The sequence below is a fragment of the Dryobates pubescens genome, chromosome 17 (assembly GCF_014839835.1).
Source record: "Dryobates pubescens isolate bDryPub1 chromosome 17, bDryPub1.pri, whole genome shotgun sequence".
Taxonomy (NCBI): Eukaryota; Metazoa; Chordata; class Aves; order Piciformes; family Picidae; genus Dryobates; species Dryobates pubescens.
Window position 1 is genome coordinate 13,211,224 of NC_071628.1, and position 288,358 is coordinate 13,499,581.

The 288,358-nt window shown below is 39.3% G+C and overlaps 1 protein-coding gene across 1 annotated transcript; it reads right to left on the reverse strand.

Annotated features, from left to right (window-relative positions):
- Positions 1-13,174: 13,174 nt before the first annotated feature.
- PPWD1 (peptidylprolyl isomerase domain and WD repeat containing 1) lies at positions 13,175-140,070 on the reverse strand. The gene is given in 7 exon segments (XM_054169223.1): positions 13,175-13,401; positions 137,354-137,479; positions 137,482-137,609; positions 137,611-137,668; positions 137,671-138,287; positions 138,665-138,734; positions 140,067-140,070. Coding segments are annotated over 7 exon segments (1,230 nt in total).
- Positions 140,071-288,358: the final 148,288 nt, after the last annotated feature.

Genomic DNA, 288,358 nt, shown 5'->3' on the forward strand with positions numbered 1-288,358 from the left:
GCCTGTGATCAAGATGGTTCAATGAGTTTCTTCTGCTTATTTCAGCCACACACAACTCCTTCATCTAAACTGACAAATGAGGTATCAAATAAAGCTGCAGTTCCTTTTACTGTATTTACAGTATTACTACTAAAGCTTTGTTTTTCTTACTTTCCCTCCCCATTTCAGAAATCTTCCAGCTAAATGACTTTTCACTGCTGATTTCCACTTTCCACAAATCTTTCACTTCTACTGAACAATTTTCTCCAGGAAACACCAGGGCTGTTTTGGAGGTTAGGGGTTTTTTGGTTGGTTGGTTTTTTTGTTATTTTGGGGCTTGTTTGGGGTTTTTTGTCATTTTGTGTATTTGGGGGTTTGTCTGGATGGCTGCTGTTCGTTTTTTGGTTGTTGTTGGGTTATTTTAAAGAATCAATGTTTGCCATGGAAAAGTGGTTCAGGCTTACATCCTACCAGTCCTGCTGCAATCATGACATTAAGTTTGTATTTTCAGCCTGACAGAAATCCTTGTTCGCACTGCCTCTGCTTTCCAACAGCACCTGCACAAATGTAGGAGTGTTTCATCAGCCTAAAGCAGAGCCCATAGCCCACAGCTTGGGAAGAGGACAGAACAGAGTATATCAAAGTACCCTTTAAGGGACACATACACATGCAGCAAGCCCCAGAACATGAGAAGCTTCTAACACAGGTAGCATGATACTGACTGGAAAAAACTGCTAACGTTAGCTGATTTTCATCCACTTAAGGCTCCTAAATCAAAACCACCACTTTAAATGTCAGGGTGAAACTTGAAAGCATGAAGGGAAGATTAAGAAGTGACAGAGACGCCTAACATCCAACCAACATAATTTTGCAAGTTTTCCATATAGGTTTTCGCTTTTTTTGCACATATTTCACAAATAGAGGCTTAAAAGTTACACTTCCACAGTTCTAATCACACACAACTACCTGAAGGGAGGTTGTAGCCAGGTGGAGGTAGGTCTCTTCTCCCATGCAACCAGCACCAGAACAAGAGGACACAGTCTCAAGCTGCACCAGGGGAGTTTTAGGCTGGATGTTAGGAAGGAGTTCTTCACAGAAAGAGTGATTGGCCACTGGAATGGGCTGCCTAGGGAGGTGGTGGAGTCACCATCACTGGAGGTGTTTAAGAGTGGACTGGATGAGGCACTTGGTGCCATGGTTTAGTTGATTAGATGGCATTGGATGATGGGTTGGACTTGATGATCTTGAAGGTCTTTTCCAACCTGGTTTACTCTATTCTATTCTATTCATGCACTAAAGAGCACAAACATGGCTGGGCTTTAGCAACAACCTCACAGTGTAAGTGTGAGTGAAGATTAGAGCTCTCAATAAAAGCAAAAGTACACCAGCTCATTTTTATCATCCATGTTTCCCCTAGATCTATGAGAATGACCTCCAACACATGTAAATGAAACGTTATCGCCATTGAACATGTACTGAGCTAGATATCAGTATTCATTAATATGAATAATTCATGGTAAAAGACACAGGGATTTTGAAAATCTTATAGCCACGCAATGATTTAAATTCTATACTAGAAGGCAAGTTTACATAAAAGCATGCTGTTCAGTTACTGGTATCACCAGCATTGCAAATTTTTGTAGCTTCCTGAAATTATCTAAGGTAAGAAACAGCTGATCAGCTTTACCATGTATCTTATATTCTCTGTAAGGTTAATAAATTCAGGAAATAATACACCCATCTCTGCTTATACTCCAATTCTCACAACACTGATCTGGTATAATAGAATATTTTGCTGTAAATAACATGTATAGCTTCAGGTTCGACCCTGGGAGGGGTTTGCTGGGTTTTTTGTTTGTTTACTTTTCCACATCTAGAGGACAATATTAAATACAAAACCAGTAATGAATTACAGAACAGACAGCCTAAGAAAGCAAATGAAGTGAACCATTACAGAGTTTACATGCCTTATTCAACCCCCTTTTTTTTTTTTCTACCAAGGGATCTAAAATGTGTTTTATGTGACACAGGAAGCTACTTTTAAATTGTATATTTTGGTGGTTTTATTGCCGATCTGACTCTTTTTATCTTTCAGGCCAACTGTCCATACTGCCAAAACCCTAAGACTGGTGATAATGAAGTGACAGTAGATGAGACAGTAATAGCAACTCGGGGTCCACATTTTCAGCTAGGACAGATATAGTTAAGAAGAAGGCTTCGTTGTAAAGAAAAATAATGTGCATAATTCAGCAGCTATGCTGTTCCACACACATATAATTAACAAGTCTTCAGCTCATTAGCAGGCTGTATAAAATACATATAATATGCTGTGAAAAGCTGATTGAGAATAAAAAGCTTCTCATGCATTAAAATAAATGATTTAAATTGTTTCAAAAGAGCGGTACCAGTAGCATTTAAGGATATAATTCCCAAACCTACTCCATCTCCTTCGAACTGCCACTTTCCCCCTCATGGTTTTCAACAGATATCTCGTCATGCTAATTTTAGCATAATACATTTGATCAGTGATTGCTGAGATTCTGCTACAACCCTGAGAGATGAACAGGACCAAGGGAGTACAAACAACTGCATCAGACAGCTCTGTGTAAGCAATGATTCCCCAAAGGATGTACAAGTACTTTATTGTGTGCATATTTCAGTATCAGTGTAGTAAGGGTATTTTTGAGGGAGCACACATTTAGCACACATTAGCATCACCTCTTTATTTGTCTATATATTAATTAGTAGACTGCACAATTTCAGTGCTTCTTCTTGAGACATATGATAAAGGGCTGTGCATTATTGCACATGAAGACTCCAAGACCTATATGAGACCCTGAAACTATTAACGTGTCTCAAGGGACAAAACAGTTACTCCTGAGCTGTAGTGACACCTCCTGGCAACAGACCGAGAAGGTCTTTTCCCACATTAGAGTTTTTACTTCAGACAGTTCTCGGGGGTTTCAGCCAGAACACAACAATCATGGTGCTCCTTCCAGCCTGGCTGCCCAGAATACCAAGCAGAATCTACTGATTTATAAGCACTGCTGACATTTTAGAACTCGAGAGGCTAAGATACAAGAAATATCAGCCTCTAAGATCTCTAGATTTATTGTACTACGCATTGGCCTTTCCTGAGTGGTTGAAAAAATAGCTGCAAAAGCTAATCAACTAGCAGCTTAATTCATACCATGAATCTTGCAAAGTGTTTTCTCACTTCTCCGTGAAACCCTGTCTGTTTGCTAAGAGTTTATATCTTTGCCCTCCACAGATTCCTGACAAATATTGTAAGCGTGGTTTTGGCAAGAAGAATACAAGTTAGCATAGAAAAAAACCAATAGTCTTGAGCTACGTATAACCCAAGTACAATAACACATAGGAAAAACAGTTCTCCCTGCTTTGGTGTAGGTAACAAAGTCTGTGCAAGCTGTACATTCTGCAGAAAGCCGAAGATGACCTTTGTCTACATGCATGCTAAAAGACACTGAATATCACAGCAGTAGAAGTTTAATAAAATATTTTATCTTTATATCAGTTTTGAACAGTGGACTTAGAGGCAGAGGGACACCATCCACTTCAGCAAGCACCTCATGCTTAAAAGTCCTGCAGAACTGACAACTCAAATTTGTACCCCAGTGAAAGACAGCGAGTGCATTTGACAGTTTAAGTTTAGCGTGTTGAATACAAACAAATACATGTTCCATGTTCTACACAGCAATCTGTGGGTGCCCCCCCAAATGGTACAACCACAATCCAGCATTCTGAAGGACTTGATTGCTCTCATTATAATAATTGTCTTTTGTGCTGTCTTTATACAGCACCATTTCCTTTATACTTACATACGAATAGAAAGCTGAATTTTTGCCCATTTTCTTTTGTATCTATCTTGTCCCCCCCAACTCTTTAGAGAGGTAATTATGACATTTTTAAGTACTTTGCATATGCTGCAAGGCAATCAAGAAAATTCATTTGACAAACTGGATTATAGACTGTCTTCCAAAAGGCAAAGTAGTAGCAACACTTTGAACAATTTCTCACTTAGTATGTCTGTTAGGTGCTCACAGCGTGCTGAAACCATGCGCAGGGAAGTAAAGTTCTGCCTTTAACAGCTTAAGTGAAGGAAAAAGCCCTATGAAAATTACATTATTTCCTTCCATCATATACAAAATTAAATTGCAATTTTTTTTTTTTAAACAATTGAAAGCCTAAGAAGGTAAATCCCCTTTTGGCAATTAGTTGTCACCTTCAGAAACTCCATACCCACAGATAAAGAACTGAACCACATATGTGAAGATTTCTACAGGGTAGAACAGTTACAGAAGAGATTGCAGTGCTCTGAAATTTAACTGCAAACTGAAATTTAACTGAAATCTAACTGCATTTTATTTTCACTCCATCTTATTCTTAAGCAGATAAATACCTACATATATACCAATCTCTCACCCTCTGCATCTATCCATCAACATATATATCTCTCTCAATTGTGAGTAATGCAATCATCTCAAGTTGCCACCAAAACCCCTGATGCCAAGATTATCACATATTTTCTGCCTCTCACCCATACATTTTATAGATTTGTTAGCTGTATACCCACTGATACCATTGCTGTGCAGTGCATAGCTCTATCCTCCAAGACACTCACAGGTATACTGTGTACAAAACTGTTTTGTGGGAGTTCTTAGACTTCTGTTTGCAGGAGACCCAGCAGTAGAGCACCCTCTCTGTCTTAAGTCCCATTGTTTTTTTCACTTAACTGGCTTTCATCTGCACACAGGAAAATATTCCAGAGCACTCATGACATATCAAAGACAGGATGGGAGCTGTGTGCCTACCCAAGACTGCCCAATGCTTCCCAGCACAGAACACTGCTATAAGCACAGCTTGCTAGAGTTCTGCACAAATGGCTTAGCAGAGTCCAGCAAGGAGCCACAAGGATGCTGAAGGGAGTGGAACATCTCCCTTCTGAGGAAAGCCTGAGAGAGGAGACCGAGAGGTGACCTCATTTATCTTTATAAAGATGTGAAGGGCAAGTGTCAGGAGGATGGAACCAGGCTCTTCTCAGTGATGCCCAAGGATAAGACAAGGGACAATGAGTGCAAGCTGGAGCAAAGGAGGTTCCATGTGAACGTAAAGAAAAACCTTTTCACTGTAAGCATGACAGAACCCTGGAGCAGGCTGCCCAGAGAGGTTGTGGAGTCTCCTTCACTGGAGACATTCCAAACCTGCCTGGATGTGTTCCTGTGTGACCTGCCCTAGGTGATCCTGTTCTGGCACAGAGGTTGGACTCGATCTTCAGAGGTCTCTTTCAACCCCTAACATTCTGTGATTTTACACTGGGGAAAGAAAAAGCTTTTTTCTTATTGATAAATCCTAACTGCTCCATCAAAGTTGCAGTTTGCTGCACAGTTTGCTAAGAGGAAATGGGAATGCTTTAACAGGAATAAGCCATGCTTTCCTGAAAAAATCTGAAGTCTTCCTGAACTGGCGGAAGGACTTGACATTTGGTTAAAACAATAACATTTCTAACATGTCCTAACGACAGAGACAAATTTGCCCCATGAAAGAAGAAAAGCTTGTATGCTTTAGAAGTGTGTGAAACTCTCTGTAGGGGTTTAGTGTTAAACAGCTGTGTTCTCTGGAAATTCAGCATATGTTCAACATACTTTTATCTTACATATTCAGGGACATGGCAAAACTTTCCCCAGAAAGCTTTTTTTTTTTTGTGCCCCTCTCCTTTTTTTTTAAATTAAATTTGGTGGATCCAGCATAGCTTTGGCTACCTAAGAAATGAGAAAGTAAAGCTTCCCTCCTCACAACCTCAAGCGATGTGAAGACAGAGCAGGGTTTTATTAGTTATCAAACGGGAACAAGACAACTGACTATAGGAACAGAAGTAAGGAGACTATAGAGCAGACAAGTGAGATTGTGTGTGAAGTTAAAATGAGAGCAATAAAAAAATACTGAGATCAGTGAACCTGTGTGGGAGGAGGGGAGGGAGAGAGGGAGATGTTAAAAGAAATTAGTAACTGGGCAAGATGTCTAGAGAAGGCTTGGAATGGAAAACAAAGCTGAGGTGATGATGGTAAGCAGTGAAAAAGCCTGGAACACGAAACCAGGTCAAGATTTACGTGAGCCACTAGAGCAAAGAACATGTAGCTGTGGAGAAAGAGATGTTCAGTCATCAGGATGTGAATTTAGATTGATGAATTGGAATACTCTTCTAGATTTGAATGTGATCCAGATTGCTGAGGAAAATGAGAGAAAAATGGTCAATCTGGCAAAGCGTTCTCCATTAACACAGTTCAAGCAGAAACAGCTAGTTTCTTTAATGCTTCATTAGCTCAGGTGGCACAAAGCTGCCTGGTGATCCAGAGGTTCAAACACTGCTCACAGACACAAGGAAGCAGACACAATCCCCTTACCTCTTTTAAAAGCACTGGAAGGTATTAACACAAAGCATTGTTAAAAAAACAACCAAACCAAAAGAATCACAGTGTTATGCATTCACAAGCTGGTAGTATTAAGCCTGCTGGTAGTTTCAGCCTCCTTACTCCTGTCTAAACATAATGAAGACTTTCACAGCAGCTCACTGAAAAAAACCCAAAGCCAAACAACAAAAGAGTTTATATACAATCTTTTTTTTTTTTTTTTGCAGTAAAAGCTGAGAGATTTGCAGTGAATGAGACAGAAGGAAAATTTCACTGATAAATGCAATCAGAAGTTGCTCCAAAGAAGTGATTCTAATTCTGTCTCTACAATAGAAATGCAAAGAATGGCCCTTTATCCAAGCTTGACAGATATGACCAATAATAGCATGTTCTTTGGTTCTTCAGTGACCAGCACAACAGCCCAGCACCCAGCCTGCACAGACTTTAATACCTGTACCTGCTACAAGGTATCAACAGGAACCTGCATGGTACTGCTTCTCTAAACAGTTCGTTAAAACACAGGGAAGTAAAGGAAGAAAATAGCTTTGACTGTTAAAAGTTCTTCACCTCATAGCACGGTCACAATAATCACAATAATGGAGCTGTGACACGCAGAACAGGATGCGTATTGAGTAAGCCAAAGATCTCAATCTGAGCACATATTTTTTGTTTTAATGACATCATGCCATTGAGAGATTGAAGTTTTGGGTTTGAAAAATGCTGGATACTTGACTTTGTGATTGCTATTCATATGCTGGGGTTTTTCACTTTTTCTGTTTCACTTCATTAGACTTTGCACTATAAACCCACACTGTCATGCTAATAATGTTTATGTAATTTCTCATTTATAGCTGAAATGTCCCACCTTGATCTTTTGTCTTGTCAAATAGCTGCTTTCTCTTCTTTCCAAAGGTGATTTTTCTTTTTCATTTTACAGCATTAGACAGGTTCATTCACCTGCTCCTTGAATCATGGGAAAGTGAAAATAGTAATACTTGCTTGAAATGGCAAAGTATAAATGGGTCTTCCTCACCTCAACCCCCAATTCAAAAATGCTGAACTTTATGATCTGACATTTTCAGGTTGGTTATGTCTGACCCAGTACTGGGCATTTTCATTATCTGTGAAGAACTCGCTTTCTTCCTTACCCCAGACCAACAAATAAATAAGGTTAAAGCATTTTTCAAGTAGATGTTGTAAATGTGGCTAGTATTGAAATGGCAGTATTTCCCATGATGAGCTAGTAAGAAGCTACCACCCATGAAGAAAATGCAGGGCTAAACTACTCCTTTCTAGAGCAGCTGCGATAAAGAAAAATTGCGTCTTTCAATCTCCCACAAAGATCCTGCTAATATATTTTGTAAAGGAAAAACTAAGCTTGGTAGAAGAGAATAGACCTCAAAAGAGAATTCTGAGCCTTGGGAGACTAGAAAGTAAAAAGGGACACAGGCTGTTAACTTGAGAAGACCACTTCCTTTTGTTTTAGGAACAAACAGAATCCATTAGCAGTTTGTCAGTTAATTTTTTAACAAAGAAAATTAGGATCACATAGGTCTCTCAGATAATCTGTGTAACAGTTCTGCTCTCTCTCATCTTAAGCATCTCTCTCCTACAGCATCAGTTCTGCTGGCTTTCAAGAACATGGATGGATCTCCCATATCCACAGTAAAACCTCTTGTCAGGATGAACTCTTTTCATTGGGACAACTTCATGTGCAGTGTTAGTGGCATGAAAATTCAAGTTCAGAAACATAACACTAGAGTTACAGATACGTGCTACAGCTGGAGAAAGAAAATGTGTGCTGTCACATTGTCATGACTAGCTTTGAAGTGAGAGAAAAAGTTGTAGGTGTAAAGAGATCTTAGAGCTAGTGAGCAAACCAAACAGTTGGAGTAGAAGGAACTGGTTTCTTTGGATAGACTAAGAGAGACAGAAGTGGTGTATCAGTGGGAAAGGTACAGATTAACGAATACGAAGTATTTCTGAGAGCTGAGGGAAGATGATCAAAACCAGAAGAGAGAGAATAAAGAAAGGCAAAAGTTGACTTTGTAAAGGGGATTACAACCCAGCAGAACAGGCAGGGTGGATTCAGTAGATGGTAACCTCACTGAAAAAGATCAGAGAGACTGAAAGGTGAGCTCCCATTAGTGAAACAAAGTTAAGAATATGTAATTGAAGCCGCTTAAAAGTACTACTGTAAAACTGATAGGAACTCCTCCTGCTCTGGAAGAAAGGACTCAAAAGCCTCTCTTCCAAGTGGAGAACTTTCCTACTTGAGCTAAAGGAACAGTCCCTTGGTTAATAGCATCCTAAGTACTCACTGCATTCACATGCCTGCCACAGGAACAGAACACACTGAGAAATACAATGACTCTTCCTTGCCAAAGAAAGCTTGTCTCAAACATCTGAATTGTATGATAAAGTCAAGTGATCTTCAGCTTACAAGGTAAGAAATAGGTGTTTTATATTATCAGAAAAAAAGAACTCCCTATTTCTTTCACAGAACAGCATTTGTTTCTAGCCCTGAAACAACTGCCAGCTATCAGCCTTCAAATCCACACATCTTGCTTTTCATTGCATTTACTTTAATTTATAATTACATTTTGAAGATTTGTCTGGTTTTATTAGACACCATTTACATTAGTTCACAATTAAGTAATCCACAACACCAGGCTTTTCTCTATTAAAACTTCAATCCCCATGTAACAAACATCCTTACTGACTACACTTCCTTGAAGGATCAACAACAATTCAATTACATTCAGATCAAACCTAGGACTTCTCTTACAACCTAAGAGTTTCTGTAGATGTACACTCTGCTGGAATTCCTGCTTCAGTTTCACCACAATTCATTCAAGAAGAATCGCCTGGAGTACCAGGAATAATCAGTCTAGCTGTAGTACGGCATGGAAAGAACTACACACCAACAGATAAACTTATAGGTATTCTTCAGCCCTTGTATTTTGTCATCTGTCATTAACACTGGCATTTAAAAATGGTCTCCTGCCTTTTGAATCCACTCAGGTGGTAATTTAAATATATAATGCCACAGCAGGATTTCATTCTCAAGGCAAAGGATTAAGAAACAGTACTTAAAAATAAATTCAAAACAATTGTAAATAGCAGTGGAGTTCAGTAATGCATTCTCAGTGTCCGTCCTTAACAATCAGCAGAGGATGTCAGCCTCCTACTCCATCCACATCCTCAAAGAAACCACAAACTGACCCAAGCCAATCAGCTTTTTGGACCACAAGCATGTCAATCTACAGTGCCAGCGGTCAGCACAGGCAGCAGTGAGGAGCACTATGCCACCTGTCTGCTGGCAGTGACCACCACACCTCTGCCATGAACACGTGGCAACTGAAAAAGAGGTAAAATGAAACTGAACTCGAAAACCCCATGAGTTTTGGAGAAATGAGTTCTCAATGTGTGGTGCCAAGAACAGTCATGAACTGAGGCATTCACAAGGTGTAAGTTGGCTTGGGCCTATAAACAAAGCCCACTGCCACTGGCTCATTCTGGAATCTCCAGAGAATGAAATAGCATTAGAACAGTAACTGTGTTGCAAATATCATATTTAAGAAAAAGTGAATTGTTCAGGTAAACATATAGATAAAAACACAGACCAAAGAATATTTACTCTTTTTTTTCTTGCATCTTGACATAAGCAATATTTATACAAGATGTCCTTTAAAATTAGCACATTGCTCTTTCTGACCTTTGAAAATTTCAGCTACCTTTTTTCCTCAGACATTTGGTAAACCTGACCTTCTGCAGCATATTATATGCTCTTAGCTCTTCCACGATCCAACAAAGACTGCTCCCAGCCCCCTCCTGGAGCTTTCCCACACTTCCTAACAAGTTCCATAACCTGAACGTACTGAGGTATTTCAAGACAAATTTACAAGACTGAGGTAGACCAAGGAAACATTTGGAGCTAGCAGAGAATTCATTTCAGAACAATAGGGGTTTTTTTATTTATTTCTGGTTGTAAGAGTGAAACCACAACCAGAAAACATGCAAGTAGCTGTATACAAATAACTCTCTATTTGGGGGTCTTGAGAAGTTTCAGCAATTGCTTGTAGCATAATGAATGTTTGTAATTCATTGGATTCTGTTTAAAAATGCAGAGCACGCCACGCCATCCATGATGTTCTCTTTATCTTAACAAAAAGACTATTACACTTAATGTTCTTCGACAGAGCTAGCATGTTTCAAAATATGTATTTCTTTCCTGCAGTATAACATTTACAATATCGTGCTCATATTTGAATTTAAATTAACTGTATTAATGTCATATTTCAGGCAAGACCACACTGCTAATTATCCCAAAGAGCTTCAAAATCTTTACAGGATATTCATTGCATTTATATCTTCTCCACAAATTTACTGGTCTTGTGTATATAATTTTGCAAATGACAAGATGTGTAGGATAACTATCTAAATGAACTAAAAATTGTGTCATGGACAGATCCTTCGTGGATTTGCAATTTGTTGCTGTCAATCTTCCTACAGCTGCTAGATAACAAAACAACAGTTCTTTTCTTCATGCAGATGAGCAAATTCAATAAACATTGGTAAGGGTTCTTTTCCAAAAGAAAAGAATCTCTCGTTCTCCACTGTCTATTAAACCTTTCCTTATACACTTCTTAACTCCTTTGTGTTTTTATTTCTTAAGGAATCATAGCCATCCTGTGTATTTTAGCACTATATTTAACCAAATCTGAGTTATGTGAAAAATGGGCTTGCTGATTATTTTTGTGAAAAGAGTGGGGGAGGAGAAGGGTAAGAGATGTACGAACTTACAACTCACATCATACCATAATTGGAGCACACTCAATGGGAGTAGTTAAAATGATCACTAAAGGCAGACAGTGCATTTTTATTTCATCTTCCCAGTCAAGACCTGCCTGAAATGGGCCAAGTTACATTAACATTTGAAAGAGAACACAAACATCCTATAGATTCAAAGTTGTGAATGAATAAGAGTACTGCCTCTATGATTTTTTTTCTTTTCTTGAAGACGAGGGCAGAAGCTGAACTGTAGTTACAAATGCTGTTAAGAATTGGATTACGGACCAACACCCACAGCAACAGGAAAGAAATGGAATTCAATCAGAAGAAAAGCATTATGGAAAGGGCAATAAAAATGGAAAATGAAAACAAATTGCTGCTCCAGCAGAGAGGGATTAACTAGCTATATTAATGATAGATAATGCAAACGCTTTATTCCTGTGAAAACCTTATTTTACCAACCACTTCAAGATCTCTTATTTCTTCAAAGAAATTATAGATCACTCTGCATAATCACATTAGTTTTGTATCACGGATTTTCCCTTTGAAATCAAACTCCACGTTAGGCAGAGGTGTTCACAAAACGTGTTGCTCCCCGGGGCTAGAAAACTCTAAGCTTCAGCAGACTAATGCACTTAGCAAGTCCATCAAGGACCATCAAACAAAAACCATTCCAGGCAGTTAGATGTGCTGGGTCCGCTGGGAATGACACCCAGCATCACTTGATGCACACGAGCAGTTTAGGGTCATGAGTTGCACCACTTCCTACACGAGATATTTTGCATCGTCTTTACATTGCACAGTTAAAGAAACGCTCCTTTGTGGACACAGTGAACAAAGTGATCAGAACATGAACCTGCAAGAGGAAAAAACATTCGCAGGTGTGTGTGTTCAGTGAAGCACTGTCAAGTGTACGAATTGGCCTCGGATCCACTCTACTCTAGATGCACATGCCGTATGACGGCAAAAGAGGATTCATGAATGCTGCAGAGAGACCTTCAGCGGCATGTCTGCTTATGCTGGGAGACAACCGAGAAGGGGATAACATCATCATAAATAAATAAACAAATATTTCCTCAGCCCGAGTGGAAAAGGCTGAGTCTCCAGCTGAGAGAATAATTGGAAAGTAGAAACATCTGAGAAGAATTAACAGCAACAGCAGCTCCAAAATGCCCGAAGTGCCCGGCCAAGAGACACGTACCAGCGGCGGCAGGCGCCGGCCGGACCCGCAGCAGCCGTTCAGCTCGGGGCTCGCCAAAACACGCGCGGAAACACCCGTGAAAGACGCTCGCAGCCACCCCACCTCATCCCCAGCCCAGCTCGGCTCCACCTCACCCTCAGCTTCTCCCCTACCCCACTTCCCAGCCTCAGGGCGCCGCAAACAATGAGCGGGAGGCGAGACCCGCCCCGCGCATCTCAGCTCCGCTCAGCGCAGCGCGCGACATCCCAGCTCCGCGCCGGGCAGCGGCTCCGCGAGAAGGCGGCGGCCGGGGCCCGCTCCGCGGCAACGGGAGTAGGACGGCAGGGAGGGCCGCCCGTTCGGCGAGACTTACGGGGGTTGCGGCAGGACACAGCGCGGCTCCGGGCGCGGCTGACGGCGCGACCAACTCCGCAGCGCGGCTGACAGCGGCCCGGCCCCGCCGGCCCCGCCCGCCCCGCGCTGCCCCGCCCCGCACCTGCGCCTGCCCCGCCCCGCGCGCACCATTGTCCGCCGGGCTGCGGCCTCGCTCCGCCACGCGCACCTGTCCGCACGCCCCCGGCCCGCTCCCCCCCGCGCGGGGGCTCGGGCCTGTGCGCTTTGGCTTCCTCGCACTGGGCCCTCCTCGTTCTTCTTCCGGGCCTCGCCCCACGCCTTTGTCCCTCGCAGCCCCCCAAGGTGTAGCCCGGTCCTGTTCACCGGTGGCTGCTCGCCCGAGGCTGGGGTGCAGCTGCTGTCGCGGGGTGCCCTGAACCCGGCAGCCGCACGAGCCGCCTTACTCCCGGCTCCAGCCAGCACTGCAAACGCGATCAATAGCGATGTCGTTTGCCGTAGCTGCGGGCACGGGTCTCCAGTAGAGATTTTTGTCGGAAAAGTGATTGGCTTCACTTTCCCTGTTTTGCTTCCCGGCGAACTTCCCCTGTTCCTGTGTACACGGGCTGCTCACCTGGCTCCCAGGCGAGGAGCCGCGACTTGGCAAGTGCCGCTGCTCCTCTAAAGCACCTGCAAGAGTCAGAGAACAAAACAGGTTCGCTCCCGGGCGGTCCAAGTTCGTCAGCTAATGCTTTAGGTTTGGACTTTGAGGCGTAACAGACATTGTTTAGTTAGGTTGGGTCGTTGCAGATTTTGCTTTTGTGACTTTTCAGACTGCTGTTAGTCGGCATCAGAGGTTGTTTGCTTTAAATTCGAAACCTAAATATAAATGTAAGCTCGTTTGTGTTTTGGTGTTTTTGTTTGGTTTTGCAACTTCAGCTTTGCTGCTACTGTTTATTAAAATCTCCTATCTAGGGAGCTGCAACATAGTGTTTGGTCTGAATGTCTTTGATGTATTGTCCTTTTCACTGAAACAAACAAACATAAACAAAAAAACCCCACCAAAACACAACCCCCCAAACCAAACATAAACCGAAAAAGCCTCTACACTGATGATTTGGGTAGCTCTAACCTGCGTTCTGAATCCAGATATTCCCTTTGGAAATAAATGGAAGATAAAGCATACAGAAGAGAAATTATTTTGCAGCTTATCTTTAAGCATATTCTCTATTAAGGAAATCATCAGACACTTCTCCAGGTACAGGTTCCTCTACAAAAAAAAAAAAGACAGAGATTGTGCAGGGATGAGGGTGCTAATATATACTGGTAATTTTTCTCTGTTCCAAGTCCTCTAGTGTCAGTCGTGTTTCTCAGATTCTGCAACAGCAGCTTGGCTTCAAGCCATAAGCAGAGGGGCTGACTTTGGTATCTCCTCCAAAATCTTCTGTCCTTCCTTTCCCATTGGCAGCCTATGCAGGTCCAGTGCTGCAGCCTTTGTCATCCACTGTTGTGCTGAGCTCTGCCTGCCAGCCCAGAGCCCACTGGAGGGACAGTCCTTTCCACAGCCTATCTCACTCTGTTTGGGCATTGTCTCCCGGAAAAACATGTGCTGGTTCAGTCTATCACTCTGCTATCACTTGAGGTGGGGGATCTCTCTCAGTATTGTTGCTGCCTTTAAGTTATTTTTAACAAAAGTTTTTTAAAATAAAATATTTTTCCCAAATTAAGTCTGTTCTATCCATAATAATAATTGATAAATGATCTCCCTCACCTAACCCACAATGTTTTTCCTCTTATTTTCTAACTTGTCCTATTGAAGAGGGGAGTGAAAGAGTGGCTGGGTGGGCAGCAGGCAGCCACATAAAATTGACCCACTACAGGGGGCTACAGTCATCAGAGAGGAAGCAGAATTCTGTTCAGCGCACGTCAGTTCCAATGCAGGCTGTCATAAACTTCTGCAAGTTGTAACAGTCCAGCACTGCCAGAGAGGGCCCCCTTTCTGCCCTCGCTGCCTGTCCCTTGGCTGCCCTTCCCGGTGGTGCTGCAGAAGGTGTTGAGGGTATGGAGAAGATATCTTCTGCTGAAATTCCCATTTGGCAAGAAATCATTCACATGTTACTGCAGTGTCCAGTGGCTGAACCGGCCATTTTGGTAAAGTCCAGCACCATCAGTTTTCTGACTGCAGTGTTTGTCCGGGTGTACTGAGGCCAAGTCAGTTTGTGCATTCCTATCCTATAGCCCCCTGTGCAGATTTACACCATGACCACATGGTGCAGAAATATTTTTACTGTCAATCACTGTGCTCTTTGCACTTCCCATACTGCCACATAAACAATCTCAACTGAACATTCATGACTAGAAAACAGAATGCTCCTCCTTCTCTTGTTGCTTCTTGAGAACATCTCTGTTTCAAGTTGAGAGGATGTGTCTGTCTTACATCAGTGATTAAACTGCCTGGAATTCATGCTTAGGTTGCCTTTAAACAAAATTGTAGATAAATGCTGGGTGAATTTTTTTTTCCATGCAATGAATTTAACAATGATGCAGTTTGACTTAGTTCCTTCAAACAGTTAACAGATTTGGATTATCTTTGCTGAATAGTTATTTGGGGACAAGATTCACAAACGGCCCAGCATCACCTCCATCAGTTTTCCCCTTCCAGTATCTTAAGGGCTAGGTAAATTTTGAAGCATGTAGGAAAGCCAGGTCTAGTTCTGTTCTCTGCCTGAGTAGATTTGAATTCTCATTGTTGATTTACTAAGTTGTAAGTTATTTGTGGGTGTAAGAAGAGGGAAGAAAAGATTATTTCCTTGCCAATACTGTTTCAGTATGTACAAATAACATTAACTGGAGCAGGAATTAGATCAGTCTTGTCTCAGGTGAGAACTAGGAGAGTCCTGCTCATAATTCTCAATCAACATTAATTTCCATATGGAGTTCAGCAGAATTTCTTCAAGTGAAGCTGGAGGAGCCCTGCTTTGCTGCTCTCTGGATGACACTCATCCTGGATACAGGAAAGTGGATGCAAATCATCAACAGGAAAGTGAACTGAGCCCAGATTGTTAAGGTGCTTTTAACTCTTGTAGTGATACTTTTCCTGGTACCTTTCTTAGGGTTTCGCTGGACAAAGAAACTGACTGTCCAAAGCAGGGAAATTATTATCAGCTTTTCTCTGCTTAGCCTTGTGTTTTTTCTTTCATTAGAAGTACTTAGTTTATACAAAGATCATTGTAAATGAGAATGCTTCCTGGAAGGCATCCCATAGTTACTAATTTTCAGAGGTACTTGCCATAGCATGAAGAAAACTTTGTCAGGAGACAATTTGTATAATTATCATGCAATAGTCACTCCTGAGTGTTAGCAGAGCAGGCAAGAGCCCCTCAGAGGCTGTTCATCACCAATGTTATTCTTCACTAATAAGCATTTCTGAGCCAGTGCCAATGTCTAGTTTACAACAAAACTTTGCCACCACTGTTTGGAGGCAGAGCCACACTGCTTGTTGCAGATGTAACGACACCTTTTCTTTGAAGAGATGCCTATTTTTTCTTTAGTTGTTTTACTAGGGCTGCTGGAAAAGCAGATGATCTCCATCATACTGGGATGTCCTTGGTTTTGATGGCACTTTGTGAGCAAATTGCTCTTTTTCATGCTACACTGTTGCTCAGCATGGTATTTCTGCCTGTCAGCTGTTACAGACTCCAAGAGATAGCATTGCTTGTTTCACAGATTTCTTATTAACAGCTTGATTTTGCTTACAGGACTCAGAGTACTTCTACTGTATATCACCTGATCGCAACTACATTTCTCTAGTGTAATATTTGTAATATTATCAATATTTCTGTGGCTCATATTGCAGATGTTCCCATGATTCAGCTGCAATTGAATTGGTTTGTGATCTAATAACTCAGTTGCAAATATAGAAGCCTTTTTTCCTGCAGAGCATTTAAATCAAGTGTTTGTGAAGCAGTTAAGGTCATATAGCAGATATCCTCTTGCTCCCTGGAATTCTCAATGTTCTTAAGCACTGTAGGGGCTGCCATTTTTCCTTTCTTTGGATAGCTGTTGCAGAGGAACACAAAGTCCTTGGCTTTACCCCATGACTTAATGTACTGTAAGCATTTTATTTCTATTTCTCTCTGATGTGGATATACTGGTTTAGGCTTTGTGTCTCCATCCCTGTCCTGATACTCAAACTTCTTTGTATGGCATTGTTTATGTTTTCTGCACTGCATCTTGGTTTTGATGTGATATATTTCCTGCAAAATTTAACTCTCCTTGCCTTTTCACTGCTTTAGAACCTATGTATTTATCTTAATAGTAATCCAAACCAACCAAATCTCCTATAGTCTATCCAGGAAATGGGTGCCCCATAGACAATCTAATCCTCATGTAGGAAATTTTTGTATCCCCAGACTTTTCAGTGGAGATGACAGAATTCATAGGTTTGTAATTGACATATCTATCTTCTCCTTAACTTATTTTTTTTTAAATCAGGAAATAAACATTGTCTTGAACTTTCTAGCTACATTAGCCATTTCAGTGTCTCAAATACCATTCCTTGTCATGGTGGAACAATGTTTACATTTCACAGAATCAAAGAACAGAATCACAGAACATTAGGTGTTGGAAAGGACCTCAAGAGATTATCTAGACCAACTCCCTGACAGGGCAGGAGCAACTTGAGTAGGTCACATAGGAACGTGTCCAGGCAGGTTTTGAATGTGTCCAGAGAAGGAGACTCCACAACCTCTCTAGGCAGTCCTTTTCAGTGTTTTGTCACTCTCACACTGAAAATGTTTTTCCTTATGTTCACATGGAACCTTCTATGCTCCAACTTGCACCCACTGCCCCTTGTCCTATCACTGGGCATGTGTGCTCCTGACACTTGCCCCTCACATATTTATAAACATTAATGAGGTCACCTCTCAGTCTCCTTTTCTCCAAGCTAAAGAGACCTAGCTCCCTCAGACTTACAACATTTAAAGTATTTCAGTTTAGAAGAGGGACAAATATATTTGTGGTTACCTTGTGAAAAGTTAGCCTTTTCTGTGTCTACATGTGCACTACTTTACTTGTACAAAGCAAAGGGATAAACACATAGACAGTGGTAGTTACCTACCATCCTACTATGTATTCAAGGCCTTGTACAAAGTTTTGGCAGAAGCAGAGAACCAGGGTAGATTTCTGAAGATGAAAATTAACTATTTCAATCATCTTGTCTAGAAGAAGAGAGGAGCTAGTACAGAAGTTTTTAAAAGCCCAGTAAACAACCAGAAACAACCTATCATTGCAACAATATCCCTTCTAGATATGAAATTCATATCTACAAATAGGTGAGTACATAAGTATGGGTATCACAGGCAGTAATGGCTTACAGATATACTCCAGCTAGTTTTTATTAGACTTCTTGGTGGAAAAAATCAGGTTGTTTAGGACTCTGTTATACCATAGCTCTAGTGAATACAGTGTGAGTTGGCTTGTTTACAGCCTGTTTGGACATCTCCAAGACACATTTTGGACTGAAGGATATACGTGTGCTGTCTTTTAAAGATTTGGTCTTGTCTTACCATCTTATGTATTTTTTTCTGCATCCCTGGATGAGAAACTTTGTAACAGCCTGTCTTAAAGCTCTTTTTTAAGGCACTTCTACAGGCTATTTGCATTTTTATTTTTTTTGTGGACATCCTGCCTTTATTGGTACTGTTCTCTTTGGCTTATCCAAGAATTTTGGTGGTAGGTCTTTTATACATAAATCTACACCTTCACAAGAAAAGCCTCAGACTTTCCCCTTAGCCCTGCTGAAACTCCTTAGCAGTATCTTCATTTAATGATGAATTTTCATTTGCACACTCTGCACTTTTTTCTGGTTCTGATAGTATTTTCCACCAGTTAAACATTTTCCTCTTTTGAAATACAATTGTTGGGATTGCTTTATTCGTGCACACTAAAGCTTTCAGGCAAAAAGTAGAAATGCCTGATTTGGGCTTTTTAATAAAAAACTTTCAGGAATATTTATTTAAATGTCCTTCCTACTACATGCTGTCCTCTATAGGTTTTTTCCTACTAACGTTATCTCTCTTAGATTACAATCAGATTGTAGCATTCCAGTTGCACAAACTACTTCACAGGCTTTAGTAACTTCAGTTGTACCCCCTTTACTGAGAATTTGTTTCAGAGTACACAGCGGAACAGCACAGTTTGTTAGACTTTCCTGATGTTTTGAAACAATCACAGTCAAAATAACTGCTGCTATTTGTTTTACTTATTATTGTTAATGGTTCACAAAAGTGTGTGTCCTGGAGAATAAAGCAGAAATTAAGGAGAGATTGTGGTGTATAGTGTATTATATACAAGGCGGTAAAAATACTCTCTACAGTATGAGTTTGAGCTCTACTTTCTGTATGGCCTTTGCATACATGAATCACTTCCTGCTGGCAGAAATAGCAATATTTTTTCACAGTCTTTCAAAATCAACTGCTGTAAACACAACAGATACTTTACAAAAGTGCATCACAAGGTTGCACACTTTGAAAAAGGGATTTGATTGGTGGATATATTTTTACCATATGAAAGAAGGCTATGCAGTAAGAAAAAGTAAAGATAGCTAATTAAGTCTGCAGAAGAAAAAAGTCAGATGGACTACAAAGGATCCAAAAGGAATGATACTCTTCATGCAAGAGAATGCCATGTGTATCATGTCATTTTCCCATCCATTCCGTCAGAAAAATGCATGTGTACCATAGCAAGCAGCATATTTCATAATGTCATAAAACTTATATTTTTGAACCATTACACTAGAGATCACATGTGGCCAAGAAGGTCAATGGCATCCTGGCCTGCAGTAGGAATAGTGTGGCCAGCCCGAGCAGGGAAGTCATTGTGCCCCTGTACTCTGCACTGGTTAGGCCACACCTTGAGTACTGTGTCCAGTTCTGGGCCCCTCAGTTTAGGAAGGAAATTGAGACACTTGAATGTGTTCAGAGAAGGGCAACAAGGCTGGGGAGAGGCCTTGAGCACAAGCCCTGTGAGGAGAGGCTGAGGGAGCTGGGATTGTTTAGCCTGGAAAGGAGGAGGCTCAGGGGAGACCTCATTGCTCTCTACAACTACCTAAAAGGTGGTTGTAGCCAGGAAGGGGTTGGTCTCTTCTCTCTAGCAACCAGCACCAGAACACAGGACACAGTCTCAAGCTGCGCCAGGGGAGGTTTAGACTCGAGGTGAGGAGAAAGTTCTTCACTGAGAGAGTCGTTCATCATTGGAATGGGCTGCCCAGGGAGGTGGTGGAGTCACTGTCCCTGGAGGTGTTCAAGAGGGGATTGGATGTAGCACTTGGTGCCATGGTCTAGTCATGAGGTCTGTGGTGACAGGTTGGACTCGATCTTTGAGGTCTCTTCCAACCTTGGTGATACTGTGATACTGTGGTACATGCTATATTTGGTAAGCACCATTTTCCCCATTCTTTTAAACAATAGTTAATAAAATATTAATAAAAACTCATAAATGGTTAAATGTTCTGGATGTTTGAACTTTTACATAGTTTCTTCCGTGTTTTTTTAATACACATGCAGACAAACTTGTTTAAAGTAAGTGCTATTCTTATAACATGGTTTAATGTTGCTTTTTGCACACAAAACACAATTATGTCAAGAATTTGATTGCATAGCATCGTTTATATTCCTGCTTCCTCACCTTTAACCCTTCTAAGTGGACAATGATTTTTTTCTTTCTTGTTATATAAATCATTGTCTGTGGACACTTCCTTGAACCTCTAGACAATTACATTCGATTATCTGTGATGTTGTATTTTCAAATTATGAAGGAATGCCATAGCTTGCTCTTTTGTCATGCCATTGTTCTGAAATCCAAAGTGACTGGGAACAGAGTTCAAATTGTGTTCAGATTTTCAAAATGTGGGACTAAGTTTCATTTAAGCATTGCTTTTCCTGCCCTGCAAATGCAAATGCAAATGCACTGTGTTTGCTGAAGCAATCAGAGTTAAATTAAAAATCTCAGCACAGCCTCCCGGGAATTCCACTTATGCCAAACTTCAACTTGAACCTGAAGTGACTATACAGGTATTCAGTATGTCAAGAGGGACAAGAATCTGTAGTTTTCTGCAGTCCTTTGTTACTATCCATTTTCAATTTGATACAGAGACCATCTGCTAGAAGGCCCTATTTAATCTGATGTACCAGAGCGAATAAAACCACAGAAGCAATACTTGACACTACCAGTCTTAGACTGTAGAATCAGGAGTAAACAACAGTAAAGAGAAGGTCCTAGAAGGTCATCTTTAAGGACAGAGTTTTCAGGACAGTATTCATCCAGTCATCCTTGTGAGTGCTATACACACATGGACCTCTGAGACTGCCAGCCCAGCATCTTTTTGACATGAGATCGGACCCTGTCACTGTGAGATGAACAGCCTCCAAGTGCTTAGATGGTGTAGAATCCACATGAAAAACAGTTTTACTGATAGAAATGTCTATGCAAAGTGATTTTGGAGAAATGTCACATTTTGTGTTGGAAAAAAGTTAAGACACCGGAAATTCAATGTTGTTTTCTGAAGTACTGGATGACACAGATGGCATATGAAATTATTATATGCACAGGAGTACACTATGCCTATATATATATATATATATATATTTACAACATCAGCAAACAATTTGTGATCAGTCAGTAGGCTCAGTGTTCCTCACCATAATACTTGATAAAGAATAACTGAAGGCAAGCAAACAAGATCTCACAATCAATTCAATCGTAAGATCTCACAATTCAAGCAAATTGCAAACAGAAAGAAGGACTAAATTCAAGGAACATACAGTTTACTGCAAATTCTTTCCCAGGCTACTCATAGGATTAATAGTGGCTTACCAAGCATTTAGTACTGGTAAATACAAATCCCACACACATTAAACTTATCAGCTCCAGCTAAACTTCACACATGATAAGTGAATAACTCTATAAGCCATAGTATGTATTGTACCAAGTAACTAAATGTCTGTGGGGTTAATATTTATGTGTGCATAAGATGGTATTTATTTCAGCATAAAAAGTAATTTCACATGGAAATTACATGTAACAAGAATTAATATTCAGTTGTTATAATGAATTTCCATTGGTAAGAGTAACTGTGGCAAATCTCAACCTGAGCTTGGACAGTTAATTTGTGTGGTTGTTCTAGCCTGCAAAAAGGCTCAAACCTGCAAATCAAGGATTGATATTGAGAGTCTTCTGTTCTTCCCAGGAGAGCTCTAGCTGTATTTGAGCTCTTGAGGTCTTGCCCTCAGTTAGCTTGCCTGAGAAATTATCCTTGGATTACCTTGGATCATTGATTCCACTAATGTATGGGCAGTAGATATTATCTACTGCCAGATTTAACTTACCAGTTACGAGTTAAGTACAGGTTTTGCAAATGGCAAACATTCTTTAACGAGCAGCTAATATTTCTGTTGGGCAGCAAATGTAGATCACTCTCCTCAAAGACAGATTGCTTGTAAGATTGCCTTTTCTAAGTCTTTTTTTGACAGCAGATGCATTCAAGTTTAAGATCAATTTTTAAATGCCGGATAAAAATAATGCCCTTAGAAGATCTATTTCTCCCTAGCAGCTTCTTAAAATCTAGTAGTGGCTGTATTAATTTGCACAAAAGATTTAGAAACAGCCTAGTATAGCCTCTGCTTTTGTGTACCGTGGCAGAATGAATTATGAGTGACTGCATCATTTACATTCTAAGTTTAGTTTTCAAGTATGGTTGATTTTGCTTAAATAAGACTCCTGTAGCTATTTACTAATTAGGACTGATAGTTCTAAGAAGTTCATAATTGGTCTCCAAACAGGTGTTTCTTCTCTTTTTGAAAAAATTAAGTATATTTTCACCCTGCTGCATGTGATCTCTTGGAAATTTCCTGAATGTAAAACTATACAATATTCATAACAATTTTGTATTATAAAATCAAAATTATACTTCACTTTAAATGCCTACTCTGCTAATGTGCTGAATTTGAACTTCTCTCAGGCATCATTTGCAACAGTGCTGTGCACCCTCAACCATGAATCAAGTCAACAACGGCAATTGCTCAGTGCAGGTGGTCTGATAATATTTTACTGGAGGCTCTACAGTGAGTATAGCTACTCTAAATAATTATTATGGATAAGTTAGATATATAATGCTGTTTTTCAGTATTGACTGTGTCTATCTCACATAGATAGATGGACTTGAATGTATTGAAAATAAACCTGTTATTGCCTATAGAAACCAGGTGTCATTTACCCTGGCTGTCAGGAATCACACAATACTTGAAGGGGTCATCCCCTTGAAGTCCTTGTGAATTGTCTTAGCTCTATTATCTACAGTTTGCGTCTCTGCTTTGCAAATAGTAGCATCTGGCAACCATTTATCATATTTGATTGTTCTCCAATGATCTGATCTCAGACAAGTTACCTTATAATCAGTGCAGGCAATTTTTATGTAAAGCACCAATATTGACTACAAGAAATGTGATAGCAGTTTTAAACCCCTTCTGCATTAATAGCCTTCTCACTGCATTTAAGCACCCTGTCTCTTAGATGCTGTGATGAATGTGACACTGCTATTATATATCCTAAGTACCCACTTTTAATGGTGACAACATCTATTCCTCAAATGGTAATTGCCTAATGCCATCTATCTTTGCAGCTTATGACCATCTTGGGAAAAACAGTCCTTTAAAATGATACAAGTATTTAGTTAGGAATATGTAATTAACTAGTTACCTTGTTGGAATTACTTTTGAGTAGCTACATATTATGAGACATTAAAAACCTTTGCTTGTACTGAGATAGTTAGCAACCATTTCATCAGTTGAGAAGATGACTACCACAGCCACAATCTGTGGTAGGAAACAGAGGGACTCAGTGAACATGACTGACTTGTTCCAGAGTGAAGCCAGACTGATCTACCAAGTGCCTCTGGCACATGGGTGCCTATTTCCCTATCCTCGTGACACCTGTTTAGACTGTAACGACTCTGGGACACAGACTGTCATGGTAATTGTCACAATACAGCCCTGGTTCATAGTTGGAGGTATTAGTGATGTCAATCCACTGCAATGAATGTTGATATGTGAAATCTCTTGTACGGAGAGAGAGTAAGATGCTGGAACACTCAGAGAATTTGCCACTCAAGCTAAAAAAGCTACAAACCACAGTCCTGTTTGTGCCCAGGAAGGGGTAAAATTTGAAGAAAACAGAAGTCACTTGACAAGAACCAAACTCATCTTATATGCTCTTCGCAAAGCAGATGTTTTTAGCAGGTGTAGGACTATGCCTATCACTACAAAACTGCAGAATTTAAAGAAACAAGAGAATTTGGCATACTTGTTCCATTATGTTTGATTATTGACAGTCTTTTTAATTGGAGAATTGTTGAAGGCAGTTAATTTCTGTGGAAAAAAAACCAACCAACCACAAACAACCCCCCCCACACACACTTTCTGTTCTGAAACTGACAGTTCCCTTTCCACTTGTATAAGCTGAAAAACAATTGAATGCTTTAGACAAGAAAATAAATTTTCAATGAAAAATCAAATTTTGCTGCAGATAATTTTGGCTTGTTAAAGTCAATTTAACAGTTACATATGGCCTCCTCTAAAACCCATCACAGTTCTCAGAGAGGCTCCTGTAAATGGTTAAACTCCATCTGTGTTTGGCCTTGGCACATATCACTTGTCTCCCACACTGTTGTGGTTTTTGGTTTTTTTTGGTGACCAATTATTAACTAAATTGTCTGCTCCTCAGTTCATTTGGTTCTTCAAGGTCCTAAGCACTTCCAGTTCCACTTAGAGTCCAAAGAACATACAACAGCAGCTGCTGCCCAGAGGATGCTCACTTCCCTGTGTTATCAGCCCCAGGCAAATGATGACACAGCCAATCCTCTCTGATCCCAGCATCACACAGTTTCCTTGGACATGAAAAAGTTCACACATTCAAGCCTTTCCTCAAGGCTGCACCATCTGGATGACACCCCTCAGACCCATATTCTTAGCATGTCACTGAATATAGAGAATTAAATATCATGGTTTACACAAGCACAATTAATTTTGCCCTTAAAAATTCTGTGAAGACATGCTCTTAGCAAGGTATAAAAAATGTATTCCACATCCAACATTAAAGGAATCACAAACTACAAACTACAACAAACAACTACCTTCTGCCATATCTAGTTTACTCTTTCTGCTATTCAAACGAAAGCCTTTTGTCAATTTTGCAACAAGTCTTTTGTCACTGAAATTAAAAAGTCAATGACAATTATTTATCATGTAACCATGCAGGACATTGTGAATTATATGTTCACCTGAATTTATAAATGTACACTGATCTATTTAAAACCTCCTCTAGTCAGATTCATGACCGTGTACTTTATTATCATAAAAGACAAGCTGCTGGGAAACAGAATATACTTAATGAAGTATGGATGAATGGATTAAAAAAAAAAAAAAAACAAACCAAGGATTTGCTAAAGGTCAGAAAGCTTGAAATGTTTGAGTTTAGTTATAATTAAGCTCTAACTTCTTTTGGGGCCAAATGGCTCACCAGTCCCGTTATGTTCAGTGTCCCAGTGGAGCAAAAATAGGAATGCTGTTGACTTGATTCTTCCTTGATCAAAGAATAAAACAGTAAGAACACTGTTTGTGGCACAAATGTCTTATAGCTCTCAATGTGATAAATAATTTATTGTGACAGAACAGAAAGAGTTGATAACAATCTTATGGAGAAGAAGGAAACTAGTTTATTTACTTCGGTTTTCTGCATTGTTGGTGGAGAGGGAAAATTCCAGCTTTCAGAAGTTATCAACAAGCTTTCAGTTCCTCTACATAAAATCCCATTGATTTTGCCAAGCTGGAGCTTGAGTACTCCCTCCTGGTCTCTACAGGGCAACCTCTGATAAACTCCGAATTCCCTGGAAGAAATACTTCTATAAAGCCTGGAAGCAATGGTGCCCAACCCACCTGCCAAGAGGAACAACTCAGTGGTACCAAACATTCCAGCTGTATGATTTGAGAAGCAAATGTTCTGGAAGGTTTGGTCTGAGAAGACATAAAGAGTGATACAAGAGAGTCATCACTCCAAACTGAGTGTGAGTACTTTGCAGGATTTCTTGGATCTGGTATCACAATGTGACACTAATTGCCCCCCTGCCCTTCCAAATCATGAAAACACTACTATTAAGCACATGCAAAGACTTAATGGCTTACTGAGAATTTTGACCCCAGTTTCACCTTGTGGTCCTGTAAGAATTTATTATGTAAATGAAAATATGCAAGCAAAATTATTTAGGTGTTTCATGTATTATATAAGAAAGAAGGAAACTGCTTTACCATTTTCAGAATAAAAACACGTGGCAACCAGTGTACAACACAAATCTGTCCATATGTAATAGCGACAAAGGAACCTATATCATCCCAGACAGTCATTCGCTATTTCCTTATACTATTTGTGAAGGAAAAGCAATGTGACAGGCAAGGCTGCAAGCAGAGGGATTGCCCACAAGATGTTTTACAAATTGCAGTAGGAAAAGCTTTTGAAAGGGAAGCAAAATACAGGAGAGCAGAAACAATTCAATATGCAGCACACTGGATTCAGAAGTGCCAGCAGGCGATGTGCAGTTCCTCAGAGTTTTGAAAAACATGTTTGTCAGGTTTATTTATTTATTTACTTCACAGAACAAATTCTTCTAAAGTAGAATTGCTTAGCACAGCTTCTAAAAGAAATTGAGCCTTGTACTGACACCTTTATGTACATCTAATGAGGAAACTGGAAGCACCTTAGATTACAGAGATGAAGGGCACTCAAATTCAAAGGATGTGCTCTCTTTTGTGATTACAGCCTAGGTATTCTCTCTGTGATCTGTCTAAACCTGTAGTAGGTATATATCATCCATCCTTCTGAAGGCTACAGTCTTCTCTGCATATCACACTCCTGCCACAGCTTCCCCAGTGGCCTGCCCCGCAGTAATTATATTGGAGAAGAGCTCTCCCAAAGCACAGGAAAGGCATTCTCTCTTCCCCAGCAGTCAGGAACTATGCACAGTCCTCTTACCTCACCAAATTTCAAAATAGTGAGAGGGGAATGTCATGGTTTGCATTTCTCAAACAGATTGTTTGTCCCCCAAAGCCAGGGGGAGGAATGCATGTCACAAGACATGTAACGAGCAAACTTGGATACACTGAACCTACAGCTGTTATCTGCTAGTCTCCTATAGACTATTATGGCATCTTGAGGTTTGAGGGTTATGACTTTCTATTCTCTGTAGAAAGTAATTATACAAATGATGCAGCTGTTACTGGATAGCTTTGATTAACTGCAAGTGCCAGAGAATTCACAGTTTTAGTAGAAGAATCTATTCACATGAATTAATCAAGAAATCAGCTATTTTGACCTAAGGATGTCATCACTTTTTTGATTGTATTCTTTGGCTTAATAATTCTTTGCCAATGTAAGTGAAAAAAAATAGTCTTTTCTGCCTTTAATACTTGTTGCTGTATCCAAGCACTCTACAGAGTTACAACTGCCTTGCTGATGGATCCTGCTTGCTGCTGGGTTTTCCGAGGGCTTCTCTTGCAAAGCCTCTTTTCATGGCACTGCTCAGTTTCCATTTGATAGCTCTGGGTGAGTGTCTGTGTCCTGGCACATCTAAGTACACACTCTGCATCTAGTGAGTGTGCTCTTTATATTGATGGAGAAAAGCTGCTGGCTGGTGATTTTGATTTCTCATCTCTCTATGTTGGTTATCTGGAATTGGAATCTTTTTTTGACGTTTACGTTTTTTAGGGTGTCTAGTTTTACGCTTTGGGTAGCTCCAGCTCTCACAGCCATATGTTAGCACCGAGACAGCACTGGAGTTTGAAACTCTCACTTTTGTTGTAGTGCTATATGGCTTTTATTTTTTCATATTTTGCTGTATGTCTATTTTCTGCTACAAACATCTTTCCTAGTTTTAAAATGATTCCTCTTGAATTCTGTTAACTAGTATGAGTGCTATGATATGTTGACTTCTAATGTGACTACTTTGCCTGGCATCTAAGCTTGAAGGATTTTGTTTTGGCATCAGTGATTTTAATTTGCTGGACTGCCCTTTTTGACTGATTTTGTGTGTCTTCAAAAATTGACCCAACAGTTGATAATGGTATAGTGTTGACGACTTTCCTTCCTACAGTGAAAAGAATAGGCATCAGTCACTCTCTTCTAAGATTTGGCCCACAGTTTCTAGATTTGAAGCACTCCTGCTCTGGAAAATGAAACATTGTCCTTAATTTAATAAAAGTCTTGTGCAGAACAGAACTAGCTTGCCCTCCTTTAGGGTTTGGAGATAAGCAGTCAGGATGCAGTCTGAACACGCACCACAGAGAACTCATAAAATAAATGCATCTCTATATGCAATTAGCTGGACATGCTTCCATTCTGTTCTCAGACTGCATTCATCCCCAGAGGTCAGCCCTTTTGTCTCTTTGGGAAGAAATGTCAAAACTGCTGAGAAATCATCAAGCCCTACAAACAACTATGCACTCTATTCACCTGAATTCTCCCATTTTGGAGATGTGCCTACTGGTGGGAACAAACCACCATACACAATAGCAGTGAATATAAAACACATAATCACAGTTCCTGGGACCAGCAAGCATTATATGTGCTTACTTAGCGTACTTACACCTCACCAGCTTGATGGCAACACAGGCAAGGGTAATTTCTTCATGCACATTAAAACAAGTCTCAAGTATTAGTTTGGTTTCCTGATAGCTATTTTTCTGCAGAAAGTTATTCTCTTTCCTTCAACCACAGTATTTTGTTAGTCTCTGCCATGGGCTTTTTCTATTACAGGACGAAGTAAGTTTTGTAGGATCATAGCCACAGCAAAAATAGCAAATTTGGTATTACTCTATAACTCAAATATTTGCAGAGATAGCTATCAGGAGCTATTCTTTTCCTTCCTGTGGGTACTGCAGATATTTCTCTACTAAGCTAACTGTACTCTGCATACAGTCCATAACAAGGTCAATATGCCCAGTCTCATAAATTCTCACAGGATGACTGCAAATCTATTGAACTCCTTTTACAATCCCCAGTGTGTCCTTCCTCAGTTCCGTGTTTGGACAAATCTGTGAACACATATGGGGACAGGTGAAAGCTTTTTACTTTTGCTAAGAAAGTCCTAGCACTACCTTGATCTGAACACCAAAAGACTCAGATTGGGCCTGGATCATGCATCTAGTAGAGGAAGTCTCCCTGCCTGCTAACTTACATGCTCCTATGGCTTCAGTTTCAGCTGTTATTTCAATATAGGACTCAACACAATTGTACTTTTAAAAAGTGATGGTGAAAACACAGACAAATATAACAAAATGGAGGGAAAAGAATGAGCTTGAACACATCAGACATGATAGGATTCTTCCCCCACTGTGTTTAGAGTAATTATATTTGAAATGCCTGGGGAACAGAAGAAAGGTTTTTTTCACCTGACATGACACATGATGTGGTAAGTGCTACAATGCTTTTTCTATAAGCTACACCTATCTGAGCTCTCCCACAGATACTCTAGGAATCATTCCTCAGTCTACTTAACCTTCATTAGTGCTGTCATGGCCCTTCCAGAAAGAAGAAGAGATGCAAGAAAATGGTTTAATCTTCATTTTGTGAATGAATTTAGTTGCGGAATCTTTTATCAGGTAAGAATACTTCTTTGTGAAGAGCACTGCTATGCAGTACTGGCACACACCAGAAAAGATTGCACTGTATTTTTAATTTTTTATTGTATTAGTGGCTCTCTGTGAATCTGTACAGCCTTGATATACTAGAAAATCACTTGAAAAACATGAGTGAAAGGTAGCAACTGCAACATTTTGTTAATAACTCTATAGAAATACTTTTTAGTAACTCAAAATATGAAGGTTTAGAATATTAGTCTGGTTAGCACTGCAGATACTGATCTAACTTACTCAAAATGCAAATCTAGAATTCTTCTATGATTGCCATAAATTATCTCAAATATATACATATGTAAATCAGAACAGAATCTGTTTATGGAGTGTATCACTGGCATAACAGGATATTACCAATGCCATGCCTATCAATCTTGCTTCATTTGAACAATGTAACTGTCCCAAGTTTGTTCTTGATTTTCATTATTTTCATAGAATCATAGAATCAATAAGGTTGGAAAAGACCTCAAAGAACATGAAGTCCAACCTGTCACCCAACACCTCATGACTACTAAACCATGGCACCAAGTGCCATGTCCAATCTTCTCTTGAAAACCTCCAGGGACAGTGACTTCACCAGCTCCCTCGGCAGCACATTCCAATGGCTATCAACTCTCTCTGTGAAGAACTTTCTCCTCACCTTGAGCCTAAACTTCCCCTGGAGCAGCTTGAGACTGTGTCCTCTTGTTCTGGTGCTGGTTGCCTGGGAGAAGAGACCAACCCCCACCTGGCTACAACCTCCCTTCAAGTAGCTGTAGACAGCAATAAGATCTCCCCTGAGCCTCCTCTTCTCCAGGCTAAACCCAGCTCCCTCGGCCTCTCCTCACAGGGCTTGTGCTCGAGGCCTCTCACCATCCTTGTTGCCCTTCTCTGGACATGTTCAAGAGTCTCAATATCCTTCTTAAACTGAGGGGCCCAGAACTGGACACAGTACTCAAGGTGTGGCCTAAGCAGTGCTGAGTATAAGGGCACAATGACTTCCCTGCTCGGGCTGGTCACACTACTCTTGATGCAGGCCAGGATGCCATTGGCCTTCTTGGCCACCTGCACACACTGCTGGCTCATGTTCAGCCAGCTGTCAATCAGTATCCCCAGCTCCCTTTCTATCTGGCTGCTCTCCAGCCACTCTGACCCCAGCCTGTAGCACTGCATGGGGTTGTTGTGACCAAAGTGCAGCACCTGGCACTTGGATTTGTTGAATGCCATCATGCTGGGCTCTGCCCATCTGTCCAGCCTGTCAAGGTCCCTCTGCAGAGCCCTTCTGCCCTCTAACAGATCAACACCTGCCCCAGCTTGGTGTCATCTGCAAATTTACTGATGATGGACTCAATCCCCTCATCCAGATCATCAATAAAGATATTGAGCAGGATGGGGCCCAGAACTGATCCCTGGGGGAACACCACTAATGACTGGCCTCCAGCTGGATGTGGCACCATTCACCACCACTCTCTGGGCTTGGCCCTCCAGCCAGTTCCTAATCCAGCACAGAGTGCTGCTGTCCAAGCCACGAGCTGACAGCTTGGCCAGGAGTTTGCTGAGGGGAATGGTGTTAAAGGCCTTGCTGAAGTCCAGGTAGACCACATCCACAGCCTGCCCCACATCCACCAAGCAGGTCACCTGATCATAGAAGGAGATCAGGTTGGTGAGGTAGGGCCTTCCCTTCCTAAATCCATGTTGGCTGGGCCTGATCCCTTGGCCATCCTTCAGGTGTGCAGTGATTGCCCCCAAGATTATCTGCTCCATAGTCTTGCCTGGCACTGAGGTCAGGCTGACAGGCCTGCAGTTTGCAGGTTCCTCCATCCAGCCCTTCTTGTGAATGAGCATCACATTGGCCAGTTTCCAGTCAGCTGGGACCTCTCCAGTGAGCCAGGACTGGTGGAAAATGATGGAGAGAAGCTTGGCAAGGTCATCTGCCAGCTCTCTCAGCACCCTAGGATGGATCCCATCTGGTCCCATGGACTGGGGTGGCTCAGCAAGTCCGTAACTAATTCCTCATGGATTTCAGGGGGACTACACTGCTCCCTGACCCCATCAACTAGTTCAGGAGGCCAGTTATCCTGGAGTCCTCCTGCCTTACTGTTGAAAGTGGAGGCAAAGAAGGTATTTAGAACCTCCACCTTTTTCTCAGCTTTAGTTACAATGTTCCCCTCCAGGCCCAATAAAGAGTGGAGGGTCTTCTTGTCCCTCTTTTTAGCATTAATATATTTACAAAAATGCTTTTTATTGTCTTTCACAGAAGTGGCCAGCTTAAGTTCAAGCATTTTCAAGTATTTTCAAGCATTTGTCCAGCTCTTCTCTACCATTTTTTTGTAGATTCTTGTTATCTATTAGCTTCTGACTGCAGTGTATCCTTGGGTATTCAAATAGAACAAATTAGATACTAAGTTCTAGTAGGCTGAAGTCAGTATAAAATTTTGGCTAGCAACATATGTACACATATAGAAAGCTCTTCTGTATTCCAGATGTTCAAGCATATGGGAAAAAGATTCAGTGAATTGAAACCTTTTCATATAATTATTCTTTGAAAAGCTACTTCACTGAGAATTTTCTACCTTTCCATATGTAGAATAGGCTGCAGTTCACAGATGTGTCCACACCTGCAAACCTAGTGCTTAATATCATATTTCTGACACTAAGAACAAATTGGGAAATGAGCTGTATGCTGTATACTGCATCTTATCCTGCTGACATGGGCAGACAACATATGTAGGGAATTCCCATTCAGAGAACAGATCAAAGAGGACATTTATTGTGCTCTATTTTTAAGCAGTGTGATGTTTTGAGAATTTAAATCTTTATCTGATCCATGAGCTTTTTCTGATGTTCTAGAAAATGTGTGGTAAAATGTTATTCATTGTAGTGTAACATTTCTGTCTAGCTTCATCAGCCCTAAAGGGACCTGGGGGTGCTGGTTGATGGTAGGCTGAACATGAGCCTGCAGTGTGCCCAGGCAGCCAAGAGGGCTGATGGCATCCTGGCCTGCATCAAGAACAGTGTGGCCAGCAGGAGCAGGGAGGTCATTGTGCCCCTGTACACTGCACTGGTTAGGCCGCACCTCAAGTACTGTGTCCAGTTCTGGGCCCCTCAGTTTAGGAAGGATGTTGACTGGAGTGTGTCCAGAGAAGGCCAACAAAGTTGGTGAGGGGTTTGGAACACAAGCCCTATGAGGAGAGGCTGAGGGAGCTGGGGTTGCTTAGCCTGGAGAAGAGGAGACTCAAGGGTGACCTTTTTACTCTCTACAACTACCTGAAGGGAGGTTGTAGACAGGTGGATGTTGGTCTCTTCTCCCAGGCAACCAGCACCAGAACAAGAGGACACAGTCTCAAGCTGCAGCAGGGGAGGTTTAGGTTGGATGTTAGGAAGAAGTTCTATACAGAAAGAGTGATTGCCCATTGGAATGGGCTGCCTGGGGAGGTGGTGGAGTTGCCATCATTGAAGGTGTTCAGGAGGAGGCTTGATGGGGTGCTTGGTGCCATGGTTTAGTTGATTTAGGTGGTGTTGGATTGGTTGATGGGTTGGACACGATCTTGAAGGTCTCTTCCAACCTGGTTTATTCTATGTATATGTATTCTATGTATATTCTATTCATTCAGGTCTATACTTGACATGCTCTGGTTGCTGTTGTTGTTATTATTATTGCTATTATCATTATATTAGCAACAACTAAATAGAGAGGAAGTCTCCTGCAAGCAGAGGATTCCCATATATTTCACACTGCCCTTTTCTGAAAGCCATGTTGTCAAAACTGATATAGACAGCTTTCATATTTTGATTCCAATTCTATAAAGCTGTTGAGATAGCTTAAGTTCTTCCCTTCCTGTAATTTCCTTTTTCTTCTGCACTGTGTCCATCTTGCCCTGTTTAGAGTGAGATTTAGCTGAAAATGATGTTTTGAAATATAGGGAATGATCTGCTATTTCTTTTTAATGTCATCATTACTGGAATTCATTTTTTGAAAAAGAACCACTACAAAACTTGGTAAGACTCATGTCATAATGCTGCCTTCCCCACAATTAACATAAAGCCATGACATTGATTCATTTATTATATCCTTGCTCAGCAGACAATGCACAAGATTTGCTGCTCTTTTTGCTTCTTCTAACCAGTCTTTTCTGGTCAGGCTCTGAAATTAAGTTTTCTTTGTGAATAGTGTCTGACTGACAGCCTTGAAAGCTCCATTTTTCTTTACATAGAGAGCAAATTCACAGTCAAAGTTTGTAGTGTGAGATTTCCCACAGTGACCCACACACCGTGCCCACACTGGTTGAGTAGAGCTCTCCACTCCAGACCAGGCAGTAATTATATTGGTGAGTCACTCTTTTCCTAATGAATCTGACAATATCCTAGGAACTATGAAACTAACAGTTTATTTCATATAGAGTTGTGGATGGATTTTTCTTCATTATCCTTAAAATCCTTTAAAACTTTGGCATATATATCTCTGTGAGTAATTATTCACAGTTCAGCATCTCCTTCTTCTAGGCAACCAAAACCCACATTTGTACTCTATTTTGATGATCCTCTCACTGTATTATATCACAAAGCTTGTGCATCTAGGCACTCACAGCAATTCTTGGCCCATATGGATTCATTTTCTTGTCTCTCCTCAAAGGCAGTTAGACAGGCAGGAATTCTATTTAGACTCCAGGCAGAACTGAGTTCATATAACCAGTGTCACATCCCATTTAAAATGGGTGTTTTTCAGGTGCTTCTATGTGCACTAGAGTGCCTAAAATTAATTTTGGTGAACTGCACAACCAGGCCTTTCCAAAGAGTGAGGGCACCTATGAGATTCAGGAACAATACATGAAAAGCAGACACCCAAACATGACCTCAGTAATGAGCCAAAGCAGAAAAACTTTGGCAAAATAAAGAGCTGAAGATAAGAACTCTTTTAAAACTCTTCTTCACCAGGCCACGACAAGAGATATTAGAAACTTTCATTGCATACTGTTAGCAATGAACTAAATAAGACTGCTGGTGACAGTTTCCCAGCCAATCCTGCAGCCTCCCTGCAGAGAGGCATGGCCAGTTCTGCCAGCCCTGGGACAAGCAGCTCTTGCAGGACTCTGGTCCCCAGCAGGGACAGAGTGTGTGTGAGAGTGGATGCACACCGCTCACCAAATCCTTATGGACAAATTTAAAGAATAGAATGAGATCTGTTATTAAATATAATGAATTTCATCCTCTTATAAATTGCACAGGGAAGAATGTAAATCTCTTTTTTTCTGTATCCTGGTCTTCATTGCCATTTTGGGAAAAGTTAGAGGTTACAGCTCTCCTTCTGCCATAAGGCTTTATGTCCTTGCAGTAACAAATCCTAAAAGCAGAAGGCACACTTGTTGCTTATATACCCCTCTCCTTGAGCTGCTTCCCAAGCCTGGTCCCCTATTCTTAAATGCATGCCAGTTCTCTTTGTCTTCCTACTGTGAAACTCAGCACAAGGTAGGGGAAGATGGGTGCAAAATTCAACTATATTGCAAAGCATACATGTTTGTTGCAGCCATGGATACAAGAAAAGTAAGGTTAAAACCACCAGTTTGATTTATTCACTCACTTTTGGATTATGGTGGGATTTTATGAACTAAGCAGCAAAAATTAGGCTACAGAGACATGTCAAACACTATGGAGGTTTGAAGATGTTATATACATCCAGGATTGTTTGAACCCCTTGGGTTGGGAATAATTACTGCAGAATGATATTAATTTTGTAGTGGGCTTTGTGCTGAACAGTAGGTGTCATAAAAAGAGCATATTTTATTTTAGCATGCACAATGCAAGACAAAGCAGCTCCTTTAGGATGTTGGTATAACTGGGGTGTACTTTAAAGGCAGCTCATGTAAGGACCTACATGTGTATCTCTTCAAATGTATTTACGTGCTTCACCTCCCCCTGCTATAACCACACTTCCACAGTATCCTTTTCCCTACAAAGCTGTAACACCAGATCCAGCTAGTCATGAGACTCCAAGTGCCATTCATGCTATTGGATAGCAGCTCAAAACCCACCTCATAACTACTGCTGGATTTCATGAGGAAATTTGCTTGCTAGCTTGATTCTGTCTCATAAAACATTGCACTTAGAGGTGTCCAATACCATGTAGCTTCTCCATTAAGAGAACCCCAAAGGACAATACCAAAGAGTACAAAGCAGTCCGTACAAAACTGTGTTATTTAGGAGGAAGACAAAATCTAGTCTGTGACACGTTAGTCAAAAAGGATAAAGTAGTACTAGATCCTTCAGAAGGTGCTTGTGAAACAACTACCTTAATGTTATCCTAAAGGGGTTATCATCCTAGATGCAGAGTGCCAACATTTAAAGGAAGCAGTAACTTTTAAAGGAAAAACAGATAGATTGTGAAAAGAGATGACACAGTCTACCATGGTCCTTTCCCCAGCACTGTTTTCACTCTGGCTATACAATATTCTGTCTCCCTAAAGTGATTCTGCATTGTCAGCTGGGTATTTTCTGTTCCAGGTTACTGTGAAGTGTTGCTGCCTGGTCTTACTTCCATTTCAAAGTCAGTTGCATTTTAGCAGCAGAATGATGTGATTTCTGTGATTTTAGCCCAGAAATCATGTGATTTTCATTCTCTTTGAATGCACATCATTTTCCCTAATTTTCCTAAAGACAAATTTCTTCCAAGTTAAAAAAAAAAAAAAAAAAAAAAAAAGAGGGAGATAGGGGGGGAGGGAGGGAGGGAGGGAGGGAGGGACTTAATTCATAATGCATAAAGAATATAGTAATGGTCACTCTGGAGCATATTTTAATAAGCCAATTTAGTCCCTAGGCAGTCTTTATGGTTAGATTTCAGAGGCAATTACAAAGTTACTGACCTTTTCTGTTACTAGAAAATCTTCAGGTTCCTCGTGATTTCTATTAATTTGTCGATTAACTCTACTAAAAATTCTCTTCTGTAACTTATGAAAAGCACCCTGTATCTTGATGGCAAACTTCCCTGAGAATATTTAAGATTTCATATTCAAAACATGAGCTGGGTGGAGCATTACTGCTCCTCTGAATGAATGAATTAAAGTCAGGAAGATGGGTTAAAGTAGGTACTGAAGAGTTTATTTTAGAAAGAAATTAAAATAACTGATCAAGAGATGCCATTAAAGTTTTTCATTTCTGAGCTGCAGAAACCTCATCCAAGGCCTTATTCCTAAGAGGGAAACAGGATATTGTAAATTTTATAGGCTTGCTATAGAGTTCAAAGTTATTTCATCTTATGACAATCATAAAACATAACTCCAGAGGGAGTAAAAGGTAAATAAAGAGTTTGGATTTAAATCCTTCTTTGCCTTTATGCTTTGACTCTAGAGCAACTGGCTTGGCAACTCCATCTGCATTCCTTATCTCCTAAAATGTTTCTAGTTCAAATATCCAAACCTATGAGCTAGAGACTTCTCACAGGCATTGTGGGAGTTGAACTTGGTAGTATTTTGTGCAATCAAGCACAAGATTACGTTAAAGCAGCAAGCAGAAAACAGAAAATATTTCATGCTGTTTACCTGGCTTTCTGTTCCTAATGACACAGAGCAAAAATCTAAGCAGATATCTTCCAAATATAAGCAATTTTACGAGTCCTTTGAGCTGTTCATAGTTTTTCCCTTGCACTCTACACATACCCATGTCCCAAGAAAGGCGACTGCAACACAGGCAGAATTAGAACAGAAATTATCAAACATGGTGATCATAAAAAATAGACCACAAAAATTCTCCAATTAATTTCATTGTGCTGCAACACAGCTGTCCACTCCTAAAATTTTCTTTAATTCATAAATATTCATACTTTTTTTTTTTTTTAATCCCTAATTAAGCAAGCAGACATAGCTCAGGTAAAAGCAGCATAGCATAATTCACCACATGTTGGGTCACTGCTATTTCATACTGCCTGCTTCAAATACTGCATTAGTGAATTAGATAAACAAATCTGTCTTATTTTTTCCTAATAAAAATATAACAGAACAGAGAACAAGGTACTACAATTGCATTTTCATGTCTTTTCTGTGACAGACAACCCATTCTTCTCTTGCATCCCACTACTAACAGTTCATCTGAGCATAAAGGAATGGCATACATTTCTCTGTTTGTCAAAGGAGCTCCATTTACATTTCCATGGTGACATACACAGCTCTGTTCTTTGTTACTCAGGAGTAAAATGTGCAGGATCTCTGCCACATACTAGAAATGCCAGTACATGCAATTTTAATTGCAGAAAGTCCTTCTTCCCTTTAATTCTATTATTTCTGTCTTGCTTACTTGCCAACTATCTTGGCATTACTGGCTGTTTCACAACACCCAACTTCTAACTGAGAGGGCAGGAAGCACAGCCTTCTCCTAGGCATTTGGTACAGGTCCAAATCCTGACATCCTCTCTGTTTACTAAATTCTTGTTCTCATACAATTCCCATTAACTGATGGGAGAATTTTGATTGCATAAGCATGGAGTCAAGTTGTTCTGGTCCACACCAATGTCTATGAAGTGTAGAGCTGCAGTTTTCATCAGTAGGCAGGTTTAAGTGAGCAGGAACCACTGCACCTGAGTACAACCTGCAGGATCAGGCTTTGACATTTAAATCAGATTGTGCCTTCCTCCAGAAAGGAAATTTTCCACCCTTTGACCTGACACGGTTGCTTCTGCTCGCCTATGGAGTGGAAATGGGAGAGACATTGTAAATAGAGAATCTATTTCTGCCTATCAGTAATAAATCATCATATTTCTCCTTTGAGGCATTAAGATGTATGGACAATAAAATATTGCCAGCTTGACTTTTCCTGGGTCACTCAGGTTACAGACTACAAAAAAACCCCGTGGCAGATTCTCATGTGTCAGAGCCAGCCCACATCCAGCCCATTCTTTTTAAAGTCTCATCATGGCCATTCTTTTCAATACCACATTTTTTCTTCCATTTGCAGCATGTGCAATTGTCCTGTTCTCTAATAAGGCCTCATCACTTTCCTGCAGTTTCAGAGGGACTGAAGCCTGACTCCTGTTGCCAGCCTCAAAAATCGAATCAATCACGTGCACAGGTTTAAGCAAGTTCTATACAAATGCCCCGGGGCAAAAGCACAAAGAATGTAAAATACCATTAAATAAATATTAAAAAAAGCTAAATAAGACAAATGGATTTCTTATTCTGACCTAAAAATAGAAAGCATTTTGAAGCTGTGAAACATAAAAGAGTTGTATTTCACAGTGGTAGAGACCAGTGAATAAGTGGGTAGGGTCCATTAGGTACTGTCCATACATGTAGATGAACTAAAAGCCTTTTAGAAACTGAAAAATATCTCTTGATTAAGTGTTCAAAAGACAGAACCAAAAGATGCAAACTCTTGTAAGCTGGGATCAAGCTTTAAAGTCAGACCTATTATTACAGCAGGTCAATTAGGTTCTTTTCAAACCAGGCTAATACAATAGAAAAAAAAAATCTGTAAAGCTATTTTCAGGAGCTGATAAGGCTGTGCTCAAAGATAACATCAAAGGCTGGATGATAGAATATTCACAAATAAAAGAAACCCAGACACAATGAAATCAAGATTAAAGTTTCAGCAACTACTTTTAAAAAGTCTTCTGCTTTACAGAGACTGAAGTACAGCAATGTTTGGGTTTAACAAAGAAAGGAAAAAAAAAAAGAATTAAATTTGCCACTGCCACTGCAAAACTCTTTTCCTTTCTCTGCCTTGCCTCAAGAATCAGCTCTTGCCCCACAGTCTCTTCTGAGGTGAGGTTTTGTCTCCTTTTCCCAGCTGTTCAGATATTTATTTCTAAATTATGTAAATCTCATTTTTGGCTATGTTGCTGGAAGTGTTTCTGTTAGCTCATATGAGTATCCCAGGCAAAGCAGATACAACCTGAATGACAAAGTTACATGTCTTACCAGATTTTAAGTGAAATTTACTGTAATTCTTCTCCCTGGAGCTGTGTGACCAATGTGGAGAAGAGATCAAACACCTTCCTAAAGCACAATTTGTTTTAACAGCAGTATTCAAGCACTTAGGAAGAAACAGCACAAAAGACCAGCAAGGACTACTTTTTCCTGAGATTGTTTTGACCAGCTCAAGATAGCAAAGTGGCAAAATAATCAAAATGAATAGTCTTCAGATTATCCTTTACTATTTTGCAAGTAATTGTAAGGACCCAGGTATTTTGAAGCATCTTTTTCCTTTTTGCTTGTTTTTCTGACCAGGAAAGCAAACCTTTTAGCAGTCACTACTCTCAAGTGTGGGGTTGTTAAAGACAATGGGTTTTATCTCAGGAGACCTTACAGGACTTTGCTATATAGTATTATTTTAAATTTATTTCCAGTCCCTTCTGCTATTACTGGAATAGGAACCTGTCCCTTTCAGAAGTAAGAGTAGCCTGGTCTAGAAAGTCTGCCTCTTAATTCCTTCCATTTATTTAATGTATATCATAGTAGCTTTTAATGCCAGGGCATTTGCTAAAAAAGGAGCACTCCCTTGTGATGATGAACTGAGGTTCAGTGATAAGTGTCAATCACAGAATCAACACAGGTTCATTCAGAGACTGTCTCATGCTGTTGCTAAATGCTGTAACTGTAGGAGCCAGAATAATGGCTCCTGCCATGGAAATTCCCACCTCTTGACACCACACAGAAACAAAACCTACTTGAATCTACCTTTGTTCATATCTTTTACTCAAGTTGTAATTTAGCTGTGCATTAGTTCTTGCATTCTTCTTGTATTCCCACTTGTGCCTGTTCAGACCCTGAGCCTGGTTCTTGCTTCTGGCTTTGGTTTAGTCCTGTGATTTCTTTGTCTAACCTTATATCCATCCTTAGAGCTGCTAAATCTCTACAGAAAGTGAATTGGTCCCAGAGAAGGCACTCTCATGAAAACCACAAACTATGCAGAAAACTCCACTCTTTTTATGATGTTTCCACCACAATGTTCACTGTCATTCAAAATATATTAACAAAGCTCTGTGCCGTAACATTTTAGCTGGACGATTTCTGCAAAATATCGATCACTGTGTAATTTCCTTTCTTGCTGAATCTGAAAATGTAGAAAATTTTGATCTTCTTAAGAACTAAAAAAATTCTAGAAGAATATTTTTGGCTGAATATAAAATAGTTTTGTAGAAATGCTTTATCTCAATAATGCTTTTCATGTCATTGTTTTGATCTTGCCTTTAATTGATTATATTCCATTAGACAAACTAAAAATGAAACGGTTTACATTGTTTTGAGGCTGAATTTTGCTATTACTATTAAAGATATTGATAAAGCAAACAGATTACTCTGACATGCTCTTGTAAACATAAATTTGCATTTTCCAGTGGGAAACTGCTCCATCCATTTGTATTTATTTCTTTATTTTAAAAATAGTTTTAATTTTGATTAGGTGTAATACCGTGCTAAGACTTCCGAGATCTCTGATGGATGTTCTTAATTATATCCAATACCTGTGGCTACAATAGGCCATGCTGACATTCAGGAATAATCAGCATTTAAAGATGCCTAGATGTAAGAAAGAAACGCATTACACCTTCCCAAGCACTTGCATGATAGATGATTCTTCTTACACTCCCTCACTGTGGGGATTCTCAAGTGCCTCCTTAAAGAGGAGTCATGCAAAGCCACCTTTATATTAGATATTGCAGATATAAGCTCTCTGTATGGACATGAAGAGGCTAAATATTGCAGTACCTTACATTTTATGACTTGGCAAGAAGCTAAGTAGACTGGAAAGCTGTAAAAATAAAATCTTTCAGCTCCACTAAGCTGAAAACTGATATCTAAGATATCAGAAATATAGCTGCTGGTTCACATAACTAAACACCTCATCCTCTCAAACGTTTTTTCCCCCTCTCCCCACACCAACTTGACTAAAGCTGATATTATGCCAAGGGGGATGACTATTAAGCATGAGCGTTATCAGTTTTCTGAAGTGACTCCACATCTTTTAATCAAACCTAGGGTTTTCAGTCTCTAATTTCTTCCAGGAAAGATTCTGAACAGAAGGTCACAGCCTCAGGCCCACTCAAGGTAGGACAAAAATAATGATTTTAAAGAAAGCACTTTTGGAGAGATTTATCAAGGGCAGCAATTATTCTCATCATGTGAAGCATGTCTGTCCTCAGCAGTTTGCAATGGTAGGGGGGTTTCTGAATATTCAGCCACTGTTGTGGCTGAAGGTTAAAGCCGGTCAAGGATATTTGCTAGGATGTATTTTCACAAGACTGATTTCTGCAGTTGAGTTTTAAAAAGTTCCAAAAAGTAAATAACTGAGTGGCTGAGATGCTCAGATGAGACCCAGACTATGCCTCTGCTTTGGATTACATAGAAGAACAAGTGAGTGCCCTAATCAGCCACTGGGGACAACTGCTAATCTTTAATTTATAAATACTTAAAATTCAGAGAAAGAAGGATGGAGACAATATCTGGGTGATTAGAACAGAACTGTGTCTTGGAATCAAATCAAACCCCAGCCAAAACTTGGTCTTGGACATTCTCCAGTCAGAACTAAATGTGAACTGTGAAGCTGAAATAGAACCACCACAGCCAAAGATTAACCACAACTGGAGTAAAACTAAAACATGTATAACTGTCCCAGGAAGTATATGGAATGGACATAACTCTTGGCCTTGGTTAGGGTCCCTATGAACTGCAACACAGAGACAGACAGACAATCAGCTAGGGACAGAACTGGGATAGCTGAAGTCACCATCTGGAAATGAACATATACTGGGAATGACAGAACCCAGTAGATGTACAGCCTGATAGATCTCCATACAGACTAGGAGTCTGTTGCTGTTACTCTAAATTAGGTCTGAGTGATTTGTCCTACTTTGGGCTGCAGAGAGTTCAGGACATGAGGAATCAGAACGCTGGCTTACAATCTCCTTTGCTCTTCTGCCTGCCATGCCAGCTAGGAATGTAACATGTAAAGAACTAGCCTAACCAGTTTTGAAAGCATCCCAAGTGAAAACTTCCTTTAAAAAAGAGAAAAAAGAAAAAAAGCACTTCCATTACTGAAGCAACAGCAACAGAAGTTCCACATAAGCTATAAAGACAGAAAAAAAATATTGTCAAGCCTGTGATAGCAATTGGTGTAAGTTCATTGTGCACAACAATTTTAAATGAGACTGCAACATTGTTTAAGCCAAAATGTCAAGAGACCATCTAACTAACATCAGATAGTTGACAGCAGCAGAAGCCACAAAAAGCAGAGTCAGAAGGTGGTTACTGATAGAATAAAAGTAACTTTTCAAGAGAAATTCTATAGCTTTAAGATTCAGGTTTTCAATGTACATTTAAGATAGGATATTCCTGGTTGGATAATCATAGAATCATAGAATCAGTCAGGGTTGGAAGGGACCACAAGGATCACCTAGTTCCAACCCCCCTGCCATGGGCAGGGATACCCCACACTAGATCAGCCTGGCCAGAGCCTCATCCAGCCTGGGCTAAAACACCTCCAGGGATGGGGCCTCAACCACCTCCCTGGACAACCCATTCCAGGGCTTCACCACTCTCACAGTGAAGAACCTCTTCCTCACGTCCAGCCTGAATCTCCCCACCTCCAGCTTCATTCCATTCCCCCTAGTCCTATCACTACCAGAGACCCTGAGAAGTCCCTCCCCAGACTTCTTGTAGGCCCCCTTCAGATACTGGAAGGCCACAATTAGGTCACCTCAGAGCCTTCTCTTCTCCAGACTGAACAGCCCCACCTTCTTCAGTCTGTGCTCACAGTATAGGTGCTCCAGCCCACTGTTCATCCTCGTGGCCCTTCTCTGATATGTCCTTTCCCCCATTGCCCCTTCTCAGAGAGCGGATAAGTGTGGCATCACATTTTTATTTTGTAAATTTAAATCCCTAAGTGAAATTAACTCTGATTAGAATTATGATTATTAGGACTCTAATAATACCATAGAGTCCAATTCTGCTGTTGCTGGTGTGTAACTTTTACACTGGGTTTAGATCAGTAGAACAAAACCTGTTATTGCTGAGGCAATGAAAGCATGTTAATCGAGATTTGTAACACCATATTGAGGAGGCAAAGATTGTTAGTTCTGTTTTACGCATGAGGAAGCAAGCACGGGCAGAGAAGGACATTCATTGGGTTGGTCTCGGTTCCATTCCAGCTGTTTTAAAATTAGGACAATTAGCTGGAAGTTCTTTCAGGCAGCACATTAATTTTGGATATCTATTACTGATTTTATGCAACTATCCTGCGTGCCCATTTGTTTTGGTCAGATATGATGCACTGAAGCACAGCTATATTTGAATCAGTGTGCACTCATGCCAAATGATTTTTGTGATGTTTTAATAAATAAAATGCAAGCTTTAAAATAAATAAAAGATCCTCTTTACTTTTCATTTAATTTTTTTATTTATGTTTTTTTTTTTAATGGAAGCACGAAGAGCCTTGACCTCACGGAACAGAGGACAACTGAAATTTGCCCAGGCTTTTGAGGGTAATAGCACGCACAAATTAAGCATCTAAAATAAGAGTTAGAAATATATCTTTGAACAGATGGAAGGAGGGCTACAGACACAATGAGAGTCTGTGAAACAGCTATATTAGATATTTTTGGTTTTTTTAATAATATAGTTAAAATAAGTAAGGGACTTATAGCATCATACATTATCCTTGGTAATGTTTCAGTGCTCCATCCAGTATAAATCGCTCACTGTCCTTATACACATTTCAACCACGAATGCAATAACCTGGTGGATGACTAAAAATAATTTACATGTAAGAGGCTGGCTAACTTGAGATCTTCCTCTATGCTCTCCTGTGCAACTCAAGATTTCTTTCACTGTGCTCAAAAATAGAAGTGGATTATCAGTTTTTATAAGTTATGTAGCAAAAGATATTGTTAAGTTTTGGAGGAAGAAGTTCTCCCCTAACCTAACACTACAGTATCACTAACTGACAGGAAAGGTAATGACAATCCTTACTGATTCTGAAAGTCAGTTACATACTTTAATGAATACAGCTGTGGAAATACATAAAACAGTGCTAGAAAATCTTTTCTGAGGTCAACTAGTCTATGACAACTGCTTCTGGAAGGCAAGATAAATTAGACATTAGACCTAACGTACTGGTGACAAATTCCTGTCTAGCCAGTTTCCAGAAGGTCCAGTGCTGGAGACAGCACTCCTAGCATCATCATCTCCAGTGCTGAATGCATTTCATGCATGGATCACTAGCAGTTATGCCAGGTATTGGCTTGAACATACTGAATTCCTGGTAAAGTCTTTACTGCATTTCTTCTCCACAGAAAAATAGGAATATTTAGTGCACCACTACATCCCACATATTTGAGTGTTAATTATTACCTAAATTCTCCACATTTTCTTCACTTAGTTACTGGCAGACCTAATCCCAGATGGCTCAACTGTTTCTTCCCCATTATAGGATGTACAGTCTCAAAGAAAGATATTGCAGGATAATACTACTAATGATGTGTTTGAATTTCCACTGTTTTGAAGATAAGGTTTAAATCAGTTTCTTGAGGGCACTGGTTCTTTAAGAGATGCACAAGGCATCTCTGTAGGATATTGGTTCTCATTCTGCCTTTGTGTGCTGAGCTGAACTGCTGAGAGCAGGCTCTGTGCTTGAAAAGTTTTGTTAATAAAAAGAGTGCTTAATTTCTATTCTTTGTCAATCTCCATTCATTTCAAGAAAACCTGGAGACAGTACAGCACTAAACCCTAGTAATTGTGAACAGACCACAAATTATACAAGAACTCAGGCATTTCCTTGGGAAATCATATATAAATATATATATACACACACAAAACAGTGGGAGAATGTTTTTTTCCATAAAAGGTGATCCAAAAGTATGCATAAGGTATTTTCACACTCAAACAATGAAATGTAAGACCAAACTAAAATGCCCATATAACCTGCAAATAGCTTTAGTAGTAAATATAGAATATATTTAATAGGAAAAAAAAATAGAGTGCAGAAAGCTGCTGTTTTCATCGTAGAGTGCTCTTCTGGAAACCAGAAATTCAGTAGCATCTTGACTGTACTATACCCACTAGGTTTAAAGGAATATGAAGCCATCTGTAAGTATCCTTCAGGCAATTATGCAAAACATCAATGACTTTTCAAGAACTGTGAAGACTGGGAAGTTTATCTGGGTATTTTCTGCATGCCAGTGACATCACAAACAATGTAAATGAATAATTTTACCTATATGTTTTGACTACAAAAGGCATTCAGTGCTTGCAATAATAATTCCTCAGACAAATGCCATTAGCTAAATAATCATGAATAACAGAAAACCAACGTTTGATAAACCAGTCTAGAGTTCCAAGTGAAGAGGAAAAGATCAGAAATACCTGGACTGTGAAAAAAGAAGTTTAGTAAATGGGAAAACAGAGACATTGGGTAGAATGATTGCTTGGCTGTACACTACTGGTTTGTGACTTGGTACAAAATGAAACAATTGGTATAATTTTACCCATATTACATCAGACTTACATCACTGAATTCTCATGAATTCAAGGCAATCATCCTCAAATGAAGTAACACAGAACATGAAGCCCTTCCACATGTATTAATTTAGCCCAAATAATTTCTACTTTGCAGCATACTTCTGTTGAAGAATCAGAGCTGATTTCATCAACCAGGCAGACAGTCCCTGTCATCAGCTGAAGATCAATGCTTATCAGTACCTAAAGGGCAAATTTCAAGAGGATGGGACCAGTCTCTTTTCAGTGGTGCCCAATGACATGACAAGGGGCAGTAGGTGCAAATTAGGGCACAGGAAGTTCCACTTTACCACAAGGGAAAATGTATTTCCTTAGAGGGTGCTGGAGCATAGGAACAAGCTGCCTAGCGAGGCTGTGGACTCTCCATCTCCGGAGACTTTCAGAACCTGCTTGGAGATGTTCCTGTGCAACCTGCTCCAGTGAATCTGACTAGCAGCAGAGTAGAATAGGTGATCTCCAGAGGTCACTTCTAACCCCTACCATTCTGTAATTCTGTGATTCCATGACACATGGTGTGTTCTTATTGCAGGTGTGAGAAGTGATTCCATCAGCCTGGGAGACAGTCCCCACCATCAGCTGATGCATATGGTGAGCTGTGTAACTCCTTCAATAAATCTGTTGGTGCCTATGACATTGCCAGACTGGTTGCCCTCTAGTTGCTTGTCACAGCAGTTAAATTTCCTAACCCCTGGAAAAAGCCAGATAACTTTTAAAGTAGTAGCTATCCGCTTCAGACCTCTGGTCCTAAGCTGAACTCACTTATGACACAGGGATAAATTAAACTCACTAGCTTCAGGGAATTACTTCTGAGCTTTTCCAATGAGCAATCAGATCTGGGAACTAAGACTTACTGATAAAATCAAATATATGAAGCGGCTGAAAAAGCTATTTCACTACCACCTTCTCAACTGCCAGCGAAATAAAAGGAATGGTATAGATTGGATTAAACTTCACTATGTTTAGTCAGACTATCCAGGCTTTCTTAATTCTAAAAGTAATTGTAGGTATATTGTAGCAAGCTAGGATCTGCCCTTGTACAGAAAGAAATATTCAGCAGAAGGTTGATTACCCTTATGAATGGACACAGGCAAACAACCACAGAGAAACTGAAGTAGTTAAATAGCTTTTTTGTTTGAAAAAATACAGAGAAATGAATCTTAATTTAATGGGAAAAAAATACAATAAATATCAATACAGCCACTGTGTGCTTGACAGTACATTGAACTAAATGAATGAAGGAAAATGATGTGCAAGTAAGGAGGAGAGACACAACCATAAGGGAGAGACAAGGACTTAGCATAGAGATTTGGTGGCTCTGAGAACTGTCTTTGTGTAGGGTCATTGATTTAAAAGCACCACAGAGCCTTGGCAGCTGGTAAATATAACAGGAAAAGTAAGGAAAGTTAGGCCACAATGAGGAAACAAATGTGAAGGCAATGAGAGCAGTTTATTACTGTGATGGAGATTAAATAACATCTAATTCTAATATATAGCTCATTTTGTGATGAGGAAAATGAATATAACATGATAAACTGAGGAGTTTCAACAAATCATTAAACTTTTGTAAGAGTGGATGTTCCAAGACATCAGCATAAATTTCAAAATCACTCATAATGAAAAGTCTTAATGAGTGAAGATCAAATCAGGAGTCAGCTTAGGCCATTAGTTAACAGATCAGAATGAACAGTTGTTTGGTGATAGAAAACCCGAATGGCAGGAACTGAAAAGTATGCCAAAGAAATAACAATTTAAAATCAAAAGGGTGAAAAAAGCAGTAGCCAAAGCAGTTCAGACAAAGAGAGGAAGACCATCAAATTTGGGTAGACAGATCTCCACAGAGAGCATACATCACTAGGAACGTCTTCCTTACTTGGAACATGCAGTGCCAATTGCTTTGTACTTGAAACTGGGTTTGAAAATTAATTGAATTGGCTGAAAACTCGATGTGTCTTCAGTAGTGCTTCCAGGATGTTACTGTTAATTCATGTACCTCAACTGACAACATTAGAGGTGTCAGATGTTATGGAAGTGCTCAGAAGAAATCAATTTTTGTTTGAATAATGGTAAAAACAAAGCTAAAGATTAGGTTATCTCCTTAATGATTGGGATTTTGGGGAGTGGGGAATCCCTTTCCCCTGGACCTGCAGCCACTTCCAACATCAGAGGGCTCTGTGTGGCAGGCAGTCAGGCTGAGGCTGGTGCTTTGGAGCACCAATGACCTTCACTGCTGGTGGTGACTGTAACCCCAATGTTGGTTAATCAATAATATTTCTGAGATGGATGAATCATTGTACTGATCTGACATTTAGACTCTAGAGTTTTAAAGGATCAAATCTGCCACCCTGTTCAAGGAATATCAAGTCTACTGTGCTTAATTCAGATCATGAGACACATCCCCTTCCAATAGATAGAATATGTGTTTCCACATCATGAGAACTGCTGTTTGGCTCAGGCATTGCACTGGATAATGCAGCTCCACAAATCTGTTTCAAAACTGCATATTATTTGAAAAAGAAACAGTAAATATTTTGGGTTAGGAGTTTTCCAGAACTTTCTGTGTCTTTAATTTTGGTACATTTAGAACTGAAGAAGGAGTCCTTACAAAGCTAAAGTGAGATTTTTGTCATTGATCATCACCAAAATTAACATCAGCAGCAGCAACTTCAGCTGCATAATTGTACTGTATAATTTTACTCAAATAATTAGTTACAGTTGGTTGATTCACATTTATACTATGGAGAAATATATTCATAGTTGGCTGTAGTGAGTCTGCAGTGGTGTCTTAACCAGGGCTCTCGGCAACTGTAGAGTTTTTGATTAATAGTACCCCCAGATTTGGGAAAGTAAATGAACAGTTTTAGGTAAGTACATTGGGAACTGCTAATAAAAGTAGAAAAAACAATCTATAATGCAGCCTGACACATTAGCAGTCATGATGTTTTGGTTTACACTTCTTCAAGTATATTTTTAAGTAGTACTTCTGTATCATAAATATTGCTGTTGTAACTGCATCTCTTGGAACTGAAGTAGATCTATGAATATCCTTTTCAGAGACACTCATATGTTGTAATCAGTGCTTTATATAGCAATATTTTGTAGGTTGACTGCTACCTGTTTGTAGAAATTTATCATCTAAGTTCTAAAAACATTTACTTCCCTTTCCTAAATATTGCTACCATTTTTTAGTTTGATCTACTATGAGAAAATAGCTTATTATAAATCACTAACTATAAAAGTAATAATAAAAAAAAAAGGAGTAGTGTGTGGGATAAGAGGAAGACTGCAGAGCCTTTCAGAAGTAGTATTTCAAAAGCCAAATACTGGTGAAAACAGACATTTTTCGTCGTAAGTGCTGGTCTTTGGTAACAAAGCCTTGCTCCAATGATAAAAGGCTCCCTAACAGTACCTTAATTGAAACTTTTTATCTGAATGTTGCCTGAACCTCTGCTAAATGCTGCTTTCTTGCTTCAATTCATATTTTCTTAATCTTAATTTTCACGTTGAATATTGGTACACTGTCTGCCTCATTATGCTAAAGAAAGATGAAGTGAGCTATTACCATGCTGAACAGCCTACGAGATGTTATGATATAGAATGTCATTCATTTTTATGAGTTGGCTGTCAGTGTGTGCTGCAATAAAGTTATAATTCCTCACTGACAATATGTGATGCCTGGAGTCGCTGCACAACTCTTATTAAGATTTCAATAATTGTAAATCAAAGGAAAGCAAATACGACTTTTATTAAATGGCCGCTTCTGAAAGTCAAGGAGTACAAAGTGAAGTGGTGGAACACAAAGCCAGAACACTGCTCTTGTGCTGTTCCAAGCCATCATCATCATCCTACGGTTTTCCTTTTCTTGCACAAGTCAGGGTGTGCTTGGTAACACATACTGTAAAGCTCTCAGTAGTGGTGTGCTTATCTTGTTGGTATTACAGTGATGGTGAAGAGCTGCTTGTTTGTTGCACATTTACTGACTACCTTTATGAGGCTCTGAGTGTCATCAGAACATTGGTGGAAAATGTTATTGCAGTAATTTATTATGGCTCTTTATTAGTGAAGTCAGGTGTCTTTGGAGGCAGTTTTATGGCTTTACAGTGAGGAAAGTTAGATATTTCAGACAGCTTTTATGCATACACTGGTGAGCAAGAGTTTCAAAGCTTGTTTTCTCCTGACTTTCCACAGTTGTGGAAATAGGCAGGGATGGCTTTACAGCATGGTCTTTAAAATATTTAAGTGTCTCAGACAGTATGCAGAGAAATTAATCCCAAATTCAAAGTGCCTTCTATATACATATACCTGTGTAATGGGTACATCTCTATCTCCACTGTTATTATTGCTTCACACCAGAAATGTAAGAAGTCTTTATCACTGTCCAAAACATGGTGATCTTTCAGTCTGAGCTTGACAAAACCCAGATGACCAGAAGTTCAAGTGTTTGTAAAACAAGCCCTCAAAATAACTGCTTTCTGGAGTTATTATCTACAGACCAAAGTGTCCTGGTCACTTCTTCTCCCTGTTATTTTCAGTTCCATTCAAAGTCACTGTGATTTGTAAATCACTGCATGACAAACTGAGTAAATGCATTCATCTATTGTCTATAAACAGTGCACGTGGGATAAATAATTACACAGATATGTCTTTGGATTTTCTGCACTGATTTTAAGTATCAAGAACCAGTTCAACTCCTGGGGCTCTGTGTAGTTATGAGACAAATGCTACTGTCTGCTCTGACAGTATCAGGAATGTTTGCACTACACAGAGGTATGTCATCAGGCAAAAATGTATTTAGATACTCCAGTGGGTAATATCACTCTATTTTTGTTACTTAGGCTATTCAGCATTGTTCAAAAGTTAAGTCAAATAGTTATTTCATGACTGCATCTGACATTCTAAATGCTAATGAATAACTTTATTTCTAACTATACTCCTCTTTTAAACTGTCTACCTACCAAAATCTGCAGCAGAACAGCTATACTTACATGTCAGATATGATATATGTTATCCAGTGTAAAATTGCCAGTATATCAACCTCTCATATACATAGAATACATACATAGAATAAACCAGGTTGGAAGAGACCTTCAAGATCATCGCGTCCAACCCATCAACCAATCCAACACCACCTAAACAACTAACCCACGGCACCAAGCACCCCATCAAGTCTTCTCCTGAAAACCTCCAATGATGGCGACTCCACCACCTCCGCAGGCAGCCAATTCCAATGGGCAATCACTCTTTCTGTATAGAACTTTTTCCTAGCATCTAGCCTGAACCTCCCCCGGCGCAGCCTGAGACTGAGTCCTCCATATACTTCCTCAAAACGAGGACTCACTATGTCTCCATGTACAAACAAATGCAAACCTCTGGTCAAATGCAAACCTCACTCAGTCTCTGTTCTGACACAGAAATACTTGTGCACAGTTCAAGCCATCACATTTGAAAAGGAGTCCTTTTGTGTCAGTAGCATACAAACACAAATAACACGTACTGGTTCTCCCAAACATGATTAATTACAAGAGTCTCATCATCGACGGGGAAGTTTTATAGCTGGTAGTATAAGTCAAAGAACAGCTGTCCACATCTATCAGAAAGCTCTATGCTGGAAAAGAAGTAATGGCTGACCAGCCTAGCCACAGGAAATAATCTCTACAACATTATGTCTTCTCATACATCCAGACTCTCAGATAGTGAGATTCTGGTCTACATACCAAGGCAAAGTGAGAAAGAGGGATACAGAACATTATAGTGAGACAAGACTTTCAGAGGAATGAGCTGTGCCACTCATGATAACTCAGTACTGGTGAAAAATATTCTATTTTAATGATGTCAGCTGAAGACAAATAGTCTAATGAAGGATAAGACATTCAGCAAACAAGAATATTTCAGCCAATACAGTAATGTTTAGAGGTCTCTTTGGAAGAACAAGTTTCAGCGGGAGTCAAAAGATCAAGTATCTCTTGCCACCTAAAACAGCTGGCAGGCTAAACATATGGTCTGGTTTCCTTTTTCCAATGTATTTGACAGATTATCACTTTAAGTATAATACCTGAAATCCCACCCTAACTACCAGTAACCCAGGGGGTGAACAAACAAACTCTAATGCAGAATGGTGTACTGGAGATGGTACTGACTGACATTTTGATATCTAGCTGGGCAGATGTTACATAAATCATCCAAAACACCTGATAGAGAGTAGCAAGTACTTTCATGATTTCTGTTTATGCTGCTTCTTGGAAATGGGTTTTGGACAAAGCTATAAGAACCTTATTGTTTTATAGTACTGTTCCTCAGAGCACTTTTCAAATATATTTACACATTTACTGTGAAAAGATTTGTATTGACAGAAACACTAGTAATAATTCTTTAAACCATTAAAAAGATCTAAAACCTTGCAATTATTTGCTACCATGGAATTACTGTATGGTATGATGTTTTATGAATGGCCAAGGATAGAAACACATGCCTCTATGTGGTACACTTCAAAACATCTAACTGGCAATCTCATCATCCCAGCTGTGTTATGGAACAGAGCAAGTGTGTCAAACCCAGGCGTTAGTCAAGATATTCAATTTAGGAACTGTCACAGTGCTGGGAAGGGGGAAGATGTGTCTGTCTTAGATATGTGGCATGCATAATTTGATGGGGAAAATTACATATTTTCATCTTGGGGTAGGTACTGTTTCATATTTACATCCTCTGTGTGGAAGACCAAAATATTAGCCATCAAAACACCTAAGTCGGATGGAAACAGCAGAGGGCACAGCTACTAATACAGATCTCTGTACCTGAAGTCATGGCTATTCAAATTAAGGCAATTATACCTGGGAAACATATATATGTGTGCATTAATTTATTATTTTCACCAAAAGACTTCCCCTGCTGCTATCAACATCAATTACTACATCACAGTAGATTCAGTTGGTGTAGGATGACTTATTTACATCAAAAATTTCTTGGACGTAATGCAGGCATTTTACATTCACTTCAGTAGAAGCTGTCAATTAGTACAAGTGCACTAAGATGCACATATCCAAGGAGAGCTTGTTAATACTGCAGTTCTCTTATTCCTTTCCCTGTGTCCCTCTCTGTTGGTGACCTACACAAGCCATCTGCCAGCCAAAGGTTAGAAACACCTCAACAAACCATACAGGACTAACAAGTGACACCCAAGAATGTGGCATTGTGAAATTTTTCCTTGTTTCTCAACCTATTTCCTAATAATGTGTTTGATCATCAATCTGTAAATGTCTATATATTAAAAGTTAATTTTTAAGGGAATCAATTTTATAACCAGAATAAAACCACACCTAACATATTGGACTTTCAGGGATATGTACCTTTAGTGGCTCCTCAGTTCAGTGACGAGTATTTTACAAGATATATTAACATACTAGTTTTGTTTCTCAACAGAGAACACCAAATCCTTCTGTAGTCCTTAGCATGTCAGCTCTCAAAAAGAAATTACATAAACAGCCAAATCTTTTAAGACTGGAATACTTAGTATTCTTCCATTTAGCAGCAAGTTATGAAGTATGAAGTTTCATTTAAAAAGGGTAATTCTAGCAATTAGCTCATCCTGCTCAAATACACACATACCATTGGGAAATATAAAAGTGGTTTATTAAATCAAAAGATATGACTGCACTTCAACTAGCACATGGGCTTCAGAGATCAAATATTCCCTATAGATTAATCCCCATGGCATCACAGGCTGATTTGACTTGCTGGTATTACATTAGTAAACCATCTAATCCAATTTAGAGCAGACCAGGAATGTTCCATCCATTACAGTATTTCCAGTGTCATTTAGAAGCAGACTGATCAAATAAGCATCCTAAATCAGCCAGCAGCATGCAAGTAAATCACTGTGACTTGCCCTGTAAAATATTTTTTTTCCACATAAAAATTAAGGGAAAAGAAAAAAGAGGGAAAAAAAGAGCCCCATGTAATAAGATGGAAGCTCTCAGTATTCTTGCACACAGCGTAATTTCTTGGTGCTTCAATACATAAGATACTTCTCTCTGTAAGGAAGCAGTGCAGTATATATTGGATGTAAAGACATGAGAAGCTCCTTATTTTGTGGCAAGCTTGTTTGCAAGAAAAGCAGTGGGGAAAAAAAAATATACTAATTTATAATAAGCAAAGTAAGCTGAATGAGGGCAGACCATGATACTACTCACAGAAATGAAATCTGCTACATAAAATTGGAGTAACCATAGTAATAAAATCTATCAATCAAATATATTACAAATGTTGCAACAGGAAGAATGAAAAGAGTCCAAACTTTGTATCTGCATAAAATGAAAAGCACTCAAGAACATTACAAAAATAGTATATTCATTCTAAACAGGTCTACCTGAATGAAAAGCAGCTCTTCAATAAAGAAGTGAATGTATTAATAAAATGTTGGTAGCAGTTCTCTGAGATGCCATGGCTATCAGAAAGATTTCAGGAAAGGGCTAGGCTGCACCTTCAAAAAGCTGGGAATCAAACTGAATAAAATCATCAAAATGGCATGTAACCTTTGCTGTCTTCTGAGACCTATCACGTTCCAGCAGCAGGGCCACACAGGTCTGAGCTGCACCGTTTAGGCAATCAGCCATAAAGAAGAAACAGTGCACCAATGCACAAGGCAGTGAATACTTTCTCCTGTTCAGTGGAATAAGGGCTCTCATGTATGTGAGTGACTCACATTTGTTTAATGGAAAAGTTGCTCTGCTGTCAGTCAAACACCTCTAAATCTTGTCTGGACCCTTTGCAAAAAGGACTTAGAAAGGCAACTGTATTGATTCTTTGTATACTAACTGCATTAAAAGTTAACAGCTACCCAAAAGTGCACAAATAGACCAGGCAGGAATTGTTTTCATTGCAAATAATGACACATCTGGACTAGAGACAGCTCTGAAATAGAGGAAAAGGCATGCAGGGGGAGACTCTTGAAGTGTGTGCAGCTACCAGGTGTTTCTGGAACTCCTTTCTTAGATCTTCCTTCCCACACCCCTGGAAATACTGAAAGTCTGAATAACTAAACTTGGATTATTAGAATCTAATGGTTTATGTTTTCAGGTTGTCATTCTTTTAGTGAGAACAGATCTCCTTTACTTTTGAAGTAAACCAATCACCCTCTATGAAAGGAAACAATAACCCCAAAATCAAAACCAAGTCACCTCAACAAATGCTTAATTTTCTGCAAGAAGTTGAAAATGTTCAGCAGAGCTTATTCAGAATCCTACTCAAATTTCTCATAAAAAATTAAAATCTTTTCACAGCACTACATTGAAAACCTCAGACTTAACCCAAGAGCAATGAAATGGGAGAAATCCTATCAAACCCAGTAACCCATCCGTAAACACAATGACAAACTTGCACCAAGCCTTTGCTCTTGTTTTGCCATGTACATTTTGCACGGTCTCTTCCTGGCAAACCCTTCTCAGCAGGACATGGAAAACCACATTCAGAGCTTGGGAAATCTGTTCTGTCCTTTACACCGGTTATGCTGGTGCCAAATATTATTATTGTTATTAATAGCACAAACACGGATTGTAGCAGTAAATAACATTGCATCCAATTGTCAATTGTTTATCATCAGTGTGCATGACAAATGTACCTGATTAACAAAACCCAAAAAGCTTGTTCTGAGGTAAAAAGGCCTTAGCCTTGCAATTTCTCTAATGAACTTCCCTTCTGGTTCACAGTAGAACACATCAGATTTACTAAATCAGATTTCTGGCAAAAAGTGCAAATGCTTTGTATGGCTAATGAGCGAGCACTAGATTGCAGCATGGCCACATATTGCTTCCATAAGTTGGAGAATCACACTTTGTTCTTCCCTTTTGCAAGGCATACAAATATTCTTCCTTATTTTCCCCCTTAGTCAGGTTCAGTTAGGCTGGAAGAACATTAAGTGAGGACACTGGTAAAAATGACCCAATCCTTCCTTTTTTCTCCTTTGTCTCTCAAGAGGCAAGCACAGACCCACTGTTTCCCTGTCCAGAAGTGGTGGTCTAACCTGTGTAGCTCCTTGTGTTTTCTTACTACAAATCTGTTTTCTCTGACACACTATGAAATGAGAGTCTTGTCACTAATGCTAGACCCTAGTCTGAGGTGAGGAATGAGAGAGGAAAGTACGGGATGTAGGCGAGAGGTACTTCTGAATGACAGGTCTGTCTGTCACTGACCTTCCCTATAGCAGTGACTTTCTGGACATTGAACAATCAACCCGATGCTTTATGTAAATGTCTAGAGAGCTAAGCTGGTGAACCAAGGTCCAAATGTTCAGCCCTTAATCACTGAACTGATGAGGGAGGCAGATTGGGATTTGCAGTTTTATAATCATAAGGATATAATGAGAACTCAATTCCTGAGTGCTTACCTTTAAGATGAATTCTCACTGTTGAGTCCTTCTAGATGTTAGTGAAGTTCACAGGAAGAGCTGGTTCTCAGTTTCTTAACATTCACAAGGCACAAGGTAGGCATCTGACAAAGAAAAGGCAAAAATCCACTGATTGCTTCAGTGAAGAAGGAAAGACATTTCCAGGCACAGAAACAAGTAACACTTAGCCAACTTTATATGGTGGTCACAGATCCAGCAAAATACAGAAAAAAACCAAATTCTCTTCTGACATGACCTCAACTAAGTGAAAGAGATAATACCAGGAAAGGATTTGGCCTCTTTTATATAGCACCAAGAGAATTCTCACTCACTGACAGATTTTACACACACGAAGCTGAAAGGAAAACTAAATGTTACCATGGCTGAGCTTGCATTTCTTGATATTTCAGAAGACATTTGTTTCCCAAAGGAAAGAATCAAAGAAGCAAAAGTTATGTTCTTACACACATCATAAGCATTGAATGTTATTTGTGATGAAGAATGTTTTTGCTTTTGATAGATGCAGTATTTCTAAATGAGTCAAGGTGCATCAGTGGAATTTTTCAACTGTTTGTCTATAGCTTTGCTAGCTCCTGTATATTCAAACTAGTAGTTGTCCTGGAAAGACTATGCTGGACATGTGCAAGGGGAGCACACACAAATACTTTTTGAGCAGCAAGGCAATTTCCTGGGGCAATGTGCTGATAAACACACTGAGCTGAAACATCTGCAGGATAAAGGATTGTGTCTGAAAACCCTGTGTTTGATGCCTATAATTGTGACAAAGTCATTGCATATTCTGCTCAATGCTTTTTCTGTTTCAGCACTTTCTCACTGTACAAAGAAGCTCCAGCAGCCGCTTAAATGTGGTTGGTAACTCAAAGTACATTTTGGAAATCAGCCAGAGAGAAAGGCTCTCCTTTTGTACATTTTGCTGCCTTTCTGTGAAGTGATGGAAAGGATACACATTTGCCATCTTTGCAGAGTTTCCCTTTACCAAAAAAAAACAAAACAACAAACCCTACTCCAAAAACCCCAACAAACCACCCACAAAACCAAAAAGCTCACAAAAAACAAACCAAAAGAAAGAGATTGAAATAAGTGGGTTTTTTAGTATTAGTTTTGTTTATATTAGAGATGCTTAAAGCCACTTAAAATCTGTCATGTTACGATCTCGGCAGGCAGTTTTTCAACTGTATACTATTATGGTTTTAAACTACAGCAATGTGAATGTCTATTGTATCTCAAGATCGAGTTTGCAGAGCTGTTAAAGATGCTTTTCCTCTGTGCCAAATGTGATTTGAAAAATGTTGCAATCAAAGCATTTGTCATTATTTACAAAGCACTGTGTGTTTGAGACCATACAGGCAAGTGGAAGTGTAAGACCCAGATACAAATGCCCTTAACCCTGCTAGCAGACTTTACTAATCATGGTGGTGAAGGCAATTCACTGGAGACAGAAGTGAGGTGCAAGACACCTAAGAGAAGGAATAAGGAGTGCTAAACAGAGATTTTTTTTTACTGGGGTCTTGCCTTTCTCTGTGAATATCTATTTCACAGAGCATGGTACCAGAAAGGGTTGCCTGAGCTTGCTCCCTGTGAGTCCTTAGTTCTTTGCTTCACCTGCATTAAATGGCTCTGCTGAAAAGCAGCACTGCTATGCTCCTTTTGGTACTTGAGCTATTTGCAGCATGATTAGTGTTCTGCCCAAATAGCCTCACTTCCTTTACCCCTGGTTTTTCTGGGCCTAATCTTCAGAAAGCTTTCTATATATCGTATCAGATCCCATCCGACCTGCGGGCACAACTCTGGACAGAGCCTGCAGTGTGGATGCCATTAGCATTTCCTTTAACAATGTGACTTTGAGCTTCCTCAGCTTGAAGAGGGCATAGAGAATAATCTCACACTTCTCAGAGCAATGCTTCGAGCTATTCAAATGTTATATAAAACATGGGGAGCAGCCATACCACAGTTACTTTGCACACCAGTGGCTATCACCAGCTGAACTCAGTGTGTCAGTTCATGTCTTCAGAGTGTGTTCTACACGGGTCTTCATTTTGGACACTCAAGTGTAAGAACACCTTGCTTGTCTTTCCAGAATGGCTGCAGGAGGAAACAAGCACTCAGCTCAACCAAAATGGGCAGACTGCCTCTCAAAAGGTGCCAAGGCTTCCGAGGCACTGAAGACGCTGAGCAGGGCTTTTGTACACTTCAGCCACTTGTGTTTTCATGTCTTAGCATAGAATTCTACTTGACAGACTATCCCAAAATGAATGAGCTAAATTTCCAGGCACTGTAACCTTCCAGGCATTTTCTCTAGCACCAAAATCCCTCAGCCCTGCAGACTATGTTCAGCCTACAGGATGGTTCTCCACTGCATTTACAAACTGGTGCACCACAACATGTATGTTTTGAAGGTGCGGTGAGTAAAAAGCCTTGCTTTTCCATCCTTCTCACACCACACAGGTCACAGTGTAGAGTCTGCTTCTCCTTTGAACACAAGGGCAGATAGTTACCAATCCCCTCATTAAAAGGACAGTAGAAGCCAATTGTACACATACACAAAAGTACCTGCAAAGGGACCACAGATTTCTTAGTCTTTAGCATATTGTAAGGTTTCATTTAAAAAAATTAATCCTTCGAAGTACTTAGGAAAAACCAAAGAATCTCTAAACCCTTGATTACAGTGATCAGGTACACTTTGGTTTATCTCCTTTGGAGATTTTGCTTGTTTGTGTGAGCCTGTTTTGTTTTGTATGGTTTTTGTTGCTGTGGGGTTTTTTTTGTTTGCTTGTTTGGGTTTTGTTTAGTAATAAAACATACTGAGTGACGGAGCTGGAAATTCAACAGCAAAGAACAAAAAGGGAAAAAAAAAAGATAAAACCATTAAAAACAACAGGATAAAACCTTATAATATGATCCAGAGCCACTGGAATATACTAGAAAGTGTTCCACTGACTTCAGCACACTTTCCTATTAGAAAATGTTGCCCAGAACATGGTTTACTGGTAAATTAGAAAGTCTGAATCGTAGTCTTGTAATATGGAGAGTTTGACAGCTACTCTATGAGGGCCACACTAAAAAGATGCTGTTATGGATCTTTGGGTCTCTATACATTTCTTATGAAGAGTTGCCAATGGGAGGAAAAATGGCAAGGGTATTCTGTCAATGAAAGGGAGATCCAGAGCTTCCTTATGGGAGGCCACATGTACTAATCCTGTTTGTCTCAAATGCAAAAGAATTATTCAAAGATAAAGCACTCTAAGGGTTTATCCAGCACTTTTCAGTCTTCAACTGGATTTAGCAAGCAAAGCAGTTTCAAAGCCTGTAGATTAGTACTACACAGTCTCATATAAATGGGCATGACAAGGCTCAGCTGGATGTTTTCAGGCAGTGACAGTTTACACATTTCTGAAGACAAAGGTGCCATTGCCCCTGAAACAAGGATGAAAAGACTGGTTTACACTTTTGTGAATTGCTTAGGAATATGAGAGTTTGCCCTGTTGCTTGTTGTCAGATGGTTCCTACCGCACTTGTGTTCAGCACAATGATGTTAACAGGATTGGCAATGGTTCTTTTCAACTTAGATAATGTCTTGTTGAATGGCTAGATTTGAAAAAGTTTTCTTTATAAACTTCACAGATAAAGTTTTGAGGCATACTTATCATAAAAATAGATGCTAAACTCTGTTTTTATTAAGTGCAACTGAGTTTCCTGGAGCCCTCAGTGGGGCTAGGATTTCACTGTGTGATCTCTGAGTAACAAAGATTCTCTCTTAACAGGAGGAACTGAAAGAAGCTTCTGAGGCCAAGTTAACCAATGTTATCATTTCCGGTCACTGTTCAATCTTGTGTTCTCATGCCTTGGGCAGAGAAACTTAAATCACAGTAGGAAGGAAAAGGTTCATTTGTAGAGCTGTTTAAGAGAAAGCTGGAGGAAACAATGGAATAATTAGTTTGGGGGATGGTGTTTATTGGTTTGGGTGTTGGGGTTTTTGTTTTTTTTTGTTGTTTTTTTTTGTCTTTCAGGTTTGGAAAAGGAGAACTTCATAATTAACCAAGAGGATGGGAGAGAAGCATTAACAAAAAAGTAGACATTTTCTTAATTATTGTTTCCTATGGAAAGAAGTTTAACAAGCTCTGCTTGTTACCTGGACTCCTAATCAGACATAAGAATATTAAAATCCCACAGCTATTTGAGCTCTGAGCCCCAGAACACAGTGTTCTTTTTCATTAAAGCCAAGTCTTGTTTGGGTGGCTTGGAAAGTCTGAACCAAGTGGAGACTTACCCATGCTAGTAACGTACTGCCTCCACTGAATGCACTCCAGAAGAACACTGGGGAAGAGGAATTGAGCCCTTCAATCCATAGTGTAAGATTAGCTTTTAGTTCTACTTCTGTAAATATTTCTTTAAGTATGTAAAGCATCTCTACTTTCATCTGGACAACAAAGCATGATGTTGCTGAGTATTACCCATATTATTTATCATATACGTGGCACTAGAGCCAAACATTCCATGAGTCAGTGGGTGTGAGTTAGAGCATGTTGTTCAGCATGTGTAAGAAGAGAGATGAAGAGATTCATCTCTCTCTGGGTGTAGTGTTTACATCTATACAATTACTTTACCATTTATATCCCTAAACTTAGACAGAATGTCAATGTGAATTGTACATGTTTTGCTTCTGCTTTGCTACAGCTCTTAAGGTTCAAAATATGACTTTCAGCTAAAAGAAATGCCATTGTGAAAATGCTCTGTCAGTTGAAAGGCTGAAATGAACCTATTCCAGTATTAGAACATGGTGCAGCTTAACAACAATAGTTCACTGATTAACAATCAGTTCAGTTTATACTGTAAGTTTTTTATGAGTCCATGAGCACACTTGACTTGTGGTTTAAGCTGATAGTTTACACTAATAGTAATCTGGACAAACCCAAGTTGCTAAAGGTAGAGGTTGCTGGTGCACCTAAGAATCTTCCACCTGTTCCAACAGGAAATATTTTGGCAAAATTTCTAGTTCTATAGAAAGAATTTGTAGGTTAGTTCATTTATGTGAAGGCAATTAGCTGAAATAGATGCTGAAATATAATATAGGAAAAATATAGGCATTATGGAGTCAGGTTTACAGATGTATCAGTAGGAGTGAAACTTTTTCCTTTGGTTACAGTTTTACTGTCAGCTTGATGATAGTAAGACTGCAGGAGTATAGTCAAGGACTGAATTTGCATAGTCACATAGATCTTAGTATATTTGAACAAAAGCAGCTGCTTGATAGTTTAAATTATCGTTACCTTACTGTATTTGTTCACAATACCATGGTGAGTCTGAAGAAATAAGCTCACTGGGCTGTCTTGGTAAGTTGAAGATTCACAATTACAATGACATTAGGAATAAATGTGATAACCCCCCCAAAAAAAACATGCTAGCAACTTTTTTTTCAAATACCACAGGGAAGTCATTATGCCCCTCTACTCAGAACTGGTTAGGCCACACCTTGAGTCCTGTGTCCAGTTCTGGGCCCCTCAGTTTAAGAAGGACATTGAGACATTTGAACGTGTCCAGAGAAGGGCAACGAGGCTGGGGGGAGGCCTCGAGCACAAGCCCTGTGAGGAGAGGCTGAGGAAGCTGAGATTGTTTAGCCTGGAGAAGAGGAGGCTCAGGGAAGACCTTACTACTGTCTACAACTACCTGAAGGGTGGTTGTAGCCAGGAGGGGGTTGGTCTCTTCTCCCAGGCAACCAGCACCAGAACAAAAGGACACAGTCTCAAGCAGCACCAAGGGAAGTTTAGGCTCGAGGTGAGGAGAAAGTTCTTTACTGAGAGAGTTGTTAGCCATTGGAATGGGCTGCCTGGGGAGGTGGTGGAGTCACCATCCCTGGAGGTGTTCAAGAGGGGATTGGACATGGTACTTGGTGCCATGGTTTAGTAGTCATGAGGTCTGTGGTGATGGGTTGGACTTGATGATCTTTGAGGTCTCTTCCAAGCTTGGTGATTCTGTGATTCTGTGAATTATTTATATAATTCTGAGTGAAAGGCATGCTGCAAGACCACTTTTGCCAGCAATTACAAATAAAGGCTCTGGGTTTGGGTAACATTATAAACCTTACAGTGAACTGGGGCAACATATTAATGTGGCATGTCAAATTTATTTGTAGCTGTAGGCATAGAAAAACAAAACCAGAAGAACAGCTTCAATGCAGTCTCACTGCACAATAAAAGTTTGCTCATTAAGTTTTATAAATTCCATTACAAAGTTTAATGCATATGTTTACATCACTAATACAGACTGAAGCCTGTGGTATGAGGCTCTCATCTGGAAATTGCTTCGCTTTATTATTTTTTATCGAATGTCCTTTAAACAGTTATGTCAAAATAAAGGCACTGAACAGAAGCACTGAAAGCATTCTCTCAGTTTCCTGAGCATATCCTTATTATCAGGAGTATGGCTTGTAAAACATCAAAATCAGATTGTCACAGAGAGATTAAGGCTGGGATTTCCCGAAGAAGCTAAGGGAGTTAGGCACTCGGCTCTGTGTGAATTTCAATGAGTCGGGAGCATACATTTCCCTTAGGCTCCTTTGAAAATCTCAGCATAAATATTAATAACTAACTTTTAACAAGCATTTGGTGATTGGTTTCAATCGTCTAAAATATGCCAATGGCTATGTCCTTTTCCCCACAAAGACCTTCTCTCTAACTTTTTGGGGATGCTCTTATATGCATAATATCTCAACAAGGATCTTATGTTTCTCCTGCTACTTAGGCCCAGTAGAGTTTACATAAACTGTTTGTTCCTAAGATCTTTTTGTGCCATCTCTTGCATCTGCCTTAGATGCTGTATTTTAAGAGCAACATGCAATTCATATCATGTAGTTTGATGGATATTACTCAGAGAGAAAACACAGGAAAGCCTACTCAGCTCAGAAGAATCAGAAAGAGTAGGTCACTGGACGAAGACATAGATCTTGTTAAAAGTCAAATGCTGACTCTTGACAAAAGTATTTAAATGAGGTCCAGCTTCATTTTAATTATACACAAGAACTACATTTTTTATACCTTTCATTTTTAATTCCAGCATTACTGCTCAGCCATAGCACCTTGGCCTACATGTGATTTCATGCAGCATATGATGCTGAGAGTCCTGGATTTTTTGTTAGAAGGCACCTCTCATGTTGTGCTGAAGCAGTAGCTGACAAGTTACTCAGCGTGTGTGCACCAGCATATTCAGGTTGTCGTGCAGTTTGGGAAAGTCGAATATGATACAAACTATACTTGCACAGATATTATTCATGCACAAGTAGTTGTGTATTGCTCCACTCTACCTTTTGTGTCAGAGAGGAACTTGTTCTCAAAGTGGATTTGGCCTCAATATAGAGTTCATGTCAAGCAAAGTGCAACACCTTAGCAAATCTGCTGCTGATGTAGCCTATTCCACTATCATTGCCTTGGTTATCTGTCCCTCTTCTTCCTTTCTCAGGGGCATACTGTTTTCTGCAAGGCACTGATCAAACTGAGAGTGCTTAGATTTTTAACTGTGGCATGATGAAAGCATATGCAAATATCACACTGCATATCCTCATCTCCTCTGGCTGAACCCTCTAGACTCCAGTTTCACCCTTTGCAAGGTGAAAGATCAATTTCTGATCTTTAATAAGAAGGTATTAATCCTGATTTTCCATTATCATTATTTTTTACTGCATTTGCTGAATAATATTCTTGTTGTTTGACACTATTCTTCCTCTCTTCCTCCCCTAAAGTCACTCCAACAGTTTTTAAATTTCAAGATGTAACTCTGTTTATCCTAATATTTCTTCCTTTTGGTTCCACAAGGGGTTGACCTTGTATCTGGCAACCACAAATTGAAATCTTCACATGTGTATCTAACCCACAGCCTGGAAAATGCTATTATGCCAATGCCCTACAAACTGGTTTACAAACAGTTTGTTTCATTAATTATGCAAAGAGAAGACACAGAATCACAGAGTACGTGTAGTTGAGAGAGACCTCAAAGATCATCCAGCCCAACATCTGGCTCAGCACTGAAGACACAGAATCACCTCCAGGTACAATGACTCCACCACTGCCTTGGGCAGATTATTCCAATGTTTAATAACCCTTGCTATGAAGAAGTATTTCCTAATGTCCAGCCTAAACCTCTCCTGGTGCCACTTGTAACCATTTCCTCCAGTCCTGTTGCTTGCTACCAAGAAGAAGCTGGCCCCTTCCTTGCTCCAACCTCCCTTCAGGTAATTGTAAAGAGCAATAAGTCCTTCTCTGGGCACATTCCAGCACCTCAATATCTTTACTCTAGTGAGGGGCCCAGAACTGAACACAATACTTGAGGATATGTCCTCAACAGTGCTGAGTACAGGGGGATGATCACTGACCTGTTCCTGCTGGCCACAGTGTTTCTAATACGATCCAGGATGCCACTGGCTTTCTTGGCCACCTGAGCATGCTGCTGACTCATATTCAGTCAACTGTCCACCAGTACCCTCAGGTGCCTTTCCAAGTCACAGCTTTCAAACCACACATCCTCAAGTTTGTAGCTTGTCATGGGGATACTGTGGCCCAGGTGCAGGACCTCATACAATTAGCCTTGGCCCATCAGTCTAATCTGTCCAGATCCCACTGTAAACTTTCCTTACCCTCTAGCACTCTGGTGCCTATTATTACTCTTAATGGTTATAATAACATTAATATGGACCCACATATATGTGTTCTTATAAGCTTTGTATTTTCATTTGATATTACTGGCAGGAGATTTGTGACTGCTGCTCATACACAATAAGTGATATTGCAGTGAAAATCCAGTTCAGACTTATGATAATTCTGCATATCCCCATTAAGTCCAAAGAATTGTGTCTGCTCACACTAGGGATAAATTTTTCTTTCCAGAAACTATACATAAATCAAATATTTGCTTTGATGTTTGATTCCTCCATAGGTTATGTTTTTATCCTGTTCAATCTTGAAACTGTGACTATATAAAAAAAAGTGATAAAAAATAAAATACAGCATTACAGAATAATGTGTGGTGAAAAGTGAGAAAAGCTGATCAAACATATTTTAGGTTAATAACAGAATCACATTCTGTCTGTTCTGAAATTGAGCAAGCTATTCTCTGTCCCAAACATGTTTAAAACATATTTCAAGATAAATGGTGTAAATATTGAAGAACCACCTTGCCTAGATATGAGATGGCAATCTACCAGCACATATACAATAGCCACAGAAAGATAACAAACTTCTCTGCTTTTCCACTGGGATAGAAAAAGATGGAAAATAAAACCCTTGCAATGAAGCAAGATTTATTTAGACCACACATGCAAACACTTCCTAGCAATTAGAACAGTTAGACGTTGAAGGAACTATGAATAAAGGCTGCAGAGCTTTTAAGAACAGGTAAAGCAAATGCCTACCAGAAACACTTCTGGTTTTAGTTTTGTGCTAGCATAGAAATTTGGCTGGGATGCTTCTCTGTGTCCTTGCTGTTCATTATTCTAGGATGAATAGACAGCTCACATGCTGACTACGCTTGTTAAAGGAGAAGACTGCAATAAGGTGACATAAATAAGTTAAAAATTCTGCTTTTATACCAAGGCACATTAAAGTCCCTCACAGGTAACACAGTTGCCACCACTGCATTGGCTGTAAATGCAGATCAGACCTTCAGGGAAGTTTGTAACCATGCTATCTGAAAGCCACCGTGGCACCAGTGTGGGGCTGAACTGGATACTTCATGGCTTGAGTTCAAGCCCAACTGCACCCTCACAGGAGCCCAGTTACCTCCTGCTCTGCAGCTCAGATATTCTTCAGAGAGCTATGGCAATGAACATGGAATTTCTGCTACAGAATCTTTATAACCTCCTCAGTTCTGTTGTAGCATAACTGCATGGAGTGAATTATGCTGAGGGACCTGGCAGAGGTGTCTACACTTCCTTCACTAATAGAATAAACCAACTACAAGTAGGATTCTGTGGCACTGAATACCAAAGGAAAGATAAGGTCTCTGAGAAGAAAGAGGAGTGAATGGGTTAAAGAATATTTAGGTAATTAAAGTGATTTCAGACCGTCTAAGCCTGATTATTTTCACCATAAAATATGCAGAGAACAAGCTGAAGAAATCTCAGAAGTGATTATCTATGGGAACTTGGAGAAAGAAGGGTTTACGAGAATGATAAATCCATTCCTAATATTAAAAAATGGGGGGAAAGAGCAGCTGGAAGTTTTTACCAGATAGTTTAACTTCAGCTCCTGGGGAAAAAACAGGGAAGTAATAAAATCGTTTGTAAGCATCTGGAGATGACAAGAAGGTAGGTCACAGCTGATGGATTTTGCAAGAACAAACCGTGTGAAAAAAATAAAATAAAACTTTAATTTCCTTCAATGATATGGTAAGAAGCAACCATGTAAGGAAGAAGGTGAGGTTTATCCTGCCTCTGGTACTACCCAAGGTTTTATCAAGGAAAGATGCTTTCTAAGCTTGCAGATGACGCCAAAGAAGGAGGGTCTACAAGTATGAACAGAAATCAAAATTATTTTAACTATCTGAAACAGTGGTGTGGAACAAAAAGATGATGAAACTAATTAAGGCCAAAGATAAGGACTTGTTTCCGCTTGTGCAGGAACAATCACAGGCAGAAATGCAGGACTGAGGAGAGAAAAAAAGCCTGATGGTAGATTAAAAAATGAGTCAACCTGTGTCATGCAGACAAAAAGCAAAACAAAACAAAACAAACCCCAAACCCAAACCACAAAACCCACCACAACAAAAACACCCCCCAAAACCAAACTAAACAAAACAAAACAAAACAAAAAGGCAACTGCTACCTGGATTAAACCAGAAATCTCCATAGGAACCATAACTCGTGACAATGAATTTGGATAGGCTAGCCCAAAGACAGAAATTATGGGGGAGAGGGTGTTTGGGGAATGCTAGTCTTGAAGCGTGCAAATGACAGCTGCCAGAAGGAACAAAATAAAGTCTGGGTCCAGATGCACAGGGCATGTAATTGAGGGTAGTTATAGGAAGAAGGACTTTTTTCTTAATGTGAAAGATAGTAACAGCTTGTCAGGGGAGACTGGAAGGAAGGACCTTACTATTCAAAGTCTGCGGCATGAAGCTAGATAAACATCTGTCAGGACTGGGAAAAGAATCCTGCACATCCTGCTTTGAAATTTGAAGATGGACTAGAAGACCTGTCAAGGCACCTTTGGGCCAACTTTCTCTAATTGCAGGAATTATGTTAATTGGCACAGGGTTTTCTAAGCATCTAAACTTATTTTTTGGTGTAGCTGCACATCTGTGAATGAAGTCTCCTTCCCCCCCCGCCTTTACAGTTCTCCTGTATTTCAGATCTAGAGGAAAATAAATCTATTTCTTGCTCCTCAATGAACAGTGGGCTCTAGGCTCTAAATCTAACAGAATTTCTGTGTTTGCATTAACATAAAACATTTCAAGCTGTTCACAGATTGAATTTAATCCTCCTTTCGATAATCCAAGTTTAAATCCTCATTTCAATTATCTCTATATTTTGTAGAATCCCTCAAATGATTCAGCACTGAAGTATTATGTGTGTTATAATTTAAAACTCAAAAGTTATGAATGGAAGCAGATTATATCTTATTAAAATGTTAATTCCAGTCCTTTGAGATAATTGTGACTACAAGCAATTGGTTAATGTGTCAGAAATAAACACTGTCAAAAATAATTGAACAAAAACAAGCATATGGATGTCATTCACTTCAGACAAATGGCAGAAAGGCAGAGTCATTGGAGTGATTTTCAAAAAGCATGAATACAGGTAAAGACCAAGTTCCAGTAAACAGGATTTTGGCAGCCTTCTTTATAGATCCATATTTAAAAATTTCAAAGTTAATTTTCCTTCTGTATTGAGCCGAAAATCCAAGGCTTGACAACATCACATGCATTATGCAGTTTCTGAATTACCTTACTGTGATAGTACAGCTGGCACGGTAAAGGAAGCACCCAGAGCTGGAACAAAAACTCCAACCAAGTACTTGTCCAGCTCTGCTCTAAGCAGATGGTGACCAAGCAACAGAACATTTGGTGAAGGATTTGAGGTCGTCCAGGATTATCTCCTTACTAGAAGACTTGGAAATTATTTCTAAAACGGCCCAAATTTATTCTTAGCAGTGTTTTAGCCAAATCAAATAAGAGAGGAAGCAACACTAAGACATGGGAGAGATAAGGTGTATTGCTCTGAAGTTGTATTGTTCAGCATCTACATACAGATTTACTGGAGCTATTCCCATTCAACATGGCATCAAATCAGGACCTCCTTATTTTCATGAGCAGATGCACTGCAATCAATTACATTACTCATGTGAGTAAGCAGAGGAGAAGATGACCTTTACAGAGATAACAATATATACTTTCCAATTAATGTTAAAGTAGGAGTATATAAATCAATCCTAAAAAGCACTTTAGATAATACAATATTAACTCTTCACTATATAAATCAAATGAAATGACATTCCATATAGAGGGGTCTGAGGTAGAACACCATTAGTGATCAAAAATCTGGTCATCCCCTCCTGGAATTCGTTCAACTGACTTGCCTTTGTCAACAAGTTAATGAGTCAATGGCTAAAGCAAAAAGCAAGGGTGAAAATACATTACTGTGATGCATACCAGCATACAAGTCAGAACAATAAAAAGTCAACCAGAATATAAACTCCTTACTCCTGTAGCATTAAAGTTTGCTGTTTAGAAATCCACACAGCACTATAGCTCCTCAACTCCAGTTTTATTTTAGCATATATTTTTCCTCAAAATCTTCACTTCAAACCCCCTCACACACACTGTTGTGCCTTTTTCCACTGGAAAGGTAACCTTCAGAATGCAAATCAATGCACTCTTGCCCTGGTAACCCAGTCTTGCAGAAAGCTGTCTCCAGCTAAACAACATCAGCAGAAAAAGGCATAAAAGCTTCTCTCATCAGTACTGTATTTACCCCAGCGAAGCGCTCATTCTGAGTCCAAGCTGCAGCAATTTTAAATGGCTCCTGCTCGGTCAGTCTAACAAATGCCTTGTGGTCTGTTTCATGTATTGGGAACGTGTCAACGATGTTGTATCCTTGTGCAAGTCCTAGGTACCAAACCATTAAGAAAGGCATTAAAACATCTGGGTATTTTCACTCATTGCACAAAGTAACAATGAGCTAGTTCTTCCTCATCTCTCACTGGAGAGTGGGGTGTCCAGGCTTGTGGGATGTCCATGCAAAGATGTGTATGATGAAAGAGATGACAGCAGATCAGAAGGTGTGTTCATCCCATGTCCTGTCCTCTGGTTAAGAGTGAACAACTACAGAAAAGTAGCATTCCTCAATTTGCACATTCATGAGTCCATTAGTGTATTGTATAGAAGAAAACTTGTTCTTTGGCACTAATATTTTGATAGCTTAAGAAACAGTTTCTGAGTTACCATCTTGTTTAAAATGTATCTTAAAAAAGGGAAGCAGTTACATTAAAAAAGAGAGAATCTAGCAAACTCTCATGTCAACAGTGAGGATTAGATGTCCTAAAAAGCATTTTGAGAAAATGTGGTTCTGAAAAGGAATGAGGGACTCACATACTTTGAAGGTCAACTGAATTCCTGCCACACTGTGAAACACTTGATCCCCATCCCAGGTAGAGGAGGACTCTTCTTACCCATGTTCTGCTCCTGGAGAGATGCAAAAGCTTGTTCTCTTCCACCTACAGTACACTGTACTACCCTCAAGGATTTAGTAATTGATTCCTCTGCGCTTACTGCGATCAAAGTTGTTTTATAGCTATTCTCATTTATGTTAAAGGGTTTGAAACAGCACACTGAAGATCATGTGCTCTACACTCCCATAAGCACAAAGCAATGATGACACCATCTGATTTCCTTGAAAGAAAACGGAAACATTCTTTGTTTTTAAAACTTCATATAAAACAAGTGAACTTTTCAAAATGACATTATTGTAAGAGAGCAGTGAATCCTAATAGTGAGACAAGGATTCCTGAGGTCAGAAACACCAGCTTTACAAAAACGTCCTGAGGGATGTCTGCATGTATTATCCTGAGACCTTTAAGCTCTCACTTAGGCCCTACTGCCCATCACTCCACTATCAATCCATTTCTAACATTTTACTTGGCTATGAACTTCTTGGAATGACAAGAGGATGATTCATAATATATAGTAAGGCTTCCAGGAAGCTTTTTCACTCAAAGCTACAGGGTAAGTGAATCAGCCTTTTGCTTTCTCTCAGGAACTACTTATCTTCAATCTTTCAATTAAAGGTCAAAAAATGAAAGACGGCAGCCCAGTCATCTATTATGTTTTTCACCCTTTCCTGTTGTGAGAGGCTCTGTTCTTTACACAGTTGTGTCTCAAGCAGTTTGAGATTGTTTGCATTGGTAGAAATGTGAAAAATATTTTTACAAATTTAAAGAACAAGAGGAAAATTGCACAGAATGACAGCAGTTTCTCTTGTGTCTCTTTTGGTTGTTAAGTAGTCTAGATCCCCCTGACAGAAGCAAATCCAAAGCTTTCATCATAAGTTAGCAAATAGTATTTTTAGTGTCAAAATTAAGATAGATTTAAAGGAAAGTATGTCTCCCATTCCTGCTTTGTTATGAAGGAAAATGTAAAAACAGAGTATTGTGACTGCAGTGTAGCTCTGTTGTCTGAATTTCAAGATGGAGTGCAGCTGGTTTTGGATTTTGTCTGACACATAAATGGTGAAAAGTAGATGAGGATGTGGATTAGCATACTATGCCTATTTCATCATTGCCCTAAGGCCCTGGTGTACTAGCTCAGAGCACAGATGGGTCACTGGGCAGACATAAGTCTCATTAAAGAATACCCTTGGCATCAAAAATCTCTATGCAGGTCAAAGCACCAGCCCTGCATGCTCTTTGCCAACTCCAGGAACAAGCCTAATACAAACACAGAGTGATTCTGAGGAGAGGAGAGTGACTAGAGAGGAAAGCAAGTGAACAAAAAAAACCCCAAACAAAACAAAAGATAAAGCTGAAAATATGTGGTTAGGTCAACCCCAAAATGTCTGAGATCTTTTTGTTCTGTGAAAAGTGTAAGGCTACAGGTAAATCAAACCCACCATGGTTTGAGGCAAGAAAATGTGATTTATTTCATCTACCCCAGACAGTTTACTTATTCTTTAGTTAACAGGTATTTGTGTTCTCATAAAAAGTATTTTGCAAAAAAAAAGAAAGTTGAAAAGCTGTTGTTGGTTTTATTGTTAAGAAAAAAAAGGGTTCACCTGTAAAAAAATGTATTCCTCTTGTCCCTAGTTTTACTTTTGTTAGTCAGAATCACAGAATGTTAGGGGGCTGGAAGAGACCTTGAAAGGTCATCTAATTCATTGTTAAAATAAAAGAAAGTCCACCCCTCTGTAAAATTATAGCCCCTCGGTCAGCCATTTACAAGCAGAAGATAGTAAAAACCTCTAGGCTGGAGTCCACGCTGCACATAGCAGGTGAAGCTGGGCTTCAAATTTCCACACTGGACCTAGCTCATCCCTGGTGAGGTTCCCCAGTAGCCCCAGCCAGGTTCTATCTGCAACCAAGTCTATCCCTGTACCAGTACTAGGGTGTATGTCAGGACAGACATAAATCAACTCATTTTCTTGCTGCCTGGGACAGAGAAATCATAAAACTGCCCTTTTTCCAGCACCACCTTTACCTGTGCTCCCCTGAAAGAGCCACTTCTGTTCATAGCTCTGTGTTCACCAGCTGTGTCCTTGCCTGGATATTGTAGTCCTCAAAGTAAAGAATCATAATATGGAAATCATAGTCCTCAAAATAACGCATCATAACAAGATAATACAAGACAACACAAAGATGGACTAAATTCCAATTAGATGAATCACCTCCTGACCAGGGGGATGAGGGAGGGGAAAGTGAGATCACCTGAAAGTAACCTAAAGCACTCCAAGACTAATTAGTATGGTAAAAATCACACTCCTTGGAAGAGACCAAACATGCTAATGTATGATCTGCTCTGTTTAAAAAAAAGTAGTCACTAACTGGAGCATGTGAAGAAGGGCATTATTTAGATGACCTAAAGGTGACCACTGAAAAATATCCTGCAACTTTTCTTTGTTGTAAACTGTGTGAGATCCTACAACCCCTGTGAAGGGGTGTGCTAGCTTTGTGAACTATAGCCTAGCACACTTTTCTGTACAGAACTGCATTAAAGGTTAGAAGATGGATCTCGACTCTGTGTGCTCACTGGGGCTCATGCACACAGGCATGAACCTAAACCCTGACGGAGGGACATTGCAAGACTCCAGCCCAACCTGTACAGTGCCAGTGGTCACAAGCCCAGAGGGGGGTGGCTGATGAAAGGGCTGTGAGTTAATTCCCATTTTGTAAGCTACAGCTATAGACTCAAGAGAGCTCTGGTTTCCTACATTTTCAACTTGATTGATAGATGAGTGTGGTAAGAACAGCAGAAGCTGGCTGCTGAAACTACAGGCGGAGCTCTGCGTGGCACTGAGCCATGCACCCAGGAGGGTCAGCATCATCCACTCCCATTCAGCTGCTGCCCACATTCACTACCTGTGCCCGTGTGCCCAGTGCAGCCTAGTACACACAGCCACATGCAGTACAAAGGCAGCTATCTGGGAAGAGAAAAATGATTAATGGATATTTCTGAATTAAATTGCAAGCACAAGATTAAATTTCCTTCATGAATGACACTGTAAGTTAGCGTTAGTAACTATGTCACAAACCAGTGCCTTTTTGCTTGTTCATTACAAAGCTGATAATGGGACTAACGGAGCATGTGCAACAAACATTTGCTTTCTGCAGCTCCTGACATGGGTTCAGATCCGTGCCTGCATTTAACAATGGGAGTGCTCAGGCACAGGCTGCCTATTTGTCACCTGGCCACCCTTGCACGCTGCTATACCTCTTGATACAGATGAAACAGAGCTGCTGTTTGTTCCCTTCCAAAGACAGAAACATTCTCTTAAATCAGTAAGCGATCCTTAGCACAGTTACAGGGAAAAGTCTTTACAAAGAAGAGCGGTAGTCTCCATGACCTGAAAAGAGCCACGTATCTGTGTTCTAGCTTGTCTTTTTCCATAGAATTGCACCTTCAGTGTGAAAAGGACCTGATGAAGAATGGGCCCTAGTGAACTGGCCATCACCTTTATAACACTTAGAGACTAATTTTCTAGATAATATAGAGTTAAACTATGCCCCAGGCACCCTCAGCCATGTGGGTAAATCTTATGTATGCTGTATGCTTCACTGAGATTTTACATGCTGATATGTCTTTTTAGAGATTAAAAATACTAATTTCCCATCACTTATTGATCATTTCCCATTGCAGTTCTTGATGTAGTGCAAGCTTGTTTAGTTTTGCTGGAATCAGTGGAACTACAGATTTGCATCACGTGTGCCTCTGGCTCCTTTCTTGACAAGAACAGCCTTCTTTGAATTGCAGCACCAGTAAAAGTTCAGACTACTGAACTTTTCAAAGCTCTTAACACTTAACTGATATCCATATTTCAAAGCTCTTAACACTTAACTGATATCCATATTTCACAGAACAGAAATCAGCAGCAGTGCTTTGGTCTAGTGTTATCATTGCTTCTGCAAGTTGTGAGGCTAAACCACAGGAATAAATTACAAAGCTCCCATTTATTGCAGCAGTACTGGATTGACCCCGAAATACTATGTGGGGCTTTCTGAGTGTGGCTTGACCTCATGCTAAATGAAGCCACTATCTCCAGCACTCCACATGGGTCTGTTCAGGGTGGCCGTGCCATAGCTCTCCCTATGTCCCATGATCTGAGACACATTTCCCTGCACTTCATTCATCAAACTCAAAGCCTGCCTGTTTTTTGCCCACAAACCCCTGCACCAAACAGGGAAGATGGGGAAAATGTCCAAAAGTTGTATTTTCAAGGAAGAAAAAGAGTTTGGAAGGAGGAGAAGCAAGATTCATATTAGCCTTTCAAACATGCTTGAAATTTAAAGGCACAAGAAGGGTAAAGGGAAATCTGTTCATCCTCTCATTCCCAGCTGATTATCCTGGCTTCATCTTGACAATGTTCTTCACAACACAAAGAGTTTTAAAAGCCAGGAGTTATATTTTTCTAAGAGGCACACTGAAGAGAAAGGGCTCCAACTTTTTTTCTGGATGTCAAGGAAATGAATGCAAGAAAATTATCCTAAGAATGAATTGTTTTGAAATTTCAAATGCTGCCTTGAATGAGAAAAATCTCAAACAGTCACAAATATCTCAGCAAATTCACAGCAGATTGACCAGAATCATGCTCAGCTACCACAACAAAAAAGACGTAACTGAATTCAGACACACACAAAATAATAAAGGAAGGACTGGAACTATGGTAGGGTAAAATACAAAGAGTAAAGAGTCTTGCTGCCTCTCTGGAGTTCCCCTTTAGTAACCTGCTTTTTACATTTTACTGAATATACTGCCAAACATCCTTGCACTTTACATGTATCACCCAAAGAAGAGTCTACCAGTCTATCATTCTCAACAGGCATCGAAAAACAGTGTATGCCCTCCCTTGTCATGTCCTGAAACTCTTCCAAAACAAACTGAACACTGAGAAAAATGTACAGACTACAGATGCATTATCAGCTGCAACAATGCTAAGAGGATTCACAGAGGAGAACAGGGTGACATTCTGTTGCTGGACTATTGTTGTCATTGTATCATGAGCAAAAAAATGACCATGGGTCAGATACACCACTGTTTGGAGCTGTGTGTAATTACACCAGCAATTATCTTTTTCCTAGTGTAGTCCAAATCTAGACCCACAAATTGTTACAGTTTTCCATATGGCATTAATTTATCACATCTTGTTAAAATATTTTATTCTTTTTGATAATGAACACCAACAATAAAGACAGAAGCTTCAAAGGACTGTCAGGCCTTTTATGCTAATAGCTCACACAGATGCTGTAGGCTTCCTGTCAATTTTCAAAGCTGAAAGGCAAGGCCACTCCAAGAGTAAACCTCTATTTACAGGGAGGGGACTATCAATAAGTTATAAGAAAGGATTTTCTGTGGAAAGAATTTCACATTTACTTGGAAGTGAAAAGTTCACCATATACCACTTAGGTAGTTTTCACTTGACAACCACTGAGCCTTCCTCTCATTGCATATTTCTACAGCAGGTGGCATTGCTAGTGAATGAAGAGCCACAGACATGTTGAGTGACTCACTTTCCTAAATATGGAGTTGAAAACTCTTTGATCAGACATTTCCTGCTTTGCCATTCCATTCTGAGAACAAAGCAAGAGCTACTTGCAGCAGCATGAGGAAGGAAAGCTTTCACTGAGCTTTAATGAATGAGCATGTTTTGCTGACCAGCTTCATATCCATCTTTTCTATCTATACACTTTTCCAGGTCCTAAACATCAGTGTATCTTGAAGGGCCAGAAATAATTATTAGTGGAAAGCACAAGGAGAAAAATACCTTGTTTCAAGGCTGGATTTAGTTTATTTATTTGAACATAAAATAGGGTAGTAGACGATAAAGCAATGATAAAGCAGCCTAGGCAACTGCCCTAAGATGATTATTACACTTTTCCTGTGATGTAAGAGGCTGTTTGGGAAGCATGACCTGAGCCAGCTGTGTATCATCTGCTTTCTGCAAGCAGAGATGGGGAACCTGCTGGTAAAGTGGGGGCACATGGTGTTCCAGCCAGCCACAACATGCCAGGAGACTCCCTGGAGGGCTCATTAGCTGGCATCATTTCCAACAGCTCTTTTGATGGCTTCTCCCAGTAGTGATGTTGGAAGCCTGGAAGCACACACAAGCTGAACTCCCTCCCTGTCTCTGTCAGCTGCCCTGAGATGTTGGCTTTCACTGTGCTTGTAAAACACCACTGACCCATTTCTCCTCTGTCCTGTTGCAGTGAGGGAGTTATATGGTGGGTGAGAGAGGAATGCTCCTGGCAGCTATGTGTGGCTACCTCCAGGTCAGGTGTTTCAACACATTTGTCATCACACAGTACCTTTTCAATGCAGCGTACCTGCTTGTAACTTTAATTAACTCCTGCTTATAACAGTTCAGATCTTGCTCTGAAGTTTGAGGGTATGATAAGGCAAATACTGCAACTGTGAAGCATGTAAAAAGTACCCGCAATAAGTAGGGGATATATTCTAACCAGTCAATATGCACAGTCTTGAAACTGCTCAGTACTTTATGCTCCATAATTATATGGTTGCCACAGTGTAGCCATTCAACGGTGTTATAATTAGTGAGTAATTAACTGAAGCATTTGATGGCATGCTGAAGAGCAGAAAGCATGTGTGCTGTTGATAGCAAAAGGACACATAAACTGTCTTTGTAACAATTTTCTGAAACCTTCAGAAACCCCATTGTTTCTCACTTGTGGCTTTTTTACCACTTTTCAGGTACAGTGGAAGGTTAGAAACATTTATAGATTATGTAGATGTTCCCACAGCATTCAGGCACTGGGATTTTATTGAAATCAACCATAATTAGCTGTTGTTGTGGATCTCTGCCTTGTGTATACAGATATACTGGGCTGTCTCAATACATCCATACAGTCAGAGCTATATATCTCCCTCTGTTGGAATATTGGGGGAAAAAGAAAAAAAAAAAGTGTTGCTTATTCCTGTAGGGTTACATATTAAAGTTATGCTAATACAACTGAGTCAACAGTAAGCAGTATATTCAGATAGCTATTCTGTTAGAAAACACAGCTCTAATTGCAGACAACTTGAGTGGTTTAAAATTGTCCATATTGGCTTTGAGTATATACTTTTTTTGCAATACTTGCAAGTTAGTGGTATCTGTCAACATGCCTAATGCAAGTACAGGGACAGCAATCCAGTGCAGCACTGAGTGGGAAGAAGGTGCATAAAGGCACAGTGAGATCTGTCTGGCACCTGGCAGGGAAATGAAGGATGTACAGTGACAGTAGACAAGGTCTGCAATTTTTACACTAGATGAGGAAAAAATCTGCATGAGAACAGTTAAATGCCACTCTGAAAGCTACTTTGTGTTCCTCATGCCAACTCTTGGCCTCTGCCCAGGACCAGTAGTGTGCTTCACTTGATATTTTCAATCCATTGTTTTTCCAAAAAAGGTTCTGTTTTGTTTGTTGGTTTGGTTTTTGCAGATTTTTGTGTTATCCAAGTATTCCAGGCTATTTAAAGGCCTTTTCTTACCCTTTTGTTCAAACAGCAGCACTGCTAGCTGTGCATGTCCATATATAATCTCCAGTAACCTTTACCAGCACAGAGCTGGAACACCTTCCAGTTGTGTTCTTTTAAGTGAATTATTTTGCATTTTCTGGTCACGGTGTCTGAAACATTTGGTTACAAATACATTGGAAGTATGGATGTTCCTTATGGAGTGACAGTGTCAGCTTATATTTGATAGAACAGGCCAATGTAATTTGATAGAACAGGCCTATTTGCTTTCCTGAACCAACCCCCAAAATAATTCTCAGTAAGTTATGAACCATTGCACAGCATCTACACCTCTAAATACAACAGTCTGTAATTTCCCAGTGAGTCTGAGATGCTGAACAGCATAGGCATTGCTAAAATCTACACTGATTTTCTAATGAAGCCCTCATTACTGCAGTCTTAAGTTTTCAATTAGCCAAAAGTAAGTTTCTCAAATTTACATGCATGTGAAGGGAATGTGATCTGGTGTCACAGTGTCTAAGGTTTTTCAAAGGCTGGTTTAGAAAATGATGGTAGAAGTTACTAAAGTGGACTTAGGTCAGTGTCCTCCTGACTTCAGGAGAGATGAGCCTCCTGCTTTCACCTTTTTAGAACCTGAATTTTGAAATTAATTGTGACAAATTAAATGTTGGTGTTTTGAAATACTTTTGTTTTGATCCATATAGAATCAGCCACTACACTTGTTATAATTAAGCTTTGTGTAGAACAATGTCATTATATACTCTGAGTCAAATTTCAGGAACAGGTTGGACACACAGTGGCAGGCTGAGGGGTTTAGCTATCCCTCCCCCTGCAGCAGTTAGTACTTCATGTACTTCTCTGCCACATTTATGGTCATTTAAAGCAGAACTGCATTTGCTTCTGCTCTGGGCACGCAACTTTGACTTGGAGAAAAAATTACTTTGAGTCATGACAGAGGTGGGAATACACGAGAGAGAGGAAAAAAAAATGAACTGCTTCTTATATTTAGAAAGCAAGTGACCTTAGTACATATGAGGGATATCAGTGGGACAGTGTGATAAGTAGATGTCACTATTTATTTGCAAAGCAGATTCATCAGCAAGTCAGACTGCCCTCATGCTGCCTAGTAATATGCCTTAGCTTCACCTTCATGATAACCTAGTGGAGAGAGAGAGATTTAAGCTTTATGCTGGCTCACTCCTTTTCAACCTCTGCTTCTTTGCTGTGATTGCCAAGAGGAGAACCTGTCTGATAGTACTTAGCAAGATTTCTTGTCAACTCCATTAGATACCAGAATGAGACTGAAATATGCTGTAGAGCTGTTACACAGCAATGACTTGTCAGTTCCAAAGGACCTGAATCATACATTCACCAGTGACCCAAATCAAAACTCTCCTCAGCCATTTACAGATGAAGGACGAAAGGTGTTTCGAAGTTGTTCTTAGGGATAAGCTAACAACTTCCAGCAAGCTCAGTGAGGGCAATACCCAAAGCAAGTGCTTTTGAGGACCCTACTTGAAATGCACACAAAATCTGGAACACAGTCCCCTCACATGATACAAGGTTTATCACAGCTTCCCCACAGAGCCATGTGTTTGCCAGCTCTTTGGGACTGTGCAGACAGTCCCAATTGTTTATAGATATTTTCAGATTAAGGGGGGAAAGATGCTGCTTAGACTATCCTAACAGCAAGGTAATCAAAAAAGAGCACATAGTTTAACTCTACTGGTGTTCAGCAAGGAGGAGCAGTGTGCCATACCTAATGTTTTATTTTTGGGGGCAGGTTATACAAATACAGTAGTATCTCAATAACAGGGAAATCAATTGATACTGAAATTAGATGTCATGTTGAGCAACTCAGCTGTTATTGCTTTTCCAATATAGCTCATCTCACGCTCTCTTCATTACCACTAAATAATACTTGGGAAGTAGAGCTATTTTACAGTTTCTCTATTTGAAAGGTGGACTTCTACTGCACAGATTATTTTTTATTCTGTTCTTGACAAGAGAGCCCAGGACATTTGTTTGTGTTTATTACTTTGTGTAGTAAAGCGCTTAGGGAAAGGAATGTAGAAGACACAACTGATAGCACTGAAATCCTGAGACAATGCTGATAGGACATGGATAGAGCTCCCTAAGGCTTTTGACAGCTCTGTCCATGTTCAGAGCCAGTGGCAATGGCTACAGATATCAATGAGGCATTTCTGGAAGACTTTTGGAACTGGCAATGCCTATGTGCCTCATTTTTACTAAGGTATCTCATCGCCTGTTGTAAAATGGGGCACATTTGTGTGTGCTGTGGGATAAGGGGTCCCTTTTCATTGTTTTCAGATAGACAAGAAATGGTGTCCTTTTCTGCTAAATGAGGATAATAGTTGCAGTGAGCTTAGACACTGGGCCCTGGTTTTCTGTCCTGCAGCCGGCCAGGTGTGCTGTAGCTGTAGGTTTTCTGTCCTAAGCATACCATTTTGTCATATAGTTGGTGCTAGTTTCTCTAGTACAGAGTAGGCCTAGACAGTCAAGGTATGTCAGACATGCACTGTATTGGCTGTGTTTCCTTCAAAAGCTCAGTTTAACAATTTTATCACCCTTACATCCCTAAGTCAGGCAGATCCTCATCTCTGTGGTGTGTCTCATGTAAGTTATTTATGAAAACACATGATTTCTACAGTGTCCCCAAAGTAGCTCTCCAAGATTAGGACAGTCTTGAAAAGAGGCTCCACATTTCAGTGTTACTCAAAGAAAAAGTGCACTTTCCCCAAGGACATGTGGGCCTTGGACTGTGCTGTAGAAAGGGAGGAAAAGTGGAAGGTACCAAAGTCACATGCCATGTCCTATTCTGAACTGATAAGCTGATGTGACTCCATGGGAAGAAGGCTGATTTACACCTTTGCTCCTGGGAGGACCTGGTCATCTCAGAGTAGCAGGTATGACATACAGCTCATCACTTGCTATGACAAATGTTTTTGGCAGCTAAAGAGTTTTTGTCAGTACAGGACCTCTTCACTACAAAACAGTAAAGAGTCCTACAAGAAGCAGCAGAACAAACTAAACAGTGGATGTGCTATCTCTACACATTTCTGTTCTCACCCACACTCAACTGTGGACAAAGCAGTCTAGCACCATCAGGAATCCCTACAGTTGGCTCTGTGGACTGCAGACACTTTTACTTGCCAAATGAAAAATTAAACAAAATTGACGTTCAGTAGCTCTTGTTAACACAGATAATTTGTTTCTTGCACAGAGATCTTCTAGTTATTTAAAACTGGCCAATACTACAATCCTCTGCAAATTTTCCTTCCACATCTGGAAGGACTTGAATAACCAGCAGGCATCAGCTGAAACCCATTACAGCCTCAAGATGTTTACTGTAGTTTCACAGGGATATAGTACTCTTAATTTAAAGTACTAAGTCAATTATTAAAAGTGTGACAAAGATCACAGCATACCTGTAGAGGGACCCAACTCTACTCCACCTACCAGGTCTCCTAGAAGAGTATAACTCTTTAAATCTTTGTAATCTCATTATGAAAATGACAAGGAGGATAAAATAATCTCTCTGCTGAAGTCAATGACAATTTGTACTGACAGCTTTTCAGCAGAGCCATCTTGTCTAGGCCTGGCAAGCAGAGAAGAATTACAGGACAAGGGTATGTCCTCTAAGAACTGATACTACCCAGACAACCGGAATGTACTGCACTCATTTTGCCACTTAAAGAGAAATCTGAGATGTAACCAAAGGATTTTCAAGGACTAAAAATACATTGAGACTCAACAGAAAGTTTCTATGTATGAGGCAACCTGTGAAAGTTACTGAAAAGCAGATGATGCTGCTTGGATGGGATCTAATAATTTCACATTTCCATACAGATTTGTCTCATAGTTGCTAATTTAGCTGCAAGGCCATATTAAGAATAGGGCGATGTGCCATACAGTACACACCAAAAAGACTTGGATAAAAACATATTTAGATATATTAGTTCTCCTTTGAAACCTCTTGAATACTAAGCACAGACTTGAACCCATCTGCAAAACAACATTAATTTCTCCCTAATTTTTAGTGAAAAACTTATGAGCATACTGATTAATTAGAGGCAGGAACCTGGGGATTCTCTTCTCAGACTTTTAGATCTGAAACCACTATTTTTAACCTCTCTCCTTTAAAAAAAACCCAGCATCAGATACAGAGAAGAACCCAAGTATCTGCTGAAAATACCAAGAACCATTTGTCCCAATTCTTTTGACTACCTTGCATGAAGGAAGGTGAATCAGTTGTCTCCCACCAATGACAACTAAAGAGGGCATTTTCCAAACTGTATAAGCAGTTTGAACGAGTTTCAAAGTGGTGAGGGAGAGGTGTGTGTAAAATGCTATTAGAAAAATAATGGGATTTGTATGCCTGCTGTGCCTCAAAATAAGAAAGCTCCTGCACATAATTTCTTTGCCACTTGTTTTATCTTAAGTAATCTCTGAACCCTTCCTGATGCTCTGAGAGGTGGGAGCTGATGTTGTTTAGTCAGATTAGCTGTCAGAGCACTGACACTGCTGGCAGCTCTGACTCCGTGCACTCCCTCTGCATACCTGAAAATTTTCTCCAGGATAGTTGTAAAAATAATTTATTTTAGCTTGAGCTCATAATTTTCTTTCTCTTTAAAAGTTATGCAGCCTAGTGAGACCCATTTCTCACTCCCCACACCCTCTAAGTGTACTCTTAGCTTTCAGTGTCAGCTATATAAGCATACCATGCTTACTACCTTAGCTGTGTGCCATACATGTCCTATATGATGAGATCCATGAGCAATTGTGCTTCTGTTATCTCAGTGCCAATCACAGAAGTTCTGCTTTTGGAATGAGAAAAGCAAGAATTCAATTACCACTGCTCTTCTAATTCCAAGGGCAATGTACACAGTGGTGCCCACTGTACTTTGAGATGGCATTTGACTACAGAGGTGCACTTGGCATGGATTTCATGGTTCTAAGAGAAACTGTGTATTTTTATTACTGTTAGCAATAACTTGTTGGTCAGTATCAATGCTGTATATATACTTGTACACATAGTATGCATAAAAGACACATGACAACCATCAAAAACTTATCCAGAGGAGAAACAGCAACAATACAGCCTGTAACAACTGAAATTTCACCACAGTTCATTTTTCATAGATATTCCACTTCCTTAGCTTCATCATTTGAAAGACATTAGAATCAACAGCATCTCTCACCTGTGGCAAGACACATCCATATGAATGATACCCTAATAATGACATGTCTGTGTGTGGAATCTACTAGTTCTTGCAATATGGAAATGAAACTGTGAAGGGGAATTATCACTAAACTGGGAATGTCATTCTGTTTCCCATGATAATATCAAGCCGATTTGTAATACAGGAAAACTAACTAACAGCTCCATGTACACATGCCTATGCTGACATGTACACATGCCTATTTCACCTCAAGGAGCATACAGAAACACAGTCCTCCACCACTGCCTGACACATGTCAGTGTCACGCAACCTGTGCTTCACATGTGTGCCTACTGGACAATCTAATCTGAGGTTTATGATTTGTTTGTTTGCAAGCTACAGTTAGTCACTGTACAAAGCATCTTCTTCTAAAAAGACTGGTTGGGGAGAAAAATATCCGAATTTTGCTTCCTGTTGCACCCTGGGTCAAGAGGAGCTGTCTGGAGGAAGAGATGACAGCAAATCTTACTGAAGAGCAAGTAAGAATAGATGCCAAAGTAGAGGCCAGGCTAGGCTATGAAAGGGAAAGAACCAGTATGCAAGAAACCTCAAATATGAGTACAGACTAAGCATGGTCCTGGGAGATGCAGAGGGAACTGCTGGACACAGACCCCAAAGTGCCTGTAGAAGTGATTGATAGACCAAAATTTCCCGAGGCGTCAAAAGATAGCTGAGTTCTTGCAATTGAGAAACAATATGAAATTTGATGGACTGAAAAACAAGGGCTCACTCATTTGTCCTCACCAAGGGCAGAGCAGGCTAAGGGTAAGTTTGCCTGCAAGCCTTTTATTGAATGTTTCATCAAGCATGTCTGAGTTTTCTCTCTTTAAAGAATTTCCCTGTTGCCATGTATCACTTTGGTTTTCTAATAAGCAGGTTTAACAGCTGAAAATCTTTCTGGACATTTTTGCTTCCAAGACACAGTTGGGCAAGACCACCTCCATCCTCTGGCTATGCTGGATTCACTCAGAACTGGCATGTTTTATTCTGAACTCCAAGCAAGCTGAGATGAACTGAAGGAAACTGACCAAGATCACATGGCTGCATCTGTGCTTTGGCTCTCTCCAAAGCACTCTCATTTTGAACACCACAGTTCTCATGCTCTGGTACTAATGGAAACTTGCTTGAATAACACTATGTTGCTTCAAACCTTTTGAGGCCTAATCCAGTGCCCACTGAGATCAGATAATGCCCACTGATTTCAATGAGCTGTGAATTATATCCTTTATTTCTGACTTAAGAGCTCTTTTTATGTCCTTCCCTTTCTTTAGCACAAGGTTTAAATCTGTGTTTTCCCCCAAATCATGAATTCTGCAGCCAGTGCATATCCCTTGATTGGATCATACTTGTTCTGAAAAGCAGAACCCACAGCCAGTCACTCAGGACACCCAGCCAGTCACTCTTCATCACTCTTTCTGCACTATCTGCTTCATTAATAAAACCTGACATTTCACATTTCAGCTGTAACATATCTAACCAGCTATTTATTATACACCCAGAATAGCAAATGTAGCATTCTCTGACTCCTGCTCCACAGTGTGGGCTTTTCTGACAATAAGACATTTTGTTATTCTTTCCAAACATGAATGTGCTGAACCTTTGTTCACATCCTCTCAAGCATGCTAATAGCAAGTGGGCTTTATTAACACACAGAATTGAATTCTCAGGAAACATCAGCAGATGACTCGACCAGTAACATATGATCAATGCTTCACCTTTTGCCCTTAATTTGATTAAGTAATATATAGCTGAATTAAAAGAGTAGTTTGTTTTTAAAAGTGCCAATAATACACATAACAATACAGTGGCAATTCTCTCTTCCAGGGCATAGTTGGCAGTTCTGATGTTCTGCATTCCCAAATCCATGTTGCTTTCATTACCAGGTTTCTGGTAACACATGTCCACATCCAGCAAAAAATACAACTGCATGCCCAGACTTCTGTTGTAGTAATAAAATGTGCAGAGAATAAAAAGTCTGAAGAACACCCATATCAAAACTGTCAAAACTGACCTCACAGGCAGTGAAATCTGACACACTCAAACTCTGCACACATCTCTGCCCACCTCACACCCTGCTTAGCCTCCCAGGGGCATGCATCAGTGGGTGCTCCCTGAACCCTGACTGGTGCTACATGAGGATGAATAGAAAGGTGGTCTGTGGCATTTCCTTGAACCTCACAGATCCTCCACCAGTGCCAAGAAGTGCTGGAAGTACTTCAAAAGTAGCTGTGCCTTGGGCCAGGGCTTAGGTGGCCACTTGAATGTTGGCTGCTAACAGGGGGCACTGTCTGCTATCGAGCTCAAAAGCTACAGCCACAGAAACGAGCCGGGGGCAGGAGGGGAAGGCCTCTAGCCAAATACAGCTTTTAGGGGGAAGTCTGTGCGGCCTCACAATGGGAGGTTTTGTCTCTGTGTATTTTTTCTCACTGCCAGAGGTACTGCACAGTAAAACCTTAAGTTTGGGTTCATTTCAACCCAAACCAAAGACCTTGGCATAGTTTCCAGGTCCACCCAAACCAGTAAATGAACTCAGGTTCACTTGCAGTTTGGCTGAGAGCACTGGTTTTGTTTAGGTTTGTGGGGTGGTTTTGGATTTTTTGGGGGTGTGGGTGAGTTTTGTTTTTCTTTTTCTTTCTCTTTAAATATATCCATTACACTGGTCTGGGTGCAATTGGCCTAATCACTTCAAGCCACTCTACAATCCTGAGCTGTCAAAGCAAACCCTTTCTGAACAACCCTTTTGTCTTGCAGCACTTGCAACATGCATTTGCAAAATCTCCGAGTCCCTAAAGCCCACAATATTGTACAAATCTAAAAATGTGAGTAGAGCTGCACTGACAAAGAAAAAGCAGTTTTCAAAGAGGGATACATGACCCCAAGAAATCTACACTTCTGCTCTTCAAGCGTAATAAAAAGAGCCAGGATTGTTGCAAGACTTGCACTTAACCTTCAGGCTTCAGAACCTGGGGCTTTGCAGCACTCCAGAGACACACAAGGGTCCCAGGATGGTCACCCAGACCTTGTTGCGTGCCTGTGTTCAACTGCAGGAGAATAGAAGTTCAGAGACTGCCACATTTATTTGCTTTCCTGCCTGTCAAATTGATGTGAGCCTCTTTCTGCTGCCTTTCAAGTGCCACCATCTGAGTGCACTGAATCAATTTTAACCAGTAAACTGCATTATGTGTTTGGACCCAGCCACATTCTGGTTTTGTTTTCTGTAATCTTCTAAAGCCATCCACTGTATTTAAGCAATGAGCTACACCAGGCAGTGGTGAAGGAGTGAATATTGTATTCCTCAGACATCATTATGCCATATGAAGCTGGAGGCCAGAGTACTCTACCACCTGAGAAGTGAAATAATCCTGTAGAAATGCACAGAATGGGATATCTTCTAAACAGAATTTATAATCATAAATACAAGAAGCAGAGAACATTTGGCATGGGTATAATGTCACTGTCAGATAGTCAGAAATTCTATGCTTACAAATTTTTCATACTATAAAAATAACTCCAAATGGTTACAAGACCTGGGTTATTATACAGTTTGTCAGTGGAACTCAAACCACTTTATTAATATAAACTAAAGAAGTCACAGTGTCAAGCTGTCAAAAAGATCATCTGGCCATCCTGAAGCTGGAAAAAACTGTCCATGCTACTAGAATAATTCACTGACTGTAGCAGGAATAGATATTTGGGTCCCTTTCCTTCTGTACTCATCACAGCCCTAGAACAACAATGGATATGCAAAAACACCACCACTTTTCATCCAGGATCCAGTCTGGCTTGACATCAGAGGTGACAGAGTGCATGCTGCTGTCAGAGAAACCCTGGCCTCTCAGCATGCAACTCAGGCCTATTGGCAGGCAGCTGCTTGCAACAGCTTTGATGATCTTCTGCACCGTATGAAGCAAATTAAACAAAACAGTTCTTCCCATTTTGACTTTAAATTCTAATGATGCTCCCTTGTGCAATTTATTTTATTAGCAGAATAGCAGACAAATTAATAAACATTTATTTTGTGGTGCTGGCTAAGACTCACTGCACTAGGATACTTATGGTCTTATGCACACTATGTACGCTTGAACATCTTTCATTATCCCAAGTACCTCCTAATCAACAGAATTCTGAGAAAGAATAACTAGCTGAACTCAGCTGATTGTCCAAAACTTGTATTTGAAGCTATTGCTTCCAATAGTCCAATGCCAGTTTTGAAACTGCAGCCCCAGCCTGTAAGTGTCTAACAAACCCAGGAGATTCTTGTGAGAACAGAGCCTTTTGGTCTTCCTGAGTTAGAGATGTGTCCAAATGATACAGTTGCCTATTTTGGCAGCTCAGGGCAGTATGAGTCTGTTTGATTTAACAGAGTCCTTTGACATTCCTAGAGAGGGGACTTTATCCCACCAAATAATTTTCAAAGTCAGAGACATGCTTTATCATTTTAACATCATGTTTTTTAACAGTCTCTTTGTTCTTAGTGGAAGACAAAGATCCTGAATCCCTTCTTATGCTAAGCTGCCACTGTGTTTTCCAGCTCATTTGTAGCTCATGCCAATATGTATAGGTTGAACAGATGCTAATTTTCCTAAATCCAAATTAGTACAGACAGTAATACAAGCACCTTGTCCTCATTCTCCCTTTCCCCCAAGATTGCTAATAAAGAGTCAATGGCTTGGCTACTGATTGTACCACGTGCTCTAATTACTTGTTTAAATGATGGTGAACACATTAAACAAGTATTAAACAGCATTTAAATCAGTGCTCTTTGAAAGGGGAAAGACAAGCATTGAAGACATTTATTAATCACTAAATTAGTCCTAAAATTACCATGACTTTGGAGAATTTTCACTTTGCATAGATGTCTTCCTGGGTTAAAGTAAAATCTCAGAATACCTTTTAGAGCATTGAGCTCTGAACAGGTCAGTTTACATACCCTACAGCCCAGAGGATTTCTAAGGAGAAGGTGAATGTGAGCAGCATTGCCTATAAGGAGCTGAGAAAAACAGATCTCCCTAGCCCATCTCCCTGCACACAAGTACATGCATAAGCTCCAACACAAGCTGTTACACATCTTTTTCAGATGCCATGGTGCCACACAGCACGGCTACATCAAACATCAACATCACAGGATTAAAGCATTGTCCCAAATAGTCAAGAAATCACAGCTGGACAAGGTGCATGTGCTTTTACATAACTGTGCCCACATGGGCAGATCATTCGCAGGAGCTGCTGTCACCATCAGAACTTGTCACTGTCAAGAGCTGCTGACCCTTCTGCTAGAGTCCACAAAAGCCTTGGAACTGTTCTTTCTGCAAGACAGTTTTCCTCCACAGAAGAGGTAGCGGTAGCTTTTTTATCATGTCCTACTAATAGACAAGATAACCTGTGAAACTCTCCTGAGAATGTACTAATAATAGGAAGCAAAACGAAGTACCTTCCATTTGCACAGTGCCCTACAGATTCCTACTGTTACTGTCACTGTTGTGCCCTAAGACACAAAGAGAAATCCTGCTCCCCACAATCACAAGATAAAGGCTGGTGCAAATGGAGCTGATGTCACCCATGTTTCCATATGGAACACTGAGCTTGGCCCAAAGGATTTTAGCTTCAATTTAATACTAAGTTCAAAGCAAAGAATGAATAACTTGTAACATCTTGAGATTCATCATCTGTGCTTTAAAGAAAATCTACTTCACAAGGACAAAACTTATACAGTGATGTAAACTTCTAATCTTGTTATCAGTTCCCACCAGAGCAAAGCATACATACAATAAGGTGTGTCAGAAATATGGCAGAACATGTGCTGACTGCTAAATAGTGCCAGTCATTTGTAAATGAGTGGGATTTATTTTCTTGTGGGATGAAAATTTCTAGAATACCATGAAGCACCCACACTCCCTCCCATTGTTCTTGGCTGATGGAGGCAGATATGGATGATTGCTTTTTTCCTGATGCCTCTTAACATTGCAAATCAAACTGCAATTGGAATAATGAGGTGTCAGTGGTTGAAACCATAGCTGGTACTACATATTGTCAAAGATTGTTCACACTAATCAACAAATAATGACATTGCTTCCTCCACCACGCTAAATAAAATTCCCCTGGTTGTGCAACACAATTACTACTAATAACCATAGAAACCTTAGTGTGTTTAAGGAGACTGTTTCAGAGATTATCTGGAGATTTACCTTAGAACGAACTGGGAAGGCAGATCTACCAGATGGAGATTATTCTTTAGTAATTAAGCATCCATTGTTCCTGTGGGTGGTATAGCATTTTCCTTCTGATGATGCACCTGAATTAAAATGGTAGTTTTTATGCTGATGATGAATGTTTTAAATATTTAAACATTTTAATAAATGCATTGCAGTAATAGCCATTCTTTAGTCTCAGAAAGAAATCCATAGGAATTAATACTCAATAAACAATCCGATTAAGAGATTTACTATTAAAGGAGAGATGATGAATACATATTTATTTTATGACAAAAATACATTCACTCCTCAGAAGAGCAAGACCTCTTGAATATTAATACAGTTTTTTAAAAAAAAACTGTGCTGGCACAAACACTGCAAATACTTTGTGCTCACTAAGTCAGGAACTAAGTCACTTTGAAAGCTTTAGAAATTACTTGCTTATTGAGCTAAATTTCGTCCAGATGCAGCAACATTTTTATACTGAGATGACAAGCGAGAAGACATAATTGTTGCAACACAAATGTTGCATGAAATGTTTTTGAAAACATTAATCAGAAGGGGGGGAGGGGGGAAAGGAAGAAGAATACAAGATGTGAAAGAGCAAGTTGAAGGCTCAAGGTTAGATAAAGCTACCCAACATCAAAAACATAGGAAAAAAAGGAAAACTCAACTCTTAGTCACTGCTGAAAAAAAAATCCCAGGGATGTGACTGATGATTTTATTCCTGAGTTTAGAAATATGGAGTACTGAGGGGGACAATTTTATCACTTGTAAGATATATTGTAACCATTGTTATCATCAGGTTCCTTTAAAAAGACCAAGAACAGCAAAAAAGACCAGAGCACAACTCAGTAGCACCCTGATTCGTCACACTAAAACTGCATCACACAGAAGGCAAATTTGAGAGGGGATGCATGAAATGCTTGAGTAAAAATAAAAGTCATACCAAATGAGGGAGAAACACTGGCCCAGATCCTTCAATCAAGTATTTGATAGGTCCCTCAAAATATTGCATATCCTTGTCATTGTACAAGTTGCCTACAAAATTCAACACTGAATGAAATTCTTTTTCCCCTCAAAATAAAATGAACAACATCCATATATTATATGGATACCTGATGCATTCCGTGATTCTGTGAAAGAGGTATTTCAGATTGCATTGCATAGGAACCTGGGCAGTAGTGGAGAAACCCCCTTAAACACCTGATTAAGCCTACTCTTTTCCTGTAAAATATTTGAAATTGTGCTTAACCTGAAGTACTTTGGTGAATATTGTGTTTTGCTGAATCAGACCTTTCACAAGTGCAAACTTTTTAACAGCACCAACTGCAAGCCTCCTGACTTTTGCAAGCTTACCCAAACTGAAACCAAACAGAAAGCCTGCCGTGTTTTGCCTATTACTATCTCCTAATACTTTGTGAGTTGTGCCAGTGACTCCTGGGATCCAGATCTGCAATGCCTTTTGAATATTTTAAATCACAAATTTCCCCTTAAAGAAAACAGATGTATGCACGTATTCACTTGAGTTCTTCATAATTTGAAACAGTATCATTTTAAACCAATCTGATTAGATACAGATGAACAAGTTTGTTCTTATCCTGGCAAACTGCTGTTTGTGTTTTTCTTGTGTTTGCTTCTAGAAATTTTGTTGCATAGCATTTGTTTTCTTGAAGTGAGTAATTACTCTTACTCTGCCATCTTGAGACAGACTCAAAAAACAGACCTATTGCTGCATCTAAATGAAGCTTTTAAATATAAGGCATACACTGTAAACAATAGACTCCTGAAGGCTGGCACTCATTTATGTGTTTTCTTTTAGATGTCACAACAGGTATCCTAATTCCATTATCTTCAATATTTCATGGAGTTGCCTCCCTTTCTTTTCCTTACTTATGTTGCCTCAGGCTGAATAGTCTTTACAAAATACAGGATGGCTTGAGGTGTTTTCTGCGGCATCAAACCAGGCCATTTTAATTGTAATTTATTTTCACATCTGGAAGACTGCTTGGAAACACTTTCAGATGCTGATGCACTCTCCTTGTGTTATCAGGAATCAAGTAAAACATTGGACCAGAATCAATGATCACCATCAATGCACAGATGAATGCCTATAGCAAACTAAACCTTCAAATTATCAACTTGCAGAGCAGTTCTTGCTCATTTTCTTTGGTGTCTATCTGTAGCTAACATCTGTTTCCAGTTATAACATTAACAAAGGCTTCTCCTTTGACTATTATTAACACACAAGCTTGCAGTGCCACTGGGGTGCACTTCTGTGGAATGGCTGGCAAGGGAATTCCGATAGGGCTGCTCACACACAAGCAGTTTAAGTTACATCTGCCTGTTTACCCAGTTTGATACCTTTCACAGCTTCAGGCAGGTGAACTGAAAGCATGAGAATCACAAACAGTTTAGTACAAAACTTTGAGAATAGGTTCATCCCACAAAAATACCTCAAAGATTTAACCTTCCAAAACGTTGTTAGAACATCTTCACCATGGAATTAAAGAAGTTGGGTATTTAGACTGCTAATTCCTAACGATGACAAAGTTTCTAAATGCTTAGACACTTCTAGAGCACCTGTGTCCCAGCACAGTCTTAATAACACTAGCCACACATGTTGTCTGTCTCTTGATATCTAAGCCCTTTGATCTGTTTTCAACTCTTTTATTTCCTTTTCTAAAAAATGCCCTGGGGAAACAACCAACTATTTGATTTCCAATAGTCAGCTAATGGAACTACAGATTTATCACAATAGAGACAGGATAAGAGTGGGGTTTTTGTTTACTTGGAGATTATTTTGGTTGTCATTTGTTTTTTTGTTTTTAAATCTCTCCCTATTATTCAGAATTAAGTCCTGCCATCAGTGGTATTTTGGGAACATGGCTTCTCTTATGATTTAAACTCAATTAAATATGGTAGATAAAGCTCTACACAGCACCCAGGAAGTAAATGCTTCTTTCAGATACACTCCAAGTAATCCACTGCTGTTGGAAAGGAATGTGCCTGGAGTGGAGATGGAGAGGAAGAGAAACTCTTCTGTCCTGTGACATGTCCACAACTGCACAGCTGCCCACTCCATTCCCATCATTGCTGCAAGAGGCCCGTGGTATTCTAACTTCCAGTTACATAATGAGCCTACACAACAATAAATGTCTCTGGGACAGTCATTGACATGAAGAAAGCTGAGAAGATAGGAGGAAGTTCATGTCTTTTACATTTATTTATTTATGATTATCTTTGGCCCTTTTTCTTAGCCAGAGCCAAGAAGTTGTCAATACCGCAGCTTTATCAACTGTATTGGCTGAATGACTCTTTCTTATTTTCTGATTTCCATCATTATTGCAATGCTTATAAAAATGAATTCTAATGGGTTATCACAACGACAAAATATTAAAAGCAACCTACACAAACTTAGAAAGCAGAGAACCATGACAAACAGCATATCCAAAAGTTTAGAATGAAGTAAATGAACCAGTAGTTTCATTTTCATTCCTGAGAGAACGTTAGCTGGACAGCAGATGACAATGGAGAAGAAAGCAGAAATAAGCACATCTTATATGTACATGGCTGAGTTTTGAGATACTTTTGATGAAAGAACTCCACAGACATGTATTTTGTAACAAAACCTGGCAGAAACTGAAAGGCATGTAGAGCAAGGACAGAGACTATTTGTGGGCAGTAGTAGAAGAGCTAACAATGCACAAACAAGGCATCTGAGCGGAAGGAGATGCTATTTCCACACAAGGGAATAAAGAGGAGAAGAATAGGAAGTGGAAATAGAGGGGCATTAAACGAAATCTATGTAATTAAAAATGCTAATAGCCTCTTGGAGGCTGTTTCCAAAACAAGCTATTTCCTTTAGACAATCAAAATATCATCAAGTTAACTATGTGCAAAGCTTGATCTCTCTTTATTGCAGACAATGGATTAGAATACTTCTGCTTCAAGGGGTGGGTGGTAGGGAAGGAAAGGGAGCTTCCTGTTCCTCCCCAGTTCTGGTATTAGTCAACTGTGGTGAATTCATACTTTAAATCATCCCATTTAACATGTTGTTGTTGTTTTTGTCCCATGGTTCTGGAGAGATGTACAAATGAACTTAGAATAGTCTTGTTAATCCATGAGTCTATGCATGTATGAGCTGCAGCTCCAATAAAAAACCCCACCATGGTAGAATGGGTTTTTCTGTTAGATTAGACATTGGTGAAAATGCATCATCAACAGCACTGTAACCTCATGGACCTGGTCCACCCAGATGATGCACAAAGTGGCAGTATCATCACTAAAGCATATTGCTTTACTTGGATGGATGGCAATCACGTCTAGAATCACAGAATGCAGTGGTTTGGAGGGACTTGTAACGGTCATCTAGTCCAAACTCCCTGCAGTAAGCAAGGGTATTCCCAGCTACATCAGATTGCTCAGAGCCCCACTGAGTCTGGAGACTAAAACTAGTTGGCTTTGAATTCTAGCATTAAATCAGTGTATTTAATTCATTTCAGTGGTACCTCTTAGGATTATTCTATTCTGCGAAGTACTATGAATGCTAGGAATAACACCATTCAAGATAATTTTTGTCTGCTGTGAAATAAAGGCTGAACAAAACTTAATTGCATTTTTGAAAGGTTCAGGTAAATTAACAAGCACATTACACCCAACACTGTAGAGTTCTGTGTTTCAGTGGAAACAGTAACTTTTCTGTCTTGTTACTGGGGGAGGGGGAAGGAAGTAGTAGTTACTTTCACGCTTTCACTATGCCCTTCTCATTTAGTTAAATATGAGTCTTGACTTATTCTGTCCAGGATTTTGCTCAGTCTGCCAACTTTCAGTATCTGGGTATCTCAGGCAGCTGAAGAATTGTATCCCCCTCAGAAGTTTGGTTGTACTTTTTTTCCTCTTCTAGCGTCTTCTTCCAGATCTGACTGTATGTAGTTCTCGAAAGGTGTCAAATTACAGCTTTGTATCTCTTTTGTCTCCAAACAAAATCTGTAATTGGGAAGTTCTGTTTACTTATGGATATTTTTGCTCCATTCTTTATGCTGCCTAGAAAACCAGAAAGACGCTGTGTTGCCTCTAATACCTTATTGAGATAATCAGAGCAGGATAATTAGATGAGCTTCTTTACATATCTGCTGGCATAACATCAATATGGATGGTCTGGTTAAAATACAGTTGTCTCTAAAATGTAATAAAAGGAAGTGCCTGGTCTGAGGAAAATAGTATAATACATTTAGCTATGAAATAAGAGCATGTGTTTTCCTCAATGAACTTTAGAAAATACTCATTCATTTCATCAAAGCAGAAAATAGTCTGATAAAAATAATGGTATTAGAAGAATTCATGGGTCTTTGGGATAGAAGTACAGGAATATAAACTACCCTTTTAGTTAGAGTCATGTAAACTTGCAGTGACTGATTATGAAATGCACAACATTATCCCAGTTCAGCCACTCCAGGAATATCACAGAATCATAGAATTGTTAGGGTTGGAAGGGACCTCACAGATCATCTTGTTCCACACCCCCTGCCATGGGCAGGGACACCTCACATTAGATCAGGTTGCCTAGAGCCACATCCATCCTGGCCTTAAAAACCACCAGGGATGGGGTTTCCACCACCTCCCTGGGCAAGCCGTTTCAGTGTCTCACCAGCCTCACGGTGAAGAACTTCCTAACATCCGATCTGAATCTCATCACTTCAAGTTTTGCTCCATTCTCCCTAGTCCTATCACTACCTGACACCCTAAAATGTCCCTCCCCAGCTTTCTTGTAGGCCCCCTTAAGCTACTGGAAGGCCACAATTAGGTTTCCTTGGAGCCTTCTCTTCTCCAGACTGAATCAGTTCTCAGACTTTTGGCTAAGATTGAGTGTAGAATATCTAAACATCCCCTTTCAAACTGTTCTATACATACAGCATTCAAACTGCCTAAGCTTTTGAACCACCAGAAAAGTAGTTATTTGGCATATCTACCCATGCCAAATTTGCTCTCCTCCAGGCTCAAACACATTTTGGTAAAGAATTTTGAGGCATAAACATTTTGCTCAACATTGACATGAAACAGATTTCTTCCAAAATTCATTTCACAGGAAACCTGGCTTTTGTCCTGAGTCAAAATTCAGCATGTTTGGGGATTTCAAGAACCCTGTTACAATCTAGAAAATATGTGCTTTTTTTATTCAAGTAATTTTTTCCCTAAGACAATTAGCAGTCATTATGGAGACTATGATCAATTTTAGGACCTGTATTTGTGCTTACAGAGCTAGTATACAAAGCGCTGTACAAATGCAGGCTATCAGCTAATCTCTAACCATGTATGCTTTGCAGAATAAGGAACTGGTAGCATTTCTTCTGACCTTTGATGACTACCTGAAGGGAGGTTGTAGACAGGTGGAGGTTGGTCTCTTCTCCCAGGCAACCAGCACCAGAACAAGAGGACACAGTCTCAAGCTGTGCCAGGGGAGGTTTAGGCTGGAGGTTAGGAAGACGTTCTACACAGAGAGAGTGATTGCCCATTGAAATGGGCTGCCTGGGGAGGTGGTGGAGTCACCATCATTGGAGGTGTTCAGGAGGAGACTTGATAGGGTGCTTGGTTGCATGTTTTATTTTATTAGGTGGGTTGGATGATAGGTTGGACGTGATAATCTTGAAGGTCTCTTCCAACCTGGTCTGGTCTGGTCTGGTCTATTCTATTCTATTCTATTCTATTCTATTCTATTCTATTCTATTCTATTCTATTCTATTCTATTCTATTATTCTATTCTATTATTCTATTCTATTCTATTCTATTCTATTCTATTCTATTCTATTCTATTCTATTCTATTCTATTCTACTTTGTCTGGCAAATGTGCTTTCAGGAGGATATCTCTGTGCTGACTTGGGCCATGGTGGTGTTACTCTGAGAGAGAGAAGGCAGCCCTATATCAGTAGCACAAAACCCAGAAATGAAACAAGCTTACTATAATAGAGGCACAATAAAATAATAAGTGCACCAAATACAGGATAAAACTGCTAGTAAGAGAGACTTTAATCTTTATTTGATCTTTGGGGCTCTGATTCAAATTAGGAGTAATTTCATGGATGTCAATGGAGTTATTCAGGTATAAATTTGGTTTGAGTGCAGAATCTGGCTTACCATTCAAGCATATTTAATACAGAGAGAGAAATTTGTCAATATTATTTGAATTGAATTAATTCTATGGTTCACCTTGCTGAAAATGAAGGGCCTCTTTACATTTTGAAATTGAACTGCTTACTACCAATACTTATCTATGTTGTTACAAAGAAACAGACTCTTACAACTGTAAGAATTTGCTCACATATGTATGAATGTGGATCTAGTGCCTGAATGTAGATCTAGTGCTTCATGCACCCCTGTGTTTGAGCAGTCCCAATAGATGAAAATATCTATATCCTATGTAAATAAAGACTAACAACATAAACAGGAGCTGAAGGGCTGAGGGGATTTATAACTTCTGGAATCAAAATCTTTGCCATACTAGAGCTACACTCCTGTGATGGAATGTGCTTATAATAATTCTAAGGTTCAGCCAAAGGCCCTTCCATTAGTAGCCTATTAAAAGATATTTAGGAATCATCTTTTGTATCCCTTTTGCTTCCTTTTGCCTCTATATTCTCTGTTTTCAATTACACCCATGCAAATCCAAACTCACCTAGCAGAATCTATGAAGTAAACTAAGATTTAGAAGAGGAACTGGGAATATTTTTATCCATCTGACTTTAAAGATTTTCCTCTTCTGCTCTAAAGTTTAGGCAATGGGCCATGTATGACTTTTATGTCTTTTTTGTCCTCTGCAGAACTCTGAACATAGTTTAATCATCTTGACTGTTTTTATGGGAAAATAGGCCCATAATACATATTTCCAGAGACACTGACTCCATAGCATTTATGTTATGAAAATATGACAGAAAATTTTATTCTATAGGGTCTTAGTAGTGCTCAGGAGTGTGGATGGCTGGTGGATTTTTAAAGACCATACATCAGCTTGTGTGGGCCATAATCCTGGCATGAATAAGCTTTGTGAGGACCTCTCACTAAAGATCAGACCCAGCTCTCAAAGAAGGAATTCTGATTCTCACATCTAGAGGTGGCTTGCCTTGGCATCTCCCCTGCTACACATTTATTAATACTGACATACTGTTGTTGAGCAGGTCAGGAAGGACTGCAGGGACTTCAGAAATGGCATTCATTGATTTCATTGGGCTAAAGCTCCTCTCTTAAGCCACACTGACCTCTTAGAGAAAGAACAGAAGCGTGCTAAGAGGTAAAGTAAGTTGTCAACACAGTGAAGAGACCCTCCTAAAGGACATAGCAAGTATTCCATATTTACACTGTGCTCTGATTTTAGAAAGGTATAAAAGGAACCTTGTATGGAAATCCTAACTCTATTGAAAATCAACAGTGAAACATGGCCTCTATGGTCAAAGCTGATCAAGTGTAAAAGAACATTAAACAAGCAAAGGCAACTTCTGTGTAATACAAATTTGTTCTTGGATACTAACATCCACTGAACTTTTGCACCAAACAAGCATACAGCTTATGTAGCAGAAGACAAAACTTTAAAATACCTGTGATATTACACAAACAAGTCAAGGCAGAAAATGTATTAGATAAAAATCCTCTGTCTTCATTCTAACACAGCTCTCTACAAGTTCCTGTTATTTTTTATGAAGAGACATGAATTATTGGAACCTAAATGTCTTTATGCAGGATGCAAACTTGATTACTATTAAGTGCTGTTTTGCTAGATTTGTGAAGTATTTGTGTTTTGATCTCTTACTTAAAATGCAGAGGTAGGTAAATGAAAAACAAACCCAGCCTTTGCAGGTGTCACCCAGTACATAACAGATTATTTTGGTGGAAAATACATTGTATATATTGCTTGAAAATATTTTCTAAAAGTTGCTAAGGATCAGATTTTCAACCACTTTGTAAAGTGACTCAAAAAGGAAATCTCAGTTCCTAGATGTGATTTTTCTACCATGTTTTGGGCTGCTTCTCTCCTTGCTCATCCAGAGTGGCGTTACTGAAACAAATGGAGTCATGTTCCCCTTAAGCTGCTGCTCACTTCCCATGAACAGCTGCAAAGTTACTTCTTTCTGTCTGCCACAAAGCCTCCTATATGCATAACTACAAAGAGACAAAAATATGCTGTAAGCAGTCTTACAGAGACTGCACAGTACACATTAACTACCACATGGTTTGAAATCATCTTTTTATACAAGAGTTTGTTGTCGTGAAACAACATCAGACAATGTTGTCTTTATTGACACAATAGAATGAAACCTGACAACCAAGGCAAGTGAAGACTCTTCAGTTCTGAAGGACTTTTATACTGGAATGTCATGGAAGACTGAAGAGGGAAACGTGCTGTGAATGCTGCAGGAAGAATTAAAATGAAATCTAACACAAAATTATTTGCAGTCATGGCTTACCATTAATTATTTGCATTTTAACATTTATTTAGTTACAGTAGTAACCAAACAATTTGGAGAAAATTACTAAGGTTATAGTGAAGTTAATTTCTGTAGTTGCTAAAGGAACTGCAAATATCTTAAAGGGACTACTGGAAGACAGGGATAAATCTGAGTTTGCCAGGGAGATTTTAATGGAACTGGGTATAATTATGTTTGGATTTTAACTTCTCTTTCTCTTCCCATCCTCTGGTGCATGTAATCTCTAGATGATGCTATACATACCTCTAAAAATGACAAACATTTATGGGTGATCTAGGTACTGAATGTTCTATACAGGTGACTAAGAGAAGTCCTTCCATCCCATATTATCATTTGTTAGTAATGTAAAATTATCCAGCCACTTCTGGCTGGAAACTGATCTCTTGTGCTGGATGACAGATGCATAATATCATAGAATCAGAGAATATTTTGGGTTGGAAGGGACCTTTAAAGGTCATCTAGACCAAGCCCCTTTCAGTCAACAGGGAGATCTTCAACTAGATCAGGTTGCTCAGAACCCTGTCCAACATTACCTGAAATGTTTCCAGAGATGGGGCATCTACCACTATGCCAGTGTTTCACCATCCTCAGTGTAAAAAATTTCTTCCTTCTATCTAATCTGAATCTCCCTATGTGCACTAGCATTTTGAGAACCACACAGTGTCAGACTGTCTTAGGTACTCTAGAAGTATGTATTAAAGAGGGTACACTCCCCAAAACAGCATACCATCACACAATTGAGTAGAAGGAGTAAGGACAGAGCGCTAGAAACAATTTGCTTCATAAGGATAAAATGATTCTAACACAACAACAGGTAGCTAGCTTAAAAATCCCACTTTATGGCTTCTAAACACCAGTTAAACACATGGTGGTCACAGTTCATAAAGCTTCTTTAACTTATGTTGTTTTTCCTCAGGGACATAGAAACTCAAAAGGAGGAGGATTTGGGTTTGGTTTTATTTTGACAGACTTTTAAAATGCTTTTAGCTGCAAACAAAATCTGAGAAAATTTAAGCAGATGTCAAAATAAGTTTCCACTTAAATTCCCTTTTCAAGCATTATTTGCATAGCTTCATTTGAATAGCAGCTGGGTTGCTGAGGAAAACTTCTATTTTTAAGGAAAATAAAGAAAAAAACCTAACAAACCACCAGATAACATATTAGTAGAAAAGCAGCCATATTCAAGCAGGCTGTTTGGATTCTGTTCCAGTGGAGTAGAGAAGATGCAGAGCTGTGGTATCTTAGCAATTCAACCCAAGCAAATACTTGGAAAAAGGCAAGTACAATTGGACCACATTAAGCGTCATCAATGCCAAAAAAGAGATTTTGTTTCAGGAGACTTATGAATGGCATGTATCCCAGCAACTATAGAATATGTAATAAGAAAACCAGGTAGTGGTTGTTAAGAGATACGGTTGTAAAAAGAAACAAGAAAATGCTAGGAGGACAAAAAGCTCATTCATTACATGATATGGTGACTATATCCAATTGCAGTCTAGTAGGAAGTCAAGGATTAGGCCCTAAATCACCAGAATTATTTTTAATAACCATGCTGAACCAAATAACTCTGTCTTTGCTCTAAGACTGCTAATGAGGGTGCTTTCTCAGACTATAAAGAAATACAGAGAACACCTTAGGTCTCATTCTCTTAGGATTATGTGATGCCCAGAGATGGCAAAGATACTTGTGCTTTCTTCCCTCTGACTCTGCTGCCCTTTGGAAATGCCTGTCCCTGAAAAATCATACAATAGTGTAGCAGCTACATGACATAGGAGCCATGGAAGGAAGAGATGCAGATTGCTCTATGAGTGAAGTCAAGAGGCTGATTTCCATCTCGACAGCTAATCTGATCATTTATTACAAGGCTAGAGATTTTCCAGGATGCTGGGCAGTGCTTTGTGGCTACAGCAAGGACTCTGATAGTCTAGGAGTCTTCTGCAATATTACTTATGACTATAGGAAATTGGACTTGATGACAAGATTGAACCTTCCAGCTTTACGCTGTAAAGTCTGGCTTCTCTTTCTCTGTTGCTCTGCTAAACGCAAAACTTAGCAAGTGAAAAGGATGGAGTGATTTGGCCCCAGTGGATGAGTACTGGCTGTTCTCTTCTACAATAAAAAGGAGAAATAGTTGAAAGATCTATTACAGTCTGATCAATGGGTTTATCCAAGTTTGCATGAACTATTAGGTGTTTCATAAATTCACAGGCACCTTGGAGATTCAAATCCAATAACTAAATCTAATTTTAATGTAAATATTCATAAGCCTAGTCAAGTAATATCTGTATGCCAGGATGACATTTGTGTCAGTATTCCCTTGCATGGAAAAGAGGCCTTCACTTTTTGGCTAAGTTCACAAGGAGTGAAAACAAAGCATAAAGGCATCCCTCTGCCTCAGGAAATGACAGGAATTCTTCCCCATAGCATTCTGCTCTTTTTAGGTACAACATCTCCATAGGGGAAACATATCATAGTATATCAGAAATATGGGTGCTGACCTTTGTACATATTTAGGACTCACAAGCTATATTAGGACTCAAAGTCCCTTTGGTTCATTATCTCAGTGCAATGCACTAGAATTCTAACAAAACACAAGGATTATTTACGCTCATCATTAAGCTCACAGTTTCATGCTTGTACCCAGGAATGGTGGTAAGCTGTTGCAGGCCAGTTAGCATGCAGATTGCGTGTAATTAATTTTAGCTTCAGTTTGCCTAATTGAGATATAACACAATGTGTTACTCTATGGTGAAATGAAATGATCCTGGATACATTTTATCAGGCGGAAATAGAAAAAGAACTCATACCAGTGGTTTAGGGAAGGTAAAGAACTGACTCTCTACATATGTAACATTACTTCATTTCTATTTACTTAAAAGAAATTAGCTCACTGAGGGCTTAATTATCCTTTCTTTTCCAATGGGAATCAATGCTATTGGCAGCTTCCAAGCCTGTTCTCTTGACAAATCAAGTTGTTGGCTGAAGCGTGAAGTGTTAGATTATGATCGACTCAGCGTGACATTGTGATTCATGGCTACTATATTACAGAGGGAAAAAGGGGATTTATGCTTCATATCCACTTTGAATTCATAGTGAAACAAGTGAATCATTCTGTTCAACCTCAGGAGTTCATGTTCTACACCTGGGGGCTGAACAATATTATAGGCTTGAACATTTTAAGGAACAAGTGTGATAAAACACCACTGTGAAATATTCTCTCTTTCCCCTCATGCTATAAGTTTAGAGTCACATGGAGTAATGATTTAATGAGTGAATGTGATTAAAAGAAGGGGGAAGAAGAATGATGGTATAGATGGACATGAAAGGTATATATTGGTCAACCTAGAAAAGATATTTTGAGCTACATAAATGTAACTAAAGAAATAATTTTGCACAGTCTCCCTAGAATGCCTAAACTCTAGGTCTAAATGATGTACAACATTCTTCTTTTTTTCTCCCACAACAATAGTTGTTAATAATAGAACTGAGTTGCACTGCCATGTTTAAGCAAAGGTATAACATTAAGTGTTTGTCTCATTTCCTATATTCCCAGATCAACATACAGAAACAACTCCAGGTACAACTGGGGTTTGTGTGGCTGGTATAATGACAGAGGGTATCAGCACAATCCTCCAGCGATACATGACAAAACATATATTTCATTGGACGGTATTAATCGGGTCTACAATTTCATGTATTCCTCTTGGATGTACCACTCACCCTTGCAATTTATGTGTGAACATTTATGTGCAAAATCTGCAGCCACAGCACCAAACTCTTCAGAAAGATCTAGCTGATCACCACAGCGATCCATTTCAACTAGGTTAAAATGCAGAATTCACTACTTTTCCTACAGCGTCAGGAAATGCAAGGCAAATTGAATTTCATCCTTACAAACACAGCTTGACTGCAAAAGCAGAACAAAAGTCCATCTCCAAAATGTCAGCGCTGAATTCGTATTTCAGCCTTATCTTTATAATGAGCAGAATCAAGGCATGGAAGGTGGCACAGTGAAATTAAAGAAAACCCAGACACCTGCTCCCTTTCAGGGAAAAATTATTCCCCCTTTTCCAATTAAGCAAAAGTGCCTTTTTTAGATTTTACTCAAAAGAATGAATTCTCTCCAGCTCTTGGTTATTGTTTTTGTAGAAAAGAGACAATCATCTGAAGGACTTGGAGAAAGGACAGCAAAGATAAGGCTAAAAAATCTCCCTCCAGTTTACAGATAACGGTCGTCTTTTGTGTATTTATGATTTTCAAGAGACAAGGTTTGTGGTTTTTTTTTTATTCTGATGCTGCTACTTGAAAACAGCAAGGAAAGGAGCTTATTAACTAATTGTTAAGTATACTGAGTGATGAACATACTTTTTAGACAAGTCTTTGTTAGATGATGTCCAGTATTTAATGAATTGTTAATACAAATAAAGACACCTCTGTGGCTCTGTCTGACTTTCCTGAGGAAAAAGGGGTAACTTACTGTCCTCATACCATGCTTCAGCCTGGATTGGTGTTCTACTGGTTGCTGCTCTCAAGATATATTCTAGCTGTAAGCAGTTATGTCACTCTTAACATACAAGACAGAAGGCTCTATTTAAATTACATGTTGCTACTGCAGGATTCCACTAAGATGGTGTCTGGCTCCTACCCTGACAGAGAGGAGCTAGTTAGTTACATATCATGCATAAATAAGGAATCATCTGCTCCTGAAAAGGCAATGTAATGATAAACTGCACAATATAAGGTCTCATAAACGCTAGCTGAAGAGGAAAACTACAGGTTGGCTAGTTCATAAACTACCATAAATTTGCCAAAGTCATTCAAGTATTGCTTTGATGATGCCTGAACTTCAGAAGCTATTTTGTAAAGTCATCCAAACCTTTATGGTACAACTGCTGCAAAATGTAATTACTTGGAAAATTTGTCCAATGACATGTCAAAACCATGTCAGAAAATGCATTGAGGCTTGATCTTCAGCTGACATGTGTCAGCTTAGATAGTCCATTGGTTTTAAAGCTGATATCAATCTTTGCAACAGGTTAGAATCTTCATTTTCTGTATTAAAGCCATAGTGCTGAACAGCTAAGAGACTACTATGCTGGCCTTTGGTTAGCAGGTGAAGTACAACGGGGAATGCTCTTCAGCAAGGAGAATAAGACCTGAAAACTGCATAGATGCACTTGTTGTGAAATGGGAGTATAGAATAATATGTTTGCAACTGGAAAAGCTCTCTGCAGCAGTTAACCTAATACAGCAGCTGAGATCCTATTTTTCTGTCCAGTTACAGATGTAGAAAATCTATTAACAGTTTTGGTATCTCTTAAATTTCTAATACTTATCACAAAGAGAAAATGACATTTTCACTAACTTACTGGGCAAGACTTACATTCTCTGAAGATTAGTGTCTAATTGTAAAGATCTCCAGAAGAAAGTTGCTTGAATGCATGCTCATCACATTATCTACCTCTGAGTTAAAAACCACAGTTAAAAAAAATATAAGCCCGAAGTTTCCACTTCTCTTTACACTGCACTTCTGGATGTGCTTGAGTCCCACTGCTGTCCCTTCCAAATTAGAACATCCGTGAACTTTCAGCTGCACTACACATTGGCTGTTTGTACCAGTCCTCTGTCACAATGAATTGTATCTTCAGCTCTGAGAAATATCAGGCCAACTTGATTCACTGGTGCAGTCACAGTTGTATTATTTTTGTAACATTTCCCAAAAGTTACAATCTGTACAAATCTTAATATTACTTTTTTTCTATTAAGTATATTATCAAGTAAAATTACACTGCAACAGCCAGTGACCTCAAGGTGGATAGCTGTCTTGTGAAGTTCTGCATATTCTGTACCAAGAGACCATCCCTATGCCACAGAACTTGAAACACATTAAAAAAACAGCAAAGAGAGATATGTAATCCTACCACAGATGTGAAACAAAGGCAAAGAGAAATCAGACACTTCCCAAGGTCACAAGGTTTTTTGCAGGAGAGGCAAGAATTAAATCAACAACTTCCAGTGGCACATCTGTGATGTGTAACTCACAGGGCACAGGTACATACATTACTTCATACAGAGCTGAGTCTGACAGAAGAAGAGCCTTATCAGTGTGATACTGCACCTAAGCTAGTAAACTCAGCCTAGAGGAAAAGACACTCAGATTCTATAACAGTTATACAAATCAGGGCACATGAATAGCTCTTTCTACATAAAACTTCAGTGTGTTACTCACACACATAGGGTGTAAGAGTTTATGACCTAAATTTATTCCAGTTTCTGGGGAAAATAACAAAACACAAAACCAAAACACACAACAACAGCAAGAAAAATGGAACAGCAATATTAAGTTGCTGTTAAAATTGGCATGGATGCTCTAGGCTGCACCAAACAATGGAATTTTAACAGTCAACAGGTAACATTGGTTACTGAAGCATGGAACATATGCATTTGAAACACATACATGAAAATATCTTAGTTATCAGAGCATCTGAAACAGTTGTAAATATTTTTCATAAGCCTTTTCAAGAATGAAAAGGAATTCCTCTGCTTCTAAGACACAGCTTTTATTTTATTGGTAGTCACAGTTCATGTTTTTCTTTCTTTATGTATATAAAGGCTATTGGGAGCATTTTGATCCTTCTTGGTTACATCTAAATGGACAGATGCAGGAGCACATCCATTTTCAAACAAGCATACCAATCACATCCTAGCCCCCACCTCTGTGACACTCCAGTGTGCATCATGCTCCTCGTTTCACACTTTAAGGGAAGAAGCATTGCTTGGACAGTTGGCCAAGTCAGGGCTGGGTTCCTCAATTAGATTAACAGAGGAACAGATCTCTGCTTTGGGCATTAACTAGTTCACCTTGCTTGGCTTGCTAACTCATTTCCTGAGATAATGGGAGTTTTACCAGTTTCTTTCAGTTCTGCAACTGAGTTTGAGACTTGTGTCACACAGCACTGCAGTGTATAGGAAATTAGTGCCAGGAGAAAATCCACTGCTGAAACTGACAGTCTATACAGATCTACAGCTCTGATCCCAACCGGAAAGGAGTAGACCATAGCATGCAAATAAATCATTAGCTATTGATATTAATATCTCTATTTTGTCTTTTGCAGCACTAAATACATTAAGGAATTTGATAAATTTTCCAATTATATTTGTTCAGAAGCATTGGCAAAACAATCTGTGCTATTAATGAGATGTTTAGTGCAAATTAATCATTAAACTGGACAGTCTATGCCCTGAAAAAAAATTTGTTTTGTAGAGTGTTTTATTAGAACAGTCAGTCTTTGGAAATGATAGTGTTTCTTGAAAGATCTTCATAATTCCTTTGACTGAATTTGTTATAAATAATTTGTTACAAAGGTAGTAATCCACAAAACACTCAGCTGGACTCTAGCCTGTCGACTTGCTCATGCACATCTGAAGAAAAATGTATAGAGAGGGAACCTCTGACTTTATACACGGGGACAGAAAACAAAACAAAGCTCAGCTGAACTCTGGTATGTCCTATAATACTGAGGAAGGAAGTGGGAGTGACACTGGAGATATTGATCATATTGTAAGTTAAATGAACTCTAAGGTCACTAGAAGTCTTCTGGAAAAGAATTCTTCCTAAAGAGCTCCCTGATTACCTAAGAAGTTACTTAGGGAGTTACCTAGTTTTCTTTCCTGCATTCAGCATAACAAGGGTGGGGTAGAGAATTTACAGAGGTTTATTAACCTTAGTTAAATAAGCTCCAACAAAGAAATCATATGCAGCAATTAATGCACTGCACGAGTGGCAATTGTGAACACATTCCACACAAAGATTTTACTCATACATCAGTTCTGGTAAACAGTAGCATACATACGAGGGTTGATGTTTTATTCAGCAGCACAAATACCTACTATTGCTCCTACTAGCATTGCACATGTGACAATGTCTCCTAGCAGGAAGACCAGATCTTGCTTAACAGAAATATAGTTAATCTAAATATACAAACTTCAAGGGAATTATGAAATCAGATGTGGCCATCAGATCCTATTAGTATCACTGCATTGTCTGGAGCTAATTGCTACATCAAACAGTTAGGTTTTTTTCTCCTTGACATTTTCCTAACCCTATTTCTTGTGATGACTGTTTGTTTCATTGCCTGATTTTTAATACAGCATAGCTATTCCCTGTTCACAGACACTCTGCTTGCATTCCTTTAGGATCTTATCCTTTTCTAGCTTTAGTTCATGCCTCTTGTTCTTGCATTTGACACAAGTTTAAATAATCCTATGTCATCTATCCTCTCAAATCTCCTTAGAATTTTATACATCTCAAAAAGGCCATTGCCTTTTTTTTTTTTTTTTGGTAGAAAACCTTCTTTTAAAATTAGTCCCCAATGCTTATAACATAATGGCTGTCATCCACTTTATGTATTTTCCTGATAGTCTTCAAACTGACCTATAATTACTGCCTTTCATGTGTGCCTTCATAAGTTGCTAGTATTGTGATATCACAAGTCTCCTACTTGGCAAATACAGATATGACAACTTGAGTTCCTTTAAAAAAAGAAAAGTTTGATCTTTGACTCCTTTTTTAACAGCTATTGTCTTCATTATGACAGCAACTGTTTATACTGGCACTGTAGTTAAGACAAAGTCCTAATAGAGATGGGGGAGTTTGGCTGAGTTAAAATCCTTCAGGAAGCTAAAATCACCTTATCTCATCATTCAGCTTGAGCACCACAGGACAGACTTGCACCCAGCAGCACATAACAGACCCTTGGTTATACTTGTGCTGAGCCTCATAGAATGGTAGGGCTTGGAAGGGACCTCTGGAGATCATGTAGTTCAACCTCCCTACCAGAGTAGGTTCACCCGCAGTATCTCACAGTCTGTCTTTTCCCCCTGCTTATATTTAAATAACTACGTGTATTTTATTAAAAATAAAAGATGCTGCCATAGAGCAGCTTTTCACTTCAACCCCCCCGTGTTTGGGCTTGTTTTTTTCCTAGTTTGGAGAAAAGGAGGCTGAAGGATGACCTCCTGCTCTCTGCAGCTTCCTGAGCAGAGAAAAGGGAGAGGGAGGTGCTGATCTCTTTTCTCTGGCATCCAGCAACAGGATGCATGGCAGTGGTTCGAAGTTGCATCCAAGGAAGGTCAGACTAGATGTTAGAAAATATTTACTGAGAGGGTGATTAACACTGAAACAGACTTCCTAAAGATGTGGTCAATGATAAATACCTGCCAGTGTTCAAGAGGCATGCCCTTAATAACAGGCTGTTATTATGCTGAAGTTATCAGGCATTTGGACTAGATGATCACTGTAGGACTCTTCCAGGTGAACTGTCCTAAGTATGATCCTGTACTAATACATTTTAAGCAGCCAGACTGTGAAAAGGTCTCTAGTTCTTCCTGTCAGGTACAGCTATATTTCTCTGCAGACACAATATCTAGTATTTAAATGTCTACATCTGCACCTTTATACACTTATTTTATATGAAAGGAGTAAGATTATGTTTTTATAACATGACTGTTCATTTTACAAATAAATACTTCTACACTTGGCTGAGACAAAATCCTTCAGGAATTTATGTCTGAAGTCAAGAAAGAATGAAGACATAGCAGCAAAGTTTATAATGAAACAATAATGTATGTGGGGGAGACTAAACAATGCAGAGCTTCCATTGGGTCATCTGTATTTTATTACAGAAGCATTTTGGCCCAAACTGCCTCTCTTCAAGATGCTAGAAGTTTTTACAGGCCTGTGCTGACTTGTTCATTCTGATTTGCAGAGTTACAAGGCACAGAAAGATTGTCATTGTGTGATATGATGGCTGACTTCAGCTCCTTCATCACGTGACAGTAATTACCACTTTGTAAACATTTTCTTTGAGTCTAGGTCCAAAACATTTTGTTGGATTTCTGGCCAAAAGTAATAGCTCTGTGAATAGCTTAGAATCTTATCTCCAAGCATGTGAACATATAAAAGATAAACCAATCACCCTAGAAAATCTTCTTAATGTGAAAAGCCTAAGACATCCTCCTATAAAATGTGCAAAACTTGTACTAACACTTTAGCTAGCTTCAGTATCTCTTCTTCCTACCCTCTCGGTGTAGCAAATCTGTCAGGACTGGACCAGACTATGTTGCCCTCTAGTGACTTCCAGACAGGGCAATTGTTTTCAGAGCCCTTAGTACAGATGCATACAAAACCCAATAAATCAAGAGGTCTAATTGACATTGGTCTATTTTTTTCCTCTTCCCCTTTCCAAATGTCTGAAGCAAAACAGAAGACAGAAATTAATAATTAGCAGGACTTTAGATTTCAGTCCCCATCTTTGGGGTTATTTAGGCTATAGCAGTTTCCCAAGTGACCATCTTGATCCATATTACATTATTGGCATGTCAGAATCCTGTCAACTGGCTGGTGCTATAGGACTGTAATTCTTTAGATAAGTATAAATACCTTATGAAGGCACCACAAGAATGGCTGACAACCACAGAGAGAGTGATTACCCATTGGAATGAGCTGCCCAGGGAGGTGGTGGAGTCGCCATCACTGGAGGTGTTTAGGAGGAGACTTGATGAGTGCTTGGTGCCATCGTTTAATTGATTAGATGGTGTTAGATGATGGGTTGGATGTGATGATCTCAAAGGTCTCTTCCAACCTGGTTTATTCTATTCTATTCATAGCTGCATACAATAGAATATAGAGCAGCTCATAATAAGAATTAAGCCAGTTTTGCAATATCTGTAAAATCCTCAGGACTGAAAAGCTCACAGCAATGGGGTTCTGATCTTCTCTGGGTTCTTTGGGCAGTGTAATGATTATTAGCCAATAATGATACTAATTCTAGCCAGAGGAAAAGTGTAAGGGCCAGAAGAGAATCAATTACTCACCAAGGAGCCTTGTTGAAACTATGCAACACTGATGGAGTCTTCCCTGACTAGCATGATGTCACACCATCTCTTTTGTCATCTGCCTTAATGAAAATATTACAATGGCATTTTACTGTCTTCCCATTCAAGTAGAGAGAACCTGTGATAAATGGCAAAGGGATTCCCAGGGTGTGCTATATGCCAGGTCCTGAAGGAACAATATTTTGCATTTTGCATTTGCTCAGGAAATGCTTCCCCCATCCTTCTATGTAGCAAAAACACTGATTGAGAGAGAGCAGATTGGTGTGTCATCCCCACTGCACAGAAAGTTTGTAGTCATATTGGTCTTCACCATGAGCATATGTGAGCATTTTTCAAATGTCACAAAAACTTGCTGTCTTAAGGATTAACATCAAACACCTTGTACCATATGGAGGCACATGAGAGAGAGTCCTTATAGGTTTCAGCCAGGTACTGCATGATTTACTAGAGAGGTCTGTGCTGTAAGCATCTTTAGTGACTGCAGATAATAGATATTCATGTGGTTAAAACCAATATCTCTCCACAAACCTAGCTTAATTAGGTTTGCTGCAATTTTCTATGATAATTTAGTTCTGCCTTTGCCTTTTGGCTGGCAGATTGTCCCTGGAAAGCTCTTACAGAAATTCCCATTGACTGCAATGATTCTCAGTTAGGGCAAAACTGATCACTGCTGCCTTCCCTGCTGCTGAACTCAATCAACAAGCCATACAAAACTCTCTATAAATAAAAAATACCAGTAAGGTCAGAAAATCTGAAAACTGGCTGTTTGACACCAGAAACATAATGACAATGTAACTAGTTCTGCCAGGACTTGCATCAGAGCATAACAGATGAATCCCTCCCCATCCACTAAGTCACCTTGCCAAGTTTTTTTCAATTAGTTTCCTCCTTATAAATCAACAGTGAAAGATCACTTTTCAGCTAGAAGGTATTCAGTCAAACAGCAATATAACAGCAGCAGCTATGAGACAAAAATATGAGTAAATGGCAAACTGACACCTTTTTTTCCCCCCTTGTGCTCGACAGGTATGAAATTTCTTCTCCCTCCCCATGTCATGGGACTAAGTTTGTTATATTTCCATCTGAATAGACTGTCCTCCTCCCTGCCCTTCCTACTTCATGTCCTCTATAGAGGATGGCTGAAATGTGTCTCTCCCCTTAATTTTTGCTTATTTGTGTTCATGAAATTACCTGATTTCTTCTGTTCTTCTGGTTGGTCTCAAATTCATGTCTTACACAGAACCCTCTTACGTCTCAATTAACAGGGCTGAGTTTTGATTCAACTAGCTTGATTTTCAGTCACAAGTGGCTGCACTATTCTTTCTTACATGTAATTCTTTCATACTTAATTGGAACTCCAGGGTCATTTAAAGTGGGTGAAACTCTTTGTAAAACTATCAGCTTGCTTATGTGCAACGTAAAGCCATACACTGTTTTGCTGTTACTCGTGCCTGGGTTCAGTCTCACTCAAGAATTTTGCCAATAGACAGAGTGCACAGTAAAACAATTAAGCAGTAGGAATAGCATTCCCAGTTTCTCTTTGGATTTACACCCTACCATCCGCCTAGTCTCTCACATCCTTCCTTCCCTGCAGTTTCCCACTGTGTTTTCTGTGGCATCCCCCACAGCCAAAGGGCAGAGTGCTGTAGCCTGTCTTGGCTATGCAAGTACCAGGCAGTTGGTGTCTGATTTCTGCCAAGCAGAACCTACAATGACTGAAATCTGTCAGTTGCTTTAGGAGGAGACATCCATTTAGATCTCCCTCTTCTACTTTGCTGCTGATTTTCAGGGCCTATATAAGAACGTAATGATCTCTGAGACTTTGATTTTTCTTTCAGAGTTGATTAAAACTGACCAGCAAATTCAAAAGTGATCAGGGACAGATGGGCAACGTGCATCAAAAAGTCTCATTACCATCCAGGCTACACAATGCCTCAATTCAGATCTTGTTCTGAGCAATTTATATACTGTCTTGCTGTTTGGTGCTGTAGTTCATGTTAACCTGTCTTCTGCACGTGTGTTTCATCAACATGCATTTACATCCACTCATTGAACACCAGCATTCAGTTATAGCTTTCAGGAGTAGATTCTGTAGCCCATATCATCAACAGCAGAATTCTTTGGCAGAAAGCAAATGTCACATTTATTGTCAAGTGAATGCATAGTTTTGATATCAAAACACCGCCTGAAGAAAAGGAATTATATCATCACAAATATGTACTGCCCTGGCTTATATTTGAAGAAAATACTGGGATATGTCACAGATCAGTAAATCCACTGAACAGGGTGAGCCAAATACAACTTGGAGACCAGCAAATGCCCAATAATGGCATGGAAAATGCAGCTATTGAAGAGCGATTGCAAATCACATTGGAGCATCTTATGCTAAAAAACACTGAAGGGGAAAATGGTGTGGTAATTTTTCTTTTTTTTGTCAATCAGCCTTACCTGAGTTCTATATAACACTCTAACAACAGTTGCAAGGACCATGGAGTAAATTGCACAGATTTTCTTCATTTAAATGTCACCTGAAGAACAGGAGTATTATAGGGATTATGCTTCTTAGTGACAAAGCTAATCTTCTATGTAATAGTTGATGATGATGACCACTTGTGTTATTCAAGGTAATAATGAATTTTTCTGTGTGCTCAATATCAAAGGATGTCATTTGACTAAAAGAAAGAGAAATTAGCATAAAGGAGGAGACAAGAGCATGAACTGTGGATTGAAAAGGAGGATAAACTGATTATTTCAATGTTTCATACGATCCAAATTTGTTAGGAAAACATAAAGCATTTCTTATATTAAATGATTGCTTTGAGAGGAAAATGAAAATGAAAATGCTCACACTTCACAGTGTGCAGATGGACAAGTGCAAAACTTTCAGTAATGATAGCTCATGGAAATAAAACAAAAATATCACAAATCCAGGTGCCAAGCGAAGACTGCTGAATTGTCATTTCTAGGAGCCTATAATAGTAGGGGATTTATTTTTCATTTGAAGGAATACTGTTTCCTGTCCACAGTCCAATATGTTCAGAGGGATTGCTTATTATGCTAAGTCCTATGATTCATACCTACTCCTGCCCCAGTCTCATTCTTTTCTGTGGACAACATACCTCAGGAATGATCTATCTTTAACTGAGAACAGTGCCACATATTTCTATCATTCAGAGTTCTGTAAAGAAGTGTCCAAGGAACTTCCTGCCTAGTGAAAGAGCATGAAGAGCAGTAAACCAATACTGATCTGGACATACACCTGTTTTCTTCCACTACATCATCCATTAAAGATACAGAAAACTTTAACACAGAGAAAAGAAATACAATAAATAAATAAATAAATAAATAAATGAAGTACAACTGTCTGATTTCAAGCCACTTTGTTTCCTAACTTAAGATAAATAGCCCTTAGAGTCCTTTGATTCCAAGCTCTGAGGACTTGGAAGGACGGGAAAGGGAAAGAGAAAGAGAGTAAGCACAAACACACTTGCTAAGTAGGTTTTTATAAAATATAGCAGCTTTGTCTTAAAATGTGTAAAATGAAAATCTGTTGCAAGGACATAGTAAAAATAAAGCTGATAATGTGTTCCCCTAGGAAGAAGGAGCACATGCTGCTCCCCAGTACCCAGAAGCCATTATTTCCACTGAGAATAAAAACAACTTACACAGTAAGAAACATCCTCAACTTCCAGAATTGATTTAGAGATACAAGGAAGCTTTCAAACTAGGCATGGCTTAGCATGAAATTGATGCATGGGAAATGCCTCTATTGAAAGAGTCCCTGTTTTATTAATACCTCCTCACCCAGGAGGACTTCTATCTGATCTCCCACCCTTGCAGTGCCCCATTCAGTCGTGTTATTATCAAAGCACAGCAATCAATCATGTCTCACTACAGGTGACACTCAATAAGCATCAGGAAACAAGTCATTGTTACACAAATATAAATATATATTCTGGTTAACCATCTTTCCTTAGATACAGTCACCTAACAACCTCAATAAAACCAAACCCAAGCACCCAGTAAATTTCTTCATCAGGTGTCAGCATTGTAAAATGTATATGAACTTACTTATGTGCAATAAAATACAAAAAATACTGCAATTAAAGTCAAATGTGATGCACAAACATAAATATGCATATTCCAATGTTAAGGCAACAGTGTGGGACTGACCTATTAACTGCATGTTCCTCCTCATAAACTTGAAATTCTTTCTCAATTACTGGTGACCAAGCTTCAGAGACAATATGATGTGGTGATTAATTGGTTGATAATTCTTAAACAATATCATGCCCCATTTTGTTCTCCCCATATCCACATTAACTAACAAGAAAACCCAACAACCAACAAGCCACACACACAAACCAAAACACAAACAAAACCCCAACCCAACCAATCAAAAAAAAAAATCCCCAAGATCTCATTTTTAGGAAGGAAAAGAAGTAGTTTAGGTTCAAAGCTCAGCTCCCTGGAGACGTGGAAGTAAAAAAATAGTAATCACAAAGCACAATGTTCCAGTTAACACAGAGGGATTGCCACAGAAAGACAAAACAACCCCACACAAAAGTGCAGCCCTCATCTGCTTAGGTTAGAAAACATACCTGAAAAATTCCCAGGATCCCTCTGTCTTTTACTTACACCAAGGACTTTATCTGACTGTTTTGTACAAGAAGGGTGTGGGGAAAAAAAGAGTACTGCTCACATCTCACCACCTTCCCCCAGAGGTCCTTCCTCAGTAGTTAGGGATACTAAGGAGATGAGTTTGGCTGTGCTTACAGGGAGTAATTTTATTCTAAAACCCAAGACATAACTCTATGCTTTCCAAGATTTTTTAAAAGCAGCAACAAAACTAAACCTTGTAAACCTGCTCACTAGAACATGTTTACACTTCTGTACGAGACAGTATTGCCAGCACAGCACTTTTTGGTGGTTTACAGGAATTCTCCATAATCTGAAGTTCTTTCAAGTTAAATTGCACTTCAAAGTTTCATTTACACACTGTAAAAATGATATAGTTAACTTTTCAACAGGGAATGAATTATTCATTAAAGAAGATAATGGTGTTAAACTCATCCAAGGAGCTATAACATTAGCATAAAGAATGCCTTATGTCACATTAATTTTAAAAACAGAAAACATACAACAGAAGAGATATTGAACCATGGATTTGGGGGGGTTTTGGTTACATTAAACAAAAAGCAATTATTCTTACAGCAACCTTTTCACAGCATTTTAATCATACTGTTAGGTATTTTACAAGCCATTTGATCTTAATTATTAATTGCATCAGGGTAGGCTGGGTAGAACATGCTTCTGTTCTAATTTTATTATCTTTGCTTTTGATTTTATGCAGATGTGAAAGAGAAGTGCCTCAAAAGGAAAAAAAAACCACCTTATTTTCTTTTTTTTTTTTGTTTTCCTCAGCGAATTCAAAACTTCTTTTTTCAACTTCTGGAAATTTTAGTGGGAGAATTCCAAAAGTTTTGGAGAGCTTGAGAAAAAGTAAACCAAAATCACACTGCAAACCAAACAAAAAGCCTCTAACCCCTGACCCTCCCCCAGAACTAACCAAACAAAAAACCCAAACCCAGAAAACCCAGACCAAAACATCTGTGAAAAGACATGTTTCATCAGAAAACAGTCAGATTGAATAAAATGAACAAAACACCGAACAAAGGCAACAACCCCTCCACATCTATATATTTATACCTCTATAAATAAGCAGTAATGCTGAGGAATTAAATCAGTATCAGCAAAACAGTTCTTAAACCAAAGGCAGTTTTTTTCAGTCAGGCAAAGAAACTGTTGCACTAGAAAGACAGGGAGCAATAGCTATAGCAGTCAGGACATTCATACTGGATTTTCCTTATGTTTTTATTATTATTATTAACTTATCTCTTTTCTTTACATTATTTACTACTTTTATTTACTCTGCTTTACCAACCAATCTATTTAGAATTAGGAAAAACCTAAATGATTCAGATTTTTCAGAGATGATGAGATAAATTCAAGATAAGGGTGGCTTCAGCCTAAGGGGTAAGTGATATGGATGGCATCCTGGAGGCAAGTTTTGGCTGTTGTAATGCCTTACCCATGCTTACCATCATCTTGTTGACAGGAATGAATTTGTAAGAAAAGGTCTAGCAGCACTTGCCCTTGTCACAGTGTGAGGTGACTCAGCTATCAGAGCTTCCTTCCAGTCTAAAATCCTAAATGTTGCTTCACCATGTAAGTCTCTCACAGAAGGACTGAGAAGATTCTCCCTCCATCCCCAGTCTCTAATTGTAATGTTTACATAGCTGTACCCTTGAGTTAATTCATAAGCCACAGGGCAGTAAAAGCCAGTATTTTTGAGCTACAAAAGAAAAATTTCTGCCATGGAAGTACATCTTTTGTATTCATTGTGGCATAATCCCAGGGCCTCAGAAATGGCACTGTGACTGAAGCTAGGCTGGACCATGTTGTATTGTTTCATTCTATCCACCTAGAACTTGTGAGAAAAGTCCATTATTTGCCACAAAATCATTCTAGAAAAGTGCTTATACATTTTAAGCATATTCCATATCCTGCAGCTCTAAGAGCAAACTCAAAAACATATCACAGGTAAACTCATTCAACTTTCTCCTCCCTAGTTTTCACAGTGCTTGAAATGACAGCCCTGATAAGCAGAAAGTAGTCTATTTGTCTATATGTTTGTTAATGATAACCCTGAGGTCCCCTCTCACCACTCTGTTAACTCTTTAAGTGAAGATGCTTTTGAGGAAATATTTAGTCTGAATGCTTACTTATGGTTCCATGACAATTCAGCATCCCCTGAGATCCCAACCTCCACACTTCACTGAACCTCTCTCCTCCACAGCAACTTCTGTGACAGAAAAATTATGTACAAATGCATGAGACACACTGGCATAAAAAATAGGGAGGATAAAACAAGTTCTGTTTAGCAGCTCACAAAGTAGCATAGTAGTCTCTGTGCTAATTGCAGTATACTTTTCTTCATTGAATTAGAAACTACATCCATTTACAGAAATCTGCTATACCATTCTAAAGACTGCATCAGACCAGGAAATCTTAGTCTGCCTGAGTCTTGGGGAGTATAGAGCTTCCACACAATAAGTAATGAATGTTCCAGTAGCTCCACATGAACCCCGGGTGTTTCTGTCCAGCCTTCAGTCACTGCAGTTCCTCCTCAGTAATTAGTGCTCAAAGGCATCTTCAGCTGGGTGGTATATTTTAAGAGCATTAGAGGCCTTATGTGAATCCCAGTTCAGCTGAGACTTCAATGGGTTTGAGCAGACTTTAGATCAGACATTAAATATACAGATTTGGGACCATGTTAGGTCATAAAATGTTGGATGGACATTAAGTCACAAATAACATATCATGATGGGAGAATTTAATATTTCTGTTCCTGGAAGTTCAATACCTTGAAAGCAAGTAATAATAAAAACCTGTGATATCAGTCAGGCATAGAGCAATCTGACAGAGTAATACCAATGCTAGTTGAAATAATGAAGAGATAGCAATAATAGATACAATACTGACAGTAGATAATACTGCTGTGTTTCTAGGTAGATGCCAAAGACAGCTGATTTTCAGAGGCAGAGGCTCTGATAATTCACTACTTTACTGACTTTAGTTCTATTATAGAAAATTGCAGCTGTTTGGATACAACCCTTATAGCTGATGAATAGCAATGCTGAGAAATAAGAGTCACTCTGTTATGGAATGCCTGTATAGATTCAATTTATCTCAGTTTAAACAACTATCACACACAGGGGGAGGGAGGATTGTGAATAGAGTACTTAGACTTTGGCTCAGGTTTTGGAGCCTGAATCTCTGGAACCATGTTTCCTGGTTTCAGCTTGGATAGAGTTAATTTTCCTCCCAGTAGCTCTTTCAGTGCTTAGTTTTTGATCTAGTGTGAGAGTAGAGTTGATAACACACTGATGTTTTAGTTGTTGCTTGGTAGTTCTTCTCCTAAGTAAAGGATTTTTCAGTTTCCCATGGCTGTACCAGTGAGCACAAAGAGCTGGGAGGGAGTATGGCCAGCTGACCTGAACTATCTGAAGAGATATTCCTCAGGATGTCATGCCCAGTGCATAAAACCGGTAGAGGCTGGCCATGGCAGACGGAAGAGGGTACAGGTTGATGCTTGTGCATCAGGCAGTGAGGGATAAGCAATTGCACTGCTCATGGCTTGTCTTTTTTTTTGGGGGGGTAGTTCTCTCTTTTGTTATATTACTTTTTGCTATATTACTATTATTATTTTACTTTAGTTATTAAACTGTTCCTATCTCAACCCATCAGTTCGACTTTTTTTAACTGGATTCTCCTTCCCATCCCACTGGGAGGAGAAAGGAGTGAGTGAGCAGCTGCATGCTGCTTAGTTGCTGGCTGGGCTAAACAATAATACCAAGGAAACTTCAGGTATAAATACCTGTGGGTGCAATTTATTACATTTAGATCACCCAAGCACATTCACAAAACTATGACCTTTAGGATACTGACTCCCAAAGGCAAATGAAACAGGAGATACAGTCTGTGTAGTAGCTCACAATATAGAACTTGGGTAGCAATAGATAAAGTCTGGAAAGATTTATAGGCTGGGGTTAAATAAACATCTTTTAAATACTTTCAGGTCAGATTTACATAAAGTCACTCAAATCTCTCTAGGCCAAAAATATATCTTGGTGAAAATTCTTGACTACAGCAGAACCTGGGGCACCAGAAAAGTCTGTCTCACAGTACTGTGTAATAGTAACAAAGAACAAAAGTGGAAAATAAAGTTCACATGAGACTATAGAAAAATATATGAAGATGGCATCTCTTTCCCCCTCTCAATTCAATGTGTGTGAGCACATGGTTTCTTCTATCCCTCACAATATTCACTAGCTTGCAATTTCATTTTCAGCTCCCAGCAGCCAATTATCAGTGTAACAGGTAGACAAGAAGTAGAGACAAAGGAGGTAGACCATTTTAATTAACACACAGGCAAGTAGAGGTTTATTTTGGTACTCTGGTCTCTCTGGAAGAGACAATGCTCCTGCAATCAGACCCTATTAAAAATGCATTTATTTCATATTCTCTCATAATATTCTCCATAAGGAAAGGAATGAATCATGAATTTTGTGAATGATTTATGAAGTGGTACTACAGATTTATGATCTGAATCACAGTTTCTTGTGGAAATGCAGCGCTATTTCTGCTACAGGGAACTTAAAATGGTTAAACCCATATTTTTCTCATTATTTGGTGCTGAGGAACTGCCCTTATGCCTTTCTCAGGTACCTCCCCATAGGGAATCATTGCATGAAATTATGCAACACTTTGCTGTCTGGCATTCTCCATCCCCAAAGACAGGCAACTTGTTTTATGTATAGGCAAGTCATCTTGATGAAGCAGAAAAAGCCATGAGGAAGGATGGAGATGGCATGTGATAGAAAACCACACATTTTCCTGCAGAAACATCAATATGATCTTCCTTCAGAGTACACAGTTTGAAAAGGTTTTTTTTTGTTTCAAGTTCATTTTGGGCTCACATTGCCAAAATACTGTGCACTCCCAGCCAAAAAACCCCAAAACTCTCCCAAAGAAACCCTACCCACCACCAAAAAAAAGAGAGCTTAAGCTTTGTGGAATGAGTGGCAAATATCTACCTTTTTGCACTTACAAACAATATCCCTGGCCCTGCCATAGCTCAATTGTGCAGTTTATATATAATTCAAAAGCTTTCTGCAGTGATTCTTCTATAGTCAAACATCAGGACATACTGCAAAACATTACACACATAAAACATGTTAATAGAAGAACGAAAAATAACAACCCACAAACCTGACAGCAATATCTGTTTCTCTGGGATAGGCAAGAAGGTGGCAGACTTGTTTGATACTGCTCTGCTTGAAGCAGTGAAAAGGGATATTGAATGGTTGGTCTAAGCTTGCATTTGGATGCATCATCAGAATCTACATCCTAAATTCAAGCTAATTTCTACAGTGTTTGAAAGTACTTTGCATTCCCAAGATGTACATGCTAAATTCAGTCAACAAGTTCCCTTGCTGGCCATGGATTTGCTAGGAAAAAAATGTACTTCCTTTGTCTGACTTGGTAAGTCAAATGCAAAACAACAACAACAAAAATTCATAAATCACTATCATAAAGATAAGTATTATCATCATTCTAGGTAAATGTAGCAAGGATAAATTCCACATTACACAAACAGGATGGCTTGAAATTTGTAGAAAATATAAGTGACCTGCAAATATCTTGAAGTGAGAAGTACATATAGAATACATAGAATACATAGAATAAACCAGGTTGGAAGAGACCTTCAAGATCATCGCGTCCAACCCATCAACCAATCCAACACCGTCCAAGCAACTAACCCACGGCACCAAGCACCCTGTCAAGTCTTCTCCTAAAAACCTCCAGTGATGGCGACTCCACCACCTCCCCAGGCAGCCCATTCCAATGTGCAATCACTCTTTCTGTATAGAACTTTTTTCTAACATCCAGCCTGAACCTCCCCTGGCGCAGCCTGAGACTGTGTCCTCTTGTTCTGGTAAGAACAAATCACAAAAGGTTTCATTGCTGCTGGGAATTATTGAGTTGACTGAATTCTATCTTCCCTAATTTCTATTTTTCATAGGTGAGTTTTCATCTTTGAAGTCAAGAGATGGTAGAAAAAACCCAGTTGTTGACAGAAAAAAAAAGGAATGGAGATTGCCTGTCTGGCACCTACAGCTCACCACTGTGCAAAAATAGTAATCAAAACCAATATGTACACACACAAATCTATGTGCTACCAATTAGGAGTGAAAGAGCTCACATGTGATTGCATATGATGCAGATTATGTATAAAGAACTTTTGTCATACAACTTCTGAAAAGCTAAACATAATCCTACATTTCCTGTTGTCTGAAATTAATTTTATACAATAGCCCCCTGAAGAGTCTCTGTCAAAAAACTAAAGAGAATTAAGTTCATGTGTGCATAATTTCCTTTGCTATTTTTGCTTCTTTTCCTAATGTCCCAGCCTGTCTATTCATCTGTCTTTCAGTATCTATTGCCAAGGTAAAAACCTGTGTCCTCCTGGGCTCATGAAAGAATCAGCTGGCACTGTGACAGAAACTTTAGTTTCATTCAGGATCAGGACAGTTGGCTGTAGGGTTCCTTGAATGACAGCCAGTTCCTGAATGCCTGAAATGCCCCTGCATGTGCTGTGCATTATAACAAGAACATGATGTAAGTAATATGAATAGCACACAAAGCTTCACAAAGGTTTATTCTTATTTGTGTTATCACCCACATTAAACACATTGTCTATCATGGCACAACACTGTGCTCACTTGGGCACTGAAACCAGCAGAACTGTAATAACCTGGGGCTTCACACTCCTGAAACTATGCTGTTCCTGGTCCAGAGCTTAACCCAAACCTAGCATACCAGAAATGTAAGAAAATAAGTAAATGCACTGGGGATTAACGCTGTTAGAGTAGCAGAACTATTTGATCAGAGAAGCAAATGCTGCTAGAACAGTGGGTAGCTTTAAATTGCTCACATTTAGCTTAGCCATAAAAAGACTGTATGAGAGCCGTGACACACCCATACCCAAGCAATCTAATAACAGGATGATGCAAAACCTCTTTAGCTTTAAGGTAGAGCTTGGTACACATATGAATTTCAATTTGTAACCAATTAGTGGACAGAACCTGAAAATGCAGATCTTTCTCATCCCATCCTTTGTATCTTGTAGACCTGATGATTCAATATGCTGAGATGTTATTTTTTATTTATCAGCACTTGTTAATTTATGGCCACCTTGACTATATCCTCTGTGGGTTATTAAAGTCTTCAAGTCTAATTCTAGCCTTGACATATCTATGTCTCTTAATGGTTTCACCCGAAAAGATTGTGACACTCCTGGAATACTCTGACATAGAAATGAGTGACTTTGTCACATAAAACCATCCTAACCCATGTCAGATTTTTAAGTATGTACCAATGTCAGCCCACAGTCTGTTTGGGATATATTACTGAGGCATTTAAGGACTTTTCATACCTCTTGTCACAAGATTCCCATCATGGACAACTAACTGAATCATACCTTGCAAATTTAAGGGCTACCAACAGAAATTGCATGTTACACAATTAGAGCACAGTTATAGGAATGAAGACTTTCTACTATTTTATGACTACACTATAAACCAAACTAAACTTGCCTAGAAATAAAATATTCTTGGTAATGACAATGATAATCTTAATGTCAGAATTATAAATTTAGGGAAACTTTAGGACTATAGGGGTCAAGGACTTCATTACCACATGTGGTTTTAATGCTTCTTGTGCTTTATAGATAGAGGTATTACCTTCATGCAGGGCCTTGTTCTAACTTAACTGCTTTTTCCATCTCAGCCATTGACATGTGGAAAACCCAGTAAGTTTTATTAGTAATAAAGGGTCAAATGTTTAATGCAATGTTTAATGGAGACTTTCAGACAATTTAACGTACCGCAATGATGCAGTCCAGTCATCACAGCTCTGCTTTTAACCACATTTCTAGCAGGCAGCGTTCTACTGGTTTCTGACTGAACTTAAAAATTACGCTGAATTTTTCTCTTATGGCCTCAGGTACAGCAGCTGCCAGTCCTCATCTAGTTGAATCAATCTGACCTTTTTCAATAGATGACTATGTCAAGAAACCAGGGAAATGAAAGCGATTATAGCATGCAGAGTTCTTTAAAAAAAGATGTACTTCTACCTTCAAATGGGATATTACTTCATGCTCATATTGAAACACCAGGATTAACCTGGAAACAGGAATGCACATTGACTTGAGGAATGCAAAGATCCACAATATCTTGCAGAGTTACATTCCAACTCCATCACAAGAGACTACTCAACAGGAGTGACTGGTGAAACTAATTCCTGATACTGTTAAAAACACCTTTGCTGGTGATTACACTGATGCCAAGATTTCATGCACAATGTGTTCCTAAGTTCTTTATGCTCCTTAAGTAAGGGGAATGGAATAATTCTGGCCTCTGTGCAGCTGATTGCTTCTCCCTCTCCATGTTGTGATTTACCTACAATAGCTAATACTAGAAATACATATAACTGCTTTGGAAAGAAATGGCATGAAACCCACAAGCCTTACTGCCTCCCTGCTGGAGTAACGTGACAGAACCACATAACTAGAGAGAGTATATACTCCTGTATACCACTGTGCGCTTTGAGTAACCGATAGACTAACATTTGAGATATCACTTGATCAGTTTCTAGTAGAACGATGTCTGCACCAGTATGCAGAATTAAAGAACCTCTCCGATTGTACACAGTGATTTTTGGTGTCTGCTACCATTTCTCTTACTGGAATTCTTGCAGTCTCTTTCTCCCCACATAATCAGCTGTATTATAACTTGGCTCATCTTTTCTCTTAGCTACACAGAAGCAACTGCAAAATCAATAAGATGACCTCAAAAGAGAAGAAATTATATCTATTTGCTTTGGCCTCCCACCTACTAAGAACAAGCATGCATTTCCAATACCATCAGAAAATCCTGATGTTTCATAAACACACTTCTCCAAACCCATTTCTGTTCTGACTGTAGTGAAAAGGTTAAGAATGAGATCACGTCAGCTTATCTCACCAGTCAAGGTTTTGCCAGTTTGGATCACAACCTTAACATTATTATTTAAATGTGGCTTTTGTATTTCATTGCATACAAAGCAATTATATTTGCATTTACGATGCACCATAATTGTAAGAATATGACATTGTTCTGATGATAATGTTCATTGATCATTCATAATGCAGTTGGCTCATGCCATGAATCATGACACTCTTATCACCTTTCTCATTTTACTTGCTATTAGATGGCTTTATTTGCAGATTGATGCTTTAAACCCACATTTCTAATCTCTAGATGGTGTAAAAGGCCTCTCACCATCCCTTAATGCACATCGATATATACTTTCTGAAAAGTGCGCTGCTGTCAGAGTCCTCATTTAATTCCCAGAACAATCATGGTGCTATCTTGAAACATGTACACCTCTGTGATACAAGCTAACACCAAGGGTGGCCAGATACCTTGCACAACAACATGAATTTTTATGTGGTTGTTAACAAGTTTGATCAAACTTGGCTTGATGAAATAGAAGACTAAAATCTACCAGCATGAATGAAACAACTTAGAATAGTTATTCTATGAAGAGGAAAAGATGCTAAATGTATTGAATGAAATGATCACCTGCAGGAGATTCCTTCAGCTGTTTTACTTATAGATACATGCTCACAGACTTTGCTGGACATCCTATTTTACACTAGGAGTGAGCTGAGTATTATGGGCACACTTTGTTTGCTAGTAATAGCTCCCATGTCACTAGGGCCAAACACAGCTAGGCAGTTCTGTACTTGATTTTTATTTGCACCTCTGAAAATCAGTTTGGGTACACTCCAGCAATTACATGATTTCCCTGTAGTGTGCAATTTACTTGTAAAACTTGTTTTTCTGAAAAGTCCATGATATGAAGATTTTGAAATATTCAGAAATGCAGTGTTTGGATTTTTGCCTTTAAATGACTAGTTGACACAGGGGCTATACATATCCTCCACCAGCTGCAAGAAGGAAGAAAGATGCAAAGAAATTAAATTCTAAAGCTCTACATACAATTTACTTATTTGCACAGTGTGGTTTTGATTAGGGTATATAAAGTTCAGAATTTTTCTAGGGAGTTCATATTTGTTTGCTCGTGAGCATAGTGGATGGAAGGTGGTGAGGCAGTAACACAGGACTACATCTCACCGAGGGAAGGGTGATACAAAGCTATTACTTTTGGACACCTATAAATAATACTTTCATATGAACTCAGGGTATGTTGTTAATCTTCCTGCAGCTCTCCATTTGTACTTTGCAGTTGCAATTAGAAGTCTAATCTTACCTATAGAATACCTATGGCTCTGGGCTCACTGCTGACTTAAGCCAAATGCAGCTGAAATCCCCCAGTCTTACAACCTACAAAATTTGTTGTATTTCTTTCTATCTCTCTGAGTTTCAGATATGCAAAGTACACTGAGGGAGCTTTTCTGAATGCAAGGTTGTTTTCTTTAAGGTCAGACTGATAGGTTAGCAGTTAAAAAAAAAAAAGATGTTCTTAGATCTTTGTATTATTCTTGTAGAATAATATTGCTTCTCTTAGAAAAAGCAATGTTTCCGGGAACAGTCATGGAAGCAAGCCAATGCCTTGGATCTGTGCAATATCAAAGCTAACAGATGAATTTGGAAGGCATCTTCTTATAGGAAAAGGAAGATACTATGCAGTGCTGTAGACATGCAGGGAGCTAATCCCTCTGAATAAAATTTCTCTCTGTTTATGATGACTTTGGATGAAAGTAGTAAGACAAGTGGCCGCAACACTTCATGCAAGTCTTAAAATGCAGGTTAATGCTTTGATAATCAACATAAGCTGAGGGGGTAGAAAGCTTTTTTAAAATCACTTTGTAAAAGAAGTATGTGTAAACATCATGAACTGGTTTCTGTAGTAGGTTCTGGAATCTAAATAGGCCTCTATGCCATTGAATTACTTGCCCCATACCATTGTATTTATTTTTATTTTCTATCACACTGAGGCTGTGTCTAGACCTTTATAAACACCTAGAAGGAGAAAAGAGACACCTTTCTTCATCTTCCCCAGTGGCATTGTCTGCCGCACCTAATTTCCAGAGACTCCATCCAAATCTAAGCTGTACCTGAACATCTTAGCAAGAGATAAAGGCTGTCCTATTAACGAAGAATTTAAAAATTAAAGCTTTCAGGTTGGGATCAAGGGAAAGAACAAGAAATGATGCAATCTGCCAAAGGTCTCATACTGGGTTCATGGCAGAACACACATTTACTAGTCTCCAGTGTAGTACTATAACCACCACATCCTACCCTTCCACATTGTACGCATAAATAGTACCAAGCCACAGTCTGTTTTGTTCTCCCTGAATTCCCAAATCCTATAATGTATAACTGCCTCTCCGAGAACATCCCAGATCCCATTTGTGCAGTGAGATAAGTGCTCATCACCTTTCCGAATCCAAATGCACTCTGCCATTTGAATGAGAAATTCCAAAGTGCTACCTGAAATAAACAAGGACGTGAGCTCTAGGTGGTATTGATGCAATCACATTGAAAGAAATATGTGTATTTTTATGAGATCTGTTATTTTTTATAATCTGTGTATTTTTATAAGATGGGATTTTTCAGTGGTAGGTTTGGGTGCAGGGGTATGCCACTTAGGGCAAGTCTATTAGTGGCAGCGGGGCCTGCTGCTCAGCAGATAGTGCTGTGTCTGTTTGCATTTATTCTTCAAATAATAATAGCTGGAAGAACATTGTAGCTGAGGAATTATGTTTGCACTATAGTATTGCATTATAGTTTCTTTCCTCTAACCATAAGACTCACCAAATTGTACCACAGAGGCTTAATTTCTCACTGAGTTTTCCTTTTCACGGTTTGCAAATTGTCTATTTATAATTCTTTTCAATTAACTCAGCCTTAGCCAATCAACAGACCATAAACTGAACTTAAACAGTTATGAGCTGTGCTTTGTGATGAGAATTTATCCTTACATTAAGTGTTAGTTCATTAGAAAATCTGAGCTGAGGGAATTACAAAAGCTAATACAAGTTTAAAATTCATAGCAACATAGATCTGTTCAAATATTCAGAGGTTTCCACTGCAATTATCAGTTTAACTGCGAGGCCACTGATGATAATTGTTCTGAGTGGGTTCCATTTGGATATCTGGTACATTTTCCACACAAAAAACAGCAAAGGACATGGTGAAAAATGTGTGAGAACAGACATTGTTACTACAGAGTTGCTAAAATACTAAACTCAGATGTGAGTTTGTATAAAGCTCTGAGGTTTTTGTCTCACTCCTAGGAAATCAAATAACATTTTAATGTCTTGAGTCAAGCCAGTTATAAGAGGAAGTAAAAAAATCTTAAAATGTGCTAAGTGGGAAAGAGCAGGAGTACTGGCTTCCCTGTGATGAGAAAGATATTGAAAATGAAACAATATTAGGAACACTAAGATACTGGATCATGACTATGTCACCAGGAAAATGTAAAAGACTTACAAATACCTAACAGCTTACACTACTAGGACATAGAAATACAGGGAGATTTATTCACATTGGGTGGGACTGTCTGGAGTAACAGCACAACCAGCACAGCATCATTGACCAGAAGTTGTTGATCTATTTAGGATTTATCATTCATGACTGCCTCTGGGAAACCCAGATCCTTAGTATCGTATTTACTAATAGCAGCATCATTCACCCTCCTCATATGCGCAGAAATAAAAACAAGTAAATATTTCCTCTTGGTACAAGAGAGATAGACATATAATAACAATGAAAAAATTAACACACTTAATGAAAAGTACACCAAACAATCAAAACCCAAACCAACCAACCAACCCAAAAAACACCTAACAAGAAAGAAATCCCGTTTAGCAATAATACAATATTTGTCTGTTCTAAAGCCTGAAGAACAGCTGTTTCTACACTAACAGCACTGACACTCTGGGAAATGGGAAATAACTTTTTTCCTCTTATGTCCTGCTTCTGCTGAAATCACAGATAATTCACTAGTTCTCTCCTCCTGGATGCCCTTCCCTTTTCTCTGAGCATGTTGCATTCACTACAGAAGAACTGGTACACCCTTCCTTCGCAGGCAGCAGCTAGTGGTGAATGTGGGCGTACTTGCTCCCTTTTTGGTATTGCTCTTGTGTTACCTGAAAGCTCTTCTCCGAAGAGTTCCTTATGAGGTACCAATGACTTAAAATCTTCTACTTCTTTGACACTAGTAAGGTAGTTAAAAGCTTTAATTTAAAACTTTGGATAACAATCTAATTTGATTCTGGGTGGCTATCATGAGCCAAACTTTGATGGAAGTTCATTAAATATTGTAGAAAAAACCCCAGGTAATTATTCTGTGGATTCTCCCTTTTTTAAAATGCATGCTTGTATATTTGACAGAATGATCAAGCAGGGTAACAAAGGTACATTCTTATTGACATTATCCAGTGTTAAATACATTTACAAAAGCAATTTGTCTCTCAAATGATGGTTGGAGGAAAGGTAATATGCATCTCTCAAAATGTGAAGAAAATTGTCATTTACTGCTTTCTATAAGGTATGAAATGATGCTTCGTTTGAAGGCTGTAATAATTTGAGCTCCTATTACCTGATGTAAGGACAATATAGAACAAATGACATAAGAGAATGGGACTGCACTGCACATTCTGAAGAGAAGAAGAAGATTCTATAATGCTAATATAATTATTTTTTCTTGGTAGCACTATTAACGTACTGCTACTGCACACTGAACATTTTTATTTACACTTACAGCTCCTGTCTTTTACTTGAGATACCAGTGACAACAATGAACTAAATGGCAAGGCATTAGACATAAGTTCAAATTAATGTCATGAGCAAATTGTACAGTGATGGAATTATATAAATAGTCTAAATAATAAAGTATTTCAAGTAGCTGGCATATTTCAAATACATTGACTTTAAAGATTTTCATGTTTTCCAGCAACTGCAGAGAGCTTAGCTAGTCCAATCTTCACCCCTTATTTGTTTGGTTTGTTTTCATTTGGAAAACCAAAGGAGACATCCTTTGACATTTCCAGTGAGAATAAAGTTCAATTAAAATAATGTTAAAACTTCCATGACTAACCCAAAACAGACCCTTCAGTTTCTAGAGGATCAGAAGTTATTGGGGACTGTTACTCAGCGCAGTATGTGCTATGAAAGAGTAACCAGAGTTACCTTACTTGCTGCACTGAACAAGTCATTAGAAATGTCAGATCTCCAGATAAAAGTGCTGAAAAATAAAACCTTGCACCTAATTTTGTAAGGCTCAGCTATATGGGTATCAAAGAACGTAATGGAAACGTGCTGGCAAAGTCCATGTGCAACAGGATTTGTGAATGTAAATTTCAGGCAAAGCTTTAAAAATACAAAAAAAGTGCAGTAAGTCATGGAGTAAACATCAGCAAAGTAATTCAGCACTTCAATTCCTACTGCAGAACTAGGAAGATGTGGACCTGAAATACCTTTGCTGCTTAGGCTAAAGTATAATTTATTTTTTCAAAGATCTACTACAGCTGGCTGCCTGTAGGCTTCGAACTACTTTGGCTATCAAACTAAACAAACACAAAATCCCCAAACAAAACAACTAAAATCCCTTTCATACGCCAAACAAAACAACTAAAATCCATTTCATACACACACCTCACTCTTTTTCCCCCACCATGTTTTTCCTAATGCCAACAAAGAGGACTATAGTTATGGACACTTCAGCATGCATTTCATTCAATGTGTACAAGTGCTCCACTGCATAGGAGAACACTGCCTCTGTGTGTGCAGAAAATGCTTTGATTAAATTGGTTGCCCACTTCTAAAAACCATTGTAATTTCAATCCAGTGACAAAACTTCAGAAGTTTGTTTTCAAGGCCAGTGATTACTACTGTCTTCAAGTTAGCTCCTTCCTTAAGTACTTAACAATAAAAATTATTGACCTTTCATTACTCCATAAAAAATGACTATTTTCACTTCTGATCAGAATGTTTAAATGCTACAACTGACGCTGCAGAACAGTAGTGTTAACAAAACTGTATTATCAGCTCTCTTACATCTTCCTGGCAATGCTTTGTGTTTGAAACAATATCTCTGTTGAAAGCATAGTGACAAGACACTGCAAAAAAATTTTACTTGTTCTGTAGCACATTCCCTCTTGTTAAAACCTGCCATTTTTCCTTTGTTGTAGCTTTGACCTAAAGCAATTGAAAAATGAATGGCAACGCTACATTTTCAAAGGAAGAAATCAAGGTTTCAAGTGAATTTCAAGTGAAGTTCAGTGAAGTACCTTTTAAGACTGTAAAGATTCACTGAACAACTGACTTAGATACTAACAAACACTATGCATAAACACATATATACCTACATTTATATGTAGACATAAATGTATGTACATAAGTATACATGATATATACATACATATCTATACAGTATGCCAAATAAAGATGAAGGAAGATGCTCTTAGAAAGGTCAAGCCTCTTGTTTGGCTGAGAATGTGCAAAACCAAATCTGTCAGTGGAACGCTCTTAATCTAGGAGCTTAGTCTGCCAAACACTCAGTATGTGTGTTTTTAGTAGGCATTTGCAATCAGTACTATTTGGATGGCTCTTCTGAGGGCAACAACGCAATCTTGCTTTCAGAAGTAGTCTTAAAAGTTATTGGAATATATTGAAAATTGTTAATTTAAAAACATACAATCAACTCTGGGTCTTAGACTTGCATTTCCCAACTTCCTATCTGCCATGGATTAAGTTCACATTATGTAAATAAAGGGGGGCGGGGGGGGGGGGGGAAGGGAATAAAAAATAGAAGGTATATGCCATCATAGAGAACCTTTGGGAAAATTCAGTAGATGAATCTGTTTTCATTTCCTGGTGTTCATCTGCTATGAACATGGGGATAGAAGATATTCCCCTATATTAATTCATGACCTGTTTCATGAATGACTCTACAGTATTTGTGGTGACAGCAGGAGGCACAAAATACTTGTCAGGAGAATCGTTCCTTCAAATACAATAGAAAAAGGCAGCTGTATGCAACTCAGTAACAGAGGGCAGGGCAAATACTAATCTTTGTAAGGGAACAGACATTTCATCAAATGCACAAAACCCAACATGGGTAAGGGATTTACTATGTCATTCTTGCTTGTTTTTCTGAGTGATTTTCCAGAAAACTCCAGATAACTGCATGGAACATTAAGAGTGGATCATATTTCCTGATAAATTTCCATCAATCTATGAAAAAACAGTGACTCAGACACCTCATCTTGAGAGAGCAACCTTTCATGAATGGTGTCAAAGGAAACCTTTACACTATTTCAACTTAAAAAAGGAAGATGCATTAAACCAAGATGTGAAGGATTGTTTGTTCATAAATTCTTAATTTCTAACTGACTTAAAACCCCTGTGTCTGAGAATAACATGGAAGTTGTAAGAGGCCAGTGAGGTCATCAGAAAAGACGATGCAAATGCAGAATCTGAAGACCAGAATATCCAGGAAGTACATAGACCAAGAGGTCCACATAGAACTACTCTGCAAACAAGAATTATATTAACATATTAATTGCAATATGACAAACTGTTCAATTGGGCAAGGTGAGTACACTACACATGGATAGATTCCTTTTGCAGCATAAGTTTCTGAAAATTGAAGTGTGGCAAAGTGAAAGCACACAGAGAAGGCTTTCTATGCCAGAGCCTTCCCAGCCTGGAGCACTGTTCAGCTGTTGCCATCTGCCATTGTTTGATACAGCAGAAATCAGATTAAAAAGTAATCTTTTGTGTCAACAGCTATGCTTGGGTGAAAGGAAGAAGAATGCCCATGGCAGACAAGGACTTTAAATAGCCTACTTAATAATAATGTGAATTTATGCATATGTATTTTAAGTGATCTGGGGAAAAAACAATAGAAGTCACAACCATGGTATGTATCACCCACTTTAACAATCTGTGTTACACATTAACTGAGCTGACACTGCTTCATTAATGGTAACTAAGGTGACTTAAGAAAGTCTTCCTAATTCCTAGCTGTCTATGTGAATGGGGACCCAAAAGCACAACAGGGCACACTATAGGGTTTGACTGTCTGTCTCAAATAAGCCATTTTTCAGTTCCTGATATGGTACTATACTTTGTGTGGCTGAATCTGAAATTAGGTATTGGGAACTTTAAGCTGAGTTACACTAATTAAAAGAGCTTCTTTCTTTTAAATTCATGGAATATTGTGCATGTGCTTTTAATGATGGTGTTAATAAAGTCAGCTTGAGCTCAGTAGGCAAGCTGGTAGTTTATCATGCATCTGAAGCCATCCAATACACATATTAAACAAATGAGTCACGAGATGTGGGCTATAAGTATAATGTAGTGCTTCATAATGAGAGGATTTTGCTTTGTCGTTGTTTTCATTTAGTCACTGATAGAAGCACAGGGTTGCTTAATATTTGTCTTCTACTTTGATAAGCTCATTGCTCTCTGCTCAGCAATTTCATCCAAACACAACATATCAGTCACACCACAGTCAAACATGTGAAAAAAATGTCAGAGAGGGTTGCTTTTGTCCCCACCATTCTACTTAACTTGTGGACTTATTCCCACAATGAACTTCTTTCCCTGGTTCAAAGTATTGCTTGCATAAAACAGCCTTCCTCTACATGACAGTTCTTGAAAAAAACCTGTATCAGTCCAAACTCTCTTGCATCCTTTGGAGGCACACTCAAACAAGAGGTCAGTAGTCATAGTGCCTTTTTGTATTTCTCATATATGGCTTTCCATTTCTAGCCAATGTACTCCCTCTACAGTGCTTGCCAGAAACAGTAGCACGTGTCTCCTGGCCTAGCCCAACTTCTGCCATGGAAGAATTCTTCTTCAGCATGGCATTTCTTTTATCTCCTGCATACACCACTGTGGGAGTGCCTAAATGAGGATATAAAACACATCCACAGAACCATGATTTAGAGCATACTCAGGCATTAGCTAACACAAGCCCCACTGGCTGAGGCATTAGCTTTACACCAAAGATGCACTTAGTCTCTTTCTCTGAACAAGAGAATATTATTTCAAGGAGAGGTCTGTGCAAAACTCAGACTGACCTTGGCCTATCAGTTTTGGCAGTAACACGTCTCAAGCTGAAATGGGAGCTTATCTCTGAGCATTAAACAGAGAACAAACGATTTTCTCTTAATTATTTATAGACTATTGTTCTTTTCCCTTTTTAGTGTCAGTGTGGATGTTTGGATTATTACAGTCAATATAGCAACATTGTCTCAGGTCAATGCAAGAACCTGGGGATATCAGTTTATTGTGTGCTTGTTTGATCTCTGCATAAAGTGCACCTTCTCGCTTTACTTACAAAGAAAAAAAAAGAGGGAGAGAGGGTTGCTTATAACAGGAAAATATGACCTCTCTTTGACATAAACATGAAGTAATGACCCCAGACAAAAAGAAGTGGAAGAAACTGGTAAAAGCCTTTTCTGCTACTCTAGTTTAGGAGACAGTAGGAGAGGAGGGTTACAATGTAAGAGACCTACATCACACGAGAGGTATGTTACAACTGTACCATTCTCTACTTGCATGGCAGTCATGGAGCACCGTAATAACTTCATGTCCTGTATTTACAATGATTTAGTCTGTGCAGAAGAGTCAAGAAATCATTAGAAAGGGGCAAGCATCAGAAATTTAAGAAGAACATGCATAAACCTGGCAGATTAAGTAGATGCTTAACTAAAATTTGGTGAGATTTTGAGGACATAGTATGGAAGATCAGTGGGCAACTCATCAGCAAGAAAGGATTCAAGCTTATGGTGACTTTGAATTGAAACAGGCACTGAAACATCTAATGGCATTAGGAGCAAGTGGATATTTAACTGACTGTGCATTATCTTCTCAGAAAGAACCAGCACAAGAACTTTTTAAGGGATGTCACCAGATCTGGATACATGAGCACAAGGATGGAAAATGGAACGTGGGAAAGCTGAATAGCCAAATGTGACAATCTCTTAATTCTTCTCTGTCAGCCTACCTGCAGAAGAGGTAACTGGAGTAAAAATGAATCTGAAATGTAGTGGTGGTAGTAGATAGATGAAGAAATCTCCTATCTCAGGAATTCTCTTCTGTTTCTTACCACACTTTTCTTTATGTCCTATGCCTCTCTCCTTTACTTTAAATAGGGACACAGCATGCAAAAAGAGCAAAAGATGATTGGATTGGGCCAATTTTTGACTAAAATTATAGTTCTGTGTAACTTACAGATACTGAGCAACCCGACACTTTGTTCACACAACTATCACCCCCTGCCTTGTGCTTTTCAGAAAAGTAACATGCTCTCACAACTCCTATTAGCCTGGTTTAATCTCATCTTTCCCCTTCAAGATCCAGCTTGTCTCTGATGTCCTCTGCCTTGCCTTGTGTAAGTACAAGGAAGTTAAAAATAAGCCCAGCCTCCCCACCAGGCATGCACAGGCTACAAGCTGCGTCTGACTGGGCATTTCCTCAGGCCTCTTTGTGACAGTTGGCTGAAGACTCTAGGGGGTTTGGACTGCTCCTCCAGCACTTCCCTGCTTCTGTGTCTCTGAAGAGAGCCATGAAGCTGGCTTGCAGCTGTAGCAAGCTTTGAGAGAAGAGCACTCCAGAAACCTTTGGAAGTATCAATGAGTATTTTGGGAAACCAAGTGCTTAATGAAGCTGACAATGGATCTTCCTCCATTCCACAACTGAAAAAAAAATAAAGTCACTCTAACATTGCTTAAGGTTATACACAATTAATCCTTGTTATCTAATACTATACACACACACACACACATCCAGAACAAAGTTGTTGCTTCAATGAAAAAGAAATTAAGTAACAAGAGTTAACAAGCAGGTTTGGTTTTCTTTCTCCTTCCTTTCAGCAAAGGTTGGCAATCCCACAGCAGCAAATTAATCCCAATTAGTAATGATATTTTGTCCTGATATATCATGACACTTTTGATTTACTGGGTTTCCAGGATGCAGGCAGCAAATGTTAATGATTCAGTTTGCTGGGGATTTATACTCCTGCTCATTTCCCATTTGCTGATCAGTTGCATCTCGTCAAGACTTGGCTGCTTCAACTAACGAACTGACAGCCTCGCAGGAATAATGGTGTGCTCTGCAAGCTTCATTTTTTTTTCACGCCATCTGCAAAAATGCAGGTTCCTCTCTGAAAAAATATTCCTGGCAGCCAGGAAGGAATGATTATGATCATATAAATGTCACTTGTAATTTGTATTTCACTTGTTTAATAGTGCTACCACTAAATGATGGTTTCTGCAGAGAACAAAACTAATTATAGTAAATTCAGCATTTTTCGGGAAAACCTCATGAAGGCAAGCATACCTAGTTTTGTTCATTTCCATAAAATATTCTAATAGAAATTATGTGGTTTTACATTATAATTTATCTGCCCAGCTGGTCTAGTTTGAATTAGAGCTATGCAGAATGTTTCTCTGGAGGCTTGTGCAGGCAGTAAACATCACTTTTCTTATACACAGTAAGTGCAAACTCCATTCAAATGTTTTGCAAGTGTTGCACCAAAGATGTGGGGAAATCATCAGTGCTTAGAGCAGTAAGAGTTTTATGAGAGATTATTATGTGAAATGGTTTGTTACCTAATTGCTGCTTACCAAGAAAGTTTGATAAACACCTTGCTGAACCTATTAAAAGAAAGGTCACTGCAATTTTCACAGAGACTTCCTACTGCACCATGTTTGCATTTAAGCAATGCTTAAATCAGCAATAACAATGAAGTTTGGGCACCGAGATCCCTGAAAACCTAGCTTAAGTGAAATGGAAAACCTCTAACTATGTGAGGTTACAAAAAGACCAGATTTTTTACTATTACAGAATAACTCAGTGATGTCCTTACAGACTGCACCAGAACAGAATCCTCTCTGGGCTCCAGAAATAACCTGCATACTTTCTATGTCTCAGTTGTTTATTTGGATATTCTACAGATTTCACCCCAAAGCGCAACACAATTAGGAATCACTTTCCCAACTGTCTTCATGGTATTTCTGTTTCATGAATTGAGGGGAACTGCCTTCAAGCTTTTGAAGATAACATTTACATATGTTAACAGAGCTAGATGAAAAAAAATGGGCAGAAAGAAAATAAAATATATAGTGTTTTTTTTTTTAAATCTCATCCAAAAAGAGGAAGGCTGATCAGATTTTTTTCCCTCTCCCTTGCAAACAAAAGAAGAAAATAATTTTCCTGAATACAGCCCAAACCAATACAATGTGCCTGCAGTGCTGTAAGCAACTAACTACAAAATCCAAATCTGTACAGTGTGTGTCTTGAAGCTTATCTGTGGCAATGGTGGCAATAAGCAGTGTGAGCAATCTGACAGTATAGGCTTAGTGCCTGACATGGTGGTAGGCCACGCTCAGTATAAGTGCAGAAGCAGCTAGCAGTTTAGCAAAACAGTGCTGTGCCTGCAGCATGTAGCTAAAGCAGGGCACTGGTAGCTATAAACACAGAAAGTTATCTGGGAATAACAGGACGCACACCTGCATCAAGAACCTCATGTGTAGTAGTAGTTTGCCCAATAATCTGTAATAGCATGATGTATGGTCACTCATGGGGAACCAATGAAGCTATGCCAATGATGCTCTTCGAGTCTCTATAAGTTGTAGCAGTTCCCTCAATAAACCAACAATACTCGTACAATAAAGGGACACTACTAGAACAATACTCGATCATATTGGTTGTCTGTATTGACTCCAGTCTCTGTCGCCGACACTTATCAAATAACCCCCACACCAGTGTGTCTGCATTAGGCAAAACATCTTTCAGTTAAGGGTGCGCAGTGTTCCTTTGGCCCTGCAGTGATAGCTGGCTGAAGACTGTCTGTGTTTAAGGACAAGGGAGAGAAACAGTGAGAGAAGTGGTTCCTTAGAGAAGGGAAGGAAATGTCAGAAATAAAGTGCTTGCTAGACAGGCAACTTTGAACTCTGTAAGTGTGGCACTGACAGCAAGACAGCTGCAAAACTGTAAATAATAACTTGAAGTAATGCAAACCACAAAGCAGCTTGAGCTGCTGGGATCCCCCAAGCAGATGGCCTGATGCATTCAAAATGTGCATCCTTCAGAGAATACACAAAGTTTCAGAAAAAGGGTATCTGCTTTTATGCTTTTTCTGTGAAATGATTGCTCTGACTACTTTACTGGAGATTGATGAACTGTGCAGAACAAGTCTGATAAAGATGCACTTGATACAGCTTAGGACAACTCTTCGCAACCTTCTCCATGCAGTGCTCTATCTGGCAAACCTCTGGAGAGCTTAAGGTGCCCTGCAATCAGCTGTAACTACCTTAACCCATAGTGAAGGATGAGCTGATGCAAATCCTGGTTTCACAACCGGACCAAGCTCTCCCGGGAGTTCCTTCCCTTTCCCCTCTATCAGAATTTCAGGTAATGTCAAACCACTGCAACCAGTACAGTTTACACTGAGGCATCTGCTATAGATCATTCCAAACAACACATTCATTCTCAGCATAGGGGCTGGAGAAAGTACAAGCTGCATGCAGATGTGTAAAAGTTTTAAACCATATATAAGAGAATGGGAGTGTGTTCCTATGGTCCCTCATGGAATGAGAATGGCAATTTGTCATAAAAGGCCAAAGCACCCAACATATTAAGCAACATGCATTCCATACCATCCAGGAAACATTTCCTTTGAGATTACTGCTACAAGATCAGTCCTTTCATCTGTACAAGCAGAAAGCACAGGAAAGGAGACAAGATTAACAATGTAGATACAGTATATGGAGCATGCTATACTGCTTGTGCAGGTAGTGTTAAACTCTCTACAAAGGGACTATGGGATGGCAGTAGTTAACACATTCTGAAAGTGTCTTTTTACCTCTTTTATCTCATGTGCTAAAAATGAGACTGGAGCTAGTCATACCTAAGGCCAATTATAGGACATGGTTTTCTTTCAGGACATACTACAAACCTTATAGAAAATTCAGTTCATAACTTGTGTCCCCTTCCTTTGTCAAGAAAAGTGGAGAAATATTTTTGTCTACTAATATTCCAGGTTTCCATATTTAGAAGCTAGACAACAACAAGAAGTGATGTACCTAACTTTTGAAACACCATCTCTAAGCAGAAAACATTAAAAACACAGGGACTATATAGACCTTGGTGAATACTATAAAGAGATAATTCATGCGGGGGGGGGGGAGGGAGGGGAAAGACAATCAAAAAACCAACTCCCAAACCAAACAAAAATATGAAACAGGCCTTTGATATTTTTTTTTGCCAATACAAAGAAATAAAAAAACTATGAAGAGTGTCCAGAATATATCAATTTACAACCAGTGCATGTTATTTACCATTTAATACTGTGAAAAGGATTAAGTAGAATCACAGAATTAACCAGGTTGGAAAAGACCTTCAAGATCGTCAAGTCCAACCTATCGCCCATAAATAGTCACCAGTCTGAATCATGAAACCCTTGATGATACAGTGAAATATGTGTCCATTGTAATAACCATTTCTGCTGTGTACACAGAAGTTTTCCATTGTTTTGGGGCACTCAAAGGAAAAAGCGTGATATGAATACCTCCCATGCTTGTGTGGATAATGACAGTGTCTGAAACTCTTTTAGGACCTTCAGCCTGAGTGGCTGCCATGACCTCTTCTTTAGAAGGTTTCTCATTAAATGCATCTATCATAATCTGCCCTCATTGTGTCTTCTGGTTCACATTTAGTAAACATGTAAAACATGGTGTTGGATCTGCCTGGATATTCTGGAGACCAGGATTTTAAGATGCCTTCCTCTCTATAGTGATTGCAGCGCGATGTTTCTTTGCTGCTCCTTAGAACAATGTTAGTTGCATCACTCTGATGTTCTCTTGTTTCCCCAAGACACAAATACACCTGTTAGTCTCTACATTTATGACCTTAATGCCCATTCTGTATGGAACAATGTTGAAGTGTCCAGTTTCAGCAAAAATTAAATTAATTAATCTTACTGCATCCACTTTCTCCAGCTCATGCTCAACTGCCATACATTGGCCAAACTCCATGTTTGGTAGTTGCTGTCTCATCTGCTGAAGTTCAGTAAACATACTCAGAGATTCATCAAAGACTCTCATGAGCTTCCCAGTCAGAAAATGGAAAATTCTGACTTTTCTGTCAGAGCCAAGAGTGGCCATTTTCTTGCCATCAGGTTAAAAACTTAAACTGGATGGGTAAGCCTTGCATTTAGCAAATTCATATAGATCAGTATCTGTTTTATACTCCCAGCTCACATTCTTGGGAAATTTATACTCATGAGGAGTACCAGTCCAGTTGTCAATCATTCCCAATTTGTCAGAGGACACTACTACTTTGTAGATAGGGTTTCACAGTATCACCAAGGTTGGAAGAGACCTCAAAGATCCAACCTGTCACCACAGACCTCATGACTAGACCATGGCACCAAGTGCCACATCCAATCCCCTCTTGAACACCTCCAGGGACGGTGACTCCACCACCTCCCTGGGCAGCACATTCCAATAGCGAACGACTCTCTCAGTGAAGAACTTTCTCCTCACCTTGAGCCTAAACCTCCCATCGCACAGCTTGAGACTGTGTCCTCTCGTTCTGGTGCTGGTTGCCTGAGAGAAGAGACCAACCCCCTCCTGCCTACAACCTCCCTTCAGGTAGCTGTAGACAGCAATAAGGTTTCCCCTGAGCCTCCTCTTCTCCAGGCTAAACAATCCCAGCTCCCTCAGTCTCTCAGTCGTATCTGAGTAAGAGAGGATGTTTGGAGTTCATCAAACACCCCACTCCCCACCAGCCACTTAATGTCTTTTTAAAAACTTGGAAAGAACTGTAGGATAATGTGACTTCTGTATAATTCGTGATGTATCCTGTGGAATAAAAAGCTGCCAATATTCCCTTTTGTTCTCTGCCTTTGAGAAAAAAAAAATTCAATTCCATTTCTAATGTAAAATGTTTTAAAACTCTTAATGGAAACAATAACTTAAGAGTTCAGAATTCCCTTTAAAACAATTTAAATTAAATATCATTGTCCTTCCTTCAAGGCATTACCTTTAATTGATTTCATTTTAAGTTGTTTCTTCCTAGCACAGTAATTGCCATTGATTCCAATTAATATTCAGCTGGCCTTTCTCTATAAATAATTACTGACTAATTTATTTCCTTCAGATCAGGCTTCTTGCTGTGGCCAATTTTTGTGTTTCTGGGATACTATATCCTATGTACAGGAACACTTGCATTACAAGGCCAGGTTTGACTTCGGCTATGGCAATACCAAATACTTTTATGATCTTAGACCCTGGTGCAACACAAAGATCTGAGTAAGCTGATGCGTGCAGTCTTTCTGTGCAATGCATGCAAAGCAAATTCAAGGCTGATGCAAGAGCAGAATTCATAAGGCTCAAGACTACCACAGAGCATAGCTTGAGAGCAGACAATAAGCTACGAAGGGAGGAGTCTGACTTAAAATCTTGCCCTCTCTATACAGAGAAATACTAGCCTTGAAGAAGTACCATTGTCAAATTGGCAAGCTAAGCCCTGAAACCTCTTGCCATGCCTGCACATAAACCAGCCTGTTTAAAAACATGAGCAGGAGTCAAGGAAGGATATGGTCTTGCTCCTTTTCCACTTGGTGGCACTGTGGTTAGAACATTTACCAGGATACAAAAGACTTGGTTTCAACCTGAAGGGACTCAAAACCATGTCTGTCAGACTGAAGAGGCCATGTTCTAGCTCTTCTTTTTCAGTTGTCCACTGTCTCAGGACCCATCTCAAAATCTCACACCCTATCCTGGCCGGATGTCTTAAAATCTGACTAATCAGTGGATTGCATTCTCCTCATGTGCAAAACTACTCCTTTCGTGCACCAGCCTTTTAACAAGTTACATACAGTAAGATACCTCAAAATCCCTTCCTTCAGCCTTTCTGGTCTGCCCCTCAGTGGAAACAGTGGTTCTACACATGCATGCAGGGTTGATAGTGTATTTAGAATTAGCCACAGAAATTATGGTTGTTTTAGAAACTGGGTGACTGGAGCACACAGAGTCTAGCTGTTTCCAATACACTCTGTATTTCTATTCTTGTCCATAACATTTTTTATTTCTCCCATTTCGATGTTTTTGTCCCTTACTCAACTCTTACTCATCCTCTAAGCTCAAATTTCCTATACATCCTGGCAGGCAGCTCTCATACCCTAGCTATTAATTCAGTACTTTTGCCATTACTGTTAGGCTTGCAAGATTTTATCCAGTTCCTCCGTTTCAGTAAAACTAAGTCAACCCTCTGGTTTTCAGTTCCTCAATTTTTTCTTTTGACCGGACTGCAAGATAGAACATTAAACCTCAAAACAATACAACATCCTTGTTTACACTATGAAACATTGATTTGGGTTATGAGATCATGACAAAAAGAAGGCGGCATAAAGCACACTCATTCATTAGTTGCACTAGAATGTGTAGACTTTAGTTTTCAAGTATGGTTACCCAGCAAAGCTCTTCTGACTGGCTATACAGAGAGCAGACACAAGCACTCTTGTCAGTGTAAATTATTTTCACTGCTTACTGATGCCTTTTGCAGTTGCCTTAACAAGGATGAGTTGAACACCTTTTCATAAAAAGGTCATGTGCCAAAAACCCCAGAAACAAACTAAATCACCCAAACCAACAAAAACAAAACAAACACCACCCCCACCCCCCAAAAAAAACAACCCACAAAAACCAAAACACACTACTAAAAAGATCCCCAAACCAGTAAATAGCCAACTGAGGGGAAGCTTCATATCAAGAAGGGCTCAGAGAAGCATGGATCTTCACCTGGTGCAAACCAGCGTAATTCCACAACCTTCCAGAAAGCCACAGGTGAGGATCCAAGAAGGGAAATCTGCATGCAGTACTCTGAGGACTTTACAAATGGCGTTTGGACCGAGTTTGTCCACAAGGGGGTGCTCACGAGAGTTATCCAGTTTACCCATACAACTCGGTTAACAACTAGGTTTCAATCGAGTTTTTGCTGTAATTCAGGCCAGTTTAACTGATTTTAAGCTGCAGTAGATGAGATTTAGTGAAAACAATTATCTCCTATTAATCATAGAACAGAATCAGAGAATGCATTGGGCTGAAATGAACCTTTAAAGGTCATCTAGTTCAGCCCCACTGCTTTGTATGGAATTACCTGGGGTATGGCATCCAGAAATGAAGTTGCACAAATGAAAGCCAGAACTCCCTAGAATTTCTGTAGCAAGAAACATTTAGATCCATGGTATCAGCAGCACTCACATCTAGACAAACTGAGGAGCTCAAATATGTTTCATAGTTATTACATATCTATTATTTCACTTCAGAAATCCAAGTTGAAAAGCCAAATCCAACATGAGAAATTCTAGCCAGATTACAGGTTTAACTAGCTAGAAAATGCACCTTCCAACTGGCAGGTAATTTGTCACCACACACCCCCCCCAAAAAAATAAAGATAAGTAAAGGTTCACTCTCTTTAGTGATTAACAGAATAAAACACATCCTCAAGGATGCCTCAATTTTAAGCCATTAGGAAGAAGAAAAAAGTCCTTTCCCAATCATGCTCTGCCACGTTATTTTCCATCTGATTAATGCAAACTAGGTAAATTCTTCCAGGATCACATTTGTAGCACTACTGAGGGAAGAGAAAACTGAAGTCACTGTTTCAGGTAGAAGGAGAAACCAGCTTCTGTTTGATTCTCTTACCCCCTGAAACAGTGATGTTTTCTTTCACTGTACCTTAATCAAACTGACTAATTGTTTTGGTTTGTTTTTTTATGACATGTATTGTATGAGACAAAACCAAAAAAACCAACCACACAAACTTGAAAAATAATTAAAATCAGAGAACAGAAGATGAACAAAACCAGAGTTTGCCCTATAAGAAAAAAAAAAATCACACATGCGTTTACTTGCACTTTAGATCTTCCTCTGGAAGGTCTCACTTAGGAGACAGCTGTGGCAGGAACTGGACAGCTCTGTGTCCAAGCCCACTGCAGATTATTAGAGTGTTTTTCATGGTCTTGTAAAATTTGTTCCCTAGAGAAAGAGGAAGAAACCATATGCCAGTGCATGGACATCTTATATCATAGAATTGTTTTGGCTGAGAAAGACCTCTAAGGTCACAGAGTCCAGCTGTTGACCTCACAGCACCACGGCCATTAAACCACATGCCAAAGTGCCACATCTACTCGCTTCTTGAACACTTCCAGGGACGATGACTCTACGCATCTCGCTGGATAGCCTGTTCCAATGCCTGAGCCCTCTTTCAGTAAAGAAATTTTCTCTAAATATCCCCTGATACAACTTGACAATGTTTCCTCTCATTCTATCACTTGATGGCACTTGGTGCCATGGTCTAGTCGTGAGGTCTGTTGGGACAGGTTGGACTTGATCCTTGGGGTCTTCCAACCTTAGTTATACTGTGATACTGATACTGATCCTAGGGAGAAGAGACCAACCATCTCACTACAACCTCCTTTCAGGTAGTTGTAGAGAGCAACGAGATCTCCCCTCGGTCTCCTCCAGACTAAACAATCCCAGTTCCTTCACCGCTCCTCATAAGAGTTTCTCTCTAGACCCTCTGCTAGCTTTGTTGCCCTTCTTTGGACCACACTCCAGCAACTCAGTGTCCTTCTTGTGGTGAGGGGCCCAAAACTGAACACAGTATTTGAGGCGTGGCCTCACTAGTGCCAGTGCCGAGTACAGGGGTATGATCACTTCCCTGCTTCTGCTGGCAACATTATGCCCAATACAGGCCAGGATGATGCTGGCCTTCTTGGCCACCTGGGCACACTGCTGTATTCTGAACATTCACATCATAATTTTTGATTCTTGGTGTGCTAATTCTTAATCAGCATAAAAGGACTTATAATTAATTTCAGCCAAGAGATAAAATGGGTAGGATTATGAGTAACCTGTGACATCCTAGTACTGTGAAGTCTTATTTCAGTATTGGTGGGTAGAGAGACAACAGAGCCAGGGCTAGGATATTGCATGTTACAAAATACATCCAACTTATTTATAGGAAACAATTTCATTCCCTCCTCTCCTACCCCCACAACAACTGATGCAAGCAAACATGAATATGAAATAAGATGATGTGATTCTTTGGAGTCATTTCAGGAAATTGCAAATGTTTCTGAAATGAAAAATCCTTGCAAAGTCAATCAGCCGTTGCTGGGAGGTCAGCAGGGAGCTGTGCTGCGTCAGCCTATTTGCTCAGTGGTGCCAGGAGATGTAATAATGCACTGATAGACCGGGTTTAATCACAATGACCTTTATAAAAGCAAAACAAAACACAAAAAGAAATCAAACCAAAAAACCCAACAATGACTCACAATAATCAAATAATTATTTCAGACTTTCAACAGCTTTTCAGAGGTATTTTCTCATTAGAAAGCTAAGCTCAGCAATGATTCTATGGCAGTCTTGTCATCTGTTCTATATTCCATCATAATCTCCTACCCAAAATTATTGCATTTTAATTCTTGCTTCTGTTCCTCTTGAGATCAATAGTAAATCTACCACTGACTTCAAGAATGAAAGAGGAGGAATTAAATATTCCTTTTGCTTTATGTGTTGAGTATATTCAAACTAAACCCACTGGTATCTAAACTTCAGAAATTCACAAACATTGTGCATACTGGGATTCAAATGCAGTTTAGAGGAATAGATTCATAATCTATTTTCTCCCAGGCACACAAACAGCTAAACAATAATTCCATAAGAAACAACCAACCACAACAAAAAACCACCCAGATTTTTTCAAAAGCAAAAGAGCTAGCACCAATTAAAACATCCTGCATGTAGAGGCATAAGCACATAAGAACAAGAGACAAGGGGAAAATGTAGTTAAACAGTATTCAAAAGCAAACAAATTTGAATGTAGCTCAGACTGATGGCTGAAAAGGTGACAAATAAGACTGCCATGGACAATCCTCCACTACCTGTTTCCCTTTGGTAATCTTGTATTGCAAGTGCTACCCATCAACGTGAAAGAATTGCTGAAGCAATCCAGGCTATCCACTGACAAAAACAAACAAACAAAAAACAACCACAACTCCCTAATGTAGGCTCAACCACACATACACCTCTAAAAGAAATTGTACTGATGAAGTAGTCACATGTACAAATCCTACCACAAAAGAATCACATTGAGTTTAGATACTGAATCCTTTGAAGCAACAGAGAAACAAATATTCCTAATCTTACCCCATTCTTAATTTGTGGAATATAGGAAAAAACCCTTAGAAGCTAATTAATAGTTGCAGCTAAGCTATTCAAGCTTGATAAAAGGAAGACATTTTTGCAAGAAAATATAGTCTAGTAGAGTCAGTATAGGTGGTAATCTTTCCCCTTCCAAGACAGCCTGAGGCACAAATGTTTTGCAGTGGTGATACTGAGCAATGAATAAGCTGTATAGCACAGAGTAATGCCACTGGGAAAAGGACTGTCCACTTCTCTGCTTAATCATATGATTTTATTCTTGTCGTCTCTTAGTCACAGTAAGTGTAATAAATAATGTGATGGAAAAATTGGAACTAATGTTTTTGAGAAAGTAGGCAGTGTGTAATCCTATACTGACAGTGGTAAACTGATCCATATGCTTACAGAGAAATGAATCTCTGACGAAGGCTACTATTAAGACAAGTAGCTTGAACATTAAGCAGTCTAGATTCTAACCCAGGAAGCAAAATGGTTTAGGTCTAGAAACAGATGACTAAAGATTCAACATCTGAAACAGCAAGGACTTTGGTTTGTTGTTCCTTTAAAGGGCTAGTATTATAATATGAACTGCCTCAAAACTAAAGCCAAACAGAAAGGGGAGCACATAGCTAAACTTGTGTAATAATTTTACAGTATCAGCTTCATAAGAAGGATTGGGAAGTGTAGTAACTTGCAGTGACATAAACCAAAACAGTCTTCTTGGGAAAATGTTACTTTTCCCACCAAACTTAGGATCAGAAGTCATAAGAAGGGAGGAAGAAAAAGAATTCCCCCAAGCAAAAGCAAGACTCCTAGTTTCTCAGCAGTTTGTCAGTTTGCATTCCTGGATACATGCACAGTGGTTAGACACCAACAGCCTACCTTTCAGGAATGCCCACCTCATAGACATCTTCCCTCTCAAGTCTCACTATTTCCAAATCTGTGCTCATCAGCAAACCTGACCTGTATCTCATTCTAAGTATCAAGGTCTATGATGGAATACATTTGGAGAAAAAAACATAGTGAGAAAAAAATATAAAGAAAAATATGATTTTTGAAGGACAGAACTTGAGCAGAAAGGGCAATGAGTGTCTGAAAAATCTAGAATTTGATGAAAACCTCAAGGGAGAAGGGAGCTCTTCCCTCTGGTATTGTCACAGCTCTAGGTGAAACTCGGTGGCTTTGGAAGATCCAGCTAACACACCAAATTCTTCTAGACATTATCTGACTGCAATACTTAAAAGAAGAAAGGCCATAATCTAATTATTTTTAGAGAAGTTACCCCAATTAGAGAGGAATAAATTCTCATGGATGTTGTCATTCATCTCCACACAGTCAGGAATAATCTCTCATGGGATAAATTATTAAACATGTAAATTGATCTTTCCTTTGTTTGTTCACTATATTTGAATTACTTTTGCTTGCTTCACGATTCACCAGAGCAGGAACTTTATGGACGGTGGTCTTTGGAAGCAAATCGAACTTGCAATTACAACAGAAATTTGAAGAGCTGGTCATCCAATTCAGGCAAAAGAATCCATAGGTGACTAAGGCAGTTATCAAATACAGCAAATCACATAAGAAAATAAGGCAAAAGAGGAAAAGCAATTCAAGATGCAGGTAAGTTTTGGGGGGAAAGAAATTAAGAAAAAAAAATTAATCCAAACCTAGCATGATACATGGATAACAAAAGCAAGGTAGAAACAATGGAGTGACAACAGAGCTCTTTGGCATTCCTTTACTCAAGTCTTACTGTAAAAACTTGTGAACAAAATTAATATTTCTAGGAAGTTGGCATCACTGGCTATGGTTTAAGGTCTCCTTTATCACCTAAAATAAGATCAAGAGTGGCTTCAGCTGACTGAGAGAAGCATTTTACCTGTTCTGAAAATGTCTAGTCTCAGATGCTTTCTACATGCAAATGCCTTCTGCTTCAGCATACCACTCACAGATAAATAATTTATTTTCTCTTACAGACAAATAATTTAAGAGCACCCAGAGAGGAGAGAAATAAGAATAAAGAAAACCCCAGCATTTTCCAAGTACATGGGACTGGACCACAGGTTTAAGATTCACATTCATAGGGCTGTTGAAAAGCCTGTCACATGAAGGGAACACAATCTGCAGCACAGCCTAGGTTGTGTTCACAACCTCCTCCCACCCCTTGCAGCATTTTCAGTTCCGTGGACCACCCCTTGATTAGCAAGATCTCTTTATGCTAATTCTGAGATCTTTTCCTAATATGCTACAAATAAATGTTAGTTTCATGACTTAGAAACTTGTAAATAAAGATAATGGTTACCTGTGCAGCATTTAACCCTTAGTTGTTTCACATGGCTGCAGAGGAGCAGGCAGCTGTGATAAGTCTGAAACAGAAGACAGTAAGAAAGGTGGAACACGTAGTGCTGTACATGACAGAGTGCAGCAGGAGATTTCTGAGTTGTCCGTATTCTGGAAGAATTAATTGTACCTTCTTGCTGTCTGCTGAAGTCTGGAAATATCACTAAGTACTGAAAATCTGGCAAAGATGAGAGCCCTCCTACTATTTTTCTTCAGTCTAAGCAGAAGGATGACATGTTGTTTAATGTAAAAAATACAGAAATGTTATACCTGTGGTGGTGAGAAGAGTGTGAGGGAAGGAGGAAAAAAACCCCACACCAAACATTAGTTGTAAAAACTTCCTCTTCTGCCAAAATCTTCAAAGTCCCAGCTACACATTTAAGCAGATTGATCCTCAGTTCATGCAGAAGAGGGTCAATGACACTGTAAAATTCACGTCTGATAAGGAGCTAGTCTAGTTACTGCACTTTTACAGGAAGACAGTGACAAAATTAGAGACCAAGAAAAAGCCTACCAGGTGCTAGAAAAGGGATGCCAGTGCTACCTTCTTACTGCTGAAATACATTTTTCAAACACATCTTGCCAAGTTTAGGGGTCCACTCAAAAGGAGAGCCTCAGATGTAGTGTAGTATGACAGCACTTTTACTCCTGAACCCATATATCTGGTCAATCCAAAGTTGCAGACAAGCAGTGCAAGATGTAAGCATTCACCTGAGGTGAGAGCAACTGAGTCAATCCAGCAGTTTGCATACCGGAGGAGGTTGCCTCATATTCTTTTAGTATGAATGTTGACATTGAAGGCACAATTTGGTATCTAACCTGCATACTCTTACCAAAATGATGATTTTCATGCTTTTATTTTTTAAATTTGACACCCTCAGAAGTCAACAGGGAATTTCAAGCTATAAGCTCAGCCCCAGATGATACATTTGGACACTGAAAGAAAGGAGAAACAAATGCCCTGAAATGTCTCATGATAGTTTCCCAACAAGGATGATCCATTTTAAACCTGTGGATGTTATGGGACACAAAGCTGATGCCCAGCAGGGCTACTGTCAGGATTAGGAGAGGCTATGACTTGGGGTGCCCAGAGCAGATCTGAAAGGGAAAAACAACAATAACAACAACCAAACAACAAAACAAACCCAACAAAACACAAAACAACAACAACGACCACACACACAAACCAAAACAACAAAAAACCACCAGCCAACCAAACACACACAAAAAAACCCCAAACCAAACCCAAACCAAAACAGAAGCATGGAAATATAGTAACAATAAGCAGATAGGATGAAAATTGTGGCAAGAAAGAGCGAAGAAAAGCTTCAAATTAAGAAAAAAATTAAACAGGTTGAATCTGCTATTGCAAGTATCCCCCAGCCCTCTCCCCTGGGAGGGCATCAATTTTATTCCTTCAGCCAAATCCCGTTACTCAGCAGTTATCATGTCTTGAGCTCTCCACAGGAGATGGGGGAACAGGCATTTCACACTATTGGTGCAATCCATTTCTGGGCAGACTTGCCAGCCACTGTGGTTTCTGGGATTCATGCCAGCAGGAATAAGTCTGCTTGTCAGTATAAATCCCATGTATACATAGGCCATAAATTCATGCCAGCCTTTTTTTTTTTTGGGTTTGCCCTTCCATGCGAATTCAATGAAGCTCTCCCATTACTAGTGTTTTCCTTTTACATTGAATTGTCCTTGGAAACCATAAGGGTTTATAAGTTCAGGGAAAGAGGAAGAAAAATATAGCATGGAATTAAACAGGTTTTGCAGACCCTGTGTAATTTATGGTTCAGGAGGTTTGAAACCCCCCCAAACTCCACAGGAATCCCTCAGACTTACTCAGGATGCAAAACTGACAGAGCTGCATTTTATTGGATGCTACCCTCACTTAGTGCAATTTTTCTTTCTTATAATTTTTCAGAGGACTGGGATGGTGTTTTTCTAGTGCCAGAAGCTGGGTTTTGTACTTACCACCCACACAGAATAATCTGTTTGCATATGGTATTTATGCTGCTTTTGTGTGACATATGTTTGCACGTCTCACTCCCAGAATGGGAAGTCTCAGGCAGTGGATTGGGGTGGAACAGCAGGCCAAAGCCTTCTGCTTTTGAGTGGAAAATAAGAGCTATGAAGCTCCAAATGGTTTCAATTTTGTTTTCTGGAAAAAAGGATAAACAAGGGCAAAATTTTAAGAAGGAAGAGGTGGTGTGAGTAGGAGGACTTTATGTATGTATGTCTGTGTGTGTATGCATACATGCATGCATCGTATGCACACAGTCTCCCATCTTATGATTAAAAGGCCAATATCAAGAACTCAAAATTTCTCCAACTTCTACATGTTAGAGGTATGAATAAAACTAAAAAACCTCCAAGCAGAATGACAGCAATTGCTGGAGTGGGATGAATACAACCCCCCCAAAAAAAGAGCAGTATTTATTCCACAAACCCAGTTAAACTGTTTTGGAGTTGTTTCCAGTAAATGCAGATTTGACCACTTCATTCCAGTTGTTAAAAGAAAATCTAAGTGTTACTGAAGGCTTACACAATATACTACTCTCCTTAAGCACCTTTGGCACAGAGCCCAATGGCATAAAGACATCCTATGCACATTTAACGTTATTACTCTGAGTTGTTCTAGCACAACTATTCGAATCAGTAGGGCTAGATAGTGAAAGTGTTTACAGGGTGACAGGAAGATCACTATTCCTCACACCAACCAAATCTTTAGGGCACTCATCAGGTTTACAGATCTCTCCCTTGATCTTTTTGTGCCTTACATTGTCACTTATGCAATGATGATAACTGCATTTCATAGGAGAACTGCAGTGATAAATAGTCTAGTTACTGTGATGACCAAGAAAGTGATCTGGTGGGTCACATGAGTTCTGAAGGTTCTGAAGATATATCAAACATTCAAGTTTCACTAGATCTGCAATAACAACACTGTTCAAAGTCCTTTCATAATTAGAATTGCCCTCTGTTAGGATTCTCTTCATTTGTAGTCAAATTTTGTACTAAAAGTTTCTAAAAATAGCCACTGTCTTTAAGACAATAGAGATTGCTTCAAGTAAATTACATATTTTGGTGTTCTTTTCAACAGAAATAGAGGGTATTCATTTAAATCCACCCAAAATAACCATCAGAAGACTGCAGCTTGTGAATTGCTGTGAGGTAAAACTCTACCCACTTTCATTATTTAACCACCTATCAGTTGCAAAGACATGTAGGAAAGAAGAGGTGGGTCAATTAAAGGCTTGAGAAGGATTATTAAGAAGAATTCTGAGTCAAACTCTTCAAACTTTACTCTGTCAAACTCCTAGTAAAACACAATTACACTCATGTAAGGAAGGCAGGGGAAAGGGGCTTCATGATGGGTACAAGGCACAAGAATAAGCAGGGAGCAAGAGCATATAATGGAAGATTTTGGTGGCAGGAAACACTGTTGCTGAAGGGTGGAAACACAACTTCATTCAGTATCTTGAGGTCATCATTGAAAAACCTCAGAAAACTTATTTATAAGGGCAGAAAGGTTTGTGTTGCAAATTGGATATACTGGAAAAGCTTCCTACCATTCCCCTGCAAATCAGCACCGAGGCAGTAGGGTAGCATAGGAGGAGAAGCTATCAAGTTCTTAGTAGATAACAGTGCTAAGAATATCTGTGGAGCAAGCTGATAGCCAGCTTTTCCTTGCTAGCCACCTGTACCATGGGTATCAGAGAGGTGTGTGATGGGCCAGGTCTGTATAAGAGCTATCACTTGCAGAAGCTAATATTTGGAAGGGCAAAAGCATCTGTGTGATCTGTCTGGAAATTAATATGCAGTAAATCCTCTTCCAGGACAGCTCTTGCTTTGCAAAATATTTAATCTGTTTTCTGTTGCTAATCTGTGCCACCTGTGTCAAGATAGCATTATTCATTATAACTCTACCCATCATTGCCCCAACAGTTCTATTACATGCAGCCTTTCTCTCTTTGGAGTGAAGGGGGAAGTGAGGAATTTCAGGGTAAGGCCAGAGTACACATCTATGCATGCCTGGTACTCACATAACTGAAAAAGCTGAGGGTGGTGATACTGAAGGAAACAAGAAAGAATGATGTGGAGAGACGTGAGAATTAATTTCTAAAGAGAGGAGGACAGAACAGTTACACTTTGTTCATGGCAGCACTTTGGTTACTTAATTATCTTGGCCCATCATTTCTTCCACTACTCACAGTTCTGCTTCTTCATTGTGCCAAATTCCTCTATCCAAGGGATTCTTTCTTTCCCATTTCCTCTCTGCTACATGCTTGAAGTCCTCCCTGTGTTTTCTGTCTTCTCTTTCACCTTAACTTGGAACATTTTGTACTATAGCTATTTCACTGCAATTGCAAACAAGCAGAAGATGATGATATTGTTTCCTGTGGTTTGTTCACCAGAGCATCTTATGGCACATTGCAGTTTCATGGACAGGCTAGCGAAGTCTGTGCACCTTAGTACAACAGCAGAAGTTATTCTACTACTCCAGAGACCACAGATAGGATAACTTCTCAGATGCCTTTTAACCAATGTCTTACTGTCAATATCTTTTCTGGTTTAAAATCTACTTCTTTTTTTTTTTGTTGCCCTCCTCCCCTCTCCCCTCCTATCCAGCTGTAGCATGATCAGGTTTGTACCATTATCATTCTCAGATTTGCATACTGTCAATTTGCAAATGAGCATTTCAAATGAGTGGGAGGTATGTTAGGTAGGGCGAGGACAATATCTTCCTTTTCATTCGAGAGCTTGCCAACAGAAGCATATGTAGGCTGGGTTGATTCCAAAAGTCTCTCGAGCATATGGAGCACCAGTTTACTACTGCACTCAGACCTCCTGCTTGATTTGGTATGCTGGCAGAGGTCCCACCACAAGCACCACATTTCACAGCCAAAATTATTTCTGCTATTATGGCTATTAGTCAAAGCAGCCATTACTCATGTGTGATACTAGGAACACAATTGTGTTCTACGATTACTGAGGCAGGGAACTACAGATATCAAAGTTTAAATTACCAAGTATAGTGAAGGAGTGCTGCCGCTACTTTTTATCTTATGATGACGCTGGCAACGTCAGCTTCTACTTTGCTGGTGTAAGTGAATCCAAGAGACAAACATGGACATGAAACTCACTCCAGGCAAGTGCTGGGACTTGGGGAGCAATCTCCAATGAGATCTATTTCAAAGCCTTTAATAAATAAAGCTAAACTGTTCTCAATGACGCCAAACTTGGGAAAAGACGAGGCACAGTTGGTAGACTGGTACACTCTCCAATCTGCCTGAAACTGACATCCAACATTTAATCTGCAGTCTGTATATTACATGGGCTGAAGTGACCTTGAAGTCACTCAGTTTTTCTTAGATTAATAGACAGGAATGAGCCAATGCTAGGGTGTGAGGTGGAGGCATTCATACCTGAATCCCATTTTTCTAATTGGCTTTTCTCTCTGTGAATGTTCACTCTTTTGATGGCTCCCAAAATGTAATGTGTTGAAAAAAATACTGTTTCAGGGTTGAATTTCACCCCAGAATTTTATAACTGCACAGTGAAGTCCCTATCTGCAGTTAGTGCAAATGAGCATTCCCACATGAAATCAGACACTACTAATGTACTCCAAAATGAGAATCTGAAGCTCCATGTAATGAAGAACAGTCCATTAGGTTTAAAGAAAGTATAATCTTTAATAAATCAAGGTAACATCAATTGTACTTGTATTTTTTCCTCCTATGAATTCTTCATATTCTAGCCTTACATGGCTCAGAAAGGGCATCAGCTCACTGTACTCTCAGCTTGTACTGCTGTTACAGTCTCCTTCTGTGTTACATAAGGCATTCTGGAGTTTTTTTTAAGGACTGAAACTGTTTTCAAAAGCATGGGTTATGGGAAACTATGAGCAGGAAATGCTGGGGAAAACCATCTTTTCCAAGACTCAGGATTATGCCCCATTTCTTTCCTTTCTCTAATTCCATTGAAATCCTGAGACTGTAAATGTCCATCTTTGCCTGCTACTACATTCTCTGTTTCCTTAAAAAAAAAAAATTCAAAGTCCAAAATGTTTCAGAAGTTCATGAATAAAATAGCATTTCTGCCCCTAAGAGGCTTACAAGATCTTTCAAAACCATTAATGAATTAAGACTTATTATAACACTGTGAGTGGTGAAGTGTGATCCAGCCCTTCAGTTAGGAGATAATGGCTTGGTGAAATAGCTCAGTGTGTTTTCTTATGTCTGCTTGGGAAAATCATTTAGTACCAGGCCTATAAAGATACAGAGGCAATTAATTCCCCATTGAAATGTATGGGAAGTTAAACACAAAAATAGAAGTCCGGTGTTTAAAGACTTCTGTGGATCTCAGTCTGTTTGTGCATACAAGGCATAAATTTATAAATTGTGGGTAACAGGAACAAATACATAAATGAATAAGAGATGCTCACAACTTAAGACACACATAGGTATCCACTATCAAAAACAAAGGAAGGAATCTTATCCTCTTCACAAAATGCAGAAACAGAGAGGAGAATCGAGTGATTTGCCATTACAAGACCAGTTTGGAAAGCCCACTGCTTGGGAAAACAAAGTAGTCTCCTGCTTCTTTGTCAGGTACTTATATATGCAATACCTCTACCTCTATCGATCTCTTCCCTACTTTTCTTCTGTCCCGTGAAACATGCTGTTTTAAAATGTATTCTATACCAACCATCTGTAAGCATTCACCATTTAGAAGTGTCAAGCAAAAAAGGTAAGTGGGAATAGTTCCTAAAGTCAGCACAAAATGACTACATACCCCTCTGGCCCTTCACCTAGACAAATGGAGTACCACTACTCAAAGACATTCCAGCTCTTCCTTATGAAATGCTGTATCTACCAAAGGAAGTTTTCTCAGCCAGGTAAAGTAAGCCAAGAGATAAGTGTTATATAGCTATACACACTATCAATTCCATAATGTTTAAATCACTGCAAAAAGAAAGGGGAAGTGTGTATGATCACTAAAAGGAGACAAAACCTTAACTTGGGATTGATGGAAAAAATTTCAGAATCCGGGGCATCTGGATCATTTTATAGCATTTTCCTTTTTCATCATAATCACCACTTCTCAAAATGGGCAGTACCTGCTGCTCCAAGCCCCTATCACAGTAAGGTACCTATAAACTAAGGAAAACAGGCAAAGCATCAGATACAAACAAAAGAAAATGAGCAGAAAATTGAAATGTTAAGGCTGTGTGGGCTGCCTGTTTTGTTTGATGATGATGATAAGATGGTTTGTTTGGAATATTTTCTCTTTCCCACATTACAATAAGATTTGTTCTGTATGTGTCCAAGTGGAACTTTAACATCCCCCAGCCACCCCTCACTCCCCCTGCACTCACAAATTAGGCTATTTCTCTCTTTAACCTGCTGTATTTTATATTAAGGATGTTGCACACAAGCAAGACCAATACAGCCTCTGACAAGACAATAAAGGCATATTTAAAAGCTGTGCTTATTATTGGATCTTGTGCAGTACAGACAAGGACAATACAAGTGACATGAGAGTGCTGGATTAGTTAAATACTTGCACTGGTTTTATCTAGACAGTTCATACATAAAGCACAAGGCACCTCTGAGGCAGCAGCCTTCTTGTTTCACGTTAAAGTCTTGCATGTTGCTCTATTAGTGGCCTTTTGTCTTGACCTGCTAACACTAGAGGCAACATAGGCCCACTGCTGAATGAGGTCAGCACACTGGTGACAAAGGATGACAAGAAGGCAGAGCTACTGAATGCCTTCTTTATTTCTGTCTGTACTGCTAGAGACAGCCCTCAGGAGCCCCAGATCCCTGAGGCCCCAGAGAAAGTGAGGATAAAGGAAGAGTCTCCTTTGGTTGATGAACAGGGAGCAATTGGGCAACACGGACATCCATAAGTCCATGGGTCCTGATGGGATACACCCATAGGTGCTGAGAGAGCTGGTAGAAGTCTTTGCTAGGCCACCCTCCATCATATTTAGTAAATCATGGGTAGCAGGAGAGGTGCCTGGGGACTGGAGAAAAGCAAATGTCACTCCAGTCTTCAAAAAGAGCAAGAAGGAGGACCCAGACAACTATAGAGCAGTCAGCCTCACCTCTATCATTAGAAAGTGATGGAGCAACCAATCCTTGGCACTGTCTCCAGGCATATCAACTCAGCTTGGATGAGGGAACAGAGTGCAGTGTCAGCAAGTTTGCTTTTGAAACAAAACTGAGAGAAATGGCTCATACACTTGAAGGCTGTGCTGTCTTCAGCAAGACCTGGACAGGCTGAGAATTGGGCAGGGAGAAATTTAATGAAACATGATTAATGTAGAGTATTGCATCTAGGAAAGAACCACCCCATGTACCAGTATAGACTGGAGACTGACTTGCTGGAGAGCAGCATAGAGGAAAAGGACCTCAAAGTCCTGGTAGACAGAAGGATAACCATGAGCCAGCAATGTACCCTTGTGGCCAAGAAGTCCAATAGTATTCTGGGGTATATTAGAAGGAGTATGTCCAGTACATCGAGCAAGGTTCTCCTTCCCCTCTACTCTTCCCTGGTGAGGCCACACTTGGAATACTCTGTCCAGGTCAGGGCCCCTCAGTTCAAGAAGTACAGGAAGCTGCTTGAAAGAGTTCAGTGCAGAGCCACTGTGGTGGTTGGAGCCTTAACTGGAGTTTAATCTACCAAAAAATAATCTGGAGTCAGTTTGGAAGTAGGAGAAGTAAATTTTTTAACAAAATATATATATAGCAATAACAGAGAGGATGCACAAGGGTAAGGAATAAGGATGAATAGGAAAATATAAAAAACCAAATTTGGATGGCCTTATATCTCCCTTGATGTATGTGGGTTTCAGTCCTTTAGGGAAGCGTGGATGCAGCAGGGAGAAATCAGGCCTGACCACGTGGCAGAACCAGGAGGCTAGCAGCAGCTGTTGGTCCTCTCAAGTAGGCAAGGCAGGAGCAAAGGAAAAATATGGCTGCCATGCCCACCCCTTTATAGACTTGCTGGACAGGAAGGGGGAGGGGAACAGACCAACTTAGACCCAGGGGACTGACCCCTCCTCCTGGGAGGGGAAGCGAAGTCCACCTGGATCAGGTTTCTTTTGTCCCCTGGGGGAAGCAGGGCTCTCATAACCCTCCCTTTCCCCCAGATGGGTGTAACCCAGCACAGCTACAAAGATAAGGAAGCAAGTAGAACATCTAACGAGGAAAAGTTGAGGGAGCTGGGCATCTTTAGCTTGGAGAAGAGACTGAGGGGTGACCTGATTAATGTTTATAAATATGTGAAGGGCAAATGTCAGGAGGATGGATGGAGGCTCTTTCAATGTTGACCAGTGACAGGATAAAGGGCAATGGGTGTAAGCTGAAGCACCAGCAGTTCCATGTGAACACAGGGTAAAATGTTCACTGTGAGGGTGACAGAGTGTTGGAACAGGCTGCCCAGAGATGTTATGAAGTCTCCTTCTCCAGAGACATTAAAAATCCACCTGGATGAGTTGCTGTGTGATCTACTCCAGGTGATCCTGCTCTGGCAGGGATGTTGGACTAGATGACCTTTTGAAGTCTCTTCCAACCCCCATATATTCTGTGATTCTTTGGAAGAGATGGCTCTTATGAATCCCCTATATGAAACCAAGAAGGAACCGAGTAGCTGGCTGGGAGAAGCAATTGAATTTTATTTTGCTTACATGTGCAGGGGGAAAAGTTAGAAATATAGAACAGGAGTTAAAAAGCATGAGATAGCAAAAGCAGAGAAAGTTACCACTGAAGATCAAGTGGAATCTCACCAGTTCTGAAGGCTTCAATCAATGGGGGAGATCCAAAGGTCCCTGTTACCTTTGAGGTTTTATACCTTTTCCAATCTCATATGCAGTTACATTTCCTCATCCAAGTGTCGTGGCTGTGGCACATCAGATTGGTGTCAGCACCAGTCCCACAGTTAGTTACACGTCAGCCCCTGTCCCATGGTTTATTTTGTGCTCTTTTGGCTCTAAACTGCTGTATCAGTCATCTATGAGGGTCCTCTCCATAACAAGACCGATAAAAACTGTCACAGTGAGTTCCAGCTTGCTTTACAACACTCTTGAACTAGGAACCTGTGTCCTTGTCTGGTTATTAGCTGTTACTTGTAGATAAGCAGCTATCTTCCTGGGACAATGGTGAGACAGAACATCCCAAGATAAACTTAACTCCTTACACCTTTTTACTTAACACCATACAATATGTTTCCTGAACACTGAAGTTAAATCTTGAAGTTGTGTGAAAATCTCTAGCTCATGTTCCTATTCACACCTACAAACACACATGCCCCTAGCTGCGAGAACTGGCACAATTCACTACAGTTGTTGGCCATCTCAAAGTCCATCTCTCTATTTCCAAGACACCAGTAACAAAAAATTTAAAAGTGCTGTCATCCTAATTCTAGAGAGAACAGAGGAATTCTAAAAAACTAATTTTCCTTAGTTCTATAAGGACTAAGAAATAAAAATACAAGCCTACTCCATAACAGCATGTAATAATAATCATCTACAACAATATTTGTGCTGTGATTTGCAAGGTATTAGACAACTACTTTGATTTTCCAAGTACCAACAACTATGTTGCAGCCTCATTGTCTAAATGCTTTCCTGGCCTTTTTTATGCCAGGGTCTGGGGTTTTTTTGTTTCATATTTGTACATTTCTTAGCACAGTAGGATCTAGTTGAGTAACAAGGGCTTGCAGGTGTTTCTGCAGTACAAATATGAGTGCTCACACAGATTAGATTTATTGAACTTGTAAATACAGCCTATTATGTACAGATCTTCCTGTGCCAGAGCTAACTTGGGAGTCGGCATCTGAAGAGCAGTCCCATTGGAGCTTCTATATTTTATCTATTAGAGCATCTTATCCTTCGGCTGCCATCAGTCCTTATTGGGAGAAAAACTCCCAAATAAGTTCAAACTTCTTTTGATTTTTTTTTTTAACTATCACATTGTAATTGCTGTAATGTTCCCTAGTGCCTGCCATTTTGTACTTTAATGATACTTCTCAAGTGATCAAAGGCACAAAGCTAAGTACACCCTCTGGGGAAAGGAATGTGTTTCCCAGCTTCCTGCACTGCACCTTTTAGTCCCCTGTTGTCTTTTATTATTGAAATCAGTCATTAGAACACTCTATGCTGCTCTGAAGCTATCTCACACAGGATCGTGAGTTTTCTTTATTTTTTTAAGCTATTCAAAAAAGAGGGAGTGTAAAACTTTACTTTTAAATGAACAGGCTGCAACTCCCATCTTCCTAATGGATACCTGCATGAGTGCAGAAATTTCTGCATACCTTTAAAACAGCCAGTGAGTTGCTTCCCTACAGCTTCATAAAACAGGCATACACTGCATGTCTGTGCCTGAGCATTTACATGTGCATGTGTTGTGTTGGTATAAAAACAAGGAATGGAAAGCCAAAAGCATGCGGTGGCAAAGCACAGCACTTCCCATGGTCACCATATTGCATACAACGGTCTCTGGATCACTTCCTCTCACTTTAGTGCATTAAAGATGAACTCATCCCTGCTATCCACAGCTGACCCACACAGAGAAGACAGTCTGACATAGCAAGACCTGTGAAGCAGTCTCACTAAAGCACAGGCCTAGCTCTTGGTACACAGAGATGAAAGTGCTTTCATCCATTTAAGTGAGATGCAGAAGCTTGCTCTTGAAAAGGACAAGGTGGATGTGTCTCCTACCATTTAACCAATAAGCTCTAGCTGAAATTTATCCTAATTTGGCTTACTCAGTACTTTTACAGTTTAGCCCCAGCTTAATATTTCATTCTGGAAGTGGAGAAACCAACACAACAATCCCATGGAAACTGAAAATACTGAGGCTGAGGTAACTGGAGAACACTATCAAAGGGAGCCACAAAAGCCTAAATGAACCACACACAACAACAAAATTAAAAATCCCTAAAAAACACATCAGCACTTTAAAAAAAAGAAAGCTCCACATTATCACTATTCTTTACAGGTTAAGAAGTACCCACTGTAGACATTATTTTATACAGGCATAATCTATTTCATTCTGATTAATCCTTCAAAAATTCTGAGCTGTGAAAGTTAGGCAAATATACTTCTTAGAGTTCATTTAAAAAGAGCCTAAGGAAGTTAGTCTTAAAGCACTAATTATTTTCTCCTGCAGGAAGCAGGGAATAGCTGAGCAGACTGTTATACATCACTCTAACACTAGCCAAGGTTCATAATTAAACTGAAAGCATTATTTTTTGCATGGTTCAAGTACATCTTCATCTGTCAAACCGATCAAAGAAGTCAATAAATCAAAAAAGCTAGTAGAATCCCTGTAAACATAAACTAAAGGTCACAGCCCCTTTGACCCCAGGCACTTTGCATTGCCAGAAATCCTGAGAATTAAATACAAGGCCTGACAGCATCAGTGAGCTTTGTAGCTTCCCTACGGACACTGGCATATCAATATGTAACACAAAGACCTTATTCTGCATCTATGAGAAGAATTATTAGCTCAACTGGAAGACCAGAACAAAATGCACTTAAACAGGATTAGGTAAGGGGAAAAACCCAATGCACTTTGCAATCACAGGCTGGCAACCTTCATTAATCACACAGCAGAAATGCAGAGCAGAATTTTTCATGAAGCCAAAACTTCACCAAAATGTTAAATAATATATTAACTACAGCACACTCAATACTAAACCAGCACATGATGCACGTGATTCTATCAGCTATTTGCAAGAAGATAAAAGAAAATGATGTCCCACTAGAGACTTCTGAAAATTAATGAGACTGTTGAGTATTCCCATAACTGAGATTTTTTTTTTTTCCATAAGATGGATTGCAAGTATGCTCAAGCAAAATGCACAGTCATTTTTACACTCTGCAGACTTAAATCCATTGCTGTGAGATGTATGGAGATAAACCAGGTTATAGCCATGAACCTGCAATCAAAACAGGACAATGTATCTCACCACTTGTGCATTTCCACAGCATTATAAATCTCCATAGTATTTCACTGCAGGTCTTCACTGTTGTTTTCTCTTTTGTATTTCTGTGTGATTCATTATAAAAGCAATAAACTACCCAAACAACCCCCAAAAATATAAAAGCAATTTTCTTTAGTTTGTGCTGCTTCAGAGCAGCTTACAACACCATTTTTTTTCTCTCTTTTTTGCCTTTTTCCCTTCAATAACTATGTCCCCTCCCCTTTTTAATTTGTATTTTCAATTCACCTGAAATCAGCTGTCTCTCTTGTTCTTCTAGTTGCTTCCTTATTTATGCATCACTGTTGATAGCACTTCTAAAACAACTCTGGAAGCAGACTTTCTTCAATTTGTAAATATCTTCTTTGTGATTAATGCTCTGAAATTTCTGAAGGACTTCAGGCACAGAAATAGCAGACATACAAGCAACAACGATATGGCTCTCCACCTCCAATCTTGTTCCTCCAATGTACTTCACACCTGACCTAGGAGGTTTTCTGTGATACACTGAATGCTTTACTAGCAAACGCCAGCAAGGGTGCCAAGTGTGACATGGAATGCAGTCCAGACACTAAAAAACCCAACCTGATTGATACTCACTTAAGCCATTCAGAAACAATCAATTGATAACAACCTTTAGCCACTGCTGTTCTTGTTCCAGACTTTAATAAGGAGCTGTTTCAAATCAAACACTAAATCCACTTTCCAGCCAACAGACCAATTTGAGGTCCTCTACTGAAAGTGCACAGGATTAGAACACACCATATAGAGTCAGCATTTGCTAGAAAATATTCAAAATAGTAATTCTAGAGAAGACAACTTTAGAAGATGAAGCTTTAGAAACACAGTATCACTATATACATCCTGTAAAAAATCCCAGACGGCTAAAACTCATCCATTAGCTGCTTTATGATAATGCCAAGCCTTTATAAGAATATGATGTGAGAAGCGAACAGCTTTTGCCCTACCACATAAAATACCGATGCAAGAGCAAAAAGGTCTTACCAAGAAAAAGGAGCTACAGGGTAAAAACCAGTTGCATCACAGCCCTTTGAGAACTACAGCTTCTTGTCTCAGCCAAATTTAAAGGAACAGCCCACACAGAAGCATATTGGGTAAATTGTATCAGTTCTGTTAATTATTCCAATTATAGAAAGGATGCTTCCTATAGTGAGGAATTTTTACTTTCAGACAGCTTCTTAAAGCAAGTGTTCATTTTTTTGTGACTAGGGATTTAAACAAATTGCTTTAGTATTGGAAACTTTTAAATTCTGTTCCTATCCCAAGTGTGAAGCTATAAATTAGCTGCTGCTAAAACTCCAGACTTGCTTCTGGCTACCTCCTGATGGATACACATTTATTACAAGATCTAGTAAATTACAGCCTCTTTGAGTATCTGTAAACAAGATCTTTTTTAGTACCCTAATTGCTCAATAAGGAGTAGAGAAAAAGGATTAACACTGCCATGCTCCTCCTATGTACTAGCCAGATGTAGATTGCAAAGTGTTCTATATCTCTGTACCAAATGCAAAGCAAGTGAGGGAAAATGCAGAGGGATGGCTGTAGAGAACATGGGTTTTGAAATCAGAGGCAAGAGTTGTTGCAGGCACCTGTGAACATGATAGAAATATTACAGCCAGGTGAGGGGAATTGTATCAAAACTTGCAAAAACGTGTCTTAATATTCAAGGAATATCAAGGAAATATAAAGACAAAAGAGTCTGAAACAAAAGAGTCTGAAACAAAAGTGTCATTCAAATATCCAAGAGTATCCAAAATATCTGGATGTAGCTAGCAGATACAGCACAAAACTCAGGGGAAATCCACACATTTCTGTGACGAGAGCTGCAGTTCAAAGAACCCCATCTAGGGCTCACAAAGCACCACTGCAAACCTACATCTAAGCAACTGAACCTCATACAAGGAGCATTAGAAAAAACTGTGTGGCTTTTCATGTAGAGACATGATGTTTGGTCTTGTCTGCAAACTATGCATTGATCTGAAGGCAACTCTTTATTGGACTATACATGGGCCACAGGCATCTGGACTGGGAAGTCAAAGGTGGCAGCAGCAGCCCTTTTTTGCTATTGGCAGCAGAAACAGCAGTGCCTTTCTTATCCATGCATGTGTGTGCACATTTTACATGCACTTGTGACCTTTTTTTTTAAATCTTCCTTCACTGGCCATAGAGTCAAATTTCAAGAAAAAAGTTTGAAAGTGGGAACTGGAGGACTGAATTATACTGGACGTGTAGGAATTGAGGAGTAAAAGTGATCTTCTTACTGACAATCCAAGAAATAGCCATATTTACTCAGCTCAGCAGAGCAAATGATGGCAAAAAGCAGACTGGATCCTCTGCCAGAGCATAGAAGCATCACTCCACTGACTTCAATAAACTTTAACATAATAGTTGTGTAGCTGGACACTAATGGATTGCAAGTCACATTATACCACCAGGGATTTTCACCTGGAAAGAAAGCCTAAAACACTAACAGTCCTGATTTTATTCCAGTGTTTTTGTGGTTTTGAACACAAAAACCTGCTGATGATCAGTACAGTATATTTTGCAGCAAGGTATTAATAGACTTAATCTATCAGACATTAAGGCAGGTGTGTTATACTGATAAAAGCATTGACCAAATTACATGACACCAGTAACACAAAAACAAGAGCTGCATGATGGGTTGGAAAAATAGCTGGAAAGTCAGAGGGAAATCCCTATGCAAGAGAGGTGATGCAAGACCAAATGTCCCTGGTAATATCCCACTGGACAATGGTAGACTAAGGAAGTGCTTTGAGGTGTAAACCAGATCCCTCTCTCCTCACCTGGCAAACAGGATTTGCAAGCATAGCTGATTTATCCATTTGCTTTGATGCTATTGCTTTGCACCTTCTCCCAAAACAGTGTCCAGTCAAACTGATACCTCATTTGGGGACTAAGGGTAGGTAGGTGTGGTCCTTAAGAAATAATATATTTTATGATGATTTCAGGCATTGTTTAGGCTTTGAGTTGTGTCAATTCTTAACAGAAACCCAAACAAAAAAAACCCCAAAACAAATTGTTTTACAACATTTCACCTTTTCAATGTGATTCTCAGTTTCTGCCTAAACTATTCTCTGAATTCAACCTGAAACATGTAGGAGTTTGATCTACTAAATATTCAATCGTCTGTGAATTTACTATTCAAGAAAAAACAATCACTTGGATTTTGTTACCAGGAAATCTGCTGTGGGAGTGAAAAGAAAGAGAGTTTTATGAAAAGAATTGGTAATAAATATGACACACACTGGTCCACCTGGCATCAGGCAATAAGAAGAAGAGAAAAAACCATGTATAGATTAGGTACAAGGTAGCCATCGTTTCAGATCACAGCAAGAAAAGTAATTCACACTAAATAATAGAAAAACTTGCTAGGAAAATTAAAAGGTACATAACACAAAGAATGGATTGGTGATAATAGCATCATTCTGAGAATTACATTTATTTAATCTGCATAAAATCCTGAAACATCCTAGCCTGGCTTCAGCGGGATAGATTTTTATACTGATCATCAGCAGATACTTTTATTGCCAAGAGTACAGCTGAAAAAAATGGAATTAGTTGTGATTCACACTTTCTCTTCATTCTGAGAAACATAGCCAGTAGGTTAATAACTTGAATTTTACCTGTGCAGACTTCGAGATTTCCTGTTCCGCTTCAGTGGGTAGTGCCAATGATAGCAGAAGCTCATTTCCAGAAGTCAAGTACTTTGTGTAAGCATCTAAACATTTAGAGGTATTTGGATGCCAAGGATGTTCAGTGTGTGGGTGGAAAGGCTGCAAGGACATCTTATTCCACAGTATTTTGCCATACCAGATGCTGCCAAAGATGCGGCAAAGCAGTGCAGGGACAGATGCACATAGTTTGTTTTGCTGAAGATTTGGCTTGTTCTTCATTCACTAAACCCGTTACAAACTTCTGGGCTTTAACACCGTGTCCTTGGCCCAGATTTCCCTTCCTGCTGTTAAAACATTTCATTTGTTCATGTTAGGTTTCCTCAGATGGCTGACTCTTGTAGGTAAACACATGACTGTCACAGTCCCTGCAGGGTGAGGCTGCCTGTGGCGTGTAGCCGATCTGCAGCGCTGGGAAACACAGGGGCAGGCCACTATGCAGCATGGCCACTATGCAGCATGGCCACTATGCAGCATGGCCACAGCACCAGGAGAATTTCTTCAAGATCCACTTGTATAGCAGGTGAAAGGGCAGGTTTAATCTGCTCCTTCCCCACCAGATGAGAAGGGACTCTGCTGGCCTTTCTGGTGGTGACAGCGAGGGGAGGCCTATACGCCACCTCAGGCCTGCGTTGTGCCAAAAACCCCACTGGAGAGAAGGGGCCAGGAACAGACACGTCCTTGGGGTGCAATGGCGTGTCACTGGCTTCAGGACCCCAGGCACACACTTTCCTGACATTATAGGGGTGCAGGCTACCATGTTTCCTGGTGGTGTTGTCCATGGGCCCTAGAGGGAGTTCCAAGAGAGAGCAAGCGGTTGCCGGTGGAGGTGCTGGGCCATGGCTGCAGGTGGCGCTGTTCCTGCTTCCGGGGTACAGCTTGAGGGGGCAAAGTCTGTCCCTCAAACTCAGCACCCATCTGTCCTTGTTTTGCTGGGACAGAATCACAGGCCTGCCATGGTCTAGAAGCCGTTAGTTTGGAGTATGTGAGAGCAGGCGACCTGAGCTGGCTACAGGTGTATCCCAGCTCATAAACATCACAGCTTATAAAGGGGGAGATTTACTGAGAATGGGCAGTCCACCCGACTCTGCTCATCTTCCTGCTGCTCTTGAGGACTTTGCTTTTATTGTGACTGTTGTACATTCGCTGGGCTGAGCATAACTTTGTGTGCTTTATATTTGCATTGATATCTGTTTGGATGTTTCATTAAATATGTTTTTATTTCAACCCACCAGTCTTCTCCCCTTTTGCCAGTTTCTCTTCCCTGCTGGGGAGGGTTCATGAGCTGATAGAGCTGCTGCTGTTGTTTAGCTCTGGATGTGAGACAAACATGGACACTGCCAAGAGGCACTGACTGATCTCTGTGTCTCAAGAGTCGGGGTAGAAGGGTGCTCTGCAATAGGTTTCAAGTCTCTCACAGAGCCTGTATCTCCTGCCATGGCTTTTTCACCTCCTGAGAAGTAATCCTGCAGCTTAGTTTTTTATCAGTCACCTGAGGTCCCAGAAATTGGCAGAGGTAGTTAAGCCTGACAAGGGCCAGGCTGAGGCTTGCCTTGGAACAGCAGGGCAACACCTGAGAACCGAGCAGGTGGGAATCTGATGGGTTATTGTTTACCACATCTCTGCCTAACAGCACAGGCCATTTATGATGACAAAATAGGAATAGAAGCACCCTTGTGACCATGTTTCAACATCCAAAGCCTTGCTGCAAGTGGGCAGAGGAGGAATGAGTGACAGTGCAGCACAGAGCAGGGATACTTTGTCAAGGTGAAGGAAGGGCCATGGTGGCATCATCACTAACCCCACACTGCCATGAGCAGCTGATGCACCAGATCTAGGCTTCTACTAGTGCTTCCCTGGCCCAGATGGTGTGGGAAAGAGCAGATGCTCTGTGATTTCTTCTGCTCCCAGGGAGGGTCACCTCTTCTTTATGTTTCTGGGTCTAGAGAGAAAAGGTGACCCTGACTGGGGCTTGTTTTACTGCTGGCTGTGGACCAGCAACTGTTCTCTGGATCTGCTCTGCTGACTCAAGCTGCAAGCTTCATTTCCTGACCATCAGTCTCATTATGCATGCTGCTCTTCTCTTAACTTACTTGAGCTGCATTTTACAACATAAGGGCCCCAAAACTTTTCTGCCCCTTTTGTGTATGTGTACATACACATCTGTCCACCTAGACAGATGTTGGTTTAGCAGAGCTGGGAGCAAAGAATAGGAAAGGTAGAGGAGATAGGCCCTCAAGGCAAGCTGGTGTACCACAGCTTGTCTATCTTGGGCCAGAACTCACAGAACAGAAAATACAAAACACTAAGAGTGATCTAATCCTGTCTCTAGGCCAAATCACAGGATCTTTTTTAATGCCTTATCTGAGAGTCATTTGTCCAACACGATCCAGATGTTCCATTCCCTACAACATGCTCAGGTAGCCAGTTTTAGTGCTTGCTTATCTTTATTGTTGGAAGATCATATAATCATTAGGTGTTTCCTTATGTTGAAATTACTTATAAGAATGACACGTTGGACCTTTCACAATTCACAGGAGTTATGGAGGAGAGTTAAATTCCTCTATTTTCACAGCTTACAGTGAAATACTGGTTGTATCTGTGTGATTAGTCATCAGAATCCCTGGGTACCCAGACCCAGGGCCATAAGTACAGGCCGGCTGTGTCCTGACTGGGTGACAACTATGCCTCCCAAATCCCTGGTTTCTCCAGCACAGACAAACACAGAATCATAGAATAGTTTCAGCTGGAAAAGACCTTTAAGATTATTGACTCCCTAACTCCCAAATTTAACACACTCAGATCTCTCTCAGTGGCAGCTCCTGCTGCTGCCACAACACTATAGCAACAAATACAGAGCAAGAGTGATCTGTATATGCATCATGCAAAATGGCAGAATTTGCTTCCATGGAAGACAGTCTGTACTATGCATTATCCAGAAGTCTACGGATTAATCTCATCCTCTGGGTCTATGTACAAAGGTGTATCTGTAAATGTTGCTCAAGACAGCACCATTTATCCTCATAGCAGTAAAGCTGTTGTGCTTTAATAAGTTTTTCTTTACTTTTATGAATACTGAACATTAGCCCTTTACAAACCTTGTGCATGTGTACTACGATACTGAAAACTCCCATGATTTATGTACCTTCATTGTGGCACCATCTTAAAAATAGTCCTTAGAGTGAATACAAATAATTTATTCGTATGATGGAGGTACATATATCACAGCTATAGTCCTTTTTGCTGAAAGATTATGGCTAAGGAAAGTCACAGAAAGATTTGGTAACTGGAAACATGTTGCTAAATGTAAGATATTGCTATTAAAGAAAATATTTATCCATGCTGTATTTTAATTTAAGTACTTTCTATAGGAGCAGCCTGTAGTAAATTATGTAGCTATAGCTTTCTAATAGCTGGTTTTGTTGCTGAATAATAACCAAAAATCCTCTAACAAAAAAAAAAAAGGCAGTTACCTGCAGAAAGAGGTTTCTATTAACCTACATAGAAAACAGAAGGTCTAAGGCCACGCTCTTGTGAAAGATCATCAGCTACAGCACAGTGCTCCTTGTCTGCTCTCATGTCATCATGCAGTGAGAGAAGAAAGGCAGTGATATTTTCCTGACCCACTCAAAAGGTGTGTTGACCTGGTATGTATTGCTGAGCAGGATTTTGGAGGACTGTATGAAAGTTTAATGGAAAGTAACTTCAAGACAACACATAGGAGCCTTCATGTACCACATGCCAAGGAATAATCTGCATCTCTTGATTTAAAAACAAAACAAAACAAAACAACAACAAAAGGGTGTTTATTGCCTGGAAACCTATGAACTGCTCAAAATTAAAGTTAACCGGCCACTTAAATTTTCTTTGTTGGTTACCTCTAAACACAAGACCTCCTAACATCTCCTTAAATACTGAAACTCATCCACCTTTGAAATATTTAGGCTGAATTTTCTGTGAATGCCAGAGGTATACATTTTCTTCAACTACAAGCAGTGAATAAGTAGACATAAGCATTTCTGTGCTGTGGCTTGTGTTAGCAGTTAGAAGCATACGTTCAGAAAAACTCCTAAAATACTCATTCAAATACAGTTTTTGAAATTACTTTTCGTTTATGTTTTCATGAAGCTCAGCTAAAAGTTAGGACCCACACACAGCCTGATGCCTTCGGTCAGTATAGGTGGAAGCAAAACAACATGCAAAGGCTGTTCCCAGGGGATGAACTCCCCAGCAGCTCTAATGGCCCATGTAAACCTCTAAAAATGCCACATTTCACTGAAAATCAAATTCAGCTATGCAATTTTGAATAACTGTAAATACTGCCAGCAGTAAACTCCATTCTAAACCCACGGATCTCAGTTTGCCTGTTTGCGCATGGATGCACTTCACTCAGAAAAGGAATTGTGAATAACTACAAATATTGGCTTCAGAAGCCCAGATTTAAGACCTGAACCCATCCAAACAATGAGTAATACTTACCATTTGACACATAGTGTTGCAGACTAAATACACTGCCAAGAATGCTTGTTAGAAATTGCATGTGTGTAATACTGAATGTGTCATCTGGGGAACTTGTACATAATTTGCAGTGAAGAAAGGTCATACTAATCACTTTCCTCTAATCACTATTGTCGTGGTTTGTACCATTTCTGATCACCTTTCAGTATTGTAACAGTCACAAATGCTGGACTGGAGCATGGACAATCCAGTGCATGGGAAATGGGTGCAGAAAAACACAGATGTGCACAGGCGTACACAAACAATTTCCCGTTACAATCAATATTGGATCCCCTGTTATTAAATCTGAGTACCAAAATACACTCAAGGCATGCTTCTGCAATTCTGAGCAGCAAAATTGTTCACAGGGTACAATGAAACTGCTAGGAACATCACTAGTATTGATTAATGCAATATGACTGAGGGCAGAAATTAAGCTGGGGATAGGGGTCTCCATTAAAATTGTTTATTGCTAAGTCCTCATGTATCACTTCAGTTCCTCTGCGGAGCTGAAAAGCCACACATTATAACCTTCTTCAGGGAAAAAGAAAGACATTTAGCTGACATATTTGTCAGAGAAATTTTGCTTCCTTTCTTTCCTCCAATTTTATTTAGGGTGCTAAGAGTGCTACTAAAACCTGAGGGAAGTACCAGTTTGGGAGAATAGTTAAGTACATGCTTAACACAAGGCAACACTTTAAGCAAAATATATGCTTTTCCAGGCAGCTCTGTTCTGGATTCAGTGGCCTAAATCTCAGACTAGGAAAATCAGATCTGTTACAATATTTGAAGTTGGATACATAAAAACTGTGCCCCTCCTCCACTGGTATTCCCCTTACTCCACTATATTTTTTACCATACCCAGCATCTCCACCAGGCTGTAATTAATGCAGGAAAATATCCCGTAATGAAGAACAGAAATGGAGAACAAAAAATGTATTGATACCATCCACTCATCTTGCCACTCTCCAAGCTTGACAGAAACTTCAGAGGCTGATTGTCTGGCAAAGAGTTTTTTCATAGAATCATAGAATTCATTAGGTTGGAAAAGACCTTCAAGATCAATGAGTCCAACCATTAACCCCACTCTACCAAGTCCACCACTAAACCATATCCCCAAGCACCACACCTACATGGCTTTTAAGCACATCCAGGGATGGTGACTCAACCACCTCCCTGGGCAGCCTGTTCCAATGCCTTACAACCCTTTCAGTGGATTTTTTTTTTTTCTTAATGTCTAGCATAAACCTCCCCTGGTACAACTTGAGGCCATTCCCTTTTGTTTGATCACCAGCTACTTGGGAGAAGAGACCAAGACACAGATCACAACCACCTCCCTTCAGGTAGTTGTAGAGAGTGATAAGGTCTCCTCTCAGTCTCCTCTTCACACTAAACAGCTCCAGTTCCCTCTTCATAAGACTTGTTCTCTAGGCTCTTCACCAGCTTAGCTGCTCTTCTCTGGACCTGCTCCAGCACCTCAATGCCTTTTTTGTATTGAGGTATCCAAAACTGAGCACAATACTCAAGGTGTGGCCTCATCAATGCAGAACACAGAGGGACAGTCACCTACCTGGTCCTACTTGCCACATTATTTCTAATACAGGCCAGGATGCCACTAGCAGCACAGACACTTGCAGCACACTGCTGCTTATCTATCCTAATTCATCTCAGCTAAATGGCTTGCCTTCTAGTAAGGGTCTTGGCTCACACAGAGCAAAGGTATTTCTTCAGCCCAAAGCCAGTAATGTTAACCACAGTTCTAGTCTTCCTCTCAGAGTTCTAACCCATAGATACACATATACACAGAGGGACACAGGGTGATGATTTGTTGTTGCTGTTCAGTAATTTCTCACATCTCTGGAAACAAATAATCTCTTAACATGCCTTTATTTCTTAATGTGTTAACAGAATCAATGCATGGGTACCAAGACACAGTTAGTCAAGAGATACCACCTGATGCTAATGCATAAACCCTTAGGTTTGTACAAGTATGGCAGAGGGAAGAACAGCTAAAAAGCTGGAAAAACAGCAAAGGAAGCAAACTATGTGTGAGTGAGTGAGTGAGAGAAAAATCCACAGTCAGGCCAGAATTCTGCTTGCCAAAACCAAGCTAAGAGATCTGTTTCCAAAAGAAATGAGTCAAACCAGGGAAATAAAAATAACAATGTGGTGTGCAACTTAAAGAAGCAGTTGCCATCTGAGAGAAAACATGAGATGAGTTAAAACACACAGAAGATTAGTCTTTTTCTTTTTTGGTGGAATGGGATGTTAAATTATCACATTTGTCAAGGTTTTGTCTTTAAAATGTTTGACCTAATCACATCTGCATTAATGACTTAAATGAGAGACCTGCATAATCTCCAAACCTGCAGACACCATTCCAAGATCTGGACTCTTTTCTAAACAATCTAGGAATAACATAAACTCTGTACCTTAGAAGTGCCTATGCTGTGCATAACCACCTACAGACTGGTGCTGCAGCTACTCTACAAACAAGGCTGCTTCTCAGTTCAGCTGTTCCTTGGTTTAGTCTATAAAAATGGAAAACTATCACTCTGATGAATGCAAATTTGTTTCATATTTTTGCAAACAATCAGCTGAAGCCTCTTTGCCTACACACAGATACAAAGGCAAGCAATGGGTGCTGATGAGAAGGGTATGCTGACAAGTTAGAAAACAACATTGAAAGTCTTGCAAGTAAGGTGAAACCAGTCTGGCTGAGACTCCAGTGAAAAAAGAAAAGACGTTTTGCAGAAGGTTAAAATAGCACTGGGAAGATTTCTTCTTACTACCCAAATATACATATCACAGTTTAAAAAAAAAAAAAAATTAGAAAGGAAAAAGCCATTAATATGGTTACACAAAATTGAACTGGCTGGATGATCTAAGCTAATTTCTTTGTGCCCCTGTAACCTGCTGAGTTTTATTTAGTGAGAATTTCCTGTCTGTCTAATTTTCATTGGCACATCAATTTTCTTGCAGTGCCTGATTCTTTTTCAACATCTGCTGCTCAGTTTGACAGTATTAATTTTGGATTTTTACCCAGATCAGATTAGTTGAAGATTGTAGTGAATACTGGCAAAAGATCTAAGTGTTCTGTCTCTCTTTTCTCCTCTCCTTAATGAAAAAAAATGTTTTCTTGAGATTCATAGTAATTGCTTTTACTGTATCAAATACTGAAAAAATACAACAGAGAACTGTTATACATACTAATGGAGATAGGTTCTCCCTCTAAATTACTCTCCACCTGTCCACACTTGATTATTCATGGCTACTGCATTCATGGTTTCTAAACACAATCCTCTAAACATACATGTTGAAAATGTTCAATTTTTCCTGTGTATAAATACAGAAGCATTATAAATACTGCTGAAACAGGTTGGGTTGGATGGGTTACAAAACTGACACTTGTCATACACTTGATGATGGATTGCATATTTTGCATATCCAGATTCACATAACACCAAAGCCTGAATATATATACCAGTACGTTGTATTTTTTCATTAGAGTTAGTAGTCACTAATGGGTGCTCTACTCCATTTAACCATGTATCAACCATAGTCCCCACCCCAATGAGCACACAATTTGTGTTTGAGGAAAGAGCTGAAGTACTCTCAGGCAGAGTGTAAGGAGGTGCTCGTTTTATTTTTGTACAGATGATGGCAATTTAAGTATTGGAGCAGAACTGTGAAGCAGCTCTGTGAAATCCCTTTGACCATGTTGTCTGGGTACAAATGGAACAAAGAAAAAGCACTTGGATGTTCATTAGAAAAGTGCAAGGAGTGAATCATCACAAGCCAGGCATACAAGGAAGCAAAAAGTGCAAGTGATGAATGTCATCTGTCCTGGATGTGTTAGAATGATACCAGTCATAGAATCAATAAGGTTGGAAAAGACCTGAGAGATCATCAAGTCCAACCTATTACCTAATAGCTAACACCTCATGACTAACTAAACCATGGCTTCAAGTGCCACATCCAATCCCTCCACCTCCAGGGACAGTGAGTCCACCACCTCCCTGGGCAGCACATTCCAATGGCCAATAACTCTTTCTGTGAAGAACTTTCTCCTCACCTTGAGAAGAGTCCCCTGGTGCACCTTGAGACTGTGTCCTCTTGTTCTGGTGCTGGTTGCCTGGGAAAAGAGACCAATCTCCACCTGTCTACAACCTCCCTTCAGGTAGTTGTAGTGAGCAATAAGGTCTCCCCTGAGTCTCCTCTTCCCAAGCTAAACAACCCCAGCTGCCTCAGTCTCTCCTCATAGGTCATGTCCTGGAGACCTCTCCCCAGCCTCATTGCCCTTCTCTGGATCACATAAACTGTCTTTTAAATACCTCCAGGGATGTTGACTCAACCACTTCTCTGAGCAGTCTGTTTCAATGCTTGATAACCCTTTCAATGAAGACATTTTTTTCTAATATCCAAACTAAATTTCCTGTGGTACAAATTGAGGCTCTTTCCTCTTGTCCTATTGCTTGTTACTCAGGAGATGAGACCAACACCCACCTCAATTAAGAAAGTTAGAATAAAATAGAATAGAATTAACCAGGTTGGAAAAGACCTTCAAGATCATCAAGTCCAACCCATCACCCAATGCCATCTAATCAACTAAACCATGAAACCAAGTGCCTTATCCAGTCTCTTCTTAAACACTTCCAGTGATGGTGAATCTACCACCTCCCTGGGCAGCCCATTCCAATGGCCAATCACTCTTTCTGTGAAAAACTTCTTCCTAACATCCAGCCTAAACCTCCCCTGGTGCAGCTTGAGACTGTGTCCTCTTGTTATGTTGGTGGTTGCCTGGGAACCCCCAGTCAAGTAATGCTAACATGGTATAAATGAGATATAAGGGAATTCTGTGCTGCCTACATTGAACTTCACTGCCTGCAAGGATGCAGTTAAAACAAGCTAGGAAAATAGCCTTGGAAACAATGTTCTATATGGCTATGGACAGAGCAAAATGTATTCACAATGAAAGTAAAACAGGATGTTGTAGTAATCAAGATATGAGATGGACAGTCTCTGGGTGAGCATTTTAGCTGTTTGGGCAGAACTGGAGAGGCTGTATCTAAGAGAGAGAAAAAACCCAGCCTTTCAGGATTTAGACATAATGTCACTGCAAGGACTCAGAAAGTCTTACAAGACAAGTATGATACATCAGTTACTGGCCTAAATAACAGGTGGGACTGCAGTGCTGTCCATAGTGATTTAAGAAGAACATGATAAGAAGGTAGCTTGGAAAGAAAGATTAAAAGCTCTGTTTTAGTCCAGTTCAAGCTGATGGCCAGAAAACCATAAGGCAATGCTAGGAAGACAGACCAGTTTTATTCTGAGCAGAACGAGACAGGTCTGGAATACCGAGATAAAGCTTTGAGTTGTCTACAGAGAGAGAGCAAATTTAAATGAGGTTCAGAAGAGTTAATCAGTTTATGCATAAATAGGTTCTAAATATCTGCAAGTGATAAGAAGAATAGGCTCTCTACATGCGAGTGTGCCACACATAAATGCAGACACAATCAATATACCTCCTCTCCCCCAAATCTAGGACCTATATAATTGCATATGCATTTTACTTCATTAATGAAATGCCTTCACTCAAAGCACTGTTGGTCCTGCCACTTTTTATGAAGGGGAACAAAATATAGCTGCAGCTTGGTGTAGGTATCCGGTATCTTGATGTGAGGTTCTTAAATTAAATAAATCATGCTGATCTGAAAAATAAACTCTTTGCAGCCTAGGAAATCCTGATTACCATAGAGGCTGAACTTTGCTCTCACTTGTAATCAAGCAAATAATTGATAACCATCAAGCTCTCTTCCTACAGATTCTGAAAAAAAAAAATAAATTTTGTTTTTTAAATACGTGGGAGGTGTTTGGATATTAGTGAGATCTGAGAACTATTGGCTGGTTGTGGGGAATTTATTGCCTGCATTTGGGTATTAGCATGTTCTGTCAGTTAGCTTTGTAGAAACTCATATGCTTTCATGAGGCACTTGACTTTTATAGCCATTCCATTTAAAAATCAGCTGTCCTCACTATTTCAATTCCAAATCTTTTGATCCTTATGCTTTTATGTACTGGACTGTTCAAAGTTAGCAGGAGGCTGCCAAGTGTACAAATGATATTCTAACTTGATTAGCTCTGGTTTACCCTCTTTAGCATGAACTACACATAAGTGCATGCAAATACCATTGATTTAGAATGACTGATCTATAATGTTGCTGTGGAGGTGAATTATCACAGAGAGCCAGGAAAACTTACTACTTTGTCTAGGCTGCACCATTAACACCAAGACTTCAGAAGGCTGGTTTTTAAACCACAGCCTCCTTTGATTTGAGGGATTAAATTCCTCCTCTGACTAGGTACAGACAGGCTCACTTCACAGCACTAAATCAGACCATTTATTTCTGTAACTTTGTATAACGCATACATTTTCTCTTCATAGTTGGAATTTTACACAGCTGTATGTACTACTTAGATCATGCTTAGATCATCTTCATTATGTCAGAATCACAGTAGATATTTTTGCATTTTGATGACACAGAATGAGTATTCACAGTACAGGATATGTCTGCGTCTATCTTCTTACAGGTGTGACAACTGCTTCTGTTCTACAGCCACTAGACATAATTCATTTGAAAACATGCATTAGCTCACCAAGTACTCTAGGAACTAGCTGGTAGGTGATTTTATGTGTATGTGCTCTTGAAGTTTGATTTAGAGCAATCCCTAGACATCAGCTCTTTGCAATCCTTAAATGCTACCGCTGTTCAGTTACCCCCGCTGACCTATCGTGGAATGGGCAAACCAGCCAGCTATAGTTGGAGTCACCTTAAATATGTTTCAAAGGCAGAATTTTACATAGGTGGAAATGATAGTACTTTCTACTATCCTACTACTACTAATGATATTTCCCATTTTAACACCCCATTTTCAAACACCATTTAACTCTGCCAAACTTTAACTGTTTGGTCTGAGCTTGTATTTGCCAGGTAATATACATCATAGAAAGGCCCACAGGAGAATTATTTATTTTATCTCCAGAGCAGGGTCTGCACACATGGCCAACCATGAGGATAGAACAAAGCACTGCACTAAGAGTGGCTGGGGTCCAGTGGTAAAATGTTGGAGTAAATCAAAATGCAAATGCCTGAGGAGGAAGCATATAGAGTTAAAGCTGAGCAGCAACACGGATTCTGGAAAGCCTGTATGCTGGAGTTTCTATCTCTGCAATTTATTCTTGGTAATGTTACTTTTTTTATGTAATGAAGTGTAGGAAATAGTTATCCCTGCTTTATTTGTTAATAGTTTCAGGATTATTTAAAAACTCCCTTTTCCTGGCTGAGGAAAACATTACTGCAGGAGATGTATAACCTAGCAATGTGTCACAGGATGAATGTGAAAGGCTTGCAGCCACACCATTTCATGAGAAACGATGCCATCTGGAGCATTAAATATGGCCATGACACAAGCTCTTTCTAGCGGGTACCTCAGACACAAAGGATCACATTTCCCTGAATCCGGTCATAGCTGACTCCACATTTCTCAGTAAATTGAACGGCCTTTGCTTGCGGCTGTATCTGTGCCGTCATGCAAGGAACAGATTGACTCTGGCTTGCAACTGTTGGATTACTCCCTGGAGTTGACAAGTACTTCGTCTTAGCCACATGTGCTTTGTTCAGTCTTTCAAAAGCCCTTTAAACTTCCCCTGATTAGAGGTGGCTGAAGAGCAAACAGAGCTTTGCTCTGGTTTTGATCAGCAAATAGCAGTAGCTCAGGTGCTTCTTTGACTTACAGGTACCTGTAAAATTCGAGTGTGGGAAATTTACAGGACATGCTTCTATCAGGAGGCATTAAGTATATTTTATATTGAGACACAATGTGATGAGCCATTTTTCATTAAGTGTTCTGGCTCTTTATCTTTGGGATCTGGCTTGAACCTTCCTTTGAAAAGTATAACAATGTCTCTGGATGCTTCAGCATTGTTCTCCATGCTTTTCTTCCACTGAGCTGTTAACATTTGTCTGCTTTACCATTAAATGAATACAGAGAAACACAAATGGCAACACAATTTCAAGGAAATGCAGTTTGGGAAATATTTACTGCTTAATGCTTAGTTTCAGTTTGAGGAGACTGTTCTAACTAGTAATCTGTTTGAGCTGAATTATAGATCATGTTATTATTATGACATGCTTATGTAAAGGGACAGGAAGCTAGTTACCAGCATTTGTTCTTGAGGTGGGTGATGGGAGGAGAGGAATGAATACATTTCTTACTAGTCTTTATCCTGCTGTAATCCAGAATATGCATTAGAAGCCTGGGCACAGTGAAAAAATTAATTTTGTTTCCTGAGACATCAGAGGCTTCAAACATTTCCCTATACTGTGGACAGCACCGTCAGAATCAGAAATTCCTCTGGAACTGGAGCAGAATTTGAGTGTGGCCCTTATTGTACATATTTACTCAATGGAGCATGTCTTTTCCAAAATCTTTCCTCAACACTGCAGTGTATATGGCAGGAAGAATGAAAAAGACTAAATGTCTCCTGTGAAAAACGACAGGATGCCAAAGTGCTTGTATTGACAAGCTAAGGACCTATTGGCATGTAGGCAGATCAGGAAACACCCCACAAGAAATTCAGGGTTGAAACCCCCTCAGGAACAGATATTTGTGCCATTCAATTCAGAATACATCTTCAATTTATCCTGTTTGATGGGACTTGGATTGTCACAGTATGAAATCCTTTGCCATAATAATGAAGTTTCATATGAATTCCATTTTCATTATAAAAGATTTTTAAAGTGGAAGCAGGAAGGTCACTTAATTTGCATTTCTGAAAGGCTCAAAAAATCTCTGGGGTAAAAGTCCCTCAGTCTCAGCAGAATTACACCTACTTACACCTTGCTGGAATTTGCTCCTGACAGCCTGTTCATGTCTTACTTATTGAAGCAAGCAAATAGGAACTCTCATTCTCATTAAGGATCAGTCAGCTGTGTCAAAAGCAGGAACAGAATTACTTCATTTTTGTCATTAGACAAAGTTATGGATTTTAAGAAAGGTTACTTTTTTGAGTTGTTCAGTGTTCTCATTTTCTAATTTGTCTGCAGACAGCAAAAAAATGCAATATGAAAGAAGGATAAGTGCTTCTCCTGGTATTTTCTGAATGACTGAAATAACAAAGTCTCAGAAAGCCTTTGGTTTTGTGAAATTTTCTTCATCAAGAAGTCTAGATGGATCAGGTAAGCTTCCTGACTTTGGGGTACTTAGCCAGACTGATGAAATGGGTTTGCAGGTAGCCCCCTTTCAGACTACAAGCTGTTTAGTATTTCTCTGCCTGCTCATGCATTGATTTTTGCACTTCTAAGTACATAAAATGTGAGCTTTTAGTACAGGCTTGTGCTAAATTGCCACAGTTTTGCAAGAGCATAACAAAAGTGAAAGATTTGGCAGTAAGCCTCACAGAAAACTGTTCCCACAGCTCAAGCAATATCATGAGTTGTGAGGACTATTTGAAAGTCATTAATGCAGACTTCAGTGTGCTGTCTAATATCCTGTGGTCTGCATGTGATGGAGATGTCTGCCTCAAAGGTTGTACAGTGTAATATAAAGATATACTGTCGAATTTTTTCAAGAGCATCACTATGGGAGCTATGAATATTTACAGTCTTCTTGCCTTCTTTAAGTTTCATTGGTTTTTTAAATATGCTTTTATTAAGTATCTGGGACTGTGTGCATTTTGCAATAACAACTATCTATAAAACAAAGGACTGAGTATGCTTTGCACAAATTTTCCCCCAAAGCAGTTAGAATAATTGTGCAATGATACACATCCAGGAGAAAAATCTGGAAATTGTCAACTGATAGGAAGGACCTACAGGTTATCAGCCTCCACAAAAGAGCAGGCTCCTAAAGACCTGAACAATTCTGCTTCATTATCTCTCTTTGCCTGAATTAGTAATTCTAGATACCTTCTGGAAAAGTTGCACATTCTAGACAATAAATGGGATGTCTATGCTTTTGCTTAAACTGGTAAAATTTATAATCAATGAGACTATTAATACCATCTTTAGTCATCCCATGATATCAAAAATTTTCAGCATCTATAAAAAGAGAATGTGGGCCCACATAATTATCTTATCATCTCTCATAGAAAACCTGCTCCTGGAAGCAAGTCTGTGGTATTTTCACTGCTCATCTCCCACTGGCCATTGTCCCCCATCCTAGCACATCTCCAAGAAATTGTGGAAGACTACCATGGACTGACATTGTGCTCGTGTTCAGCTCGTTCAGCATTCAAGCAGTACTGAAATGACAGGATACATTTTGCTCAAAATTTTAGAATAGGGCCATGTATTAGCCATGCTATTTTTGGCAAACAAACACATACAGACATTTTGACTCCTACTTTCAAAAAATCACCATAATTTTCAGCAGTTGCAAAGTAATTAATCCTGCTAGCAACCCCCAACCCTCATTTTCACAGATAATTGGTGGATAGGGAGAAGCTAGTCTCTACTATCATAGCTGGAGAAATCCATTGTTCTAAATCTGCAGCTTATGTGGCCAAATGTTTCATGCTAAATTTATCACTGTTGATTACTTGCACGAGTGCTCTGGGTAGCCTTTTGGGGATTTTTGTGGACTCTTGCTGGTGTGTTACTTGACAGCCTTACCACAGTAAAACAAAGCTATGATTATAATGCCAGTAAACAACTCCCCTTCAAAGAAGAAAAAGAAAATGGGGAGCCAAGACACAGAATGCTGTAGAAAATGCTGCAATTCTGTTTCTAGACTGCAGGTGTATTGTTTGGTTAGATAATGCTAGAGGGAGAACCAACTGCTTTACCCCATTGCAACTGCCACCTAGAGTAAATGGCTCTATTCTCATATTGACACCTTTCCATCTATTTTTTACTGCTGGAGAAGATTCTTTGTTATGCTGATATCCAGGAACAAGCTTTTCGCTACCTCCAGTTGGGGAGTACTGGAAAGGTGGAAAGCAGTTTCAAATGTATCTACTGAATTCTGATGTGCAGGCCCTAGATACTGAATGTCATTGGAAATAAGTGAATTTTTAAGCCTACCTTAGTTCTCCTAGTCTGTTTTTTTTTGTTTGTTTGTTTGGGTTTTTTTTGTATTTTATGGGTTTTCTGCATGTGCTGTGCATCTTAACAACTCATAGGCACTAAGAGAGAGAAATACTGTCTACGGAGGCGGTGGAGTCTCCATCCCTGGAGGTGTTAAAAAAAAAGATTGGATGCTGCACTGGGAGCCATGGTTTAGTTATCAGGTGGTGTTAGGTAATAGGTTGGACTTGATGATCTCTGAGGTCTTTTCCAACCTGGCTGATTCTATGATTCTGTGAAATGAGGCAAATCAGTGCTAAGACAACAGAATCACAAGTCCTAACTACTTTTAATGTTCATCCATTAAGGGGTTTAACAACAACAAAAGCCCCACCAATATTAAAAACATCCTCTGGCTATCATATAGCTACAGGATGGGTATCCTTTTGTTCCAACAATGTCACAGGAGAAAACTCAATATACTATGTGCATCAATTTTTAAATTGGAAAAAAAATAAATTACAAATCTTTAAGGACACTTCCAGCTCTGCCAACTGACATTGTAGTGTGACAGGCAGTGTAATAGTTTAATAAATGATGGGATATTCTCACATCTGTAAAATAAGCAAGATAAACTTAGGGATTAAGTCATCGACAAGACAGAGGCAATCGTATACAGGTAGCATTATGCTAGTTTTATTACACTGAATATTCTAAGCCTGCACATCTTCCACAGTGAAGTAATGCAAAATGGAAAATCTAATTAGCCCATGCATATGCTTCTTAAAGAGTGCTACAGTGCTGCTGCAGCTCTGCATGGAGATGAACTGAACAAAACCTTGACAGCTTATAAAAGAACTGTTGTCTTTAGCTTTGTAGTCTTGCATTAAGATTTTGCAACAATATTCATTGTCTTCATTTACAGGTGATGAAAATATTATATGTTACATGGGGGGCAAAATATTTTTTATCTAAAACTTGAGCAAGCCCATCTCATTTAGAAAGAAGTTGCAACTGGTAGAAAGATTCAGGGAAAGAATGAGATTACTAGTTCTGAAGCAAATAATGCAACTAGAAAAAAAAAATCATCTGCATAATGAAACTCATATATATCTGTTTCTATGCATTGACACTTCATATATTTAGGTTCAAATTCTGTGAGGCATAGAGAAGGCATTCTGTAACTCAACAACACACAAGTATTTCTGTAAAGTAACTGTCAGTGTGGGTGCATATTGGAAAGCTTTTTTTCATTTTGCAATGAACAAACTGCAAAATTAAGAGTTGCAAAAACCTAAGCTAGTCTATAGCCTCAAAGCATCTCAGTGCAAAGACATGTATATTGAATTTCACATTCAACCTTCAGTCTGTGCCCTTTCAGCTTTTGTTTTGCTAGTCCAAAGAAACTTCCATCTTTCTTTCATAAGGCTTCCAAATCCCTGTAGCCATTCTTTATACCAGATTTTGTTTTCCTGGGCAAGGTTAGCAGAGAACTGCACACACAATATTTAAGGCTCGGAAGCATCAATATTTCCTCACATTTGTGAGAATACCTGGAGCTAAAAATAAAAGCTAAAAATTGCCTGTATGATAATCATAAGTCACATAGCCTGCCAATGGTGCAGGCTCTGACTTCCTCATAATGAAACATGCAAAAAACTTCTCTGATCAGACTGTGTCCAGGTAAGATGCTCAAAACCAAAACCAGCAACTAGACCAACCAGTCAGCATTGGACAAAATAATCTCATTAGAGATCAATGAGCATGGACTGTTCCTTCCTCTTCAAAGGAAGGAAATTCCTCCATTTGTCAGTAACTCCCCATACTCACTATACCAAAAATAAATGGGAAAGATTCCCTGGATTCTTTTACTACTTGTATGAAACACGTAGGTCTATGACCTCATACCAACAAACAGAAAGATGCCTTTTACAGAATACAAGAAAATAAATACAAGAATAAACCCAGTTCTGTTTGGTTGATGCTAAAGGTCACTGTCAGTAAGAAAATATACAACTTGCAGGTTTAGCAATAACTTATCATACAACTCTCTTACATTTGAGCAAGTAGAATGTATCATTTATGACTTTATCAGTGATACAGAAAAGACTGTGCTTCTGAAAAAGCCAGAAGTTTCTACTATGGATTTTTTTCATTAGATTCTTTGTTTGATTTTAAAACTTTTAAAACGCTTTAAGTATGTGAATCCAAGTGCAGTATATCTGGGGTTATGAGCTAATCTCAGAAAAGAGAACCTCACTCTTTATAAGATATAAACCCTTCTCTTTTCTTTATATAACTTGAAATGACAGACACAGATATGCCACCTTCCCCCTGTTTTTCAGGCTTTACGCACATTTAGGATCCAGTATATCAAAGTATACACTCAGTCTCTAGCTCCTACCATCTGTTTGAATTTAAGCCAAACTTTCAGTGGCTTATATGTACTAAATAACCAGGTTCATCAATATACCAATGCAACTAACAGTCCAGTCCTCTCATTCTGGCTTTCATGACCATAGTAGGGGCAAAACAAACAAACAAACAAAAGGTAAGTAAAAAGTAGTCTTAAATATGCAGCATCCCATGGGCATTCCCCAAACATGACTGCCTCATCAAGGAAATTCTAATACATGTTTAGTTTAGAACCAGAAAACCATCAGATATTATGGGGATTATCTGCACATACAAATAACAGCTGTACCTCAAGAAACCTCATATCTCAGAAGACACTGAAAATAGTAGAAAATCTGATATACTTTGCCGGAAGGATGAGGAAATATGGTAGCAACAGTCAGAGAATAAAAAAAACCCAGCATCAAGGAACATCAAGCACTCCTTACTCAGCTGATGAAAAACTCCTAACACTGTATCAAAACACACATAGAGCTCAGCAAACAAGTGTTGCATAAATTAAGATGAACTCGGCCATCAGCTTTCCCATGGAAACTGTTTTAAGTGCACTGCCATCTATAAGTGGTTAGATGCAAAACAGAGTTTTGCTCTCATTAGCCATATAAAAGATAAACAGGCCAGGGTTTCTCCAGAACTGTCTTATTTTTCAAGTCATGACTTCTGAAAGGAAAAATAAGAGATTTTATTTAATTATTTTTTTCATCATCTGGAGATACCAGAGAGCTAGTCAGTGCACAAAGGGGTTCTAGGATATGTGTTCAGTATGCTCTTAGGAAACAAGATAATTTTGCTGTGCCTGTACACAAACATAAGTCCAACACACCCAGAAGAACCATGTTGCATCCAGTATGCATATATTACCTGGCCTGAAAATCTCAGAGAGAACATTGGATTCCCTGTCAAAAGTCATTTTGTCTTGATATTATTCACTGAACTTTCTTGAATGTATTTGCTTAATAGGTAGTGTGGTATTTATAGTCACCATGTCTCAGGTAATTAGGAAAATTGACATTGCTACTTTCAAACATGATTTTAATTTAGTCTTAAAACAAGAGAAAATCAGCTAGGAGCCAAAAGAGATGTCTGAATCAACAGCAGGAGGGTGCCTGGCTGAGTCTGCCTGCACCAGTGTGATGTTTTCACAGGAACTATGATGGGAAATGAAAGAGCACCACAGGACAGGGATGCTTTCATTCAGATTCATTCTTACTGAAATGAAAATGAGGTTGAAAATGAGGTGCAATTAAAGCTTGGAGTTTCTTCTAGGAACTCTAAATAATAATACCTTTTATTTCTTTTATGCAGATGTTTAAACAGATTACAAAGAAAACTTCCTAATATTGTAAATGTGGGTTGCTTGGGTTTGTTTTTAATTTAAAACCCAATAGAAAGGTCCATTTTCCTCTTAAATCCTACAAAATTGTTTAAGCAAGGTTTGGGTTATCCTAGAAGAAAATGATCTAACTTTAACATAGCCTTGTCTATTTAGTGCCTAAAAAAGTGTTTTCAGCTTATTCTTTCTCTGTAGTCAATGAAGAAGCGACCCTGTAGACAGCCTGAGGCTGTCTACTTTTTGGAATGACCTGACTCACACCACCAAAGACAGAGGGACTACTTCCAATACACATAAAGACTGACTGTAGAACCAAGGTGATTTACTTTTGCACTTCTCCTGCTCATCTAACTGCTCCAGTACTTGTCTGTCCCCACAGTGGGCTGGTTCAGGTAATTAAACCTGTAGAAAATGAATCCTGCTGACCAAAACCCAAACTCCTCCTTGTCATCTTTAGCTCCCTGAATCAGTTTATACTACAGCAAGAATGATCATGTCAAACTCAGACCCAGGCTAACATTATGCCTAGGAACACAGCTAGAGGCACAGGAAAGGAAAAAGGAGCTAAAGCAACCCCATTCATCAGCTTAATTATGATATTAAACTGGCACCTCCTCAAGTAGTTTCAATCCAAGTCTAAGTGATTGACATTATTCGTATCTCTGTTGTCTCTCTGTGTGTATGTATTTTTCCATAGGTATATCTCAAGATACCCATCTATAAACACATAGCTGGATAGATAGATAGATAGATATCTTTATATGAATATGTTTTTTAACGAGGCTTTCAAAATTTGTGGTATATGTAACAGAAATCCTTTCTTCCCATTCTTATGGCCTCCAAGAAGGTAGAGGTTCATTTTTCTGCTTAAAAGGACGCTTGCCAATTCTTCTGCTCGTCAAAGTGATCTGCAGACCTCAACCAAATCTTTAACAATTTGCATGATACATTTCCTAATAGATACATTGTGGAACCTAGAGCACACGATTGGCTGAAATAACCCTCATGGCATGTATATTGTCAACATGAACAAATTAAAGAGAATATTAATAATGCTTTGCACTTTATTGAGTCCATCCTTCAAGGATTTCAAAGCACTTAGAAAATGTTAAATGATAAAAACTCCTGAGATCATTAAAGATGTAAACAAACATGTTTGTCAGCTAAGACAATGCCTGCTAATTAATTTATTCTTGTGTTTAGAGAGAACCTTTATAAGTGATTTATAAACTTCTTTAAAGAAGGTTTGCAATTGAAATGCTGACATCTCCTTAATTTCAGTGCAACCAGCAATTAGTTTTGTAAATATTTGCACTAAGAGTTTAAAAGGAGTGATCACTGCCTCCTATGTATTATGCTATAGAAAGAAATAACTGAATTTAAACAACAAAAGGAAATCAATGCCCTGAATATCCATTCATTATTCCTCAGTGCACAGTGAGCACTCAGGGCCTCTTCTCACCTTTCTGTCATCAGAGAAAGGAAAAGGTTAAAGGAATTACAAAGTGTCATAGCTGAAACGGTCCTGAGCTTTAAGGATGTCACAGCATAGAAGGGAATGCAGACTCTGCTGGTTCTTAAATGGTGCTGGGATCGTGCCTTCACGGAGCATCTCCTAACACTCAGAAGTGGGAAGGCAAATTTGGCACCCTATGATCCGGATTTGTTAAGACCTCTGTCTAGAACGGACTTGTTTCTGGCTTGCATTCCTGTAATGTCAAATCAGACCCGCTACTATATCAAGCCTCAGGCTATCCAATCTGATCATACAGACACTGCATCAAAGCACAAAATGTAGTGAGATCAACTATACCAGGCAACAAGACCTCTCCTAAAAATCTTTATTCTCTTTATACTTCATGACAATCTGGAACAGAAATTTAAAGTTACATGAATATTGTCAGGCTGCAAGTCTCGGGATAAAATTTAATGAGCAGAATAGCTTGTACCTGATTTCTCAATCTGTTTCTTGTTCATCCCATTTCCTTTTTATAACAAGTCTGTGCTACTGGTCACAAGCAAAATACTTTCAAATGTGTGACTTGCTCCCGTAAATACTTTAAAGAGATTTTTCTTCTTATTGTCACTGGAAATTAAACAGTACTGATGATGCAAAAGGGAACACAGTTCTTAGTTTAATGGAGAGAGAATACTTACATGATTTTTTGATTGAGCCCTGCATTTTGTTTAGCTTGTATGCTATGGTCTATTTCGCTGTGAAAGAGCTCAGCTTCTGATCTTCAAACTACCCCCAGTATATACCTTGATCTTGTAGGAACTCATAGAAGGACCTTTTATCTTACTAAGAGAATCTGGGTTGAGAGCACAGCTATGTAAAGTACCAAAGGCAACTTCCATGTGCTTACACACTGTTAAATGTTGCTTAGCGACACATAGCTGTTCAGCATAAAGATATGCCAAAATCATTCAAACAGAACTCACCTCACATGCTGCTAAGGGAAGGGCAGACAGCTCTTCAGGAACACAGGGCTCTTCAAACTTTCTTTGCAGTTCTCTCTCTTTTCTTTCTTCTCTCCAAGATGGTGCCCGTGCTTCAAGTTCACTTGAACAGAAGTTCTCCATCTGCCATTCATCTAAAGAAATAAACCCCAGAGAACAAAAAAGTTCTACCTCAAACACTTTTCCCACTGAGGTTTGATTGTAAGAGCAGCACGCATAGGCCTGAAACTGCCTGACTAAACATACCACTAGAAGCATGTACTCTCATGCTAGAAAGAAATCTAACACAGTCACAGCTCATACAATACAGCTCTGGTTTACTTTTCCTTTGGACTGGTAGAAAGGCTTCAAGTGGATGAACACAAGGTGCCTGAATGTTGGGGTCATGTCTTCATGCAGGACTCTATGTTGCCTGATGACTTTAAGGGAACAGTTACATTTTTTGGATAGCATGTCCTCATGAAAAGTAATTCATTCCTACACACATGCAGTAGATAGCACAGTTGTGTTGTCGATAACCTGCCTGCAGGCATTATAGGGTACTTGCACTTAGGGTTTAGAGTATGAGGTCTTTGTACTGGTTTTGCTTGGACTTCTCATTAGCACCTTTACCATGGTACCCCACTGCTCCACATGGATTTTTGGCATGCTGCTCTCTGTAGTGATGTGATAACATGGCAGGGTCTCAGCCAAGAATTTTTAAAAGAAGAAATGTATGAATCATTTTAGTCTTTTAAAATACAATATCCATCTTGTTAGCTTTCCAGATCTATTCTGAAAATCATATCAGCATGTCAGTAAAAGATATCAGTCTAATGACATATTAATGTGGCATCAGTGGGAGACACCCAATTACAATGTTCCATACAGCTTGCTTCATCTCCTGCTGCGTATGGCTAATGAACAAGGACAGGAACTTTCAGAGAAAGAGGGGAGAAGATTATCATTTTCTGAATCTGGCCCTCAGCAATTGTGGTCATCTGTGAAATTACTTTTTTTTGTAAGCAGAATATTCTCTCTTTGGATATTTAACAGAAGAGCAATGGAAAATGGAAAATGCTTCCTTATTGAATCAGGATAACAGTATTTAAAATGAAATCATTAATAAAGGATCAATGATATATAGAGGCCCAACTTTGTTCCAGAAAGCATGAATACTTTATTGACTGTTAGATTTTTAAAAGAATCCTAGCTGTACTTTGCACATTATTCACAAAACCTTTTGCTCTGTAATTTGCATGATTGCTGTACAGAAATTGAAGAACAAATCTGAGTGGTTTAAGGGTGTAATACAGTGCAGGCAGATAATTTCTCCTCCAAGCTACCTACTCAGAGCTACTCAGGTTAGCTCTGACTGAAAATTGTTACCCTGTTGTTAAATGACCTGTGGAGGGAGTCATTGCCAACCTATCTCAGGTCTCTGCAGGTAAGTCTTCAGCAGAACATAACTGCATTGGTGAGAAACCTCTCCAGTCTTCTGTTTGCCCTACAAAACCACTGAGATCAGCAACAAGCTAGCACAGCCACTGAGCCAGGTAATAAATGTTACTAATTTCTGATATTTTACTGAGTCATGGAGGGAAAAAAAAATAAAAATCATTCTCCAATGTTTGGTTGTTTTGGGTTTTGTTTTGTTTTGTTTTTAATATATATTAAGCAGGCCAGTAAACCAGTGAGCTATATAGAAATCTATCCATCCTATTACTTGCAAGTGCTTTCACATTATGCAATTGGTACTTACTATGACACTTTCTCATACATTGGTGGAAGAAGTATTTAGTTTTATGCTTGCTATCTAGGCTTTTTCCTAATGGGATATTTGCTAAGAGCAGAAAAAGCAGTATCCTCTGAAAAGAAATCAACTGGCATGGAGCTATGCATGAATTAATAGAACATATACTGGTCTTACTTCACCCCATTCTAACAGCATGAATAAAGGTAAAATGCACAATCCTCATGTAGTTGATTGGTCTCAGTAAGTAATGTTCCATTCTTGCCACAACCACTATGCAGCATTTTGTTGGCATGTGGGCAGTAATCCAACAAAATAAGAGCTTTTCCCATTGCCATATGTGTCCATTTTCTCTCCTAAACACACCATCCATCCCATTAGTCATATGCTGTAAACAATTTTTTTGACAAAAAATATATAATTATCACACATGGATCAAAAAGAAACTCTAATGTGCCTTTCCCTTAAAGTGATTCCAGCTGATGTAACAGGTGAAAACACCCAAAGAACCTGACTGATGGAGAGATCTGCACTACTGCTCCTGGAGATCAAGGAAATTTCACCTGGAGAAAAGTAATGACACTCAATAGACACTCAAGGGATGCTCCTCTGGCAAGGTAGAATTGCTAGGGCTGTCAGCCGCTTCACCATGGCTCAGCTATTCTACATTTTTAAAGGTCTCTAAATTAAAGACAGCCTACAATGTAATTACTGAAAAGAAAGAGGAAAGAAAGGGATGAAGGAAGGGATATTTCTAAATGCCTGTAAACTCCTTAGGAGGCTAATCTTCAGAGAAGAGAGGCATCAGAAATCAAATCTGATGAGTAATTTTCTCATTCCAGACTGAAATATCATCTAACACAGACATTGTTTAGCCCCTACTTATGCTTAATGGTTAGATAATCATGGATTGCAAGTTTGGTTTTAATAACAACCACAGCAGACACTGTATTAGCAGATTTTGCAGGCTATAGGATTTTCATTTGTCATTATAGTGATTTTCTCATTTAAATATTCATAAAATCATGCATCCAGTTGCTTCTTCCCCTCCTCCCTCTCCCCTGATCTCCACCACCCCAGTTAATGAAGCTAGATCTCAGTATTCTGTCTTAATTCAGATTCTCTAGTACTATGAGTAGCTTCTTTGGCTATTTGGGAGCTTTCTGGCTGGAGCAAATTATCAAACACATACAGCTACTAATTTACAGGGCTTCTAAGAATCAGCAGGGCAAATGAAGAATTATTCAGATTTATTCTGTGCTCTTAGGACTTCTATAATAAAGGAAAATTCTCTAGCAAATGTCCTAATTGATAAGTGGAACATGGGGTGAGAAAAAGTCCACCTTCCCACACACTGCCCACACCATTTAGCACACGGTGCGCCACTAGCACTTCAAAAGGAAAGGCATTGGCCTGTAAAGAGGCTGATACAGAGGCTGCTCCTAGAGCAGGCATCAGGTACACAACATACAGTCCACATGGCTTTTTATTTCTTCTTTTTTTTTCATCCTCCACAGTTTTACTGTCCTGATAAAGAGTTACATGAGACAAAGGACCTTTCTTGACCCTACAGATCAGTAATGGGTGCTATGGAGTCTATATGCTGGCAGACCCTATTGCAGCATGGGATTTTGCTTAGGCCAGATTATGCCATTTGACCAGAACTGGCTGTGGTCAGTAAGGGCATAGCAATTAAAGGTCAATAATATTTAAGAAATTAAATGAGGGTTTAGATAAATCATTTCTCTGCTTTGTGGCTCTGTTTTCTGAATGACAGCATGTTACTGTTTGTAAAGCAGTTCAAAGAGTGCCAACAAAAAGGCTGATACTTATGTTTATTACCATTGTACCAGCATCTATTAGGCTTTATTTGAGTGAGAAAATTAGAATGCTACTACAAATACTTAAAAATTAAACCCCTCTTTTTGTTTTAAATTTCTCTTCAAACTCAGCATCAGTCCAGCACTGTAGCCTTGTTTTTCTCAGCCTGAAAGTGCCCGGTAGCACAGGCAACTGGTTGCATTTAACTTGAATTTTAAACAGAATAACAATTGTGCTCTTTCTAGCTGCTTGTTCTCTTTAAAAGAAAAGCACAGTGGGTGGATGCTGTATCAGGAAGGGAGTGAAGTACGCTGTTCCACACCAAGAACCAATCTGTGGGAAGCTCTGGTATAACATCAATAGCAATTTTTATGGCATCTAGGATTTTGGTAAGTGGTTTTGTAAAATAATGGTTAGAGTTAATACACAATAATATCTCGGAAATTAATGGGGAGTACAAAGTATTAGAGCACACTTTAATTTGTGCCATTGCTTTGCAAATATTCTTAGCAAAGTTCTGACAATCAAAGAAAGATATTGACTATAAAGTGGAACCTGTACCTTCCCTGATAACAAAGCAAATGCCAAGCTGGCTGGTTCCTCTGTGCAACAACAAGGTTAGAAAATAAAATCTTTGCATGGAGCAGTCAACCCTTTCACACAACCACGTAACTGTGGGGGAGGGCTGGTACCCCAAATGGGTATTACCACTTTCTATGACCATTACTGCAGCCTAAAGAAGCTCTTGATTTCATCCTCAGCAGAATATTCACAGGGGTCCTTCTGTGGATGCATGTGGCATGCTGGATTAAAAAATCTCCCCCTCAAGGAATCTTTAAAGAGCAAGGCAGAAGAATTTGCATTCCTGTGCTTGGCTATATTGCCAGCCAGGCATCCCAGTCAAGAGTTAGGCCAGAAAATGAGACCTTTAGTGCTCACATCATGCTTATTTTACTGACTGTCAGAAACAAGAAATTGCCTGAAGGGCAACTGCTATTTGCAAAAAGGGATTATACCAAATTTAAAAGTAGTATCAGCAAAGCAGTTTGGAAAGGCTGTCACCTAACAATTTGGTTCAAACTCAGAATTCAAACAATAATGATCTGAGATCAGTAGTTTCTTGTTTTCCTGAGTTTACAAATCTGTATGATAAGGCTTCTGTCTTCAGAAACCTTCTAAAAAGTGGCCTCAAATTTAGATTACTGTTGCAGAAAGGAGAAAGCATCTGTAATTGCTTCTTCACATTTTCTATCTGCATACTGGATGGGCCAGGTGCTTTTTCCAAACCATTTTTCAGGATTAAAATGACAGTAGCTGCAAATTTACTCACTAAGTAAAGCCACTTCCCTTTTCAAGCACTTAGAATATAACCATTAGTGTATCTGCTTCAATCTAGCTCATTTCAAAGCATTTTCACCATACACAGGAATCAAAAGCAACCTCTGCTATATTAATCATTTGATTCTTTGGACGATATCCTGCTTTGGAATATATCTCCTTTTCTCATTTTGCTGACTGTACTGCACTTTTTTGTGTCCCTAATATGAATAGTTCAGAGATTATGAAATATAGTTTTCATTTCTACAGAGTAAAATCTTTATAATTCTGCACAGCAGTTTCTACAAGAATAATTCAGAACAGCTTTGGGCTTTTCCCCTGAACACTAGGTGAATATATGAGCCCATGGTCAAGCTAAATGGTTACTGATACCCACAAAGATAGGAGACAAATGAGGATATGTGTAAATTGTTGGGTTTGGTGGGAAATCTAAGATTCATAATAAGGAGTGTTCTCTTTCCTGTTGTGCTGAGAGACTTGGACCTAGTTTCTCTATCTTTTCAGATATATTCTCTTTGTTGGTTCTATGCTTCACGCACCAGTTGGGGATAAAGCTCTTAGCACCTGCTCACATCATTAGTTGTTGCCTCTACAGCACAAAGTGACTGAAGAGATTAGCATGTAGTGTATCAAATGCCAATTTGAAATGACATAACAGGCTTGCTTTCTGAACCAGGCAGAATTAGAATGTGACTTGAGTGCCCAAAGCTCAGTGATCAAAATCACTTCTGATTTAACTTCACTAAAGTTAGAAGGAGCATAAAGAGTTATGCATTGGGCATATTCCTTTAACTGCAGACTCCTTAAGATTAATCCAGACGGATCTTCACAACTTGCTTCACAATATTCATTGTGGCTTCTTTCTAATTTGGAGCACAGTTAGTACCAGTTGCAAGGACACTAACATAGACTGAATATGTGGCTGCTGCTTTCCTCAAGTCAGTCCTAGATTATGACCACCAATTTAAAACTCATCTGTAATACTACATAAGATGCTGATACTATTTCATAGTACCATAGTGTCAGTCAGGGTTGGAAGGGACCACAAGGATCATGTAGTTCCAACCCCCCTGCCAAGGGCAGGGACACCCCACACTAGATCAGGCTGGCCAGAGCCTCATCCAGCCTGGTCTTAAACACCTCCAGGGACAGGGCCTCAACCATCTCCCTGGACAGCTCATTCCAGGGCTTCACCACTCTCATGGTGAAGAACTTCCTCCTCGTGTCCAGCCTGAATCTCCCCACCTCCAGCTTCATACCAATTTAGTCTTATTCTCCCAGTAGTAAAAAACCAGCATGTCACATAAATAATGGTTCCCCAAAATCTCCAAATTATCTACTAGTATTTCTCAATGCATTCCTTTGTCTGCTGATGTAAATATCTGCAGGTCAAATAGTTGCCAGAAAATAGCTAATTACATCCTTTCTCATGAGGAAGAAAATCTTTAAATTTAATTAAAAGACCTTAGTTCCAGTCTTGTACATTAGGATCTTCATCCCATTGGGTTTTCTTCTGTGTGATTTACAGTGATATGCTTAACACTGATATAAGCAGTAGTTCTCATCTTTGAGTCTGCTTTTTGGTTGGAAAATAATTTGAGCAAATGAGTCTTTTTTACCACCACATCTTGCTATTTCACTTCCACACACACAAAAAAGCTAATAAACAATCTGAACTTTAAAGTTCATTTCTGCAACTTGTGCCAGTATGTCTCACACTCCAGGTAGCAGAAGTCTCACTCACAACATTTGGTTTGACATATTAATCAACAGAGCGGCAAAGGTTCCAGGAAAACCATGAAAGAAGACTAAAATTGTTAAGCAAAATGCTCAGCTAGAGTTGATTTGGGCATGCATTGTATGCTGGGCTAAATAGGCTATGAAACAAAAACACTCCCTCTACTCCTTCTCATGTTTTCAAATGAAGGAAAAAACCATAAATCTTCTTAGTATTTCCATGAAGTTAAAATAAATAATCCTATAAAACTGTATCAGTTTTGCTTTGGTGTAATCATTAATTATGAAAAGTATGTTTAGCACTACTGATTCTTTGCTGAGAAGACAGATTAATGCAGGAAATCTATACATTAGCAAGAAAAAAGTATTTAAGATGGTTCTGTGTTATCCAGACTTACTGTAATACTCAGATCATGAAATCTAAAAGGGAATAATTTTCCTGCAGTTCACTCCAATGACTTCAAAGCAGTCATACTATTGTTACAGAGCAGATGTTCACACAGTATCCTTAACCACCAAATTTCTCTTTCTTATGGCTGTTACAGATAGATTGCCATAAGTTCTTTTTACACTGTTCAAAATTAACAGCTAGCATTATATAATTGATAATAATAATACAAATGCAGTTTTGGCCTATCATCTGTTTTGCTCTTCAGATCTACACCGACGAGGATTAAAGCAGGTACTTTAAAAGCAGAGATAATAGAATGTTTCTACTCAAATCTCTTTGTGGACAAGCAAACCTTCATGATAACTCTGTTTCCTAATTAAAAAACAAAAACCCCCAACAACAAAAAAAACCCACACAGTGTAAGAAACCAGATCTTTAAAAAATAGGAATCAATGAAAGAAAACAATCCTTGAAAAGGTTCATGGGAAATGCTGCTTTGAACCAGTTGTACTGAAGCAACAGAACCATAAAGTAAATCTTTCTCATTAAGGATAGCGGATTCTACAGCCAAGATGACTTTTTTGGTGGGGTGGTGGATATTCTTGCCAGTATCTGAACCACTTTCCTGGGCATGTGCTTACTTCTGCAAGGTGCCGAGTCACAAAAAGGCCTAAACATAGAGAGCTAAACACCTGTTAATCCCAACTGGTCCAAAGCACTTTGCTTTTAAAAAGGTTTGAAGGCCATATTTTTTCTGCCTTCTGCTGTTGAAGATCAATAAAAAGCTTTTTTTCAATACAAAAGGGGATAGAGACTTCTGTCAAACAAGTCCTGAAGTACCGAGTCTAGTGACATTCTTTCAGGTGACAGGGTAGGAAGAATTCAGCTGTGCATGGTCCAACACTGCACCTTAAACTTCTGCTTTTGAACTACTCCGTAGACAGATCTCAGGGATGTGAATTTTTTATCACAGGGCATTCACCTTAAAAGCAAAATGACATGGTATTGTGGAAAAGTTCACAAGCACAGTGGAAAGAATGCTTGAAAGAATAAGAGCAACCATAGTAAAAGGACAGGTTTTCTCTAGGTGAAGGCAATACAGTATGATTAATAATGGAAAGGAAGAAGGCAGCTCCCCACCTTCTGTAACTCACAAGACAGACACTTAGATCAAAGACACTCCTGGTGTAACACTGAAATAACACTGGGGGTAAAGTTAAGCCGTAAATCTTAATATCTTAGCCTGCTACAATGAGAACTAATTTATTCCATATTGAAGACAGAGGGATATAAAAACAAATTTATGGCCATTGTATTTGTTATAATTAATTTTCCCTACAGAGAAAGCATAGTGATTTGGAAAAAAAGTGACCTTTTCAGAAGTGGCTTATTTAATGGCCCATTGTTGCATTATGGTGCCTGGCTGCATCAGAGAGCAGAGCTTTTATGCACAAGGAAGGAATGATTCCATCAGTCACAGCAAAATCTGGATGATTCAACATTCCAGAAGACTTTTTTTGTTCTTTCTTTAAAATACCCATTTTGCTCACAAACAGATAAGGTTGGACATTTCTCATGGAAAATCAGGAATTGCATCCAACACCAATTGCTTACATTTAAATGAATGAAGTAATATTTGTGTTTTCAGTAAGTGCATGGCTGGACCAAACTAATGTGGCAGAGGAAAACCAATTGCTCTGCTAAGCCTCTCTGCTCTCAGACCCTAAATAATGCTTGTATTCAAATAAAGCATGAGTCTTGCTGAGTCTTTTTGGCATCAGTATTAGCTCTGCCCTTGAAAACAGAAATGTTAGTATCTCACTGCTCAGATCCAAAGAGGAAGCAAGAATCATAGGATTGTTTGGGTTGGAAAAGAGCTCTAAGATCATTGAATCCAACTGTCAACCTAACAGCATCATGGACATTAAACTATGTCCCAGAGTGCCATGTCCATGTGTTTCTCGCAAACCTCCAAGGACAGTGACTCCACTGCTTCCCTGGACAGCCTGTTCCAATGCCTGATCACTGTTTTTATAGAGAAATTGTTCCTAATATCGAATCTAAACCTCACTTGGCACAGTTCTAGGCCATTTGCTCTTGTCCTCTCACCTGTTACTACAAAGAGACTGACCTCTACCCTCACTACAACTGTGGTAGTTTAGGCTGGGTGCCTCCCGCTGCTACCACACAAGATACACCTATGGTGCCCTGGGTGTCCATCCCAGTGGGTGGACACAGGAAGCTGTGTATTTCATACCCATAATGTCCTGCTCCCTATAAATCCATCTGCAAGGTCTCACACTTCCTCTTTCTTCCCTTGCAGCTCCCATGGGAGATGCTCCCTATCTGGTAATGGAAGGGGAGTTATCTCAAGGCCTCATAGGCCTGGCTAGGCCTAATGCCAAGAGGAGAAGGGGGAAGGGCAAACTCAGATCTGGCCAGCTGCGATTAGCCTAACAGTAGAGGTGGGGGAAGAAAGAGCCCTGGGGGTTTTGGGTGTACCCTCAGAAAGGAAATGCTGGGATGCTTCTGGGTGTGCTGTGAGGGACTCTGTATGCTCTGGGATCTCTTTTGTCACTGTGCTTGTAGCTTCTGTAAAACACTCACTGCTTTTCCATTTAAACTTTCCATCACTTCTGCAATGGTTGTGTGAGTCTCATCATTTTTCTGCCCTGGTGGGAGGCAAGGGAGGATCTGCCTCAACCTGGGACAACAACCTACTTTGAGGTAGTTGTAGAGTGCAAAAACATCTCCCCTCAGCCTCCTCCAGATTAAACCATCCCAGTTCCCTCGGCCACTGCTCATAAGACTTGTTCTCTAGAGCCTTCACCAGCTCCAGCAACTCAACGTCTTTCTTGTAGTGAGGGGCCCAAAACTGAACACAACACTCAAGATGCAGCCTCACCAGTGCCAAGTACAGCAGCATGATCACTTCCCTACTCCTGATGGCCACACTATTCCTGATACAGGCCAGGATGCCTTTTTGGCCCTCTTGGCCACCTGAGCACACTGGTGGCTCATGTTCAGATGGCTGTCAACCAACACACCCAGGTCCTTTTCTGCCAGGTGAAAGTTACAGAATTAGAAGATAATTACAGATTAGAAGGTACAGCTACAGAATTTTTGTGGATTGCTTCTTTTTAGTTTCCAATAGTCTTGATTCCCTTTTTCCTTTCTGCTACCAGAAGCAGACTCTTCAAAAGACTTGTACTTTACAATTAAATTACAAAAAGCCACTGAGAAATATCTTAAAAATTATCCTCAGACTAGTAACTCTTCTCTTACAACAAGTGGGATTGTGCTATAGTAAGATAATTCCTTGAGATATTTCTTATAACTATGCTTTTTGAAACATAGATAAAGTTATATTAAACATGTAGATTGGCTTGCAGTATTTCCTCCCTATAATGTATACTTATTTTCTTCTAAAACGATCACACTTTCTGGGATATAAATGTAATTTTAATCTGATAGTATAATCTTAGTGTTTGCAGACACTTCCTTAATCATTTGCCATAAATGAAGCATTCCAACCAATGTTAAAACTCAGCTTAATTACTGGAAATAACATAAATTTTAAACCAAGATTGTATTAGACTGCCATCTTTTTAACTAATTTCCCAATAGTTCCATTTCCTATTAAATTTCATATTGTGCTTACATAAAGAAACTCAGGTTTTTATATTAAGCAGTGAAGAAATGTTGCTTTTAAATGAAATCATAGCAGTCTTCTAGCTATAAATTTTTGCAGTGGAAAGAACAGAGTTAGTGGGTAACATCGGAGGTGAGAATAAGCACTCCAAATGGCTAGAGAATGGGTGAATGAAAAAGGTCAAAAAGGCAGCAAGAATAAAACAATTTAGATCTGGTGATGACTGGCTCAAAGGACCTCCTAAACCTCAGACCTTTGCTCTTTCAAGTACAAGCATTCATCTAGTGCCTGATGTTAGACCACATCACAATCTAAATGACACAAACCAAGCCTGTGGAAATTACACCTCAAATAGACAGGTGCCAAACCACAAATTTCTAGGCCTCTGAGGTGTTAGTTTATTAGAAAATAAGATTTTAGATGTGCCAAGAAAATATGTTGAGCCAATTAACATCACTTCCATGATAAAGCTTTATCCTTAGGAAACTAATGAAGATTAATCTTTACTGTCTTTAGACAATCAACAGCTAAAATCATCATATGTATTGTACCACAGTATTTCCAGCTTTTTTCCTTGCCTTGAATGTGATGTTAACATACATTCAGGAAAGAAAGAAACACCAAACAGAGCTGAAAGAAAAAAAGAGCAGATAGTTACCAGATAGGCTTTTTTTTCTCCTGTTATGACTATAATATGCTGTTTAATCAACTATATAACACATTATTGGCTATGCTTAAAGGTTACTAAATATCAAAAAGTTGGTATAATGTTCTAAAAAGTAAAGGTAGGAAAAAATTTCACTGCAGGTGGTAATAATATTCTAATCATGCTAAGAAAAAAATCTGCTACGTATACAGGTTTGTGAATCAGGAACCAGGCTGCAAGACAATTCTATTTGCCACCCAGTTTAATGCCAATTAATTTCCAGCTCCATTTTGCTGTTAATTAGGGCTGTTCAGAGTTCAACTTTTCCAAGATGTTGATTGCCAGTCACAATGTGATCATGCAATGCTGCCAGTTAGGTTGGAATAAAAAGAACAGTTTGTACATTTGCAATTTTAATAAAACCTTAGTAGAAAAAAGCTAGAAGCCAATCAAGTAAAATCATCTAGGCTTTAAATGGCAGGGTAGTGCCAGTTTTTCTACCCATCCTAACTCAGGATCTGTTTTCATTAAGGACAAGGTTATCAGAAATCATACTCTTTCCCAGTGAGTCAATGCAATTCAACTCTTCCCAACGTAGCTGTATGGCTTTCAATGAGAAGGAATTTTTCAGTCAAAGAATGATGCGTTCACCTACAGATCTTCACAACAGGAGATAACCTTGGTTATTCTGTGGTACCTAATAGTAAGCACTGGTTGTTAACAATGAAATACAATTTTCTCTAAACACAAGTCAGTTAGATTGCTATGCCATGAATGTGAAGTACTAAGTTCTGTGTCATTTGGAAACATACATCATTTGAAGTTTATGAGAACCAAGTGTCTGGAATTTTTCCTGTCTTTCCTGTGATTAGATGTAAGCTAGTTGTTACCAGCTATGCTCTCTTTATTTATCTGGCTTCAGGACAAGCCCTCTGCACAGAGGCTCACAGAGGCTATACAGAACACTGAAAATATCTGTATTTACACTGAACACTGAAATATCTGTATTTACTTGTTAGTCAAGTTGACACTGCTTTTAATGTCAATATGTTAAAGAGCAATTTCATGTACTGTTCCTATCATTATAATTATCCCCTAACATTTAAAAAAGATTTTTCTTTTCCCTATTGCCATATAAAAAACTACCTCAATAAATTCCAAGGAGGGACACTGGTTCAAACAAATGGGAGAGAATTCAAATCCTAGACATTGCTGAACATCTTTGAGGAGGGTCAAAGGCATGAAATAAGATACAAAAGCTGACAAATATTTTTTCCACTAGATGATGTTCAACTGAGACATCTTCCACAAAGGTGTCTGTTACATTTATAATGTTGAAGTCAACATGTCCTTTTTTTTCCATTAAAAGCATTCAGGGCTTTAAAATGTTGCCACCGTTTGAACTGCGTCAACAGGATTCAGGGGACGATCCCTTTTCTATTCAAAAGTAATAGCTTCATTTTTCAAGTTAGAAAGTGAAAAGAAAAGCTACTGTGATCATATCTGTTAGAAGTCACCATGGTTATTATCATCATCAGAAAAAAAAAAATCAAGAAGGGAAAGACCGACCACTGGTGCTTGAAAATGTATGTTTCCCACCAAAGAAATGAAGAGGTTTCTAAACACTGTTCCAGGAACAGTATAAAATCTTGTTTAATCACGAGGGTTGAATCCAAGACACTGAATGAGGATTTTGACATTCTGTTCAGCAAAGCTATTGCATGATACCATCACAAAGCAAACTGATTCAAAAAGAGACCAACTATCAACCTTGTTTTCATGGACTCTCAAAGTTCACATGAGATGGGTACAGCCGAGTTTCAAAGCAAGGGTTTCTTATGCATTTCCTCATATCCAGCCTTTCATAAGCCCGTGGGACTGATTATCTCTTTACACCCTCTCTGATCCATTCATCTACTTTTGCTTCATGTCTGCCTCAATGGAAGGATGTATCTAGTGCCAAGACTTTTATAAATAGTGGCGCTTAAATCCAAGATGAGCACAATTCACACTGCTGTAGTCAATGCAAGTATGTCTGTAGGGCTTTGTAACCTGTATGTGAAAGTGTGTTTTAAGGCTGAATTCTGGCATGCATGGATTTCACAAAATGGGAATCTGTGGTTCTTTAGCAGCATAGTTAGATGAAACAAGCAGCAGGATTATGCATTTCCAGGCAGACTGCAGTCTCAGAAACACCAGCTTTACAAGCTACCAATTTTTGCTAAGTGATTACAGTCTATCATATTACTCATTAATAGAAATTGAACTAATATTCATGTACAAGACAGCTCCAGCAGACATCCTTTTAATGAACAGAGAACAGGGGGTTCTAGACTTGGACTAAGTAGCACTTCCACATATTAAACAGTAGAATTATTGAAATGAGAAGTTTCTACAAGTAAATTGTGCAGTTTTCATATCTGGTTATGATTTACTATAATGACACCATAAGGAAAGCTGCTCAAAATTACTGCTGCCTGACCCCATAGTACAATAGTCTGAGATAACTGTATGCATTTACTGTGTTGAAACCTACAAAGGTCTAGAGGACAGGGAAAAAATTAGCATTCAAAAGACATCCCCAGGTATTTCTGTAAAGTTACTTGCTCTTTGGTGCTGCTGGAATAGTGCAGAGATGTAACAGCTCACAGCAACTAGTCCACTAGCTATCTGTAAGAGCTTTTACACTATTAATTAGAATAGTTCTTCAGTAACCTTACTGCAATCAGTGTGTGAATGCATAGCCTTAATTTCAACTGCAAGGTAGATTGTTCTTTTCATATTCTTTTATGCTTTTATTCCTTTATGCCTTATTGCCGTCTACAACTACCTGAAGGGAGGTTGCAGCCAGGAGGGGTTTGGTTTCTTCTCCCAGGCAATCAGCACCAGAATAAGAGGACACAGTCTCAAACTGCGCCAGAGGAGGTTTAGGCTCAAGGTGAGGAGAAAGTTCTTCACAGAGGGAGTTGTTAGCCATTGGAAAGTGCTGCCCAGGGAGGTGCTGGAGTCCCTGGAGGTGTTCAAGAGGGGATTGGACGTTGCACTTGGTGCCATGGTTTAGTAGTCATGAGGTGTTGGGTGACAGGTTGGACTTGATGATCTTTGAGGTCTTTTCCAATCTTATTGATTCTATGATTCTAAGAGGTAACAGGACAAGAACTACAGATGCATCTATAAGAGATGTTAATCTTCCTACTAACTCTCACAAACCCAAATAGATTTTATGTTAAGATTAAAAACCTGAGCTATAAACAGACTTACACACATAACTTCAATAATTGTATTTCAGTAGAGAAGTGATGCTAGATAATACTGAAGTCAGAAAGACATTTTGAGTCTATTATTTTAAATATTTTTTCTATTAGTAAGATTTCTCCAAAACCACCTCTTTTCCTACATACCATTGCACAGCAGAATAATAGGGGAGCAACAATTATAATTTCTTCTGTCCAGCCCTGCAGTTTGTTATACCGAAGTTAGAAATAGATCTCCCAAAGAGTCCCACCAAAGTCAATACAACTACTTAGGACTGTAAGTACTACACAGCTGTGGTATCTACCAAAGATAGGATACTTCATAGGATGGAACTGCTGACAACACCATTTATTATTTGACCAAGGCTAGACTACATATCCCCTGGTTTTCTTTTCTCTTAGTCACAAGCAGCCATACAACTTCTCAATTATTTTCTCCTGTACTCTTCTTATACCTCTGCTCCTAACACTGTTGATGGTTCAATAGCCTGACTGCTCAGAAATCTTTCATGCAATGGATTCTGCAGTGTTGATATTGGCATCTAAATGAAGAATACCTCCTTCTCCAGTGTCCATCAGCTTGTATTTAATATACCATGAAATTTGCCCTTTTTCCAGAAAGGAAAATGGAGAGTAACTGGAGTCTGTCAAATCTGTTTCTTGTGGTCTGTCACCACTATGGGTGGTAAACAGCAGCGCTGAGGGAAAGGAAGAGGGAATTGTATATTCTGAAGCTCTTAGGAATCCTCCTGTTTGCCCATTTGGGCAACAGTAGCAGCATGTGAGAACTGCTGCACAGCCTCACCAGTGTGTAGTGCTCAATGGCAAAGATCAGACACAGGCCAGACCATAGGTTTAAGCGTCCAAACCACATGGTCCCAGGAACATAAACTTCTCTTATCTAACCTATCCAAGACCTAAGTCCACATAGATGAAAAAAAGCACACCTCCAAAACCTCCAAGCACAAAACAGCTATTGAATGTGTAACTGCCCTACTCTACAGAGAACCCACAGCTGCCTCAAGACCCTGACCAGGTTGTTTTTGTTGAATCAGAATGAAAGAGGATCAAAAGCTGCCTGCTGGGCTCTGACACAAGGCTTCTCTCCTCCTGGCATCCTCCATTTCTGAAAGTTATTAAAAGAAACCCACTAATTAGTGGCAGTAATTAGTCTTTAAAAGTGCTTTGCAAATACAGCTAATTGATTAAGTAGCCTATGCAATAGCATCAAAACACTGGTTTTAATTAACATCCTTAAAACCTACAGTTCTTACAGAGTAAAAGAAACCTTTTTCATTAGCCAGGGGTACAAAAGAGGGACAGGAAGGGAGAATTAAGAGAATTAAAGGTACAGATTAATTTCCAGTGAGCCTTCTATATTAATTCTGCAGCCTTTTCCATCATCATGTGCAAGGTTTTTATTTCATACTAAAACTTCCTTATTTTCCCTAAAATATTTTTGCTTATATTAACAAAAAACACATTAATAATCTTGGTTCAAGATCTTAATCTTACCACTCCCCGATTTTTAGTTCATGGGGATTCAATGCTAGTACTTCACATGAAAGGGGTGGTGGATTTTACTGGGATCTTGGTATGTAAACCTGTTCAGTTTTTAAAGTTTTGGACAGGAAAGAGGGTTTCTAAATTGTGAAGGTTAGACTAATGAAAAAAAGTGCAGCAGTGATGCACTAACTCATGCTGCTTAGCAGCTTACAGCTTTATCTACAACAGGGCTTACACACTGGTCTCAGTGCCCCAGTGCTGGAGGATGGAGGGAAGGCATTAAAACTGGGTTGTATTTTTCAGTCTGGAGGATACCTCCCATTAGAAGACATGCATGCAGTCTACATGACAAAGGAGACCATTTTGACTCTGCAGTCCACTGAGTAGTAGGAAATTCAGTATTAAAACATGTTGTAAAGGCAAAGTACACATGTTGCTGATAATGCCAATCAGTCTGTTCCAGTACAGAAATGGAAGTGATAGAGAAGGATAAACAGCACAAGGATGTCTTTAGGATTAGACTTCTACTTCCCTGATCCATGGCTAGTTGTGTATTTGCCTGTTCATCTGGTGTAAATTAGACCAACCACGAGGCTCTGTTACTGACTGTGGTGCTTCTGCTCTCCACACCTGTAGATAGCCATTCTCAGTGCTGGTTACTCAAACATGGTGCACTGAAAGTGTCCTGAACGGACACAGTGCAATCCATACCATCTAATGGATATCGAGAACACTTTGTGTGCTCATCCAAACTTGCAGTGCCCAGTGAGACTGCTCCATGACATGCAAATTAAAATGAGAACAGACACAAGCACTGGCACTTGATGAAAATTTGAACATAGGCACCACTGATTTTTTTCTTTTCTTTTTTTTTTTTTTTTAATTTACACTTTAGAGAGAAGGCATCTAACAAATAAATACTGTTTTCTATTTTCACTGTTTGCATCAGTATTTGGAAGAACACTGAAGTAATTAACTCAGCACAATTCCTTTTGAAGGCAATGTTGTCCTTTTCATTTTATGCAAAGCCTAAAATACTAACCTACTATGTATACCTCTCTAGAATGAAGTCCTGCACATATTCCTCTTGAGATTTACAGTTTGTATGTGAAGAGTTAGAAATGGTAATAGAGAAAATGTGCCTATATTTTCCTATACAGATTTAAATCTTTCCTTTAGAGACATTTAAATCCTAGTAAATTGCCCCTTGCATGTGAAGCTTTCTTTTTAAATCTTAAGCAAATTCCACTGCTTCTCTATTGCTTAATGAAACAGCCAATCATGCTGAGGAGGTGATGTTAAGCTTGCCTGAGCTTGCAGCAATGGTTGAGAACATTTCATATTTCAGAAATGCCATGAAATCCTTCATCACAAAAATTCAATTTTTTATAATCCCCAGGAGTCTCTAGGCTGTATCTAGCATTAAACCCCCCAAACAATAAACCAAGTCCAGACTTGTTCACCTCCCATTCTCATCTGCACCCTCATTTAGCTCTTTAAGACACTTTTTCCTTTATTGTTTTGAAATCCTTACCAGCAGGAAATACATATATGCATTCAATGTATGAAATTTATCCCTTGATCTTCTGCAAACGATAGTGCCAGTTTTGCTTAGGAAATAATTAATAGAGGATCAAGCTTTATCTTCTATTTTGTCTAAAAAAAGAGGCTTTTCAGAAGACAATCTACTTTCTTTTTTTTTAACAGAATTAAGGAACAATAGGTTACTCTATGTGCAATATTCCCTGCAAACAGATATCACTGAAGTTCCTAGGGAGTGGTAGCTTATTTCAGATACCTTTGCTTTAACTGGCTTACAGTAGCTTTTCCTATCATGCGACACTCCATTCTGACAAGCGGTCAGTACAACTGTTGCAGTTTTGCCGCTATGAGAGCCCATGACCAACTCCTAGGAACAGGAGATATTTAAAAGCAGTGTACATGGTTTAGAAGGGAGATTGGCAGTGTTAGGTTTATGCTTGGACTTGAAGATCTTAAAAGAGAAGTTTATTTGAAGTTACATCTTCAGCTACCATCCTTTGATGTTCCAGTTACCTGCAGTCTATGTAATTCTCAGTTACCAAGGAACAGAGGAAATAAATCAGCATTTAGCCAGTGGTCATGCTCATCTGCCAAATGAGACTGCCCATTGGCAGTGGAAATAAATACTTCAAGAGCTTATTTAGTCAGGGAGCTTGTTCCTGAGAAGCATTGTGCATGAGACATCCTGAGCCTTCTGCCTTTGTCTGAGGGATGAAATCACCCTCCTTAGCTAAGGGTTTTTTACATATTGCCTTTTTATCACCACTCCTTTCTGGCATCCTCCTTTCTTCTCTTTGTACTGTATCTTCCCACATAATATTCCCTTGACCTTCTTTCTTTTCATACAACATATTCACTAGTAGCAGTTGTTGTGAGGCTTTTCCAGGTAACAAACTGGCCAAATGATTTTCACCCAAGGAGGAACAGAATTTTATCTTAATTAATGCAGAATAATGGTCAGCAATATTGTGAACACACATAAATAGTTCCTGTGTTCACAGAGACTACAATTATTTTATAAAGCAAAACTGGATATGGTACTATTTATAGCAGTAATTAAACTATAATTACTGATATTTATGTTGTCCCTCTCAGGAAGAGAAAGTGCTAAACAGCAATGCAGTGTCATTTATTAGACATTTCTGAGAAGAGTTCTGAAGTTTACAATTTGTTTGGTTTATAGTCTTGTAGATAGGTTATCTTGTTAAAGAAAGAACCCTGCCATTCTGAATACCTTTACCTCTGGTGGTTCTGCTGCCTTTAAGCTTTTACCCTTTCCTGTATTGTTTAGTGTTTCTTATTTTTCCTGTTTATCTCCCTCTGCTCTTTCCAAATTGCCAGGCAAAGTCTAGTTCCAGTAAAATATCTCCTTACACACCAGTGTCACAGAACTTGCCTACAACTGAGTCTTCATTGCACATAAACTGGGGCTTTACCTTCACACAACCATGTGAAGAAGGAAGAAGGGCACCAAGGATGACTCAAAAGCAGAAATCTTCATGTTCTCGCCCCATACATTTACATTTTGTCAGTCACTGTTCACCTTTGTGCCTATGTGTGTAGCTCTGAGCCATGACAGAACAGCAGCACCAGCAAAAAGAAGGCTGGCTGGTATCAACCAGCTGCCAAACATGAATCTTGAATATCAAATCTTGTGAATGAACAATGTGCAAGAGTCAATTTTTCACTCGGGAATCAGCCGGTATTTTCAAGTACTTAACGTGTGTATGGTGCTGCAGATGGGATTGTATATTTTATGTTCACAGTATCCTTCTCAGCTGCTCCACACTTTCCTTTCTGAAGAAAGATGGATACTTTGGAAGAGAATAAATGAAGTGTGCTGTCTGAAAGGGGCATATCATAGCAACTTGCCTTTGTGTTGCAGGTCTTCCTGTCTGAATACAATAGCTCACTAGAGTTTTCATCAGTGCTCATGTTGTGTTTAAGCAAAAGTGACTTTCTATCTCTAGGGTTCTGTAATTGGATTTGGAGCCTTTAACCTCCTGGTCACAGGGTCAGATCCAACTCCAGTTCACGGAGTTTGAAAATCAGTAGTATCACAGATCCGTTTGGTGGCATATATGAAATGAATGTGTGGCCTCAGCCCAGCTGCTAGCGGGAATGAGTCCCTTGTCAACCCATTCAGCAGAAAAGCAGGGAATTAAATGAGTAAGGGACACGACTTAGTTTTTTACCCAAACGGGTGGTCTCCTGGTCAGAGTGGAGACAATTTATCTGGTAAGTTTTACTGCTGCTTGCTCTGCACCAGCTTTTATGAGGATAAAATTTCAAGCTTGAGGTCTACATATTCCAGAACCTTTAAGGCTTTTACATTTGTTTTGGATAAAATTAAAAAGAATTAAATCCACATCCGACTTTCCTTTAAAAAATTTGTCCAGCTCAGCTGTATTTGATTCTTGTTTTTCAGAACTCTCAGCAGGCCAGAAGTAGCCAGCACAACTGTAGGCTGGATCCGGTTGGGATACCCATATCCAGAGGTGGTTGTGCTTTGCATGAAACCAGACTGCTTAAAACATCACTAGAGCAGAAGCCATAGCCTCTTCTGAGACCACTGACATCAGTTATAAAAAAAAAGAAAAAAGAAAGTGTCTCCACAAATATTTATGTAGCAGTCACAAACTTTTAAACTCGGGTACTGCACAGTAACTTTCAACCTGTGATAGATTCTCCAGCTAAGATTGTGGCACACACAGACAATTGCAACAGGGAAGGAAAGAGAGGGTAGCCAATGAACCTAGCTCGCTCTTGTCAGTGACTATAGCTTTAACCTTGAAATATTTACTTAAGACAGTAAACCCACAGAACCTGCCTTCCCCCCTCCCCCCATAGATTTTAAAGCCAGGCCTAGTTCTCAAGAAGTCAGGGGTGGGTAAACATTTCAAAACACACGCTAAAGTCAAACTTCTGTCCTCAGCACATAAACCAAAACACAACACCCTGTGGATGAAATTCTTAAATTTCACCATCCTTTTGTGGACATCTTTGTGTTTTGAAACCCAAATTTCAGAGAATGCAGAGACAAAGGCAGAAGCATGAACATTAAAAATAAGCCAGCGATGCAGAGGCAAGGTTTCAAAAGACAAACCACTAAAACCAATTTGGCTGTGGCTTCATAAATCATTCCTTGAATCCCAAATGAAGACAAAACATTTGCAGGATCCCAAACACAGTTCACATGCTTTTTAATACTTGTTTAGTGTGAATTTTTATAACCAGTTTTGAGTTTATTTGTATTAGGTTTGCTTCTCATAAAGCATCTGTTCTTCTGTTTCTTTTCACATGACTGGCACTCTCCTAGTGTCAGTGACTGGACTGACATTTATTGGATTGGGCTTCACACAGAGCACCTGCAAGCAATATGTGGTGTGTGTGACTTTCCTATACAGCCCAAGTAATTTTAATTGTTTTTGGCATGTTTTTCCTGCCATATACTGTAACTTGACCTTTGCAAATACTCATTTCATTTTGACGCTTATGCAGTAGATTAATATTTCAGAAGAATGAAGTCTCCTGTTCACTCAGAAGAAATAGACACAGAAAAGGTAGTGGCAGCACATGCTTGGTGGGGTGGGGGGTTTTGTTTTTTTTTTCTTTGTTTGTTATTAGTTGCTGTTTTTTTCCTTAAACACAGGTTACTAGAAACCTTGGGAAAGTAGGTGGCTTAGCTATAGTGTAATGCAAATGCCTGTAAAGCATATGCATTAAATACTGCCCCATCAACAAAAAATAAATACATGAAAATCTATCTCAGTTGTGGGTTTGTTTGTGGTTGTTTTTTTTCTGTTGTTGTTGCTTTTGTTTGTTTGTTTGTTGTTTTGGGGTGGGTTTTTTTTTTTAAATGGTGTTATAGAACACTCTAGGACTTCTATAGTTTTAAAAAAGTGTTAAAAAATAGTGCAGTAATTTCTTTAATTTTTGCAATAATAATGCAAAGCCTTGTGACTGGACTCATTAGTTATTCCTACTTTTTTCTCAGGTAAAACTGAGGGGCTGAGTTTTTCCCAAGACTCAGAACAGGCTAGGAATAGCCAAGGAATTTGAAGCTGACATTCTTGAGTTCTGCTCTCATGGAAAACAATTAGACAGCACTACCTTATAAATGGTGAAAGGTATGCAACAGCACTACTGCAGAATTAGTGGAAAGAAGCATTTTCTTAAGGAATTATGTACACCATGCCAGGTGTACTAACTCTGTTAAGTCCTAAGTCTTTCATATAGTTTTATACGGTGTGTCACTTTACCAATAAGAGTGGGGAAATATTTCAGTATCAGAGAGTAGTTTGTTGTCAGCAAAAAAACATTTCAGTTGTATGAAAATGATGATTGAGGGTTTTACAGTACTTTCAATTCTTATCTTCTGTAAATAGCAATTGATCTCTAGACTCTTTTAATTAGGGGGGGAATACTGGAAGACACAAATTAAAAGCTGTACACATCCACTCAAGTAGTAGTTTGACCAGTAATGAATTATTTATCAAACATCACTAGTTAGTACAACACTACACCAGGTCCAGATTTTGTGACAATGATGACAACCTGATGACACAGTATTTACCAACAGACAGTGCTAATGAGCCTTGGCAGGAATCACCCTCCTCTGAGGTTTGGAGGCTACCAGCCACAGGCCTACATTAAGCATTTGATCAGTTCAACTTCCCAAAAGGAAATACTATAAAGGAAAATGGGATTAGATTGCAAACTTCTTATGGTAAATGAGAGAGCTATGAGAAATCGGGTAATGTCATTCTTCAAAAGGCTAGGATTATTTTATATCCAGAGTAAGGACACTTTATAACACCATAGCATCTAGAGGTGCCTTAGACTAAATGAGAACCTAGCCATGACGCTTAGCTTATGAAAATTCAAAGTCAGGTATTTGTTACTACTCACTTAGTAAGACTTCGGGGTGTGAATGCAGTGCGTGTTAGATAGCTGAGTAGCCCATAATAGCTAATAGCTCATCAGCACAAAATAATCATCAGCAGGAAAGAAACATTGTGAGATGGATCTTTACTTGGTGTAAACTCAGGTAACTAAGGACAGGAGAAGGCAGCTGAGTCACACTGGCTAATAAGCTTATAGCAGATGATCAAAACAAAGAAAAGCATTCGTAGTTTGCAGTAATTATTACATTTATATGTTTGTCTCTATTTTAAAACCATAAAATATATTGAAAAATACTAACACCAGCTTTTAAACAGGAAGAGAATTAGGCCTAGGATCTTTTTATTCCTTCACAGCTATATTCGGTAAGATGGGATCTATTGGTTTCATTTTCCCAGCACAGCATTCAGACAGCCCTTCAAGCAGAATTATTGCTTCTATTAAAATGTGTACCATCTTCTAACTCTTCCCGTTTTCTCAGTGTAATATGAAACAACTGAGAGTTATATCAGTACATTAGAAAAGAATTACTGCTATCAGCATCCCTAGAAATCCTGATTAATGTAACTCTCTTCCCTCTAACTGAAGATGCCATAGGAGGTACTGGTCCTCCTTGAACAATTATGCAATTTAAGCTTTGTGGAGTGGGAACTTCTGAGTAAAACCATTCATTTCAATTAATACAAGTTTACTTAGAAACTTATACATACAATGAGGAATTCAACAGATGGGTTCTAGAGGCACCTGCTTACAACAGTATATTATAAAAATCTCATTTACTACACCAACTGCACTAACATAGTCTTCTAAATCTACACTTATGAATGCTGCAGGACAAATTTCTCCCCTCAGTAAATCAGACACAGAGGTACAGCTCCTCCTCAATGGTGTCTTGCATTGTGCTCTTCAGATGAGAAGCTTCCATGTGGGCTACTTAGGAAGCTGTGGGTAGGCAGCATCTCTGGAGACCTGGTTTGTTATTCACCTTATTTTGGCCCTCAATTCCTCATCTATGAAGTTACTGCCATTGATGCAGCATTCCCCTCAGTCCTTGCATCCCTCTAAGGGTGTATTGTTTCTCAAGAGAGCTTTCGCTGGCTGAAAGGAAACCTTGGAGCCTTCTAATAGTGCCAAAGAATTGTAAAGCCTAGTGACGTGTACCTACATTGCTAGCCATGTCAAGAGAAAAAGTTTGTGGATGGCTCATTTTCCGTTTTGGAAACCAGCCTAAATCTGAGAATTTTTTTCAGTTTTTGCACTGAGCCCCTGTAAATTAGGTGTACATGTGATATATCATCTATGTAGATACATGCACAGATAGAATAAGAATACCCAGATGTTTGGGAACGACATGAAATATATGACCCTGCCCAACTGAACTTTCATTGCATTTAGCAGGGGAGGTTTTCCTCTGATATACGAGAGGCAGTTGGATGAAAAGTCAGCGTTATTAGATTTTATACTTTTCTAGAGACTGTCATCAAAGCCTAATCCCCTGGTTTCTTTTCTATTCTCTTCAGGGTCAAAAATGGATATTTAAAGTTTGGTTGAATTCATGTGCTGAGAGACTTGGTTATTTGCTATAAATGTGATCCACCCCCACCCTTCCCCTCCTGACTCTCTTTTCCGTTCTGTACTTTTTCCAATTAGGGACCCCGGTGACTGAAGCAAGCACCAAATTACCAGCCTGAGGCTAAACTAGAACAGCAGCAAAACTTCAATTTTAAAAATATGATTGAAGAATGTGGGCTTTATCTACATACCAGTGTCACTGAAACAGGAAGGTTTTCTTCCTTCCTCTCTTGGTTTTGTGAGCAAACAGAGAATTCACTGAAAATACTGACGTGAGATCATGTAAGCTGATAAGAAAACTCACAAAAGAAGAAACTATCTCTGTCTAACTGCAGCAGTACCTCTGGGTCAAATGCCTTATGATGAGACATAAAACACCACATTTCAAGAGAGTCCCCTCTATGTATGCACAGTGGCAATGTGCCTGCTGCTATGAGTGCACACAGTGTATGTATACTGAGTGGATACTAGACGTGAGATCGGTCCCATTGTGCTCCTCTCACATTAGAGGTCTCTACATAGGCTTTTTCATCCTGTAGTTACCGGGTAAACAACTTCCCCTTTTCCCTGTGGAATTGTAGGTGGCATGTTCCATTAATTTCATCTCTCTAGAAGGAACTGTTGTATCTCACTTTGTTATATGGTGTTAACGGAGTGAAGTCAACTGCCTATGACTAGAAGGTCATCTAGAAATTCAAAATAATCCTTCCAAATAGGCAGACTGTCTGTGCAAATATGCACAAATCAAGGCACAAGGACCTGCAACACCCATCTGAAAGGCCTATTCTGAGCCACCTCCACATGTGCTACAGATGCCATTACCTCATCTCTATGGCCCTTCTGAACATTTCTTTAAATGCTAACATCCCCAAGCCCACTACACAGTTCACCTTAGCAAGGGAGTTTCATGCCTTAGTGCTCTTTTGAACCTAGTCTTTTGTGCTATGTTAACCTGCCTGACCCAGGGAGTGGTGGTTGGCTTTTCTTGGTGAATAGTGGCTGATATTGCCTGGAGACAGGTGAGCTGCTCCAAGACTTGTGTTGAAAAATGAATGGCACTTGAAGAGCTAGTTTGGATTGCACTATCTGAGAAAGATCCTAGCAGCATAGGAGACAAGAAATTGAGCTCTTATTCCTTTTGCCTCTCTAAACAACCTTCCATCCCCCATATTAAAGTATGTATTGTATGTTGTATCTCTTTTCATGAAGCATCCCTTTCAAACACTATCATCTCACCTACAGTTTTTCTCAAGGACATTGGTATCATCCCCCTTCCTTCTCTTTCATTGTTTCCTCTGTTGTCACCTCCCCTTTTCTAACACAACTCCTGTATTTAATTTTGTGCCAAATGAGCAGATATACCAAGGAAATACACTCTGCCACTACTACAGCACCGACCTTGCACACACATAACTTGAAGCACGTAAATCACTTCTTTCTTTCTCTTTTGACAGCAAAAATATATTCTGCTTATGTCAAGTCTGTTATAGATGACATTTGGATTGGAGAAAGTCATAGCTAGTTGGCTGGACACACAGACATATACTATTAAAAATGTGTAATTGAACATTTAGATCATCAGTCACGAACTGATCGGTGATATGAACATGAGACTTCCACAAGGGTATGACTGTCAGTTTCAGCCTTGAGTCAGATAAAATATTTTTTCACACATAAATTGGAACTTCAGTCTAAGCATCAGCCCTACAGTGACCTTCTCCACTGCCTTGTGCACAGGACAATTTGCTACAAGCGTTCTTTCCATGGCCATGGCCATTACACACAGCAGAGTTTGCTTTAGTAGAAGACACACCCCTGAAGACTGCAGTTTCACACTTTACCTCATAGAAACAGCAACAGAAGCAGACTGGACAGAGACCTTACAAGATTATCTTGACAACCACAGATGAGCTAGGCAAGGATCAACTATGGAAAGGGCACTGCTTTTTAGAAGAGCCTATTACCTGCATTAACTGAGGCATGTATAGAATCAGAAAGCTCCAGCATGATAAAGGCAGAAGCTACTTTTGGAAAGTACTTTTTCCATTTAAAATAGAACTACTGTTGCTTTAAGAGATGGATCTCTTTTTAATCTTGTCCGCTCAGTTCTGTTAACAGATTAGCTACACAAGCTACAGAGCAGTTTTATATGGCTTAAAGCGTTTCATAGCAGATGGTAGATTGCAGATTCATGTATCGAGCTATTGGGAAGGGCAGGGGGCTATTTCTCTTAGTCATAATGTAAATGTAAAGAAGAAATTCCAGTAGCATTTAGGGAGGGGAAAGGAAGGAGAAAAAGCAAGAAAGAGTAATTGGGGTCACATCCGCTGAGTGCAGAGACATTTCCAGCATAGAGTCCAAGTCAGCATGAGTGAAAAGAAGGGGGCAGATGATAAAGTAGAACTCATGTGGCCTTTTAAAACTCTTCTTGCAGAACAAGAAAAGTAATTACACATTGTCTCAGGAAACATCCGTGGCACCACCTGGTGTATTCTCAGAGAAATCCCAAGAAGGGATTTTTCATCTTAACCTTGATAAATGCTGTGCTGGTACCAACTCCTTTGCATTATATACAAGTTTGAGAAATTATCAGTCTGGAAGCACTGTTTGAAATATAAGCCCTTTGAGATATGCAAGCAATGGAAGTTAGCTGATGACCACTGTTTAAGAAGAGGGCAAAAAAAAAAAGAGGGAAAACAAAAGCATCAACTGCTAAAACTGATTCTGACTCCATGAAGTTGTAAGCATACGAAACCTTCTGGAGGTTGGAAAAAAGGGTGACGAAGAATCTCCATGATATCTCAGCTGCCATCATCATTCCTAAGGCATCACTGTGCCTTGTTCCTGACTGTACTGCACAGCTTCCTCCTGACTTTGCCTTCCTCCTTTGCCAAAATCAGCATATCTTTTCCCACAAGGATGGGGGATGCACCCTCCTGAATAGGGTGCAAAAGACATTAATTGCTTTAACAGGTAGCTATGACTCCTCCATTCATGAAACACTGCTACTACCAAAGACTAAAAGTGTTCTGATGGCATGTCCTAGCCATCAGACAATCTACATCTCTGACAATCTACCCCCAAATAAATCTCTATGAATCCTAAGCTCTCTGTGCTGGATTCTAGCCAATGAAAACATCACTTACAGTCCTAATTACTTTGACTGGGACATCAGAGTCCAACCTGCTGTGTGCTCTTTTCTCTTTAATTAGCTGGGAACCCATAGATTAAAGATGACAACTCCTGCTTGCTCACATCATCAAACAAGACTGCAATTGGTCTATAAAGGCTAATTTCTGTGTAATACCCTTGCAGAACAGACTGATAGTATCAAAGTGGCAGAACCACCTCTCAATCAGCTGGTGACACTTCTTTTGATGCAGCCCTGGATCCCATTGGAGTTCTGGGCTGCAAATACACATTGTTGGCTCATGTCCTTTCACTAGTCAGATACTATTGCCTTGGAGTTTAATAAACTTTGTCATTAAAAATTCTGAATTTTAATTCCTTTTATGATGTTCTAAAACTTGCATTGAAGTTCCTGCTAACTAAAGTTTATTTCAAATGCAGGGATTGCAGCATAATGAAGTTTGTGATGTAAATGTGCAATGGCAATGTTGACTCTACACATTACACAACTGATAGCAAAGAGCAGGAAGATCTTTGTGAACTTACTAACTTATTCATGAAGCAAGACATCAGTTAAATCTCTCCAGGTTGAACATGTGCACACACTCTTTTGCATCACACACCATCAAGGACTGATGTTTTTGGACAACTTGCTACTACTTTGCTCACAAAAAGCTTATATCAGAGACATCCAATTTTAAGCCTCAAAAAGGTGGTTGCTCTCTGTGTTTGAGTCATACATGTGTGTGCATGTGCAGGCAGATGTACATTAGTGCATTTCTTCAATAAGCATTTATTTATGAACAGATGAATCAGTGAATCAGGTCACTCTGATGTTTGCCAGTGTGAATACATTTGGCAGTACTCTTAGGCTTGAAAGAAAACAATAGAACTTATTAGAACTACAGCAGACACCATATTGCAAATATTTGAACGCGCTTTTGCACACGTAGAGGGTTGAAATATTGTCTTGTGTTACAAAATGCAAAATTACAAAGGAGGTAGTTGAAATGAACTTGTCAGTTTCTGAAGTACAGCATCCATTTTCATCCCCAAATTTTATTCTAGCTCCCATAGAAAAAAGAAAAAAAAAATACTGCAAGTGGGATATTGGAAAAAGGGATGTTATAGAAAGAATAAAAAGAGAATTTTCCTGATGGATTCCTTAATCATGCACAAGTCACTGGTGAACAATAAAATACAGTGAAGATTGCTTTAGAAATTAGGTCTTGACCTGAGTTGTTGAAAAATAGTTCAAAGCAAATTGAAAACATAAATTGATTTGTGGGGGGGGGTTTCAAACAATATTTCACAATAATGAAGACAAAGACTGTGTCATACCAAAGGCTAACATTAAAATTAATGTTACCACCTCTATAAAACCAGATAAAGTGCACCACATCCAGAATGTTGCACATAATGTACAATAATGCCACGAGAGACTAACATACACCCAAAAAAGCCCTTTGCAGTTTAAATTACATTTTAGGTCATCAAGACACCTGCCATCAAACAAAACAAATTTGGAGTTCAGATTGCCATTCTGCACACTCTCTTTCATGCTTCAGATCTTAGGAATATGTATAGAAACTATGGGATGAGCTTAGCTGAACCTGATTTTATCACTTTTATGCTTTCTTTCATAGTTCTGTAGATCTATTCTGAATTCTCTACTTGCACTAACACACACCTGCAGCCACTCCCCTAACATTGTCATTTATCTCCGGTTTCAGCGGACTGAGGCCAGAATTTGATTTATAGAAGTTATTTGAATTATAACTTATTTGAAATAAGAGCATAAGTAGAATTATATCCACAGTCTTCCAGTCAGGAAACAAAGATCAGTGGTTTTGCTGTATGAACATAGTTACTGTTTCAACAAAATAGTTGATTAATTGATAGTGAGGGGTTTTGGGGGCTATTTGTAAATCTATTTGTTACTTTTAAATAAAACTATCAATACTGAAAGGTGACAGGTTCATAGTAATGGGATCAAAATACAATTCAAAATTAACTCCATTCTGTAAGTAGATAGAAGATAGAAGCACTGCTCTCCCTGCAGACTCTGCTCCAAGTTACACCTCATTACGTGCTGATTTGCTGTATTTTACACTCACACAAAATGTGCATAGTTAGTGAACAGCAGAAACGCAATTTTAATGAGAATTATTATAACAAATGATATCCTTTCCTGTGGATTTAACCATGGGCCTGCAAAGGTTGAGTGCTATTCTAATACTTCACTTTACCTAGTAACATCATTTCTGATTCCTAGGTACACACCAGACTCAGGCTGGCGTTTAAGTGTGCAATCCACCCATCACTTTGTAGGTAGTTCAGTCCCAAACATCTCTTTATTTCAGTCAGGAAAACACTTGTGTACAGAGCAATAACTCATTCTCAGACTGACATTGCTGCATCAAGCAATTTATATTAGCTGATGCTGTAATGACATTTCTTAGACTCATGTTTTACAGCAGCCCTTTATGGAATTTGTATGAGAGAGAGGACTAGCCCATGTTAAGTTATTAGACTGTCTTCTAAAGACTCATCCTTCCAAGATGTCTTAAACAGTGTTTTAATCAATACATAAGTAAGGTAGTTTCAATTGCAAGACAATTCCCATGGACACTAGCTGCTATCTCTATGCAACAGTTTATTTTCAAAGCCAAATATGTTGGTGGCTAACAGACTAATACTATAAAAACACACACAATCTGCATTTGGTTAGCCTTTTGCTACATTTTGTGGTTTTATCTAGTTTAATAGTAAGAGATACAAAGTAAAACACCTTGCACATATATGCCCTAGATAGCATATTATCTAGCAGAGCCTAAAGTAGCAAGATACAGTAAAGTTTGCACTGAGAATCGGAGCTACATATCTTGGATCAGTGTCAGTGATGGGCCATTGTGCATCTCAGCACATTGCTCTTCACAAGTAATCTAGCTTTTTGGTAACCCTTTCAAAAGCAAACCCCAAGCTTCCTTTAAAAACAAAATCTGAAGACTAATACACCATACATTTGAGAGCACAAGATACAGGCTTGTGATTTTACAGAAGAAAAGATTTATCCTGATTTTATTGCTTGTTATTCCCATCTGCTGTTCTTAGACATAAAGAGGCTAGACAGTAGCTGGAACTCAAGTTATGTGCTTGACTTAAATGGAAAGACAACAGAGCCAATTATGGTTGAAGATGTCATCACAAATAGCTTTGAAGGATGAGAAAGGTTTGAAAATGAACTGCCCTTCCCTCCCCCCACGCAAAAAAAAAAACACAACCAAATCAACAAAACCAACCAACAACAACAACATAAAACCCCAACACCCCAAAAAAAAACCAAAAAGGCACCCAGATACAAGCAGTAGCTGTGACACATCACTTGGGCTTATGCACGAGCAGAGATGCAAGGGCAAGAGCACCCTGACCTCCAGTCGTTGCTTCTACAAGGGCTATGGGTCTAGGCTCTTACTCCCTTTTCACACTCATTATATTCCATCTGCATCTTCCCTGATTTACCTTGGAAAATATAAATTGAATTAGATGCCTTCAGTGCCACTGATGAACTGATTACTCCAGTAAAATTTTCTGCCTGCTCCATAACTAAATTAAAAACGAGATCGGGCTCTCTGTCAGGATAATCACAGTTGGAATTGGGAAGAAGAATTAGGCTTATGGCAAAGCTTTTCAAATGCAAGTTGTCTTTAAGTCCTATTGAACTGTAATTCTAAATGTCTGTATCTTATTTTATGAAAGCAGACTGCATCCAAAACAAGGGCAATCAAGTAGAAAACAGGCTTTTGGTAGGGCTTTCCCTCCTGTCCCCCTTGCTCTCTTACTCATGTTTCTCCATAACTGGACAGCTTTTCTTTCTCTCCCCACGATTTGTTTGTTTTGTTCTGTTTATGTTTTTTGTCTTGTATTACTCTCTTCTCTATTCTTGTACAAAGCCACAGCTGTCCTTGTCACAGTAGTGGCTCTGACCATTGAGTCTGTGTATTTCTTCTTTCTTCTAGTACAGAAAGTGATACAGTTTAACAGGCACAACCAGAGTGTTTATAACCCCATGTTTCTCTTTGCTTTTACTAGAGGCAGCAGAAAACAAAACAGAGCTTCCGGCACGTGTTTCATTCAGGCAGTCAGTTCTACAAGATCCTACAAATCCTGCACTAACTACTGAAGCAAGGGTACCGCTGCAAGACAGACTTGTCATGTAGTGGCACCTGTAAATATTGTCTGGCTGCTACATTCTATTTAGCTGGTATGAACCAATGGGGACCTGCCAGCTATTTTTATACATGTATCAGGCAATAACTTTCTGAGATTAATGTTTGTAAAAATGTGGATGACTTGGCTTTTACTCAGGCTTCCCAAAGCTCACATAGCTAAACTGAAAACCATAATGACTGTTGTGAGTGTTCTTCATTGAAACTCCTTCAGGATGATATCTGCCCTCTATTTAATTATTAAGCCATTATTGAAATTCTCAGCGTGAGGATCCAGCAGCAGGCAAGCCAGCACTGGATGGACAAAGCTATTTGTTCCATTACAGTGACAAAGATAAATCCTTGTTTGAAATATTAATTTGAAAAGGATCACAGTGCAAGAGATTCACACTGACTCAGCCCATATTTTAATAGATTTACTCCAACAGTAGCACGTGCCAGAAGGAAACACAAAACCCAGACCAAGCGATTTTAAAAATAAACAAGACTTTGATTTTTAATAGCACTTAAAAGGCTTTAAATTCACACCTTGCTGCCCTCTCTGCTCTCAGGAGTGCTGAGTTCACACAACTACCTTGTACAAACTTTAAGCGTACGATGAATATTAAAACAAAAAAACCCTCCAGGGAATAATGCTTTTTTTTCTGTCAGCTCTTCCTAGACTGTTTTGTGGCATCTACAAATAATGAATGATTGGAGAACAAACAAGGAAAATAATTGTCTTTAAGGCATAAACAGCTGCACTTAATTCTGGAGGAGTGCCCAGAATACTTCCTTTGAAATCCCTCTGCCTTTTCCTGATAAATATGTTACAGAATCATGAAACAAAGCCTGCAAACAAATTATGACTACTTATCTCTTATGTGTCTTTCTCTTTTGCATGCTTTATTCTGCCCTGCTAGTTTGGCACTGTTGCCTAGGTGCAGTACTCTATCATTTGTTTTTAAGAAGTAATTACAGTTGGAAATAAGTTTTGTAAACTTGATTTACATCCTTCCCAAAGCCTCATAAATTCATAAGAGCCTAACCATTTCTGATTTAGCTCTGTGGACACATGTAATGTGGTGGGTTGAAATTCTCACCCCGACATTAACTTTACCAGACCAACTTGGTTGGAAGCAAATGAGAAGCTGTATTTGCAAGCAAAACTACACTCGACAATGGAATGCAATGAATATGTACAAAATAGACAGTGTTTACAATATGATGCAGATATTTACAGATAGCAAACAACATGAAAACCCCCCTGGTTAAAGTGACCAGGGAAGCCGTTCTACTGCCCCCCTCCACCCCCTGTCCCAAGAGAGAAAGGAGCAGAGAAAAAGCAGGAGTTAGACTTAACTAAACAATGCAGCCAGGGTCAGCCAAAAAGCAGGTTAATCTCTCCCGAGTGAAGCAAGCAGAGAAGGGATCAGAAAAGAAAAAGAATTGTTTTGGTACAGCCGATCTTACAGCAGATATTTCCCCAATGAATTTCTTTAGAACACTCTTTAGTTTTCCTTTTTACACCCAATACTGATTTATTTATATTTTTTTTTTACTTTCCGTAACTAAATTTTAAAGGCATAGCCTAAAACCACCACAATACAGAAGGCATTTTCCACCATATTTGATTTGGACAGTGAGTCTCTGATCTGATAACTCAGTCATACCAAATTATATACCCTTTGACAAAAATCCAAGTGGCTCTCAGACTCCTTGCCTTTGTTTAGAAACATGAGGTTTTAATTCATGCTGCTGCATTGGGTCTATTTTTCAGATGCCTTTAAGGGTTGAAAAAGAAGCAAACTCATAATCTAGTGCATTGCTCCAGTTCTCTACTTTTACTAAACTGAATTTAAATGATACAAGCAAAGGTGAGCATTGAAATGGAGTCAATAAAAATCAGTGGAGTAACAGTGATCTTGAACTAAATCACTGTCTAACTGATTCACCAAATTAATACAGCCAGACACCAAATAACGTGGCTATACTGCACATTTCCAAGATCTGACTGTGCTAATACTCTCCTATAGAACTAGAATAGAATAATAGAATAGAATAATAGAAGAATAGAAGAGGAGAGACGAAGAGGAGAGACGAAGAGGAGAGACGAAGAGGAGAGACGAAGAGGAGAGACGAAGAGGAGAGACGAAGAGGAGAGACAAAGAGGAGAGACAAAGAGGAGAGACAAAGAGGAGAGACAAAGAGGAGAGACGAAGAGGAGAGACGAAGAGGAGAGACGAAGAGGAGAGACGAAGAGGAGAGACGAAGAGGAGAGAAGCGAAGCGAAGAGAAGCGAAGCGGACCGGACCAGGTTGAAAAAGACCTTTGAGATCATCGAGTCCAACCTATCATCTGACACTACCTAATCAACTAAACCATGGCACCAAGCACCCCATCAAGTCTCTTCCTAAACACCTGTGTCCTCTTGTCATTTAAACCTAGGTCCCTATTACAGTGTTCTACTTACAGAAAAGTAATCAGTCCAAGCAGTTGAATCTTTTTGAATAATTTGTTTCATATCTGAGCCCTCAGACGATGCACAAAGTCCTGAAGTTCACACACATTTAGCAACTGTGTCAGACGACACAGTCTCAAGCTGTGCCAGGGGAGGTTCAGACTGGATGTTAGGAAGAAGTTCTACACAGACAGTGATTGCCCATTGGAATGGGCTGCCTGGGGAGGTGGTGGAGGCACCATCATTGGAGGTGTTTAGGAGGAGACTTGATAGGGTGCTTGGTTGCATGGTTTAGTTGATTAGGTGGTGTTGGATGATAGGTTGGATGCGATGATCTTGAAGGTCTCTTCCAACTTGGTCTATTCTGTTCTATTCTAACTAAACTGCTTTGTAATTCCCTTGTATACTGAATTTTGATAATAATTAACTGTCATAATGATGTTTATTTTGATGACACTTTCTTTGCCATCACGATGACCACATTATTTCTGTTAGGTTTAGAAATAAGGAAAAAGAAAAATATATCCTCTGAAAGCAGGAAAGGAAGTGATGGGGAATGATGTCATCACAAACTTCTAATAACCCTGAAAAAATATGGCAAAAATTACTTCCTTTCCCATTTTCTATTGTGCCACCACAGTCCACGCCATTTTTTATCCCTCACCTGAAGTTTCCAAGCCATGATGCTGTACATGAAGAGGGATGGTGTAAAGTACAAAGGAGCAGATGTCAAGGCAATCTGGTTCAATAAATTATACACCTTCTCCCTACAAACCTTGTCTAATCCAAGCAAACCACCACACCACTACTGCTGGAGGAGGTGTGCATGGCTGGCATGTTCAGTTATGACAAAGGGAGACATTAGCCCTCTCACCAATAATCCTGACACTGTGTATGGCAATTGGATTTGAGACCCCTTCCTCTCAGCAGCAGCAGCCCTCTCCCCTCTTGTTCCCAAATACCTTCACCAGCTTCAACTCAAAATGATGACTTCTGCAGTAATCAGTTTCAGGCAGCAACTCTTCCAGAGGAAGAAGTTATTGGCTTCCTTCTTGGAAACAAAACCACCTACAGCTTTAACCTATCTGTGCTGAGTGTGGGCAGGGTTTGTTTTGTGGCATAATACATGACACAAAATTGAGATAAAAATCTTACACTTTTGGCCAACTGGAGAGTCATAAGGCACCACACCTAAGATTTTTCAGCCTGGATACTCAGATTTTATTTAAATCCTGAAGATTCCCACAAGTAGGGGAAACAGACAGACTACTAGCAAGCAAAAAGAGCTGGGTAAGAATCAAGGTAGCCCACTGCACTGCTCTTCTACTGAATGAGAATAAATTAGGTTAGTTTGCACTTTCTCTGCCTTCTAGACAACATGTTCTACAAGAAAAGTGATGATAATTTGTATTATAAAATGTATTATTCATATACAATTTTGATGTATTAAAATAATAATGCTGGTATGGTCCAAGGATCTAAACAAAGATGTTATGTAGGGAGATTTAATATCTTCTTATTAGACTGACATATTTAGAAGAAAACAGACAAAATGTCAGGAAGTCAAGACCATCTCCAGTGCTAAGAAAATGTATGCCAAAAAGTCTGTTTTTTCCCTAACTATTCATTTAGGCAAATAAAGGATATTAACCTTCCTCATAAAGCTTCCTTCTCTTAAAAGATTGAAAAATTGTGCTCACATGGGTGTATGCTTAGATATGGAAATGGCAAGAACAGAGGGAAGAAATAAGGTTAAGAGCAGGGAGATTTTTCAAACAATTTATGCTAATATCCTCCTAACTTCCAACAGGAGCTTCCAGCAAAGCTCTATTATTTTCAGTGAAACAAAATTACTCATGTGGAGACTAAACAAATTCAGCGACTTGCTTTTCACAATCTGGCTTTGTATTTTATGCCTGTAAAAGATTTCAATTACCCATTAAGTGAAAACAGCTGATTTAAGGGCACAGTGTATCATCTAACCAGTCCTGTCAATAACACATAGGCAATTATGCAAAATTCCTTTTTATTCTTGTTAAGTGATGAGGATGTACACAACAACTTCCTTTGAAGGAAGAAAAGCAGCACAGTACTTGCTCATTTCATAGAATCATAGAATTCTAGGGGTTGAAAAGTAACTCTGAAGATCATCTAATGCAACCTTCCCTGCTATAGTGTCCAGAAACGCATCCAGGTGGGACTTGAAAGTCTCCAGAGAAAGAGACACTACAACCTCTCTGAGCAGCCAGTGCTCTGTCACCTTCAAAGTTGCCCCTTGTCCTATCACTGGGCACCACTGAAAAGAGACCAACCCCACCTCATGACCTCCACCTTTTGAATATTTGTATGCACTGATAAGATCCCCCAGTCTTCTCTTTTCCAGCCTAAATGCTCCAGGGGCTCAGCCTTTGTGATGGAGATACTCCAGTCCCCTCATCATTCTCATGGCCCTCTGTTGGACTCTTTCCAGTACTTCCCTGCCTCTCTTGAAATGGGGAGCCCACAACCAGATACTACTCCAGATGTGGCCTCCCCAGAGCAAAGCAGGCAGGGAGAAGAATCTACCTCAACTTGCTGGCCACTCTCTTCTTAAGGCATCCCAGGATACCATTAACTTTCCTGGTCTCAAGAGCACGTGGTGAGCTGTCCACCAGCACTCCCAAGTTTAGGTCAGCCACTCCTCTCAGTTTAGTATCACCAGCAAATTTGCTGAGAGTACACTCTGTTGCTTCATCCAGATTGTTCCTGAACACATTGAACGTGTCTAGACCCAGTACTGACCCCTGGAAAATACCACTAACCACAAGTCTCCAAGCAGACCCTGAACCTCTGATCACTCCACCTTCTGTGCTCTGTCATTCAGACAGTTCTCAATTCACATCAGTATTCACTCATCTAATCCACACTTCTAATAGTTACCTGTGAGGGTATCAACTTAGGCAAGTACAGACAGACTCTGCTTTTCCAAGAATCACCAACATGTGTAATTGCACTTTAGTTATTGTGAATGCTTTGGTGGGTTTCATTCCCAGGTTATCATAGTATATAATACCCTGACCCTACAAGAACATCTGAAGTTCTCACACTGATGGAGTATCACAGAATAAGATTAATTAGACACTTAATTAGCACTCTGCCTTGCAACTGTGTCCTGCAAAACACAGGCATTTGCATTGGTGTGATGTTTGACACATTGTGGCAGGAAACAACTAACTCTACGCTCTCATCTAAACTACAGACCTGACACCACTTGAGACAGAGACAGGCTGCAGCAGGTAGCCCTGTTTCTCTAAACAAGGAAAAGTATGTGTGCATGGAATCATCTCTCAGAAATGGAGGAGAATGGGAAAAGCCTACTTGCTTATTGTCCACTTTGAGTGACCTTAAAGAGAAAAAGACATTTTAATACTAAGTACTGTATCATTCAGAGGACTCAAAAATTTCTGTGCTACAAATGGACATGAATTATAGCATAGTATTTCTAAATGACCTTCAAATACAGACAATGGTGAAGAATAAAATAGAATAGACCAGACCAGACCAGACCAGATTGGAAGAGACCTTTGAGATCATCGAGTCCAACCTATCATCCGACACCATCTAATCAACTAAACCATGGCACCAAGCACCCCATCAAGTCTCTTCCTAAATACCTCCAGTGATGGTGACTCCACCACCTCCCCGGGCAGCCCATTCCAATGGCCAATCACACCCTCTATGAAGAATTTCTTCCTAGCATCCTGCTAAACCTCCCCTGGCGGAGAAGTTAACACATTAGCATATTTTCACAAGCAAAACGTACTCCACAAGCTGGACAGATTTTGTATTTACAATAAATACCATGTAAGTGCGCTCAGCAGGAACTTTGAAGATTGTGGCTTGGTGTACATTGCTGTGTGCTACTACTCACAGACAACATATATATGGCTTGCTTTTTAAGTACTAAGTTGGCTGGCTAGCGGCCAAAATGCCACACTGCTTGGCTCTAGCTGATATTTGTTGAAGACAGAATCCAGAATGCATATGGAAATGTCAGCACTATTTTTTTTTTTTCTTCAGTAGCTGTGCATCTGGCTTCATTTGACTGATGTTTGAAAAACAACCAACAAAACCAAACCACTTTCACTTCTTTAAATGGAGAGAAATTATCGGCCCAGCAGTTCACAGTGTTTGCATTAATTAAACAATTTTGAGGAGAAGAGCTTTACTATAAATAGCATTGCTGAAATAAGCTCAGTTGTTACCCACATAATAAGGATGTGCCTATTTATGTGGTTTTTTTTTCCCCAGACATCTAAACTGCTACCAACTTTTTTTTAAAATTCATTTTTAAAGTAATACTGACAAAAAGGGGCAAAGGGTTGTGTTAGATGAACAGGAATGACACCATCACTGTGTCCTAATAGAGAACAATTAAATCAGAGGACTGGCAGGTGGTGTAAGTAGGGTAGAACACAGGGGAATTCTAGTTCTTCTTTATTCAAATCTTGAGGCTCATCAAATTTTCAATAGACTCAAGTCAAGGCCACCTGAATTGGCCACTCCTGAACTCCACCAGGAAGCACCAGTCTTGTCAGATCAGGAGCCTTTTATTAAATGTCCATCTTTAGCATCTACCTAACCAGAAGCACTTGTCTGTAACTCCCTCGTTATCTGCAAAATGAAATCAGTATCTAAAGACCTTAGCTTAATCCAGCATTAACAGTACAGTGAAACATTTCAATCAGGCTTCCTAACAAGCCTCCCGAAAGGGCTGCCAGTCACCTAACCCAACAGTTACGCTTGTCAAAACATGGCAACTCCGGACCATTAGTCCCCCATCGTGCACCTGAATGTGCTCATTGGGCTGGGAAGGACAACCAAGTTTTTCTAACTGACAAAAAGGGGGAGGAAGAGAAAGCCCAGAAACAAAAATCATTGAAACTCACACAAGTGAAAAAAAAATCAAGCTGATCTAGGAGCAAGCCCTAAATGGAGCTACTGACATGAAAGAACCCTCCAAAATGAGATCACACTGTACTGTGGTCTCATTGTTGGCATAATGGTTGAATAGAGTGTTTGAGCTATGCCTGAGGCTGGGTTTGTATGTGTCAGTGCAAGAAACTGAAAGAGCAAAGGCCATGAATCAAGCACTAAATACCAAAAACAAACTTCTTTTTTTCCCCTCCATCTTTCAAGAATCTCCTTGTGGGGGAGAGGGGGAAGGGGTATGTTGTGGGCAAGCACAGAAAGATTAGTATTAGGCAGAATAGCCCTGTGATGGGTGCAAAGGCAACATGTGGGGCCATGAAATTCTGGTTTGTAGCAGTACAGATTATTCCTGACATACACACAAACAGTTTCTATTATAAATTGTATGGGACAGAAGGGTCTAAAGGCCCTGTATGGGTCAGGGGACACATGCTCATGAACACCACTGAAAAACTCTGCAAGAACACCACAAGAACCCTGCAGTTCGAGCGGTACAACAGCCTCACTGAGGCTTATAAAAAGCTCCTGTTGCTAAGTGCAGGCTTGCTGGCAGACATCTATATGTACCACTTGCCAAAAGGTGTCTTTCCTCTTTTGACTTACTCAAACTTCTGTAAATTACCAGCTAAAATTGCCCTGCTTTTCACAGGTTTTAATTAAGATTGCTTTCTCCCTGCAGGAAGAGAAATATTGAAAATAGCCTGAAGAATGAGTCCCCTTGTTGCCAGGTGAGTTGCTCCAAACACACCCAGCCTTGTTAATGAAGTGAAACCCTTATCGTCACTTCAGGTGGTAGCTAATTAGTATATTTTCTTAATTAAAATGCTTTTCCTATTGGTTTTTATTTTAAGAAGGCCAAAGAGGGCATTTTGTTGCTATGACCACTGAAAAATCAAAATGTCCTATTAGAGGAATGGGACATCTGCTCTGGGATTCAAAACCTGCTAGAAACTTGTGTGCAAGTCTGAAACAGCAACCAAATGGATTTGAGTAGCAAGTAAGAGCTTCAAAAGACAAAGAGTTTAAACTACAGAGGGCTAGAACCTCATCTCATAAACCATCCCACAGGAGAGGTACCATTCCATCTATATTTACATGTGTATTATCACATACACATCACTTTGATGCAGTTTTACTGCTGTTTATCTTAGTTTTTGCTTTAAAATATTTTTAACCCCCCAAAACTCCCCCCCCCCCCCCCCCCCCCCACTACTTTTAACATCTACAGATCTTTAAATAATGAACTGCTTTAAACCGTTCCCATGTCTCTGTAATTAGCACATTACCTGAGCCCTCATAAATGCCAAATGTTTTGGCAGGTAGGGCATATGCTTTACCAGCCTCTTTGGCAGTTCAGTTTTACCCATCACAGTTATTGGTTAGGGCTTCTAACAGAATTCATTTAAAGACTGGGAAAGCTGGGAAGGGGCAATTCCCCTTCAGTGGGTCTTCCCACCTCTCCAGCGACTCCCTCACTCATTTTCTCCCTTGAATAAATGTGTACAGAGCTCAGCACACACACAAAACCTTCTAACTCCAGCATTTTGAATCATTTGTAGGAAGTAATGCAGCAACTTTCATAGGAAGAAATGTAACAGCTTTCCCCCTTTTCTCGTTTTCTTGTTAATAGTGTTTAGGTAACACAGAAACTCAAGTCTTTCAAATTCTTCAGGTTACTTGAAAGTACCTTGCAAGTGTCTCATTCAGCTTTTACCAACTCCTTCTGATTCCTGCAGAATGGGAGGTAAAAGAATGCCACTCTGCTTCCATCTATCTCATTGTATCTGAGAGTGCAGAAAGGAGCTGTCACAGCTCTCCATCACAGCAGTGAGCTGGGGTCACAGCTCTCTTTCACCTATTAAAGATAATTCGAGACTTTGTCTGCAGTGTGGAGTGTTTCCTTCCCCTTTCTTTTTAGGTGTAAAGTATAACCTTGTGACAGAGTTAAATATACTGCAAGTTCTCACAAGAAACAGAGAAGTGTCAGAGACTGAATACTTTCACACTGACTTTATAATAAGTTTCCGGGTTTTTCATAATAACAACGTGAGGGCTGGCAGAAGCAGTTAATTCTTCCCTCTGCTGCAGCAGCTCAGGGCTGGGAATCAACTTGCTCTTGCACAGACACTGGTGAAATTCTGGCCCTACTGTAAAATCCTATCCAATGGAAGTTTGTGACTGATGTCTTGGGAGGGCAAAAGCTATGACTTCCCTTGAATGTTAAAAAAGGAGAGGATTTGGTTAAATTCTAAATGCGTGGAAAAACTTTCCAGGTCATGGAAGGATTACTGATTTGAGCAGTCTTGGGAGAGGACTGTTGAAAAGTGGAGTACTTTCAAGTTTAAAATTCCAAATTTCAAGGAAGAAATGAATAGTTCTATCATAGAGCAAGAAGTGAAATATCCATGAAAAGAAATATTTTGATTTTTAACAAAAATTATTAATTTAAACAAAATATTTAAAAAGTTTCAACCAGAACATGAACCAACTATATGATGATTTTTAGCAAGATGAATTAAGAGACTTGTAAGGTCAGCCTGGAGTAGGGAGTTTGGGAAATAACAAGAGGCCTGAGTGTCAGCCCTTTAGCCTCCCTCTATCTGTTAAAGATGTAACTTGCAATAGATACCCAGATCATGGAATCACAGAATAGCAATAGCTGAAAGTGACCTCGGAATCATATAGACCTACCTCCCCTGACAAAACAGGTTCTTCTAGATAAGGTTGTACAGGAACATGTCCAGATAGGTCTTGAATGTCTCCAGAGAAGGAGACTCCACAATCTCTCTCTTTTGGTGCTCCAGCACCCTCAAAGGTCCAGTTTCCTGGGTTATAATTTGTACCCAGTGCTCCTTTTCCTATCACTAGCTACAACTGAAAAGAGACTGGCCCCATCCTCTTGACTCCTACCCTTTAGATATTGATAAAATCCCTTCTTGGTCTTTTCTTCTTCAGGCTAAACAAATCCAGGTCTCTCAGCCTTTCTTCTTGAGATGCTCCACCCCTCTCATAATTTTCATAGTCCTCTCTTGAACTCTCCCCCGTAGCTCCCTGTCTCTCTTGAACTGGGGAGCACAGAACTGGACACTGCTCCAGATGTGGCCTGACCAGAGCAAAGCAGTGTGGAAGGAGAACCTCCCTTGACCTACTGACCACACTCTTCTTAATGCACCCCAGGATACCATTGGCCTTCTCGGCCACAAATGCACACTGCCAACATGTCAGGTGCTCCTTCCACTTTTGTATCATCATCAGACTTGCTGAGGTCTGTCCGTGATGATGTACCAACCTGCATTTCTTTCTTTCAAGTCAGGAATTACAAATTTGCAATTGAAATGTACAGTCAGATGTCTCTCTTCAGACAGCAAGGAATGACTAAAAGCAGGCTGCGCCTCTTCAGCGTGGGAAAGAGACAACACAGAATGATCTGAGGTGTCTATAAAATCCTGCTCTGCACAGTGCAGGACAGATAAGAATTTCCTCTTCCAAGTATCTATTACAGTACCAGAGCCAGTGGTCAACAAGTGAGCTCGTTCAGACCTATGTTCAAAACAAAGGAAAAGATGGGTAGTGGGGGGGGGATTTATCTGAAGTTTTTAAGGTCAACCTTCACATTCCTTTTATGAAGTCATGCGTCACATTTATTCTAGAAGCCTTCTATTTACCTTGTTCCTCCTCTCTATTACATTATCTTCCCACATATTCCTGGGATATAGTCCTGCCACAGTGTCCCAATGACTTTGCAACTTAATTGAACAGCCATACCTACAGCACTCTGCACAATACATCTGTGCTGCAGACCAGCCATCCCTGGAACAGGGTGTCAGAACTGCCTGTGGTAACAGCACTAAGGAGCTGCCTTGCCTCTACGTTTGTAGCAAAGCAGGGGATGGGTGAGTGAAGGAATACACAAGGATACATGCTGAATGACAAGCATGTACACCCTTGATACCACCTGTCTTGTGGAAGCAAATACATTTCCTAAACCTCTGCATTGCTCCAAGCCCTGAGCACAGTAGGGGTGTTTCAGTTCAAAGATAGACACCTGCTCTGCATCAGCTTTGTGAGCCTGCAGGCACTCCTGAGTGCCTAAGTACTGTGATTGCTGCGACATCTTAGTCACTCAGCCACAAAGAAGCAACGTGGCAGGCAAATAGAGCCCAGGCCATCCAGCCTACATAAGCCAAACGGTGTACAGCAATTAACAGGCCCCCAAAACAATATGGTGAGCTGTGCATTCTGGACCTCTTTTTATCAACAGGCACTTTGTGCAAGAAGCCGTGCTAAACAAGCTGATGACTGGGTCAGGGCCTCCAGTCTTAATCTTTCATTCATAAATAAATTATTGCTTACCAGGAGAGGGTCATGTACTAATGGAAGTTGTGGAATGCTCTAGATACAGACCCTTCCTAAGAATTAAGCAAGTGCTAGACACTGGGAGCTGCTGCATGTCACCAATGTCCATCACACGATACTTTGTGTTCATATCAATGTGACCTTGAAAGTTTTCAGTGCTATGACTTCAGTATCTCTGCTACTGCCCTGCTAGACAGAACTTATCTGGATAAATGGTTGGTCTGTTCTCTTTTGATCAACATACAAAAAGCAGGTATAGTCCTGGATCTGGGTGTGTATCAGATGTGCCTGAGTGACCCATCTTCCCTACACAGCTACTGAACGTACAGTCCTGCCAATAGAAATAGCAGATTGCTATTGAAAAAAACCTTCTCAGAAGCTGCTTCTTACCACCTGCAAGTCTACTAGCTCCTCTGGATTTGGCCAGCAGTCTCATCTCCTCAAAACACTACATGAATAATACTTCCCATTGGCTCAAAGGCCTTTCCAACCAGTTCAATGTCCCTGTATAATCCAGTCTTGTTTTGGCTAAGTTTTGGGTCTTGCTCAAAACCACATTGATCACAACATTTACATACATTGTTCAAATACATGGACTGGGCCTTAAATTTTTACCTGCAAGAGGTGGCTTTCTTTAAGGTGTTTAAAGGGCACAACTAAGCTAATTTATAAATTCTTTGGGACTATTAGAAAAATTCCAGGAGCGGAGCTAAAGTGAGAAATGTTTTTTAAAGCCAAGTGTGATAAACCCCCATCACCACAGCCAGTCCACTTAATTGCAGTTGATGTCTTTCTGAATCTTTTAACAGAAAGAATCATCATTATTATGCAAAAAGACACAAGGGAAGAACAGAAATACTGCTGGTGAGTAATGGTGCATATTTGTATAAAAATGCCATGCTATTACCTAGCATTTCTTAAATACAGACTAAAGACAGCACTGCTCGGCAAATGCTCAAACAACTACCTCAGAATCTAAAATTTCCCTGTTAGAGTGTGTCACTTTGAACTTTGCCACTGAAAGATAGCTTTCCAGAGGAACTCCAAGCAGTACACTAGTATGCTTTGATTTTAATGTGATCAGTATTTGGAATGAAAAGGCCTTTTTTTCCCCCCTTTTTTTCCTTGATTGAAGGGAATTATATTTAAAAAGGGAAGGGAATTATATTTTAAGCCTGATTATATTTTTAAAGTATATTTTTTATCTTCTTTTAAATAAGCAAAATCAGCGTTTATCAGGAACCCTAAAGGCACATCTCTCTCAAAATCTGAAGCCACAACTTACAGATGATGTAACCGTTAATTGCAAGTTCTATTTTTGACAGACGTTCGACCTGCAATAATGATCTGCTGCTTTGACTATTCCAGCCAAATTAACAGCTTCAGATGGAATTCAAAGGCTATCTCAGGGAACTCTGCCAACATTTATGTCACTGGATTAAACACAAAACCCCAAACCAACAAAAGCCTGTCGCCCATTCTCGCAAAGCTAAGCCTATGGAAAGCAAAATATGAATTGTCACACTCTTTCCACGACCAAGATGGCTGGAGCTACGTTAAATAAATAAATAAGTGGACAAAGTCTGGATAATGTTACTGCCCACGGGTTCAATATTTACCAGTTTATGTACCATCTGAGCTGTTTCCTGTAATCAGCCAGGCACATGGCGCTTTCGCTCTCGAGAGATATTATCACCATGACAACTTTATCAGAATAAATTATGAAACACAACACTTGGGCCACGCAGAATCTGGGCACAGGTTTGGAATATTGCTTTGTTAGTTATTCTTTTATCAACGCTCTAAGTGCCCACTGGAGAGGAGGAAATTTTAAAAAGCCTACAAACCATGACTATTGAAATAACAATAAAAAAATGTTAAAACTTTACAAAGAGAAAGGAATAAAGTCATTAGGCTGAAAAATGGGCAATCAAAGGAGCTATTGCACTCGGCAGATGGAAAAGCAGCAGGTGCCATAGTGCGATGGGACCTTGCTTCCCATCATGCACACTCTACAATGATGCAGGCTGACAGGGAAGGGAATTAATGTGTCGGAGCAGGTACTTTCTGTCCATTAGCTGATTCTCAATACATCCAACACAGGGCTACCTCTAGCTTGGTGAGAAAATGACTAACAACCCATTGTTTAAAGAGTTGTATGAGAAAGGACGCCGTTGCGTGACCTGCCTGTTACTGTCCCAGATTAACAGAGTAGAAGTGACCAAGTAAACATTTCTGCACCTCAAACTGGGATTAGAGATTTCAGCCTATGAATAAATTATTTGAATGCAGATGTTTAGAATACATTAAGGTAAAGTACATTGGACAGGCTCCACTGGGGGGAAAATACTGATTAATAGAATTTTCAAGCCCGTATTAACTGGCAAACAACAGCAGTGTGCAAAGCTCGATAGCACACCCACACCTGTGTTTTATCTGGGAAAGACAAAAAACCTTGTTACAAGAAGTACAATTCATGTACTATAAACTCTGTTACTGTGGTGGCCCATTATATATTCCAGCTGGTTTGCATTCCTCATTTTCATCACAAATGATGAAAAATATGACCATTAAAAAAACCCAAAAAAAATTGCAACTCAGGCAGTCTTAAGAGGCTTCAATTTGTTCAAGTCAGTTTCAGTTCCCTTCAACGGCCATCTGTCCTTTCAGTCACTCAGTTTAAGGATGTCTAGACTGAGAAGTACAGCAATTACTTCTGGCAGCAATATGATGACACATGTTAAAGTCCCTGCTTCTGACACAGCATTTCCAAAGGGCCAAATGCTGCTGGAAGTACCAGGCTTGCCCTGATCGCAACAAACTGCAAATTTACTTCCACAACCAAAAGGAATCCCTAAGACAATTAGAATTTTGTGGTGTCTATAAGAAAGAAAACGGATGTAAGCAATTCTATGGTATTTAATATGAATTGGGCACAATTACCTGCCAGGTTTCTGTCTGACACCAAGGTGGAAGTTTTCCATACATCAAAACATTTTCTTTTGGAATCCATAGCAGTCTTCGGGTACACTGTGTTTTGAAAATGTTTTATTTCTCAACATGATCAACAAACAAAGCATTAATGATGTCAGAACCCTGCTGCTAATTCCAATTGCTTACAATACATTTTTCTTTATAATGATCGCAATTTAAACTGAAACATCAAAGCCGAGAGAAAAGGTAAATCACTTGTACACAATGGAGAAAGGGGAAAACTCATGGAGGTTAGACAATAAATCTTTCTCTCTCAAGCTGTGATTGTGCAGCAGCTGTAGTTACAATGAAGTACTGATTTCAGTTCCTTGGATTTTTAAAATTTACTTTCTAAACATAGAGTTAATATTCTCTTTCATCCTTCTAATTTGGTCATTTGTGATGTATCATTACACCCTAGAGCTAAGAATTATTTTAATTATTTGAGCGCCTCCAAAAGTAAGGACTATTATTTTATGAAAGCATCCTTCAGACTCCTCAGTTTCTTACATTCATAATTACAGTAAATAATGAGATATCATTTACAGGCATATTGCATTTTTAAGAAGAGAGCCAACAAACGACCCTTTAGCCTTGCTTAGACCTTTCAAAACAACCTCAGTTGGCCCCTCAGTTTAGGAAGGACATTGAGACACTTGAACGTGTCCAGAGAAGGGCAACGAGGCTGAAGAGAGGCCCTGAGCACAAGCCCCATGAGGAGAGGCTGAGGGAGCTGGGATTGTTTAGCCTGGAGAAGAGGAGGCTCAGGGAAGACCTCATTGCTGTCTAAACTGCCTGAAGGGGGATTGTAGCCAGGAGGGAGTTGGTCTCTTCTCCCAGGCAACCAGCACCAGAACAAGAGGACACAGCCTCAAGCTGCCCCATGGGAAGTTTAGGCTGGAGGTGAGGAGAAAGTTCTTCACTGGGAGAGTCGGTAGCCATTGGAATGGGCTGCCCAGAGAGGTGGTGGAGTCACTGTCCCTGGATGTGTTCAAGAGGGGATTGGATGTGGCACTTGATGCCATGGTCTAGTCATGAGGTCTGTGGTAACAGGTTGGACTTGATGATCTTTGAGGTCTCTTCCAACCTTGGTGATACTGTGATACTGTAGCCTACTAGATACATGCAATAGCTGCTTTTTGAAGTCCCTTCTTCAAATTGTAACATGGCCTTGTTTATAAAAAGAAAAGAGCTGGATACAGTACTCCAGGTGAGGTCTCACAAAAGCAAAGTGGCAGAACCACCTCTCTCGATCTGCTGGCCATGCTTTTTTTGATGCAGCCTGGGATGCAATTTGCAAGTGTACACTGTTGGCTCACGTCCAGCTTCTCATCCACCATCAGTCCTAAGTCCTTTTCTGCAGCACTGCTCTTAATTCCATCATTCCCCAGTCTGTACTGATATCAAGGATTGCCATGACCTAGGTGCAGGACCTTACAGTTTGCCTTATTGAACCTCAGCCCACCTTTCCAGCCTGTCCAGATCCCTGGCAGGATGGCATCCTGTCCTTCAGACTTACTAATCACAACACTCAGCTTAGTATCTTCTGCACACTTGCTGAGGGTGCACTCAATCTTGCTGTCGATGTCATTGATGAAGATATTGAACAGCACTGGCCCCAGTACAGACCCCTGAGGGATATCTTTTGTCCCCCCCATCTCTATCCAGACAGAGCTGTTGGCCACTACTCTTTGGATCCAATCATCCAACCAATTCTTTGTCCATTGAATACATATCTCTCCATCTTAGAGAGAAGGATGCTGTGGGGGACTGTGTCAAAGGCTTTACAAAAGTACAGATGGCTGACATCTGTTGGTCTTCCCATGTCCACTGATGTAGTTACACCGTGGTGGAAAGCCGCTATGTCAGTTAGGCAGGACTTGCTCTTGGTGGAGTCAGGCTTTAGGGAAGTTATAAATTAATAAAGTAGGACAAACCAAAGCATTGTTTTAGAAATTTGGCATATAGCCAGGGTAGCCTTCATACCTGGCTTATTTTAGTAGCTCTTGAGTTCCAACATAAGAATAGAATTTAACACTGAGATAGAACATAGACAAGTCATGGCCATTCCAGGAACTAGCACACACATAATTAGAGAGTGTTTCTGCTTCAAGCAAATCTATGCATTTAAAAGGAAGGCACAAGAAGTAGATGAGACCAGAGAGAGAAATAAATAGCACAGATGTGAAACACTCCTACCTAAACTCTTGGGCATAATGTTGAATCTCAATATGCTTTTGCACTAAGTATTAAAGCAAAAGATCCCTGGCCCCAAACATACTGTACCAAATGGAACCTACTCAGTTGCCTCTGATTAAGCTGATAATGGCATTTCAACTGTGCACAGCACTGCTGTATTAATATTGATGGTGTTAAACTAAAGAGTGTTTTCCCAGAGTCCTAAGGGATGTACCCTAAAGCCTTACCATGATATACTTATTTCTATACATTCTACTTCTGACAGCTGTCATTTAAATGCAAATTACTGGATACATTTCTAATCATGACCCATAAGAAGTATTTCTAGTAGCATTAGATATGATTGATTAGAGTTCCATAGCACTACCTTCTCACAGGGATTATGCACTTTGCAGTCTGCTTCACTCTGCAGCAGGATAGAATGACAGACGCTGAGAAGGAAGGATGCATACAAAATGCCTGCTAACCAGCAAGGCTAATGGCAGTATTTAATCCTAAACCTTCACCTGAGTTCATTTGGTATTTACACACAGCAGTAGATAAAAAATAATTTGCAAATATCTTTTCCTTAACTTGTGGGTTCAGAGGGTTTTGCAATTGCTTTCTTTGGGCCACTGAAACACCAGCCAGGATGTACTCTGCCTGCAAATGCTGTGTGTGTTAGCAAACAGGGTATCATGTTGCTCCCAGCAGTTCAGGATGCGGTGACATTAACATTGACACATTTGCATGTAGTATGGCCTGCTTTCTATATGCTCATTTGCAATTTGATCACATGTCCACTCAAAAAAAAAAAAAAAATCTCCCTATGAAATGGATAAAATACTATCACTAAATGAGATGAGTGATCATTCAGTGCCGTTACTACTGAAAGGTGATATTGCAGTGACATTGAGAAAATTGGCTCTATTCTTCATACAATTATATAGCTACACTTCCACTTTAATGCCATTCTAATTGGAAAGGAGCACTGAAATGTGAAACTGGGTGCATTTCAATATCTAATTATCACTCAATAACTCATTCTCAAAATAGTTTTCTGGAAAAGACAGTTGCCAAGAATGCTATTTTAATCCAGAGATCTTCACTAGCATTCTTATAGAAAAAAATAAATCTTCTTTTCTCTCTTTGTATTTCACTTATGCCACTTAAAAAAAAAATAAGATAGAAAATAAATATATACAAATGTAATTTGATCTTGCTCCAAAGAAAAATCACTTGCATTTACCACTCAGCCAGTCTAACATCTGTGAGTAAAATCTACTTCCTGGGGCAAGAGCTCTAAAGGGTTAAGAGGTAAAACCAAATTAAACCTAAAAAAGCAATGTAAAGGCAACATTTTTTAAATACTACATTTGCTAGATACAACAACAATATAAGCTGTTTGACTTACTGAGGCAATCAGCAGAAAACATGGTATAGAGCCATTACAGTGCTTTAACAAGGTTCTTTTCAATTGATGTTTCTCCCTCAGGATTTAACCTGTTGACTATCAAATGCAATTTAATTTTGATAACAGAATCTCTCAGGGGAAATTTTATAATTAAAATATTATAAAGAACCAAACAAATATGAAATGCGACAGCTTTGAGCCTGAGTCTGGGGTTTGTTTTTTGAGAGGAGCAGAAGTTTTTACACAGCAACAACCATACTAACACCACCAAAAGCACGCCCAGCCTCCTTGTGTAAACTGGCAGCATTCACCTTCTAAAAGCCTCCTCATCAGAAATCCAGCAAACAGAAATGGCAAATTACAAGATGCTGAAAGTTCTGAAGATCTTCAGAGATCTCAGGTTTTTCAAGATTAGACTAAAATTCCTGATTTTCAGCTTCTCCAAAGACTATCACTATGTCCGGCACAGAAAGTGGGGGCAGGAGGACGATGAAACCACTAATACCTACAGATGGATGCGCCAGGGGAGGTTCAGGCTGGATGTTAGGAAAAAGTTCTATACAGAAAGAGTGATTGCCCATTGGAATGGGCTGCCTGGGGAGGTGGTGGAGTAGCCATCACTGGAGGTTTTCAGGAGAAGACTTGATGGGGTGCTTGGTGCCGTGGGTTAGTTGTTTGGGTGGTGTTGGATTGGTTGATGGGTTGGACACGATGATCTTGAAGGTCTCTTCCAACCTGGTTTATTCTATGTATTCTATGGAATAAACTTCCATATCTTCAGCCCAGCAAATCATCATTAATAGTGTGAAAGAGTTCCTTCATTTGCTTTTTATACAAGTCCATGTTCACATGTCCCAGCATGAGATGCACATGTATCATATCCATATAATGCTTTTGATTCATCATCAGTCAGAACAGGTCTGATCTTCCTCAGATCTGTTGTTCTTGTACTTGAATTGTATTCCTGTCAGGAAGGGGAACTTCTGCTTTATGATGTTCAGTTACACCTTTTGTTTGTTCATTCTGAAGTGTTTCTCTAGCTTATTAACATCCTTTTAAAGAGCCAGCCAACCTTATGATAGTTTTGAAGCTTATCCTCACTTGGTGTCATCATCAAACTTAATAAAAATATTAGTAGCTCCAAACCTAGTGCAGACTGCTTGGAAGGCCCACTGATGCCCAACACAGCCATTAAGCTACTCATCAATTACAGATACTCAAGAGCTTTACACATGGTTTCTGGAACCTCATTTCCCTTCTCTAAGTTCCCATACATAGGTACAAATGGCTGCAAGACTTTATAACCGGTGCTCTGTGTAACCTAGAGGAAGTGTCTGTAAGCTTAAATATTTTGAAGAGATCCACTAGGTAGAAGGCCTACAGATCAGGTTGGGATCTATCACAACTTCTTTCATATTCATTTTAATCATATGATTAAAACACATTTTGATGAAAAACAAGGCAAACAGAAGATTTCAGCCTTCTGGGCAGTGTCTGGTACCATGTCTTCTGCACTGTTAGCAGTGAAATAACTGAGTCCTTTGCTATTGGCATGCAGAGGTTTTCCTCCTAATACTTTATGCTCCTGGCTGATTGGTTCCTCTTAGCCTTTCTTGTATTTCACCTATATGGTTTTGCTACTCTTTGACCATCATTCTTAACAATTTGACCTACTTTCCACATTCTATACAATTCCTTCTTGGGATTTAAGTTCTTGAAGAGTTCATGATTTAGTTGACCTTCACATAAGACCGTTAGTGTCTGTAGCCGCCCTAGAAAGCCTCTCAGGAGCTGCCAATTCTCCTGAATTACTTTTCTCTTCCTCTGACACAGTATTCATATCAGTAACCTAAGATATTAAGTATTCCTTCTTTAAGTCCAATATTAATATTTTTTCTTATCTCCCTCTGACTTTGAAACATCAATATTTCATAAACTTTGTCATACAGCCCAACTTTCACTTTTGCACTTTCACCTGTTCACTTTTGTCATATCACAATCCATGAGGCTTCCTTTAACTCTTTCTTCCCCCCTAGAAAACAGAAAACTGTCTGCAAAATATTTTAAGCAGATATTGAGCCATCTGGATTCCTTTCCAGCAGATATATGGGTAGCTCATGACCTATGTTACTGCACAACACCATTGCCAGCAGCTTTGGCTTACTGTTCTTTGGATCATTAGAAATACAGAAGAAATATAGATACTAAAACACCTGATGGAAGTCTCCAGATCTCTCGCTATCAAATTCTGCTCATTAGAGCACCATGTAGTTAATATTCTAGTGTAATTAATCACTGTATCAATTTCTCCCCAATAGTTCATTTTGTTGCCTCAATTTCTTTATTTTTTAAAATGAAACTTTCTGATACACAAGGAAAACTGTCTATAGTATTGTTATGATATATGTAAAATCTTTCAATTCTGCCCCTTCCATAATTCTGACGTTACCCTGCTCAAGACACGTACGTCCTTGGCATACGACTTAAGGGCTATCAGAAGCACCAAGGATTTGAAGGATACCTTGAAAATAAGTATTAAAGACATATTTTCCCCCTCTGTCCTAGCATATCATGAAATGATAATGGTGCTTTGATGTGGCTAGCCAGAAGGAGAGTGTTACTGACAGATGGATGCCAAAAGAAAAGAGCTAAAAACGACTAACAGTCCCATACTGGTGAAAAAGTCTTAAGAATCACAGTCTGTTGCCTAACTTCAGACTGCTGCTGAGCAATTCTAATGAAGACTGTTCAACCATAGTTTTTGAATGTACATAATCAGTTCTTGAAAAACTTCAAATCCTACTGCAACTTCATATTTTCACTATTCTTCTTCTACAATACTCAAGTAATTTATGGCATTTTAAAGTGGGATTGCAGCACAATGAAGGAAAAACACTAATTAATCACTTTCTTCACGTAAGATCTGATTTTTCATGGTGATTAGAATTGTGGATCTGTGCAGGATAAAACACAAAATGAAAATGAAATAGAAGGGTACCTCATCCTTTTTAGATAATGAGAACATGTTGTTAAATAACTATAGCACCATCTTTCTTATTTCTTTACAAAGTTTTTTTAAAGAAAGCTCTTAAAGTTAGTACCACCTTAAGCTACATAGATTAACCTTTTCCAGATATAGCAAAGACACCATCCAAAAGACAGTGAAATTCATATTCTGGCAAAAGACCAGAAATAAACCCCTGCACTTCAATACAAGAAAGCTTGTTCTGACCATCCATATTAGGCTGAATTTAATTTGAAGAAAGTTTCACTGAGTAAGGCAACAGAGTTATCACTTGCCAGCAGGGGTAAGATCAGTTTCATTTAATGTTAGATACCTCCTATGCAGGCATCTACGAGTTAAACTCATCAGCAAGGATCTTTTTTGCAGCTTAACTTGGAAATAGGTGGGAAAAGGTCAGTTCCTCTGACCTATTTTAGATGTCTACTTCCAAGTGAGGTAAACTATGCCCATAATGCACCTATTAATAATAAAGGGCGTCTAGACAGCTAGCTCATTTCGGACAGCTACTTTTGGCTAGAAGAATCCCACCCTCAGTATCACTGTAGCCCAGGGTTATGAAATAACCTACAAGAAAATAAGGACATTAAAAGGCTCTGAAGGATCAAAGCTAGATTAAAAGCAAAGAGAAAAATATAGAGATATCTGAAAGATATCATTATCCTCTTACGTAGTGAAGATTTTTTACTAATTCAGAAGAAATATGCCTCATTCTGTGCAGAGATCCCTTTTTCAACAATTTTTAAACACTTTTGCCAACATTTTATTTGTATATTTCAATCTTTTCTTGCAGAAGGAATAGTGCAGAAGAGGGCTTTAATCATACAGTACTTATTTAATTTTGAATTGTGGTTCAAAGTCCTACAAGACATGAAAGCCTTAATAAGAAAATCTCTCTTCTATTAAAAAGTAATCCAACAACAACCTTGAAGTTAGAGACATTTTTAAAGTTCTGTTGATGACATTCAGCAGCTCAGTCACTCATTTTCAAAATACATATATGTTCTGTACTTCCAATAAATATCCAATAAATGGAGAAGATTATCAACTATTTTCCCAATCCAATCTATGCATAAATACATTAGCATACTGAAGTCCATTTTTATCCATGCCACACAAATAATATTAGTATTGTCATTGCATACAATTTTTAGTGTTCCTTTATTCCACTAGAGAAATTGAAGTGAAACCTTTTTGCCAGAACTTGCTAAAGAGGTATTATAATGCTTGATAAAATATTTGTTACTGCTAACAGAGAAGAGAAAAACCTCAGCAATATTTGATAGCTCACCCACTTGCAAGTGTTTGTACTTCTCTATTTTTTCCCTGCACTGACTCACAACAGAGCTAAAAATATTTTCTCACTTGCAAGTGGCTACTGGAAACTCAATCAATAACATCTAATATAAAATGCTGCGTTAAAATACAAGAGTGCAGATGAAGTTTAAATTATTTTTGTTCCATTTGATCCATACTGTAAAGCCAACCAATTCACAGTGTTTGTCTCAGAACCTTGCTTCAGTAAAATCACCTTGTTACTAGAGGTGATCAATGCACTCTCATAAACCTGCATAAATACCCATTGATTATACAGCTACCAAAAAGAGGGCAGGAAAGCATTGGTACTACACTTATTTATCATATTCTCACTAGCCTCCAGATTCTGGATATGCTCTGCTTTTATCAAGTTAGACAATGTTAACATGAGCTTCTTTAGAAACAGATTTATTTTTTTTCTGTGAAGTTTCAATGAACATAAAAGTTGAGGGGGCTTTGCCTTGACAACAGTATATTGGTATCTTTATTAATCTTCCTTGTTTCATATATCCATTAGGCATCTCAGGAAGTATCAGCCCTCCCTGCAAGATTCACACCACTGCTCTGTGAAATCCAATGTACCCCCCATCATCTTAATAGATCTAGGCTCAAGTATTAACTGCTTTAGCCCAAAGGATGACAGGAGATTTGACAACCTCATATGTTATGTGAGGAAATCTGCTAAGAGATGGATTAGCTGCACTGGTATATTTCCATTTCCTACTGCCTCTTCTCATTGCAACAAAACACCCTTTTCACCAAAATGGAAAGCATCCCTCTGAGTTCCATAACCAGCTGAAGCAAACTTGCTTTCTAGTATAATTTCTCAAGCTGCATTACTTGCTATAGCACTCTGTTAACACTAAGATCATTAAGCAGAAGTACAACTATAACAAGACTTTCATTTATTTTATACATCTAGACTAACTTTGCTTTGGTATTTTTCCAGCACAAACCAATACCTTCAAATTTTATACAAATCCAAATAAATGCATTAAGTAATTCATGTTAAGAGCAACATCACAGGAGAAAATAATACCCATATTAATTTTTTCAATATCAGTTAACTCTGTACAGATGTTGACAGCCAGCTTCTGAACTCCTGATAATCAGGCACAATTGTGGCTTTTCATTAGCCACCTAGAAAGTGCTACAAGCTGTCTTGCTCAAAAGCAAAATCCAACTGACATCACACAGCCCAAATATCATTTTGAAAATTCTAAACCTCCAGAATCAGAGAAAACAGGCTGGCTGTATAGCCACAGGCCTCACAAATACAATACCTCTTTAAAGATTACCTCATAATCTTATAGATGATAATTCTATGCCTAAAGGGCCAAAAGCTGTGAGGTTCTTCACTGAACCATGACTCTGCAGAAATTTCTTCTCTGTCTCACATGCCTAACAAGTAGTTGGAAGGAAAAGGAAATGAGTTTTATTTCTTGCATTAATCACTGCAAGAAATAGTTCTGCAAGCTTATCAATAGCAGATAAACCCTTTCCCCCAAATGTGGTTAAGATAAGTAGCAAAGCACAATGACTTAAATCCCAATTTCATCTTCTGCAGTTCTGAGGGTGGTGACTGAATATCAACACTCCTTGAGGTTAGCGACACTAGATCAGCCCTTCCCTTGGCAATACTGTATTTTGCTTAAGTCACTTTGTCTCCTTAGAATTCTGCTCATGAAAAAGTTGCAAGGCAGAGAGGCACTATATGAAAAAGCCTTAAATTATGAGAACATGGAAAGATTCCAATCATTCATCAGTTTTAGGATGGTTTTCAAGCAGATGCCTATTTTGTTTGTTCTCTTTAAAAACAAAAAAATATGTATGTGTTATATTCTCCTTTTCCTTTTCATTAGGTGTGAGCATCTGGTTTTGTGCATCCATGAGTCTCAACAGTGATATTAACACCTCATTTCTTCCTGTGTTAGAGTCCTCTTACAGATCTCTTCTGCATGCCCAGAAACTCTCAGGATAAATCTATTTATAACTGAAGTAGAATTAATATTTAAGAGAAATGTATCATTCAAGAGATTGACTTTATCCTTTTTTAGAATATCAATGGAAGATTTTAAGCTTTTCTTAAAATAATAATTGAGTGTATTTACTAATATCTGGGCAGTTTTGCTTAGTCAGGCCCTCCAGTATACTTTCTGTTCACTCGCTTAGGAACTGTGTTAGCAAAGCATTATTTTCAAAATCTGGTAGCCAGAACAAAATATTGCTGAAAGCACCTGGCAAATGCAGATGTTTCTGAGAACCCTTAATGGAAAAAGGACAATTTTTAGAGAAAACTTAATGTAAGATCTGAATACAGTTTACGCAAATTATCCCGAAGGGTGGTTGGTCTCTTCTCCCAGGCAACCAGCACCAGAGCAAGAGGACACAGTCTCAAGCTGCACCAGGGGAAGTTTAGGCTCGAGGTGAGGAGAAAGTTCTTCACTGACAGAGTCGTTCATCATTGGAATGTGCTGCCCAGGGAGGTGGTGGAGTCACCATCCCTGGAGATGTTCAAGAGAGGATTGGACGTGGCACTTGGTGCCATGGTTTAGTCATGAGGTCTGTGGTGACAGGTTGGACTTGGTGATCATTGAGGTCTCTTCCTGGTGATTCTGTGAAAATGACTATTGCCTTTACTTCAGTTATTCTCATGCCACTAATTACACTGTTATTTATTTACCAGAGTATCTGTATTCCCAAAAAGTTGCTGGGTTGTTGTAAAACAATACAATTAATGCATTACAGACCTATTCACAGTCTTCTTTCTGCATGAAAACAGTAACTTAAATACTTTAAAATGTTTACTGGAGCCAAATATTTTAGCTTTTAATGGGAAAAAGAGCTGCTAAAATTGAACCGGTACCAAGCACTACTGTATGGCTTCTTATAAGACATACAATGCCACGCTGGAATGTGTGTAACATTCCCACTGGTCTTCTAATGAAAGATCTGGCAAGAGACTCATATTTGTTTATCTTGCATCCAAATTTAGTGCAGCAATATTCACAACAGCTCCTACAAATGAGATTTACATGTTACCTATGCAAGGGAAACTTTATTTCTTGGTAAAGTAATCAAAATTTAAACTTGCTATGCAGCCCAACCTGCATCACTGTCCTGAAGTGTGTAATATGTACAGTCAGATGCTTCTCAGTGAAGTTTAGCCTGTACAGTTGAAAGACGTTGGGGATTTGGGGTCAAAATCACCTGGATAATATGTTTTGTTGCCTATCACATCTTCATATCAACATTCATCCTTTCTAAAAACAGTTTTTAGTTGTACTGACAAACCAGTTATTAGCAGTTGAATCATTAGCTTTGGTTGTTCAGGTCTTCTACTATCCAGCTGTTCCTTGCTGGTTTTGCCTCTTGGTTAGGGCTTCCATACACCTTTTTTTCATTTGATAGAAAAAGCAATGTAGAACTCCACAGCCCTGTAATTTCTACAACTATCACTGGTACTTCACTCTTTCAGGTCCTGAAAGGTCTTTGTCAGAGGTGCATTGGAACAAGCCCTTTACCACTGTGAAAACAATATAGTAACATTGACTTTGATTAATTTAAATTGATTAATACTTTAAAGACTCTTTCCAAATGTCCACAAGCTGCCCAGGGCAGAAGGACAGAAAAGTTTTACCCCTTCCAAGGAATAAAATGAAAATGCTACCCACTGGAGTGGAAGTTTGAATGGAAATTCTATTTGCAAATATATACAAAAGGCATTCCAGTAAAAGGAATACACCTGGCCCCACCAGGACAAAACCTTCCAGAAAGCCTCCACCCCACTCAGGCCACTCAGGCCCAAGAGCAGCCAAGCTGCCCCCCACTAGACTCAGGTCTACCATAGGGCCTGTGGTGTGGCTGGAAATTCACTGCCAGCCAAGGCTCTCACCCACAAACCATGAGATAAGAGCACACATCCCACCCAGAGAGGAGAGGGACTTGTGGCTGTACACTCCCTTAAACAGAGAAATACAGGAAAATGGAACGGAATAGGAGATTACAATATCCTGGGATGAACTGCCCATCCCCCTGGGACTCTCTAGCCTCTGGAGGATTTTCCTTCATGGTTACACCAATTAACTCTTGATTTCCCTTAACCTACAACACCAAACCAAAACACTTTTCTTTTTTTTTTTTAACCCATTAAAATAATAATTCAAGATCATCAGTAAAAACTGAATCTTGGCTAAATGTGGGGAGCTCATGAGGGATACTCTCAAAGCAAGCAGACAATCTAAATAAGTACATGAAAATCATCTGGTACTTTTCAGCTTGTGATGGTTCAAAAAAATGTGAATGGCTTTGCTTCATCAGGAACTGCTGAAATGGTACCACTTGAACTATCTTTTCTCTATGGCAAACTTCTGCTTACTTTTGGGAAATCTAGATTCTATTAGATGAGCTACTATCTCAAAAGGGGGAAATTGATATGCATTTGCCAAGGACAGAAATTCTGTCAATTAAAGAGGGTGAAGAGTTGTTTTACTTTCAAGTTGACTTTAAGCATTTACACTTCAGGCTAACTGTAAATGCACATTAGATGTGGTTTCCTGAGCTTTTCTTAACAGGAAAATCAGAAAATACTAGTTCATTCCTGCATTTTACTCTGCAGACATCTCTACTGTACCACAGGTCCTGGTGCAATGCTTCCAGATGCTTTGTGAGTCAGTGCTAATGACAGCCACATAGATACAAACAAGCCTCACTTAGGTAGTGTTTAGGACAATGTGTGTACTCGGAACTATGGTGGACAGCCAGAGAATAACTGATAAGGCTCTCTAATGGTGAGCTCTCTGTCACCATTGATTTTACTTCAGAGTGTTTCAAGCAAATGCTTTTTATTTAGATTTTCAACCTCACTTTTTCAGAGTTGCTCATGGACTTTTCTAAAAGAGATATAGCTAAAATTGCCAAAAAGTGTCCTAACTTCATTGCTGTGTTTCTGGATGGCTATCTTCTTTTTCCCTTATATTCTGTGAAACCCTGGGGACCATTTCTGTTTTCCAAGTATAACTCGTTGTAGTCTCATTGTAGATAACAAAACTAGCAGAAGTGCTCACTAAAGACACATTTCTGCTTCAGGAAGGGCCAGAAACACAAGTTTTGGAAGTCTAAAAATATTCTGGGAAATCATCTGTGTATGCTTATCCTGTCCTTATTGGTCATCTGTTACTAGTAAATCAGAGATATTACATAGGTCTACACAGGGGTTAGTGATACTTCTATAAGCAAGAGAACAAGCAAATTTAGGATAGCTTGTCTCATCTGCGTTTACATCTCTAGCCCACTGGGTGTTTTCTGCTTACAAACACAATGCATTTAGTGGCATCAGGTAGCTGATGATTTTATTAACTTGTCTGGACAACACCTGTGCACACTTAATGACAGAATTTAAATCATGTTTTATTTCATAAATCATGTAAAATAACACCCCTGTTTGCTGGCTTCAAAAATCATCATTTAAAATTCATCAGTGTGCCTATTCCAGCTTATACTCTAGCCATTACAAAGGTAGCATTATGCTTTGCTAATTATATTGCATAAGCCAGGAAATAGCAAATTACTTTGTTCTGAACAATTTAGAGTTATCTTAGCAAGCTTTTCACATCAGTAGAGAGTGCCACACATTGTAGGTGTTCAGTGCCAGCACCTTTGGTACTAACAAATTTTCTCTCTCGTTTCCCTCCCTCCCTCCCCCCACCCTGGTTTCTTTAATGATGTTCATAGATCTGCTAATAGAATTACAACCCTTCAATGGAACAGGATCACTCCAGAGCTGCTACATAAGACAGTTATGGATGGTTTCAGTTGTGGCTCAGTCTAGATAACAGGGAAAGACCATTTTCCACAAAGAACTGGCTTTAGAAACCCTTAGGCCTTGTTTTTAGTGAAGAATTGCCTTCTCTGAAGCCAGCCACTATCCCAACCTCTAACTTATTTAAAAAATAACTAATAAAAATATTACTTCTTATGATTTATCAGTCCAGTTTTCAGCTAGCAGTCTTCACTTACACATGAGCAATTCTATAACTCTATTCTTGTAAATACAGGTAAGCATAATTTAGAAGTACAAATTCTTGCATGACAGATTTGTTATTCTGAAAATTTCATGCTCTGTTCATTAAGAAAGTCTCTTGTGTTAATTAGCATGCCCAGCACAATAACAATGTGCAGGCAGGGGTGCATGATTTAAATTATGTTCTCACAAGTACAAGATGGACAGAATTTTAAAAGAGTTCCAGAGTAAATAAGTTACAAGAGTCTGATTTAAAACAAAATACTGTAAGGCCTCTCCGAATATGCACTACAGTGGATCTGGGGAAAGGAAGGATACCAACTGCCTTTGTCTTGTGCCAGGATTTTGGCCTTTCTCAAGAGCAGACTGCAGTTTTTAGATGGTGACTGATTTTTACAGCATGCACTTAAGACTATAAAATGGTTTGGAAATGCTTCTCACAGACCATGCTAGTAGAGGTGCATCTTCTTGGAGAAGCTGTCTGAGGCAGGTACAATAGCTTGCCTGTCCTGTGTCTCCTTACTCTCTTGCATATTTCTTACAGAATCCTGCCATCTATTAGAACTTGGGTAAAAGCAGAAAAATAAAACTTTTAAGGGGTGTTTGAGTAGCTGTTAATTCTCCCACAGACCAAACTAAACCTTCATTAGCAACATTATTATGTTCAGGGAATACTTGCAGAAAAATCAGATTCCTAGGTTCAAAACTGCAAGGACTCTCCTTCCCTGTGCCCTCCTGCCTGACCTACTTTGGTTTCAGTCTGTCAGACTCAAGCTACTTGTAATGTTGTGCCCTGACTTAGCTGTCCTGAAATTCATTTTGATCATGTTACCTCTTGGATTAAGAGGCTTCATCGACATTTTTCTTTCCTTTTTTTTTTTTTCCCCCCCTCCTTTTTGGAGATCAAGGATATAATTCACAAGTTTTACTTATTATGTTCAAGGTACTTCAGGCCTCTCATCCATGTTATTTATAGGAACTGATCGATGCCTGTGTTCCATCTTGGAGCTTGTGCTCAGCCTTAGATTACTTCCTGCCTTGACTCCTTGTCATTCTCTGTTAACATTCAAGCATTTTTCATTTTGGCATCTGTACATTCTGACTCTTGCCAGGAACCTAAACCAGCAACCTCTGTACATCAAAAAATGTTATCATTAGACATGTGCTTAATTGTTTTGCTGAACTGGGATATATGTTTCTGTGAAACTTTGTGCTATATCTAAATTAGCAGGTACTGCAGGCCAGCAGAGATGCGTCTGCAGAGTGAAAGAGCCGTTCTCAGGATTCAACATTGCATTACAGATTTCAGAAATTTACTTTGGAATAGGTTTAGTCTGGCCCAATGGATTTGATGCTCATTAGCAGTTGCAACGAATTAGGTACATTTCTAGAATACTTTTTCTGTCCAGTTTCATTGGAGTGAAAATTGAGTTCACTCCAAAACTGCCCTCCAGTGCAAACCAACTGGGACAATCACAAGATTCCCCTTCTGAACCAAACTGAAATCCTAATGCAGATACACTTTGGGATGCCTCAGTGTCAAAAAGAATTATATACCCTTTCCCTATGTTTATTCAATTTTAGTCCATGCAGGTGATTTCAAAAGTGATTATCATACTATTAATCACAGGCTATGAGACAGGCACTGTCTCCAGTTACAAACTGGCAAAACACTTAGCACAAAATGAAATGACGAGACTATCTCTAGGAACTTGCTTCAATGGCTACAATTAATAGACACTGCAGAAGTGGCTGTTTGGATACATTAGAAAGAGGAACTTCAGCTCATGTAATGTGTCTCAGTTTATGCAAAATAAAGTAGTGCAGCTATGGCAGTTAGTAGTGGCAGTGCCTGCCTTTTCAGAACTACTCAGTAATCAGCAGCCCACCATGAATTTTAAGTAGCTTGACAAAGACTTTCCATTTATCCCCAAATATTTAATTATTTGCTGGATATGTTCAGAGAGTTGTCAAAGCCACATAACTTTGGTTCCCCATCATTTTCAGATGCCTGGAACTAAGTCTTAATCTCACAGGAGAAAATAGAAAGAATCTATTTATGTTACATCTTCATCAATACCAGCCAATTATCTGCCTGATGGAGAAACATAAGCACCTGCATTTGGAAAGGCAGAGAGGAGAAGTAGCATATATTTTCTATTAACAGAACAAATGATGAGTGAAATAAAGCAAGAACACAAGAAAAGATATTTAAATTCATGCTTCCTTTTAGTTCCTTACTCAATAGCAATATGTGCCAGCAAGGCATCAACCTTCCCAAAAGGTATGTACTGGTTTTAGTCAGAAAAACAGTGAATATGATGGCTGAAGGGTTCATCTGACAATAGCACAATCACTTTTTCGCTACCTCCTAGGCTGAAGTAGTACAGGTCTTGTTCAATAAAATGCACATTTCTATATATTCAGTATATGTACATCATAATCCAGACAGGAAAACCTTGGTATTATGTAGCATATACAGATGGTTCAGTCCTTTGCACAACAAAGCCATCTATGTGCTCTTCAAGTTCCTAATGAGAACTGTGATGTTTTTCTAATGAGAACTGTGATGTTATTTGGGTTTTTGAGATGCTGGCCAGCAATAAACAGTAAGCTCTCCTTTACCAGGCAGTTTCTCTGCTTGCTTTACGTCTGTCTGAAGCAGGTGGGATAAGGCCAAACCCAGTAAAGGAGAAGATGACATTTTAAGATTAGCCAGAGGAAACTGTGGTTGTGGTCCTTCCTCTACTCTTGAAGAGATTTTTCTCATTCTATACCCAGCACACCAAGCTAGTGCCTGCACATCCCAACACTTGTACAGTTTCACTAGTGAATCAGCATGTGCATTTCCAATCATTCTTCTCTATTCTTTTCTCCCTTACACTGTGCTTCAGGGTGCTTCAACTGTGACAGTGATTGTTGAACATCACAATTTTAGAGGTTCCAGCTGGAGACATTTCTGAGAGGTCTGACCCTCTGAAACAGTTATAATATCATCCACCCTATAAGTTATAATAGCTTTTTGAATGCCTCATGGTGGAAAGGCAAAAACTGAAACAAATCAAGTCACTAATCGTGGGGGTTTTTTAATGACCTTGCTGTAATTCCTTAGGCCAAATCACAAAATCATTACTTATTGGACTGGACATAAAGACTGACTGTAAAAATCAATTAGAGAACAATTCACAAAGCATGTATACAGTAAGGAGCTAGTTATTAAAAGTATGGGATTTTAACTGGACTCTCAGACAATGCAAGTGATGATCTTAGAAGAAGATACAAAGCTATTAGGGAATAACATGACAGCAGAAACCCACTACAATTTAAGATGCCAGCACACCCACACATACTACAAGCACAAGAAAGGGGATGAATTGCTCCAAGACAAAGGCTGATGAGAAGGAAGTAACATTTCAGTATGATTCACCACTTACTGAATTTTATTGAGTGGTGAGCTGCTCGTTTTGAAAACCTCCAGCTCTGAGAAGAAAAAAAAATAAATATTTTGAGACATATTCCACATTCCACTTTTCATACAAGCTCAATACAGCAAAATCACCCAAGATAACTGGGAAACTGTCATGTTACCTGATGACAACTAGCTCTGGTGAGTGCATCAGCACACTCTTTGCATAAACACACTATTGACATAATTGGGTGATAGGTGTATAGAGATGCATACGGATCAATGAGCAAATAAAGGATTTTCCAAACATGCAGCCCAATCTGCATTGCAGAAAGAATTGTTCCAGCTCTTCGTTCTGCAATGTGAAATTTATGGTGCTATAAATCCCATTTATACTTTTATCTGAATCAGCTTGCTCATCCCTTGCTGCTGTGTTTTCCCAAATCAAATTCAGCCAGCTCTCCCTAGCTCTGTCTGAATGCTTCCTTTGATTGAGTGATGTTATTTCTAGAAAAAACACTCAAATCAGTTTAATGCAAATTCCTTTTCGCATCCTAGTTGACCCATCAGGACACAGACAATAATAGATTGGAGTAGTTACTTCCTGAGGCAGATGACTCATTGAGTGCTTAGTAATCAATTTTCATCGTTGTGACTGCGTAATCCGTCTTTGGGGTTCTGTTCCGTATCGTGACTAGAATGCCACAGAATCCAGGACAGTCTGATAGAGAAATTGAACGCTGAACCATCAGCCACTCAGCCATTTTTGAACAGCACAAACAACCACAACAGAGTTACATCTAACAGAGCAAGTGTCTATCTGTCCTTGTGCACAACAGTAAAAGACAAGAGTAAATCCAGGTGAGCTGACAGTGGTGTACTAATTGACAAGATCAGAATTAGGTCCTTTGGGGCTACGCCAGTTTAACACTGCTGTGAAATCAGAGGCAGCTCTCTGCATTCAACCTTTTCTCACCTTTGCAAATCTCCATATCATTGTTCCTAAACTGAGGTGTGTAATCAAAACAAAGTGAATTAGTTTTGATCTACCACAGGAAAAGGTGTAAATAAATCTATGAAACTCAGATGGCAGACTTGAGGATTTAAATAATCAATTTAAATATGTTATGGCTATCCATGTGCTTAATCTATAAATAAATCAGCAATGTTTCATAGCCACCAACATAACATCCAACCTGTAACCCAACTGAGGCAGCCTAAAGATGTACAGCCAAAAACAAAGTTTGAAACTTAAAATTAACAGCATCAATTTTGGTCAGTTAGGTAACACGATTAGATAACACAGATATTAAACAACACTTAAGTAACTCTGGGGACATACAACAATTTGCTCATATCCACAGAAATTCTTGTTAAAAGTATTTCATTCAATAATTGTTGGAAAGCTCAGTTCTTCTAGTTTGTCCCTAAAAATATAAGTAAAAAAAATAAATAGCAAATAAGAAATAATCAAAGTTTACTTATCACAACTCAAGCTAAAATTTATCTGTTCAGATAAGCAAGGAAATATTTTGTTTTAAAAAGTACAAGAGAAGAAAGGTAATTTAATGACATATTTACAAAACCAAAAGTACTGTATTCATAATAACTGATAATAAATTTCTTGCCTATCTTTACTTTTTAAGTGCAAGTACTTGTTTCAATAGATGTGAATAATCTCAGTTCTGCATTGACATAATTCATCTCTACAGTGACACATTAGTTAAAGAGCAGCATTAAGCACAAATTCCCATCAATGTAACCATAGCTGCAGTGGAGTGGAATACAATTAACCTTTACATAGTTCAGACATGCAAAGGTTATGACTCCTGCCACTTACAAAGTACTCCTGCCTGGTCTCTGGAAATTGGGTTTCCTGTAGATACCTGGCTGATTATCCTGAGTCTGCATATATATACATACATCATGTTGAATATAATTTTTAGTGTTTACAGCAATGCTTAATCAGACTGCACATTATCTGATGTAAGCAAGCATCACAGACCTGGTTTAAATATATTCACTTTCCTGGATGCCTTCTCAGTCCCTTGGTGCTTTGAGAAGGACATCTGCTCTGCTCCAGTCCAGGAGAGTGCATGGTCAATAAATGTTCATACACCATGAATGCATGCCAAGGGTAGAACCCTGACTATGCAGAAGTCCAATATCAATTGGACATAGGAACTGAAAATCCTCAGTCAATATAAGAGCTGGTTTCCAATGGTTTTATGTACCACTACGGAATGACACCTGCTGTGCAGGGCTTGGCATGGCGGAGTATTTCAGAAACTGCTGCAGAGCAGCAGCTGGCAAACATGCTTGGCTGTTACACCTCCTTGTTCTTAATAGATAATCCCTCCAAATCAGACCTGAAAGCTGGCAGCAAAAGGCAGGAGGGTTTGCTCAGGTCTTGTGGATTTTTGTACTCTCAATCAAGTATTTCTGTGAAAACAAAATATTCCCTTTAAATAAAGGTAATATTCCCTTTAAATAAATATAACCTTCATTATGGAAGAAGAAACATGATGATAGTGTTTTTGAGCATTGCTCTGACTCTGCACTGGGTTTGAAGTGACAGAATCAAAACAGAGTACCTAGTATACTGATTCAGTACACAGTGCACACCAGGAAGACTGAAATGATCTGCTTTCTCATATATAAATATATTCCTCTTCTAAATCAATGATAATTTTTCTCCTTCAAATTAGAAGAAGTAAAAAGTCAGGATAGCACATGTAAATATCACTTAAAATGTGGATCAGAACATAGGGGAATTGCTAAAGCATCTGCCATTAACTCATTGAAGTTCTGTGGAAGAAGGTAGCCCCAGCAGTTTGCAAACTTCACATGTTTGAAGTAACATGTTTAGTTTACTAGAGTCCTTAATTGTACCACTTGCCTTTGTACACAAAAATGTCAGACTCCATTTCATTGGTAAAGATTTAACAGAAAAAAAAGTGGAAGGAGCTGCAAAAATGCAGCAGGATTGATTTTCAGGTTTCCCTAATTAAAATTTAGTGAGGCAAAGTACTTGATATCTGAGCTTCTGCTCCTCTGAGGAGGTTTTGCTTCTAATGCATTTAGAATGTTATAAAAACCACAAAACATTATCTTGAATGTTTAAAATACTAATACTACACACTGAAAATCTAATCGTTCCCTTACTCTTTGGTGGAAAACATCAGTGCCAAAGCCTAGCTCATCACAGTGAATCTAATGATTCTAGTTTATCAAGGGTGCAAAGGGATAAATACATGTCTCTACTTTTATTTTCCCCTAGCCTCAGGATTATTGTACATAAAAAAATTTGTAAACACGCTTCTGTTTGTGTGTAAGTCCATCACTCTCAGGCTTTTACCTCACTTATAGAACTGAAAGCTTAATGGATTCTATACCCTTTGCAGAATATAATGAAAGATAATAAAACAAGAGATGCATAGATGGCTGAATATACTTAGTTCCTATGAGAATGTTCATAAAGTGCTTAAAACAGGTCCCAAAGCAAGACAAAGTTATAAGTACTATGAGAAATATTTGTCTTTGAAAGCACTCACTGGAATTATCGTGATAGCAGCACATATACAAAGGTATTTAGATACAGCATTATGAACATATAATGTGCATTGGTGACTATTATCTCATCTGAGCAATAGGGAGAGAAAAAAGCAATCCATTTATTTAGTTCAACTGTAAATATTTATCTCAGTAGCATTTTTAGGGGTTTGGTTTAGTTGCTATGTCTTTATGCTCTGCTCTACAAGAACATATTACAGAAATCTCTCTGCAGGAACTGGCCTGTGGCACCCCTGAAACATGTTGCCAGTAGAAAGCAGAATCCCAAGAGAGATAATGGGATTTCTCTTCATTTGATTTGCCATAGATGTAGTTTGCAGAGATGCTACTATTTTTTTTGTTTGGTTGCTAATTAACACAGTCACTTAGAGGTATATAATGCTGCTAGCTCAGCTACTATCCCATGTAAATCTAATTTGGCCTTAAAGAGTGTTCTATGGATATAAGGAATTAACTGAAACAGCACAACAGCCTAATACATCTGGCAAAACATGAAGCCCTGCATCCCATTTGGTACAGCAGAGAAAAGAAGAGCAGTACACACAAACCAGTGTCTTTCACAAATGTTCCTCTGGTCATAGCAATTCAGTAATAATAACAACAATAGATCAAAACACATGGAACCTTTTAAGAAAAGGGGTTTTAATTATTTTGAAAGTTTCTAAACTAAGCATTAGATTGGATGGTCTGTGTTGAGGTAAATGCTTAATCTAACTTCTGAAACTCCATGCAGAAAGTGACTTTTCAGTTTTTCTCAGCTTTTGGAAGCCTGATTTTACAGCTTCAGAACTCAATTCTTCAAGAATCACCTTCTAGCAGTTATAATACAGTACTCTGTGCAAGGATATGGGCAGTACTGGTAAAGAGGCACTAATCCATACCCTCTATGAAAAAAAACAATAATCTCAATAATCTGAAATCAGACTCCATTCTTAGAAGAGAAATAATAGCACTAGTTGATGTGACTATGAATGACCTGGTTTCCAAAGAGCAACACAGAGCCCAAATTGCTCTACCAATGCACAGTATCACTAAAAGCCATGTGACACAACCATTTCACAAGCAAACAAAATTAAGCAGAAGTAAAAATATTATATACATACATTAAAAAAATTAAACTGCCTTAAAATAAAATGACAGCAAAAAGTAATTTGAGGATGTTTTCCTTCCACTGAGCTATGAAATCCCACTGAAAAATTGCACTTGTGCTGGATTTTCTCCTTTTAATTAATTCCTGCATCCTTGCTTACAAATGTAACAGCACAACATTTGAGGGCCTCAGCAGAATTCAGCTCATAAAATCCTATTCAAGCTCACACCAACATAATTTATGGCCAAATCCTGTGCCATAAAGAATATAATGTTAATGAACTTAGACTCTCTTAGGCCTCTGAAACAACTGAGAATTACAACTCTGTCTGCATGCACATTGGAAACTCCCCAAGATTAAAACCTGATAACTGAACTTCTCTCATGCTTTACAATCTAGTTAAATATATCAGCATCTCAAGGGCCAACAGTCTGATCTCAGAACAAAAGTCAGGCACAGACAGCAAGACCCAGGCATAAGTATCAGTGTCCTAGCCTGGTCCATCCTGAAATCAGACCCTACAAAGATGTATCTTCACCCTCTTACACAGGACACTAAACTGAGAACAATTGCGGGGGAAAAAAGCACTTACCACAGGTAAAATGCTCACAAACACAACATTCAACTTGTGGTCTGTAAAAAAAAAAATACTGGAAAGCAACAGTGAGATTCAACCCCCATCCATTTTATTGCTTTAGTACCACCATGAATTAGCTATCAGCATTTGCTCTAGGACCTTTATCTATTAAGTGTCTGTCACCCATGTATAGAGAATGTCACTCCATTTTGCAGCTGCTTAAGTACTTTGCAGTGCTTCCCCAAGGACTTAATGCAGTTGCTGTACCATTTTCCTCAACAGCAGCAGCTGGAGAGGGGAAGTAATAGAACACAAACATAAAAATATACTGAGATAGTAGAACTTAATGCATAAACCCCAGTTTCCCCTAATTAGCTAATCATTAATAACTTTTTTGCATACATTAGTTAGCAACAGACCATGGAAAGATTTCAAATGATACACAGAGAAAACCTAAAAAATACCTGAAATACCAAATAGTGGATGTCCTTAACACATTGTCTGTGAAAAAGGATGCAAACCTAGTCAGGAACTTAAGAAGCATTACAGATCATTGAGTGAAACAGCTAAGTACTAGGCTGAGTGAGATAAATGCCATGGTTCCATGGCACATGTGATCAATTTGCTTTCATACCCCATACGTGTCCTTCGTTCTCGCACTGAAAAGCACCAACAGTTCAAAACTCCTGCTCTTCAGCAGGTAAGGACATAAAGTTTATATCTGAAAGAGGAAATAGTGTCAGACACTAAGTGTCCTTTAGAAGCTTCGCAGGACAGAAGCCCCCTTTGTTTCTGAGTTAATTCAGGGTTTGCTGGTTTGTTTGGGGGTTCTTTTAGATGAAGAAAGTTGGTACAGTCTGATTGTAGCTGATAAGACCCATTTCATCATAATTTCTCTTTATGAAACAATATGCTGTAGATAAGGTCATAAAAAAGGCTGTACTTTAGGATATAAGATTTTTGTTCATGTGCAATGCAGAGCAGTTCACATCATAACAAAGCTTTAGTCACTGGACTACTGTAATTTTTTCATCATTATCATTAGCCATTCTTAACTTTAGCAACACATATGAGCTGAGATGACAGTTTTGTAAACCTACACCTTATGGATCCAGATGCAACTGTCTGCTTATCACCTCTGTCCAAGCATTTTAAGATTCCATAAATTTCTCCAGACTGAACTTCTCTAGTGTTGTACAGGGACCAACCCACACAAGCTTGTCAATAGTTGGCCTTGCACACAGCTTGGCAAGGTCACTGTAAATGTTCAGTCCATTTCATAGTAGCTTTTATAACAAAAGTAGAAGAGATCAAACTATTTATGTGACAAGCAGGATAATACAGGAAGATGTGAACAGCTGATGGCAGCACGACAGGGGAACTTAAAACACTGCAATCAATAGGTAGTGACAAAAGTCCACAGTTGTAAAGTACAAATAAAGATAGTGCTTCATGATCTATCTCCTCCTCCTGTTTTCCAAGTCCCAAAGGTTTTACATTTGGCAAAGATCTCCCTAACTTTTTTTTCTCTGTTACTCAGTATCAAATCTTTCCCACTCATAGAAACAGAGCTTCTGAATTTCTTTTTTCTCAAGAGCTCTGTGCACTGGGATTCCTCTTCAACTGGTCTTACCATTTCTTCTTTACCACTTCCTGGTTCTTGGTATCTAGGTCTGACAACCAGGAAATGGCACCCCAAGGATTGCAGAATCTGTGAAGCATGCTGTAAGGATTATCTGCAAAACCACCTAAAAGATCCTATCATCGACAATTTTCATGTTCTTTCTGTGCAGTTTTCCAGTTTGGAAATTCTGATGTGAAGCTGTACCTTTAAAACTTTCCACAGATCTTGAGCAGAAAGTGGCAAAATGTAGATAAAGCACTGTTGGCTGCAAAAAGGAAAATAATGGTAAGTTCTAAAGAACTCTCTCATCTCCAATGAGAGATAACGGACTTATACCAGTTGTACAAAACAATCTTTCTCTCTTTTGGCTTCTTTGCTCTGGGAACTTGCTTCTTCTTGACCTTGGCTGCATTGTTTTGGCTAAGGTTCTCATGACTCCCTGCTCTTTCTCTTGGCCCTTTGCGTCCAAGGGGGTAGGGCAGAGAGGAAGAAGTTATTAGCAGCTCCCCTGTTTTTTTGGCCAGGGGGGCCTCTTGTGCTGTTTATTAATTGTAAATACTGTATATTTTGTACATATTCCTTGCATTTCATTGTAGATTGCAGTTTTGCTTGTAAATACAGCTTCATTTGCTTTGGGCTGGGCAATTTAATGCTGGGGGGAATTTTCAACCCTACCACATAATGAAGAAAAAAAATTCTACAGTGGCAGGATAGTGTTTTAAGGATCAGGAAAATTATGTAAGCCTCTGTCATTCTGAAAGAGCAGACAAACGTGCCAAAGTCAAAATGTAAGTTTATCAAACCAAACATCATTTAAGAAACAGGTTGAGATTCAAAATGCTACTAGAAAACATTCAGGCATTTTGGCCACAGACAGTCAATTAAACCTCTTCAAAAAGCACATGCAACCCTAATTCTCTGAGACTTACAGGCCAAGAAGTAGAAGATAAATATCTGAATATTCAGATGCTCAGCGGAAAAAACACCCACAACCAACCAAACAAAAACAACAACATAAAAAACAACCAACCACACCAACCAACAAAATTCACCCATAGCTGCTTCTTACATTTCTCATATGATTGTATCTGTCAAGGATTTGAACCTGCACAATCAAAGTACTCTGCTATCATAAGTCATTTTCTCTGCCAAAAACAGTACCTCCTGTATTTTTTTTCCTCCTGGAAAAGATGTCTTTAACATTTACAGTCTTTAAAGACTACACTTATACAAGGCATGAAAGCTTTACAGAACATCACTTTATAGGGGCAGACACTATCATCAACAAAAGAACACCTGGCAGGAAAAAATCCAACTCTATCTTTTCCCTTAAATCATGAGAGAATAATTTTCAATGTAAATGAGACCTGAATGTTTTGTTCTTGCCTAGCAAGGATCTCACATAATAAACAAATGAAGCAAAGACTGACAGTATTACTCACCAAAAATAAAAGTGTCCCAGATGCTTGAACATTTGCTTAGGATAAACTACAAAAAGGCAAGATAATTAAAAAATATCTTTTTGAGGTTTTTGGTGGTTTGTTTTTTTTTCTCCCCCTAGTAAGACAAGAATATTTCTTGACATGAAAACTGTGAATCTTGGCTTTATGACTTAAATGCTTGAAGGCCATATATATCCTTTTCACCTACATTTGGGAAAAGCCTAGAAAATGTGCAGGCTACCAGAATACAGTCGGGTCTTTAAAAGGTAGCAGTAATTCCTTGAATGAGAGAACCCTTAATCAGAGCTACAATGAAACGTAGCATATGTTCATGTGTTTGTTAGCTGAACAGGGGCTAGCAGTGTTAGGACATTACAAGTCAGGCCCTAGGAGATGAAGGCATGGAGTAACTGTAGTTCAAGGTAGGTGATGTTTGCATCGTGGTTCCAACTATTGGGAATCAGTATAACAGAACTTCAACCAACAATAATAATAACTGGGGGAACAACGTTGCTAAGCCTCTCGGTTGCAAAAAGAAGCTACAAAACCAACACTGAATACCACAAGAAACAAAGGCAATAGAAGAGATCCTCAAATGTATGATTTCTATTTTTCCCCAAGTGTCATAATATTTTTAAACTTTTTTTTTTTTTAATTGACTCATGGTTTGTGACCATGGTGATGTTGGCACAGAAGTCTGTGCACTTCAGACATGGTGAGTCGCTGCGGTTACTACCCACCCAGCATCTCAGGATACCAGTGCACAAAATTACAGAATACATCCAGTTGGAAGAGATCTCAAAGATCACCCAGTCCAACCCTCAATCCAGTACTGAAGGGTCAACATTAAACCATGTCCACAAGCATCAGGTCCACATGCTGCTTGAACACCTCCAGGGACAATGACTCCACCACTGCCCTGGGCAGACCATTCTAATGTTTGAGAAACCCTTCGGTGAAGAAATATGCCCTAATATCCAGCCTGAACCTCCCATGGTGCAGCTTGAAACCATTTCCTCTAGTCCTATCACTAGACACCAAGGAGAAGAGTCTGGCCCCCTCCTCACTCTAACCTCTCTCCCTGAATAAACCACAAGAGAACTGAGAGGAGAAATGAACCCTTCAGAGAAAAATAGATATCTAAGTATTATACCCACTTAAGCACATGAGTGTGTATATGTGTGTGTATCACACAATCTATGTCAAACTAATATCATTCGTGTCAAATTGAGAAACAACAAATTGAGAACTGAAGCATGCAAGGGTTTCCCCTGCAGCCGAAAACAAGGATTTATCAGTTTGCCAGAACCTTAAGCACTACCCAAGGCACAGCATTTTTGGCAGTGTAATTTATAGCATCGCTGACAATGACAAAGATGGAAAAAGACATCATCATTTCATAGACATTTTTACATCTTTCATTCAGGTTTTTATTCTAGAGGCAGAATCAACAGCACAACCCAGTGATTTCCAGACAGGCAGGGTCACAGCCCTGCTATATCTTAAGCCATTCTTCTGGTGATGGTTTTTTTTGTTTTGTGAAGAGCAATACATAAGAATAAGTTTTCTTGTATCCATACACAGAGAAGTAAAGACAAAGTATATGTTGCTGTCTCAACATGACTTCTCACTTTTGAGGATTCAGAAAAAATGAAGTGATGGGCAGTGACTGGGTGGAAAGCAGCCCTGAGGAGAGAGACTTGGGGGTGCTGATGGACGAGAATCTCAACATGAGCTCTCAGTGTGCACTTGCAGCCCGGAAAGCCAATCAGATCCTGGGCTGCATCAAGAGAAGTGTGGCCAGCAGGTCAAGGGAGGTGATTCTCCCCCTCTACTCAGCTCTGGTGAGACCCCACCTGGAGTACTGTGTCCAGTTCTGGAGCCCCTATTACAAAAGGGATATGGACATGCTGGAATGTGTCCAGAGAAGGGCCACAAGGATGATCAGAGGGCTGGAGCACCTCTCCTATGAGGACAGACTGAAAGAGTTGGGGCTGTTCAGTCTGGAGAAGAGAAGGCTCAGAGGTGACCTAATTGTGGCCTTCCAGTATCTGAAGGGGGCCTACAAGAAGGCTGGGGAGGGACTTCTCAGGATCTCAGGTAGTGATAGGACTAGGGGGAATGGAATGAAGCTGGAGGTGGGGAGATTCAGGCTGGATGTGAGGAGGAAATTCTTCACCATGAGAGTGGTGAAGCCCTGGAATGGGTTGTCCAGGAAGATGGTTGAGGCCCCATCCCTGGAGGTGTTTAAGCCCAGGCTGGATGAGGCTCTGGCCAGCCTGATCTAGTGTGGGGTGTCCCTGCCCATGGCAGGGGGGTTGGAACTAGATGATCCTTGTGTTCTATGTTTTAAATCAGGGAGTGTTATTTTGAGGCAATTATAGAGAGTACCTAGTAGTTTCAAATACAGAATAGAAAATTATGAGGTTTTCAAAATTTAAGCCTCATAAGGCAAAAGATTCCTTATAAAAATTTCATTGTACTCCAGATACATTAAGTGGATTCTTGGAATCATTCTACTGGGCAACTTTATTTAGACAAGCAGAACGGTTCCTCTTTATCCCTAGTTGTTAGCTGAGAAATCTTCTAAATTGGCCTTTAAGACTATAACACACGGGGGAAAAAAAAAGACAGAAGCAACTATTAACCAATGGAATTGCTAATAACTTTCTCCTGATTCACTTAGGCATTGAGGGTTCTGATCCTTCAAAAATAAAAGTGCATGTGCTGATGTTAACGCATAGAGATGGCCCCCAGAATTTGGCAGAATTGTTCACAAACACTGGGAGGCTTGGAACGTTATTACTGAAACTAGTCCTGATGTGAAAAAGATTAGTTCACTAAATAGAAAAAAGAAGTAATGGGCTGAAAAGCAGAGAGACCCAAACAAAAATTGTTTCCATACCCATTGCAGTTATTGGAAAGATTCCCATTGACTCTAAGAGGTATTAATTGGGGTCATATTTCCATGTGTCTCAAAAATTACTCAGGCTTGAGAAAAAATAATTACTGACTTTTATGGATAGATTCAGCAATTTGTGTTAACACACCAGCAAACTTTTTCCTTTAAGTTGTAATTCAGTTTAATTCTGTGACTCACATAAATCCAAAACATATTTAAGTATCTATACACACATGTGTATAATGAATACTGAGGCAGATCAGAACTTCCATATTCCAGAAAAATCCTATCACTTCTTTGTACACCAATATTGAATTTCCTCTGATGACTTGGTCTGTAGCTGTTGCTCCTTTGATGATAAATCTACACACACAAATACAATTAAATCTGCAAGACTTTTAGAATCTCCCCAGGCAGAAAAGTGTATACATGTCACCTGCATTTGTAGGAGTCCAGTTATAAAGAATTTTAAAGGGTTTTTTTCCTCTCTCCAAATCCCCAATTCCTCAGAAAGTTATAGTGAAAAAAACTTTGAACTCACACAATGCAGTAGCCAGTTCAGGCCCTGAGGCACTATTTTAGCAAAGTTACCATATGCTTATCCACAAAAATAAGAAGAATTAAGTTTTGATGTGCATGCACATTTATCACTGCTGTGAGCCTAGGTTTGAAGTAAATGCTTTAATCCCTCTGTTCCAGAAGCTATCTTTGTAATAGTAAGGCAGAGTAAGAGTGACTTGCTTTCCCAAAAATATCTCAGCCTAAACCTATAATAAATCAAGAGAAGAATGGTCCCTTGGAAGGGATTACACACCCTTGGCATTCCTGATCCTGACAGCGGCCTTACTGCCACGTAATTTGCAAAGCTAAGAAAATGTGCTATTTTGGGGGCTTGATTATTTTAACATGGAAACCCATTTTAGAAACAGCTACAGTTACATTTTTAAAAACCCAGAACATCACATTTTAAAAGGAAAATAATGAAGTCTAATTTTTACTAACCAACTGTATATATCTTTCCTTACTCACTGGAGAAATGCATATAGAACAGATTCCCCAATAGCCTTTAGTGACTTCAGTTAGCATTCTGCTTTTGAATAAATGGTCAGCTTTTGGTTACAGAGCATACAGGAGAACTTCAATACTACAGATATTAAAATATATCTAAATTAGGATATCAGAGTATTTCTACTGCATTTATCTGACAAATAGGTTTCTATGAAGAATAAAGGTTGTTTCAACAGCGGAAGGCAGATAAGCAGGCTCTGTTACCTTTGGGCACAGGGGCTATGGTGCTGCACTGCAGAGAGGGATGTATCTGGCTTTTGAAATGCTGGCTGACTGCTCTTGCTGTGTACAGTGTGGCTGTCAGGTCCCAGCAGCACTGTTTGCTAGGTATATTTTTCTACTACAGAGATTGAAGTGATAAATGTTTTTGAGATCTGCCCGCAAGTATTTCGGCTCCAGAGACATGCTGAAAAGTCCTAGGATGTGGTAACTCTTGTGTATTTGTCTGTTAACTGGCTATGTTCATTGGACAAATGACACCTGTATCTCAAAGTAGGATAAAGATGCTAGCAGGAAAAGCAAGCACAAAGGCAGGAAGGTGTGGATAGGACAAATTTTGGGGCCTTTAGCAGAAACAAAAGAGAACACAAGAATTTTGTTTACCTATTTATATATCATATTTTGAGACGTGTGTGAATTGGAATGAACAATTTATTTTGTAATCACATTGTGCAAAGCACAAAACCTCAGTAGTGCTTGATGTACTTTAGTGGAAGGAGGCAGCTGGATTTAACACTACAGCTGTGATGAACTGTGGCAAAGGTTTCAAAATTTATCAGGAACTCTACCCAGAAAGCCTATGCTTTGCAACAAGAAATCTGAACACTTCCTTCTTTACACTCCAACTTTCTGCAAGAGCTGAACTACCTTCAGGGGCTAACCGAGCTCTGGCTCAGCACACGAGTGCTGTAGGAAAGCAGAACCACAGCCCTCGGTGATGGACAGAGCCATGCTGAGAGCATGATTGAAGCGGCTCCAGTGAGAACAGCAGGAGGAAACCCAGCAATGAACCTGGTCCGTGGGAGCAGCTGTGAGGGTGCACAGCCAGCAAGAACTGGAGCAGTTAACAACACCTCTGGTGGGGACTGACGGGAAAGATGAAGAGAGGCAACAATAGACAGTAGCTAATGAGAAATATCAGGATTATAGAAAGGCCTCCAGTGATGTCTGCTGTGCTTTATACTTGGTTATTTGTCATTTAGTGTATCAGTAGTGTGTGCTCTATTGAAAACAGCTGTCTGGTCACTGACAAGGCTTCTTGGTCACCTTAACTGTGCCTTCAGAAAGAAGAGGAAGAAGAATGTAGCACGGCTTTGCAGAGACAAATTCAGTATGTAGAACTGCTGTGAGATCCTCTTGAGCACAGAGTCTCCAGGCTGTGGAGAAGGGGGATGGAAGACACTAAAAAAGCCTATATTATAAGTGCACCTTAAACTGCAGTTGTGGCTAAAACAGAGAGGAAAGAGATGCTCTTCCATGTGACCCATAGGGGTCCTGGGAGAATTGCAGCACAAGCAGATAGAAAAAGGTTTCCAGCTTAGGACAAAATGTCAGAGGAAGTACTCTCACAGAGAAGGTAGAAAGGAAGCTGTTTAAGAAGCTTTTATTTTCCTCTGCTTTGGATAGTCTGAGGTTCTTTTACCTCATTCCAGCATTTCTCATTAAACACTATTTGACAGACCCATGAGTCCTACTGGTTTGAGCTCCACTAAGAAGAAACACAGGTTAGCTCTACCTCCATGTTCCAGCTAATTCAAGGTCCAGTCCCACCTCTTTCACCAGCATTATAAAGGTCACAAACTCAAGACCTCTCTCAGAGACAATTTGTGAACTGAAAAAGACTGACAATTACTTTACTAGCTGTTGGGGGTGGAGGGTTTGTCATGTGGAACCTTCAGGACACATTCTCATGTTTCCAGCACTGGGAAAGAAGTTCCTTTTGCTTAAGCTCATTTGACTGACTCAGTACTGGTGAGTGAGAAAGTACCAAGACAACACTGAGAAAAATTCAATTTCCCAGGTTTCTGGATGGTGCTCACCTCCAGAGGCTCCCATTGCAGCCCATCAATGCCTGGCAGAAGAGTAACATAGCATTTACTAACCTCAGTAAAGCTCTTAGAAAGCCACAAATGGGAAACAATAGATGAGGAGAAAAAAGAAACCCAACACACATTTATTTCCCTGAATCAAAATAATACCTGATGGAGAGGAGAAATTAATGAAAAATAGTAGCCTCATCCAATCCTTTTTCATGAATTGAAGCACAGGTTCAAAACTGAAATGTCTTAGGCTGATATAAAAATATTCTTCTTCCCCCTAGCTAGGAGATATTCCTTTTATCCTTTAAAGAGGCCACTAGCTGTACATATTGATAAAGTGTTCCTTCTCCAGCCCAAGGAAGATTTTTAAACTTTCAAGGGATTACAGGATTTTATATTGTTAGTGGATAAAGCTAATCTTCTTCTACCCATGTCCTGGAATCCCTAATAATGAAAAAAATAAGCCAAGGATTAAAAGCTAGTGGTATTACAGCTGTCAACACATCAGCTTTAATTTTTCAAAAGCTTTCACATAGGTACACTGATGTGTCTGAAGTCTTTTGCTGAAAGTACTTGATCAGTTTCATGGTGATAAGATATAAAAATTAAGTAACTTTTGGTTAAGTATTGTACATCCTTGCAAATACACTGGATTCACTTTCAATTCTTCCCTCTCCCCTGAATCCTAGGTACTTGGAAAGACACGGTCATTTATGATGGAAAGGTATTCAAAGGCATCCTGATAAGAACTGTTATTACAGTACTGCCCAGGAGTTGGGTATGTCATAACATCCCAACAGTGAGGAAAAAAAGGAGAAAATGAAATATTGTTACCTTTTCCCCCATAATTTTGAAGTGGTGAAATAAATCTCCAAATTAGTAAACGACAGTGCTTCATTTCTTGTACTCCAGAACTCCCTGATTCTGCAGGGAGGTAGAACAACTGTGAGCTACTGGGACTCCCCAAGCCAATGTTCACATTTAAACTGGATGTCATGACATGACCGTGGCCGGGAAAAAAACAACCTAACAGGGTGAAAGTTGATGTGAGATGTAGTGTTGTGCTCAGCCTCTGGGAATTGTGACTGTGCCTGAAGAAAGTCTTTGAAGAGAGAAAGGCCAGGATATATTTTTCCTTCCTGTTGTTTTATTTTGTGGGTTTGTTTTGTTTTGTTTCTCTCCTTATTTCAAGATTCAAGTTCACATCAAGAAGAAAAGAACTCAAAGGAGTAAATTCTTAAGCTGTTGAGATCCCACAGTACTTAGATTCTCAGGGTGGTACATTAGAAAATAAGCCAAATAAGATGTCGTCTATCTGGACTTCTGTAATGCCTTTGACATGCTTCCCCATAACATGTTTCTCTCTAAGTTGGAGAGATATGGATTTGACGGGTCAATTGCTGCTAAGGAATTGGATGGTCACAGTCAAAGAGTTGTGTTCAGTGGCTCAGTGTTCAGATGGAGAACAGGGGCAAGTGGACTAGACTACTTTTAAAGGTCATTTCCAACCCAAATTAATCAATGAGTCTATGGCATCTACCTAAACTGCATGCATCACCTCCACAGATACAAGCAGTGGACACAGTCCATACACAACATGCACAACTGCATGCTCTATCCACAGTGGCAGAAATTTCCATTCATATAAATTGTTTATATTGCATGTGGAGCATTAAAACATGACCTTCTTAGGGGCCATTAAGGTTAAGCATGGTTTAGTGAAGGCTGTCCTAAATATCTAGCAGGTAAGCATGTTTATCTTCACTGCAAACAAATGAAGCCTCTCTGGCTGTGCATGGAACCATTTGATACCTGAGGAAAAGGGGAGAGAAAGCAAGAAAAAAAAAAAGAAAGCAGTAATTAGTGGGCCAGGAAGCAGGCTCTGTGGTTTCCAAAACACTTGATGAACACATTAGTAACTCACTCAGCTCCCCGCAGGAAAAGAGAATCACTGCCCCCACTGAAGGCAAAGCACCAGTGCTCCCCAGTGCAGCTGAGAAAATACAGAACCTTTTCTCAGTGAGCCTATGTAGTGGACAATTATCAGCCTCTGGTGTAAAGGAAGTAAAATTTCCCCCTTTCCTCCACTCATCTCTAGGGAAAAAAACACTAGGCAGCTACCTAAATCAAGCATTGAAGTTTCTTCTCACATACTCAGCTTATTCTTGGATAAATCAGAGGAAAGCACTCAAATAGAGCTGTGTTGAGAGGAAAAAAGAAACCAGACTTTGGAAAAATCTTCACATCTTTCTTTTACATTGATCCAAGAAACTAACAGGCAATTAACTACTGCAGTGGTACACTACCACCTGGAAAAAGCACTTCAAGACATCAGAGACATCCCATCTGATTATTAAAGAGCAAAGATTCTATCACACTGGACAGATCCTTGCAGCTTGACCTTTGAATATTAAGTTTTCACCAAAACACACAGCTCCTGGACAAATGCTTAGCCCAGTGAGAGACTTTATATAATTGAAAGAAGATACAGACTGATGCCAGACATGTAGAATGCTTTTCCTATTGAAAAGTTAACCTACATTGATTTGCTCTATCTGCATATCTTGCCACTGTGATAATAAATTGACAAAGGAGCCTTCAAGGATAGCCAAATAAAATAAACTTCCTTTGGAGGTTTGTCTGTGAAAGCCCTTTCAGAAGTTAAATTTGAAGAAAAGAAAAAAAAAAGTGAAATTAAGGAAAGCAAGCAGATGAAATAACTCATCAGGAGAGTACAATCTTAGAGAATCCAAACAGTATTCCATGGTTGCTGTTCACAAAGGCTAATCAGCATAGCTTTCTCACTGGTTTGCCGTTTCCCCACACACACACCCCAGTACCACTGTCCTTAACTCTAAACTAAGCATCACTTCAGCCATGGGGAGCAGTCATAGAATCATAGAATCAATAAGGTTGGAAAAGACCTCAAAGATCAGCAAGTCCAACCTGTCACCCAACAACTCTTTCTGTGAAGAACTTTCTCCTCACCTCAAGCCTAAACTTCCCCTGGCACAGTTTGAGACTGTGTCCTCTTGTTCTGGTGCTGGTTGCCTGGGAGAAGAGACCAACCTCCACCTGGCTACAACCTCCCTTCAGGTAGTTGTAGAGAGCAATAAGGTCTCCCCTGAGCCTCCTCTTCTCCAGGCTAAACAACCCCAGCTCCCTCAGCCTCTCCTCATAGGGCTTGTGCTTGAGGCCTCTCACCCAGCCTCATTGCCCTTCTCTGGACACGTTCAAGAGTCTCAACGTCCTTCTTAAATTGAGGAGCCCAGAACTGGACACAGTACTCGAGGTGTGGCCTAAGCAGTGCTGAGTACAGGGGCACAATGACTTCCCTGCTCCCGCTGGACACACTATTTCTGATGCAGGCCAGGATGCCATTGGCCTTCTTGGCCATCTGGGCACACTGCTGGCTCATGTTCAGCCAACTGTCAATCAGCACCCCCAGGTCCCTTTCTGTCTGGCTGCTCTCCAGCCACTCCGACCCCAGCCTGTAGCACTGCATTGTGGTTATTGTGGCTAAAGTGCAGCACCCGGCACTTGGACTTGTTGAATGCCATCATGTTGGAGTCTGCCCATTTGTCCAGCCTGTCAAGGTCCCTCTGCAGAGCTCTCCTACCCTCTAACAGATCAACATCCGCTCCCAACTTGGTGTCATCTGCAAATTTACTGATGATGGACTCCCCTCATCCAGATCATCGATAAGGATATTGAACAGGATGGGGCCCAGCACTGATCCCTGGGGGACATCACTGGTGACTGGCCTCCAGCTGGATGTGGCACCATTTATCACCACCCTTTGGGCGTGGCCCTCTAGGCAGTTCCTAACCCAGTGCAGAGTGCTGCTGTCCAAGCCACAGGCTGATAGCTTGGCCAGGAATTTGCTGAGGGGAATGGTGTCAAAGGGCTTGATGAAGTCCAGATAGACTACATCCACAGCCTTCCCCACATCCACCAGATGGTCACCTGATCATAGAAGATCAGGTTGGTGAGGCAGGACCTGCCCTTCCTAAATCCATGCTGATCCCTTGGCCATCATTCAGGTGTGCAGTGATTACCCCCAAGATCATTCAAACAGCGGTAGTTCAAGATTTGACCTTTGGGGTATGGAGCACATTGCCTCTCTGTACTGATATGAAGTAGGCTACAAGTCTACCAACAGTGTTTTTTCCCATATAATGAGCAAGACACACATGATATAACTAGCAAGGGAAAAAAAAAAAATCTAACTATGCTATGCCTCCAAAACCTCCCTGATCATCTGATGCATCAAACTATGAGAGGTTTAATCTGGAGTCTACTGAGATGGAAAGTTTTTATTTTCACTTCTTGAGCTATTTCAAGCCAGAATCTGGACTTGCTGGGAATGCAGACAGCCTTAACCTCAAGTCTAATACAAGAACAGTGAACTCCAAGACAGAAACAGCAAGTTTCATACAGTATACAGTGGCCATACTCTAACTAGGAGTTCTATCTCACTCTGCTTTGAATATTTCCCTGTACAACTGATCAACATAGTATTTGAATTTAATCTATTTTTTTCAATTGCATTAACAAATGAATTTTCCTTGTGAAAACAAAACAAACAGAAACCTTTTGTTTTATGTTTCCAGTTGGTCACTTAATTAAAAGGTCAGATAAACTTTAACCAAGGCCCTCAAATAATCTAAAACAATGGAGAACTTTTCATTTTAAAGTATTTCCTATTAAACCAAAGAACGTAGAAGGTTGCCATTTCATATTCACCACCTCTTCCTACTACATGAGCATCCAGTCTTTGTTTATCCCCATGAAATCTCACAAATAAACACAAATATACTCTGTGTACAAAGTAGATAATGCAAAAAAAAATAAATCTCTCTATGAATATTTACACCAGAACAGCAAGTAAGTTAGTGTCACTCACACATTGAAGGAATTCCATTACTGAGTGCTGCCTAATCTGGAAATTATGCCACAAACTAGTCTTTCATCATATAATAGTAGGTTCAAAGGAACTCCAAGATGAAATGTTTTCTCAGAAACAAGGATGATTATGCTGAACGGTGCAATGAATCATTTACTAGTAACTCAGTGAGAATATGGGACACCTACTTGCTTTCTGAACAATGCAGATTGGATGAGCTTCTCTGGCTGAAAAACTTTTCACTGTACTGTTGCATGCATAGAGCCATGTCCCCCTTAGATTCCTCTTCAACCAAAATCCTGATATTTACAAATCTTTTTTTTTTCCACAGTTGATGTTTTGATACAAATCCAGTTTCTCTTCAGGCCCTCTGTAAGTGATGGCTCAAATCTTTTATGAAATCTCTTGTTCCTGTCTGGAAAGCAGCAGGTTTGTAATTTGTATAGAGTAACTATAGTCTCTTGGTTCAAGGTTAGCAAGATGTGGTTTACAGAATCACAGAAACATTCAGGTTGGAAAAGACCCTCAGGATCACCAAGTCCAACTGATAACCATGCTCTACAAGGTTCACCAAAAACCCCAATATCCTCAAGATATACTCTTTTCATTTCAGAGTTGTGTATGCTCTTTTTGCAAACACACCAGACTTTGGATTCTTCAGCAGTTTATAAACCACCAAAAAACCCAACCTCCAAAATCCTCAAATCAACGACTTATACTCTTATATTATGATGCTAATTGCTTCTGTGTAAATGGGATAACAGCACCATCCATCCCTGTTGGATTCCACCCTATCTTTCCAGACCATTCTTTCTTCATTTGAATAAGATAATTTTGAATTTCAGTTTTGTTCTGCAAAACATCAGCTATACCTTCCACGCTGTTGTTTCCTTCCAGGAAATATTATAAACTTACTCCTTGTTGTATCACTCGGGTCTTTCATTATTGATTAATGTTCTGCTGAACAAAACCCAACTGAGAGAATGTGAGATGGGATTTCAACCAATACTTCCATAATTTTGACCATGAACTATTCTTTGGCAACTATTCTATGGTTATCTTACACAAACAGAGGTTCACCATCTGTTCTATTTCAGATAATTATGAGACTAGAATATTGCTTACGAGCTGCTTTTCCTGTCTCACTCTTATATTTTAAAGAGAGGTTTAGCATTTTGTCTTTTGCAGACTTCTACCACTGCACTCACTCTCTGTAACTCTTCAAAACTAAATAATGATCTGAGGTTGCAGTGCTCTTCCTGTGCTAGGCTATCTCACACCTTTCTACCTATGCAAAAGGAGAAGAAATGGCATGCAAGAGTTGCTAGTTTTCAGTCTCCTATTAATGGTAGTGGTCTGCTCTGTAAATACACCAGAGCAGGGGGAAGGCTCCTAGGTAAGCCTGATACTGAGTTCAAAGGGGAACAGGCCACTGCAGAGTTATGTAGGATGTTTTGAGGAGTAGATTCAGAGGGAGAAATAATAAGGTCTTGCTTTGGATGGGACATTTCTTTCTCTTTTCTTCCCTCCCTCCACACACTTTGCCTTTGGGAGGATGCATAAGAAAAAAAACCCAAACTCAACAAAACAACACACACCTCTACTTGTTTTATCAAGGAGTTTTTCTAATCTTCTGCCCTTTTGCTACAGAAATCCCCACTGTAAATAACAACATGATCCATGTTCAGTGAGCATTAGCAGCACCTAGTCAACAAAAATATAAGAAACCTGCTAATTAGGGCAAATTTCCTCATGCACCCTTTCTTCTCTGTGCAAATTGCTAGTCGCCATTAGAAATATTTTGGTTTGTTAAATCTGATCAGCAAGCATCTGTCAAGGGAAAGGGATCCTTTTTATAAATGTTGTGGGTGTTTGTTGTGGTGGTTTTTTTCCCCTTTCCACCTCAGACTAACCTTTCAGGGATTTTAAGAGGCACTGGAGGTTGTTTACCAAGAAACCGCAGGAAAGAAGTGTACTTTCATTTTTATGTCCAAATATTTCATGAGAACTCTGTAACCTTTTCACAGTCTTTATTCTTTTAAATTACCTATTAGTGCATCTCTGCCTCAAACAACCTCAATCTAGTTCTGTGTATAGTATAAAACCTTTGAGATTAGAGTGAAGCGTAAGTCTAAATGCATCAACAGTTCAGACTCCAGCTGTACAAACTCATACATGAAGACAAGCACTATATCATTCATCTTTCACATTCTTGACAGAAATAAGCCCAAAAACAAAGAAAAAAGAACTGTAGAAAAATTGGGCCACAGAGTGCTCAGAAATTTAAACTGCACAGAGAACAACAATCCATGGGTATGTTGAGAGGATGAAGTCTGAATGAGAACACTGCATTATTTATAAGCTAATTATGAACATACATATTTTTTATCTCTGCACTGTGACCTGGGGCTTAAGTGCCAAGGAGCCTGAATAGACATGATGGCTCAGAATGGAATTAACTTTAAAAGGAACATTTTCACAGCTTCAGGTCTTTTTATGAACATCAGCAAGGCTAAGAAAAGGAACATGCATAGAGTGAACTTTTCTTTCCAATAAAACAAAAGGATTATAAAAGATGCTGCACCTTCAAATATTAATCCATGCTCAAGGAGAGCAATACATAATGATAACATGTTCATCAGTGTTTAACACTTGAAAAAATAAAGGATGTACATATATATACACACATATGTATGTGTGTTTCTCAAATACACAAACTGCACGTGATAGATGAGGTATCCAGATCCCTAGATTTTTACTCTTGAATACAACTCATCAAGTTTCTTGATGAAGGTTTTGTTGCCATTACTTTGTTGTGTCTCCCTTCTTCTTGCACACACTGACTGCCTACCCTCACATTTGCAGTAGGGAAGTCTCAGAGTCACTTAAAGTCATCACATTTCATCTGAGACACCACCTAGGATTCCTTATATAAGTAATCTTTGACTTTTACTTCTTCATTGTGCATGTTTCTGTGAGGGAGGATGCTCTGTTGAGATATTCAGTAAGATGAAAAGATGGGTATATTCAGAGGATTAAAAGGAAATAGTGTGTTGTCTACAGAAGGACAGGAAGAAAACACAATAATGGCTATAACACATGGCTAGAGACCTGTTGTGGCCAGAAGCAGTCTCTAACAGACCTACATAAACACCAGATTTAGAATGTGCTGTTTAGATATCATAATTTAGCTTTGGCAGTCCTATAGAGTGCCAAGGGCATTCTCCTTGTCTAGGCGCTTAGAGTGCCCAGAGATTCTCCTCCTATTCTTCCTAAAGTACAAAAGTCCTCTGTTATTGAAATTTTGTGTAATTTCTTAATTACACAAAGGCTGACTGGCAAACAAGTGGGTTTTCAAAGGATGTTAGAAATCTGTGATGCTTAAAAAACCCCACATACATACTATCATATCCTCCAGCTTCTACAGCTGGCTGCTAAAAGCCTAAGAAACACTGCTATGTTTTACCTGAAGAATTAAGATAAATCTGGTGTGTATTCCAGCCCTTACACCTGCCTCTTCCCAGGCTACATATCTTCTCCCCTAGTATAATCCTGAAGGTCATCAGTGGAATTAATGTGCCTACAGCCCTAGCATTATTGCTCATTCTTTGCATGCACACCAACTATGACTCACTCCTTCCTCAGCCATTTGCAAGGAAACATACAGAACTGGTTGTTATTGGCCAAGTACCAACTGCAAAATTAAAAACCCGTGTGCCAAACAGGCACAGCAGCACCAGCCGCTGCTGAACTATGTGCAGACCTGCCAAATAATAGCTGACTTAGGGTGAACTTGGATGCACCAGAGCCAATGTCTGAGGCATAGATAAGAAGCCTTTTTTTTTTTCCCCCCCTCTGAATGAGTTCCTCTTCAACCACGACTTAAAAACACTTTATACAAACACAGGACACAGCATAAACAAAACCACAGAGCCAAAGAGGAGAAAAACATCTCCCTGCAGTACAGCCATACCTCAGACAAAATTACTGCTTTGAAATGCCAATACATCCTCAGAGCAAAACAAAAGTATCTTAGACACGTATTTATTAGCATTAATAAATGAAACAATATATGCAGCCTAGAGATGTTTTGAAGCATTATAGTATGGATAAGACCAAAAGAAAAATAGCTCTTTGCTTTGCTTATACCTACTTTTTGGTTTTGTTTTAAACAAAGATTGTTTCCTGTCCCCTATTTTCTTCAGGAAACAACACAAATTGAGTTTTCACATCCAAGTTGCAGAAGCCAGAGACACAAAGCCACCTTTTCATGTGAGATGTTTCTTTTAAGAAAAAATGATTGACATTGCTAATGGAAACAAGTCCTCGACAGGTCTGAGTAGGCTACACAAGGGTCAGTGAAGTTAAGTCTCAGAATGGTTTTTACTAGATTAAAACACCTGCATGACTCCCATCCCATTTATCTTAATTTCTTTTTATGAATATAATATTTGTGGATTTGTTTCTAAAGTCAAGAGTATCTGGATTACATGTGTGTTTCACCAGGGCAAGTATCAAGTCAAAATTTGTCTCAGTGCCTGTATAAGCTTTTTTTACTTTACAATATCACAATCAATTTCTTTTCAGAGTAACACACAGAAATGCTTTCAGTAATGGCTATGAAAGTCACCAAACTTTTTGTTTGCCCAATGGACCAATAAAGGGAATTACAGCAATAATTCCAAGCTCCATTGCTTTCTGCTACCTCAATCACTCCCAGATAAGAATAAGCAAAAGTCATAAGAATTCTATCTAGAATTCCTATTATCAGCTTTTATCTCATTGCTCGATGGCCATTTGAGGGAACTTTTCATTATTATTATTTTTTCAAATGCCCTCTTTGTTTCTCTCTTACTGTAGAATTTTCAGAAAGGCCTTTCATCATCTAACCCACTTTTAAACTATAATAACTGTAATTAAGTTTTCCTGTGATGTATGCTGTGGCCATCTTTATTCCTCTACATGAAATGAGCCCTCTTGAAAAACAGCAATGCATTCCTCCAAGGAGGAGACAGCAGACTCTGTAATGCTGGGATGCAGGTTTTGGCCATCACCACTGCCATCCCCTTCCCAAAAGAACACAGGCAAGCTATGCAATGATGCCATCCTTAATTTCCCCATCTGTGGCATGAGGCCAAGGAGTTGCTGCTTCTTAGAGAATCTGATATGTATTAAGTAATGGGCATGAAATTGCTAATATTGCAAAAATGTTACAGAAAAGGTCTTGGTTTGTTTCTCAGGCTATTAGATGTATAGAGAACTACAACATGTACCATGCAGCTATGCCTGCCTCTGCCCAAGCAGAGATTCTTCACACTACCAAAAATCTGACCAAAAAATAATATTTAATACATCTCTCTGTATGTTTTAATGAAACTAGTGAAATATATGGTAAGATTTGCCAGAGGAATAACATTAGATTTACAACCTTCCTGCACAAAAATTCCTTCAGGTTTTATTATTTGTTGCACAATGAAAAGAGCAGCAAACCTTTCTATAAAGAAACCTATCCCAGCAAGGATGCACCAATTAAGCCTCATCCTCCATCTTTGCATCTTAATCTGAGGGTGTCATTTTGCACCATTGATTTTTAAGCAGAAATTCCCACTGAGCTCAATGGGAATTTCTGTTCAGAAAAAAAAATCAATGGCACAGTATGGCTCAGGGTATTGAAACTAACCCCGGACCCTGCTTTAATCTACTTACTTTCTTGCTTCTTTAGCATGGAGAGAAAACTGTTCTTTTTATTTCTCTGTAGACTGCATTTTAAGATATTAGATTATCCAGATCCCACACAAGCACCAGAAGCCACTAGTTTTACTGTTTTCAAGATAAACCTTGTTGATCTTTTGGTTTTCCATCAAATGTCACAGTGGTAGACAAAGGGCAGTTCAGCTGTGTGACGCGGGAGAAAGCAGGATGCAGCAGACTCAGAATGAGTACTAATACACTGGGAAAACTAAGAGTCTATTGAAACCATCTTAGAAATGTGGTTTCTTTCCAACCCTGTGTATTGCTTTTCATTTACTTTGTAGTCAGGGCACATGAGAATTTGTTTGAAGGATGTTTACTGTACTTTCACAAGCTCCTGTGCGTGATGCTGTGGCTTTCATTCAAATATAAATCTTCTGGCTGTCTACAGAGATTTTGGGACTGCTGGGACACAGACACACAGAAGCAATTGCTTCTTACTGAAGAAAATTAGAAATGTCATTTTTTAGAACATTTGGGGTTTTTCTCCAGAAGAAAAAGGTTTTTGTAACTTCATTCAATTAACTTATGTAAGAAAGAACACATTCTTATAGCTCCTCCAGCTGCTTCTTGTCATTCTCCTGAATGGCTTCCTCATTCCCCAGCCATGCCAAAGCTTACCCCATGTCCTGTCCTGTGGGTCCAAAGTGTCAAGTTATTTTTATGAACTTCAGTCATGAATTGCCTCGGCCTGTAACATTTAGATTCGATTCTAGCTTATCCACAACGAACAAACAAAGCTCAAAGGGACTGCGTTTTACATGGTCTGATACTTATTTCTTATCAGCTTAGCTGAAGCTATCCTCCAAAACTAAGAAACTAAGTTTGGAATCAGGAGCACATATCATCTTGCCATCTTGGAAATTAAACCCTAAACCATATTTTAGAAAACAGAACAATACTGTTTATCAGAGAAAAATAATAAATATATAGATTCAACATGAGATTTGGTGGATGCTATGTGTCATCAGATGTGATTTTAAGCAAACTGCCATGGTCTAAAGGAACACACATCTCCCATAGTGATGATGAGATAGATTGTCCTGAAAAAACAAGACAACCACCCCACCCCAAAACCCCAACCAACCAACCAAAAAAACCCAACCAAACAAAAAACCCACAATAAAACAAAAAATAAAATCAACCAAGAACTTACCATAATCATCAAGAATTTTCCTGATGTTTTCCTGAGTTTTGCTAAACCTACTACCTAATTCCTCAACCACACAGAAATCTAAGAGTTGTTGAGGCATTGGGGCTGCAGGCACATGCACATAATGAAGACAAATATAGGTTTTGCTTTAGAAGAACTAATTTCAGAATAAAATACTCATTACAATGTGTACCTACTTTGACCCCATGCAAATCAATGGCAGACTTGACTGATTTCATCAGGAGCAAATTGGGGATGTCTTATGATATTTCAAAAGAACAAACTGTGAAAGGTTAGGATTCCACTTATAAAATAGTGTTTAAGTTAACTGTAGTAGACCTTCAGTCTTCAGATTTGACTAGAAATCTCATTGCATCCTTGATTGCATGTGTCTCATTTGTATTTTGCTGGTTATCTATGCAATTGGTAAGCTGACTGCTCCCCCCTGTGCTACTTGAGTAGCTACATGCCTTGAAAAGATTTTGTAACCACATTTCCTAATACCTCTTCAAAATACTTGAAGTAGTGTAAAGGTGACATATTCAATCCCCTAAAAGTAACTAAACCCCATGTAGTTGTAGTAGATCATTGTTAACCCAAACTGGATTGTCATTATCACAGAATCATAGAATTGTTTCAGCTGGAAAAGACCTCTAAGAGTTCAGCCATCGACCTAACACCACCATTAATCACAAACCACAATTTCCTGTGCTTTCCCATAGGACTCTGCTCAAGAGAACTGTTTTAGATCAACTGTAGTCAAGCAAGTTTGCCATCACTTGGTGATACAGTAGCATCTAGTCAGCACTAGATATAGTGTCCACACTGTGAGTAATGCTGCAGGCACTGATGCCTTACCACCTTCTAAATTGAGCACCAATGTTATTACACTTTGTTCTAATACAGGCTTCAGGGAAACAATACAGAGGCCATTATTTCAAAGACTATAAACACAGCAAGAACAGAAGGCTGGAATCACTTGATTCACCATTAAATTCAGGGGTCCTACAGCAAATCCATACTATGGGTATTGTTCTAAGTTTTCTAACCAGTACCTGATATCATGGGTGTTGTTAAGAACTGGTTTTCCTTGCTAAAGAGCTTCAAAACCTCAATCAGCTTTCTACTATACCACCTGCTCACAAAAATAATGCCCATATTTCAAAAGGAGCTTCCACATAAGAAGTTCAAAGTGCATGCAGAGCTCTATTTGTCACACTTAATTTCTCACTATCCCAGTAAAATAGCTCACTGTTCTAGTAAATGTCTCACTGTGCTAGTAAGAGTGAGAAATTATCTATATCTTCAAGGGAGGGAAAGCAGAACATTAAACAAGATGTTGTAAAAGTGATGAAATTTAAAGAGAATCCAGAGCTCCTTGTTAAAGCCAGCTAAACCCCAGAATTCTCACTACAGAGAGAAATTTCTGTGGTGGGTTTTTTTTTCATTTTAACAATAAGTCTTGCCATATACTACTTCCTAAATACCTAAGTATTCTAATGTGTTTCATGAAATTGTATTTAAATCTGAACTTTCTCTGTTTTCATAATACTGTCTTGGTATAATATGACATGACTTTATTTTTCTGTTGCTTTAGGTCCACAAAAGTGGCTATGTCCTAATATACACCAAATATATTTCCAGAAGACTGCTTCTGTTGGTGTTGCAGTGAAACTAATACTGCCAGTAACTAAGCATTACTGCTATAGGTATATCAAGAAATAAAATAGTTTGAAGCAGCACTATTATAATAATCCAATCACACAGATATTCAAAATAAATGAAACTTACAGAATCACAGAATCACCAAGGTTGGAAGAGACCTCAAATATCATCAAGTCCAACCCATCACCACAGACCTCATGACTAAACCGTGGCACCAAGGGCCACGTCCAATCCCCTCTTGAGCACCTCCAGGGATGGTGACTCCACCACCTCCCTGGACAGCCCATTACAATGGCTAACGACTCTCTCAGTGAAGAACTTTCTCCTCACCTCAAGCCTAAACTTCCCCTGGCACAGTTTGAGACTGTGTCCTCTTGTTCTGGTGCTGGTTGCCTGGGAGAAGAGACCAACCCCCTCCTGGCCACAACCACACTTCAGGTAGTTGTAGACAGCAATAACCTAAAAATAAGGCTTGCAACACTTAGGGCCACAGACATCAAGAAGGACTACTGAAGAAAGACACTCATGTGCAAGCAAAATATATGCTTTTTGGAATGTCTCTGAAAGAGGCTGTTTACAAACAGCCAAGCAATACCCTGTGAGAAACATCTGCTTTGCCAGCAGCAAGCTATCAGTAGGAAAGATGAGACTGCAGTAGCACATAATTTCCACACTTTTTGTAAACATATGTATAACAACCACTCACTCAGAGCTGTCTCTTCCTTTTTCAGTCTTCAGGAAGAGGTAACCAGACCACTTGTCTGCAGCTGACCCAAGTCACACAGCAGAAGTCTTCAAATGCTTCTCTGCAAAATCTCCACAACAAAAACTGTACCGCTGCAAGATTTTTTGTGTTTCTTTTTATTCTATATTTTGTAGGTTGATTTGCTGAGAAAAGGAACACATTCAGTGCAAGCCATCTCAGGTGCTTTCCTGCTGGTAAATACATAGCCCATCATTTCTAAGCACACCCATGTGATTTTGAGAAAGGACATCTTGGTACAATAGAAAACCTACAGCCATAAATAATGACACTTTCTCAAACCAGCAGGACCTATCTCAGCTCCAGTTCTGAGTTACTGTGACTGCTCTTTTACTCGGTACATCAGTCTCTCACTCCCCCACAACCTGCTTATCTCTTTGTTGGAAAAATCACAATGGCACATTCAAAACATGACACACACATACCTGTAGGTTTCTCTTGCATTTTACCCACTAATCTACTGCATAAGGGCAGTAAACTTAAAGGGGGACTATTTCTATTACTGCCTTCTCCCAGTAGTATTTTCTTCTCCCCTTCTAACTCCACTTCACCCATTAGCTGTGCCTCCCCTTTCCTCATTTGTAGGCACCACCTGACCAGAAAGGCCATAGTCTGATGTCCTGCTACAAACAACCTCAGCTCAGAACTCCAATGTCATCTATGTAGCCTTGAAAAAGCCTTTTATGCGGTTTAGTCTCACTAAGATTCCCAGTTTTGCAGTGGGAATGCTCATGATGGTCTTGAGAATTCACATCGCAACCTCAGAGTTTCAATGTTCACCTCTGTAAGCCTTACACAGTAAGATTCAGAGAACAACTAATCATTCCCCACCACCCCCCAAATAAATTAACTGGAAATATCCTAAAACATATTCTAAACCAGATATTCTAACACAGCATAATGGATAACCATGTACCGGGCACAGCAGTCATTTGGAATGCCCCCTACAATGGTCCTCACTTTGGAGTGGCTGCATCACTCCCAGCAAACACTGTAAGGTCTTTTTATCACATTGCAAGAGTTTAAACAACAGAGCAGAAACTAGCAAATGTGGATTCCAGGCACACAAAGTTTTGTTTATCAAATGACAGATGTCTCAGAATTGCATCCTTTTTAGTAATGAACAATTGCACATTGTTACAGGACAGCGTTGTCAATCACTGGATGCTATTAATGTTAGTGTGACTAATGAATAATGTAAGCATTTTTTTAAGCTATTCTGCTGCAGAAGATTTAGAGACCCTCTTTTTCTTTCAAATTATTCGAAGCAAAAGCAACTTGGACATATAATGCCATCAGTTTTATAATTGACAAGTATGATCACATTTTTTACCATAAAATACACGCCAGCATCTCAGCACATTATTTTCTGATGTCACATGAATCTGGCACTAATGAAGAAACTGAAAAATAAACAACAGCAGCAGCTTTAAATACAAAAACCATCAATGCATATTTGAGCCTAATGTGATTAAGAACAAAATTATGTGTGAACACTGATTGCTTCTTGGTTCAGCATTTCTCATTTTCATACATATTATGAGATGGCACAGATCTTTTTTCACCGAATAGCTAACCTAGTTTGGACATGTTACATGCCCATTCTGTTTTCTAAGTGGAGCAACATTTATATTCTTACAATTATATTCTATTAGTGCAGGCAGATGAATTTTTCAAACTTGTTTGTCCTGGGATTAGGTGAACATGTGTGCAATATTTTAAAGCCATCTACACATTTTGAAATTAAGTGGAAGCCTGCTGAATTAGAAAAGGTTCAAAAGCAATGGAAAATGGTTCTTCTTCCCAAATGGGAGAAGATTGGATGGTGTGTGAGCAATGCCCAGTTCTTAGCTATGTTGTTTCAAAACTAGAAAATTACTGTCATGATCTCAGAAGTGATTGTACAAAAGCATCAACGCCTTCTTTTGCTTATTGGGAACACACACAAACCCTGTTGGATTACCTATGATAAACAAGGTTACCTTACTAAAACATCTCTGGAGGTGGACAATTTCATACCTATCCAAAATTATCATTCCTCCCCAAGAGCAGGGTCATATTCAATGAGCAGTGAACTCAGTTTTCAAGGGCTACATCTGAAGTGCCTCAGAACTAATTTAGACAATTTTCTCCCATCTTGTAATAATGCAAGCTGACATACTCCATTTCAGATGCCCTTAGGGCTAATGTCCAGGTGGCTACATATCTCTCAGCAAACAAGCATTCACAAATAGTGTCCACATTGCAACACAGGATGTTGTCAAGCCATTCTACCCTAGAACATCTTCTATAGCCAAACAGATTTAAAGAGAGTTCTAGTAGAGAGGGGTCTGGTCACACGGTCATTAATCAGTGGCTTCCCAGCTGATGCCATACAGGCTGCCTTCAACAGATCACAGGCTGGAGCCCCAAGAGAAAAGCAGGCAAATGCAACACCTATATTTTTGAAGGCTAATAAAAAATTCCAAAGCCACCAGGCAATTAGCTTTTGCATGAGTTTCTTTGAATCTCACACTGCTGTGCATATACATTAATTGTATATTCATTATACATGATTTCACACACTATAAATGTGTAATACTTTAGCTACATACATAAACAGGAGTTTCCTGCTATCCAGCTGACAGTTGTAATTAATAGGTTTATGCTCTCTCCCCATTCCTCTCTCCTCCAAGCCAGACAACACTGAATTAACAAGTCTTGGTTTCAAAGGAAGACACTAAAGGACATCCTTCCAAAACAAGTTACAATTCAGGCACTCCCACATACTAGAGGACATTGGGATTCAAATCCCTGGCTTTATATTACTTTCCAGCTGCATACTCACACCAAGGGACAGTTTTCAGAAATGAAGTAAGAATTTTTCTCCCTTGCTATGTGCAGTGTTTAGTTTTTGAGTGATGACTTTATCCACCTGACTCTAGAAAAATGTGTTTGAGACCTAAGAAATGAGAGCCACTTCTGTCTTGCGTAGAGCCAAGATTTGTTCTATTGTTAAGCAGTACAGCACTGCTCCTTTTCTTAACATTTGCTGAAGTTTCAAACTGACTCTCTCCTTGCATCTACAAATCCTACTACTTCTCCTTAATTAACATGAGGGTTTCATGCAAAAGAGCACAAAGGTCCCTCGGTGGATGTACCATTTCACAGTATACTCTAGATCATTTCCCCTTTCAGCTTTCAAAGAGATTAGACTGTTCTCATTTTGAGATGGGACTATTTCTTGCTGCACTGTGTATGCTATCTCCTTCAGAAGGTCCTATGGCCACAGTCAGCTGCTTCCATGATATGTACGATTTCTGTCCAGAGAGGCTCACGCAATAGTTTCTTACAAGCAGCCTTCACAACCATCAGTATATTAACAGATTCTTCTGCCAATATAAGTTCAAACTCACAAGCCTTATGAGGAGAGGCTGAGGGAGCTGGGGCTGTTTAGCCTGGAGAAGAGGAGGCTCAGGGGAGACCTTATTGCTCTCTACAACTACCTGAAGGGTGGTTGTGGCCAGGAGGGGGTTGGTCTCTTCTCCCAGGCAACCAGCACCAGAACAAGAGGACACAGTCTCAAACTGTGCCAGGGGAAGTTTAGGCTTGAGGTGAGGAGAAAGTTCTTCACTGAGAGAGTCGTTAGCCATTGGAATGGGCTGCCGAGGGAGGTGGTGGAGTCACCATCCCTGGAGGTGTTCAAGAGGGGATTGGACGTGGCCCTTGGTGCCATGGTTTAGTCATGAGGTCTGTGGTGATGGGTTGGACTTGATGATCTTTGAGGTCTCTTCCAACCTTGGCGATTCTGTGTTTCCCAAAGAACTTGAGCACTTCTCTAACACTTGAGTCACTCAGGTGACTCTGACTGTGTGGCTGTACCAATACAATTTCCTGCATTTGAACACTTCCAAATTGCAGGTCCTGGTGATGAAAGACTGTTTATCCAAAGAGCATTTACGTCTTTTCCCCTGTTACCAGCTGATCCATATCTACACTTTCCAGGAAGTACTGCTCCTGGAAGCTGCAGACTAGTTCAGTTTGCATGGCCCATCTGCTCACAGAGGTCTCAGCAATTGAGTTAACAGTGTCAGAAATGCAGCTCTGTCTACTGGTTATTGAACTGAGACCACAAACTCGTTTTCCACAGGGCAAGCAAACAGTCAGTGACAGCAACAAAATAATGTAAAATTCACAGTGCACAGATCATAAACTATCTCAGAAACCATTTTACATATTTGGTCTCCTGAAGCTTTGCACCCTCAAGTTGCATCTCTGTTGAAATGTGAATACAATGCTACTTTCACATTTGCAATAGATGCAAAAGCTAAACACCTTTCCATTGATGTAAAATAAAACCCAGCAAAGGTAGCCTTGTGCTTGGAAATAGGCTGGGTTTTAAATTAAAATAATTTCATTTTAATACAAAGTTCATTTTCAGAGGGTACTTCATATTACAGAGCAAATGAAGCATTTTACCCTAGTTGTGCAGATTCTGAGACAAATCCTTAACATCACATGCATAATTCATTCCCCAAAGTTTGTCTCAGGAATGCCAAGCATGCATGGCTAGAAATTCCTAACAATATACTTCAGAATCTTGCTGATCTCTTACACAATGCTATTGATGATACTGAGAAGTAGCAGTGGAAAGATTTTAGTCAAGATCTCATTTTAAAATATTATCACTTGTTTTTCCATATTTCTCTAGGAAGACATAGAACAAAGGAGGGACTTTTAAAAGATCACCAGAGATCTAGAAAAGGAGTCACAGATAAAGATTGAAAGAACAATATAACTTAGTCCAGGGAAGAGAAGATTAAAGCAAGAGGTGATAGTAATCTTCAAATAGAATTAGAGCCCATTACATGCAGGAAGCTAAAACTGTTTCCATGTCCGCTGGGAACAGAACAAAAAGGAATCAATCTGTGTTGCATGTCCCACTGAGACTTCAGAAAACTTTCTAATGCTGAATGACAATAAAATACAGGAGACTCTGGGTTCCAGAGAATGTCTGAAAGCAGAAGGTTTTGTTACAATACCAAGCACAAGTCTGAGAGGAATGTTTTAAAGATATTTCTGCCTTTGATATAGACTTAGACTCTCCTACTGTCCCTTCTTATGATAATATTAGATTCTGGTATTTCTTGCACTGGTAGAGTGATGCATTCCTTAAATTCTATTCTATACCATGAAATTTTTCTAATATTACAGGATATTAGAAAACTACAGGTGACACTAAATAGTGGTTATATGAGCACCTCACAGGTAACCATCTTGCATAGACGACAATGAGTGCAGTTCACGTTGCTTTGAACTAAAATTATGTTCATTGAGAATTTATCCCTATAATTATGGTCTTTCACCAGAAGTGCATATAACAGTGTTCCACAATTATGAAAAACACAGGCATTAATGTAAAACATTACAGCAAAATGTGAATCCCTCAGGAATACTATGACATTGTAAAATGCCATTTTAGACAAACCCAGATGCAAACTTAATAGGCAGGGTAAAAGTCATTCTTCAAAGGCTCCATATAATCTTAAATTACCTAATAACCTGTACCTTGAAATTGAATAAGGGGGTGATCTAGGGTGGGGAGGGAAGGAAAGGTTAACATGTGACTAGTTAGTAGTATCTTACACATGAAAAACTGTGATGCTTTCCACTCGTTGTGCTCACTGCAAATTATGGGATGTATATGCAGCTAAGTACAGAGCTGAGTATGACCAATACTCCCAGCTGAAGGCTTTTTAAGAACTGAATCTTGCCTATCTTGCAAATATGTCCAGTAAAACCCACATTTCCAAGGCCAAGAACAACATTTTTCCAGCAATGTAAGACCAAGACACTCCTTTCCACAGATAGTCTGCCGCCTCAACTTAAGTGACTTTTCTCTGGTGACAGTTCTCTGGGACCTGCCTGGAACAGGAACACACAGCTCAGGAAGAAGGTGTACACTCCAGATTTATCCCATGCATCACACATGCCTAAATTTAGAAGCCAGTCCTAACTAGTTTGACTATAATGACCTCAAACCCATTCTAGTAAGGTTTTTTTTTTGGGGGGGGGGGGGAAAACCGTTTCAGAAGATGCCAAAATCATTTTTAAAGTTTTGTTGTTTGTTTTGTTTGGTGGGGTTTTTTTTTTATTTACTACAAAGTAACATTTATTTTGAAATGTTAAGGGATAGCAAAAAAGCACCCTATTTACTCAGGTAAATGAAATTGTTTGGACAGCCTGGAATGCAATTAGAATAGGCCAGAGCTGTAACAGTAATTGCATACCCCATTCAGTAGGCCTGGTTAATTCTCTAAATGGACAGCTTCCAGCCAGCAAAACCAGAGCAAGTTGGAGCTGAAAGGACTAACTGGGGTCTTTTCATGGTTTCCTGCTTTATTTTGGGTGGGTATTTTTCAGGATTTGAGACTTATCTCAAATTCTCTAAGATGATTATCCCACAAGATGAGCTTTCCTGTGTGTTTTTTGTTCTTCTCTGCAATTCTGGTTGCCATCACAGATTCCTCATACACAGCGTGGAAGGAAAATGGAAGATCTTGCTCAAAAAATACCCTAAGAGGTTTGTCCTTGGTTTCATATATGAAGATCTCAGCCCTGACTCCCAGAAGGTATCCACTGACTGTCAGCAAGTCATTGCATATTGAAATTCTATAAGCATCACTCCTTTGGACACTTCTGCATACTTCTTATGTTCATGGTTTTACTCCTGTGAAGACATTTTGTGATTAAAATGCAAGCACCTAACAATATCACTGTAATAAGTTCCAGCCAAATACGTCTTTCCATCATGCACCTATTTATTCAAAGGCTGAATAATATTTGAAAGTAAAGTTACTTTGGCATTGTCGATCATGCTTTCACGGAAAAGGCTTTTTGTTAATCCTGTCTGTGGAAAATAAAAACACCACCTACATTTCAAAGGGTTTTTTAAAAATCTCTTCAGTCATTTTGTCATTGGAAGTATCAATTTCAATAAGCATTACTGAGAAGCTAAGATACCTATTTTCAGAGAAGACATTTATCCTGTGTCTGTATTTTATTCCAATTACACCAAATGCTTAATGATGTAAGTCTAATTATTCCCTGGAACACACAGTGCTTCCATACACTACTGTCAGCTCCCCATCACTAGAAGATTGAAATGTGACAATTGACAGGAAAGACTTGCTCCAGATTTCAACTATCTAAAAGTAATTTATCCATAAAAATGCAAGCTCGTATTACAGATTTTACAAATGACTCAATACTTCTGATTGGACTAAACATTCTCTTTAATGTTGGCCAATATGCTCTCCTACAGCTCCATGTCATTGATTAGCTATGAGATTTAATTCTGGCAACATGTTTAATAGATTTTTCTAAAGCCCTTCAGAGTGCAAAGAAATCACCACTTTCTAAACTCTACTGTCTTTCACTGTCAAGAAGACATTTAAATCATGTATCAAAAATCTGCAGCAGTCTCACTGAAGAACACATTTAAAAGATTAATTTCCTCCAGGTTTTTCCTCCAGGTTTTTTCCCTTTCCCCTATCAGAAGCATCCTGGTATTCAGTCCATTTTGAACTGCAGCCTGAATGTGATTGTGGGTTATCAATTATCATCTGAGTGGATGAGACTCAATAAAACCAGCACTTGTGTTTGGTAAAAGGAACTGTTTCTGATGTTCTGGGGACAAAATTCCACCTGTTCAGTGCTTTAGTGGAAATATTGTGTAAATGGGAGTCTCCTATTTTTTTCTAATCAACTGCTGCAATGGGAAGGGGAAAGGAAGCGGCTTAAGGTCAAAACATGACATTTCTGATGTTCATGGAATCTTTGAACTAGCTATTCATTCTTTCAGCAGAGGATAATCATAGCTGTAAGTCTCCTCTGCCATGGCTGAACTGCAGAACTCGCTACAGATTCAGAAATGTTAGCCATTCCCTCCAAGTTGCTATGGGTTTCTAGATGCTGTTAGTCTGTTTAAATAATTACAGAGTATATAAATATTGCCTGAAAAACAGTCTTATCAAAAGTGATGTGTCTCTTTCTAGACTACCTACAGAAAGTTTAGTTGTCAGGCAGCAAGAATCAAGGAGTCTGATAAAAATTTCCTTTTAACTAGAAATTGATAGCATCTGCTTGGAGACCAGCAAGTTGTAATCCACCTGCAGTTAAAGAGGGACTCTTAAAAGTAGTTTCCAGCAGCATGACCTAGTTTTCCTTAAATCAGCATTGTTGACATTAAAATGCTGAATGCTTGCTATATAATGATGACACTCCTTTACATTCACTTTCTTTAGGAAAGAGGTTCAGGATTGACAGCTCCCAGGAATAAGTACCTTTTGTTGACAAACAAAAAGACAGCATCTGAGGAATAGCAACAAAATCTGCTCCACTACAAATTCTTCATTAAAATCCTACCTGTTGTCATCTTTACAACTTTCAGCCACTGCAGTAAGCCTGATCACACCTGGTTTTGTGTAACACAACAAGTACCAACGCCCAGCTTTGTGCCAGATTGCTGCAATCCCTGCCAGCAGCTTGCTGATGAGTAAGAGGACTAGGATAAATTTCCATTGCAGACCAGCACACATAATTGCCTATATGAAAAGTAAGTATTTGTTAAAGAATTAGGTCATTTCAAATTTACTTTTAGGTAATTATTCACTAGATGAAAGAACACTGCCCATGCACAGATGACCCCAATTATATTTTTGTTACTGCACAAGGGGACTGTGTAACAATTTCCTACTATTCTACTGACAAACAACAATTTTGGCAAGAGCAGAAGTTTGATTCCGTGAGCATTATACTCTGTATCTGTTGCTTGGCTATTAGAATTATAAGCCCACACTATCCAATACTATTTCCACAGCTAATCTCTCAGACAAACAAAATATATGGACACAAGCTCAGAATCATGCTATACTGTGGAAATTTAATGAGCAATCCAAGCACACATATACGTGCTTTCCTACTACAGCTCCCAGCTTGGATGTGGAGACTATTTTCCCTTGACTCCTTACCAGCACAGTCATAAGTCAAAAGAGCCTGGAAGATGAAAGCCTAGCTGCCTGACAACAAACCCATCTCTATATAGACAGCAGTGAGTATAAGCAGTCTATCACTGATCCCCAAACAGTTCCAGCAGAGAGCTGAGAAGCAACCACTAACTTAAGATTCCTTAAAGAGAACTAAAGCAAGGACTACAACAGCTGGAGGATGAGAAGTGCATGCTCAAGTAAATGGAATAGTTACCAGTCTCAAATAAAGAAAAAAATACATAAGGGATCCAGAACAAAGAACTGGTAGACACAGAGAACAAACAAAAGCTCTTCCAAAAAGTGTGCAGTCTCTGCAGCTCCCACAATATCTGGCTGAGCAGTAAGAGCTTATGGACCAGGGCTACACATCACTGCATAAGTCTTTTTTTCAGTTGTTTATGTACTCCATTAAAGTAGCTCATTAGAGGACAGATTGTCTTCATATTGTTTGCTGCTCCCATTTATCTCTTTGGTAATATGTTGGTATTTAGAAAATAAACAATCTTCTGGCTTTAACAATGACTCTGCCACCCTTCTGCTTGCCGCTTTGCACAAATCTGGACGCAACACTTACACTGCATCCTTCTTTATACAGCCTAAATAATCACTAGCAAGAATAGCTAAGGGTGATCTGTCTGGGCCACCTTCTGAATGCTCTGATTAGAGAAAATGTCTGAAAAGCTCAAAAGCAAGTCTAAGGAATGATGAAAAACTCTGGAATACCATAAATTTGTGTGTGTGTCCACAATGAAATAAAAGAAATATGAAAGTAATTTTTCCCCACATATACTGAGATTATTTTGAAGCCCAGTTTTGTGGAGGAAAAAAAAATACTTTAAAGAAAAATCTTCATTTGTTTCAAAATATGCAAAACTTCTATTCAAAATATCATTGGAGCAAAGTTGGTTTTACTTTCCAACATTTTCTATTCAGCTGATGCTACTTCAGTTTGAATATTCATTTTGCTTTTGCCAATCTCACGTTGAATTTGCTATGGGAATAAGAAATTGCAGTTTTTAATGTATTTCTTTCATTTCTTATTTCCTGTATTCACCTTCTGTATTTCAGAGTAAGAAATCCAAGGCCTTTGAAACAGGAGACAAATTTGGGTATGAGGATAAGGGATAAGGATAACAGCTGTGGGAAGGGTGTCTTTTACCCTACAATTTATTGCCCCCATACAACCACAAGAAATGACAGAAGATCTTAATGTAGAATCAGCAGCACATATGAAGAAGAAGAATAGTGAATAGACGATTACTGAGATATGGCAGACTGATTGTTGCATCACCCTGCCTGCTATCATCTGAAATCAATAGAAAGCTCAATGCTACTGACAGAAGGGTTTAGTAGAATTTTCCCTAGACTAGTGCAGCAAGAATTTGCTGGAGAATTTTTGAATTATTCATAAAGCTGTTAGTACAGTGATCTAAAAAGTATAATACATGAACATTTTCAGAACAAAAGAAAAGTAAACATAGACAGCAAATTGTAGCAGAATTAAGAAAGCATTATCTTGTTATAAAATATCCAGGATAGCAGGGATACTCATAAATAGGAAACCACCATTGTATGGCTCAATGACATCATAAAGTGGTCTTGACAATCCTGAAAAAACTAAACAACTACCTAGGTCAAAGCAAGTTTAAAATAAAGAATTAAGGGCTTAATCCAATGCCCATTGAAGTCCATGAAAGTCTTTTAAAGGGCTTAGATTGAGCCCTAAGTGACAGGGAATTGAGGTTAGGGTCTCAGTCTATTATTTTATAGCAGACACATGTCTCTATCTGCTTGCACAGCTGTACATTTTCACTACTTGTTTCCTTACAAATATCTAGAGAATTTACATCATAGAGAATATCACAGAGATGAAAATATGGGAAAATTTTATGTTGGCTATGACAACTTGGAAAATTACACAATTCATCATTAAGATGGACAAGATAGTTCTTATAAAGCAATTAGCCCAAACATCCTCTAGAATCTCAAAACAGGCGAGTCCAAGATGGCCTTTTCTCTCCCATTGAACATCCTGGGTTCCCAGGCACACTGCACCTGGTCAAGATGAGTAAGAATCTTCTCCAAGCAAGAGGCAACTATTTTCCTCTAGGCTTATAAAGGAGAACCACTTGGCACCTGTTCAGATTTCAGTGCTTCCACTAATCAGTATTTAACACTGATTGTGCTGTCCATTTTGCACATGGACTGGACACTAAGCACACTGGCAGCAATTGGATCAGGGAAGACAATATCAT